At 42.4% G+C, this 288,358-nt stretch overlaps 2 protein-coding genes across 5 annotated transcripts; both read left to right on the plus strand.

The window, feature by feature from the left end:
• The first annotated feature begins 2,803 nt into the window (after nt 1–2,803).
• Nucleotides 2,804–137,044, plus strand: RFX4 (regulatory factor X4). 3 transcript variants are annotated; one of them, XM_051961474.1, is made up of 18 exons: nt 2,804–3,661; nt 46,424–46,510; nt 56,688–56,748; nt 70,406–70,529; nt 85,263–85,324; nt 87,193–87,406; nt 90,743–90,820; nt 94,418–94,581; nt 98,079–98,179; nt 100,386–100,444; nt 106,914–107,058; nt 109,894–109,988; nt 110,529–110,646; nt 114,923–115,042; nt 116,413–116,574; nt 124,467–124,632; nt 125,582–125,720; nt 136,048–137,044. In XM_051961474.1, the coding sequence occupies exons 1-18, from the start codon at nt 3,619–3,621 to the stop codon at nt 136,318–136,320; spliced, it is 2,211 nt and encodes a 736-aa protein (XP_051817434.1). In that variant the 5' UTR covers nt 2,804–3,618; the 3' UTR covers nt 136,321–137,044. The 3 variants fall into 3 exon arrangements, with proteins under 3 accessions (XP_051817434.1, XP_051817435.1, XP_051817437.1); XM_051961475.1 differs by having other exon boundaries at nt 124,470–124,632; XM_051961477.1 differs by having other exon boundaries at nt 116,416–116,574.
• Nucleotides 137,045–159,860: 22,816 nt separating this feature from the next.
• Nucleotides 159,861–247,904, plus strand: RIC8B (RIC8 guanine nucleotide exchange factor B). Of its 2 annotated transcripts, XM_051961479.1 has the most exons (11): nt 159,861–160,008; nt 171,898–171,945; nt 196,272–196,880; nt 209,483–209,577; nt 216,184–216,430; nt 223,811–223,906; nt 225,763–225,907; nt 227,857–228,001; nt 234,993–235,112; nt 238,463–238,503; nt 246,460–246,552. In XM_051961479.1, the coding sequence occupies exons 1-11, from the start codon at nt 159,925–159,927 to the stop codon at nt 246,468–246,470; spliced, it is 1,641 nt and encodes a 546-aa protein (XP_051817439.1). In that variant the 5' UTR covers nt 159,861–159,924; the 3' UTR covers nt 246,471–246,552. The 2 variants fall into 2 exon arrangements, with proteins under 2 accessions (XP_051817439.1, XP_051817438.1); XM_051961478.1 differs by lacking the exon at nt 238,463–238,503 and having other exon boundaries at nt 159,863–160,008; nt 246,460–247,904.
• Nucleotides 247,905–288,358: the final 40,454 nt, after the last annotated feature.

The following is a 288,358-nucleotide window of genomic DNA, read 5'->3' on the forward strand; positions in this document are numbered from 1 at the left end:
GAACAGCAAGAACAAAGGCTTGGAGATGGGAAATGAGATGTTCCTTTTGGGAAACAACAAAAAGGCAGTTTGATCGAAACAATAAAAATACAGACCTTGAGCTGGAAAGGACCCGGAAGGCCATGTGGTCAACCAGCTTCGTTTTACAGATGAGGAAACTGAAACCCAGAGAGGGGGAGGGCTTGTTCAAGGCAATAAGCATCTAAGGTGGGATTTGAACTGAGGTCCTCTGACTTCCATTTTGCTCCCGTTGTACCAAGGTGCCTCCGAAACCCTCAAAACGAGCGGGGAACGGGGCGGGAGATGTACCCAAGACCATGTAGATAGGTAGAGAGACAGGGGATTTGATCCGGTGGGTACAGAGTCGGCCCCTTGATTCAAGTTCCGCCAAGGACACACGCTGCCGCTGTCGCTCTGGACAGGTCACTTAACGTCCATCGATCTAGACAACTCCTAGAGAACGTGCTGACCTGCGTTGGTAGAGAGACTTCCCTCACCTGGGAGTTCCACATCCTACTAAGGAAATCAGGAGCAGTCCATATTGCTATCTAGGTTGTAGGGAGCAGAGACAGGATGCGAACCTTTGCCATCTGATTTTCGTCCACTCTCAGTTCTTAAATCTAAGAGCTCCCCCACCCCTCAGTTGGCCATTGTTTTATCTTCGGCTAATGATTTTCACGAGCTGCTTTCAGCTTGGACAGCCCGCAGTCTCCCACCCCACGCCCCTTCCTCCCATCGGTACTTTCACGTGCTCAGGAAAATCGAAGACTCCGAGCCCCCGTGCAGTCACTGGGTATCATCAGGCTGCCCCCTCCCTGGCCCACGCAATTTCTCAGTGACACACACACACGCACACGCACGCACGCCGTCCTCCCCACTTTCCCTCTCTGTGTTGGGACTGAGGGTCAGAGACAGGGGAGCAGTGACCGGGGGAGGCTGCAGTTGATTTTGCTGGAGAGGAAAGGGAGGCGGAGAAATTAAAGCCTGGCCCCGGACTCTCGGGGAGCCGGAAGGGGTTTAGGGCTAAAGCCCCTGGTTTTGTAATTAGGGAACTGAGGCCCAGACCGGAAACGCGCTATGATTGGAACACAGAGCCCCAGTCTTCATACAGGTTCAGCGCACTGGGCTTGAAACTAGACTGCACTTCGCAGTGAGAGAAAGCACTGAAAACAATTGGTGACTTGCTAAAATCCCAAATGCCTTTTCTCTTCCTCCAGTTCCCACCCCCCCCAAAAAAAAAATCCCTCCACCACGTAAACCCTCTCTCCCTCTCCATTTCCTCCCCTCCCTTCTTCCTCTCTCTCTTTCCTTCTCTCCACTCCTCCTCCTCCCTCCCTTTGTCTCTGTGCTGTCTCTTCTTCCTTCCTTTCTCTCTCCTCTCTCTTGTCTCTTCTATCCTCTCTTTCACTTTCTTTATCTCTTTCCCTACTCCTCTCTGCCTATCTCTGTCTCCTCTCTCCCTCTTCTCTGTCTCTATCTCTTTCTCCTCTATTTCCTCTCTGTCTCTGTATCTTTCTCCTCTCCTTTCTCTCTCTCTTGTCTCTTCTCCCTCTCTCTTTCTCCCTTTTTCCTTCCTCTCTCTCCTTTCTTCTTCTTCTCTTCTTCTTCTTCTTCTTCTTCTTCTTCTTCTTCTTCTTCTTCTTCTTCTTCTTCTTCTTCTTCTTCTTCTTCTTCTTCTTCTTCTTCTTCTTCTTCTTCTTCTCTTCTTCTTCTCTCTCTCTCTCTCTCTCTCTCTCTCTCTCTCTCTCTCTCTCTCTCTCCTCTCTCTCTCTCTCTCTCTCTCCTCTCTCTCTCTCTCTCTCCCTCTTCCTCTCTCTCTCCCCTCCCTCCTCTTAGTCTTCTACCTCTTTCCTTTCTATCTCTCCTCTGTCTCTCTGTCTCTGTTTCTTCCTGTTTAGCGGCAGCAGTGGGCTCTGTTTTGCTGGGTTGGGGTTTGGGTGCTTCCCTCTTCCCCCCAAACCCTCCCTCCTTCTCTTCCTTTTTATTCGAGGGCGGAGGCGGGCGGGGTGGGGGGAGAGTCTGGGGCCCTAGTAAACGTTGCCTCTGTCCATGGTCAAAGTAATTCAGCTGTAATCCCCTTTCTCTTCCTCTCCTGGGGCTCTATTCATATTCTAATCACAGCTTTCCCTTCCCTAAAACAGCCACTTTATCCTAGGCTGCAGAGATCCCGGCTTTGCACTTTGCTTCCACTTCCAGCATGTACACCCCCCCCCCCACTCCACCCCCTCCCATTCCCCTACCCGGCCCGGCCCAAGCCCTCCCCCAGCCCCTTTTCTGCACATTCAACTCCTGGAACCCGGCTCGCTGAGCTGGGCAGGGGAGGGGGAAGGGGAGGAGGGGAGAAGAGAAGGGGGGGGGGGGGAAGCAGCCAGTGCCAGTGCCTGGGAAACCCTCCTCCCCACTTAAGGTAACGGTCCGGGCTCCTTACAAACTTCTAGACGGCGCGGGGGCGGGAGGGGGGCGCAGAGCAAAAAGGAAAATAGATTGGGAGATCCCCGGCTCCCGCAGAAGGCGGAGGAAAGTCTCTTTTTCTTTTGCAAGGTGGGAAGGAATGTCCCTCCACTGCTGGGGCCACTCTCCCTCCTCCCGGGCTCTGGGTTCGGGCCTGCCCTCGGCCCTCCCGCCTCCGCACCTCGCCACCACGCGGGGCCTGGCAGCCTCGGCCCAGAGGTGGGCGCCACTGCTTCAAGTCAGGGAAACCTTCCCGTTGGGAGCCGCTCCCGCTCGCCCCCTTTATTCCCCCCCCCCCACTCATCCAAACGAAGGGAGGGGGGTAGCGTGGGGGTAGCGTGGGGCCAGCTAGCTGCGGGCCGGGCCGTGGTTCTCAAGACACCCAACTTCTAAAGTTGGGGAGGCGGGGGCGGGGGTCCGGGCTGCGGGGAGGAGGGACCCTGCTCGCTCAGCCTCCCAGTTGCAGGAGGGGGGCGGCCCCTGGGATCCATTCCCCTACATTTGATTAAAGGCCTGCGTTCAGGAGACTTGGGGGGACTAGGGAGCGAGGGGGCCAGATCTAAGCCAATTTTGATTTGGACTATAATGAGTCTCGGGCCTAAGGCTGGGGGGCAGGCCTCTGGAACTTTAAATAAGAAAACGTTTTTAATGCTGTAATAGAAGGGGGAAGTCGAAGGGTTGGGATTGCGTAGATCTAAGCCCCCCTTTTCGGAGGCAGCTTTTCTTATTCAAAACAGCGCCACAATGGGCTTCACATCGAGCCGGGCCACATCCCCATCTGACTAGCAGCCATTCATCAGGCTGGCCGGCCTATCAATGACATTTCTCCCATCAGGACTCCTATAAAATGATGCTTTTTCCCATGAACATCCGCAAACATTTTGACGGGTTTGGCTTTGCCCTGCTGGATTACTAAGTGTCCCCTCTCTCTCTTTTGCTTTCTCTCTCCCCACTCTTTCCCTCCCTCCCTTCCTCTCTTTCTCTCCACTTTCTTTCTCTCCTTCCCTCTTTTCTTTTATATTTCTTTCCGTCCTTTTTTTCTTTTTTTTTCTCCTTTTTCCTTTTTCTCTCCCTCCCTCCCCCCTCCCCCTTTTACAACTCTCAGACAGGGGATCTCCAAACCTCAGGACTTTTTTGGGGGGCTTCGGTACTGTCCATGGGAAGAGCATGCATTGTGGGTTACTGGAGGAACCTGACATGGATTCTACAGGTTAGTTCAACTTGGGGGGGATCTGGAGGGGGGTAATGGGAGGGAGGGAGAGAGAGAGAGAGAGAGAGAGAGAGAGAGAGAGAGAGAGAGAGAGAGAGAGAGAGAGAGAGATTTTAGAGTTGTGAATTGTTCAAAGGGTCAACTTGACAGTGAGACCCAAAGAGAGACCAATCTAAAAGTTGTTCTTATGATGCTCAGTGCACCCCGTTATCTGGTAGCTGGAGAGGGAACGCGCTCGGAGCTCTGCAGACACTAAAAGTTTCTTAGGGCTGTGTTGACTTAGGTGTGACTTGCAGATCCTTTGAGAGAAAGAACTCTCGCCGCCCCATCCCCTCGGGCGGAACGTTCCCTACCCCACCCCACTTCGGAGTTGCTGCAGGGCTCCAAGTGAATAGCGGACCGCCTGAGCCCCTTGCTTTTAGGGGCTTATCCTCGTCCGAACTGGCACGCGGAAGATGGAGGGGTAGCCGGGGTGGAAGCGGGCTGGTGGGGGAGAGGGAGGCCGTGGGGAACGCTCGCCTGGGTCCGAGAAGTCGGGACGGAAGCGGCGGCGGCCGCTGGAGATGCTTCCCGGGAGTTTGTGTTGACTAGGGTTGCTCCGCGAAGCGGGGAGGTTTCGGGACTGCAGGAAGCCGGGGGAAATCTCGCTTAGTTTTCTTAAGCATCCCCCCTGAGCTCCCTAGGGTCAGGGAAGTGGGGCGCGGAACCCGAGAAGTACGCTTAAGGCAATACGGCTGAGGGTGGGGGGCGGCCGGCGGCGGTGATCGCCACATTATTGACCCGCAAGCTCTCGGGGACCGGGGACGGTGGGGGCTGGCGGTCTCTGTCTCAAAATCCGACGGCTGTTAGGCGGCAACTTTAAGGTGGGGGCGGGCAGTTTACGGAGATAGACGCGGGGTTCGCTCGAATCCTTTGCGGCGAACTGCCTTTCCTATTCGTGAGGAGAGGGTCGTTCTCCTCGATGAGGTCCTCTCCACTCGCCCTTTCCCCACGTCCCCGGGGGCGTCCCCAGCTCAACGCCTTTCCCAGCTTTTTTTCGTTGCGTTTCTCCACTTTTCTTCCCTAAGGGAAAAGGCTTGTCTAGCAGCTCAGATCCTCTTCCCGCCCCCTCCATGTCCCTCCTAGGGACTCCAGTGCGGAGTCCCCAAGATGTAGATTGCCCCTGAGTGGGGTTGCTAAGCGCAGTAGCGGGAGCCGAGAGGAAGAACGGGGACAAGGAACACCAGCAGTACACCGCCCAAGCCCCTCAAGCAACTGGGGCCCTTCGAAGAAGTCTGCACCCTCCCCAAACATACCCGGCTCCCCAAAGCTATTCAGAAGTAGGGGGAAACAAAAAACTACACAAATGGAGAACCAGAACAAGTGACCTCTGGAGAGCCCATCTCCTTCTATACGGAGCCGGGGGGAAGACACAGGCAGACAGAGAGAGGGGAAAAGAGACAGAGAGAGGAGGAAGAAAGAGTGGGGAGTCGGGGGGAGAGGGAGAGAGAGAGAGAGAGAGAGAGAGAGAGAGAGAGAGAGAGAGAGAGAGAGAGAGAGAGAGAGAGAGAGAGAGAGAGAGAGAGAGAGAGAGAGATTTCTCTTGTTTGGAGATGGGGTAGAAATCATCCTTGGATACCAGGGGATCATGGTCCTTCTATACCCTTTCGGAACATCGGGCAGCAGGTGGAGTGGGGCGGGGGGAACTTTTCATTAGTATTGTCTCCAATACCGCCTGGTCGCAGCTCACGTACTACCCCTGCTGAGAGAGTCCCATCCCTAAGCCTTTAGGTGCTAGTTTAATGGGAACTCAGACAGCATGAAAGCCCCTTCCCGGGATCCCCGAAGTCTGGGGCTGGAGGGACCTCAGAGACTAGTCTAACCTCTAGCGAACGTGTGAGTGTGTGTGTGTGTGCGTGTGTGTGTGTGTGTGTGTGTGTGTGTGTGTAGTAGTGTAGTAGGGGTATGCGCGCGTGCTGGCGCATCCGGGCCGCGGACAGTCGAAGTGAGCCCCGCTACATAAGAGAGTATCGTCTCCTTGCGAAACTTGCGAACTCGTTAAGGGGAAGAACAGTTACTGCCAGCCTAGGCCTGTTGGCAGGAAGCAAGTAGACCAAGCGGGGCTTGTTAGCGATACGGGCCCAGCCAAGAGAAATTGTGGGCGACCATTGGTCCGAAAGGGTACAGTTTGCGGGCGGAACTCGGCTTGTCCTTGTACCAAATCGGACCCTGAAACGTTACTTTTGTCGGTTGTCTCTGAGCTCGTTCTCCACACAGATATGGCAAAAAGGGAGTGAGAGCATTCGTTTTCTACTTCAGTCTCCCGCAAAGAAGCTTAATCTTCACATGACTTTTCCTTCTTTCCTTCCTTCCCTCCTTCCTTCCTTTCTCCCTCCCTTCTCTCCTCCCTTCTTTCATTCCTTTCTTCCTTCCCCATTTTTTCCCCTCTGTTTCTGTCTCTCTCCCTCTGTCTCTATGTCTCTGTGTCTGTCTCGTGTCTGTCTGTCTCCTCTCCACCTTCTCCTTGTTTTCCTTCTCTCTCAGTCTGTGTCTGCATATGTATCTCTCTCCCTTTCCCTCACCATCAACCTATAATTTCCTTTTAATAATAATGGGGGGGGGTGTTAACTTTTAGTTAAAGAGAACTTGGGAATTCTTTGAAAAGACTATGACACACTTAAATGTGAGCGTGGTTTGTGTGTGTGTGTGTGTGTGTGTGTGTGTGTGTGTGTGTGTGTGTGTGTGATGTATCCTCAAATTCCCCGACTAAGTTTCAGGCAATGCGGAGGTAGGTGGTAAAAGCCCGGAGGCCAGAGAGTTTCCTGTGCTCCGCAGGGGTACTTTAGCTTAAACAGTCGGTGTGAGCTCACCAAGGCCCTGTTTGGAACTGCCGCCCTTGCTCCCTTGCAGATCCTCTTCCAGCCCCCTTGCACATCTTCCAGCCCCGTTGCAGATCCTCTTCCAGCCCCCTTGCAGATCTTCTTCCAGCCCCCTTGCAGATCCTCTTCCAGCCCCCTAATGTTATCTGGCCCCCTTTGAGGCTGACCACGCCTGAGGTTTCCTTCTGGACATGAAGTTTTAGAAAACTGCTCAGTGGTCCCTGTCTTGCCCACGGCACCCCTCCCCCCCAGCAGCTCCCTCTCGCCCAGACCCGCATCTGCCTAGCTCCCCTCCCGGGAGTCCCTTCCCCGACTACCTCGCCGCCGCCCTCTGACTCCTCGGGTCCCACTTGTAAACGTGGGGGAGGGGGGAAGGGGTGAGGATGAGAACTGGCGGCTGGCCGCACCCGGAGCCTCCAGCCAGGTACCAGTTGAGCGGCGCAAAGCAGATGGCCAGGAAAGTGGAGATTTGCTCTGGCTGGTTCAAGAACCTTCACCTCCCTTTCAGGGGCCTTAATCCAATTAGTTGTCCTTCTGAGTTTCAGTTGTTATGTAAAGCTTCTTTTTGCTATTTGGGGAAGAAATATCGCTTCCCAGAACGGTAGCGGCCTCCTTTTAAAGCCTCGGGCCGAGCAGCTTGCGCGCCCGCCGGCCGCCTGCCCGCCGGTCCCCAGCCTCTTTTTTTTTTTATTTCAGAGAAAATGTAAAAGTGTTATCCAGGATCAAAAAAACGGCAGTGTTGGAAAGGACATCGGGGGGCCATCGAGGCCACCCTATTCACCGCCAGGGTCTCTGGCTGGGAACCGTTTAGCGCCTCTGAAAAAGGTGGAAGGGCACGTATTTCAGTCGGGACTGGCTAATCAGGCCCTGGCTAGTCTCCTCCCTCCCACCCCCACCCCCACCCCCGGGCTTTGTTCCCTAATCTTTAAAACAAAACCGAAGCGGCCTGCGTTCAAACTTCAGAAAGTTCATCTCTTTGTGGCAAACTCGAGCCAAGCTGCATCTATCTTCTTTCTGTTTGCTTTTACTCACTTCGCGGGGACCCGACAGGGCGGCAAGTTTGCGTCCCGGCGAGGACGCCGCTTAATATATTCGAAACTTTTTTTTTTATTGGGGGGAAAAATACCCAACAAGTGTTTAGCTAAGACAAAGAATGGGCCTGGGAGAGAAACGAAGCTCGGAGACGCAGACAAGCTGTGTTTCCTTCTGAAACCTTGCCCGCCCTCCTCCCCACCACCGCCCCCTCCTCGCCCCCCAACTCTAGTCCAAGGTTTACAAAGAAACACCCTTTAGAAGATCACTTCTTATTGCCAGCGGGGATCCGGGAGCTTCGGTCTGGAATCTAATTGAAACAGACAGACGGGCAAACAGCTAGACGGGTGGGTTTGGCCAAGCCGCCCTGAATTGTGCTCGCTTGCCCCTCTCCAACTGGCAGCGGCAAGCTGCCCCCTCCAGGTAACTGAGTCCCGAAGAAGCAAAATAGCCACGGGCAGCATCAGCTGTCCAGTTTGCAAAAAAAAAAAAAAAAAAAAAAAATCCCGAAGCGTAGATAAGGTGGGCGGATCCACTTAGGAGCCGGGCAGCCCCCGAGAGCCCCGAGCCAGGGATGGATTAGGACGGAGTCGTCTCCAAGTCCCCCTCGCTATTAACTTGGAAAGTGGAAAATGTAGACAAGAGGCTCCTCAGCTTTACCCGACGGGACGATCCTTTTTCCCGGACTGGTTTTTATGGGGTTAGTTAGCTTAGGGAGAAGGAGTAGAATCGGTGTGGGGCTGGTGGCTTTAAGATACAACAATCAATGAATAAACAGATACAAGGATTTCTTGGGAAACGGGAGCTTCCGAGTTAAGAAGGCCAGCCAAACTTTGCAGACACAGACGTAAAATCAGACGCGTTCGCACCCTCCAGAACCCCGGCCCAGAGCCCCGGAAGCCCCTTCCCTTCTCTAACGCGCCAGGGCTTGCTGCCGATTCAAAGCAGGCAGGACTGACTCTAGGGAAGGCCCGAAAGGCCCCCCCCCTTTTTTTTTTTCCCCGGAGAAGTTGGAGCCCCAGGCCGAAGAGAGGGAGGGTTCTCTTCTATCCCGAACTGAGCTAACGTTAGGGGCTTTTGTATCGGCGCAGCGGTCAACATTTAGGGAGCTTCCACTGTGTGAGGAGCCTGGGGGCTGCCCGGCCTCCCCATCCCGTTCCCCGAGGCGCTTGACCTCTTCCCCGAGCCTGGGCTCCCATCCCCCGCCTCCCTCTAACCTCCTGGCCCCGGGGCGTGTCCCCTGGGAAGACGCTTTCACTTCATTCCGATCCCCTTTCTCCTGCTGGGGGGAAGGGATCTATTCGCCGCGGGGCGGGATGGAGGAGTGAGGGGGAGGGAGGAGAGGCGGAGAAGAGCGGGGCTGGGATTTGGGGGCCCGCGTCCTAGAGAACGAGGAGAGGGGGTGCATCTCGCCCTCCTCCCGAGCTCGTATGTGTCGGTGGGACGAGGATTGGGGGTGGGGCGGAGGGCTTTCTCTTCCCAAGCCACCTGCCAAGCCGAGGCAACAGGTTGCTGGGAAAACCTGCCTCCGGCCTCCGAACGGCTCTGCTCGAGTTCGTTCGATTGGACCAACGGTTATTAAGCACCTACTCTGTGCAGGAGTTGGGCGACATTCGACTCGTTTGAGACCAGGCCCCTCTGTTCCTCAGCGTTCCAGTCTGAGGGCAGCTTCAGACCTTGGGGCCCGGGCCAACTTCAGCTCCGCTCCTGCTCTACCGGACCCGGGCCTGGAGTCCGGGGTTTATAAAGTTCGAATCCCCAGTCCGGCCTTGAATTCCAGGTCCCTCTCTTGGCCAAGCCCACCCCCAGAATCCCAAGTGGGTGCCCTCCGGAGCTCGTGCGCACCCTCTCCCCGAGAGCTGAAGGGCGGAGGAAGGTTGAGGTGGATGAGCCGGAGGGGGCGTCGGAGAAAAAGTTGGGGGTGGAAAGTTTGTTCAGGATGAAGGGAACTAACTACAGTTTGGGATTTCCATTGCACCCTTCCTCCTAGGCGATATCGCCATGGTTACTTCGGGGAGAAGGGGAGGGAGAAGGAAGCGAAAAGCCAAATATTATGTGTTTGCAGTTTGGGGAACTTAAAGGGGGGGAGGGGAAAACAGAGGGTATCGGGCGGGAGCCTGAAATGAAAAGCCGGGACAACAAAGAGATTTAGGGGGAGAGAGGAAGCAATCTCGAAGTTTGCATTAGGGCCTCCCAGCCACTGAGAGAAAGGGGGCCGGTTCCCGGGCTATCAGCCTTTCGCCAGAAGAGGTGTCCGAAGTCGCTAATTTTTCCCGCAGCCAAATCTCTTTCCTGCCGGCTCGGGACTCCTGGGCTACACAGGCTTTCTCTTTGAGCCGCCTGCTGATTCGCTGTATGTGGATGTGTGCTGCCCCATCCCTCAAAGGCCCGAGCTGAAAGGCGCATTCCCCTCGCCCCGGCTCAGGGTCACTCCCAGAAGCGCCCGCTTTAATCGAATGTTAGAGTCGCAGGGAGCCTTCGAGCTCGTCCCGCACAAGAGGAAACTGAGCCCTAGAGAGGCAAGCCTAAGGCGGAGCCGGATTGGGGCTAGACTCCTAGTTCGATTTCTTTTTTCTTCAGCCCGGCAGCCCCTTTCTCATTCTCTTCTTCAGAAGAAGTTAGAAGAAGTAAGATGAGGCGATGTGGGAAGGAAGGGTGTGTGTGTGTGTGTGTGTGTGTGTGTGTGTGTGTTCAGGATTCTTTGGGGAGGAAGAATCCCAAAGCATTCTTGTCAGTCAAACAACACTTATTGAGAATCTTTCACTATGTACTAGGAAGAGAGTTATTGTTTGTGTATCACTGAGTATGGCACTCATTTGAAAGAAAGAGAAAGAAAGAAAGAGAGAGAGAAAGAGAAAGAAAGAAAGGAGACGAGAGAGAGGGAGGGAGGAGGGAAGAAAGAATGAAAGAGAAGAGAGGAGAGAGAGAGAGAGACAGAGAGAGAGAGACACACACACACACACACAGAGAGAGAGAGAGAGAGAGAGAGAGAGAGAGAGAGAGAGAGAGAGAGAGAGAGAGAACAAAAAGAAAAGAAAGAAAAAGAGGGAGTTGAACTTGATTGCCTTCGGATTCCTTTCAGCTCTGACATTATTTTGTGATCTTAAAAAAGTCATTCAATCTCTCTGAGCCTCAGTTTCCTTTCCTGTAAAATCGGGGGATTGGACTAGTTGGCCTTTCAGGTTCTTTTCAGCCCTAGATCTTTGGTTCTCTGATCACTTTCAATCACTCCTGCTTTGGGATGAGATAGCTGGAAAAGCTTCCTGGAGGAAGTAGTCCTAGAGCTGATCCTTGATTCATTTTAACCTTAAAGACTTTCAGCAGTTTGAGATTTACTGGCTAGTTCTTTCCTCAGGTTGGTGGCTCTGGATAGAGCTCTAGTTCTGGAGTAAGAAAGATCTGAGTTCAGAGGCGAACTCACTTTCAAGCTGTGTGATTCTGGTCCTTTTGTTTTCCTCAGTTTCCTCAACTCTAAAATGGAGGTGATGCTAATAGAACTTACCTTGAAGGGTTTTTATGAAATTCAAAAGAGAGAATAATTATAAAGCACTTAGCATAGTGCTGGCCTATTGGGGGCACTTAATAAATGGTCATCCCCATCCCTTTTCCTTCCCTCTTTCTCAAAGTAAATTAAACAAGCATTTATTGAGTGCCTCCTGGGGGCCAGGCACCATGCTAAATTCTGAAAATACAAAGAAAGTCCCTCAAGGAGCTCACAATCTCTACTATCTCTAATGGGAGGAAACAACATAAAACTATGAACAAATGAACTCTCTACCAGAAGGAAGGAACGATATAGTGAGGGGTCAGAACAGGAAGGTAGACTTTTAATTCGGCCTTCAGGGCATCCAGGAGGCCCAGGTGAGAAAGGGGAGCATTTCCGGGGATGGGGAACAACCAGCAAAAATATCCAGTCAGAAGAAGGTTGATCATCTGGGCAAGGATGCTAGAGTAATTTGAAGGGAGTAAAGTTTAAGGAACTTAGAAAGAAGGGAAAGAACTAAATTATGGATGACTTTAACAGTCAAATGGAAGATTTGTTAATCCTGAAGGTGATTTTGGAGCACGAAGTCTATTGACTGAGAATGGGATGATGTGGTCAGACCTGGACTTTTGGGAAGATCACTTTGATGTCAGGTGGAGGATGCCCTGGAGTGGGAAGAGACTTTAGGCAGAGAGAAGGCTACTTCGGTCCGAGGTGAGATAACAGGTGACATCCTCAGAAGTCAGTAGGGCAAGAGAATGGAACAGGAAGCCAAAAGATCCAGGTTCAAATCTCAGCTCTGTCTCTTGATAGTTGTATGATCTCGAGTGTGTGATTTCTCTGCGCTTGTTTTCTCATTCATAAAATGAGCATAATTAATAATATCCTTAGTACCTACTTCTTTTAGTGACTATAAAGAATTAAACAAAAATACATGTTATTTCGTAAACTACAAAACTGTCAGTAGCAGCTATTATTAGGAAGCTAAAATGATTTCAAAAAAAAAAATCCCAAACCCATGTTTTAAAAGTTTTTTGAGTTTTTAAAAAAAAGAGTTTGTAGAACTACACCAAGTAGTAAGTATAGGTACTTAGTATTTTGATTTTTGGAAATTTGGATTCTCCTGATTCCAAGTGCATTGCCCAGAATCCAGCTCACACACTCACTGATTCCCTAATTTGATGGTACTGAGCAGTCTTCATATGTTTTACTCCCCTCTCCCTCCTGTGTTGACTTTAGTCCTTTTGTGGAGAAAGTTACACACAGGTGTAAGATAGGCTCACAAAGCATTCTGCCTGCTTCGAGTTCTGGAAGTCCTCCTCCAACATCCTCAAGCCCGGGGCTTTGATGGGGACCCAAGGCCGCCCTTCCACTCTCACCCTAACCCTGTAAGGATTTGTGATATTGCAACCAACAGGAGTACATCCAGTACTTCTTACTGTTTGCAGCCATGACTTCAGAAACTTTATGGTTCCAGGGGTCAGAAGGTAGGGCAGATTCTGTTATGTGTCTCTTTTTCATGTATCTCATAGGGTTATAAATCACTAAATCTGGGAGCTTTGAACAGGGAATATCAGACCTATGAGGGCCCTTAGAATATGAAATGTCAGAGCTGGGAAGAACCTTGGAACAGAGACCGTCAGAGGTGGAAGGGGCTTTAGAACAGAGAATGACAGAAGTGGGAGGGATCTTAGAACATAGAATGTTAGAACTGGGAAGAATCTTAGGACAGAGAATATGAGAACTGGAAAGAATTTTAGAATAGAGAATGTGATAAGTGGGAAGGGCCTAGAATAAAGAATGTCACAGCTGAGAAAGACCTTAGAATACAGAATGTGAGAACTAGGAGGGACCTTGGAACACAGAATGTCAGAACTGGGAAGAATCTTAGGACAGAGAATGTCAGAATTGGCAAATGCCTTAGAAAAAGGACAAGGAGGAGCCTTAAAACAGGGAATGTCAGAGATGGGAAGAATTTTTAGAACAGAAAATGGGAGAACTAGGAGAAGCCTTAGAACACAGAATGTCAGAACTGAGAAGAATCTTAGAACAGAGAATGTCTGAGTTGGCAGATGCCTTAGAAAAGGGAATGACAGAACTAGAAAAATCTTTAAGAAAGGGAATGTCAAAGGTGGGAGGACCTTAGAACACAGAATATCAGAGCTGGGAAGAACCTTAAAAGAGAGATGTCAGAGATGGGAGGGACTTGTTTGAACATGTTATATTAGAGATTCTTGTAGTTCATGGATTGAACTAGAAGACCAACGAGATACTTTGTACTCAATCCATTCTTCTCTTCCTAGAAATGAGCAAACTAATAACCCAAGAAGGGCAAGAACTTGCCTTCCGTCACTTTTCAAGTTCATGGCAAGCTGGGGACTAGGAGCTAGGTTCCAGCTTTGTGAACCGCTCTCTATGCTCTATGCCCCCAGGCCCCACTGCTCTGTATTTTGATAACCACTCAGAGATTGAGTAAGAGTTAAACCAATCACTAAGATATCAAAGGGTCAAAAAGAAATCTTCAAGTTCTTTGTATTGAGCGTGCTTTCAGCAGGAACAGGTGGCTTTCTGGGATGACTTGTCAGGTAGTTGGCTTCAAAGTCACGTCCCCTGAGCTGTTCCACTTCATGGCTTCTGGGTATTGTGATTCTGAGACAGTTTGGGAACTGAAATTACCAAAGTCTTCTTGGGACCTCTGAGAGCCCCAATTTTGAAATCAAAAGATTTGGTCTGAGTCCCTGTTCCTTCCCTTAGTAGCAGTACAATCTTACACCAATGACTTCTCCTTCCTGAAATTTAGTTTCCTCACCTGTTAATTTCCCCTTTGTCTCTATCTTAGGGTTGATGTAAAGCTCAGATTGGATAATGGAATGTGGTCTAATGAAATAGCAACCAGCCTCAAAGCCATAAAGATCTAGGTTCAAGGGCTGGCTTTGCCACACACAGTGTGTCACCTAATTTCTTTAGTGCCCCAGGAAACTCTTTTAAGAGCCAGGAGCTATCGTTTACTAATATAATCACAATTCAAATGTTAGCTAGTAATGCCTTTGTCTCATTTTATTTGTTTAAAAAACATTTTATTCCAGTCTTTTTATGTTAACTACATTTCCCACTATCCCTATCTTCTAGTGAACCGTTCCTTACAAGAAATGAGGAAAAATTTTCACAAAACTTATCAAGACATTTAAAAAAGTCATATTTCATACCTGTAGAATACATCCTCCTGCCCACTCTTTGCTTTATTTCTGGTTCTTTGCCAACACACACACACACACACACACACACACACACACACATGAAACATGTATGAACATGAGACTTTTCCTTTTGGCCAATGCCCTCCTTGGGATATATATACCCAGCAGTGTAATCTCTGGGGCAAAGGGTTTGGTCATTGAATCATGTAATCAGCATAATTATAAAACCTCAAATCCCTGAATAAATGCTCATTTATAATTAATCAGACATTCTGTTAGCGTTGATTAAACACTACCTATATGTCAGGCACTGTGCTAAGTAGTAGGGATGCAAAAAGAGACAAAAGACATTTCCTGGTCACAAAAAGCTCCCGGTCCAATGGGGAAGATACAATGTCAAGAACTGCATAGAAACAAGATACATTCAGGAGATAAAAATTGAAGATAATGACCCAGGGAAAGCACTTGTATTAAGGATCATTGGGAAAAGGTTTTTGTAGAAGGGAGGAGTTTAGATGGGACTTGCAGGAAGCCAGGATATAGAGGTGAGGATTCCAGATAAGGGGGACAGCCAGTGGAAAATGCTGGGAGTTGGCAAATTGGGTGTCTTGTTCCAAAGAACCACAACTGGATGGGTATTTCAGTATTCAGTTTTTCGATTACTTTGTTGTTTTTTCTAGTTACATAGTTTCTAGTTACATTCTGGCTTCCTGCTTACAACCTCTTTGCTTCATGAGTAGTGAAATGTAGCGAACCAGAGATATTGGTGAACTCTGAGAAAAGTATACTTAGAGCAAGGATACTTACAGCAGGGTGTTTACTCAGTGTGATTGATGAGATAATGGTTCTCTAGTTTATATACACTTAGCATGGTGATGTAATGGTTCTACAGTTGGCACATGCTCAGTGTGCTGTGGTGATGTCATTGTACTAAGGTATATTAGGGCTGAGAGGACTTGAAATAAGCAGACTCGAGTGAGCATGTGCTCGATCTTGATCTCTGATTCCAGACTCCAGAGAGATCCTCGAGAAAGCTATCCTGGACATTACAGTGAAATGAAATTGTGTGGGTGGTGATTTAGAATTACATAGAACTGGATGAATATCCTGCCCTTGACATTTACTTACTACCTGTGTGATGCTGAGCTTAATTATAAAAGCTTAATTATCTTAATTATAAAAAAGGAATAATAGTAGTCTCACCTTATCCAAGTAGTCAATGAGGAGCAAAGGAGATGATAAAAAGCCATTGTTACGGGGTCATCCAAATGACTGTCTCCAAGACTTTGGGGGATCCCCAGTGTCTATGAGCTATTTTTGATCCATAAGAAGGGCTTCCTTTGCACCTTCCATCATTTTACAGAGGGTTAGAGAGCTCAAGCTACATGCCTTCAGTCATAAAGCTAGTTGATGGCAAGACTTAAATCTGACCCCTAGTTCAGGCCTCTTCATTTTTCAGGTCTGCCTCTCAGTTCTAATCTCAGGAACTTTACTTAGATTGCCTAGGTCTGTTGTTTCCCAAGGATGCTGAAATTAAGCATTTATAAGGAACTTATTTGAGGAAGATGTCTAATAATAAAAACATAAAAATAGTCCATTGTTTAAAGTTTGCATCCAGGCAGGGAAGTACTCATCTGATCCCATAAAATTAATCAGGACCAAGGCAGGGAAGAGAAGAGCTGGGCAGGGCATGATTGTAGCTGGGAGTCTCTGTATTAGTTTTTCCTCTATAATGAGAGATTTGGAATGGTCTGACCAAGTGAAACAGGAACTCTGAATCATTTAAACTTAGATTTATCCCCCATAATGAACACACAAGACGTGGAAACATTTCTTAAATAAAACAGTAAAAGCATGTCCCTGAAGAATTTGGGGTGTCTCCATTTTACTTTCATCTACATTCTTTAAAAAAAGAATAATGGCTTTGTACTCAGAAGCTGAAAGCAAATTTGGATTTTCTGGAAATCTGCAGTTTTAGGAGATGGAATTTGGACTTAGCACTTAATTTTTTTTTAAGAATATGCAACATAGTTGATGTACTTTTTTGTTGCTGTAAGACATATCTGTCTATTTAGATTTTTATTGAATAATTGAGTTTTGGGAGTAGGGAGAATACAGATTTGTGATTTCATCAATATAGGGAGTGCCTAGTGAGAGCTCTCTCCTTGCTGGACTTTCTCCCTTTGCTGATCTGGCCTGATGAAATCATCTGTGATTTACTAGAGTTACCTTGGGCCTCTGAGACCTTAAGTGTCAAGGTCCATTATCACATAAGTAGGTACTCACTGGAAAAAGGATTTGAATCCAGGTCTTCCTGATTCTAAGGTGAGCTTCTATATATTAGTGTGTCCCTCCTCCCTACCCCTCTAGTTATGTTATTTTCCCCCTCCTTCCCTTACAATCCCGACTTCTTCAAGGATGAGTTCCCCTCTCCCCAATTGCCTTGGTTGTTCGTGCAAACATTTTGCATATATTTATTTTGTATTTCCATGTCTATGTATGTGGCGTCTCCCCCTGTGCATACAGAGTAAGCTCTTTGTAAATGTTTGTTGATTGATTGGTGGCTATAATCACATAAAACTTTTAGATCTCAATACCTCACAACACAATTGACTGAAATTCAAAGCTGTTCAGATGGGCACAGATGTGCACAGCTAGGACTTAAAGGAAGTCAGGAAATAAAGATGAGGAAAGAGAGAATTCCAGGCATGGGGGACAGCCAGTGGAGGTGTGGGGAGTCGGCAGATGGGGTGTCTTGTTTGAGGAACAGTAACCAGATCAGTCTCTCTTAATCAGCATATGTCTACACAACCCCAGCTGTTGGGAAACAATGGGACCATTCCATCATCTTCAATTTGGGGAGAAATCTCTCGATCTTGGCAGGTTTCGGCATTATAAAGATATAGCCTTTATTTGGGGGGATAGAGATATATAAACAACACATCCCCAAATGACTTAGATTGAGGGACTCACTTCATTCCCATTCCCAAATCTTTCTCTTGTCAAAAATCCATGGGATTGAGAACTTAAAGGGAATTTAGAAGATTATCTAGTCCAGGGATTCTTAACCACATTTGTATCATATGCGGATCCTTTGACAATGTGATGAAGCCTCTGGAACTCATCTCATAATACTGTCTTTAAATGTCTAAAATGAAATACTTAGGATTACAGAAGAAACCAATTATATGAAACTATTAACAAAATATTTCTAAAAAAACAAAGTTTGTGGAACTCGGGTTTAAGAACTCTTGATTTCTAGTTCAACTTCGCATTTTACAGATGAACCTTCGGCTCCCGGATTGATAGCACTTTGGGATGAGTTCTCAGCTTTTTGGGGACCCACCAACAACTTCTGCTTCACTGTGTGTTGCCTCGAAAATGGCATCCTTCTGGTCTTGTCATTTCCCATCTCTTAGTTTCCTTGTTTTGATAAAAGCATCAACATTCTCCTGCAGAAGCAACTCCACTTGGCTTGAGCCAAGGATGGTGGCTCCCCAGAAGGTCTTGCCTGGGGTAGGAGGGCCCGGTTCACCACTCCACCTTAGAGATGTAAATTTGAAGGGACATTTCTAAACACCCAAGAGGTCATTCTTCTCCCCCCCCCCCTTTCCCTCCTTACTGTGCTGTAGAGAGGATAGCCTCATTCTGAAGCGCAAACTCCTTCATGTTTGTTTTTTTCAGGAAAACAGCCATCTGCATTTGAAACGAGCCGTTCCCTGCAAAGAGCTTTGCGGGCCTTAAATTGCTCTATAAATATCAGCTGTTATTATGGGCTACTAGCTGTGTGGCCTTGCGCTTGCTTCTAATTGGAGTCTCAGCTTCCCCATGTGTAGAATGGGGATGATAGTGGCCATGCTTCCTCCCTCCCAGAGTGGTTGTGGGGCGAGTGCCTCCTAAATGGGGATGTGTGTGGCGGGGCTGCGTTACGCAAAACTGTGTAAGGAAACGTGTTCTTAGCCAAATGTTTATTCTCTGGGACCTTCAAGTCTATGATTTTGCAGAATTTTTGAAAATTGAGGGTGGGGTAGTGAATCAAATGAGATAATATTTGTAAAGTGCTTTGCAAACCTTAAAAATGCCATAAAATGCTTAATTTTTTAAAATATTTTTTCTCTTTTTATAAAATATTAGTGTTGGACTTAATGATCTAAGGCCTCTTCCTACCCCAAGTGTATGATCCTGTGAAATATCTAACTGGGATTTGAAATCAGGGCTGCCAAAATTAAGAATTCTTTCTCTCTTCCCTCCTCTTCTTTTTCCTTCCTTTCTTCCTTCTTTCCTCCCTTCCTTCCCCCTTCTTTCCTTTTTTCCTTCTTCCTTTCTTCCCTCTTTCCCTTCCTTTCTTCTTTCCTCTCCTTCTTCGTTCTTCTTTTCCCTCTCTCTCCTGCTTCCTTCTTTCTTCCTTCATCAATTCTTCCACCTTCCTTCCTTCTTTCCCTTCTTTTCTTTATTCATTTGTTCCTTCTTTTCTCCTTCATGCTCTCCTTCCTTCCTTCCTTCTTCCTTTCTTCCTTTTTTCTTTATTTTCCCTCCTCTTTCCTTTTCTACCTTTCTCCCTTCCTTCCTTCCTTCCCTTTCTCTCTCCCTTCCTTCCTTCCTTCCTTCCTTCCTTCCTTCCTTCCTTCCTTCCTTCCTTCCTTTTTTCCTTCCTTCTTTCTTTCCTTCCTTCCTCCCTCCCTATCTTTGTCTTTCTCTTTCTCTTATTTTGCTTGTAGATGCGTTTAAGCTGATATTATATAAGCTAACAGACTTTTGGAGCTTGCTTAAGGTGACTTGGCCCAAACACTTTGCTCAATTTCTCCAGTCTCCTTTCCAATTTTCACAGTGGGGATGACTTTAAAAAAAAAAAAAAAGCACATAAAAATCCAATACAAACCACCTACCAATTCAGTTTTCCATGGAGACACATGCTGCTGCTCTGTGCCCGGTATTATTAATGATCGATATTATTAATAGATGGACAAAACGCTGTTAGATTGGAGATCGAGTACCAGTGTAACAAGTGACACAGATGCCTTATCAGAGGTTCCAGGGGGTGGCCAGTTCCTCGGATCCTGTAGGACTCATTGTCCCCAGACCTGCTCAGAGTAGCACTTGTGCTTCACAGTCTGACTCATTCCCACCTCCCCAGCATTTCTGTGTCAGAGCAGAAAGCTCCAGCACGGGAGCCCATTTGCTTCCATTGGAACAGAGTGAGATCAAGTTAGCCCTGAGCCGACTTTTCAGCTGCCGTCACTGAAATAACCTGAAAAGTTCCAAATGATTATCATTCAAAGCAGCTCTACACATCGCTAGTGTAGAAATATATATCCATATTTATGAAAGGAGTCCTGTGACTGTCTGGGTCTTGTTACCCCTGGCACTTAATTAGTTTGGATCTCCAATGTGCGTCTTTGCATTTAAAAAAAAAAAATTTTTTTAAGTCTATATTCCTGGGTTTTGTCTTTCTCTTTATTTTATAAATTTAATTATTTCATTATGGTTTCATTGGTATAAGGAATTTCCAGGAAGGAAACTCCTAATAGCAATGCAGCCTGACTCTTTCCCTGCAATGAATCATCTCATTGCCTGGAGCGTGAGAGGAAAACAATTTTTCCAGGATCACACAGGATTCCAGGATGGTCCTGAAGTGAGACTGGAAACTAAGTCTCTTGTCTCTGAGATCACCGCTAAGAGCTGACTGTGTTTCTCTCTCCTAAGTTTATGGATACTCTGGGCTTTTTTTTTTTTTTTTAATTTTGCTGAAGCAATTGAGGTTAAGTGACTTGCCCAGGGTCACACAGCTAGGAAGTGTTAAGTGTCTGAGGCCAGATTTGAACTCAGGTCCTCTTGACTTCAGGGCTGGTGCTCTATCCATTGCATCACCTAGCTGCCCCCAAAACTCTGGGCTTTTAATTAAAATAATCTCAGTCCCTTTCCTCTTCCCCTTTTCACTGAGCTTTCCTTTTTCCTTGAATAGCTGGTGTGACAATGGGGGGTGATAGATGGCCACAGGAGTTATGCTACTGTATTTGAGAATCACAGGACCTGGGTTCAAAATCTCATTTCAGGCACTTAGTATATGACTGTAGGTTATTCTGGGTCTCAGTTACCTCAACCATTAAGTGGCAGGGTTGGACTATAGGACCTCTAGGACTTTTCCAATTACAGGTAGATGAATCTTGGGATCCATCCATCTATAAGAGGATGAATCTTGAGACCCTTCCATCTATAGGGGATAGATCTTAAGACCCTTCCATCTATAAAGGGATGAATCTTGAGACCCTTCCATCTATAGGGGATAGATCTTGAGACCCTTCCATCTATAAGGGGATGAATTTTGAGACCCTGTCAGTGATAAGGGGATGGATCTTGAAATGCTGCCAGCTATAAGGGGATGGATCTTGAGACCCTTCCATCTCTAAGGGTATGATCTTGAGACCCTGCCAGCTATAAGGAGATAACCTTGGGACTCTTCTAACTACTTGTGTAAAAATCTACTTCACACCCTGACAGGACAAACAAGAAACAAGCCTCTACTTGTTTAAAAAGGAGACTTACAGAATTTATAGATTGACCTAGAAGGGACCTTCCAGGTCATTTACTCAAAACACACAGGGCCTTGCATATATTAAGCGTTTACTAGATGCTTGCCCAACTCCTTCCTTTGAAGGGGAAATCTGCAGCTCTCAGGGTGACACAGACAATAAATCTGGCCCCGGCCAAGATTTAAATCCAGGAATTTTTAACTTTTTTTTGCAACCTTTCTAGGGCATCAGACTCTGAACGATTTTGTGATCAGGTTTCCTTAGAGCTCTTTCGTTCCGTGTGCGACAGCAAAAATAGGATAGAAAGGTCTAGAGGAGCTTTGGGAATTGTGTGGCTCCCAGGGCTTTCTCCATGCCAAAGAGATGGAACAGAGTTTTCTCAGAACTGTCTCATCTCCTCTGCTGGTGTGGTGTGTGGTATTTGGGAGGGGGGAGGAGGTTAAGCAGAAATCCTTTCTCTATGAAGCCTTCTTTGGCTCTCCAGAGGCACTGGGAGCTGGCCCTGGCGATGGCCTAGAAATGGACAAGGAGCCCAGATTCCAGCAGCCTCCGAAACAGGCCCCCTTTCTCTGAGAAGGCGCCCAGTGCAGACTTTCAAAGTTTTTAGGCATGGGCCACACGAATTCTAAAGCGTGGAGGGAGACACTGGGCCGGAGAGTGCATTTGGTTTCCATGAACTTTTCTCCTCGACTCAGTGGGCAGACTATTTGAAGCCGCTGAGCCTGGAGTCTCGGCCCCTTTCAGAAATGCCAGTGTTTCAGAGAAAACAGGGCTTTCTTCTACCCGAGCACTCGTTGGAAAGTTTGGAAACTGGGCTGTTGATGAGAAGAAAGCATTATTTATCGGCTGTCGTTGGGGTTTCTTCCCGCTGCCCGGGCTATGGGTTGCCATTTCGATTGGGGCCCCCGCCAGGGGACCGTGGATGGATGGGGGTGGCTGGCATCCTGCAGGCTGCTGTGCACTGCTCTTCCTCCAGGCCTGGGCTGGGTTCCCACCAGGACACGTACGGGCCACTTTGGGGTGGGAAATGGGGCTAAGAGTCTGTGTGGCACAATACGGGGGGGTGTTGCATTTGGGGTCACACACTAGCTATATTATCCTGGACAAGTCGCAGAGACAAGCCTCTCTGTGCCTCTGTTTCCCCCTCTCTAAAGCTGCTTTTTAAGTTCCCACCTCTCTCTACATCTGCCGTCCTTGTGATCTGACCCAGCCTTTCCCAGTCCCTTAGTTACTAGTGCCCTTTTCCTCCCAGTTCTCATCCAGCTCATTCTCCCTTATCATAACTCTATTAGGGGCCCTCCTTTTCTCTCTCTATACTACTTCATCAGCTCCTCTGCATTTAATTATCTCTGTGCTGATGATTGTCAAATCTACTCATCCTGCCCCAACTTCTCTGCTGATCTTAAGTCTCAGATTTCCATCTGCCTTTCAGTCAACTCGATCTGGATGTCCAGTGGACAGCTTAAGCTCAATATATCCAAAATTGGGCTCATTTCCTTTCCTCTCCATCCTCCTCCTAATTTCCCTATTGCTTCTGAGAGCACCACTATGCCCCCAGTTACCAGGCTGGACTCCTTCCTTCAAACTCTCATTCATTCCTCATATCTAATCTGGAAGCTTTTTTTTTCAAAGCTTCTCAGCAATATCTCTAGCATCCAGCCTCTTCTCTCCTGGATTACCATCATCCTTTGGGGTCGGGCCTTCCTTGCTCCTCACTTTATTAATGGTAGAAGCCTCCTGCCGAAGGGCTCTCCCGATCCCCTTCACTCACTCCCATCCAGACACTGATCTTCTCAAATAAGACATTCCATCTTCTGTCTTCCACCATTTTTACCGCCTCTGCCCTCCACCTGGAATGCTCTTGCTTCTCTCCCCTTTGCCTCCCGGCTTCCTGGCATCCCTTCAAGTCTCAGTTACAATCCCATAGTCCACAAGTAGCCTTTCCTGATCTCCTTCCCTCAGGGTTTTCCTTCAGTTTATCCCAACCAGATCTTATTTGTTCAAAGTTATTTGCATTTTCTTTCCCTCATTAGAATGTGAGCTCCTTGAAGGTGGGGAAAGTTTTTGCCCAAGCTAGCACGGTGATCAGTACATTATTATTAATAGTGTTTTTATTAATATTTATTTTTCATTACATTTGTATTTATGTACCTATTTTCTCCTCTGAGTAGATGATACTGTGATATTCCTAATAGAATGTAAACTTCTCAAGGGCAAGGATTGCTTAATTTTTGCCTTTGTAGTATCCCCAGAGCCTGGAACAGCCTGATATACAACAGGTGCTTAATAAATGTTCAATTTCTGCCTAGCCTTAATTACTGAATAGTTAATCACTCTCAGTTAAACTGAGAGCTGTGGAAGACCTTACCTTAAAAAGTCCAAGGCCTCCCATTTCATCCAGGGCCATTTCCAGTCGTCCTGATCTATATCTGACCACTGGACCCAGATGGCTCTGGAGGAAAAAGTGAGGCAGGTGACCTTCAACAGCCCTCCATCATGTAAATCCAATTCACTTGCATGTCATGACATCACCTCCCTGATGTCATGGTCCTTTTCGACCTTGGACTGCTTAGTGAACTAGTAATGTAAGGATGCCGCTCTGCACTTGTCTTGCCCTTGTTACTGCGGATCTTCAATTAGACAGTGAAGGATTCCTTGTTGAGGACATTATGGGAGGTGGGGAAGGGGCTTCCCCGAATCAGTTGGTTAAAATTGCATAAGAAAAGACCTTTGAGGTCCCTCCCAACTGCACATTACACTTTCCCTTGTATCCCAGAAGGAACATGTTTTACATTTTTGGCGATACCATTTCTGTAAGGAATTCCCAGGATGGAAGCTCTATCCACTAGTACAAATTGACAATGGTTCTGTTACCTACAGTCTTAGAAAAATGCCCGGAGGAACAGTGGAAGGTCATCTCTTATCATTCTTATGTGGATCTTGCCATTGGTCCCAGATGGCTCTGGAGGGGAAAGTGAGGCAGTCCTCTCTCACTTCAGTCCAATTCTCTAGCATGTCACGGCATCATCCCCCTGATGTCATGGTTTCTCATCAAGAACAAAGGACAAACAACAACAATCTATGCTCGCTATAGGAGAAACTTCCTAATAAGTCAGTGTCCCACTAATGAGTCAAAGCTGCCTTGAGGGATGGTGAGTTTCCCTCTTCTTAGAAGTCTTCAAGTCAAGATCGGACGATCCTTGTTGGGATTCCTTTTGTGTCTGGGTTGGACTTGATTGTATTTCTGTGTCACGGCTTGGTTTTGTTGCTGAAGTCATTGAAATCACCTATAGAGTCCTGAGTAATTAAAGATTCGGTCAGATCAACTTGGACATTACCTGAATGGGTTTCTTCCATATCCCAAATTTTGTGACTGTTCATCAGGTCATTGGCCAATCAGTGCTATAGAACACGGGCTCTTAGTGCTTTATAGAATATGGGCTTTTAACAGCAATGATCATTTCCTTCTTCTTTTCCCCTACTGCCTTACACAGTGCCTGGCACATAGTAGGCACTTAATTAATGTATTGATTAATTGGCTGTTTAGAGAAATGGGCAATGGAAGACACACACCCTCCTCTCTATCCCTCAGCACAAAGGTTGTTTGTGTGAGTAATGACACCTCTTATTTTGAGAGGCTTGGTGGAAAGGAGAACGAATTTGGTGTTAGGAGAGACTTGAATCCAAGTGCCAGCAGAGATACTTAGAAGCGTAGGGACCCAAATAAGATTCTTTATTTGTCAAATACTTAATTTCATCTAGTCAAGTCGTTACTAACCCAAATTTACACAAATAGTAAAGTGACAGAATCGAGATTTTGAACCCCAGTCTTCTGATTTCCTGTCCAATGGTCTTTCCACCCTCTTTGGCTGTATTTACTTTGAAAGGTTCTGAGGATCATTTGAGACAGTGCGTGTAAAGAGCTTTCTAAACCTTCAGGTGCTTGCTGTGTACATGGTAGCTGTTATTGCTACCTAGGTCACCAGAAAGAAGTAACTCCAGTCTTCTGAGACTCAGTTTCCTCATCTAGAGGAAGAAGGGCTTGGGCTTAGATAAAGACCTCTAAATTATCTTCTATTTAAATACTATGAACTTAGGCCAGATGCTTCCCCAATTGGGTTTCAGTTCTCTCTTCTGTAAAATGATGATATTTCTATTGTGTATAGGTATATGTATATATTATATGAATATATATGCACATACATGTATATATATTTATATATGTATGTAGATATACATATATTTTTCCTAGTTTTATTTTTATTCCTTTGAACTTAAATACAAAAGACAAAGACCATTTCCAGCAAAACAAAAAAGATTCACTATAAAACCATGAATTTATATTTCATACTGTCCACTTAAAAAAAAAACCGTACCTAAGTGTTACATATCATTTTTAAAGCTCCTCTGCTCTCTGTGCTCCCTTCCACATTTTCTTTTATTATCTGCTGTATACTTTTTATATTTTTCCCTCCCTCCCTACTCTTCCCTAGAGATGGTTGCCATAGGCACAAATGTGTATACATGTGTTATTTATTGTCAAAGTGTTTATTGATATCATTTGTTTTTTTCTCTACTTTCATTTTTGAATATATCCTTTCTCCTCCTCTTCCCCCAGAGCCATCTCAAGTAACAAAAAATAAAAGAGAGAGAAAAAAGAAAATAAATAAATAAAAATAAAAAAAAAACCAAAACTAGTCAACAGTTCAACTGTCTTCTGTGTTCTGTACTCATAGAACCTCCCTCCCTCCTCTGAAATTTATTATTTATATTTATATTTTTAAATCATGATACTTCTCATTTCAACTTCACAACTGAAGTATTGTTATCCCCATTTCACAGAAGGGGAAACTGAGGTTCAGAAGCACTGTGGCTTGGTCAGGTTGGCACAGTTAGTCACTGTGGGAGGTGACATTCGAGGTCTTCCTAATTCCATGTCTAGTATTGATCTGATGTTGGCTTGTGCTCATCAGGGGAGAGAATGTTGGAATGGTGCTTCCCAGTCCTTAAAGCTCACAGCAATGTCGCCTGACCCTCTGTCGGCCATGACATGGACTCCCGCTACCCACTGGGCTTCCCACTGCCCCTGCTTTGCTGTAACAGTGCCTCGATGTGTCTTAAGTCGTAGCCTGGGAAGGGGCAGGAATGATCTTTCCCTGGAGAATGATGACCTCACTCAGGAGGAGGGCACCCTTTAATCCTCGTCATTCCCAGAGAGTGGTCTTCTGGGCCTTAGCCAAGTCACCCTCCAGAAGGTACTCGGCTAATCACCCGGCACTGAAGTACCTCCCGTGTGCTCGGCTCTGAGAGAGGCCCGGGGAGCAGCACAAGAGGGAGACAAGCAGGGGGGCCGAGCCAGACCCCTCAGCTTTGTTAGGCAGGGGGGCCATGGTGGCAGGGAAAGCCTTTGACCCTAGAGGGCACACGTAGTCATATGCATAAACATGTATCTCTCTCTCGGTTTCTCTCTGTCTCTCTTGATATATATATATTTGTATTTATGTGTGTATGTATATATGTAAATGTGTCTATGTTTGTGTGTATATGTATATACAGTGTACGCATGTAAAATAGTATATATTTATTATATATATAATATTTAGATATAAATATTATATGCTATATAATAATAAATATTATATATAATCTATTGTATATAATATTTACATATAAATATTATAGGTGTAAGTGTCTATATGGATATCGTGTATGTATATGTGCATTAAAAGTATATTGAATATGTGTGTGCATATGTGTATATATATATTTAAACATGTATATATATGTAAATGTATGTACACATCTCTGTATATATATATTATGAATATATATTTATTGTATATTGTGTATATGTATATGTGGGTATATATAAAAACACACACACACACATATATGTATATTTTGCTGCCATTTCTCACTTACAGCTGCTTCCTCCCAGTAGAACTGTGCTTGTGACTAACTGGCAGTATACTTATGCAAATAAAGCATTGTGCTGGCCAGGATGCACCTTTCCATACTTCCCATCAATCATCTCTCTGACAACAACAACAATAGTTATAACAATAGTTACTGTTAACATAGTGCTTTGAAGTTTTGTAAAATGCTTTATACATAGTTTCTCATTTGATTTTCATAGCCTATCTTCCGGGATAGATACTTTATCATTCTTGTTTTTACAGATGAAAAAAACTGAGGTTGAGAGGGGTTAAGTGATTCAGCTAGAGTCATACAGCTAGTATCGGAGGCAGAATTTGAACCCCGGTCTTCTGGCTCTAGAACTTACTTAACTATTTTCCTGCCAATCTTGAGAGTCCACATTAATCACCAAATGAAGCAGAGTCTGCTGTCTTCAATGTGATCTTTTTTTTATCATCATGTTGTACAGTTGTGTTTGATTCTTCGGGACTCCATTTGGGGTTTTCTTGGCAGAGATCCTGGACTGGTTTGCCATTTTTTCCCCCTCCAGTTCATTTTACAGAAGAGAAAACTGAGGCAAACAGAGTGAAGACTTGCCTAAGGTCACACAGCTAGTAAGTGTCTGAGGATTTGAAATCAGGAAGAGGAGTCTTTGTGACTTCAGCCCTGGCACTCTATCCAGTGCACCACCCAACCGGCCATCATCATAGTCATTATGTAAATATATTACGTTACATTTTATTTTAGAAGGAAGAGGAAGACACCAGTGATTCTTGGGCAGTAGGATGATCTAGTCAGACCTGGGCTTTATCAATTATACATTTCTATCTACCTATCCATTCATCCATGCATCCATCTACGTATCTATCTATCTGTCTATCTCCTTTATTTAGCTATCTATCCAACCATCCATCCATTCATCTATCTATCATCTAGCTAGCTAGCTAGCTATCCATCCATCTTTTTTCCAACTATCTATCTATCTTTCTATCTATCCATCCATCTTTCTATCCAACTATCTATCTATCTATCTATCTATCTAACTATCTATTTATCTATCTATCTTTCTATCTATCCATCCATCTTTCTATCCAACTATCTATCTATCATCTTTCTATCTATCCATGCATCTTTCTATCCAACTCTCTATCTATCCATTTTTCTGTCTATCTATACATCTGCCAATATATCAATCGCACAGCTGTGATAAACGTGGGCAAGATTGGAGAGAGACTTTAGCCAGAGGACCCCTTGAAGGTTAATGCAGTGGGTAAGAAGCCATGGAGCTTCAGCTGGGTTTGTAACCCTATCAGCAGAGAGAAGGGGAAGAATGAGGAAGATGTACTAGGGATAGAACTGACAAGACTTGGCAACTGATTGGATATGAGGGGTGAGAGAGGGAGAAGAGTTGGGGATGAATAGAAATAATGCCTTCCTCCTCCCCCTGCCCTAAACTGAACCCTGTCTTAGAACAAAGACGGTGCATTTCTATAGGACCTCCCAAGAAGGCCAGCTCTTCAGAATTCTGTCCTCCTCCGGGGTTGTTGTAACCCAAAAGGGTCAAAGGCCAGCAAGGTTGGGATGGAGGGGGATGGTATGGTCTCAGGATCACAGATTTTGAGCTGGAAGGGCCCCGAAGAGGCCAGTAAGTGTGACTCTCTTTCCCCAACTCTCCACCACATGCACATTTTTCATTCCATTTTTCAAATGAGAAAAAGGAAGTCCAGAGAGATGAGATGATTTCTCCTGGGTCATGCAGTGGGTGTCAGAGGTGGGAGGTGAACCAGGTCCCTTCGGGCCCAAGTCCGGCGCCCTCCCTACAAGTTGAGGCTGGAATTCTAGAGCTTCCCTAGAAGTGGCGGGACAAGCCAAGACTCCTTTGACTGATCAGAGTGAGAGAAGGGAATCCACGCCTCCTTTTCCCCCAAACCCATCCCATGGTCTCCCCTCTGGCTCTCCTTCCTCTAAAGTCACAAACAGGGAGAGAAAGAAGGCGCCCAGAGCAGAGGCTTCCGAGTAGCCGCCCACCTCTGATTCCCACCTGGCAGACTGGCATTTATACACTATTTTGCTGTGACTTGGGGTCCGCATAGGGAGGCTTTGTCCAGGACTGCAGAGCTGTGACAGCTCACCATCCCTCTTTGTCACGTTCATTCTGTAAACAGATACACCAGAATCTTCTCAGGCATTTTACCTTGATTTTATTTTGTCTTCCTAAAAGAATGGGTCATTTCCATTTATTGCCACTGAGAGGCAGTTTGGCCTAGGACAGAAAGCCACCCACCTACCCATCAAGCAGAAACATCCAGATTCAGCTGCCCTCCCCAGCACTTGAACTCATCTCTTCTGACTTTAGAGCCAGTGCTACTTTCACTGTATCACAATTTATCTCTCTTTTTTGTCTCCATACCCCAGTATACAGTAGGCACTTAATAATTATTTATTGGATTCAATAAATAGCCCAACAAAAAGGGCTGGATGACTCCTTTGGGTGTCCTGAGCACCTCACAGAGATTATCCGTTTCTTAGCAGCTCCATCTTCCGTCCACTTGGACTTAGACGCAGGAAATTTGTTAACCCTTCTGGTTAACAAGGGCAGCTAATTCTGATTTTTTTCTAGTCTATTTCTCTCAAGCTAGTGAACAATCTATAAACAAATAATTTTTCTGATATTCTCTGAAAGCAGAGTCAACATTTTGCCATAATGAGCCACAGTGTGTGTTTACCACTTTGTGGTAGGGCCCATCGCCGGGGGATCCAGGAGGGTAGATAGTCCTCAGGATTACCTTTATAAAGTGGAAGTTATAGGCCAATATTTGAGGACAAGAGTTTTTTTGGTCCTTCAGTCTGGAAGAGGGACCGTGATATCTGAGAGGTAATGCCATGACACGCAAGTCAATTGGATTTAAAAAAGAGAGGTCATCTGCCTCAAGAAGGGTGGCGATGAGGGGGAAGAGAATAATAAAAGAATAGAATATTAGTTGCTAGGAAGAGACTTAGAGCTCTTAGAATCTAGCTTTCTTTCTTTCTTTTTTTTAAACCAGATTTGTGCTTTCATTGGTCAAGGGAACTCCAGGCATGGAAACTCCCTTTATCAACACAGATCAACTATTAGTAGTAGTTGAGTCCAGGTCTTCTTCACCATAAGGCTGATGTATCACACAGACCTTCCCTCTTCCTTGGTTTATAAGTGAAAAAACTAAGGCCAGAGGAAGGAAAGGGACTTTGGAGGATGATTAGATCATGGTCGTTGTTTATTAGAAAGATCATGTGATCCAAGTCTACCTCTGAAATCAAGGACATTGAGCAAGGTGATGAGATCCATCATCACAGCAACCACAGGCCCCTCTTAAGACCAAGGATGACCTCCACAATATACTTGAGAAGTGATCATTCAGCCTTTGCTCTAAAGATCTCCAAAGAGGGATATATCACTCTGAACTTCAGACTCCTTATCTGTAATCTGGGAGGACTGTATACTGCAGTCTCTAAAAACTGATCCATTCTATTTTGGAATGTTTTAAGAACTTGAATCCAATAAATAATTATTAAGTGCCTACTGTATACTGGGGTATGGAGACAAAAAAGAGAGAGAAATTGTGATACAGTGAAAATAGCACTGGCTCTAAAGTCAGAAGAGATGAGTTCAAATCTTGCTTTGGTATTTACTCTTTCATCTCCCTGGCCTCAATTTTCTTACCTGAAAAATGAAGGGATTGATCTGGATAGAAGTGAAGTCCTTTGGGGGTTATGTCATTTATGTCTAATATATCAGGTGCCTGGTATGCAGGAGGTGCTTAATGAATGCTTGCTGATTGATTGATTGATGGTCTTGGAGGTCCCTTATAATCCCAGATCTGTGATCCCATGAAAGGTGTGACTGACCACAAATTACATAAGTTCTCTGAGCCCAGATTTTCTCATCTGTTAAAAGAGATGTGGCAGATGGCCCCTCCGGTGTCTTCCAGGTTTAAGCGGGGATCTCAAGATCCATTTCCTGCCTACGTGCTTCTGAACAAAACTTGTCTCCTACTTCAGAAAAGGGTTGGGGTCCCTCCTTTGCAATCGGAATGGACGTTATGATTCGCTGAGGGATTTGTCCTGTAGTAAATTGTTTCTCATATTTTACCTTGTTTAATGTTTGATAGAAGCCCTTGTGAGCAGGTAATATCTTTCTCTGACATATGTGGAAACTGAGGGGTGTCCAGTGAAGGAGAGATAATGTGTATATCACTATTGGTAGGGACCAGGGCAGCCAGATGGTACAGTGGATAGAGTACCAGCCCTGAAGTCAGGAGGACCTGGATTCAAATCTGGCCTCAGACACTTAATATTTCCTAGCTGTATGACCCTGGGCAAGTCACTTAACCCCAATTGCCTCAACAAAAAATAAATAACCAAATAAAAATAACAAAATTTTAAATTAAAAAAACAAACAAAAATAACAAAATAAAAATAAATGAAATAAACAAACAAATAAAAAATAAAACAAACAAATAAACAAAACAAAACAAAATAAAATAATAAAGATAGGGATCAGATCTGTAACTCTGTTGTTTAGTATCTTAGAGTCATCCTGAGCTCTCAGAAATGAAATGACCATCCAGGATCATATAGTCAGAGGCAGGACTTCCCCACCAGGAGGCCATCCCTCTGTTTGCCTTGCCATCTCCTTTGTGTGTATTTGTGTTGATTATAAGGAAAATATTTTGGTAGGCCCTAGGGGAACCATTGAGCATTTCAAGGAAGGGAAGAGTCTTGAGCTCATAGGCCTTGAAGGCAGCCTGGACCAACCCTTGATTTTACACATGAGGAAAGTGTGAGCCAGAGAGGAAATGAGGTTCCCTAAGATCACACGGGTGGAGGTAGGTGTCAGAATCACCCCTGAACCTAAGCCATTCTTATCCTAAACCCAGAAGCCTCTCTATTACTCTAATTTTTTTCAATCGTTTTTCCAACTCTTCATGATCCCATTTTCTTGGCAGAGATACTGGAGTAGTTTGCCATTTCTTTCTCCAGCTCATTTTACAGATGAGGAAACTGAGGCAGACAGGGGGAAGGGACTTTCCCAGGGTCAGAATGGATAAATTTTTAGAGATTGTAGTGTCCAGTCCTCCCAGATTACAGATGAGACTGAAGTTCATAGTGGTGTATCACTAGCTGTGAGCTAGTGTCTGAGGCTGGATTTGAATTCAGGTCTTTCTTACTCTTGCCTGGCACTCACTACCTAGCTCCTTGTACCACTACATTATACTGATTTTCAAAATAGATTGGGTCTAACTGAGAACCCCCCCCCCAAAAAAAGAGAGAAAAGCAGAGATTCAGATATATGGAATACAAGGTGGAAGTATTGTGGGTCAGGACCTTTTATCGGAAGCTCCCAATGAATGGTGGTCTTTTCCTAGGGGGGCACCTAGTCAAGGGTCTTGTACATAGGAGGTACCGATGGATCAAGGGCCACTTGTTAGTGTGCTCTGGCAATGGGCGAAGTTGGTGCCTGTAGGTGGTGCTTTTTGCCAAAGGCTAAAATAGCTTCGTGACGTGGAGGGTGGAATTTTCTAATATTAAAAATATGCACACTTATAAAAAGCAAAATTAAAGAGTTTCCTTGTGGTTTTCTCGGGATCTGGTACATCTGGTAGCTGCCCCACTTTGGCTGCCCCTCATGCTAGATTTCACTTGCCTCAACACTTCAAGAAGCAGTGATTTTGACAAAACATCATATATATATATATATATATATATACACTTAGTAAATGATCTTCAAGGGTAGCTATGGCTGAAAATCCAGCTCCCTATGGCTGACCCTCATGGTGATGAGGCTCTGAAATGAGCCAGGCCGGTCCTTAGGGGCCAGACAGGAAAGAGAACATGGCCAGAGATCTGCTTGGAAAGATGCCGCCCACGTATTCCCTTCTCCCTTCTGCCTGGGATGATCCCTGTCTTCCATCAGTCCCCGGCCCAAAGGTTGCCTTCCCATGAGGTCTTTGGAGACCTTTCCCTTTCCCCCACCCAGGTATGTGCACTCTCTGCCTGTTGAGACTTCATGAGATAACTTTGTATAACACTCAGAGCCGCTTACCTGTGAGCACGTTGTACCCACTCTGGGACAGGGAGGGGCCACAGTCTGAGAGCAGGAATATTGCACAGGGTCTGCAGGAAGGGATGCTTCTGGGATAGAACTGAGGATGGGGAGAGAGGGAGACTCAGAGAAAATGTTCTTATTTGCATTTTACAGATAACAAAACTGAGGCTCACATGAGTAGTGTCATACAATTATGAATGTGAGGCTGACAGAGAACAGAGAGAGAGAGAGAGAGAGAGAGAGAGAGAGAGAGAGAGAGAGAGAGAGAGAAATGGAGACACATAGAGAGACACAGACAGACACAGAGACAGAGATAGAGGTGAAGAGAGACAGAGAGAGATGAACAGAGACAGATACAGAGATAGAAATGAAGAGAAATGGACAGAGACAGACAGAAAAAGAGAAATGGAGATAGAAGCAGAGAGACAGAGACAGAGACAGAGAGACTGAGACTAAGAGAGATAAGAGAGAGACAGAAAGACAGAGAGAGAGAGAAGAGAGAGAGACAGAGAGACAGAGAGAGAGAGAGACAGAGACAGAGACAGAGACAGAGACAGAAACAGAGAGAGACGGAGAGAGACACAGCCAGAAGCAAAGACACAGAAATAGAGACTCATAGGGAGAGATAGAGACACACAGAAAGACAGTGAGTGAGAAGCAGAGATTCAGAGAGAGATACACAAGAACAGAAAAGAGACAAAAGAAAGGAAGTAGGTTCAGAAGAGAAGGAGAGAATGTCTAAATATTAATTCACATTTGTTGAGACTCCAGTTTTCAGAGAAGTCTTTTTAGAACAACTCTATGAGGTAAATGTTCTTATTCCCATTTTACAGATAAGGAAACTGAAGAGAAGTGACTGGGTTCGGGTCACACATAGGATCATGGATGTGAAGCTGGCAGGGATCTTGGAGACTGGTTGGGGCAGGCCATTCCTCTCATTCTACAAATAAGAAGTGCAATGACTTGACCAAATGGACTAAAGACTTATGGTCATCAGAACATTGACGAGGATTTGGAGGGGCTTTGGAGGCAGTCTGGTCCAACTCCCTCATTTTACCCTCTAGCCCAGATAGGTTAATTAAGTTATCCAAGGTCACACAGCAGTAAATGGCTGACCCTAGACTATTTCGGCTCAGGGCCAGGGCCGCTCTCAAACGCAGCCTTCTAGTTCTTGATTCAGGACACATAGAGCTTTGTAACCTGAGACATCATCGGCAGAGAGACCTAGGTTGTGGGCAGGGTCCCTTTAACAGCTACAAAATAGACCTGCTGGACCTGAGATCGTGAGCCAGAACAGGAGGAGGGGCACATAGTAGGGCCATCGTAAATAAATGTGTTGGAGGGGGCAGCTGGAAGCCCAGGAGGAAACCCAGAGAAACGGCCGATGGATGAGCCCCTGGGAGGGGCCCTCCTCCTGCCAACAGGGGCAGGCAGATACAAAGGCCCGGGGGCCTGGGACTGTGCTGCTCTGGGATCTGGGTCACAGGGTTACCGCTCAAGAGAAGCTGTTTCTTTAGCCTGCTCTGTTAGTCCCCAAAGGGGAACAATCGGGCCGTTCACAGCCTCCTCGGCCAGGGAGGAGCTTGGCCGGAGATCCCTGGATGAGGGCAGCCCCTGATCCCGACTCCGACACAGGCTACCTGTGGGATCTTCTGGGCCTGGGCTGCCTCATCTGTCCAATAACAGTGGATCCAGACTTCCAAGGTCCCACCCAACTCTGATATGGCCCACCAGGTGTCAAATGAGCCCGACCCGGTAGGTCACAGACATTGTGCCATTGCCCCCTTAATATCAGTTCTTATTAAAAAAAAAAAAAAGTCACATAAGAAGACCTGAGTTAAAATCCTGCCTCAGACACTTAGTATCCGTGCGATCCTGAACAAGCCACTTAACCATTGTTTGCCTCAGTTTCCACATCTGTGAAAAGAAATAATAGTATCCCCTACCTCCCAGTATTATTGTAAAATAGCAAAAATGCTTGACATAGCTCCTGGTATAGAAAGGCTCTTTAGTTTTTTAAACTAACAAATATTTATTTAAAATGAAATACAAAATGAGAGGGTGAAAAAAAGACAGAAAAGGGAAAAACAAACTAAACTATTGTAGGGTCAGCTAGATGGTGTAGTAGATAGAGTATTAGCCTTGGAGTCGAGAGGACATGAGTTCAAATCTAACCTCAGACACCCTGAACAAGTCACTTAACCCCAATTGTGCTGTAAAAAAATCCAGAACAAAACAACAACAACTATTGAATGTGCCCGACAGAAGATCTAAAACAAAACAATCACAACAAAAAACTGTTGTCATGTGCCCAATAGAAAGAACATCAGGGAGGATTTGAAATGTTTAATAAATTTCCATTTCAAGAAAGCATATATGATAAAAGAAATGATTATATGCATGATATTATATCCATCTTTGCTTCCTTGTAAGTTATTCTTTTGTTCTCTTCTGTGAATTTTTTATTTTATTCTTTTTTTTTCTTCCCCTTTCATTTCCCCCTGCTTTTCCTAAATAGACTATAGTTAAGCATGGATATATTTATGTGTGTGTATATAATATATACATATATATTATATACACATGTATATGTATACAGATATACATATACACATGTATATTACACATATGCATGTATACATATGTGTATAATATTTATATTACATGTGCATACAGACTACATATTTCTATATATACATATACATGTATATATATACACACATATATCTATACATATGCAATTACACATAATTACACGATTTAGAATATGTCTAAAATAATATTAATATGGCTGACACACTTTATAAATATTAGCTATGATGATGAAGTTTTCCCATACTTCTCTGTCATTAATTATTTCTTATTGAAATATTATCGCATGAAACACTCATATTTTAATGGCATTTGGTGCTTTATAAAGCACCATCTCTACAACCGTATCATGAGGTAAATAGTGGTGACCAGTCCCATTTTACAGATGTGAAAACAGATGTTGGGATTGTCCAAATGACATGAACAAAGGTCAGCGAGCCAGCTGGTAACAGAGCTGGGATTTGAACATAGGTTCAGATCCAAGACTTCCTCCCCCCATCCACACACCTTAAATCTAGGAAATAGCAGGACTTACTGAATGGGAAGTTAGAGGAGTTTCCTGGCTCTGCTCCCCTCCCTGTGAGACAATCACTTCACCTGGTTTCTGTTTTCTCACATGTAACAAAAGAAAATGCAGATCGGATTCCTGGCAATGCCATGTCTGTTAAAATCCTTCTAAAGTATTTCAGAAACTCTGTGTGGTTCTGTTCTCATCCTCGAGTCTTTTCAGGTCACCAGCCGGTGCCGTGAGAGGGATGCTTTTCAACTCAGGAGCCTCCAGAAACTAGACTTGTTAACACCTCAGCCTCCCCTTTCCCCCACAATATGCTGCCAGATACCAGCCATAAACTCCACAGGAATAAGCTGTGAACAATTTCTTGTTTCTTATTTCATTAATTTGAAAAGTAATCTTTCTGTGTTCTTTTTCTTTTTTTTTTTATTATAGCTTTTTATTTACAAGTTATAGGCATGGGTAATTTTTCAGCATTGACAATTGCCCAACCTTTTGTTCCCATTTTTCTCCTCCTTCCCCCCCATCCCTCCCCCAGATGCCAGGATGACCAATCTGTGTTCCTTGTTCTATCCTGTTTTTCTTAGAATTCATTCATTTTTAAATTCCATCCTCTAGGCAATTCAGTTAAAATTTTCTAAGCATTTACCAAGGGTTAAATAGAGGCACTCTGCTTGACCTTTTAAAATGCAACAGTCCTGCCCTCAAGGAGCTTACATATCCTTAGAGGGTCCATAGAAGAAGGGACCTGAAAGGTCATCTAGTCCAACATTCCTATTTTGCAGATGAGGAAGCTAAAGCCCAGGAAAGTGACTTGTCTAAAGTCACAAGGGCAGGTAGTGGAAAAGCTTGGATTAAAACTTGAGTCCTTCTAAATTTAAGTCCATGCTCTTTCCACTGTATCAAGCTTTCTGAAACAGTACACAGAGGAAGCAACACAAAATATGTACAAACCGAAATACAGAGTAATTTTAGTGGGCAGTACTAAGATGCCCATGTATGGGAGCCAGGAAGGTGATGAGGGAGGGGATTCCAGGTATGGGTGAGGGTCGAGCCATGATAAAACAAAGTTCCTCCTGACTGAAATGAATGAGTTGGTACAAGAGGGTGGATAGAATTAGTTTGAAAACGTAGTTGGGAGCCAAAGTAGGAAGAACTTTAAATCAGAAACAGGAATTTGGGTTTATTGGTGCCAGAAGTGGGGCGTGAGACCACGGGCTGGATGCTGATGGGAGTCCTGAGATGATAAAATGTCATTATTACTTGCAAGGAGCTCTTTGTCTGATAAAGGAGATAGGAGTTGATGAGAAGGGTCCTGGTAATCAATAGTCTTGTCTGAAGTAGGATGATGTCAGCATCAGGGGAAAGGAGGCAAGTTGTTGAGATGTTGCACAGAAAGAGAGGCTGGTGAAGGGACTTCTCAGGTGCGAGGCTCTGGGATCAGAGGCCCGGGACTCAAATCCTATCTCGGGATTTGATACTAACTTTCTGTGAGACTTGGGATGAGTCATCGAATCTCCAATTGCAAATTGGAGGCTTGAGCTAGATGACCTAAAGTCTTTTTTATGATGTGATGCTATGAGCATGAGTGAGTGGGGGAATGGGACCATGACATAAAAGGCTGGGAATGAAAATAATTACAACATATTATAATCAGACAGATAGATTTATATATTGTAACACATAATATGTAACTTATGGTACCACAAGTTATCGGTAACATTTTATAGCATCACAGGATGAAAGGAACCTTATGGATAATTTAGACTCATCTCCCCAGATAGAAAACCGAGGCCTGTAAAGGGAAATGATTTGTCCAAAATCAAGCAGGTAAAGAATGACTGAGTGAGGATTTAAACCTGGGTCTCCTAATTCCAAACCCAGTGTTCCTGAGCCAGTAGTGTGGATAGGTAATAATGTCTTGTAGGAACATACACAGAGACAATTATAGATTTAAAACTGGAAGGAACCTTGGAGACAAATTAATCCATTTTTCTCTTTTTTGAAGATGAGGAAACTCAAACCCATGAATGTTAAGGACCTAGCCCAGAGTCATATATCTAGTGAGTGTTTGAGTCTGAATTTGAACTCAGATCTTCCTGATTCCAGGGCTGGTTCTCTAAACACTGAGCCCCCTAGTTGCCCCTAAATACTACCTTTAAAGTCTTTACCCTCTGTACTGGGGACACAGGTGGAAACTACAAAAAGTACACATAACAAAACAGAAATCATAATTCACACATAACACATAAGTGAATAGAGCAGAGAAGCCCATGTCTGCTCTGCACATGTCCATCTGCTATAGGGGCTGACCAGATACAGAGCAAAAACAAATTCTCCACCATTAAAAGCCACCAAACACATGAATGCCAAAAGAAATGAGCCTGGAGGGGCAGCTAGGCAGAATAGTGGCTAGAGCACCAGCCCTAAAGTGAGGAGGACCTGAATTCAAATCTGATCTCAGACACTTGATACTTTCTAGCTGTGTGACCCTGGGTAAGTCACTTAACCCCAATTGTCAGAGAGAGAGAGAGAGAGAGAGAGAGAGAGAGAGAGAAAGAGAGAGGGCAGTAGACCTGGCAGCATCATGAGGCAAATCCTCCTCCTCTACTCACCACTTGTCTATTTCCTCTTCTGTCAAATGAAGGAATTGGGCTAGATTAGCTGTAAGGAGTCATATCAATTATGGCTTTTAATTTTTAATTCTGGTTTCATCACTTACTATGTTATTTTAGGTAAGTGTCCTCATCTCCCTGGGCCTCAGTTTGCTCATCTGTAAAATCAAGAAATTATTATTATTCCAGATAATCTGGTCCCTTCTGAGTCTAAATCCTATGGCTCCTGTGCCTTGGAGGTAATCAGGTCCCGTGTTCTCAAGACCTGCATAAGAAAGTTCAGATGGAGGCTTGTCCAAAGGCACCCAAGTAGTTCCTGGCCAAGCCTCCTGAGACTCAGGTCCAAGTTTTACCTCTCCTGCTGTATTGTGTGTCTGGTGGTACATGTAGCTGCTGACTGCTTAGTTTTAAAAAATTGTAAAATTGAGAAATACCACCTTGGTCGACCAGCTTTTGATCCCATTGACTAAAGCTCATGACTAAGGAAAAGTAGATAGCAGAGACCCCCATGTGCAAAACTGTTTGTAGCAGCTCTTTTTGTGGTGGCAAAGAATTGGAAAATGGGTAGATGCCCATCTATTAACAGCTGAACAAGTTATGGTATATAAAGGCAATGGAATATTATTGTTCTGTAAAAAATGAGGAACAAGCTGATTTTAGAAAAGCCTGGAAAGATTTACATGACCTGATGCTGAGTGAAACAAGCAGGATCAGGAATAAATTGTACACAATAATAGCAAGAAATGTACAATGATCAGCTATGAAAGACTTAGTTCTTCTCAGTGGTTCAGTGATCCAAAGCAATCCCAATAAACTTTGGATAGAAAATGCCATCTGCATTCAGAAAAAGAACTATGGGGATTGGATGTAAATCAACACATGCTATGCTCATTTTTTTTTTTTTTTATGTTTCTTTTTGGTTTTTCCCTTCCATTCTGATTTTTCTCACTCAACATGATTCATAAAGAAATGTGGACTAGAAATACATTTTTTTAAAAAAGTAGATAACAGAAAAGATGGAGGAAGTGGCCCATTCACCAGCCTGATTCTCTACGAGATGACTGGGATTGGGACAGATGTGTTACCCACAGCTCATGCAACTGGGACTGAGAATTCCCAATGGTTTTCAGATATTGTAAAGGATGAAGATTTTGTGTTAGAAATGGTACTGCTGCAACCGTGAGCTATTTGGTGCTATCATTGTTAACATTGTTTTTGGTCTGAAGCTACAATTCATTGAATGAGGAACTTACTTCCAGTGTGGAAATTCCCTCCTTGGCTAGTCCTCTAGACCTGGGCTTCTTAAATGTTTCCCACTCTAGATTCTTATTTCACCTGAGAAATTTTTATGTAACTTTGGACATACAGAGGTGTAAAATAGGTATACAAACCATTTACTGATAATAAATCATAAAGAGATTTATTTTAAAACAATTTTACCATTTATTAAAGATGAAAGAAAATTTGCATACTCATGAGATGGATATGCTTGTTTATTATATTTATTTATTTTGCTGAGGCTATCGGGGTTAAATGACTTGCCCAGGGTCACACAGCTGGGTAGTGTTAAGTGTCCCAGACAAGAATTGAACTCAGGTCCTCCTGACTTCAGGGCTGGTGCTCTATCGCTGTGCTATCTAGTTGTCCCTGGTTGTTTATTTTTATGTAAAGAATTTTATATTATATTTATATTTTTAAAAATCAGCAGAATATTTGATACTGCAGGATGTAGAGCATTCAGAAATCTTTTACTCTTGCCAAATTTTTCTGTAACCCTCACATTTAATGACTTGTAGTTTAAGAAGCTTTACTCTATAATTTCTATTCTGAAAGAATAGCCTGGGGCTCTGAGAAGTTAAAGCCCAGCATCAGCTGGTGTGGCTGAGACAAGACTTGAACATAGTCTTGGTTCTGAAGTCAGCTACCTATTATACTACAGTTGCTTTGCCAATGTCATCATCATCTTCATCATAATTTTTTATCGTTATAATTACAATATAATTAGTCATTATAGTCAATCTAGTAGGATTAAGCTCTTGGTTGGTTGGTTTTCTGGTCTTTGTTTTCCCTGAATGTCACAACGCCTGGCACACAATAGGGGTTTACCAAGTGTTGAATTGAACTGAGTTAGCACGTCTTCCAGACCAGAGCTTGGCCTTGAGAACATGAGTTTTGTTTTCCATGTTGTATTTGGAGTGCATTTGAATTAGGGTTTTCATAATTTAATAATTTAAGAGAAAAATGTGGTATTATGGAAAGAGAGTTGGATTCAGAATCAGACAAACAGGGCTTAGACTTCTGTTCTGTCATTAATTATGGTGGAACCAATGCTGGCTCCAGAGTCAGAGGTCTTGAGTTCAGTTCTCCCTGGTACGATGGCAGGTACTTTGTAAAGTGAGAGAATTAAACTAGAGGGCTTCTGAGAGGCCTCCCAGCTTTGCAAAATAAGGTGGTTGGATGAACTCATCTGTAGCAGGTCCCACTAGCTAGCCCTAAGACCTTCTAAATCCAAGATTCTGTGAACCTGAGGTTGTGACTTCTTCTCTATGGTCTAAAGTTTTCTTCTCTATAAAATGAAAGGGAAAAAATAAAATAAAATAAAATGAAGGGAACAGGTGACTTCTAAAGCCTCAGAAAACCTCTCTTTGACTTCTGTCTACATCCATTGGTACCTAATTGTATGATTTCAGACACTGGGTCTCAGTTTCCTTATCTGTAATTCACAATCGTACCACTTATTTTGTAGAATTATTATAAAGATCAAATGAGATTCTGGAAGGCATTTTGAAGACCTGGAGGGGTGGGGAGGAAGTCACCAATTGTTAAAGGATCTTAGAGTGTTTGGAGCCACTTTGAAGATAACTTAAAGAAATTGGTACATGAGAAACATCTACAACTGGTCACACTAATGGGACATGGGTGCCTTGTTCCAAGATAACTGGGCACATTGGTATAGAGAGTGAAGGATTATTTTCCATTTTCTATACCTAATATCTAGAAGACCAATAATGGAATTTCAAGCACTCCAATCCTCGGAGGTAGATGTTGTTATTCTTTATATTTTTTAGAGGAGTCAACTAAGACACAGAAAGGCTCAGTGATTTGTATAGAGTTACACAACTAGTCTCTAAGATGGGATTCAAATTCAGCTCTACCTCAATCCAAGTGCAATACTCTGACCATGACAGACACTGACTAGCTGCCCAATGACTTTTTGCAGGCTTTTTTCTTTAAAGCAGGAGCTCTTAACCACTTAGGGTGTGTTTTGACAATTTAGTAAATCCTCTGGACCGCTCCTCAGAATCACATTTCTAAACACATAAAATAAAATGCATAGGATTAGAAAAGAAAGGGGTGGCTAGATAGTGCAGTAGATAGAGCACCATCCCTGGAGTCAGAAAGACCCGAGTTCAAATCCAGTCATAGACACATAACATTTCTAAGTTGTGTGATCCTGGGCAAGTCACTTAACTCCAATTACCTTGCCATCAAAAACAAAAGGTTGAAAAAAAATAGGATTAGAAAGTCAACTATATAAGAATACAATTGAGATTATATTGTTAAAAGTTCATCTACCCTAGATTAAAAACCCCTGCTTTAAAAGTAACAGATCCTTCTCAACTCTGAACATCTCATCCTTCCTTTTCTCTAAGGTATCATTTGTCCTTCCACTAAGTGAAAAGGAAGGAGCTAAAAAAAAATGGACTGCTCAGTTGGACCAAAAATAGGCAAGAATATACACTTGGCATCTGTCTGTGGTGTTTGCCTTTGTCTTCCTGCATCTACAGATTACCATCACCATTATTTTCCTTTCACTTTCTTTAATATAAGATGTTCTGTTAGGATTCCCCACCCCTATTTTTTTTTCACATTTATCAGTAGAGGGCAAACTGGGGAAAAGTCTCCAACAGGTAGAATTAATGTGCCATCATTCTTGGCCAGATGCCATTCCCTTGTGTGACTTTGAAATGTTACCTTAAGGTAATAACTTAGCCCAAGCTCATGTATGTGTATTTTTGTCTGTTTTGATGTTGTTACCAAGAAGAGGAAGATGTCTCTTCTCATCCCTTCTTTTGGACTTGTTAAAGATGTGTCCAACTGTATGGAAGTAGATAAAATTGATTATGGCTGCATCTGATCATGTGACACTATTTACTTTGAAGAGTCAATGCGTCCATGATTTCTTAGGGGTGTGTTTGCTTAGGCACTAGGTTAATTGTGCCTAATTGCTGCCTCCTATTTGCCTCCTAATTGCATCACTGCATGCATGGAGGCAGCATCACTGTACTTTGAATCAGGAAGATCAGTGTTCACATTGTGCTTTAATCACTTATCCTCTCTGTGCCTCTATTTCCTTATCTGTAGAATCAGTAGGTTAGACTCTAAGGTATCTTCCAGCTCTGAATCTATGATCCTATATTTAAATTTTTTTAAACAATATTTTATTTTTTGTGAATGTGAGGCAGTTGGGATTAAATGGCTTGCTTGGGGTCACACAGCTAGTAAGTATTAAGTGTCTCAGGCTGGATTTGAATTCAGGTCCTCCTGACTCCAGGGTAGGTGCTCCATCTGACTTCCCCTTAAAGCACATCCATATATGCATTGTAGAGTAGGAGAGGATTTGTACATGAAACTGAATCTCTATAATGCATACTCCGCTTTAAAAAAAAAAGATCATAAATTCAACCTAGATTTCAAAGCCATCCTGATTGTCTATGATTCTTTTTGACCTTCCTTCTATTTTCTTCTCTCTTTTTTTGGAGGGGAAAACCTATCTCAATTCTCTTTCTCAATTCGATAAACATTTATTAAGCCTCTATTGTGTCTAAGATACTGTGGTAAATGTTAGTGATATAAAAAAATTTATAGTTATTACCCTCAAGGAGTTTAACAATTTAGCAAGTTCGTGAAGTATCGGCCATGACTGAACAGATTAATATGCTATAATTTATTCATTTGTTCCCCAAAAGATGGGCTCCTCCCCAGTTTTTAGTTCTTTACTGTAATGGGCCGAGTTGATGCACTGAGGTCCCAAGCATGTGAGGCTAAATAGTAATTGGATCATATTCTATTAATATATGCTTGGAGAAAGAATGGCCCCCGCCCACTCTTTGTGCAAGTTTTGATGTGTTGTATGGGAAATAACGTAGGGACAATTTTGGTGGGTGGAAAGAGAGAGGCTGGGAGAGAGGCAGAGAGACTGCTGGCCAGGTTCGTGTCGCAGCTGCTCACATCCTATTGCCATCCCCCTTCACCTCCACAAAGAATAAAGATGGAGAATTTTCCCTTAACCTGAATTCCTGACTCCAGCTGATTTTAAAATATGTAGTCATCACACTTTACCACAATAATAAGAGCTGCTAGTAATATTTTAGCATATTAATAGTGTTTGATTTTTTTTTGCCAAATACATGTCAAGAAAATTTTTGGCATTTATATTTACAAGATTTTGAGTTCTAAATTTTTTCCTCCAGTCCTCCCTCCCCTTTTCTGAAGATGATAGGAAGTTTGATATAGTTTATGCATGTATTATCATATAAAATATATTTCCAGCTCCTGGAGAGTAGGGCCTGGATTTTTGGTGTGGTGCTTTTTGTTTTTTGGTCTCTCTTTGTATCCCCAGCATTTAGCACAATGTTTGGTATATAGTAGGTGCTTAATAAATACTTGTTGACCTGACTCAGCATTCTCATCTATAAGGTAAGGGAAGTTGAGCAAGATAATGTGTAAGGTCCCTTGTAGTTCTAAATCCATGAATTAAATACCATAATCCCCTTGCATTTTATAGTATAGCATCATCATCATATCATTTTTGTGCTTTTCTTCTGCCACCCCTACTCCAAGATTTACATAGTTTGGATGAATACTTATTAGGATAGATTGCAGAAGGGACTCTTGGTTTGGCCTAGGTTAGACCAGATGAACTTTGAGTTCCTTTTCAACTCTTTGGTTCTTTGAGTTTATGAATTATAACTAACTCCACCAATTTTTTTATTTGCATTAAGTAAGTCTGTATTTTGTTAATCATAAAATCCTCCACATATATTTGATAATGTTATTATATGTATGAAAGATATTTATTCAGCCTGCAGATTGCTTATTTATTTATGCTGCCGTTTAACAAACTAGTGACTAGAATTTCATTTTGGCTTTTGAGGATTCAATAAAAATAACAAAGCATGGTGTCCATGCAAATGTAAAGATCTCAGACACTTAGAACCCATACAATGTGAGTGTTTGACCTTGGCACTGGGCAGAGAACACACAAGTTCTTCTTCCAAAACAAAATGGTTGTTGATCACAAGGAAGAATTGGGCCTAAATATGAGTGAAGATGGTGGCCTGAGTTTGTTTTACCTAAAAGGTTTGGGCCAACCTCTGCAGTTAGATGAAGGATTACTTAAAAAATGACTCTTGTGTTTGTTACTTGGGTAATTATATAGTTAACATTCTCTTCATCTTCATCTCTTAAAACCATTTATTAAAATCTTCAGAAATGCACCTATATTTCTGTCTTTTCCTTTCATTTGGAGACACATATATTTGGTTTGGATCTGATTAACGGCCATAGATTATTACCTCTTGTTGCCTTCACTTTGTATGTGTATTCGATAGATTGGATAATTACAGCCTAATCTTATCTCCAAATATCAGATTATTCGTTAATAGGAGATGAACAATTATCAGGTGAGGGATCGATTTAATTAAATTTGTTCAGCAAAGAGGGCATGTGTCATGGTGCACTGTTTTAGACCAGGTTGTGATTGCCTAGTGCCCAGGACATGGTAGGCACTTAATAAATACTTTCAGATTGATAGACTCACTTGACTTAGGATTACAAGTATACACTACTTTAGGAATTTTCTCTATTAAAAAACTGAACCTATAAAACAGATTAATTACATTGTTATTGTTCATATTATTTATTTTTCAGTGGTAAATCTAGAATACAAAATTCTGGCATTGCTCTTTGTCCTTGAGAAAATTCTATCACTTTCCCAACCTCAATTACCTCCTCTCTAAATTAGAGCTAATAATTCCTTTTGTAAAAAAAATAGGTTACATGCAGATATAGATAGATAGATAGAAGTAAATATGTCTGTCTCTCTCTCTCTCTCTACATATATATATATCTATGTATATATATATATGCTTGCTTTTTAATTCTTTTAAACAAATGAATGTAGGTATACTTGATATGGCAAATGCACTGGGAAAAAAATAGAGCCCAGATCCAAAATATAAAAACAAGGAATAATTCTTGAATTGGTTGCCCTAGCCCTACAATGTCAATCGATAAGCATCTATTAAACACCTATTTGCTGAAGTACTTGGAATATCAGAAAGATGTTTTTCAAATTTATATAGGAACATAACCCTGCAGCATTGATCATTTTATAGCCGAGGAAACTGAGGCACAGAGTGTCTGAGTAAATTGTTCAGGCAGATGCAGCTAGTAAGTAGTTGACATGAGATTTGAACCCAGAACTCCCTCACTCCAAAGCTCAATCCCTAATACCATGCTTCCCAATTAATGATAGCCAGGTGATTAGAATGCTTGACTTGCAAGACCTGAGTTCAAATCCTATCTTTAATACTAACTAGTTATGTGACCCCGAGCCATAGGATGGATTTGCAGTCAAAAGCTCTGTAGGTCAAAAATTTGATTTTGTCTCTGGCCACTTTTGTAATGTTGGTGCAGTCATTGACTTCTCTGGTCTCATTTGTCTCTGAAACTGAGGTGTTAGACAGAGTGATCTCTTCCCCTCTGAATCTGTAATGGGAGGAGCCTAATTTCATCTTGGTTAAGTTTTAGAAGGCAATAGTGAAGTTCATGGTTTTTTGTTGTTTTTTTTTTTTTTTTAACACAGTGAAATAATTCATTGACGTTACAAGGTTCCCATTTTCCATAAATGCTGACAACACATTTTTCTATTTTTCAGAGAGCTGGATTGAAAGATGTCTCAATGAAAGTGAAAATAAACGCTATTCCAGCCACACTTCTCTGGGGAATGTTTCTAATGATGAAAGTAAGTAACCAGAAATCCTGCACCCAATTTGGTTTCACATGGCAGAGCCAACAGTTTGATCAAAGGATGACGTCCCTTCCAAAGGTTGCTGGGATGGCTTCAGACCCCAGGAGAAACTTCATCCAAACCCTCCTCTGATGTCCTGAGGTCTAATTTCTTGGGAACTTAGAGAATATTTAAGGGGAGCCCCCTGTCTGGAAGTACCTGCAAGCTAGGAAAGCTCCAGTGATGAGGTCTCTTTCCTGAAGTCCAGCCTAGCTCCTTACTAGGTTGACCAAAAAGAGACTCAATTTTTCTGCAATCGTAATTCATGAAGATATGTTACTAAATCACAGGAGGGCTGTGATCTATATGTGATCATTTGATCAGATGGACAAAAAACCCACAAATCTTTGAGGTGGTACAGAAGGGCCATGGCCCCCAGCAAAAGAAAATAGAATCCCTGCTATTTTTTTTTATTCGATAGTATCAGATGTAGCTGCTTTGGACCAAAGGTGACTTAGGTGCATGAGTACTTACATGTTTTAGCCAAAGGGTACTCTCACTTCCAGGATGGTCGCAGTGTTATGGTTTACAAGGCTGACATTTCAGAACTGTATTCAAGATAAAACAGAAATAATTAGTAAAAGGAAATCACTAGACTTCCATTATACATTAGAATGGAAAATTGGGACAGGTGGGATTATATCCAGGACTTGAAAGAAGTCAAGAAAGCCAGGAAGCAGTGATAAGGAGGAGGGGGTCCCAGGCATGGGGCACAAACAGGGAAAATGTCCAAGGTGGGAGATCAAGTGTCTTGTTTGAGAAACAGTCAGGAGGCTGATGTCATTGGAAGGAAGAATTCATTAAGGGAAGGGAGGAGTGTGTAAGTGGAAGGAAGCTGGAAAGGTGGGAAGTGGCCAGTTTGGGAAGGGCTTTGAAAGCTAGGAGATTAGCACCAGCCCTGAAGTTTGGAGGACCTGAGTTCAAATCTGGTCTCAGACATTTAACACTTCCTAGCTGTATGACCCTGGGCAAGTCACTTAACCCCAAATGCCTCAGCAAAAAAAAAAAAAAAAGAAAAAGAAAAAGAAAAAGAAAAAGAAAGAAAGAAAGAAAGCCAGGGAATTTTATATTTGATTCAGGAGGTGATAGGAGGCCAATGATAGTGATTAAAATGGAAAGTGACATGCATTTTAGGATGAATAATTTGATAGCTGAGTTGAAAATGACATAGAGAAGGGAGCAGAGGCTTAAAGCAGAAGGACCAGTCAGCAGACTACTGCATAGTCCAGGTGTGAGGTTATGAGGGCCTGCACCAGGTTGGACATGTCTAGAGAAAAGATGGAGGCAAATGAGAAGGATGTGAAAGATGTTGGGAACTGAACCAACTGGACCTATTGGTTTTGGGAGGGGAGAGAAATTAAGAGACCAGTTCTAGCCTGAGGGCCCAGGAGGATGGTAGCTCTTGTAATGGAAATTGAAAAGTTAGGAAGTGGGGAGGGTTTGGGGGAAAAGATAATGAGCTCAATTTCAGACATGATGGCTTCAAGATGGCTTCAAGATGTCTCCAAGACACCTAGTTTGAAATGCCCAATATGCAATTGAAGATGGAAGCCTGGAAATCAGGAGAGAACATGGGGCTGGTTAAGTAGCTTTGAGCTATCATCATCACGTCATCAGCAGCAGCACAGCACAGAGATGGTAGCTGAATTCCTAGGAGTTGATTACATCACCTGGGTCTGCTTAGCTCCAAGGCTGGCTTTCTCTTTACTAGGCTATCTTGCCTCTGATATGTCTGATGGCAGATTACAAACCACCAACAGATGATTTCAAATGGATACTTTTATTTGTTTTTAAAACGATGGAGAAATCATTTAGTCTGGAACCCTGGGGAAAGGAAATACAAATAGCAAATTACAAAAGGTACTGATAATGGTACACAGTAGGCATTTAATAAATGCTTGTTGGCTTGACATAAAGACAGAGAGATGAAGAACAATAGCATTATGATGACGTCTGTCGAATTTTCCTTTATCCTTTGATTTCCATTATAAAGGAGGCAGCTGATTGCAGCTGCACTAAACTTGGAATCGCAGGAACCGAATTTGACTGCTTTCTCTGTTGCCTGTGACTGTGATTTGGGGTCAATCATTTTTCTTTCTCTGACACTCAAGTTTCTTCATCCATGAAATGAAGGGATTGTATTAAATATTGTCTGAGATCTCTATCTGATCTAGATCTATGGTGCTATGATACCTCCCTGTCTGCTAGGTGGTGCTGCAGTGGATAAAGCACGGCACCTGTAGTCAGGACCTGAGTTTAAATCCAGTCTCAGATATGGACTAGTTGTGAGACTGTTAGTAAGTCACTTAACCCCTGTTTGCTTTGGTTTCTTTACAGGAATAATAACAGAATTTATCTCCCAGGATTGTTGTGAGAATCAAAGGAGATAATTGTTAAGCATTTAGCATAGTGCCTGCTATGGAAATATTGGCTCTTATAATTATAATTTTTATTTTAAAATGAAAGGATTGTACTAGGCCCCACTCTGAGATCCTTTCCAGCTCCAACTCCATGATCCTATAAATATCATGACAGGTAATGGAGTAGCCCTATAGAATGGCCATAGAGTGATATTTGGTAAAATGGAAAGAATAGTGAACTGGGACTTAGGAGCCCAAGTTCTGTGCTAGCTGTGCAACCCATGCAATTTCTCCATTTGTAAAGTGGGGCTACCTCGTAGGGTTGTTGTAAGGACCAAATGAGATAATGATTAAAAAGCACTTGGGGATCAGCTAAGTGGTGTAGTGGATAGAGCACCAGCCTTGAAGTCAGAAGGACCTGACTTCAAATATAGTCTCAGACTTTTAACATTTCCTAGCTGTGTGACCTTGGGCAAGTCACTTAATCCCAATTGCCTCAGCAAAAATTAAAAAAAAAAAACATTTGGGGCAGTATCTGGCACATACTAAATATTATATAATTACTAATTCAAATTTATACAGTCAATGTGCAAACACTCATCAAATGTTTCCTGGGTGCCAGTCACTGAGCTAAATGTTGAGAATACAATGATTACAAAAGAGAAATACTCCTTATTCTCAGATAGCTTGAATTCTATTTCTAATTATCTTTTTAAAAATTCTGGATTTATCCAAGGCAATTCCAATAAACTTTGGATAGAAAATGCTGTCTGCATCCAGAAAAAGAATTGTAGAGATTAAATGTAAATCAATACATGGTATGTTCACTTCTTTTTTCTATTTTCCCCACTCTCATCATTTTTCCCTTTCATTCTGATTTTCCTCTCCCAACATGATTCATAAAAATGTGTATTAAAAAGTTAATATACATGTATAATCAGAAAAATGAAACAATTAATAAAAGATGAAAAATTCTGAATTTAATAAATACCAAAATAAAATGAGCATTTCCATATATAAAGTAGAATAGAAATAGAGAATCATGTGTGAAATTAGGAATCTCTATATGTTTGGCTTATTTTTCCTTTTATGTTTATAACGACTTCAAGGTGTAATTTTCAATGGTGTTCTCAGGAGTTCACATTCTAACAGGAGAGTCCTGGCACAAACAGAAAGAGAGAAATGGGGATGGTAGGGGAGGGCAGAAACAGAAACAAAGAGACAGACAGATAGACAGACGAGAGAGTATCTCTCTAAAATTCCTATTTTACAGAAGCAGAAACTCAGGTCCAGAGAGATTGAGATCATACAGCTAGTAAGAGACATTACTAGAATTAGAATTATTCCCCATGGTTGACCCTTTAAGTCCAATTCTGCCACTAACCCAGCTTTATAATCTTGGGAAACACTTTTCTAGTGTCAGTTTTCCTACCTGTTAAATGGAAATCACTTCTTAGACCTGAAAAAGACCTTAGAAATCATCTTGTTCAATGTCTTCATGTGGAAAATAAAGAGGCTGAGGCTTAGGAAAAAGAAAAATGAGTTTCTTAAGGCCACAGAGCTAATAGTGGAAGAGTCAAGATTTCTAAAACATCAGCCTGTTTCTTGAGCTAGAGATTTGGACAAGGTTTGGGTTTTTTTTTTCCATCTTTAAGATGTAGGTCATAATGGTAGACTATGCCTCCCTTTCCATAAACATTAGTTGTGTGACATGGGAGACACGTCTAGGACCACCCAGCATGGCATGTCCTCATCAGAGGAGGTGCTGAGCAAAGCAAAATTGAATTGGCTCAAAAACCCCATGAGATGTGCAAATTTAGAGGATCCATCCCAATTGTTCATCTGGACCGGTGGTTCTCAAACTTTTGTTTTTAGTATCTTTATCCTATTAAAATTTATTGAGGATCTCTCCAAAGTGTTTTTGTTTATCTGGGTTATATTTATAGACATTTACCATATTGGAAATAAAAACTATTTTTGAATTTGTAGACCCTCTAAAAGGGTTTCAGAGATCCTCAGGATTCTCTAGACCATACTTTGAGAACCACTGATCTGAACTATTTGTGTCCAATCTGTGGTAGAGCCTTCTAAGCTCATATTAGTCTGATCAACTCAATATCTCCCAAAATAGCTTATTCCATCACTGCTGATGGCAATACCTTCACACTTAACAAATTGTTTGAATCAGAAAAAATTGTTTCCATTTTCTGGTAATAAATCACTTATCAATAAATGTAGGAAACAAGAATGAATCACTGTCAAGAGACTATAAAATAAGTATTTTGATCCTGGAACAGGGGCAGGATCAGGGAAGATCTAGTAGCCCACTTTGGTTAGAATATGAAATATATGAAGGGAAGTCATGTGATACATGGTTAGACAGGAAACCAGTCATTTGTGACTGGCCTTAAATTCCAAGTGCATTTTATTCTGTGGACAATAGGAAACCATTGAGGGTTTAGACCAGGATAAAGATACGGGCAGATCAATAGCTCGTAAAGGTGTTGTTGTTGTTGCTGCTGTTATTGTTATTTGACAGTTGTGTGGAAGATGGATAGGAGAGCAGAGAAGCTAAAATCTGTGAGATCAGTCAGGAGGCTATTACAGTTGTAAAGATGAAAAATGGCTGTAAGACATGAGGAGCAAGAGTCATGGCAATGAGTATGAGTAAAGAAAATGGAGTGGTGAGGGTGTGATGGAGGTGGAATCAATGAGTTTTGTCACCTAATTGGATTTCTTCAGTCTGCTCAAGAAAAATCATGGATTTGGACAAAAGGGACTCTGGTTTAGCTGCTGTCCATGTCCTAGCATGGATGAAATTTCCCAATGGACTAGAATGTAGGGGATCATTACAAAGAACAAGGTGAAAGGAGGTTGAAATCATAATAGATAAAGGAGGCATGGAGTATGGAGAGGGGCTGCTACAGGAAGAAAAGTGAGCTTCTCAAATAAAGGAAGGATGGTTTTTTTAACAAGAGTACATTTTTGTTGTTTTTTCTCCATTTTTAATAGCTTTTATGTTATGCAAAAATAGTTTTCAGCATTCACCTTTGCAAAACCTTGTGTTCCAACTCTTTCTCCTTTCATCTCCCCACCCCCTGCTATAGACAGCGAGCAATCCAATGTGGATTAAATATATTCAATTCTTCTAAACATATTTCAATATATGTCATGCTGTGCAAGAAAAATCAGATCAAAAGGTGAAAGAAAAAAAGAGAATAAAAACAAACAAACAACAAATAAGGTAAAAATACTATGCTTAGATTCATATTCAGTCAGCATAGTTCTCTCTCTGGATGCAGATGGATCTTTCCATCACAAGGGAATTGTCTTGAATTACTTCATTGTTGAAAAGAACCAAGTCCATGACAGTTGATCATCACATATCTTCTTGTTGCTGTGTACAATGTTCTCTTGGTTCTACTCACTTTACTTAGCATCACTTAGCATCAGTTCTTTTCAGTCTTTCCAGGCTTTTCTGAAATCAGCTTGTTCATCATTTCTTATAGAATAATACTCCATTAACGTCATATACCATAACTATTAGAGTAATTTTTAAAAAGATTTGGTGATCCAACATAATATCTTCAACTTTTTTGTTATTGTTTGCATGCTTGTTTTTTCTTTTTCATTATTCCCCTTTTGATCTTATTTTTCTTATTCAGAATGATAAACTTGAAAATATTTAGAAGAATTGCACATGTTTAATCTATATTGGATCAATTACCAACTAGGGGACCTGTGAGGGTAGAAGGAGGGAGAAAAATTTGGAATATAAGTTTTGCAAGAGTGAATGTTGAAAATTATCTTTGCATGTATTTTGAAAAGTAAAAAGCTATTATTATTTTAAAAGAGAAAAGTAAAATAAAACAAAATGGTTAATTGGATAAAAAATTTAAAAAAAGAGTTTGTGTGAGTGAGACACAAAATCACACTCACCCAGTCAGCAGTGTGCTATAAAGAGGAGAAACATTATTCTGGACTGCATCAGTAGGAATGCACTCTATAGTGAATGATCCATTCCTACTCTGTGCAATGTTAGCCCATTTTTAAATAGCAAGCCTAGTCCTTCTTTGATCTTCCTAGGGCTACAGATGAAAAGTTGCACAAGACCTTATAGGACATCTAGTCTAATTCCCCTCTCATTAGATAACAGAAGAGACAGGCACAGAGATAATTAATAAATAAATAACAAGATGCCCCAGGTTATCAGTGAATTTGGACCCAGATTGTTTGATTGCAAAGCTCAAGTTCTTCCCATGACACAGCCAATTTTTCCCTTCCCCTCACCCACTTGAAGACCCTTTTGTTGTCTAGCACCTAGTGTGAGCCTCATCTAATTCTGGTTTTTTAGCTTTTCTGAAACTGTTCTTAAACAACCTTGCCATTTCATTCATGTCTTCAGTTATCTTTCAGTATCTAAACTTCTTCTATGTCTTTTTAGTTGGAGGGTGGATGATGGATGGTAGTTGATAGAAGATAAAAGATAGAAGATGTGAATGGTGGAAAGTAGAAGGTGGGATATGGAAGTTAAAAGGTAGAAAATGTTGGTTGGTGGAAGATCCAAAATGGAAGATGGTGGAAGAAAGATGGAAGATGGAAGATAATGGATGGTGGAAGATGGAAGGTAGATTGTGAAAGATGGAAGATAGAAGGTGGAAGATGGTGGATGGTGGAAGATAGAAGGTGGAAGGTGGATGGTGGAAAGTAAAAGTGGAAGATGGTGGATGGTGGAAGATGGATGTGAGAGTAACTCAAGATTACTTTGGAACACCATAAACAGAGATGTAAAAAAAAATGTAATCACAGAAAAGGAGAACAGAAAGTTGAATTGGTTCATAATAGCCATAGTCTCCAAAATGGCGGTTCAGGCTCCTATGCTCTAAACCCAGTATTTGCCCAAACTTCTCTAATACTATTGAGGATACCACTGTCCTTTCAGTCATTCAAGATCATAACTTCAGTATCATCTTCAACTCTTCACTTCCCATCAACCCAATCAGTTTCTTTCTCCAAACTTTCTCTCTCTCTTGTATCTGTCCCCTTCTCTCTATTCACACTTAGCTTCTAGTTAAGTACCTCACCACCCCTGGCCTAGACTATTCCTTACTAATTGCTCTCCCTGGCTCCAGTCTCTCCCTTTTTCAATTCTCCATACAGCTGCCAAAATGATTTTTCTAATTCAAGGGTCTGACCATGTCATTCCCCTGCTTTTACTGAGTGGTCTACTACTCCTGTGGCTCTCTACTGATCTGGGATGAAGTATTATTTCATCTTTATCTCATCCTTCTTTCATTTTTTTGCATGTAAGCTTCATAATATACAAAGTTATAGATACAGCAGTACATGTAGATAATTTAAAAATAAATCTTCATGTACAAATATTTTGTATTAAGAAGGTTGTACATTCAAAAAAGTTTGGCACTCAACAGTAAAAGGTCAAGATAATGAAGGAAAAATGAGGCAGGTCTGGGAAAAGAAGGAGGAAGAGGAACTAGAAAATAAGTTTAGTAGGAGAGAGTCAAAGGCAAGATGGAAGGACAAGTGAGAAATTGCAAGACTCTTGGGTTATGGAAAAGTAGACGAGTTATATGTGATGGACTCGGGAACATGGCCATCTTGGTGGGTGGTGGAGGTGGCGTTCAGTTGTAAGTCATTGAATATACTGAGGTGCCCCAAAGGCCAAGTTTTCTGAGGTGCTATCAGTGTGTACACTGAAGTTCCCAGCAGTAATGCAAATGATTGTGAACTGAGTACTGAATTCCTAAGGGAGGAGAGGGAATGAGCTAGGGAGGTGAATTATGGCAGAGCCAAGATTTGGTTTGGGTCATAGATCTGAGGGGAGAGACCCTCAGAGAAAAAGCACTTGCTCATTGATGGAGGCATATTGAGGGTCTACAAATAGCAAGGAAGACCAAGGAGCAGATCAGCTCCAACAGCATCCAGGGGCATGATGGGATTGGGGAGAGCAGAGAGAGATGCAGGCTCCTAGGGGAAAGGGCTGAGAACCAGGCATCCATAAGTGTGAGAAGGCAGAGGGAGGATGAAGAAGAGAGGTCTGATAGGAAGGGCTGTTAGCTAATGATAGAATGGGGCTTCCCGAGGGTGTGATGGAATGGGCGGGGATAAACCTGATGGGGTTAGAATAGCGATAGGATAGGGCAGACGGGAGGTGAGAAGGTAGGGGATGGTTTTGCCCAGGGAGCCAAGATCCCATTGTCACCAGGACTATGAAAAGAGGAGATAGGAGTCTGCTAGCCATAGACACGTTGTCACTCTCATTTGTCTTACCTTCCTGAGGACATTGAAAAAGATGGCAAAACAAATCAAGAATTTGGAGAGATAGAAGTGAGGGGGTCAGGGTGTTCCAGGCATTGGGAATAGCCAGGGCAAAGGTTTGGGGGTAGGAGATGGAGTGGCAGCTTGGAAAGTCAGCAAGAAGGCCAGTGTAGAGTAAGAATGGAGAGTTAAAAAGTGGCCAGCTTGTGAAGAGCTATGTAGGTGGAAGAATTGCTGTTGTTCAGTCATTCCACTTGTGTCCCATTTGGGGTTTTCTTGTCAAAGATACTGGAATACTTTGCCATTTACTTCTCCAGTTCATTTTACAGATGAGGAAACTGAGGCAAATGGGGTTAAGTGATTTGCCCAGGGTCACACAGCTAGGAAGGGAATCTGATTTGAACTCAGATCTTGCTGACTCTAAGCCCAGGGCATTATCCACTGCATCCCCCTCCAACTATCAAATTTCACTCATTAGCTATATAACCCCCAGCAAATCATTTAATCTTTCCAAACTTGAGCTGTCTCATCATAAAACAAAAGCATTGAATTAGAAGATCTGTGACATCCCTTCCAACTCTAAATCTTTGATATTTTTACTTCTTTGTGCCTCAGTTTCTTCATCTCTAAAATGGACAGGACAGTCTGTAGAAAACAGCTAAGAAAAGATTTAGACAGTTTTCCTCTCTAGTGATCTTTTATCAATAAAAAGTTTTGTTGTTGTTGCAAGACAATCAGGATTAAATGACTGAGGTTGGATTTGAACTCAGATCTTGCTGATCTAGGCCCAGTGTTCTATCCACTGCACCACCTAATTGTCCATGGAATTAGGAAGTCTTGAGTTCAAATTCCATTCACTAACTAATTAATCATATAGTAGGTGTCTAATGTCTGAACTAAACTCCTCCTGATTCCAATAAATACTTATTAAGCACCTACTGTGTCCCAGGAACTGTGTTAAGTACAAGGGATACAAAAAGAGGGAAGAAACAAAATTAAAACATAAAAAAGGAGGCAAGAGGTAATCCCTGCCTTCAAGAAGCTTACAATTTACTGTGTCATTTGGGTAAAAGAATTCTCTTGACACCCATGGTTATGTTTGTGAGTTACAATCTGTCATTATTTCATTTCCTTAAGCTTCATTAGCTTTCCTAGTATATCTGATGATCCCAGAGTCATAGAGCTAGAGGTAAAGAGATCATTGGAGCCTTTTAGCACAATCCTTTCCCTTTTTAAATGAAGAGACCTTGGCCAAGAGGCTGGGATTTCCTAATTTTCAGCTACCAAGAGGCAGAGCCAGGATTCAAACTCAGACTCTTAAGTTATCCTTCATTCTGCCCATTGCATCAATACTAGGAAGCATCCATGACAGGATTCTAATTGCAAATGGGAGGATACACAGGCAGACATACACACCATTTCCCCATCTGGGAGAGTTAAAACTCTTTGTTTTTCCTACCGAGTCTTAATTTTTTTTCTCTTTCCTTTCACAGATGAGGAAAAAGAAAATAACCGAGCGTCCAAACCCCATTCAACACCTGCCACCCTTCAGTGGTAAGTTTCCTCTTTGAAAGCCATAATAAAGCCCTAATGTGTTTCTGTCTTGGCCATGGAGCCAACTGCACCAACTTTGCTGCTGCCAAAATGAAAAGATAATGGGTTTTTTAATTTTTTAAAATTATGTAACTGAATACTTTGTAATTAATCTTCAGGTATTGAATGAATGTGTTTTGATTGTTATTAATAATAATCAGATAATTTTATCATGAGCTTGTCTGTAGAAAATGCAAAACTCTTAGGGGAGTTGAAGTATTTCAATGACTTGTGAATTCCAACACTGTACATTTCTCAATATAAAATATGAAAATAAGCTAAGTTTAGTGGGTTTTCCCTGACCAAACCCCATCTCTAGCATTTGAAATCACTCTCTTCTTTCACAGATTGTGATAAATAACATACTCTCTGAGACTCCCTCATCTATAAAAAGAGGTTGAAATCTATGACCTCTACAATCAGTTTCTGCCAGTGTTAAACCTATGATGAGATAGATAGATAGATGATAAATAAATGGATGGATGGATGATAGATAAATCGATGGATAGATGGATGTATAGATAGGTGGATGGACGGATGGACGATTAGATAGATACATAGATAGATGGATGATAGATAAATGAGTGATAGATGGATGAATGATAGATACATAGATGGATGGATGGACGGATGGATAGACAGATAGATGGGTGATGGATAGATAGATGAATGGATGATAAATAAATGGATGGATAAATGAATGTATAGATAAATGAATGGATGGATGGAGGGATCCGTAGATAGATAGATGGATGGATGGATGATAAATGGATGAATGATAGATAGGTGATGGATGGGTAATAAATAAATGGATGGATGGAAGGATGGATAGATGAACAAATGAGGATAGATGGATGGATGGATGGATAGATAGATAGATGAATAATAGATAGATAGATGGATAGATACATGGATAGATACACCCCAACTTTGCTGCTCACTGTCTGTGTTAGGGTTAGGTCTTATTGGATTAGGTTTACAAGTGATTACTCCAGGGTTAGCCTGTCCTCATTGCTTCTAGTTATTTTTTCTTTAGTAGACTTGGCCCTGCCCCATCCTCTACATTTAGCTAAAACACTTCCTATAAGGGCAAATCACTAGAAGATGCTTCTCTAGAGAACATCTGGCAAGAGCTAGGATCCCTAATGATGCAAAGAATGGGCATATTCACTTTTGTTAGCACATGGCTATTATTAAACAGAGGCTTTAGAGCTTACAGACTCTTAGGGATCTTAGAGGCTATCTACTCCAGCCTCTTCATTGAACAGAGGAAGAAACAGAGCCTTCAAAGAGGAATAAATTACCTGCACAGTGTTTTGTAGAGATGGGATTCAAACTTAGGTCTCCTGACTCTCAATTTAGCACTCTCTCCCTTTTACCAATGCTAAAGAAAAGGATCTAGGGAAACCATCTGATTCAGCTCTATGATTTGATGGAAACACTAATGATAGAGAAGAATGAGGAGACTATGTGACCCTGGGCAAATTCCCCCTTTGTGCCCAAGGGAAGCTCTTTGTCACCATGAATTTCTTAATAAATACTGACCTGTATCTATAGAGGGATTTTCCTCACTAGGAATTCCCTATCTAATCTCTCTCCTTTCATCACCCCACAAATGATAACTGTATGCCAACTGTTCAGGCCATTCTTTGCTTATAGCTTATTCATTGGTTTTGGGGAGCGGGGTCTGAATCTATAGCTCTCTGGATTACATAGAATGTTCCGAAAGGTCATTAATCATTTACCAACAGTTCCTTGTGAGAGAACAACTAGAGCAAGCCAAAATATAAGACAAGGGATGTGATATAATAATGAGAATGCACCTTTCTCTAGCTCTAAGGAGTTTGCAAAGCACTTTCCTCTTGTCCTGGAAGATAATGGAGTATCCATGGAAGAACTGACCAAACATGCTCAGGGCTGTCCCACTACAAAGCATCAGGGCTGAAATTTGAAGTCAGACCCCCCCAGTTCCAAGCTTAGTACCTCAAGGGAGGGGTGGATGAATATTATCAAATACAATTATTGTGTGACATGTTTATTTAAGAACTGTCTAGATGATCCTTATGTCTTATTTTCCTTGAAGGCAGGGACTTTTATTTTTTTTTTTTTGTATCTTTATATATCCGATACCTGGTATTCAGTAGGATCTTAAGAAAGGTTTGCTGATTGAATGATTGGTTGCCTTTTGGAACAATCTAGGACAAGAACCACTGACTCAGTGTTGGTCCATCCCTTGTCCATCCCGTGGGGTGGCAACTCTTTGTTTCTTCTGTCTACCTGTCCTTTCTTTTCCCCCCATTTTCATCATTCTTTCCTCAAGACTCTTTCTACTTAAATAACAAATAATACATCAGCCAGAAAGCCTACAATAATTGGATCGTGTGGTTTTCCCTGAAGAAAACAGGCAAATAGTGTAAAAATGCCTTCTGCCCAATATTTTCCGGCTCCCTCCGGCACAAGGGTGAGTAAATCCCAACACTCTTGGGGACTCTCAGTGCTGCTGGAATCCTACTCACACAATGGCCTCTATTCAAGGAGAAAATTTAGAAATGGAAACGTCCGATCATTCAGGCCTCTTCTGTGCCAGCTCATGAAGGAAGGCCTTCCTCCCCCTGCTCTCGCCATCCCCCGCACACATCTCCTGGCATTTCCGTGTTGTGTTAGATTCATTGTGCCCTGTCAAATCGAAGGCATTTTCCTTTTCAGCTGTTTACAGAGTGTAGGATGGCCTTCTCAAAAAGGAGGGAAGGGAAGATTAAATGGTCTAAATGGTCATACATTGTTCTCCGTTAGAGTTTATTTTTTTTAAATTAATCCCTAGGGTAATTTGTCTGAGTTTTTTTAAGTTCCCAAATCAGTAATTCATGAGCCCAATTTAGGTTCCTTTTTGTACTATTGATGGAGCCATAACTAGGCAGGAAGAAAACTCAGCTTGGCATCTTTTCTATGAAACACAGATTTTCTCAAAAAAAAAAACAATGTTCCTGCACCCTCTCTACTTAATAAAATCAGCAAGTATTGATTTATTCCCATTTATAATTCAACACTTTATTCAAAAGTCACAAAATATAGCCTTCCAAAGACTGTTGGAACTGAAAGGACCTCATAGAATAGAAATCCCTTCTATTCTTGTTGGGTGATCATTCAACCTTTGCTTGAAGACTTCCAATGATGGAGAACTCATTATCTACTAAAACATCCCCTTCCACATTGCTACATCTCTGTTAGGGAAATTTTTGTTTAGCCAAAATCTTTCACTCTTTTTCTCCTAATTCTGACTTCCAGGCTCAAGCACAAGCCTCCTTCCTCTTTCTCATGGCAGCTTTTCATATGTCTAAATAAAACTATCATGTTTTTTTCTATGTATACTCTTTTCTATAGCTTTCTGGATTACATAGCATATTCCAGAAGGCCACTAATCATTTACCAACAGTTATTTTTTCCTTCAATTTAGCCTCATCTGGCTATGGTGTCCCACCTTTTTATCAGATTGGATGCCTTCCTACGGATTGCCTCTAGTTTTTACAGTATCCTTCCTAAAATATGGTGGCGGAACTGAAATCAATAGTTCAGATCATGTATAAATAACGTCTTTGTCTTAGCCCAAACATTGATAAAAAAGTTGAATAAAACAAAACTAAAGACAGGTTTTGGGGGCACTTCATTGGAGACCTTTCTCCAATTTTTATGGGTATGTTATTTATTTCTCTTTGATTTTGGTATTTAACCAGCTAAATAATCTGCTTAACCTTGCTATTATCTCACATCCCATAATGTGAAGCCATGGCGGTCCAAAGTGGGGATCAACAAACTTATAAACTTTTGTGTCAGCAGGTGGGCAAGCCAATGCCAGAAATCATTAGTGGTATAAAATAAAAAAAACCAAGAGAAAACAGAAGAGAAGTAGATAATAATAATAATAATAAATTAGATAAAAATAGAAAGAGAAGAGAAGAGGGGAAGAAATAAAAAAAGAAAAGAGGGAAAGAGGAGAGCAAGGAAGGAGGGACAGAACTAGAAGGAAGAGAGATAGAAAGAAGAGAGAAACAAAAAGAGAGGGGCATGGAATGGTCTATTGGACTACATATATCATGTAGTTAGTCAATGAACATGGATTAAGTCCCTAGTATGTGCCTGGCTGTGTGCTAAGAAATGGGATACAAAGAAAAGCAAAGCTAGCCCCTGCCCTCAAAGAACTTAGAATCTACTTTGAGGACAATATACAAAACTGGGCTCAAGGGCACAGAAGATACCAGGATTGGAAGGGAAAGGCATGATGGGGAAATACAAGGAGGGCAGCTGGATGGGAAATGAAGAGATGGCACACTCCTCCAGGGGAGATCCTATGAGGAGAGACCTCTGCTCTCCAATCAGAAGGAAAGGGGGACCACAGGGGCAAAAGGCATTGAGGAGGTGTGAGTTCCTGGGCCAAAGTGATCGTGCAGGATCCCTGGGCATAATGGAGAAGCCTAGAGGATGGTACCAGAGCTGTAGGCTTACCCCCTTTTCTTAGTTCCTGTGTTAAAGCACTGCCCACAGTCCAGACCTCATTAAACTTCAGATGCGACAAGTCTAGTCTAGTTCCCATTAATGAAAGGGAAAGGTCAGGTCTGCACGAAATGCCAATTTAAGTGATGACTAGACTGAGTGTTAAGAAGAGAGCATATTAGGCTACTTATTGTTTAAGTCACACTCAAGTCATTAAGGATGACAAAATTCATCCTCGGTACCGCTGACAGATTAATCTTCCTAGAACATAGTCCTACCCTGGTTATTCCCCTGCCCCCAAAATATCCACCAAATAAAGTCCAAGCTAAGGTTTTTGCCTGGCATTGAAGACTTCTATGATTTGGTCTCAACTATCCTTACATTTATATTACATTCTGCATCTCCTCACTTACTAGACATATTGCACTATCTTAACACTTTCTATTTCAGAGTTCTCATTTTTCTCTCCATTTTTGAAAAGTCCTTTTTGCTCCTGTCTATTTCTCCTGGAAGCATCCCTCGATGCCTTTGTGAGGGATGTAGAAGACCCTTACCCAAAATGACTACTCAGAGATCATTTGGTAAAAAGCAGAAAAGTTGTTTATTGAAAACCTCCAGAGGATGAGCCATTCCATTATGAGATAAGAAAGAGAAAGCTCGTGATAGGAGGGCTAAAGAAGTAGTAAAGATACATAGCTTTTATACAAGAGGAGAGCATGGAGAAGGCATTAAGGCCTTCAGGCTTAATCAAGCAAACAGTGGTCAAGCTAATAGACTAAATATCGATAAATGTCATCAGCTCAGGTTAAGAAAATGTGTTTATAGCTGGCCAAGGCTCAAGTAAATATGGGCCTGCACATATTATATAGGTCATAGGGGAAACACAGAAATAATGAAAATGAAATACAGAAAAAGAGTTCATACATTCCTGTAAGTTCTTCACCTTCTCTCTCTCTATTCCACACACCTTTAAGATCCAGCACTCAGAGCAGCTCCTCTGCGGAGCCTTCTCTAATGTCCGTAACTAAAAATAATTCCTATCTCCCTTTTTTCCCCAGCACTCTGTCTTTTTCTGTGACCTTTACCAAGTTCTGAGATTATAACACATAAACACAATTATACTTTAAATTCTTTGAAGGAACTGATCATAGCTTATTTACATTCCTGTCTCCCTCCAGGGATTAGCACCTTGTTTTTGCAGACAGTAGGTACTTCATATAGGTTTATGAAATTAGGGAATATTGAATGAATACATTACAGTTGCAAACCAGTGCTCATCTTGGATAATTTCATAGATATAGCACTGAAAGGATCCTAGAGCTCTGAGTCCCATCCCTTCATTTTTTTTAGATAAAGGATATTAAGATGATGTGATGAAGGCTCATAGATTGATATCAAACAAGAATAGAAGCAGCATCCACTAACCCATATAAAAGTGTCCCTTCCAGTTGCATATTGACTTCATTTTAAAATGTAATATTTTTCATGTTTGATTGTATTTTATTCATATTATTAAATATTCCCCAATTTCATTTTATGTTAATTCAGGTTTCAGTGTTAATGCATAAGATGTCACTGTTGTAACTGGCAGGGAACTTCAAAGCATCACATCCAACCCACTCATCAATCAATCATTGATTATAAATATTTATTAATCAACTACTGTGTGCCAGTCACAGAGAGTTTGAATCACTTGCCCTGGATTACACATCTAGTAAGTTTTCAAAGGGAGATTTGATCACCCTTCTTCCTGACTCAAAGTCCAGCCTTATGTCCATTATACCAAATTTTATACCATTTTAATAATTGAGTCAGTATATTATATATGCACATATATTATACCATATTACATTGCAGTATATTATATTACATTTCATTGTATTGATTATATCACATTATATTACACTGTATTATGTTATGGTACATTGTATTATATTACATTACATTGTATTGTATCATGTATCTGTAATGTGTATTATATGTGTGTTTTCCCTCTAGGGCATTTATTCTTTTCTTACAGAGACTACTAGGAGCTCAGAAATTTCATTTTAGAATCAGATGTGGAGACTCATCATGGCTCCCACTATCACTGTAGATTCAGAACATAGCCCAACCTGTCTCATTTTCTCACCTTTTTGTACTTAACCACTAGAAATTCTAGGACCCTCATTGGGACTGTGAACTTCAAATCTACCACAGGCTGATCCTCATATGCTTAGGGGATTCTAAATTCCTAATAACAGAGAGAGAGAGAGAGAGAGAGAGAGAGAGAGAGAGAGAGAGAGAGAGAGAGAGAGAAAGAGAGAGAGAGGAAGGAAGGAAGGAAGGAAGGAAGGAAAGAAGGAAGGAAGGAAGGAAGGAAGGAAGGAAGGAAGGAAGGAAGGAAGGAAGGAAGGAAGGAAGGAAGGAAGGAAGGAAAAAAGAAAAAGAGAGATTCTCATAGAGGTAAAAGCTAACATTTCTGAAATACTTAAGATTTACAGAGCACTTTATCCATATTATTTGGGCAGAAAGCTGATGAATGACATGCCACAGGTTACATTGCTGGGAAATGTCTGGCAAAGTATTTGAACTCAGGATCTTCTTGATATCTACCATGCCATGATTTTGCCGCTTCAATCCTAGTCTCTTGAATCCACTCTGATTTTCTGCACTGAATCCCAGGCTAATAGCTTATATTCTAAGCTTCCTGTATCCACTCCAGGCCTAGCTTATTCCACTGTGTCAACATTGATTGCACATCCATAGTACAAGGGAAGATGTATAACAAGTTCTTAATTAGTTCTTGCAGATTAAGTGACTGAGGGATAACTGGACACTGTGGGGGTGCCCCTGGCTCCAGTGCACAATTATCCTACTTTCAGTATCAAGTGAGATAATATTTGTAAAGTGCTTAGCTCAGCACCTGGCACATAGTAGGCACTTAATAAATGCTTGTTTCCTTTCTTCAGTAGCATCCTCAACATCTGATAATATACCAGATAGATTTAATCACTTCTCCCCGACAGAAAGTGTTCAATTATCTTAGAGAACCAGAAAGTAGAATTTAAAAAAACAGCCCAAAAGAAAGGTTCACTTTTGGCCCTGGGGAGATGCCGCATTCAAAATCTTGGAAACATTTTCCTTAGTGTAGGATCATGATTTTTTGATCATGAAAGATCAAAGCTTCATTGGAATTTTGACTGGTGTGGATTTCAGAAACTATCCTCAGAGATTATCTAGTCCTTCTTCATTTTACAGATGAGAAAACTGAGGCTGACAAGGGAAATGATTTCTCCAAAGTCCCATCTATAGAAAGTGGAACATTCGGGATTTGAACCCATATCTTCTGGCTCCAACTCTGGCACTCTTTTCTTTAAGCCACACAGACGGTGGGGGGTGGGGGGAAAGTACCAAAGCTCAGATTTCAGTTCAGTATAAAGGAAAAAACAACTTTCTAACAATGAGAGAATCGACTGCCTTGGGAGGTAATGGGCTCTCCATCACTTGAAGTGAGTCTATAAGTGGTAGCTCAAGGACCCCTTGTCAGGGATGATATGGAGGGTACTTTTGCATAGGGCCTTTCTGAAATGCTGTATGCTGTCTTTCCTCTTCTCTAATTATTTATACATGTGTTCTTGCATGTCCTGGCCTTCACATTTAATTGCAAGACACTTGAGGGCCAGGACAATGTCTTATATTTCTTATATTTCTGTATCCCTTAGCCTACCTTGCATAATCCTGGGAGTGTAGAAGCTGCAAAAAGATAAATATAGACCATCTTCAACTTTTGCAGGGACAACTTTCCTAGAAAATGTCAAAAATTCAAATGTTGATACACTGAAATTTTGGGAAATAAGACATTAGGTCTTAAACCATCAAAAACTATATTATTTCACTAGAGATTACAGAAAATATACTTTTCAGAATATAATTATCTATAACAAAACATTAATTCTGATAATATATGTTTTCCTAGCTATAACTATAAAATTATTAACCACAAAAATTATTAACCATAAAATTCAGCATGCAAAATAAAATTGGTTAATATGCAAAACATTTTTCTTGTTAATAATTCCTTAGCATTCTATGATCTTTTGTCAATGATAAAAATAATTTCAGACAATATTCACTTTTCGTGTCACACGAAATTGGGAGGATACCAGGTTCTCCCCAAACTTGCCCATATCCTCCTCTCATTTTTTCTTCCACTCTACATAATGTCAATATGTGTGGTTGTCAACATGAAAGCAAAAATGAGGTTACTAATAAAATCCCATGGGTGCTTGAAGTCATAAAAGTTAAATGCATGACAAAATAACTCTAAATCTGTATACATATACTTTAACATATTTAACATATATTGGTCTACCTGCCATCTGGGGGAGGGGGTGGAGGAAGGAGGGGAAAAGTTGGAACAAAAGGTTTTGCAATTGTCAATGCTAAAAAATTATCCATGCATATAACTTGTAAATAAAAAGCTATAATAAAAAAAAAAGTTAAATGCATGAATGTTGAAGATTGTACTCAATGGAGTGAATTCTTTAAAAAAATAGCTTTTTTATTTTTCAAAATACATGCAATGCAAAGATATTTTTTTCAATAACCACTCGTGCAAAATCTTGTGTTCCAAATTTTTCTCCTTTCTTCCCCCTCTCCCCTAAACAGCCAGTAATCCATTATAAGTTAAACATGTGCAATTCTTCAAACGTATTTCCACATTTATCATGCTATGCAAGAAAAATCAGATCAAAAGGGGAAAAGAAATGAGAGGGGAAAAAGCAAGCAAACCAACAACAACAAAAGCTGAAAATACTATGTTGTGATCCACATTCAGGCTCCATTGTTTTCTGACTGGATAGGAAGGACTCTTTCCATCAAAAGTCTATTGGAATTGCCTTGAATCATCTCATTGTTCAAAAGAGCCAAGAAAGGACTGAATTCTTAACTGTGCAGTACTATCCAGCACTAAGGAGATGTATTTGGTATAATCCCTGCCTTCCTAGAAGTTACTTTCTAATTATAGAGATATATAAAGATCTATGTTAAGATTCAAGGAAATATATAGCATTCATTTCTTACCCTAGCACAGAGCCTGGAATATACCAGGTGCTTAATAAATGCTTGTTGGTTGATTGATTGATCTAGCTAAACTGATTCAGCTATCTCCAAAACCAGTTTTTCTGAAATTTTCCATTAGTTTTAGATTTTTCTAAATCCATAAAGAGTTATTCAGATTCAGACATATTTTGTGAAATCCTGTTCATTTTTCTTTTGATAAAAATGTCTGACACAGATAAGTCTGTAAAGATATGAAAAAGAGAAATTTTTTTAAATTGGTGTAAGATCTCACAGTGTAGCCATTTTGGGGGAGGTGGTTTCACTGGTGTGGGTAAATTTGGGGGTGAAAGTTCTTTCCAAGTATATGAATCCTCTCCTTGTCTTAGAATTTTTCCCCTGAGGCAATTGGAGTTAAGTGACTTGCCCAGGGTCACACAACTAGGACATGTTAAGTGTCTGAGTCCTGATTTGAACTCAGGTCCTCCTGACTTCAGGGCTCTTGCTCTATCCATTGTGCCACCTAGCTGTACCTTTGTCTTAGAATTTTAAAGAGTTACTTCAAACACTGAAAGGTGTGTGACTTGCTCAAGATCACATAGACAGAAGCGTGTTAGAAATGAGACTTGAATTCAGGTCCTTTGGGCTTCAGTTTTCTATCTACAATACCAGCTTTACTTCATACTACAAGATTATTATTTCTGTTTTGTAGATCAGGAAACTGAGGATTTAAGGGCTTAAGTATCTGGCTCAGAACAAACATCCAACATATGTCAGAATCAAAACTTCAACTCTAATCTTCTTAATTTTAAGGCTAGGGTTTCATCATATTGTCTTCCATCCTCTCTTAAATTTAAAAGAAGCTCACCTTGCAGCAGATGCTTGAAGTAACTAGGATACATATATCTCTTCTACTGGTAGGGGTGGTGCAGTGGATAGTGCATTAGCCCTGAAGTCAGGAGGATCCAAGTTCAAATCTGCTCTCAACACTTCCTAGCTGTGTGACTCTGGGCAAGTCACTTAACTCCAATTGCCTCAGCAAAAAAAGAAAGAAAAAAGAAAAAGAAAAAGCTGTTTCACAGGACTTGGTTTGTGCCAGAATTTGGATTCAGATCTTCTCCCAGAATGGAACATTTTCTTGTCATTGTCGTTTTGGTTTGGTTTTGAAATTATAATTGGGGTTAAATGACTTGCCCGGGGTCACACAGCTCGGAAATATTAAGTGTCTGAGGCCGGATTTGAACTCAGATCTCCCAGGGCTGGTGCTCTATCCACTGTTCATCTAACTGCGCCCCTGAATATTTTCTAGTATCCCAATAAATCCGTACTTAAGTATATTCAAGAAAGCCCAGGTTTAAGATAAAAATGGGGAAAACATAGTCTCAATATTGTGACTTTTTTATTGCAAATATTGGTATAGAAAACTCTCAGCTGTTATTGTCGGTACCTTCAAAATGCATCCTATGGAGAATGGGCTCCGTCAGCCAGCAAACCAGCAGCCTCATTATCTCTCCATAATAGGATGAGGCTAAATTCAAATATGATAAAGTTGTTAAATAGAAGATAAGAAAATGGACCGAGTGGGGGGATTTTTCTTTTTTGATCATTAAGAAGTTGAGGTCCTAACGTGGCTTTGTTCGCTATGTCAGGCTAATGATCCCCTCTGAAAGAGAGGAGAAAAGAGGGAAATTTCGTCAGATATGAAGAGAAATAATTAACAGCTTTTCATTCTGCCAAGGGAACTGACGTCCCAATTAGTGACAAGGGGACACAAGCGGACTCTCTGGTCTTTGAAAAGAGGTTTTGTTGAAGGTCTATGAATTTGGGGGAAAGATGCCGTGATAATATTCCTGTGGAAACTCACAAAAGAGAGATGTTTCCCTTACAAAGCGACTGCATTCATCTGTCCATAGAGCTTATTAAAATGGCCATACACCACCCAAATGACTCCAATGGAAGCCGAGTCTGTCGGAGGGACAAAACACACATAGAAATTTACTTATTGGGGAGGAATCGGGCTTTTACAGGTAACTGATTAATTAGCTCGGAGTCCGCAAACCAATTGCCCGGATCTGATAACAATGGTTCGCTGCTCCTGGCCGGGATATTGAAAATCATGTGATTTAACCTTTCCTTGTGAGTCCTGGTGGCTTATTTCACAACCAGATGTCAGGATCAGGGTCAACAAATAGATGGGGTCATTTAAATTTCTTTGAGAAAGGTTTGAGAGAATACTATTTCATGGGATCAGCGGTTTCTCTCAGTGTTTTAACTAGATCACGAGAGATGTTAGACTTCATCTTTTGCCTTGTGTTCCTAACATTAATAGAGCAGAGTACCTTTGGGACACATGGTCCCATGTGCTTAACACTTTATTAGTGATTGATCTCTTCTTTGCCCAGCTTCTAGAGTTTTTCTCACTCCTAGTGACATCTGGTCTTGGCAGGGAGAATTCATGTATTTTATTTGTTTTTCAATCTACTTCATTTTCTTTTATCTATTTAGTATCTATGCCTAGATACTAAATATTAGATTGTAAGCTTCTGAGGGCAAGGACTATTTCATTTGCACATCCCCAGCAGATAGAACACTTATTCTTTTCTGAGTAACTCACTGAATGAATTGAATCTGAGGGATTCAGTTTTCTCTTCTATAAGTGAGGAAGTTCTAAATGATCTCTGACATCTCTAAAAATCTATGTTCCCTTTGCTAGGCACTTAACTACTTGTCGAATTGAATTTTAGCTCATTTTTAAGATTAGAGAAACTATATCATGGAAAGAGCAGATTCATAGAGCTGGCTCCAAAAACCTACTAGTTATATGACTCTGGATAAGTCCCTTTACCTCTCATAGCCTTATGACCTCTTATTAGAAGTAAATATAAAAATAATGGTATTACATTCTTTGTAGGTTCATTTGGGGGAAAGGGCTTAGTAATCCCCAAAGAGCTGTAGTTATAGGATTGTAAACTCCTTGTGAAAATACAAAAACTATATGCAACTCAACTTTGTATCTTCCATAGTGCCCAGCACCACGCTTTGACATAGCTGATGCTCAATAAATGTTAGCTAACTTAGATATATATATACTTAAAATCCTATGTGCATATGGATTTTCTGTCGCAAATACACTGTAGGAAATGATCTGAATGAATAAGTAAAGGAAGGATAGTACATCTGGTCCTTAAAAAAATTCAGTCCCCAAATTGTAATAATATAATAAACAAATATAGTAGACAGGCAAGCATGAAACCAAGTAATACAGTTGGATTGAAAAGTCAATTGAAATTTAATTCCAATTCAGGCATCAATTAAGTTGCTATCCTGTGTAAAATACTGTGATACCAAGATAAAATTATTAGAATGCTATTGTAAAGGTTCTGCAATTGCTCGCTCAATAAACAATTCTCAATTCATTCTTTAATTGAACAAACATTTATAGACACTTACTGTATCTTGGGTATTGTACTGTGCACTGAGGATACAAAGACAAGACTCAAATAGTCCTTGCCTCCAAGGAGCTTACATTCTATTCAAATTGGAAATTCATTCATTTATTAATTCAATTACTTGCCAGGCATTGTTCTAAATACTGAGAATATAAAGACAAAACCAAAACAAGGCAGTTCTTCACCCATTTTATATTCTGTTAGGGAAAATATAAGATGTAAAGAGACGAGCACACACATGTTTGTTTGAGGAAAGGGAGTGAGAACCAACAACTCTGGGGAAGAAAAAGTCTCCTCAAGTGACAAAACATAAGGATTGAGTCTTGAATGAAAATAAGATATTTTATGAGATGACGAGGAAGTGCATTCCCCTCCACACTACCTTAGCCTGTCCAATCCTTGTTTGTTTTTCCATAGATCATTTAGAGCTGGAAGGGATCTAGTTTAACCCCTTCACTTTGCCAAGTAGGGAAAATGACCTCCCCAATGCCACAAAGGTGGCAAGGATCCAAGGTGGAATTTAAACCTAGTTTGCTTGACTCCAGAGTCAGAACTTTTCTCTGTTTTAGACTGATGCATTGACAACAAATAGTAATCAATCTGTTGATATTTATTGGGCTGGTTTGACATTGTCTCTCCAGGCTGGAAGAGAATTATGAGATTGCAGAAGGCGTCTGCATTCCAAGGAGTGCACTCTACATGCATTATTTGGATTTCTGTGAGAAAAATGACACACAACCTGTTAATGCTGCCAGCTTCGGAAAGGTGAGTCCCAAAACCCAACATCTGGTGTGTGTGTGTGTGTGTGTGTGTGTGTGTGTGTGTGTGTGTGTGTGATTTTAAGGTAAGCTCCCAATTTATGGGAAACTAACGGTGGGTATTAAAGGTTGATGTTGGGTCACACATATAATATATATATATTTCATAGTTCAGAGTCTTTAGAGATCAGAACCCCAACTTCCCAATATATCTAATCACTTTGAGAATTGCTTCCTCAACAACACAAATCACTACTTCAGACCCATTCATCCTAAGCAGGTTGCCCAGGTCCATATCCTCCAAAAAATTCACGATTGGGGTCTATATCCTGGGTACCTTCCTTATATTCTTTTAACAGTGCCATCTCCTCCTCATCCCATGCTTAGACTTAGGTGTCAGAGCTGATGTTTCTGGGTATGTTTATAATACAGTTAGAACCCTGATTGATGGCCAGTCAATTCTTTGGGTCAATATTAATGTAGGAATTGTCATTTCTGAGAGAGAGAGGATATTATTGAGCATTCTAGTACATAGTCTAAGGAAAATTATCAGAATGTTCCTTTAAAGCAGGAATTCTTCACTTTTCTTTGTGTCCCAGATCCCTTTGCCAAGAAGCCTGGGAAAGCCTATGAATTCCCTTGAATTATGTTTTTAAGTGTATAAAACAAAATTATGAGATTTTCAAAGGAAACCAATTTTATTACTGTAAAGCTTCATTTACTAATTGGATGGATAAATATCTCGGTATTTTGGCACGTGGGTAGGAATCTATCTAACAGTGTAGGTCACAAACACTCTATGGCTTGGGTGTGGAAAAATCCAAAATCTCAGCCCTTCTAGCAATGGGGCTTTTTGAACTTAGCTAGGCTGGTTCTAGGACACAGAGTCCAGCATTGGGTCCTTACCTGAAGTCCTTCCACGTTGAGGAAAGCTTTTGGAGTCTAGGATCTTCAACCTAACCTTTGATAATTTAGGGTTCCTAAGAGAACATTGTACAGAGTAGCAACAAGATTATATGATGGTCAATTGTGATGGATTTGGCTCTTTTCTCCCCCGCCCCCTTCTAGTTTATTTATTTATTTTTATTAAAGCTTTTTATTTACAAAACATATGCATGGATAATTTTTTCAACATTGACCCTTGCAAAACTTTCTGTTCCAAATTTTTCCCTCCTTTCCCCCACCCCCTTCCCTAGATGGCAGGTCATCCAAAACATGTTAAATATATGTTAGGGATTTGACTCTTTTCAATAATGAAATGATTCAAGGTAATTTCAATAGACTTATGATGGAAAGAGCCATCTGCATCCAGAGAGAACAATGGAGACAATGGACCAAAGCATAGTAGCTTCATTTTTTTGTTGTTATTTGCTTTCTCATGTTTTTCCCCTTTTAATATGATTTTTTTTCTTGCGGAGCATGAGGAATATGGAAATATTAGAAGAACTGCCTATGTCTAATCTATATGGGATTGCTTGCTATCTTGGGGAGGAAGGAGGAAGGAAGGGAGGAAGAAAAATTTGGAACAAAGGGTTCTGCAAAGGTGAATGTTGAAAACTATCTTTGTATGTATTTGGAAGAATAAGATACCATTAAAGTTAAGGGAAAAAAGATAATTTAGAGTTTTCCATTCTACCCCATTCATAGTGAGGCACCAGAGAACTTGAGCAGAAGAAATATCTAGACAATTTAATGAAAGTTGGAGAATCCTTAGCTGGAAAGGACCTTAGAGGCCATCAAGTTCAAATCCCTAATGTATAGGTGAGGAAACTATACCCTGGGGGTTCAAGAAGACTTGCTTAAGGCAACATAGAGAATAAATAGGAAAACTGGATTTGAACTCAAGTCCTCAGACTAAATCCTAGTTTTTGTTGCTGTTGTCCACTTATTCCAGTCATGTCTGACTCCTTATGCTACCATTTAGGGTTTTCTTGGCAAAGATACTGGAAGGGTTTGCCATTTCCTTCTCTTGTAAATTAGCCCTAGTTAATTGATAGTTCTTAATATTTTCCAAATAATTGAAAGAAGTATCCATTAAATAATAATTAGAGAGAAAGCTACAAATGACAGGCTCTTTGAATTTTGAGTTGGAAAGGCCTTTGAAAATTATCTAATCCTATTCACTTGTTATACAAATGAGAAAAAAAATTGAGGTTCAGTGACCAAAGTCAGAGAGACCAAGAAATGGGGGGTTGGGATTAAAAACCAGGTCTCCTGCTTTCTCAGAGGTCAGTGTATTTTCCTCTCATTCTCTAAATATCTTGACTTTGATGCAGATGTGTGGCAAATGTATTAAAGAAGAGATAGAGAAAAGGCAGGCAGACCATTGAGGAGGGTATTGCCGTGGTCTGGACTAGAGGTGTCAGATTTAGGGCCTCTCAGTGCCCCCAACCAGATTAAAATATAACTGGGAAATATTTAACAAAATAAACAAAAATATAAAAAGACATAGATAATGTTAATAGGGAGTTTTCTAAGTTAATTTGCAGCCCACAGGAATCCTCATGGATGGTTTAGGGTCCCCATTTCTCTATGAGTTTGACTCCATTGGTGTAGGGTATCTTGTGGGAGTGGGGAAGGTCCAGATACATGATTTCATGAGTTTTGGGAATTATCTTGATGAAGAAATTCCCTCTATACCTATGCAGATTAGTATTGTTTGGGACCCTGAATGCGTGAATGAATTCATTAAGGAAAAAACATGTATTCAGCATTTAATGTGTCCAGTATTGTGCTAAGTGTAGGGATAAAAATATAACCATTCAATCAATCAGCAAACATTTATTAAACACCTACTGTATGCTAGGCACTGTGGTACATAGCAGTGGTATAGAAACAGTCCATCCCTTCATGGAGCTGACATTCTCCTCCTCCTAGCATTTAGTAAGTGTTTAACAAATGCTTTTTTTTTTTTCTCACGGACAAACTGTCTAATGGAGGCATGGTAGCTAAAGAAGAGTGCTTTTTGGTTGAAAAGTGAGAAAAATGAGAAGTGGAGATTTGGGGAAGTAGATCGATATGCTCCATCCAGGAACAATGGCCGAAAAGATTTCTGGATAAAATAAAAGATTTGCTTCTGAGGGGTTAAGGACTTATCAGGGACTCAAAATCTGCAAAGACAAGACTTGAACCCATAGGCTCCCAACTTCAAGGTAAATTCTCCATCCACTATCCCCTTCTGCCTCATTTGCAAAAATTTATTGGAGAATACTAAACCAGAGCTTAGACCTAGTGTTTTTTCTCCCAAAATCCCCCAGCTGCCTTCAAGAAATGCAGAGTTCTAGGCAGAAGTTTTTGCCAATACTCCAAGATGCCCCGGAAATCCGGATGGCTTTCCAAGAGCAGGAACAGAAGGTGCTGACAGAAAGTTTCCAAACTGAGCTTGTTGAATCAAACTCCCAGCCCATTTGCCCTTCTTGGGGGTGTCTCTGTCTATGCAGCTGTCATCTCTTTCAGAGAAAGGGTTTAGTTGTTCTGGGAAATCTTCTGGAATAATGATGGATAGACCCCCTTTGAGCAGACCTCTGGCTTTATGATTCATCTGTGAACTTTTAACTCTGGTGTGCTATTTTTTTCTTAAGTTTTAGAGAAAAAAATTAGATGGGTGATTTTTTTTAATGGCAGACTTGAGAGATCATGATAGGAAGAAATGAGTAGACATGAAACTCTGGCTTTATGGGACTTTCTGGAGTTAATAAGAATAACTGACATTATTATAGCACAAAAAACATTATATCCATTATGCAACTTGACTATTTCTTTTGAGGGTATTTCTATCCTTTCTAACCTAGAAGTCAACCTTGAGTCTAAATTATAATTAGCCTTTATATAGTTAATGTTTTATATCTATATAATCTCATTTGATCCTCATAACAATTCTAAGTGGTAGGAACTACTATTATCCCCATTTTGTTTATGAGGTAAACAGAAATTAAGTGACTTGCCCAGAGTCATATAGCTAACAAATGTTCATGGCTGGATATTTTTGGGGGGTTGGGTAGGAAGAAGGGGAGCCAATCAGGAGAAAGTGACTTGCCCAGGATCACATAGTTAGTGTGGCTGAATTTGAACTCAAGTCTCTCTGGATCCAGATCTAACATTGTGTTCTCAGCACCATCTAGCTGCTACTCTCTTCTTATAAACAACCAGTGGTTAGGAGGAATCTACAGCTGAACTCCAGGCTCGGCTCTATCCACTCTGGTGCTACTCAGCTACCGCCATTGCAGGCAACCACAGAGAAGACTGAAACTTAGGACCCAGATTTGGAGTTTGATAAGAGACATCATCAACTGTTGAGGAAAGAGCTTCGGTAACTCAGTGACTATTTATAGGGTCAGGAATTGAGCTGTTATTTGTTCACTGTGGCAGAATTTGCAGTAGAGAATGTTGTGTTTTGGGGCAGAAGTCTGGTTTCGAATCCTGCTCTGTTCCCTGTCATTTATTATTCTCTGGGTTGCAGTAGGCAGCCTCTCAGGGGGTGCTGAAGGCTCAAGTCATGGACCACAAAGAAATGTTCTAGTCTCCTAGGTCTGACCAGCTTTTTTTCCTCAGATGCACTTTTGTTGTTGTTGTTGTTGTTGTTGTTGTTGTTTTTACTTAATCACTCTCAATCTCAGTTTCTTTACCTCTAAAATGGGTATGAACTTAGTGCCTCCATCACAGGGTTATTGTATCAAAAGAAATAATACAAATGCTAGTCACTGTTGCTTTGTTTCATTTTTTTTCCTTGTGGCTATTTGATTCTGGCTTAATAGGCAAGAGACCTTACTCTAAACTCCTTACTTTGATGGAAAGGTCATTCTAAAGCCCAGACTGGGTCTCCAGTGGCGGCCCTGTGACATCCAGGAGTCCTTGGAAAGGATTCCAGGAAAGATCTGGATTGAGTCCAGAGAGGTTTAATAATTTTCACCGATCCACACAGCTAGCAAGTTTCTGGCACAGAATCTGAACCCTTGTCTTCCCAATCCCAAGTCCATCTTTTAAAGGACTTTAAATACCTGAAAGAGATGTTTATATTGGATTCTTGAGGCTAGAGGGAGCCTTTGGCCTTTCTTGAGCTGGCAGGTAACATTGTCAGATCGATGCCTTAGCAATTTGGATTTGCACAGGCTTTTAAAAATCTGCAGGTTTGGATTTTTTGGGTTTTTTTTGCATCTTCTGAAAATCTGTTCTTCCTACTTGAAAGAAAAGTGTTTAACTTTTAGATCTTGAAAGGGAATTAATCCTAAAAGACATTTCCCCCTTCTAGATGAGCAGATGACTTAGATGAGTCCCGTCATTCTAGTAAAGGGGAAAAAAAAAACCACAATTGTAATAATCTTGCATTTCCAGCTCAAGGTTCACCTTTATATTTGGGGGACACACCAGAAATTGCATCCATGGCAAATTCAAGTAGAAATGCTACGTAACTGAGACTTTTTTGCTAGTCGTTTGGGATTAAATGATTTGCTCAGGGTCACACAGCTAATAAGTCTTAAGTTTCGGAGACTGGATTTGAACTCAGGTTTTCCTGACTTCAGGACTGGTGCTCCATCCACTGCGTCATCTTGCTGTCCCTCCAACTAGATCTCTATTGCCTCCAGGATCAGCTGTAACATTTGTTTCATAACCTGGTCCTTTTTTAGCACTTATCTCCTTTTACCATATTCCCCTCCACACCACTTATCTTTCAGCCATATTGTCCAGCTTGTCTTTTCTCTGATATAATCCTTCTTTTCCCACCTCTGTGCCTTTGCTTTAGCCATACCCGCTGTTTGGGGTGTTGTCCTTTCTCATCACCTCTGAGAATCCATGACTTCCTTTGGTTCTCAGCTCAAGTTCCATCTTCTGTAGGAGGCCTTTCCCAATCCAGCTGCCAAGACCTGCCCCTCTAAGGCTATTTTCCATCTCCTCCGCACCTAATGATGCACAGGTGGTCTCCCCTGACATGATCCCTGATTTTAAATGTTTGAAAATAATCTTGTTGAATCGGCTTTGAAGCACAGTGGACAGATCACTAGCTCTAGAATCAGACTCTCTTCTCTGATAATTGCTGCTTGTGAGATCCCTCAGGCTCTTTTCAGTTTCCCCATTTGTAACATGAGGAGGTTGCACGGGGCCCTGATCCTAGGATCCTTGGGATTATTCCTCTGGATTGGAATCCAGACGGGAAGCTGGTTCTAATGGATGGAAGGTAAAGGGGAAAAAAGGTCTCCTTCCCAAATATCAGAGCCAGCTAAAGATGGAATATGAGGCAATGAGCTCCCTGTGACTAGAGGCGTTCCAGCATTTAGCTAAGTGTATGTTGTCTCTATTTCCAAATGACACAGGTGATCACTTATCCAAGAAGCCTGAGAGGGCGATGGTTCCCAAGGGATGGAGAATGAGAAGGAGAGGGAAGAGCCAGATAATAGGGCAGCTAGTTTCCTTTCTAACTTTGAGACCCTCCCATTCTGGGAGTTCTCATGATTTAGGTTTTATTTCCCAGCCTCTGCTGGGTAAATATTTGTTGGCTCGGTTTGCTGGGAGTCTGTCCCAGTATTCGTAGTCTGTCTCAAAGGGTCCTGTGAAGAATTCACAGAAAAGGCATTTTGAATAAAGGAATAAAAAAAGCATTTCTCACTATTTGCCAGGCACTGTGCTAAAGAAGCAGTCCCTGCCCTCGAGCAGCTTGAGTTCTTTTAGGGGGAGAAAGCATAGATGCAAAGCAGGAAAAACAAACTCTATGTTGGTGCCCCCAGATGCCCCTCTCAGCCTAGGATGCCCCCAACACTTGGACATCCATGGATGGGAGAGATTCCAAAGCATCTGTCCAGGACTTCCACTTTGGGACAGTTCTCCCCTGACAGTTACTAATTCTTTACACAATTTCTATTTTCTGTTCCTGGTTCTGCCCTCGGGGGCCACCCTGGCAAATTTAATCACCCTCTTCTATATTTTGTCCTATACTTCTATACTGTGTTGCTATTTTCTTCTCAGCTCATTTTGCAATTGGGGAAACTGAGGCAAACAGGATAACGTGACTTGACACAGCTAGTAAGTGTTGCCATTTCCTTCTCCAGCTCATTTTACAGATGGGGAAACACATAACCCTTCAAAAATTGATGACGACTCTTGGGTTTTCTGGTCTTCTCTGCTCCAGGCTGTACTTTCTGGTCCTGGCCAGTCTCAAGGCTCTTTGCCATGCGAGCTGCCCCCTTCCAGAGGCTATTGAGTCCTTTTCCAGATGCTCCTGATGGAGCCTGACCAAGGTGGGCCACAGGGGGACTAGGACTTCCCTTTTCTTGGACATTCTGCCTCTCCTCGTCCTATAATGGAGGCTGCTCTCTGGGTTTCCATGCTCTGCTATGGACTTGCCTTGAATTTATTTTCCATTCCAGGTGAATGGTTTGTCTGCACTTCCTTTGTACTTGGGAGGTTGATCTCTTGCTCAAGCCTTTCAGTTTGTCCCCGTTCATTTCCCCTTGCTTGTTTGGGTCCGGTGCTCCAGCCTGCCAAGACCTTTTCTGGAGTCCTGACTCTGTCATCCAAGGGGGTTAGCTATCTCTCCCTACTTCCTGTCATCTGCAGATTTGATAAGCGCGCCATGTAGGGCCCAAGATAGACTTGGTTCAGGGCCAGCTGGCACTAGATTTAATTGCTTTTTTTTTTCTGAAAGGCAAGGCTGGGGATGTTGCCAGAAGGAACATGATAAGTCTAGTATATGAGATTGTTAAATGTTTGGACTCCAAAGTGTAAATGTTTCGTCACCATCATTTGTCTCGCTATTGTTCTCTGGTCATTTGTAAAAAAAAAAAAAAAAAAAAAAAGGGGGGGGGCTATGTTTTGTGATTTGTATTTTTTTTTAAATCCTCCAACCCCCCCCTCCATAGCACATGGTTTGTAAAGAGCCTGGTTCTGGGCTATAATTATTCTTCTTTTCTCACTTCTACTTAGAGTCACAAAACAGAATCCCAAAAAAGGGACTTTGGAGGTCATTTAGCCCACCGCCAAATGGGGGACCTGAGGCCCAGAGAGATCACAAGATCATAGGTTCAGAGTCTGGAAGAGATCTTGGAGTGAGCTCTGAATGGTTTCAATCTAATAAAATTGACTTTGCTCCGAATGATTGGAGAGCTCAGTCTGGTGTAATGGGTTTGGGTCCTGGAGACCTCGAGTGGCTACACTGGAGCTTTGAGTAGATCCCTTCTCTCTCTGAGCCTCAGTTTCCTAGTCTGTCAAATGGAGTGATTAGGCTAGAAACCCTCTGAAATCCCTTCCAGCCAAGGATCCAAGATTCTTTTTAGGAACTATCTTCAAAGTCAGAGATACTTTCTTTTGAATCTCCTCAACGATAGCAAAAATTTGCCCTAAATCATTTTTTTTTTTTTTTGGAAATGGCCAAGAAGCAAGTAGAGTGAATATTTTTGGTGATTAAGCTAGGGATCCTATTTGGGGAGGAGGTGACCTTACAAACATCAGAGAAGGACTAGAAAATGAGATTTGATTCCTGCTTGGCTCAGTTCTTGGAACGACCATATCTTCATTTCCTACCCCACCCTCTTTCAGACTTCTTTGGGCTCCCCCATTAATCCCCAAAAAAACCTCACCGCTGGGAAATCTCATCATCCTCCAAGAGCCAGTCAGCTTTGGGACGAAAAGCCCCCCCCCCAAAAAAAAAAAGTCTCTTCCTTACATACAGTCTAGAGGGAAACCCATAGCTACGATCAATATCAGCAAAGGAGATTGGATTCCCAATGAACATTTATGAAATCCCTACTATGTTCCAGATATGAGTCTGGATCCTGCAGATACAAAATGGCTCCTGCCCTCACAGAGCTTCAGTCCAAGCAGACTGACTACATTGTGTGGATTCTCAATGAGGCCGTTCTGGAAACATTTTGAGGAAGGAGCAATGGTAGCCTGACAGAGTCAGGGTCCAGCCTCCTGAGGGGACTACTTTGAGGCTGAATGCATAAACTTTAATGGGTTTGTTAGGAGGGGGAAGAAATCATAGGATCACTCTGTGAGAAGTCTCCTCCTGGACTGAACCAGGAAAGTTTCCAAGGCCGGTTTCTGTCCATTCAGAGAAGACGGCCATCCCGGCTGAGTCTAGGATGGCAGAGCAGGAATAACAGGCCCTCTCTCCCTCCTTCCACCCCCTCCCTCCTCCAGCTCAGAAAAGCTCCCTTCCAATACCCTCAGCTCCCAGATCTCCATCGGGGCCCTATTTTTCCCACAGCCCTGTGGAGCCCCTAGCCCTGTCACTAGAGGCTGAAAGGGAGAGGGGTGGGATTAACGCGTAATTAAAGGGAATTTGGAAGGCTGAGATGTTGGGGAATGTTAGATCAGTTGCTGGGACAGCATGTGGTGTTCTTTAGGCAGGCTTCATTGAGCCCACACAAAACAAGAAAGGGGAGCTGCCTAGCTGTCTGCTCATTTATCACAGCCCCACAAAGGCGCGGAACTGTTTTCTGAATTTGGCCCTCGCTTCTGGAATGATACCACTGTGTTTGGGGGCCTGAAACCCAACCGCCGCGGACTTTCGGAACCAGAGGAGAGTTTGGGAGCCCGAGAGAGGAGGATGGGAAATCGTCTGTGGCTTGCAGGCCAGGAGAAGCGCTTATTAATAGTTAAATAGAAAATAAAGTCCATTTTCCATCCCCCATCCCCCTCTGTTTTTGGTCATCACTCAGAGGAGGAGGTGCTAACTGGGACACAACTCTCTCTTTTGCTCTGGGTGGAAAAGTCTTGACCTCCACTGGGGCAGAATTTCATGCAGATGGCCTGTTCCCTCTCTTCCCCCCACTGTAAAGGACAAACTTCCTGACTTTGGAATTATTATTTAAAATCAAATGCCTTCTGTAGTTTCTTTTTCTTTCCTTTTTGGGCACAAAACCCACAAGATCATAAGTCAAGAGCTGAAAAGGGACCTCAGATTTATTCCAGCCCCCTCATTTTACAGATTAAGGAACTTGTGGCCCCCATTTGGAGAAGTGACTTAAGCTAGTAAAATTCAGGGGCAGAATTTGAACCTAAACTTCTGACTACAAATCCAAGACTCTGGATTTCTCATAAAGCCAAAATACAAGTGTTCTGGAAAGGAGGGTGCCATAAATCGACTCAAAGAGCACTATTCCGTGGATTTATTCGATTGATGGTGTCTGAGGTCTCTTCCAGCTCCTCATGCAAAATCTAGGTGCTTATGAGGTATCCCACAGTCTTCAAGAAAGATATCCATATTTTTTTGTTGTTGTTGTTTTGTTTTTGTTTTGTTTTTGTTTTTTGCTGAGGCAATTGGGTTAAGTGACTTGCCCAAGGTCCTACAGCTAGGAAGTGTAAAGTGTCTGAGACCAGATTTTTAACTCAGGTCCTCCTGACTTCAGGGCTCTATCCACTGTACTACCTAGCTGTCCCAAGAGATATATGTCTTGGTAGTCTTTATGGCCTCATATCTTAATAGTCTTCATCATCTCAGAAATCTCTGGGTATATGTTATATTATTTATTTCCAGATATAATACCACCCCATTGATCAGCATTTGATCTCTTATTTCTACCTTATGGTCATAGATTCATGGATCACAGGACCACAGATTTAAACATGGAACATTCATCCAACCCTTCCATTTTACAAATAAGGAGGCTGAGGCACAAAAAGGGAAACAACTGACCTAGGCTAAGGCGTGAATGTCTTTTTCTTGAAGGCTAGGGAGAATTCACAAATTCATAGAATAGGTTTTGAGCTGGAAGGGATATAAATCTGGACCTAGAAGGGACCTCAAAGACTATCTGGTTCAACTCCATTTTACAGCTGAGAAAATGGAGGCTCATGGAAATGAAGTGGTTTCCCAAGTTCATACCATAGACTTCCATACTTTCTTGAATCTACAAGCTCATCAGTGGGGTACTCCCTCCCTCCAAAAGTGCACATCACAACCTATCCCCAACATCATCCTGTGTTACTCTTGTCCAAGGCTTCCCATAAATCCTCTGCAGAGAAAAGACCCAGTGTCCTGGAGACCTTCCCCCAATGAGTTTGTGGTTGTTGCCCAATCATTTCTGCATCTTCATGATTCCATTTTGGGTTTTCTTGGCAAAGATATTGGAATGATTCGCCATTTCCTTCTCCAGATCATTTGTCAGATGAGGAAACTGAGGCACACAGGATGAAGTCACCTAGTCATACATTTAGTAAGTGTCTGAGGCTGGATTTTAACACAGGGGACAGCACTCTATCCACTTCAACACCTAACTGCTGTCAGTAGGCAACCATCTCTCATCCCTTGTTTTTGGCTGAGCTACTTTTTCAGTCCCATATTTCCTGGTCAATAACTCACTGACACTTCTTGCCAATAAGTAGGTGATATGCTGCAGTTCCACTCTTGCCCACTATGGTGCTTTTCATTGGCCGTTGGGAGGGAGTATCCAACTCATAAGCTCATAGATTCAAGAAAGTATGGAAGCACATGGGTATGACCTTGGGAAAACTGCTTCATTTCCATGAAGGCACCTTGACACCCCTAGTGTCTGGCACATAGTAGCCACAATATCAATGCTTCTTCCTTTCTCTTTCCCTTGTGTTGAATGAATAGATATATTCCCAAAACATGACCAGGTAACAAGCATGGAGTTAAACTCTTATGATACAAAGACAGACAAGCAAGATGGGAAGTGACATTCTTATGGAAGAAAGGACATATTAAGGAGAACCAGAAAGGGGTGAGATGAGGCAGGTGAAACTTCATCCATCTGAGCTCGAGGTGGTCCAAGGGACAGAATCCATCTGACCAGGAGATGGAGATTCTTTGCCACACCAGAGATAGAAATAAATGTAACCTATTAAATAAAATTGGTAATACATAACTTAAGAGCATAGGAATCCCTTCTCTGATAGGCTTCTTTCCCCTCTCATCAAGGATTTGGCTCTTCAATATTCTTCATTTTATTGGAAGGAGGTGATATTGAAGGTTTCCCGCCTCTAGATATTTCTTTTTAAAATTATCATGATCTTTGATTGTTATCTTTTCCATTGATCCAAATCAGAAAACCAACACTTAGGATAGAATAAAAAGAAAGAGAAAAAAACAAAATTGACCAACATATCAACTGAGTATGAGTATGTAGTGTATACAGTATTCCACATCCATGATTCCCCACTTCTATAATGAAGACTTATTAATAAATTAATAAATGTCTTTCTTGTTCTAAATAATTTTCCAAGGAAGATTCTACTCTAGTTCAATTGGTCCAATACTGAAGGGAAGGGATGATGAAACTCTCCCAACTCTAGCAATTGAGCCCTAGCTAGGTCTATGGATAATTCACTCTGAGAGTATCACCAACCTGATTTTGGTCTCAAAATGCTATTGCCCTAAATGATTTTCTTTTTCAAAATTATTATTTTCACTTTTGAATTTTAGTCTCATCTTTATCTCCAAATATATTTCTTCTACTGACCCAAGTCAGAAAATCCCCCCTTATAATAAAATAAAAAGAAAAGGAAAACAAACAATTCAGCAAAATTGACCACATATCAAGTGAGTATGAGAGTGTATGTATGTAGTATTCCATACCCATGATTCCCCACCTCTATAATGAAGGCTTATAAATAAATAAGGTGCTTTTTCATTTTAAATAATTTTGCAAGGAAGATGTGACTCTAGTTTAATTGGTCCAATTTGGGGGAACATTTGGATATTCAAACCTGAGTTGATTTCCCCCAGTCTGAGCTGTTAGTGTGACGATCTTATGGCTCGTGCTGATATTTAAATACATTGGAAGATGTAAAGGACTCTACAAATGCAGGGGTATGATAATGCCAAGACTAGGTTGGACTGGCTCCTGAGAACTAATTGTTAAATTTTCAGTTCAATTTTCAGAAAATGGCAAATGCCACAAATCTGGGTTTGATTGATGTTTTGTTGATTGTCTAAACTTAAGAATGTGATAAGGAAAATCTTAATCATAAAGATTAAGCTTAAGAGTGTGTTGTGTACACTTTTTGCTACAAGTGGTCAGGTTTTAAAATGTTTATCACATCCCTGAAAGTTGAATATTGTTATGACTGATTTTTTCTTGTCCTAATGAAGGCTGGATACTGCAAACACCACAAGTCCAAAGTGACAATTTCTGGTTGAGTCATCCCAATTTTTAAAAAAGCTTTCTTATGAGTCAGAGACACCCTAATGTTTTCAGTTTAATTCCCTGTTAAATATGGGCTCCCGGTCCTTCTAAGCCCCTCCTTGTCACCCCCTGGACTATCTCTGCATCTTAACAAAGCCTGATGCCTGGCACAGGAGAGTTAGATGCTCTTGGATCTTGGATCATCTGATTGATTACCAGCTTTAAAGGGAGTGAGTTTCAAAATGATGTTTTCCCTTAAGGAATAAGCTCTGTACAAGAGAAAGGATTATAGTAACAGCTCATACTTTCTGTAGTGTTTTAAGGTTTATGAAGCTCTTTCCTTCCTCCTACTCTGTCAAAGAGATGATACAACTATTAATATCTACATTTTTTGGATGAGGAAATTGAGATTTAGGAAGGTCAGGTACAGCACAAGGAAGTGAAAAGAAAGTTGGCAGTGAAATCTTCAGCTTCAGCTAAGATAAAATGTCTGCTCTTAATATTACACAGTGTCACTAATATCACTAATGACCAATTATATCACTAATCACTAGCAGGTACTACCACTAATTACTAACATTACTGATTAATAGAAATTCACATTAATTAATAGTGCCTAATATTGCTGATTACTGCTTTTGTGGATTTTGAGCAAGTCATTTAAAAGTACCACTTCTTAGTTGACCTCATCCATAAAATGAGAGCTCTCCAAGGTCCCAGAGCCCTCTCAACCCCATGACCTCTGCCCTGCCCAAAGTCCCACAGCCAGTGAGCATCAGAGCCAGGATTGAAGAGCAGCCCAAGGATAGGATTGTACCAGAAATTCATCTGGAGAAAGAGGAGAGAAGCAGGAGTTGTCCCTGAGAACAGAAAGGGGAGATGTGGGCAGGAGACAGACCTCCAGGGAAGTTGGCTGGAAATCCACGGATTCCTGAGAGCTTTTTGGCTTCTAATTTTAGCTCCCAAGATGCAAGACCACAAGTAGGCTTACAGGAAAAGAAATGATGATAGTTGCTTCTCTGTTCTTGGTTGTTTTTTCCTCCTCCTTTCCTTAAATAATAACCTTTTATACTTTTATTGCAACAAGTGGCCAGATCAGCTCAGTGGCACCAGTCATGACTTTGATTGGCTAACTCCCTTTGGCAGGGATGTCCACTAAGAAAAACCCCTTTCAAATGTGCTACTTGGGCACCAATACTCCTTCACTTCACTATCTATCTCCCTCCATCCTTCCTGTTCTCTTTCTGCAGCCGCCCTTCGCCAAAATAGATATTGGAGCGACTCCCCAGGCGTAGTCTGATGTTCCATCCCATGTTTCCCTCCTCTCTTCTCCTACAGCCTCCTTAGAGTGAAAGCCCTTATTACGACCTGCCTAGTGACATAAAAGTGACATAAAGTGACATGAAAGCACATTGTGTATGTATATATACAATATACACAAAGCAATATAGGTATCCGTGCATGTATGTCTACAAATGCATATATTCACATGTGTGTGTATTTGTATAGACCTATATACAAAGCAACAGAGGTATCTAGATACAAAATATACATCCACAAGCACCCAATCTGTGTGTATATTGCACACATGCACACATCCATGCATGAGCACACTTTCTCCATTTTGCTGGGTGACCAATCGATGTCTTGTTTTCCAGATCATAAGGCAGCAGTTCCCACAGCTAACCACCAGGAGACTTGGAACTCGGGGCCAATCGAAGTGAGTACCCTGGGTCAGCCCACATCAATATAATTCACCATAACAGTCTTCTCTCGCTTGCTTGCTCTGGGTATGACGGTGTGCCGGATCCTGGAGGGAAGGAGGGAAGGAAGGTTTCATCCTTTGGAAGGGCAAAAACCAAAGACGTGGGTTTTGTTGGTATGGAGAATACCCTGATAATCAGCCAATCAGCAGGCATTTAGCAAGCAGCTATGATGTATCAGACACTGACCCAAAGGCGCCTGTGGAGTTCCTTTAAATTATAGAAGCAGCTTGAGTCTTAATTCTGACTCACAGCATACAAATCATGAGTCATACCTGATCTGTTCTTACTATTCATTTCAATTCTATTCTATTCAGCGAGCATTTTAAGTGCCTTCTCTGTATCAGGCCCTGTTCCAGGTGCCGGGGATCCTGACAAAATGAAACCCTCTTGTCTGCACTATTGGGAAGAGTTTCACATAGTGGTGTGGTCTGCAGACTGATGGCGATCCTTGCTATAGAGCTGGACAGGGGTGATTTTTATGGCCTTGAAAACACTTTCTATGCCTTTCTCTGTTCTACTCCAGCCTGAAAGTTTCTTTGCAGTCTGAAGTCATGGGACTCTGACAATCTGTCAGTCAGTCAATCACTAGGATTATATTGAGATTCTATTGGTTGGAAGGCATTGTGTCGGGTTCATAGACAACCACCAAGTAAGAGCCAGATTCATGTGCCAGAGGTACAGAGAATAATGGAACAGTTCCTGCCCTCAAGTCCCCTCCAATCTACCTGAAATTTATTAGTATCTTTTCCTGAAAGCAGAATAACCCATGGGCATTATTTGTACTGTTTCCTCCCACATAGATAAGAATAGCTAATATTATTCCTATTATTCTTTAGAGGGAAGAGTATTAAAAACAAAAAGGCAAAGTGACATAAATGCCAAAGTCTCAAAACCACTCATTGGCAGGGAAGCCAATGTCCAGCTTACCAGGCCCCAGAGAAACATTGGGAGATTTGCCTTAATCATCCTGGCCTTGGCCCAGCTGCAATTTAGAAAGGAAAGCTCTTTAGTCTTTAATCTGCTTCCCCACTGGCTCTCTCCTAACCTTGTACTGGGAGGAGAGTTAGTCTGAAGCCCTTAACGTGTTCTACACTATGCTCCCTCACAAATGTCCAGCTCCCACTGAACTCTTGGTGAGATCAGTATTACTTGGTCCTTCCAAAAAAGAAAAAAATAAAATGTTAGATCTGGAAAGGCTTTTGGAGACCAACTGGCCCTATCCCCTGCAGCCTGGAGAGTCTGCTGTAAGTGTGAACTGTCTGTCCAGCAGGGCAGCCAGGTACCTAGAGGAAATGTCCATTCCTCCATGCTATAACACCAAAGATTCAGTTCTCACTTTTTTCATATGTGAAGTTTTTTTTTTTTTTTTTTTGGTGTGGGGAAGATTCTGACTATGATTTGTAGCTGGGAACTGAGCTGAGAGCCTTCAGCAAAGTTACCATGGCAGACCTCAAAAGTCCTGAACCCTACATCAGCTTCTCAGAACTCCATAGGATTCTAGATCTAGAGCTGAGAAGGGGCTTGGAGATTATTTAGCCCAATTCCCTTATATTACACATAAGGAAACTGAGGCTCAGAGAAGTAAGTGACTTGTTGAAGATCACATGGACAAACCTGAATTTGAACTCAGGCTCTTTAATTCCAAATTCAACCCTCTTTTCATTGCGCCATTTTCAATTCTTTTAAATTGAGCTAGTATTTATTAAGTGCCTACTGTGTACTCACTTAAACCCCTCAAGTAGTCCCAGTTCAAAAGAAGTTAAGTTTTCCTGGAAAGTTGGTTTGATGATGAGATGCTCAGGTCATTGCCTCTCCGTCCCAGGTACCATTACTATGGCATCGCTGTGAAAGAAAGCTCTCAGTATTACGACGTAATGTATTCCAAAAAAGGCGCTGCTTGGGTCAGTGAGTCTGGGAAGAAAGAAGTGAGCAAGCAGACAGTGGCGTACTCCCCCCGGTCCAAGCTGGGTACCTTACTGCCCGAGTTCCCCAATGTGAAAGACCTGAACCTGCCAGCCAGTCTGCCAGAGGAGAAGGTGGGTAGCCATGCTTGAAATAAGTATTTCTCTTTCTGTCTCTGTTTCTCCTCCTTTTCTCCTTCCTTTCTGTATCTGTCTCTTTTTCTGTCTCTCTCCTTCCTTTCCTTCTCCCTCTCTCTATCTCTGTGTCTTTTTTCTGTCTTTCTCTATATATCTGTCTCTCTGTTCTCTCCTTCCTTTACTCCTCCCTCTCTCTGTCTCTATGTCTCTGTCTCTTTCTATGTCTCCTCTCTCTCCTTCCTCTTTCTATCTCTATATCTCTGTCTCTTTCTGCATCTCTCTGTGTCTTTATTTCTCTGTCTCCCCTTCCTTTCCTCCTCCCTCTCTCTGTCTCTGTCTTTTTTCTGTCTCTCGCTATATCTGTCTCTCTGTTCTCTCCTTCCTTTACTCCTCCCTCTCTCTGTCTCTGTATCTCTGTCTCCTTTCTCTCTTTCCTCTTTCTATCTCTATGTCTCTGTCTCTTTCTGTGTCTGTCTGTGTCTTTATTTCTCTGTCTCTTCTTTCCTCCTCCCTCTCTCAGTCTCTGTGTCTCTTTCTTTCTGTATCTCCTTTCTCTCCTCCCTCTTTCTATTTCTATCTCTGTCTCTTTTTATGTCTGTCTGTATCTTTATTTCTCTGTCTCTCCTTACTTTCCTCCTCCCTCTCTCTATCTCTCTCTCTATTGCTCTGTCTCTGTTTCTCGTCTCCCTTTCCTTTCTTTTCTCCTTTTAGTCACTTTTTCTGTCACTATGTCTCTCTGTGCATCTGTCTCTCTCTGTGTCTCTGGATGTCTCCTTCCCTCTCCTTCCTTTCTTTTCTCGCTTTGCATAAGGATCCATAACTGCTATATAATGACCACAAATATCAAACAATACCCAATGCATCTGAGATGTTTTCAGCAGATTTACATGTGCTGAGCATCTGTCCCTAGAAGATCCTGCAATGGGAATCGATGACATGGTAGTAACTAAGCCACAGCCCTGCGTTTGAGGAGCGTCCGATTTTAGAAGGAACCTTATTCATGTAACTACCAGTGACTGGGAACTCCCTCGGCCCTCTCCCTAAATCACTCTATTCAGACTCCAGCTTTCCATGAAGCTTTTGAGCCTTGGGGCTTTTCCCTGAACATCTCTGCAGTATGGGCTGCTCCAGTGAAAGAACCCCGGGATGCTCATTTCCCAGAGCTTGTGGGAGATGAGAAGCAAACAAGAGTCCAAAGATAGGGAGGTGACATACTGAACTGTATGGGATAGTAATAGATAAAAGTATAAAAAAATAAAAGTTTTTATTTTTAAATTTAATTAAAATTAAATTAAAATTTAAAATTATTCATTAAAATAAATAACTAAAGAGGTAAAGGTGGCCTCTCATACTTTTATATGATGTAGGGTCCAAGACAAAGTGATTGTTGGGCAGTGTGATAGCTAGTGGTGTAGATTATGAAATAGATATTCTCATGAATGAGTTATCATTTTTGTGTTCAAGCCCATTTCCCCAGAGGAATAATACATTCTGTTTTTCAGTTATAGCAATTCAGGCTTCTGGAGTGCTTTAAAGTTCATAATGAAGTTACTTCACAAAAATAATATAAATTCAGGAATACAAGTCCTCTCCACTGGCTCTAGAGAGGCCCTGCCCCTGATGCTTCCTACTTATACAATCTTAGAGAAATCACTTAACTTCTCTGGACCTCAGTTTCCTCATGGTAAAACGAGAGGGTTGGCCTGCATGGTCACTAGGTCCCTTCCACCTCTCGATCTCGATCCCTGTTTTACAGATGAGGAAGCTGAATGTGCCAGAAGGTTCATTTATCTGGTTAATAAGCATCAGAGTTGGAATTCAAAAGCCTCCAAATCCATCGATCCTTCTGCAATATCTTTGTAAGCTGAAAGGAAAATGCTAAGCCTTGCAGCACCTTTTAGAGGAAACCAGAGGTGATGCAACTCTGCTTTTCTAAGTTTCCATCCCTAGTCCCAAAATGTGGAAGAAGCCAGGAGTGTGATAGAAATGGTGGAAGTGTTGTCTGATGGTTAGAGAGCCAGCCTTGGAGGCAGGTGGTCCAAGCTCTGTCTCTGGCTGTGGGACTCTTAATCAATCACTGAATTATTCAGTGACCCAGGTAAGTCTCCAAGACTGTCAATTGTAGGGCAAGTACCAGTCTGGTAACTAGTAAAAGGCATTCATACGATCTCTATCGATGAAATCACATTTTAGTTTAAAAAAAAATTCCCACAAGTCACAGATTGTGATTGAGTTGATTTATCCTGGTTACATTCATTTTTGTAAAATCAGCTCTCTGTGATCACTGTATTAATTACTCATTTTGCAGAATTTTAATCTTTTTAAGCCCCCTGGGAATTAGTATATTGTAGAAGACAGAATTCTACCCCTGGCAATTCATCAAACTGAGAAAGTTGAGCTAGGTGGTTCTGGAGCAAGGATGGTCCCTTTCAAGCTTTTAACATTCTGTAACTATGAGTTGGAATGATCTGGGAAGGAAAAATTGGGGGGCACCCAACTAGTCCAGGATCCTCATTTTCCAGATGAGGAAACTTTGTCCCAAGGTAGGGAAGAAACCTGTCCAAGATCACATAGGGAATCAGTGGCACTGGTGGGACCCAGAACCCAAGTCTGGATTAGCCACCATTTTGTATGGTCTGGGTCATATTTTCACCCAGGTAATGAATGACTTGAAATCTGATAGGACACTTTAATAAATAAACTATTTTTTTTAACTCAGATCTATGATTTTTCATCAGGGTAGAGAATTTGCCATGGGGAAACTCCTCTACTCATACAGAGCAGAATCTCATCTGTGATTTATAATTCTAAAAAGTTCTTGGGGAGCCCTGAAAAATGACTTGCATGTAGTCACCTGGCTGGTACCTACCAGAGGGACCCAAACCCTTCCTGAATGTAGGCCATTCCTTTATCCATTATGTCACACTCCTTTTCACCACCACGATTTAAAAGGTTTTTTCCCAAGAAAATAACCCCACCCCTCCCAAATACCACTGTGGATTTTTTTTTAATCCGTTTCTTGAAAATTTCGATAAATTAGACATTTTGGCTCTAGAGTCTTGGAGTTCCAGATGTCCCGATCTATGAAGAGAATTTAATTGCTGATCTCTGCCCTCTGGGGAATTTCAATTTAGAGAAGAGGAAAATAAATCTGGCCAAAGGTCCCACAGATGGCATCTGTCTCCAACCCCCACATTTTGTCTTAACTTGTCCGCGGCTGTCCGTCAACCCAGGAGGAAGGAGACTGTGCTTCCCAAAAGGGAAAGGCTGGGAGCTTAAATGCCCTAAAGCATTTTAAACAGTCTAACTGATGGCCTTGTGTTTATGCCTCAGGTTTCCACCTTTATTATGATGTACAGAACCCACTGTCAGAGGATATTGGACACAGTAATAAGAGCCAACTTTGATGAGGTAGGTCCAGAAATGATCAAATCTTCTATTCCAAGACAATTTCATGAACCAAAAAAATTTATGCAGCAGAGGGTATGTTAAGGGTATTTTCATTGGTAAACTGAGTTTTGATCATTTATCAAGCAATAAAGAGGGGAATGGTTATAATTAATATAATTAAAATGTTTATTTGTAAAGACATGGAAAATAGAGAAAATATTTATCATACCTTCATGTGATTCTTCCCTGTTTGGTTATGTAGAGTCATTCCTTTCGATTTCAGAGCTTTAACCAAATTAGAGCCTGTCTTCGAAGTCAATGAGGTCAACTGAGGCACTGGGACAAGGAAATGACCAGCGTCAAACAAAATGTAGAACTAGGAAGGATTTTAGAAGTCAGCTGGTCTGCTCCTTTTCTTTTACAGAGGGGCCAATTGAGGACCAACAGAGCAGTCTTTTGAGTGGTGTAGAATTTCATGAAGTCAGTATTTCCTAAGCAGATTCTTGCTGTTCCCTGACACTCCGACCCATAATAGTAGGGAGGATGGGTCAGTATGGATGGATGTGCAAAGGGCATATGACCCTAGGGTCATCGAATCTTAGATTGAGGGCCAGAATTGACCTGAGAGATTATCTGGTCCCACTGCCTCATTTATAGTAGGGAAACAGAAACCAGAAAGAGCTTGTCCAGGGCAGTAAAATGAGAGTCAGAATTTGAACCCCAGATCTTCTGAGTATCCTTAATGGGGGATGCCCACCTGGAATTCGGGAGTGCCGAAAGAGGAATCTCCTCTTACCTCCTACCTACTGGAACACTAGTGGGGTGGAGCTGGAGGTCTTTAGGGTAGACCTGGATAAGAGTAAGTCCATCCTGGCAGTGAAGAAAGTGGGGCTCTTTTATTCACAGCAGCCTGGAAGGATCCTCAGAGGCTGTGGGGTCCAGTCCCTCAGAGGCCCTGAGATCTAAGATCCAGGGTCCCACAGGTGAAAAGTCACAAGTCCAAGATTTAGAGACTTCTCCTGTGACTCCCAAATACTTTTCTCTTTTTATATTAAGTCTTTAGATTTCTTCATGGCCCCTTGGGAATTCCAGAGTCCTGATACCAATAATAGTCCCCGAGTCCCCCATTTAAGAGCGAAGGGAGCATTTGGGGGGCAGGTAAAGCTTAGATTCTCCAGACCACTTTCTCCGTGGGTGCATTTTGTCTTGGATGGGGAGGGATGCTGGGCAATAAGGGGAAGGAGCCCTCTTTGGGCTTCCGGGGAAGCTCCGTGGTGGGAAAGGGGACACTCCTCTGCAAAGAAACCTGCATTCTTCCGAGGTCGGCGGGACATTGTGTGGAGTCCTTGGCATCCTGTCCATCAAGGCCCACTGTTTTCCCACCACCGTCTCTTTATTACCCACATTATCTTCTCTGAAATGGAATTCCCCTCTTCAGGGGGCTTCTAGCCCGGGGCCCGCTTTCTTTAGACAGGAATGCCTTCACTTTTATGAGGGCCGGTGTGTGGGGTTTCTTTGAGTTCCTCTGGAAGGACGCTCTCATGGCATTTCAGACAAGCATATTAAAATTTCTTTTGGGATCTAACAGGGTCTTTTCAACTCGGAGTTAGTTTTCCTGCCCTTTATTCTCTCCCCCGATATTAAAATATTGTCACAATAGAACATAATGAGTTACTTTGTCTATTCAAAGATGGTGCTCCTGGGTCCGTGCCCGCCATGGGGGTACCCCCTTCTCTCCGGAGTGAGCTCATCTGGCACGGCTCAGACAGGCAGCCCTCATGTGGATCTGATCACGGATAATGATCCGTGGAGGGGGTGAGGGAGGTTGAAGTGTTGACCCCAGCCCAAGACGGACACCCTGAACGACCCTCCTTCCCCCCACCCCCCACCACAAAAATGGCCCAAAGGCGAAGAGCCCCAAATCCAACACTCCCAGCCTCCACTGGGCCTTTTGCCCACCCTGGTCACCATGGGCTCTGCTGGATGCCGTGGAGAGGCTGGTCAGTCCTTCCCATGACCTGGCTCCCTTCCATTCCCTCCCAGAGGGCTCATGCTACAAGACTGCACTGAATTCAGCCATTGCTCAAGGGGAGCTGTCCCCTCAGCAAGTCACCACGATGAGGAGGATTTTCATCACGATCCCTGTAACCCAGAGTATCGCCACAGCATTATTTCAGTTTCCATTTTTCCTTCTCCCCTGCTCAGAAGCCGGGATTAAGCTGATGGTTTCCCACCATTCCCAAGCTCACTTGTAGGGGATCCCGGAATTCTGCTTCCTGGTCCCTTGGCTGCTCTGTCCGGCCGAGGAATGGGCTGCCCAGGAACCCGCAGCCCCCCTGGCTCTGACCGCACAGTCGGGGGCATCGGGAGCCTTCCTGGCAGCCTCATCTTGGGAAGAGCCCTGCCCCGTTGGATTTGGTCTCAGGGAAATGAGGGGACTTGAAAAACCCGGCGTCCCCATGTGGAGCGGCAAGATTCACTGGAAAAAATCTCACATCTGCCTCCTGCTCCTTGGGAAACCTCACACAAAAACTGGACCCTTGTGGGTCTCAGACCCTACAAAACAAGAGGTCTGCACTCCCTCCAGACTTTGATAATGTTTTATTGTGAAAAGGACTATCTGAAAAACCCCTTTCTCATATATTGTCCCACTTGATTCTCACAGTAATCTTTTGAGATCGACAAAACACCTACTATTTTTATTATTGCTATTTTGTAGGAGAAAAAAACTGAGGTCCATAGTGACTAAGTGACCTGCCCAAAGTCACACAGGTAGTAACTGGCATAGCAGGACCCGAGTTCAAATTCTACCAGTTCTTACTGAGGAGCAGCCAGGTGGCGCCATAGAGTGCAGAATGCTAGAAAAAGTTCAAATTTCACCTCCCACGCTTATTGGCTGTGTCACTTCAGGCAGTTCACTCTGTTTGCCTCAGTTTGCTCATCTGTAAAATGGGGATAAAAATAGCACTTATTCCCTTAAAACCATGGATCTGTGAGGATAAACTGAGAGAATTCTTTGTAAAGGGCTTAGCACAATGCCTGACACATAATAAAGGCTTAAGGAAATGTTAACTCTTATTATTGTTATTACCTATATGACTAAGCAGGTCACTCCCTGGATCTCCGTTTCCCCATCTGTAAAATGAGGAGATTGGACTAGATGGTCTCTTCGGTCTCTTTCAGCTCAGAAGACTGAGCTTAAGATCCTATCCCACCCAATAATTCCCCCAAGCTTCTGACCTCTCTTACCTCCCCCTCCCTTAACCCCTAATCAAGGACCTTTTTTAATGTCCTAATTAGTTCATCTGTTAAACCAATCCATGACAATGGATGCTAATGAGGTTAATGTGTTACCCCTGGCAGGTAACATTTACATTTTAAGAGAGTCCCCCTGCAGAGGCAAAGTCTTCCACCAAAAGTAACCCCAAGATGGGGGTTGTGTGCACCCCGGGAAGCAGAGGGGGGGTCCTATTTGGGGACAGGTGTCACTTTCAGGCCTCTCACCAGCCTGCTTGGGAGCCCACATACATCCGGATCTTTAATGATATAGAAGTTTCCGTTGCAATGAGCTCTTTTTTTGTTTGTTTGTTTGCTCTTTTCTGGCTTGGACAAATACAGGTTCAAAGTTTTCTTCTGCACTTTTGGCAAGGAATGCCGCCCCACATGCTGCCCGTGCTCGGCTCCTCCACGGTGGTCAACATCGTGGGAGTTTGTGACTCGATACTGTATAAAGCGATTTCTGGAGTGCTGATGCCCACCGTTTTGCAGGCGCTACCGGACAGGTCAGTGCCCGCTTCTCTGGCCATGGGTGGAGGGACGGCCCGGGTGGCAAACAGAAACCCATAACCAAGGGCAAAAGGAAGCTTTTCTTGGGGAGCCCTTTTTGCTCCCGCCCCAGGATCTCTGAACCATCTGCTTCTTCCCCAATCTCTGTTACCAGTAAAGAAAGCACCCTAGAGCCCCAATGTCTGTCGGTCTGTCTGCCAATGACACCTTGGATGAATCAACCATACTAGCAGATGAGGAAGGGGAGAGGGGTTCATTTATTTTTTTGCTGTGGCAGTTGGTCCCAGGGTCTTTCCCAGGGTCACACAACCAGGAAATATTAACTGTCTGAGGACAGATTTGAACTCAGGTCCTCCTGACTTCAGGGCTTCTGCTCTACACCAACTAGTTACCCCAAGGGGTTCACTCTTCTTGCCCCAGCTGCAGGCGTAAGCTGGGCTAGCCATGAGATCACATGAGGGGCAATTGAGCCACATCAGCTTCTTGTTCAGGGTGTCCCTTGTCCTCAGGGTATGTGTTAAGAGGATGAGATGGACATGGCAGGAATGTACATTTCTAGATGGTTGAATTTCCTCCATGAAACTCTTCCCTTTTCCTTTCTTTGGCAAAAATACTGGAGTGGTTCGCTATTTTCCTTTCCAGCTTGTTTTACAGATGAGGAAACTGAGGCAAGCAGGGTTAAGTGACTTTACAGGGTCACACAGCTAGTAAGTGTCTGAGGCTGCATTTGAACTCAGAAGTCTTTCTGCCTCCCGGACTGGCCCTCTCTCTATCACATTACTAGGCTGTCTGGCTACATTTTAGGTATCACAATTACTTGAAGAGTTGTTGTATAGAGAGAGTTATTCATCTTGCTTCCCTTCAGAGAGCAGAATTAGGAGTAATTTGGGGATAGAGTTACAGAGAGAAAAATCTAGAGGTGGTGTAAGGAAAAACTTCAGAACAATTAGAGGTCTCCAGAACGGAACGAGCCACCATGATTGTGCTCCGTCTCCCATCCAGGTCAGAGCTTTGCTTGCTGGCTGCCACATACCGTAGGTTGTGGTCAGGTGCACACTGGGCAGAGCAATCTTTGGAGTACTGCCCACTCTGAGCTTCCCCAGCTCAGCTACAGCCACATCCCTGATGCTGCCTACCAGCTGATGGCTCTTCCTTGTGTGTGTGTGAGAGAGAGAGACACAGAGAGACAGAGACACAGAGAGACAGTGACAGAGAGGGAGACAGAAATACAGAGAGAGAGAGGGAGACAGAGAGAGAGAGAGAGACAGAGACAGAGAGAGAGAGGAGAGAGAGAGAGAGAGAGAGAGAGAAGAGAAAGAGAGAGAAGGAGAGAAAGAGACAGAGACAGAGAGATGGAGAGACAGAAACAGAGACAGAGACAGAGAGACAGAGACAGAGATAGAGAGATGGAGAGACAAACAGAGAGAGAGAGAGACAGAGATAGGGAGACAGACAGGGAGACAGAGACAGAGAGATAGAGACAGACAGACAGATAGATGAAGAGAGGGGAAGAGAGACAGAGAGACAGAGATACAGACACAGACACAGACATACAAGATACAGACACACACACACAGAAATCAGATATCCACAGCCAAAGGTTGAAGGACAAGAGTCATTAAATCAAATAGAAAAATCATGAGGAAGAATTGCTGTCTAGGAGGCCCAGTAAGTGTGAGGCCATATCTCAGGAAGAAAGTCCGGAGAAGAAATATTTATGTCATATATATATAGAAGACAATGTTGACATAGGTATCGAAGTTGAAGAGAAATTCAAGGAGGGAGTAGTCTATGAATCAATCAATGAATAAACATTAATTAGGTGCCTGCTGTATACCAGGCTCCGTGTTCAGTGCTGGATATTATTGTAGGTCAGAGAGAGGAAGGAGAACGAGGTTGCTAGCTTTACAACTAGGTCACTGATGATCTCTGAAATGCTTGGCTTGGCTTGTAAGCTTCTTGAGGGCAGAGCATCTTCCAAAGCTTGGGTTGGTGCTTAATAATTGCACATCGAGCTGTTGTGCTAAATCGACCCAGCTCTTCCTTGGCGGTCAGCTCAGTGACTCTGGTCGGGATTTGAAGTGGAAGTCGCCCCGGCCTGGCTACGGTCCCTTAGTTGGGGCACACTCGGGCTCCTCCTGAAAGCCTGGCATCCGTGAGTAGGAATACACAGAACAAAAGCCCTCCCAGGCTAGCTCTGGTGGTAAGCGAACTTTTCATAAAAAGTCAGCTGGGCTATGGGAAACCCAATGCAAACCCCACCCACAGTCCTCTCTGCTGGTGATCCCGTGCTCCTGGCCAAAGCCTGGCCTTCCAAACTGGGGCCAGGATTGATGCCTCAGAGGCAGAAAATGTTCTTCAAAGGGACTGAAAAGGAAACCTTCCCGTGGCTTCTCTAGCAGCCACAGCAGGGGTCTTGCTGTAATTTCCATGGCTTTTGACCCACAGAGGTGAACAGTGGGCAGAGGCTTAGAACAGTCCCCTCTCCCAGGAGCTGAGCTAGGGCAGCTGTCCATGAGCCAGGGATATCACAGTGGGTACAAAATTCAGCCAGGTTCTCCTAGTTGTCCTGTGACCCACTAGGAAGTGGCTCCCTTTAATTATCCAGGAGCAGCAGAAAGATGTGGAGGGGGTGGACACTCTCTGAGCATCATCTTCCACAGTCACAATGACCCCAGAGGGGTCTAGTCTACATTGACCCAGTGCAGGTCACTCAATAGTTAGCATAGGAACAGAGATGTCTAGAATGAAGAAATGCATGAAATCTTACTCTGAGGGAGGCGCCATATTGGTAAAGGGAAGAAGGCTGGCTCTATGTGCTTTGGGAGGGATGGCTCCGAGGGTGACTGCTAGCAGGACAGAGCCTCAGTTTCCTCATCTGCAACATGGCTATGATAGTGCTTGCATTACTTATCTCAGAGGGTTGTTAGGGAGCAATGGCCTTTTAGAAACAGGATCTTGACGGCCCCAGGCTTCTCCCATGAAGACCCAGTTTGGGAAGGTAGGTAGAAAGTTCAGTTCAAGGAAAAAAAATTTTTTTTTGCTTTATTCCAGGCTAAGCAAAAAAAGGCAATTGTCAGTCCTTGCTCTCAAGGAATTGACAATCTAATAGAGTTGGAAGGATAAACAAATATGTATGAACCAAGCTGTGTACAAAATAAAGAGGAAAACTAACAGAGGAAGAGGAGTTGGGAAAGGCTTCCTGTGTATTCCTACTCACGGACGCCAGGTTTCAGGAGGAGCCCGAGTGTGCCCAACTAATGGACCGTAGCCAGGTCCTGTAGGAGGTGGGATTTTTGTTGGGACCTCAAAGCCAAGGATGCCCTTGTTGGACATGAATGGCAGCATCTGAGCTAGGTCCCCTTCAAGACAAGCCAACTGGGTTGTCAACCTGGTTAACCCTTCACTCCTCTACCTGTAAAAGGCCAACCTGTCTCGGCTTCCCCTGGGAGGGACCCGGCCTTCTCTCTAAATGGACCCTTTCTCTTTGCAGCTTGACTCAGGTCATCCGAAAGTTTGCCAAACAGCTCGACGAGTGGCTTAAGGTCGCCCTTCATGACCTTCCGGAGAATCTGCGAAACATCAAGTTTGAATGTAAGTTGTGGAAGGATGTTTGGTCAGCGGGGAAGGACAGAGCATAAGGCCAGGGCCATCACTCGTTATGTGGCCAGCCTGGTTCTTGAATTCAGAAAGGGCGCGGGCTCTGGAAGTAGGGACACATTTTCAGACCTCACCTCCGAAATCTTGGAAATATAACTTAATCTCCTTGGGCCTCAGTTTCCTTATCTGTCTAATGAGACAATTGGACTCACTGACCCTTAAGCTCTCTTCTGGCCTACATCTAAGAGCCCTGTAGCTTCACCATTCTATCCTGTTTCTTGGTCTGACTAATGAGAAACTCCAATCGTGGCATTCATTCGCAAGTCGGGGCCATAAATCTTGCTTTTTTTCCTGCAATCCCCATTCACCCACCAGAACTCTGCAATACATCGGATCACGTTTCCCCATCCACGTGAGTTTTTCCTTGCACTTTTTGAGAAGACTCGTGCACCGTTAATTTGTTGATATTAAACAAATATTCACATGATTTTAAGCAAAACAAAGTTTTCCCTTAAAAAAAAAAAGTCCTGCACAATTTGAATACAGCTCACCATTCTTGCTCCAAAGAAATGCCAGAATGGAAAATGAAGGCGATCAAATTACCCTCTCTCCACAGGCAAAGGGGAGCCTTTCAAACACGCTTTAGAGAGGGCTGCCTGTGGAGCACACCTATTGATGAAGCCGGCTTCTTTTCAGGGTCTCAGCTCCTTTCTTTTCAGGAGCACTAGATTCCACATCACAAAGTTAAAGGAAAAAAAAGTAATTAAGGAGAAGGATTAACAATTGATCAGCCTGGAAAATTAGAAGTTGGTGGGGGTGGGGAGAGGGCAGTATTGTTTTCTCTCTCTCTGTCTCTTTTTGTTTGGAGAGCTGGCTTTGGACACCAATTAGAATAATCCCGGGAACATTTCTGATTATTTATTTACCCGATTCAAAGATTAATCAGAATAGTGGTCCCGTTCACATTCTAATTATGGGGACAATACCAAAATGTGGAAAGTCTGCGATATGGTCGGTGGCTCCAATTTTGGTACCTGTTGGATCGTGAAGAAAGCAATTATCCCCGGAGAGTCTGAAAATGCACTTTAGAAAATGTGTGTCATAAATGGAAAGAACCAGGTTACCACCCCTTCCAGAGGCCCAGGGAGAATGAGGAACTTGTTGTGGGGGGTGGGAGGCAAAGATAGGTTGATCAAAGAGCCCTTGATATTCCTCTTACAAATACCATCCTCTTTTGACTGTGACGGCTTTCTTTTTTTTGTTTTTTGTTTTTTTAGATTGTATTGAAGCTTTGAAAAAAAAAAAAACTTTAGTTCAATTTATGTAATAAGTTATATTGTGTTTCTATGTGTCTATTTTATCAACTGAGAACATGTATCTTGCTAAAAATGTAAGTATTAATGAGGTTGTCCAGCAGAAATATAGCACTGATGGCTATTTCCTTCACTTCTTGCTCCCCTCACGTATTTCCTTTATTGGGGTACCTTCTTGGTCATCACCCAGTCAAAAACATGGCTCATGAGTCCCTACTGATGGAGTTCCCTTCCCCACCAGAGAACACGTTTGTTTAAAGCAAAGACAGGAACATTTTCCTTCAGATGAACCTATATATACAAATTTAAATGCCAAAACCATTTCCACTTTATAGCAATACCAAATCCAAGTCCAAGAGGCTTTCAAGTCAACAAATATTTATTAAGTGCCTGCTGTATGCAGGACTTCTCGTCACCAGACATAATAGCATTGCTCAGTGAGTTTTGATGTTTTACAAAATTTTACAAAAATTACTTTTTAAGAGAATTTCTGTGAGACCTCCATCGACTATCTTTAATTATTTAAAGGTAGAAACAATGGAACTTATACTTCAGGAAAGGAAAATCAATACGGATGAATCATTACATTGGTTTTCCAATATTTCCCAGGCCAAACAAGATTGTCAGAGAGAAGTCTAACCTCTAACAACAACGTCAAAAAAGAACCCTAAGGTTTATTTTTATTGGAGTATTATTTCTGACGTTGATGAGGCGTGGAGCAAAGAAATAGACATGATATGTTCAACTATTGGTTTTAGAAAATGTCAATATATCATGGTATGATTGGTGTTTGATGATTTGGGTCTGGTTTTGAAATTGTCCTTGAGAAAACCCAAATTCGACCTGAGAATGTGACCTTTTCAAACTGTAATTCTTTTTATCTGCAGTGTCAAGAAGGTTTTCCCAAATTCTGAGACGGCAAACATCACTAAACCATCTTTGCCAGGTAATTAAAACAATGTCTTTTGTATTTTGCTTGCCATCCAATCTGTGGGGTTTGTTTTGTACGCAACTGGCCAATTGAGAAAAAGGACCTCTTCTTATAGAAGTCCTGCATGTGTCTCCTGGACAGTTCATCGCTGGGTGGTTATGATTTCTTGGAGATAAGGAATAAAATACCTGATCAGCTAAATACTTTCAGGGAAAATGTGTGTTGGATATTTGAAGTCATCTGCCTCAGAACGTGTGTGATTGGCTCCTCTTGAGAGGCAGCATGGTGTGATAAAAGAAATGCTAGATGTGGAGTGAGGAGGAGAAGGGAATTAAAATCCAAGCTCCACCTGGGTGGGTGATTTGGGCAATCATTTAAATGCTCTCAACCTCAGATTCCGTAATGCAGGAAAAATGGATATCATCAGACTTGCATAAAATTCGTGCATAGAAGTACATATACTTTATTTATTTTTTTAATTTAATTTAATTTTATAATAACTTTTTATTGACAGAACCCATGCCAGGGTAATTTTTTACAACATTATTCCTTGCACTCACTTCTGTTTCGATTTTCCCCCTCCCTCCACTCCCTCCCCTAGATGGCAAGCAGTCCTATATATGTTAAATATGTTGCAGTATATCCTAGATACAATATAGAAGTACATATGCTTTATAGGATAGTGTGTTTATTAGCATTTAATCTACAGGACAGAAGATATTTATTGGCATTTGACTTACAACTCGAACAAACCCTGTTGTCCGATTCCCAAAGCTACAATAGATTAAGAAAGGGGGTGGGTAAGAGCATTCACTGCAGCAGGATTTAAGAGGAATTAATAATGATTGTGAGGAAGGAGAGAAAAGAGCTACAAAACAGTACCCCAAAAGAGTCCAGCAGCCAGAACCCATGTGGAGTGGTGGTGGTCAAGAGCGATGCATCTTGGTGCACTTGAGAGAACCTTGACCTTGCAGTCTTGGAACTTGACCTTGAGTCCTGCTTTCCACCTCCTTGGGTTCATTCTCCTCATCTTTAAAATGAGGCAGTTGGACTATATAATTTTAAAGGTCCTTCCCAGTTCCAGATATAAAATCTCTAAAGACCTCCCTGTAGTAATTATTCCTGATCCTAGAAGGCTAAATAATTGGATAGAAAAAATCACTAGATTGGGGAGTCTGGCAACAAAGACCTCAGCCAGAATCCCTCCTCTGATGTTAACTAGTGGTATGGTCAAGAGCAAATCACTTCTCTGAGTCTCATTTTTCTCAACTATAAAATGGGAATAATAATAATTTGTAGTAACTGCCACACAGGGTCATTCTGAAGTGAAACAGGAGAGTGCTTGTAAAGAATTTTATAAACTGAAAAGTGCCATCAGCTATTGTTCTAATCCCAAATCAGCTAGGTGGCGCCATAATAGAATATTGGATCTGGAGTCAGAAAGATTCATCTTCATGAGTTCAAATCCAGCCTCTAGACACTTATTAGATCCTGGGCAAGTTACTTCACTCTATTTTTACATATCTGTAAAATGAGCTGGAGAAGGAAATGGCAAACCAATGCAGTATCTTTGCCAAGAAAATCCTAAATGGGGTTATGGAGAATTGAACATTACTGAAATGACTGAACAGCAATAACAACAACCAAAAAAACCCCAAATTATTAAGAAAAAACTAAATTCAGAAAATTCCATATAAAAAGACAGAGTTTAATGTTTAATGTTTAAATGTTTAATATTTAAAAATGTTTAAACACATATTTAATGTTGTATGTAATACATGTTGTATGCATATGCTTAAATGGAGTAAGTTCTACTTATCTAGAAAACACCCTTCTATGGGATGCTTAGAATTCAGTTCTCCATGATGCCCAATAAATGAGGACTCATTGAATATAGTTTCATGTTGCCTTTGTCCTTAGGAGTTTTTAAAGTAATTGGTCCCTTGTAGGTAGGGAGGGTTTTCTAAGATGGCTAAAATTTTCTGGGCTTCAAGAAACTCTAATGTGAACATACAATTGTGAACCTTCTCCTTGTCCCTTCACTGATATTTATATAATACTTTAAGGTTTGTGAAAGACTATAAAATACACACACACACACACACACACACACACACACACACATATATCAATGTGCGTGTGTGTATACATATATATAAAATATGATACTCAAAACAACCAGATTCTATTATTGTCCCCATTTTACAGAAAATAAAATTGAGTCTCAGAGAGATTAAAGGGATTTGCTCAGGGTCCTGAAGCTAATGAATGTCAAAGGGAGTGCTGAACTTGGGTCTTATTGATCCCCATAGTTCTGTAGGCTTCTTACCTTGTTGTTGTCTCTGTAACAATCTTCTGTGGATAAGCTTTATTAAGCACTTACCATACATGTCAAATAAGTGTGTTAGGAGTCGGGGACACAGAAACAAAAGGGAAGCAGACTCCGCCTCCAGAAGTTCCCAGTTTTACTTCTCTTTGAGCACAGAGTCAGCCCCGGTCAAGAGGTATTCAGGCATGAAAGGACAAAAGGCTGGTGTTGGGGCTGAGGGATGGGAAGTGAGACATGGAAAATGGAAATAATAATAGCATCCAGCTCACTAGGCAGTTGTGAAGATCAAGTGAGATGGTATATACAAAGCTTTTAAAAGCTAAAGGAAGGAAGGAAGGAAAGAAAAAAGGGAGGGAGAAAAAGAAGAAAGGAATGAAGGGAAGGAGAGAAAGAAGGGAGGGAAGCAAGGAAGGAAGGAAGAGAAGGAGAGAGAGAGGGAGGGAAGGAAAGAAAGAAGGGAGGGAAGAAAGGAAGGAAGGAAGAGAAGGAGAGAGAGAGGGAGAGAAGGAAAGAAAAGGGAGGAAAGAAAGGAAGGAAGGAAGAGAAGGAGAGAGAGAGAGAGAGAGAGAGAGAGAAGGAAGGAAGGGAAGTAGAGAAGGAAGAAATAAAGGAAAGAAGAAAGTGAAGGAGGAAAGGAAGGAAGGAATGAAAGGAAGGAAAGGAGAAAAGGAGGAAGAGAGGAAGGAAAGGAAGGAAGAAAAGAAAGAAAGCAGTTCTGCAAAACTACCCAACTCTTTAAGTGAATGTGACAGTACCTGCAGTTCCCACACCTGTATTCCCCCCTCACTCTGATGAATAAGTCAGTCATTCCAAAAGCATTTCTTCAGTGCTTGCTGTGAGCCAGGTACTCTTTGAAGTACTGGGAAGGTTAATTTTCTCATCTTTTTTAGAGAAATAGGAAAGGTTTATTGAAAATTTTTTTAAAAATTATAGCTTTTTATTTTCAAAATACATGCAAAGATAGTTTTCAGCATTCCCCCTTGCACAACCTTGTGTTCCAAATTTGTCTCCCTCCCTTCCCCCCAACTCCCCTCCCCTAGCTAGCAATTAATCCAATATAGGTTAAACAGGTGCAATTCTTCTAAACATATTCCCACATGCTGCACAAGAAATTGGATGTTTTTTAATATGTCATTTCCTCATGAGAGAGCTGAGGCCTGAATCCAACCCCTGTCCTCGCTTCCCTGAGCCCTCCATCTCTCCTCATAGAAGGAACCATCCCATGTAACAAAAAAGCCATATCTACCTGAGATGTCCTTCAATCTTCCAGAGGCTGGATGTCCACCTTGGCAGTGCCTTGGGTGTCCGGCGAAGCTAAATGAAACCTCTGGTTATTCTGTAGCATTGGGAGATGAGCCTTCAAGATCTTTTTTCATTGCCTGGGGGATCTTGGGCACTGCCATCTCACACACACTTGTTCAATTCCTTCCCTGTGCCAGGCCGTGGCTTAGATGTATAGGAGAACAAAAATAAAAGTTCCCCTTCTCCTTATCCCCCTAAAGAAGCTTATGTTCTACTGGGCAAGTTATCACCCACTTTGACCCTCAATTTTCTCGTCTGGAAGGTGGGAATAAATGTTTTTCAATTGCAGGTTTTTTTCTGAGATGTTGTTTATCCTTCATTCTTGAAGAGATTTATGATGTCAGGGAGCTGAGGCCATGACATGCAAGTGAATTGAATAAAGTGAGGGCGGGCTGGGCAAGGTCACCTGCCTCACTTTCCCCTCCAGAGCCATTTTGGTTCAAAGGCCAGATGGAGACAAGGACGACTGGAAATATCCCTGGATATATCCAATGACCAAGTGGAAGTAAATAAAGCACTTGTAGGTTGGGAGATGCTTTGCAAATGAAAGCTTTTATTTCTCTGTAATCAACCAGTCCACACACTTTTATTAAGCACCTACTATGTGCCAGCCCCATGCTTAGGGCTGAGGTACAGCTATAAAAGATGAAAGCTCCCTTCTCAATAAACTCATTTAAGAAGAATTAATAATGATTTGAAAAGTGATGAAGGAGAGAAAAGAACTAAAAAATAGCACCCATGAAGAGCCCAGAAGCTTGAACCCATGTGGAGTGGTAGCAGGTCAAAAGGGAAGTATCATGGTATCCTGGAGAGAATCCTGACCTTGGAGTCTTGAAACTTGATCTTGAGTCCTGCCTTCCACCTCCCTAAGGTTCAGCCTCTTCATCTTTAAAATGAGACACTTGGACAATATGACTTTAAAAGTCCTTCCCAACTCCAGATATGTAATCTCTATATATGACCTATACCACATTATAGGTTAAGGTAATTATTAATTATTCCTGATCCTAGAAGGCTAAATAATTGGGTAGAAAGGTCACTAGACTGGGGAGTTTAATAACAAAGACCTCAGCCAGAAGCCCTTCTCTGATACTGTCTAGTGGTATGATCAGGAACAAATCACAGTCCTGGGTCTCATTTTTCTCAGCTGTAAAATGGGAATAATAATTTGTAGTAACTGGCACACAGGGTCATTCTGAAGAGAAACAGGAGAGTGAGGGCTGTGTGATTCTTTGTTCTTGTATCTCCATCCCTTAACTGGTACCAGGCCCATAGTAGGTGCTTAATAAATGCTTATTGGTTTGGTTCATTATGTTTTAGGCCCTTAAGCTTTCCCTTTTCCCTCCTTATCTAATTCCTGATTTGATAGTGGTATTTTTTCTTAAAAAAACCACTGCCTCTTAGAGAGCAGAGTTTATATAGAAAATAAGAATAAGGGGGCAGCTAGTTGGTACACCAGCCCTGAAGTCAGGAGGATCTGAGTTCAAATCTGGCCTCAGACACTTAACACTTCCTAGCTGTGTGACCCTGGGCAAGTCACTTAACCCCAGTTGTGAAAGAAAGAAAGAGAAAGAGGGAGGGAGGGAGGGAGAAAGGAAGGAAGGAAGGAAGGAAGGAAGGAAGGAAGGAAGGAAGGAAGGAAGGAAGGAAGAAAGAAAGAAGAAAGAAAGAAAAAGAAAGAAAATAAAAATAAGGACATCTCTGAAAATCAGTATATGGACATAGGAACAGTGGGCTCATGTCAACATTGCCACCCAGCTGAAGACATACATAGATGACTGGAGGTAGTGCAGTACAGTGGGAAGCCTGCCTAATTTGGCAGAGGGCCAGGGTGCAAGTCTCAATTCTGTGCCATATTTGCTATGTGACCTTGGACAAGTGATTGCCCCTTTTGCAGGTACTAATGCCTTCCTCTTCCAGATTGCCACCTGTATATTCCACATATACCTTGTTCATTCATTTGGTTTCTTCCTCCTTAGACTGAAATTCCATGAGAGCAATGACTATAGTTTTTTTTTTTTTCTTGGAAGATTTTTTGGGGAGAAGAAAGGTGGCTTTCTTTGTCTCCCCAGTGCTTAACACAATTTCTGACACAAAGTGAGTGCTTAATGTATGCTTTTTGATTGACTACCTGACTTGTCTGAGTATAGATGTCCTCCTGCATAAAATGGGAGCAAACTATACTACCATAAACAAATATTACTATGGAGTACAGGAGTAGCCTTCATGGGATAAGTCATTTAACCTGAATGGGTTTGTTCATCTATAAGACAAAGGGGTTGGACTAGATAGTCTCTGAGGTTCCTTCCAACTGTAGATCTATGATTCTGGCTGTGTGATCTTGGGCATGTCACTGTCAGAGTCTCAGTTTCTCCATCTGTAAAATGTTGGGGTCAGACTTGGTGCCCTATGTAAGGTCCATTCGAGTGCTAAATCTCAGATCTGATGATCCATTGGCTATTTCTCTGTCCCAGAGTTAGCAGATCTAGATTCCATGCCCACCAGCATAAAGGACTGATCCTTGGATTGTGATATCCCAGCTGATTTGTCCTTTGCTTTGAGAATGGGGGGTCATGGGAAGAAACAAACCACAGAAAAAATCGAATTCAGACTTTCTTAGGTATGGGAAGAAAACTTCCTCTCCCCCCCACCCCCCAAGAATGGCTAACCCAAATCAGATTGGGAGAGGTGGGGTGGAGAGATTGAAAATTTCTCTGCCCTTGATTTAGAATTTCCAAGTGGTTTAAGAAATTCCCTAAACAGATGTACCCAGGAAGCAGAAAGGGAGATCAATTGTATGGAGTTTTAACCTAATAAGCCATGAACTAATGAGTTGATTGGATTGACTTATAGGCATCAAGAACTGTGATCCACAGTGCAGACATTACTTTCCAAATGCTAGAGGATTGGAGAAATGTGGACCTGAGCAGCATCACCAAGCAGACCCTGTATACGATGGAGGATTCTCGGGAGGCACATAGGAAGCTCATCATACAGTGTAAGACAGATAGCCCCACAACTCAGGGCCCTTCCTCCCATCTTTGGTAGAAAGAAGATGAATTTTGGACTTTTAAAGCAAAAGCAAATCTTCTCTCCCTCAGGATAACAACATAAAGCACTTCATCTTCACTAGAACCATGGCTCTTTGCAAAGATCCCACTTGCCACTTCTCTCTGGTTCTTTAAATGTTTTTATTGCTACATCCTTTATTGATATCACCTTAATTTCTAAATATATCACCTCCACACAGTTAGCCTTCTCTTGTAACAAATACGAGAGAGAGAGAGAGAGAGAGAGAGAGAGAGAGAGAGAGAGAGAGAGAGAGAGAGAGAGAAAAGGCATTTCAGAAAAATCCAATGGACCCATCCATCAAGTCTGATCAAGTCTGATAGTATATCAGACCATATGCATGATAGGGAGGAAAGTATTTTATATTTTTTCCTTCATCTGGGCCAAGGTGAGTCATTATGGTTACATACTATCCAGTTTGAAGCATTTTGTTTTGGGAGATTTTTTTTTTGTTATTGTTGCAGTCATTGTATGTATTTTTTTTCCTGGTTCTGTTTACTTCACTCTGTATCAGTTCATAAAACTTTCCTCATGTATCTCTAAATTCTTCAAATGATGACTTCCATTCCAAGAGGGAAGAAGTAGTCTTCCATCTTGAGAAGAGGCTAAAGAGAAAGGGAGAAGGTTTCCAGGTTCCATCACCAGTAAGAGAGGATACTCTTAGCTCTCTGAGGTACTCTCCACTTTATGAACATAAGTCCTATTTGGTAATTTTCCCCTTGTTTGTCTTTTAAATAGAAGAGTGGTATTTACCAAGTTGAACACTGAAGAATAAACTTATTTTTAACACAACAGTAATTGAACAAGCTCTTCAATAATTTAGTAGCAGGCCAATGAGCCACTTCTCTCTGAGCCACAATTTCCTCATCTGTTTATAAGATGACTTATAAAATCTAAAATTCCACGAGTGCATTGGGTCCTCACAATTACTGACTTATTGTTAGTGCTTTGTCATTTTCAGTCCTGTTCAACTCCTCATGACCACTTTTGGGAATTTTCTTGGCAAAGATTCTGGAGTAGTTTGCCATATTCCCCTCTAGCTTATTTTACAGATGAGGAAACAGAGGCAAACATGCCCAGGGTCACATAGCTAGTAATGTCTGAGGTCAAATAAACATTCAAGACTTCCTGACTCCATGCCCAGAACTCTATCCATTATGCCATCTAATTTCTCCAGATACTGATCCAGTTTCACTTTAATTAATTATTTAAGAAATCTTCTTGGAGGACTTAGGTTCAAATTCTGCTTCCATCCCTGACATTCTATGCAGTTTGAGCAAATCACTTAACCTATAAAATGGGCATGGTAATGGTCCCTATTTCCCAGAGTTGTTGTGAACATCAAACAAGAAAATATTTGTAAAATGCTTAGTGTAGAACCTGGCACATAGTAGGAGCTGTATAAATGCTAGCCATTCCAAACCAAGAAAAGCTCCATATGAATATATATGCATAGACATATATTCACTCGCACACATATATGTACACATATCTATATTCTAATATAGTATAGATGTAAAATATTTATTTAAAATATGTAAAATACATATATGAAATTATAGATGTAGAATATATTTAAATTATTTATGTATATGTACATATGTGTGTGTGCACATATGTATAAAGCACCTATCACATAGGATACAAATAATGGCAAAAGACAGTCTCTATCCCAAATAATGGGGCAATTTCAGAGAATCCTGGGGAAATTCGCATGAATTGATTTAGAGTGAACAGAACCATTTTTACTATAACAAGAACGTTATAAAAACAAATCATTTTGAAAAACTTAAGAATTGTCATCAATGCAATGATTAATCATGACTCTAAAAATGCAGTGAAAAAGCTCCATTTCTCCCAAAAGAGAGGTGCCAAAGCTGGGGGGGAGGGGAGGGTTGGTGGGTGGCTAATGAGGAATTTGTTTTGTTTTCCTATGCATATTTATGACAAGGATGTTTTATTTTTTTCCTTTTTGTAGTTGTGTGAGGAAGCTGGGAGGAAGGAGAAAAAATACTTGATAATTGGGAAGATATTTTTTAAAATGGAAGACTACATGCCCTTTCTAGATCTTCTACCTTTAATTCTAGGGTCCTTTAATGAATTCCTTAATAACCAGTCAAAATATCATAAATTGTACTGTTCTTTAAAATGAAAGCATTTTTAAAAAACAACTCAAATTATTATATAAGGATTTTTATTGTCTTCTGTTATCAAGTTTCTCCTTGAGTTTGGATCCATTGTGCTTTGAAAAGACTTAATATTAGACAAGACTAACCTAGAGACAGTACAATGGCCTCATGGGAGAGGACCATATTTGAAATCAGCTTTGAATCTGGGCTTGGCCATTTTTTTTTGTAGCCTTGTACATAGCGCCAGCTTTGAAGACCGAGTCTATCTCATTGAGATTACTCTGAGTATCTAGCCTGGTCATTATTGGGCCCCTCTAGAACTTAAGTTTTACTTGGATCTAGAGTTTACTTTCTGGTCTTTTGTTTGACCTTAATTTCTGCCTTTGTAAAATGAGGCACTCGAAGCAAAAAAAGCTTTACAATACCTTCCATTTTTAAAATCCCATGGTTCTCCATGGGGGAGAGGGATTCAGAAGCATTTCTATCATCTGATTCTTGTTTGAGTTTGGGATAGAAGAAGGGATAAAGGTAGCAAGAAATTCGTTTCTGACTTTGGAACTATGATGGGTTTTCAATACTAAACTCAAGGCTCCCACATGGCCCATCAGTCATGACTCTGGGTTCTTATATGACAGTGTATCAAGAATTTGACCATCTCCTAGAGGAGCAGTCGCCCATTGAATCGTACATTGAGTGGTTGGACACCATGGTGGACCGGTGCGTTGTAAAGGTTGGTAATCCAAAAGCTAGACTTGGACTATCAGGAAATTGACCCCAAACTTACACCACACATGAACAAAATAATTTTGCTCTGCAATCGGAGACACAGCCTGTGGATTTGTGTTTATGTATTTATTTTATATTTATATTTTGACATATTATATATCTATACATATTTTTAAAACCTGTAGGGAAATTAAAGCATGTCTCTGTTCATTGCCATAACTAGAGCAGGGCAGCTGGGACTTTATCCAAGAGTGTCAAAATTGAGAAAGTACTTTCAGCAGCACCTAGTTAGTAGGAATAATTAAAGTATGAGGCTATCAGATGGGTAGGCCCCCAATGCAGTCAGACCCAAAAACTGCTTTCCCATGTGGGAATGACCTTGATGTGTCCCAGGTTCCCTGTTTCCTCCCCTTCCTCTGCTCTAGCCAAGATGAATTCAATTTAAATAGTTGATTTGAAGGTTTTTTATTTCAAAGCTTGCCCCAGACATGAAAAATGCCATCTGTAGTTCTGCTTATATTAAAAATCACTTGTTTTCCTGTAGGTAGCTGCCAAGAGACCAGGTTCCTTGAAAAAAGTCGCCCAGCAGTTCCTTCTGATGTGGTCCTGCTTCGGCACCCGAGTGATCCGAGACATGACTTTGCATAGTGCCCCCAGCTTCGGTGTGTATCTTATCTATCCATGCATATTGCATTGCAGATACATGCTACAGAAAGCCCACCTGGTCCAGACTTGGACAGCCTCTTCCCTTTTGTTCTCTGGGCACAAAGAGCATTAAATGGACAACAGATTGATTCTAGGAGAACTCCACATGCATAAGCCTTTTGTGGGACTAAGACAACTCAGGTTGGGAGGAAATAATGACATGGGGCCGTGGAATGGGATGAAATCATGACCAAATAATGAATGGAGCATCTCACCAAACAAGAGACCCCCTCCCCCCCAACTAAGTTCCAAAAGGCTCCTTGACGTATCAGTTCAACAGCCAGTCTGTCGATAAGTATTTACTAAACACCTACACCATGGTAGAAGTTGTTCGGGGCTGAGAGGGTAGAGTCCTGAGACTAAAATCAGTGTCTGCTCTGAAGGAGCTTATACATGACAGTTATATGTGGCTGAGTCATCTCCAGCTTGATCACAAGATGGAGAATTTTCCAGTCTCAACAATTCTTAAGTCGATCTTCCAAGTTAAGGAAGAGTTGCTATTGCGCCAGTAAGGATGTATACTGATGATATCGAAGGCCAAAGGTAAGAATGAGCTTCAGGGTCAGAGAATTTGTATGTGAGCTAAAGCTATGTGAATCTTGAGTCCAACAAAACTGGTGAACCACCATAATTGAAGTCAGTTTGCAGATCTATGTATTTATGACTATCAACCTCGCCCAAGCTTCCAAAAGGTTGTCATATATGTTGTCCTGGAGATGCACTGGGTACATCCCAATTCTGCTCAGTTCTTGGGTGACCTTGTACAAACTACCCCTTCAAGTCTCAGTTTCTTCATCTGGAAAATGACAAATTGACTTAATGACCCCTGAAGTTCTGCTTCTAAATTTTTGGATCTTATGAACTTTTCCCCCAAAATGCATTTAGGAATTCAATTCAGTTCAACAAATACTTATGGGCATCTAGTCCTTATATGGCATTGTCCTGAATGTTAGGGGAGATGAAGGATAAATAAGACTTAAGTCTTTCTTCTTAGGAGCCTATAGTCTAGAAGAGTGGATATAAACATGAATAATTAGATTACAGAAGTATAAGGATGATGAGGAGATATAGACAAAATGCTGTGGGAGCTCTGGGTATTGGGAAGGGATTCTCTGTTGCTAAATAGTCTGAATCTACAGCAGTATGGAAGGAGCTGCCTCATGTATATATTTCACTAATTCTTTTATTAAGTAGAAAATTTAAATCAATTAACTGATTTTGTTAAGTCCTTTTCATTTTTGTCCAACTCTCCATGACCCTATTTGGGGTTTTCTTGGCAAAAATATTGGAGTGGTCTGCCATTTCCTTCTCTAGTTCATTTTACAGATGAGGAAATTGAGACAAACAGGGTGAAGTGACATGCCCGGGGTCATACAGCTGATAAATGTCTGAGACTGGATTTAAATTTAGAAATGAGTCTTCCTGATTCCAGTCCTGACATTCTCTCCACTGCACCACCTGGGTACTATTCGACTATTTTTCTGGGGAGGAGTCATCACCTAGAACAGTATCTGGCACAGAATATTGCTTAATAAATACTTGTTGAATGATTGATTTGTGTAATGTTTTACAGATTGTTGTACAGGTGGTTAAAATGATTGCCTCTTGTAAACAAATCATTGCCATAACTAGAGCAGGGCAGCTGGGACTTTATCCAAGAGTGTCAAAATTGAGAAAGTACTTTCGCCAGCACCTAGTTAATAAGAATAATTAAAGTATGAGGCTATCAGATGGATGGACCCTCAATGCAATTATAAATGAATCAACCTATTTAGAATATATCCCTAGACTCATCGATTTTTTCTTATTATTCTTATTCATCATCATCATCATTATTGTTATTATTAGGAAATAAATTCATCTTCTCTAAACATAAGTTTCTTCATCTTCATCATCATTATCATGATTCATTCAAGGTCACATAGACAGGAAGTTCCAGAGTTTTACTCCAAACTCAATGCTTTTTATTTTGAGGACTTTAAGATTATGTGTTATTTCAGAATGAATTCAAAGCCAAAGTGGAAGTCAAAGTGATGTGTGACATCACTTAAAAAAAGGAAGAGTGAGATAGTTGTCCAGCTTCCGTGTGAGCGGATATTCCAGTCTTGGGTGGCCTGAAATAATACCTGTCTCTCTGGACCCATTTAGCAAAAAAACTTAGCCACTCTCCTCATGGGCCACACTGCTGAGTTGTTAAGCATGGGGAGATAGACAAGTTGAAAGAATTCCCAGCAGACAAAAGCCCAGCTCCCCGTCTCTGCCTGGATCCGTCAAAGGCACAGTTGGTGGCTGTGTTTTGGTAACGCGTCCCCTGTATGAAAACAGCTAATTAGGAAAAAAGAGAGGCCTCTGTTCAGTTCCCCTTCCCCCCAACCAGCCAGCTCTCACCATCTTATGCCTTCCATGCCATCCTTACCCCAGGGCACCGGTGCCAGGTTTGGTCAGATGGCTTAGCTGAGACCGTGGGGATATCACAAGCATTCTATCTCACCTCTTCCCCAAAAACATTTCCTTCCAAGAAATCTTCTCCCAAAAGTCTCTTTCCACTATGATTCATGACAATCAACTCTGTTCTCTTTCATAATTCTTTCTTGATAAATGAGCCTGTGTGGCAGACAAAAGTCTCTGGGCATTCGTGTCTGCCACAGTCACGGGAAAGCAGAGCAATAGTGATATGAGCTGCCCAAAGCAGGCTGGCACATGATGAGCTTTGGTTCTTAAGTGAAGACTTATTAAACTCGAGTTCCTTTACAGTGAAAAAAAGATCAATAAAGCATTTATCCCCAAATGGAATAACACTACCATTTTTCTAGCAAAGCTCAAGTTGACGCTTGGAACCAATACTTATATGCCATGTTTTTATCTATGATCCAATGTCCATCCACTTCTCTGTTATTAAAAAATCTTGCATCCAAATATGCTTTTGCAAGCTGTGGTAAAAGAGCTCTGGTTTCCAGAATGAAGAGGGAATAATCTTGTTATGTTCTACCATGGCCAATTGGGAATCTTAAGGAAATGGGCTAAAGAGTTGGGATTACACTGGTGTGGGGAACTCTTTCATCTGATGAAAACTGGCAGTTCCTTTCCTTAGAGAGTTGTCTGGACTTAATTGAGAAGTAAGAAGACTTGCACATATAATAAGTGATATAGTAGTTAGAGTTTGGGAGTCAGAAAGAAAAAACCTGGTTTTTCTCCTGTAAAATGAGTGTGTGGGTGATATAGCTTCTAAAGAACCTTCCAAACATAAATTTAAGATCCCATGTTTCAGAGGCAAGACTTAGAATCAGTTCTTCACATTGCCAAAGCTGACACTCTCTCTACCATGCCATAAAACTTGTCATCATGGGAGAATATGAGGAGTTGTTTGTCCTTCATCTCTTCCTTAGAGAAATATATTCTCTAGTCTTGTTAGGGGACACAAAAGTAATTCACATGAGACAACCAACCATAAGAAGATAATTTAGCAATCAGATGGGAAGTACAGACTTTAAATGAAGAGGGTCTTTAGAGTCTGGGGGGAGAGGAGACATTGAGTAAGGGCTGGTCCCACTGGTGACTTTTTCATGGGGAAGCTGACTTCAGTTGGACCTTGAAGGAAAGTGAGACTTAGAGAAGATTAGTAACTTATAGCTTCATGGGAGCCAGTCCAAAACCTCCTCATTTTACCTCATTACAGATGAGGATATTTGAATTTCCCAGTAGAATTTTCCTGGGCAGGTAGAATGAGACAGAAGTTCAGAAGTAGAAGTGATAGAAAAGGCAAAGACATGAAGATAAAGTATACGGCCCCTGTGAGGAGATGATCTTGACATGGTGGGTGCTGTGGGAATGGGTGTCAAAGGATTAGAGAGGGTTAAAAGGCCCTCTAATCTACCTCCTCATTTTACAGATCAGAAACTGAGGCTGCTTGAGTTGCCCAATATCACCCACATAGTAAATAATTGGGGAAGTTAGGGCAAGAAGAGAAAAAAAGGTAGAAGATCGAGATTTTGTTCTTAAGTTTGGTTGTTAAAAAAACAAAAAGTTATTAACATGAGATCAGGATACAAGGCTGCATGTGACTCAGCTCCAAAATTTGGGGCATGGGTGGTGACTATTCTCTGATGTGGAAGAGGGAAAAGCCCACATAGGAGAAATGAGATCTTGGTAGCCATTTGGCCATGTGTACTATCATGGGTCCTAGAGGTGTGATTGACCTGGGCAGTGGGTCACTTTTTTTCTTTCTGTCACCAGGGTCTTTTCACCTCATACACCTGATGTTTGATGACTATGTGCTGTATTTGCTGGAGTCGCTCCACTGTCAGGAGAGAGCCAATGAGCTCATGAGGGCCATGAAGGGGGAAGGAAGCACTGGTAAGACTGGATAGATGGGAAGATAGGTGGGATTGGCAAGGGGTAGTTTGGAGTCCTCGTTTTGGACTCTAGATATTTCTCTGCACAGAGGCCTTAGTATTCCATAGGAGCCTGATGAATGTGCCCCAAATTGTGAAAGTAATGCTTTTCTTCATTTTTAGGGTGCATATATATATGTATGTGTGTGCATGTATGCATGTATATGTTGGTTCTGCCTTGTCTTTAAAAAACAATTTTAAAAGAAAAGCCATTTGTGGACAAGGATTTATGGTATAAAGAAGGATCCCAGAGAGTAAGTGGATTATAGTGGAATTAAATTTGGAGGCAGGAGATTGGCGATCCACTCGTGGTTCTCCCATTAATTACCTGCATGATTGTGGCCATCTAATTTCTCAATGCCTCCCTATCTAACATCTATAAAATGGATGCCCTACTATTACTACTACTAAAGCTAATCATAATAGCCTATCTTAGTGGTTAGAGAGCTAATATTGGAGCTAGAAATCTGGTTTTCAGGCCATCTCTGAATCATATTAGCTGGGTGACCCTGAACAAATCACGAGAAACTTTCTAAGACAGACCATAAGTAGCAGCATCATTGGTAGAAGAACTTAGGAGTTCCCTACATAATCCCTGTCGCTTGTTCTCTAACTCAGGTTCAGCAGGATGTCTTGGGCCCCCGGCCCGTAATTTGCTGACTCCTGGACCCTGGTCTAATTCATGGAGTTGTGAAAATCGCAGCAGATCATAAATATTGAAGGATAGTCCTCTTAGGACTGGGAGAATCACCAAGCTCTCCAGTCTTCTCATCTGAGAGATAAAGGGAATGGGTGATGGACCTCAGACTGGAATACAAGGATGGGCTCCACTAGACCACACCCATTCCTAGGGTTTAGAAACTTATAATACGTGATACAATACAAGAAAATGTTCAAGTGTGGCCACTCTTTAATCCTCAGAGCTGTAAAATCTGGATAAAATTGTAGCTACGTAGTGAGACATTAAAAGGAATCACAGATTGGGGTTAGGGAAGAAGAGAGGAGGAAAGCAGCATTTATTAAGTGCCTTCTACATTGCCAGGCACTGGGCTAGGGCTTTACAAATGTCATTTCATTTGATTCTGAGGAGTTTTCCTTAGAATCAGGGCAAGCTGGGTTCACTTGCTCAGATCCAACTTGGCTGGACAGATGTGACCCTGGGAAAGCTACCTAACCAAGCTCTCAGGGCCCCAGGGAACTCTGTGGAAGAGGGGTCAGCAATGTCCTCACCTGAGAGCTCCTGACATTACCTCCTCCCCAAGATAACCCAGACTGCCCCTTGCCATCCAGTCCTCAGGCTGCCTCCTAGCAAACCTGTCTCTTTGCCCACAGCAGAGGTCAGAGAAGAGATCCTGTTGGCAGAGCCCACCCCGCCGACTCCATCACCCGTGCCCTCCTTCTCGCCAGCCAAGTCCACCACGTCAGTAGAGGTGCCTCCTCCCTCCTCGCCTGTCAGCAACCCATCCCCGGAGTACACTGGACTCACCACAACAGGTACCCACTCCTTCTTCAGCCCCTGGGCCAGCTGTGAGACCCAATGGGGGAGCTGGTGCTCAAAGGAATGGATACCCATTTTCCCACCCACTTTCCTTAAGAAGAAACGGGCTCACTAGTAGAATTTATAAGGTTACATGTATCTGCCAGATAGTACAATGGACAGGGCCCTGGGGTTGGCACAGGAAGTACTGAGTCCAAACCCTTCCTCAGATGCTAGTTACTAGCTTTGGGCCCCCGGTAAGTCACTACGCCTCAGTTTTCCTAGCTATTAAAAAATCCTACTTCTCAGGATTGTTGTGGGCTCAGAAAAGCTCACCTAATTCTAACATTTATGTAGCACCTACTGTGTGCCAGGCACTTTACAACTATTATCTCATTGGGTCCTACAGATGTAAAATCCTCTGCCATCCTTAAAGCCCTTTAGAAATGCCAGCCACCATGCCCCTCATCTTCCTGGGTTTTTTTGCAGGAGCATTCTCCAGCCCCCTTGCAAGAGTCCGTTCCTCTTCCCTTCAATTCAGTCAATAGGAACAGTGTCCCAAAGTCTTAGTTCCATTTTAAGATAGCACTAAGACTTTTGGGACATCCTGTACCAAGCATCTTCAGACTGTGGTACTTTGTGGGGCATTATTGAGGGTAGGAGAGGCAGAAGGGATCATGGCTAAAGGTCCAGGCTTCAAATCAGACATGTCTAAATTCAGCTTTGACATGTACTAACTGTGTAACCCTCTGGGCAAGGCGCTTAATTTCCCAGTTTCTCCTTCGTGTCTGTAAGACTCAATTAGAAACAAGTTTCTGGGGCAGCTAGGTGGTGCAGTGGATAGAGCACCAGCCCTGAAATCAGGAGGGTCTGAGTTCAAATCTGGTCTCAGACACTTAACACTTCCTGGCTGTGTGCTCCTGGGCAAGTCCCTTAACCCTAATTGCCTCAGCAGGAAAAAAAAGAAACAAGGTTCTGATTTACATGGATGGAGGGAACTCCCATATTGGGACCTGCCCACGTGGCTGAAATCACACTTCCAAATCTGCTCTCCCTGATCTACAAGACCTAGACAAACTGTAAGAATTGAGCTGAGAGGAAGCAGGAAAGTAGACAGAGGGCAAGAGATAAACTCTGCAGCCTGCCTCAGTGTGTGTTCACAAATACACCCTCAACCCAGCTAGGATCCATAAACTGGACTCCCCAGAACTCATGTCCACGGTGGCCCCAGCACCACGCTCAAGCTGACTTGGAAGGTAGTCTCCTATGAAACTGTAGTTCTTTCTTATTCAGAATGGGAACTTCCAGTGTGGGAACTTCCTACCTCCTTCCTTCCAAGGCAGAATCCAGACCACCAAAGACTTAGGAATTATGGCCTAGGGAGGCACACAGAAATCACGTGACTTGCCCAAGTGGCGAACCCAGTTTTTCCTGACTCCAAGCCCAGTATTCTATCTGCGCTATCTGCTTACACTGCCTCAAGCTCATTCATTCAGTTTTATTTTATTTTCGGTTCCAAATTCTTTCCTTCCCTCTTCTCCCAGGTCCATTGAGAAGCAAGGAAAATAAAACTCTTTAATACAAGTACAATTGATCCCATTTTACAGATGAGGGAGTTGAGATCCAGAGGGTTCAAGTGACTTGGATATGGAGTTAGCATCAGAGCCCAGAAGTAAACCTCAGCTATTCTGATCACAAGGCTGTCTGGTATCTTGAAAAAAAAAAGTGAGATATGGAGTCAGAGGATCTTGAGTCTATTAATTAGCCTTTCTAGGTCTGGTTTTTCCCTTTATAAAATGAGAGGTAATCTTACCTCCTAGTTCTCAATTTGTGGTCTCAAGTGAGGCCTATTGAATACAATAAAGGATGGGGGGCTGCCCACAAAGAAATATGCCAGACCCAAGAGAGGGAGAGCAAGGGTTCCATAGCACAGGGGATGAGAACTCCTCACTCCTGGGTGTTTTCCATTTAAATCCATAGCAAAAGCCCAATGCACTACCAAGCACATCAGAGGACATGAAAACAGCCCTTGAGATTAAGGATTTTCTGATGGGCAACGATTAGCAATGTTGTTCTTGTTTGCTATGTTTCTTTTCTACAAAAGTTGTCAGGATTGCACAAATTTCACCGATATCAGATTATTTCTATCTTGGGAAACAAGAAGAAAAGGGAGGAAAGGAGAAAAGTTTGGGACACAAAGTTTTACAAAATTGTATATTGAAAATTATCTTTACAGATATTTGGAAAAATAAAATATCATTGAAAAAATTTTTTAAGTTTTCAGAAAGGTGCTCTAAATCATTATTGATCAGAGAAATGCAAATTAAGACAACTCTGAGGTACCACTACACACCTGTCAGATTGGCTAAGATGACAGGGAAAGATAATGACCAATGTTGGAGGGGATATGGGAAAACTGGGACACTGATACATTGTTGGTGGAGTTGTGAACAGATCCAACCATTCTGGAGAATAATTTGGAACTATGCTCAAAAAGTTATCAAACTGTGCAGACCCTTTGATCCAGCAATGTCTCTACTAGGCTTGTATCTCAAAGAGATTATAAAAAAGGGAAAAGAACCCACATCTGCAAAAATGTGGCAGCCCTTTGTGTAGTGGCAAGAAATTGGCAACTGAGTGGATGCCCATCAGCTGGAGAATGGCTGAATACGTTATGGTATATGAATGTTATGGAATATTATTGTTCTGTAAGAAACGACAACAGGTTGATTTCAGAGAGGCCTGGAGAGACATCAACTGATGCTGAATGAAATGAGCAGAATCAGAATATCGCTGTACATGGCAACAGCAAGATTATATGATGATCAAGTCTGATGGACATGGCTCTTTCCAACAATGAGGTGATTGAGACCAGTTTCAATGATCTTGTAATGAAGAAAGTCATATGCACAACTGAGTGTGGACCACAATATCATATTTTCACTTTTTGTTGTTATTGTTTGCTTGCATTTTGTTTTCTTTCTCATTTTTTTTCCTTTTTGATCTCATTTTTCTGATGCGGCATGATATTTGTGGAAATATGTATAGAGGAATTACACATGTTCAACATATATTGGATCATCTGCCGACTGTGGGAGGAGTGGAGGAAGGAAAGGAAAAATTAGAGGGATGAATGTCAAAAATTATCCATGTATATATTTTGAAAATAAAAAGCTTTAATTTTAAAAAAGTTTTCAGAAGGAAACTTGGCGATGTCCTCTACAGTTAGTGTTTCCTTCCTCCCTTGTCTTCCACCATCTTCTCTTCTGGCCCTGTCTCCCCTACTTCTTCTCATACTTCCCCTCCTGTCCCTCTCCCTCTCACTCCATTTCCAGCCCAGTTCTTGTCTTGTCTAGAATCTGGGGCCATTACTATTTTAAGGTAGAAGGCAAATCCCTTGAGGGAATGTCCTCATATTCACATCCCCAGTATCCAGTAGAGGGCCATGTCATGTGAAAGACCTAGGATGAATCCACTTGTTCCCAGGGGATGCAGCTGAGCTCAGTGGAACCTAGTAAGAGGCAAATTTCATCTCTATGGAGAGAACAAAACAATGTCCTATTAGATGCCATCCCAAAGTGTGATGATCTGCTTCAAGAAGTGATGAGTTCCCCATCACTCAAAGTCTACAAAAAGATGCTAAATAACCAGTGATGCTGTAGAAAGGGACCTTTAGGATCCCAAAGATTTTTTGTGAAAACCAAGTCTTAATGATCTGCAATCATGATCTCTTGACCTAAGATACTTTTGGGTCACTTGAAGTGAGAAACTAGAGTGTTCTTTTGCTTATGAGTTTGTACCTGCATATTTCCTCTTACTGTTTGGAGAAGGAAACATCTATTATCTTCTTCAAAACTGTGAGATTGTAGCTGTCTTCAAGAGCAACTGCTGATGAGCACCTTTGGTCAGGATTCCATGACTGAGCATGTGTTGTTCCCATGTGAAGCAAAGAGATAAAGGGAAATCGTTTTGGAGGAACGGGAAAGGAAGGTTTTTCTACCTGCTTGTAGATCTCATCTGATTTATGAATTGGCTATATTTCCCTCTGGCCTATGTCATAAATCGGATGCCTGGGGAAGGCAGGTGCGCTTAGGGGGATGGAAGCCGCCTGGAACGCACCGGGAAACTTGAATGTAACACGTTAAAAAGTCATAAAAGCATCTCTTCCGAAATATAAATATGGAACAGATTCTCTTCAGATGTTGGTAACCTTTGAAGATTTGGGGCACCCTAACTTTGTTCTTGGATGTCTCCGGGACACATTAAAAAATTTCATCATGCGTGAACTGATGCCAAATGTTTTCCTCGAGCACCATTTATAAAAGACTTAAGGCAGTTAATATTCAAAATGAGAACATGTTCTTGGAAGAAAACAAGGAATTCATTCCTTGGGATTATCGATGCTATCTATACAAGCCTGTTAAAAAACGATTATTAAACATGGGTCATCTAGAGCCCCATTTTGGGCCCTAATGAGGAAACAAATTAGGGAAGCTAATATAAATGGAAATTAAATAGATCATATGTTCTTTGATTAAATATCCTCTTTCAGTATCAAAGAACTTATGATGTATTTCATTTATAAAGTAATAATATAATTGTTTTGTTAAGAAGAAAGCCACTAATTCTTTGGAGTAATCTTTGGAAAGCTATCATATCAGATTTCTCTTGGATGTTTTCTTAACGTGGAAGTTGGATAAAGTCTGGTCGACCCAAGTTTGCAAAACACAGATTTGAATCTGATTTCTTGGGCAAATCTTTTTTAGCAGCATCGCCAATGAAGATCTCACTTCCTTGATAATCTGGCCTCCTCAGTTACATGTCTTTTCAACTGTCAAAGCTGTCTTTGTGTTTTCCAGACTCAACCAACTAGATTTTACCCAGAGCAAAAATGGCAGATGAGTCAGAGACTGAGGACTGGTGTTAGGATTTTGGCTCTGCCATTTTCCTATCTATATGGCCTTGCTTTTGTCAATTAATATCTTTAGGGGATGAGTTTCCTCTTCTTTAGATTGGGCTGGTGGGTCGCCAAAGGGCCTTTCCAGCTCTGGACCTCTGATCCCAGAGTTGATGAGTTGTAATGTTGGCTGGAAGCCAGATACAAAATAGCTTTCAAATGTTGGGAGCCTTTATGAAGATGGGTGTGTCCATCACTAACTATGGGTCTTCTCTTAATTAACTCACCATTTGCCATTTCTATTCTGCATAAGGAAGTTTCCATCAATGAAATTCTTAGACTTAACTGAGTATGTTCTGAATGTTCACAAATCTTTGTATTTTTTTCTAAAATCCTCTGACACAAAGTATAGTTTCAAGGAAGCTCCAGTTTTACCAACAAATGACTTCTGGGTTTCTGCACACAAAGTATTTCTTTTTAAGATTATATGTTTTAATTATTTGAAAGTGGCTGGGGAATGAGTAGGTGGAAACATAGGTGGGTGAAACAGAAATTAACAACATCAATAGTGATCATGTGAAATAAATTTCATTATTATATATGATGAAAATACTTGGGAGAGCAATAGATTTAGAGTTGAAAAGGATGTTAAAAGACATCTAGTTGAAACCCCTCATTTTACAGATGAGAAAACTGAGTCCCAGAAAAGAGAAGGGAATTGTCACATACCCAGTAAATGACAGAGATAGGATTCAAACACAGGTTCTGTGTTTGAATTCAAACAAGGATAATAATGGCACCTACTTTGCAGGGTAGGTGCTGGGATCAAATGAGATAATATTTGTTAAGTATCTAGCATACAGTAGGTACATAACAAATGCTTTTTTCCTTCACTTCTCCTCTCTCCAATCAGCAGGACTTTTTCAATAGAACTGAACAACATTTAATTCATTTCCCATCTTTTTTTTTTCACTCTAAATTTCCAAGCCTAAGAAAATGGAAGGAAAATAATACCATACTTCTCACCCTTCCCCTTCAGCCTCCAAACCTACACTACATTTTAAATTCCTGCCTCTCTTTGAAGAAAATGGAACGTGACATTTGGTGTCAAATCAGCCCGCCTGTTTAACATGACACAGGGATGTAATTCCTTATCCTCTGTTTAAGTCACAGTACTGACCTGTTTGGTCTGGGTCATCACTGGGTTGGAGGACCTTCCATTTGTATCTTTTATAAGCTCCTTAAGTCCTTCCTTATTTCTGGCATTGGTCATAAAAGTTAACCATTTATCTGGCATTTCAAACTGCCCTCATTCACTGGGCCCAACACAAAGACAACAAATTAAATTGGGGGCGATTATATGATCCCTGCTTAAGGAAAAGTAGATCCATATAAATGGTCCCCTGGCAGAAGCTCGAGCTGATGGGGACAACTTTATCTGTGGGTCCCCTCCCCCAATGGAAGAAGACTCCAAAGAGATGATAGACCCTCATTCTTTCGAAATGACAAAAGCCCCATTAATGATTATTCTAATGGCCGCACCACTAACAAGTATATGGTTTGCTCCCTGGGTCAGCCAATTACTCATTTGCTAATGGAATTTCAAACCTTAGACATGAAATCATTCCCAAGACCCAGGTGCCCCAGTTTACTACTCTATGACCGATGACTTATCCCTCAACTTAGCTAACTTTTTTTTTTGCCCTGCAAGAAAACAAAAGAGAAATTTATCCCATGATTAAAAATCAGTTGTTACCTTCTTAGAGATTTAAACATCAATTTTATGATCTCTTGCTAGGGCGTAGGACTGAATGCTTCCCTAAAACATTTCCCTAGGATGGGGAGTGGATTTGTTATTTCAGTAGTGTAGGGCAGAGTTGACATACTATAGCCCAGGAGATTAAATTCTATCTACCTCCTGTTTCTGTACAGAGGGGGGCCTACAAGTTGTTTTTTACATTTAAAAATACAATACATCTTTATTTTTAAATGTAACAAAAACTATTCTTAGCTCTCAGACTGAATCCTAACACAAGGAACTCCCAGATGAGGCAACTTGTTCTCCCATTGCCCCTAGCCATCTTCTGCATATTTTTAAATGTAAATAGTATTTTTTCCAACTACATGTAAAGACAATTTTCAACATTCACTTTGATAAGATTTTGAGTTCTCCATTTTGCTTCCTTCTCTCCTTCCCTGCTGTCTCCCCAAGAAGGCAAGCAATCTGATATGACTCTGAGTGTTTTTAAAAGAGAAGCCAGTCTATTGTTCTCCATCCCTGACATTCAAGGGATGCAGTCTAATCCTTTTACATGTTTTCCTGTCTAGCCACATTTCCCATCCCATCCCAGCAAATCCAAACCTTTAAGGTAATTTATATTTATACTTTATACTTAGGGTGAATCTTACTTAGGAACCTTCTGCCTTTAGGGGGAAAAGCATGTTGTTCATTGTTAGGAAGTCAGCAATGGAGTTTGACTCAAAAGAGAAATGTTATCAAATCATCTTAGAGGTGGAAGAAACCTCAGATCTTAACTAGTCTTGCCCCATACCTGATATAGGAACACTCCCTAAGACATCCATGATGGATGCTTATCTAGTTTTTGTCTATATACTTCCACTGATGGGGACCTCTTAACCATATATCCAAATCCATCCTGCTATTGAACAGCTTTGATTATGAGGAAGACTCTCCTAAAATTCTCAAACTTTTCTCTAAGAGGGTTTCTTCTACTATTCCTCCTAGCTCAAAATCTCTGCTCCTATTACATCAAGACAAGGTAATTTTTTTTTAACATCCATTATTGTGCAACATGGCAAAAGCTCAATCTGAATAGGTTTGTTAAGTTCTTGGCTTAAGTTCCCTTCAAGGTTCTCGTCATGCTTATTTTCACAGCATTGCATTTTGGTTGACTTCTCACCTCTCTTAAGGCTCCTAGTAAAAGAATGGGGAGACGACACTGACATCCTGTGATTAGGTTCCATGACAGACAGAGTACCATTTTGTCTTAGCAGGAGCAATGCAGTCCTACACCTGGTCCCTTACCTACACAGTGACAACAGCTGCCGGTTCACCTGCTGAAAGCTCCCAACAGCTGCCCTGTATGAGAAACACTCACGTGCCTTCTTCCTCCGTCACCCATCGGATACCAGTTTATCCCCACAGAGAGGAACATGGGTAGGTCACCTTCCCAGGCCTTTGCCCTGCCTTATCATTTCATTGCTGGTGCTTGTCTGTCTACATCCATCACTTCCCTTTAAGGGATAGTTCTTTAGCTTTTTGGCCTCAGAACCCCTTTGTGTTCTTAAAAATGATAGAAAAACCCCAGAAACTTTGGTTTAACTGTTTGTGGATATTGATATTTACTGTATTAGAAATTAAAACATCTTGATATTGTTACAAAAATAGTTTTGACAAGATTGTGAGGGGAGCCTCAGTTGGAGATAGGCAGAAGCTAGAAGAGCTAAAGGACTAGCAACAAGAGCTCTCGGAACCAAGGAAAGATTACTGGGCTATTTTGGAAGAAACAATAAAGAACTGTACTTAAATTCCTGGCTGCATTTGAGGTGATTATTATTTTGAACTGAAACTAAGGCTGCCTCCAGAAAACGTCCCTGAGAAACTTGCTCCCAGAGAGAACCATCATATATTATACATCATATACTTATACATATATTAAAAGATCTCAGGGGTCCTCTGAGAGACCTACAATCTAAGGAATTGAACAATCCAAAGCCCTGAATTAAGAGTTCCTATTACTCTTTAGGACTAATATTTATGCCCCTTGAAATTTAGGGTCCCTATGGAAGACAAACTTATAAAGGCTAACTTGCAGTTGAGACCTTTATGAATCTACTTTAAATACAAGTGAACTAAGGTTACCCACCATAGCTGGTCTTCTGACCCATGAACACTATGGTGTGGTCCTGCTAAAGAGTATTCATTTCACTGAGCATGGGATGGCTGGTAGGGAAACAAAATTTGGGATGGGCCAAGTGATGGTGATGAGAAGTCAGGACAGACAGCCCACAGACAGAGAACCTAGCGTCTATGGTCTTATGTTTGAAATATCAAACCAACGGGCTATTATAACATTATTCATGAAACAATATTCATTGCTTTTTAGCTACACAGGGAGTTACAATTATGGAACCTATAGCAACCAGCATCCCCACCCAATGCAGAGTCAGTACCCATCCCTACCACATGACACGGCCATCTCCGGGCCTCTCCATTATTCTCCATACCACAGGGGCTCCTCACAGGTAAGGTTACTTTTCCTATTTTACAAACCTTTGGTGTCAAGTCAAATTATGATAATGTATGTTCATTAAACCCCTGCTAGCATGTGCCCAGTTCTGTGTTGAGTGTCACTGGATATAGAGAAGAAGTGAATGATATATTTAGCATCTGCTCTTCTCTTCTTGTCCTCCGCTCTCTGGACAAGTCTTGGAGTTGTCTTTGACACCAATCCTTTTCCCTTTTCTTTTCCATCAATCTGCTTGTTCTCCATATTTATTTAACCAGTGCATTTCATCAGAGTGGACAATCAGGGAATTCAGTTCTCTTTAAGGAATAACCTGCTAAATATTTATAGATCAAAGCTTAAGAACTGGGCCATTACAAGAGGTCATTTAATCTAACTCCTTTATTTGGTTGATGAAACACTAAGGTTAAGAGTGGCTAAGTGACCTAAAGTCATTAGTAAATGACATAGGTGGGACTTGAATCCAGATCCTCTGGCTCCAAACCCAGAATTTGTTCCCCTCTTTAACTGAAGGATGCTATTTCTTTCCCCAAATTAAATCTAAATCTAAATTAAATCTAAAACTAAATCTAAAGATTAAAAACTAAAACTTCACTCAACTTAATTTTTAGAAATTAAAATGTACTTTGTAGTACTTCCCCCAACTTACCCACTCCCTGCCTCTTTTTGAAACACCACTTTTAAATAGAACCATTATACTCAGTATACCAAAACTCCTGTTATATCAAGTCCAGTTACATCAGGTTTTTGGCCTGTGGTCATTGATAATTAGGAACCCAATGGTTGCTCACTCCAGTTCTCTGGATTTTCTATTTCAAAGTGAATTACAGGAAATTTAGTTACCATATTGGTGCTCTAAAACTGGATGGATTTCTAGCAGAGAAAACAACATCTATCTCCATCAGTTGACAAAGCAATTGACAAGGCTCCTTTCATGCTCAGAATTTTTGTAAGGCTTTGCTAGATCTCCCTTGGCTCTTAATATGTTCTATCTTGTGTCACACTCGTAATAAAATGTCATTACATCAGCCCCAAGCTCCCTGAGGACAGAGACCATAAAATGTTTCCTCTCTGTGTCTGTAGCACTTAGAAATAATTCCTTATGGCCAGAAGGCAATTAGAATATTTTCAAAAGATTTTCAGTGCCAAAATCCAATCGAATGGAAGCTCCTTGAGGGCAAGGCTGGCTTAATTCTCATTTTTGTATTCCCACAATTTAGCACACAGTAGGTGCTTAGTACATTTTTATTGATTGATAGGATAGGTTGCAACTAAAGAATTTTCTGCTTTTTAATGAGATCAGTCCCCAGGCATTTCAGTTACACCAAGGGAAACATGGCTTCCTTCTTTCCCGATATTATTTCTTATTTCCATTCTCATCATTTCTTTTCTATCTCATACACAATGTTTGCTTCTTCTTCCCTTGGTGAGAGAAAAGGCAGCACAGACTACCATCTTAGCAAAGGAATCCTCTCCTCTATCTGAAACCTTATCTTCAATGTTCATAAAGAGTATTTGGACAAGTCCTCTCATTATTTCTGTTATTAGGGCATCCTCATTAACTCCGTGTTTCTCATTTATAGGCAGCATGGTGTGATGGAAAGATCATTGGACAAGAACTCAGAACCCTTGGGCCCTAGGCCCATCTGTGTTATTAACAACCTGTACAAGCTGAGCCATAACTAAGGGAAGGCAATTGGGACTTTGCCTCAGAGCACTGAAATTTAGAACATACTGATGGTCCTTATAGAAATAACTGACTTAGCACCTAGTTATCAAAAGTAATTAGTTAAAATAGGAAAGTACTGGATGGCATGCGTCATTCTACCCCCAGGGGGCCCTAACCCTAGTGAGATCCTCCCTGATCTAGCCCTGTCTTTTTTTTTTCCCTTCATGGTAGCCTCATAGTGTTTCCAGGGTCTCTTCTCACAGGGATATCTTCTCACGGGATTTTTGTCTCTCCACTATTAGGAAACGTCTTGGGGTCTTTCCCTCCCATAGGGCCTTGTGTCTGGAAGTCCGAGTTGTCTCCCCATCAATTAAATTTGTCTGTTGCTTCTCTGCTTTGTAGCTGTCTCTCATCCCTGAAATGTTCTTCCTCCTTGCCTCTGCCTATTGGAATTCCTGGTTTCCTATAAGAAACAGCTCCAGCATCCCCTCCTACATGAGAAATCCAACTTCCAACTACTAGTGTTTGCCCCCTGAGATTACCTCATCCTGATTTTGTTTGTATTTTCTGTATATTTCTAAAATATGGGTATAGATGAGCGTATACATAAGTTTCCCTAAGTAGAAGGTAAGCCCCTTGAGGAAAGGGATTGTTATTTTTTTAATTATTATTTTATTTTATATATTTTTTTATTTTATATGTCTAATATCTAGTATGACATGCCCCCGTGACTTATGCTGGCTACCATTTTATACAAAGTGCCACCAATCTGGGTAGAGTTGAAAATCTGAAAAAGCATCTCCGGAAACACAGGTTCCCTATGCATACCTTTCCCTCCCATTAATCTGGGAGAAGATGGGGGAGAAAGCATGACAGCTCGCTGCTCCCCAGAGCTGAGTCTGACAACTCCACAGAGCTTGTCATATGGTCAGTTGACTTTGTGATCTCTTTTGGGGTTTTCTAATCAAAGATATTGGAGTACTTTGCTGTTTCCTTCTCCAGCTCATTTTACAGAGGAGGAAACTGAGGCAAACAGGGTTAAGTGATTTGATCATGGTCCCATAGCCAGTATGCATCTGAGGTCAGATTTGACTCAGGAAGATGAGTTTTCCTGACTCTAGGCCTAATGTTCTATCCACTATGGCGCCACCTAACTGCCTGTTTAGTAAGTGTTGGATAAATCCTTTGTCAATCAATTTCTGTCTTTTCCCCAAACTCAAATTTAGTCTCCTAAATAATAGGAGCTCCTATAATAATGCTCCTAATAGGGCACTTTTATCTCTAAGATGTCTCTTCTTGTGAGCATTCTGTCCTTTTTCCAGCATATAATTTATGTCTCTGCTATCTCTTTCTTTGTGCTTATACCCTTGAGTCTCTGACCAAGCCCTGCCGCATTAGGGTAGACCAGGAGTGGAACTGATCCTGTAATGATCTTTACTCAATCCCCTTAACTCCCCTTTTTACCTGTTGCCCTTAATGCCCTTGAAGTGAGAAGATAAGACCTCGGATGCATCATGCAACTCATTTCACCACATGTATCCAGGAGCTACAATCACTAGGTCAGATAACATCACGAGTGAGCTGGTAAATGTTTAACAACTGGCTCTCCAAAAAAGAAGAGGAAAAAGAAGGAAGGAAGGAAGAAAAGGAGGGAGGGAGGGAGGGAGGGAGGGAGGAAGGAAGGAGGGAAGGAGGGAAGAAAGGAAGGAAGGAAGGAAAGAAGGAAGGAAGGAAGGGAGGAAAGAAGGAGAGAGGGAGGGAGGAAGGAGAGAGGGAGGGAGGGAGAGAGGGAGGGAAGAAGAAAGAGAGAAAGAAAGAAAGAAAGAAGAAATAGAGGGAGGAAGGAAGGAAAAGAAAGAACCATATTTAGGACCCACACTTTAAAACTTCATTTTCATTATCCACTTTCCCTTCATCACTTTCTTAATTTTAAATAATCAACAAAATCATTAGTGAAGTCCTAATTTGTAGCATTTGCTTGTTTCTTAAAAAAAAGAAACAGAAAAAGAAAATTTAACAAATGATCTCCAAAGCTAATATGAACCAGCTCTGGTGATAACCTTTGGTATAATTATTTACAACAAAAATAAGCAATTCTACCAACCTATATCAAAATGGGCTTCCTAAGTGTACCTAAAATTTACCTTTAAATATAGATTGGAAAATTGACTGGCTTACACAATCCAATCGTGTCTGTTTGTCCTTTTCTCTTGGGATATCTCATGGGCTGAGAGTTGCTAAATTAACTCCCTTGGCTTTTTGCAAGTGAGAATCACATCTGGCCAGGAACCTTTACCAAGAGCCAGTTGACAAAGTTACTTTGTCTATCATTTCATTTTGATTTTTCCAATTCAATTTAATAAGCTTTCATAATATGGACAAGGTATTTTGTGAGGTGGTGAGGCTATAAAAACAAAATAGAAGGTAGTTCCTGACCCCAAGGGGCTTATAGTCACAGGACATCACATGACCCCATCCTCTCTTTCTTTATCAACCCTTCAATTTTCTATTTTCTTTTCTCTGTGTGAGATAAGTGAGAAAGAGTATTGTACTAGGACCTGACAATCTCTTCCAGACATCTGCCATCATATAGTAAGCACTTGATAAGTACTTTTTCATTCATTCATTCATCACTCAGTGCCCAGTTTTCCCCTCTGGCAAATATCAGGGCATGTGGATAAAAATGGATGATCCAGACTTCACATCTGTGTGTCCTGGAAGAGATCACTTAAAGCTTCTTTGATTACATCATGTTTTGGATTGTGGCAGGAGAATATGGTCATAATACCCAGAGCACTTGGCGTAAATGGGTGTGTTTTGATTTCCATCTGTAGCATCAAGGGAGAGACTTTGGGTAATCCCCAGATAAGCTTGGGCATTGGTTCCACTAGGTCATCACCTGGGGCATTCATTATGGGCTCCTAGCTGCGTCAGGAAGAGATGCAAGCATCCAACGCGGAGGCTCCTGGGATCAGAAGCCGTGCTACTTTCAGAGGTCTTAATGATGGCTGAGAATTGCCTTGTAAAAGATCCCAGTATCTCAGAGGCAGAAGGAAGATCCTAGTATCTCACAGGTATCTCGGAGGCCACTGAATCCAACTTGGACCTGACCTCTATAAAACTCCAGATAGGTGATCATCCAGTCTGTGAGGTGATGGGGAACACTTCCTCAACTTGTCAGTAAGATCCAAGAAGCGCTGTCTAGCTCTACTCAGAATTAAGGGGAAAATTAAATCTCACCTTTCTTTATTTTCTTTCCTACCTGAGTGCTTTCTTTTATGAAATCTCAGAAGCTCCATCTCCTGAATTTATGCTTAATCACTGACATGAGGAGAAATGGAAGGCTTCCTAAGTCTCATACAATCCTATTTTGCCAAACTTGATTTTTTTATGGTAGCTGAAGTTACGTCCAAATGGGGGATCCTTTTCGAATCTGGGGGAAAATATACTCAAACAATGTTATTTAGTAACCAGTAGTAGTTAAAGAATGTTCTAGGTTACCATTAGAGACCAACTGATCAAATCTTGTGAAGCAGGGAAAAGGCTGAGAAGAGGACCCAGATTCTTTCCTTGATTTCACTGTTGATTTCCTCAGTGACCATAAGACAAGACCCCTCGTAACCACTCTGGGCCTTGGTTTCTCCATTTATAGAATGATGGGCAGTACATATAAGAGGGGGCCTTCATGGATGGCCATGGTTGAAGACTAGTGTCCAGCTTCTCAGGGACTTTCTAAAGATGAAACACAAAGGGCTATGGGATGATTTTGCTGTTGGTTGCTGAAAAGCTCACCCTGCTTGAGTCTTTTTTCATCCCTTCCCCAGTAGCTTTGTTTGGAATTGAGCAAATGGGGGAAAGTATACTGAGGAGTTAAATAATCTGAGCTTTTTGGATCTCTCTCTTTCTGTCTCTCTGTCTCTCTCTCTCTTTCCACACACACACACACACACACACACACACACACACACACACACGTCTTTATGTGTATATATTCTTTCTTTCTTCCTTTCTCTTTTATTTTTCTTCCTTTCTTCATTTCTGCCTCCTTCATGCTCTCTCTCTCTGTCTCTGTCTGTCTCTCTTCTCTCTCTCTCTCTCTCTCTCTCTCTCTCTCTCTCTCTCTCTCTTTCTTTCTGGATTGATGTCCAAAGGAGTGACTACTGCAAACTTCTCAATCATTTAATCAACACACATTCACTGTTGCCTACTACATGCAAACACTGTTCCAAGTTCTGGACGTACTACTTATTTTTTAAAATGGTCTCTACTCTCTAAGACCTTATATTTTATCATTTTACAACCTAGAATATCAGAACTAGAAGAGACTTTGAACATAGAATCTTAGACTTGGAAGAGGCCTTAGGATATAAGAAAGTCAGAACTAAGTAAGACTAATATAGAATATTAAGTTTGGCAAGCTGGATTAACTGGAACCGGGATCTAGGGTCTCCAGATTCAGTGGAGACTTTGCAGCTCCTCATTTGGGCAGGGTCATGCTGTGAAATCCTGGGCTGGAGGAAGTCTAGCTCTAAGTTCTGCTTGGGGCACATTAGCCCCAAGTCCTTAAGTGACATGTCAGGGGACGTTAGCACAGCTTTCATTAGGAAAACAATTTGCAATGCTCACAGGACCACCTTTCACCCTCTTGCACAAGCAGCAGCCAGCTTGGCAGAGGACAGGAATAAAGGATTCATTCTTTCTTCCTCCATGTGGAGAAAAATAAGCCTTTGGTACTAGAAATAGTCTCTTAAAATAGCATGTTCTATGATGTTCCCCCATTCTTTCCCCCCAAAAAGGCAAAATTCATCCTAAAATTTGGAAGGACCTAAATTCTAACTATTTGATCTCCCGTCACACACACACACACACACACACACACACACACACACACACACAAACACTGCACTCACAAGGTGTAGGAAGCCATATTTCTCATCTCACTCTAACCATGGTCTCTGCAACAAGTGGGATTTGACCCAGAAAAATGGCAATTTCCTGTCAAGGGCCCTCCAACAAGCATGGCCTTTATGCCAGACCCCAATGTCCCAGCTTCAGTGTTTTGAGTCTGCAAGCTACAGGACCCTTCATTAAAACCGGATGCAGAGTGTGAGAGGTGATGTGGCTGCCTGGGTCGGCATCCGTGCAGATGGCTTTGCTGTGGACACTCTAACAAGGCTGAATAGAAGCTTCCTTGGTTGAGTTAATCGCCAGGCAGGGGCCAATGGGCACTTCACAAATATTGTCTTTCAATGGTCTCTTCACTATGGGGAAAATAAATCACTGACTCACTTGCAATTAGCTGACCTACCAGGACAAAACTTTCCATGTCAGAAGCAACCATAACAGAATTTGATTGTCACATAGAGATATTTAAAGCTTCTGTTAAAGCCTAGTTGTTTCTTTCTTGTTTGAGCTCTTGATGCAAACCGTGGGCACAGCTGCATATGGGATACTTGGTCAAGGACAAATCCCGCAAATTTTTGTACCATGTTCCCTTGAAAGAAAATGCTCCATCTGGTGGCAAGCAGTAAATCTATTCTGATAACATGTCATCAGTTAGTTAATCCGTGAGCATTTTCTCCTTATGCACCAGAATAGTGCTATAAATACAAATAAGGAACAAAAGCTGGTCCCTGCCCTCAAGGAGCTTACATTCTAATAGGGAAGACATCATACATAGAAATACTTATAGAGTAGATATAAGGTCATATTGGAGGAGAAGGCTTTAGCTGTGATGGGGACAGGAAAAGAAAGGCTTCCTGAACAAGATTTGGGTTGGGCTGAGATTTGAAGGTGCTAGGGATTCTGGGTAGAGGCAAAGATCAAATCAACAAGTCGCCAAGCTGAGTCAGTGGTCTTCAGTCCTTCAAGGCAATGTCAGTAAAAGGGATGCTCTGGCAAAGCTTTTAGTGCATCAGATGCCATTTAACATTACAACCAGGTATGTTCTCAGTGAAAAATAGCAGCTCAGTGGGAAGCTTGGTGAATGCTGGCCCTGGTCCTTATGTTATTATTACCTATATTATAGGTATATATATAAATATATATATAATACCTATATTATAGGTAAAGAATCAACCCCAAGCATTGGTCAAGAACTTCCACTGGACATAACCTAACCTCTCTGGGCTTGTTAGGGGGTTAGAACTCTACTATTTCTAAAGTTAGACCTTCTTCTTCCCTTCCTCTCCTGGCGCTGAGTGACTAAATCACTGCTTGAGGATGATCTAGCCTGTGATACCCACTGAGCCAGAATATTGTGAGTACAGGGGACATCTGCCATCTGAACCAGCCTAACTAAATTCAGAGTTTCATTATCAAGTTTACTGGTAGAATGTAAGCTCCTTGAGGACAGGGGAAGATGATTTTTTTTTTTGGTCTTTGTTGTTCACCCAGTGTATGACACAGTATCCAAATCATGGTAGATACTTTAATAAATCCTTATTGAATTGAACTAATTAGAATTGCCTTCGGGGATGAACACTTTGGCCACCGCATCTACAGACTTGTAAAGATATTTGTAATCTACCTCAAGGGTAGGGTGAAATCCCAAGTTCACTGAGTTACCAAAGGGGGAGGAGGAATGAGCACCCATTGTCCTGGAAGAATTTCACAGGCTCTCCAGTACATAAAGATGGACCAACTGGATAAGGGGAACCCCCGGTCCAGGCTCTGAGGCTGTGTAGGGTAGCAGTGAGGGCTGATGAAATGACTTCATGAAGGAGGTACACCTCCTGTGCTTCCCACCTTTAAAAATGCAGAATGGGGGCACTTTGCTCTATCCATGTTTTGGTCATAGGGGAGTTTGGGGGATGGATAGCATTTTTTGTATTAATATCATTGTCTCCTAGTCAAGTGGAGCATTAGCTTCCATTTGCCTTGTTCTAGTTGTGCAGGGGATGCTCTACAAAAAACTAGGAGGTAGACATAGACTTTTGGAAGAACAGCAAGGAAGGGTCAGTGGAAGATCCTCTTTGCAAAGTGAAGCGCAATCACTCCCAGCCCAATTTCTCACTTTCTTGTTTGGGGTTTAGTTTCCCAAAAGCAAGGTCTACCCTGCAAAGGCTGCCCTGGTTAGGCTCCCTGGCTAGGAGGCTACCATTTGAGTCGGGGAGATTTACCAGCTCACCTTCTTAGGGTCTCCTGCAGCTCCCTAAAAGCCACAACACATTAATAATGCTGTCACTGCACAGAGCAGAAGGGAAAAGAGATCAGTCGTCTCCCAGGGTTAAAGATCTGCTGAAGAGACCCAAAGGATGGGTTTGCTCTTCTCCAGTCTCCTTGGCAACAGCCCTGATTCTCTCTCCCTGGTGCTCCCAGTCACCACCTACGCCCTCCCTCCTACCCAGCTGTTCACTTGACAGCATGGTTGCTGGGTCAGGTGGGCTTAGCCCCATTTGGGGATCCATTCCTTCGACTGAGTTCCTCCTTTCAAGGTGGAGCCACAAGTGGCCAGTTTTCCATCCACCATCTTTGGCCCCAACACTCTCCCCTCTGCTTTTCAGGCCCCTCTAGCAGGGGAAAGACTTGGAAGGATAAGCTATTGTTGTCATTCTTCCTTTCCTCCCTGCTGTCCAGGCTTCAGCCTGTCTGTCTCCCCTCCAGGAGGTAGACCCCTACCTAATCTCTCTGGCCCCTATTTTCCAACTGTCAGGAAAGACAGATGGAGAGCAGAAGACTCCGTGCACAAGCACTTTCCTTTACTCCCTGCCTTCTCTCTACCACCGTACGATTGGCTCGCCTCCATATTGGGGTGGCCCTTAGCACAGCAAGGCTTATCATTGTACCAACTGGCACAAGAGTCTTCAAGGGGATCCTACACTTCCTCCCTCTTCTCTCCTCTGCTAAAGCTAAAAAAGGGCTTATTTGCATAGTTGTTGTGGCAGCAGAGGAGAATGAATGGGAACATAGCTCCACAGTGTCTATTATTGTTCAAACAACTCCCTCCCAGGAACCTTCTCTCTTTGGGGCCATTTTACCTATACCTCCAACCTTGACAAAGCCCCCATGATTGTCTCATCCCAGCCCTATAATCTCCCTCTTTTCTCTGGAATACTCTTCTTCCCTCATCCTAACAGCAGACCCTAACATTTGTTGGACGCCAAGGACCGCCATTGCTTTAATACAAAGTACGAACCATCTCTAGCAAAAACCATCAGTAATAGCTTCTGTGCCATTGATTCTCAGACTCTTAAATAGTTTCTTCCAACCCCAGTTCATATAATAGTTGAGCTCAACTGGAAAACACGGTTTTAAAAAGAGTCACTGTATTTTATTTGGAAGTCTCATTCTTGGGAATGAGTGGAATATGATAAGTTCTATAATTGATGAAAGTCACCTTATCCGTGTACCTTCCTTGAGATCCAAAGCAGTTTCCCTTCTTTTTTTAAGGCTGGACTCCAAATATACCAGGCTAGGAGAAGGGAACGGGGCTTTGCTCCTTAGGAGGACCAAATCACCGGGATTTCTCAGACTGTGAATATGTTTCTCCACTATGGCTAATGGTTTTCTCCAGTGTCTTTTAAAGAGCATTGATTTCCTCACTGCGACATCCTAAAATAATCAAATTTGAAACAGACTGTGAATAGGACTAACATGGTATTAATGCACAACTTATGATTAACCTTCTTGAATTTCTTTCTTCTTCCCTACCAAGTACCCTTTCAACAGCCCCACCTCCCGGATGGAGCCTTGTTTGATGAGCAGTGCTCCTAGACTACACCCCACGCCGGTCACTCCTCGATGGCCAGAAGTACCCTCTGCCAACACATGCTACCCAAGCCCGCCCGTGCACTCCACAAGATACGGAAGCTCTAGTGACATGTACACCCCCCTGACCACCCGCAGGAATTCCGAGTATGAGCACATGCAACACTTTCCTGGTTTTGCCTATATCAACGGAGAAGCTTCAACAGGCTGGGCAAAATGAAAATGACTGGTATAGTATGAACCCATATTTAATATTAATAATAATAATTAATAATAATAATTAAAACTCCAACAACCAACACCAGAAGACTTGATCTCTTCACCTTTTAGAACTCATGGGACTATACCTAGATGTCTGCTTTCCTAATAAACCTGAAGCTGGGTTAGAACTGTTGATGAGTAAATCTTAGTTCAGAAACAGGACTCACTAAACTCCAGCATGGCAGGAGTAGGCTCCTGTAGGGCAGCCAGCTTGGACTATTTCTATAGAGCACTGTCTTCAGGAAGTTAATCCCTGCCTTCTCCCTCTGTCCCAAGACTGTGTCTTGCGTGGTACCTAGCCCAATAAAGCCACTCCCTTCCATGTGGACAACAAACACTCTTTAGTCTTGAGAGATGGATGCTGGAGACGGAATGGAGTCTTCTTTTATTTGGCGGATGCTCAGTTCCCTGAGAAGAGAAGCCTCTATATTCATCCTTCATTTTACTTATCTAGTGAGCACTTGAGAGACAGGTGTTCTGCAGAGTCCCGTGATGTCCTCCCTTCTGCTGCACCTGGATGGAACTGCATGATTTGGAACCTTTGTATTCTCCTAAACACCATTATTTGTAATAGCACCTGCATTATCTTTCATTGTAAGCATTGTCTTATTTGTGGGGGAATGGGATGGGGAGGGGAGGGTTTGCACACGGCAGAAAGAGAAGATGGAGAGAGAGAGAGAAAGAAAGAGGGAGAGAGAGAGAGAGAGAGAGAGAGAGAGAGAGAGAGAGAGAGAGAAGAGAGAGAGAGAGAATGAACAAAAAGGGGGAGATATATAGAGAAAGAGAGAGAGAAAGAGAGAGAGAGAGAGAAAGAGAGAGAGAGAGAGAGAAAGAGAGAGAGAGAGAGAGAGAGAGAGAGAGAGAGAGAGAGAGAGAGACCTGCTCTGTCCTGCCTTAAGTTGAAGGAGATTCTTCTACATGTGTTGGTCCCAAGTTTGCACAACTGCTATTGTCAGTCAGGGAAAGAAGGGAAGAAGAGGGATCTTGGATGTTTTTGGAGATGGTGAATGTTTGGCTTTGAATGTCACACTCAGGCTATGCCAGGTTCCTGTTGCAAAAGAAATAAAGCCAACTCAGCCTGGCCAACCACCAGGGGTGACAAAGGCTCTCCTCGTTCCTTCACGAGACTATAATACTTTCCGACACTTTGATAGGAAAATTTTTTCAAAGATGTGCCTTTGAGCCCCTACTGTATTGTGTATGTGTGGAAACAAAGCATATCATACTCCTGGGAGAACTTTCCATAGACATTTCTTTTTTGTCCAGTTGATAGTAATCTGTGAGCTTTGTTAGTGGTTATTAACATAGGTTTTCCTTCTGTATTATAAAACGCACCGAACAATTGTGGTGGACCTATTACCCTATGGGTAAGAAACACATAAATGGAAATATGACTGGCTGTTGTAGCAACTGTTGTGTAAATAAAATCTTTGATAGCACCACTCAGTGTGACACTCATGAGTGTGTGTGTGTGTGTGTGTGTGTGTGTGTGTGTGTGACTAAAATCCAAAGCAATAGTTTTATTTGTGGAAGACATCTAGGGTTTCACACTCAAATAAAAAGAATCCCTGAGGGTCAGGAACTTCTTCATTGTTCCACTTCATGAAGCATAAACTGATTTTTGGCCACAATCTGGACGGCCCTTCAGCTGGAGCAGTTCAGATTGGGGCCAGAGAAAATGAGATAAAGTCATCCAGAAATGCTTCTGTTTTGTCAAGATCTCAGAGCATTGCTAGGGCACAGGGTGTTGCTACACTAATTACTACAAAGATTGGGCGCTGGCACCTATCCCGGGATGTCTCCTGAAACATTATCCGTTGGACACACAAGAAACCTGACATGATATTGTTGACCTCTTAGACACTTGTTAAGCTCATTATGCAATACCAGGACTTCATAATGAGGTTCCTCTGTATTTAGTAGATTTTGCCTTATAACCAAGGAACAGATATATTATTGGGCAGTTTCTAAAAACCACTAATTTTAAAAATTAAAATAATTGAGAAGTATAAAAAAATTCAGTTTTAAAATACTCATAAGGTTCAGAACAGAACTCTATTTTGCATTTTAATAAGCAATGGTAGAGAGCTGGCCTCAAAATCAGGAAAATTTGTGTTCAAGGCCTGAGTCTGACCTATAATCTGACAAGTAAGTCCTTAACTTTGCTGGCCTCAGTTTCTCTATCTGTAAAATGAGAGGGTTGTATTAGATAGTCTCTGTGAACTCTATAATCCCAAGTTCATCAATTATTAGGTGTGGAATGAGGTTTGGGGAGGGAATATTGTAAATCACAGAAGCCAAAATGATTAAGTGGTTTGCCAAAAATTGCAGGATTCAGAATCTTTGATCTGGAGCAACAACTCAAAACTGTCAAAACACAAAGTCTTACAAAAATGAACACAAACCATGTATATTTGGGAAAATTAAATACTATTGAAAATTTTAAAAATCATTTCCTGAAAGGAAAGGAAACAAGCATTTATTGTTTCATTCATTCACAAATATTATCTCATTTTAGCTTTATAATAACCCAGGAACATCTTCTTGCTAATCCAGAATCAATGTTGTAAACATGAGAATCCTGTGAATGAGGATATTCACTTATCCACAGAGGTTTAGCTGACTACTACTGGTCCTGCAATCAGTTTGATGTAATGTGTTTAAAAGGGAAGATCTCCATGTCAATCGATTTTACCAAGATGGTGGACACAAAGGATGGGATGAAGTCATTCCAGCACTGCCTGAAGGGGAAAACCAGGGCTTTGCTAGTTAAGAAATGAAGACCTCCTCTCCAACCTTAGCGCCATGTTGGAAGTCAATGGCCATCAGAGTAGGAAGCAGCCAAGATTTGCCACCAATAATGGAAAGTTTTTTACTTTGAAACAAGGATAGTCTGTGTAGGGAAAATTGGTGACTGATAGCAGAGTAATCTCATGCATCTACCCTCTGTCCCTCTGATAGTTAGATAAAATTATGTTAGATACACTATAAATTAGATATTAGATACAACTATATGATGGTCAATATGAATGGCAAACATTGGGTTCAGGATCAATCACTCATTAAAAGAGCTGGTAAGTTCTGTCAGTAAGATATACTCTGCGCAACAAACAAGTCAGGAACTACTCCTAAAAAGGTCCCTACCAGACAGTCAATAAGCATTTATTAAACACCTACTGTTTGTCATACTCTCCTAAGCATGGTGGTACAAGGAAAGGCAAAAAGATGATCCTTTTTCTTAAAGAACTCACAACCTAATGGAAACGTGAAGAATTCCAGCTTGGATGACTCACTCACATGACACATCTGTGGGAACAAGTCCTGGATTGGGGTCCTTGGTTAGAATCTTGGCTCTTTTCCTTATAACCTGAATAACCCAAGAAAGTAATCATTTCCCTGAGCTTCGGTTTCCTCTTCTATAAAATGAGGGGATTGAATAAGGCAACCCCAAAGAGCCTCCCAAATCTAAATGCAATGACTCTTATCAAACAATCAACACTGGATTGAGAATCAATAGGGTTGGCAATTCAATCTGTCTCAGCTGACAATCTCATGGGAATGAGGTAAAAGCCCAGAGTTCCTTTAAGTTTCAGTGAAGTTCCTGGAACTTAGTGATGCTTCGTTTGTCTTATTACCAGAGTTTTGCAGCAATCTTTCATATAGTACTTTGCATTCCTTCCTTTAAATATTTCCTGTTCTCACTCTATCCATTTGTCTGTTAGGGAATGGGAAAACTCTTACTATGTACTAATTGGGACAGAGATAGAAAATCCATCAACCTCTGTTCTGATACTTTGCATGAACAATTTTTTTCTTCCTGAGACATCCTTACAAAGGGTGCAGAGCTCATTGAATTTATCTTGTGTTAGTATTTCAAGGGTAAATTAAGTGGTTAATGAGTATAAGAGGGTAACAACTTGTCCTATCCAGTCACACCAATCAACCAATCATTGGCAATCTTGCATTAAGTGCTTACTATCCTTAGGTATCCTGTCAGGCATTAAAGAATATAAAGACAAAATAAGATAGCTCCTGCCTTCAAAGAGTTTACATTCTATCAGGAAAACCAAACAAAAACATCCAGAAGTAAATCCTTTTAAAAAGTATGAAAGCAACAAATTTTTCAAAACAACTCAACACAAAAAAGGAATTCTGAAGATCAAAGACAAGATAAGCAAAACAAAACAAAAATATTTTGAATTGATTAAAAAAAACTGGGAGCTAGTCTTTTAGGGGAAAAATGGACAAACTGAGATAATCTGAGTGAGACAGAGACAGAGAGAAAGAAATAAAGTTAAGATTGTCAAAAATAAAAAATGAAAACAAACCAATGACTACACAGCTAGGTAGTGCAGTGGATGGAGGGCTAGGCCTGGAATCAGGAGGACATGAGTTTAAATCTGGTCTCAAACACTTATTAACTGTGTAAACTTTGCTTGCCTCAGTTTCTTCATCTGTAAAATGAACTGGAGAAGGAAATGACAAATTACTCTAGTATCTCTATCAAGAAAACCCAAAAGAAGGCTCACTGTCAGGCATAACTGAAACTGAACAACAAAAATAATAAATAAAAGTGAAATTTAGGAAATTGTTAGGAACTGGGTCCAATTATATAATGGACAAAACCTTATCACTAATGGATTTAATATTTACCAAAAAAAGTAACATGCTCAGATTATAAGAATAATTAATAAAGAATTTAAATAATTTAATTTCAGAATTCTAGCAAATTCAAGAAAATATTCAAAAATAATTTTATATATTTTTTAATATTTTTAAATAGAGAAAGATGACATTCTACCAAACTCTGTCTATGAAACAAATATGGTCTTGCCACCTAAAACAGAAACAAAAAGTCAGAGAAAGAAGTCTGTATACAAATATCTTGAGTGCCTATATAAAAATAATATTATATTAGCAAAGAAGATACAGCAACATATGAAAGATTATACATTATGACCAGTTGGATTTACATCAGGAATATAAATCCAATTCCAGGAATTGATTCATTATTAGAAAAATTAAAAGCCTAAAAAAGAATATTAATAAAATCCTGAAAATCATCCCATAAAATAGATGCAAAAAAGACTTTTGACAAAATGTAATATCTTTTAAAGTTTAAAACACCAAAAAGCATAGAAATAAGTGGATCTTTCTTTAGCATATTAAATAGTATCCATATATAATATGTAATCAAGACATATTTGAGATCTTTTTTTCCCCACTTAATGTGTGCTTTATTTTATTTTATAATGAATTTTTATATTAGAGGTCTTTCTAGTAAAATCAGTGGTAAAGTAAGGGTGTCCACCATCATCACTGATATGATATAGTTCTATAAATACTAGCTAGATCAATAAGAAAAAGAAATTGAGGTAATAAGCATAGGAAGGGAATAAATGAATGAAAAAAATCTTTAAATAGTTAATATCCAGTCTCTGTCTACTGACTCCTTCCCTTCTGCCTACAAATACACCCATGGCTCCCTGATCTTAATCATGGAAGGTACAGATTGTCATGACTGGTTTCCTGATGGGAATTGGTGACATTGTCTCTCAGCAGCTGATAGAGAAATGGGGTTTAGAGAAGCACCTGATCCAAAGGACTCAGAATACAGCTTTCATAGGCTGCAGCTTTATGGGATTCGTGGTAGGCAGCTAGTGCAGGGTTTTGGGCTGACTCGTCTCTGACAACACCAAAATGGATGCACTGGAAAAGATGGTAATTGATAAAGGAGCTTTGCCCCATGTTTTGTTTTGTTTTTTGGGGAGTGCTTGCTCCCAATGACTGATACACTTAATGGATTGTCACTCAAGGACAACTGGGTCAGATTGTAATGTGATTATCCTGATGCCCTCATCATCAACTTCTATATCTGACCGACCTAAGTTGGTCAACAGAGACTTAATCAAAGATCTGTTCAACATTCCATCTCACTCTTTAGTTCTACCTGACCTAAGGAAAATTCAGGCAGGCTGAAGCCAAAATTCAGCATTCATCCTCCTTTCCCTACCTTTCTTCCTTAGCTTAAGAATTTAAAAAAAAATCATCTAGAAATATATTTTTTAAAAGCAAAATAAAAACCCAAGCTTCACTTGACTCATTTATTGACAATAGCCACTATACCACATCTCTCTTCCCTTTCTCATCTAAACTCCTTGAGAACATTATACTGGATATTTGTACTTCATCCTCTCTCATTTCTTTCTTTTTGTTTTTTTGCAATTGGGGTCAAGTGACTTGCCCAGGGTCACACAGCTAGGAAGTATTAAGTCTGAGATCAGATTTGAACTCAGGTCCTCCTGACTTCAGGACTGGTGCTCTATTCACTGTGCGATCTAGCTGCTCCCCTCATTTCCTTCTAAGTGATCTGCAATCTGGTTTCTAATCATTTCTATTGATACTGCCTTTTCTAAAGTTACTGGTGAATATATGTGGTGTATACACACACATATGTGTGTGTGTGTATATATATATATATATATATATGCATATGTACATATACATATTATATATATAGTTATGTAAATAATTTTATAATTTTTTATCCCATTATCTCTTAAATGCCAAATATAATGGCTTCTTATCAGTCCTCATTCTTCTTAATCTCTCTGAAATCTTTGACATAGCTGAGAATCATCCCTTCCTGGTTACCCTTCCTATGATTTTGTGACATTGTTCTCTCCTGGTTCTCCCATATGTCTGACTACAACTCCTCAATCTCTTTTGCTGGATCTTCATCCATGTTGTGCCCACTAAATATGCATCACAATCCCCCCCAATTCTTCTAAAGTTCTGACCTAGATCATTTTCTCTTCTCTCTTTATACTTCCTTGCATGACTGTTTCATCGTGTCCCCTGATTATTTCTATGCATTTGATTACCAAGTTTGTTTATCCAGCCTAAAGATCTCTCCTGAGCTTCAGACTCATATCACCATCTGCCTTTTGGACATCTTGAACTGAATGTTCCTCAGGCATCTCAAACACACGTCCAAAACAGAACTCATTATCTTGCCCCCAAACCTTCCTTCTTCATAATATTCCTAATACCATCATTTCCCCAGTCTCACTCAGGCTTGCAACTCTGCTCCCTCATTTGTACTCACTACCCAATCTGTTACCAAGCCTTGTTACTTCTGTCTTCATACTATCTTAAACACTCCCTTCTTTCCATTCACATGGCCATCGCCTTAACAGATTCTTGTTGCATTATTGATAACTTGTTTCTCGACTCCAAGTTTCTTTTCACTCCAAACCATACTAGAATTGTTTGCCAATGTAATTTTCCTAGAATGAAGTTCTGACTATACTCTATAAACTTCAGTGGCTCCCTGTTTCTAAGAGAATCAAATACAAAATCCTTGTCTGGGCATTTGAAGCCCTTCACTACCTGGCCCCTTCTCATCTTTCCAACATTTTTATATTTTACTCCTCTCCACATATTCAGTGGTTCAATCATCTCCCAATTCTGGGCCTTTGTCCAGGGCATTCCTCATAGCTGGAGTGTTTTCTCCTCTCCCCTCCCTCTTAGCTTCCTTAGGTATTTCAAGACTCAGCTCAAATCTTACTTTCTTTTTTTTTTTTTTAATTTTTTTTTTTTAACCCATGCCAGGGTGATTTTTTACAGCATTATCTCTTGCACTCACTTCTGTTCAGTTTTTCCCCTCTCTCCCTCCACCCCCTCCCCCAGATGGCAAGCAGTCCTTTACATGTTAAATAGGTTCCAGTATATCCTGGATACAATATACATGTGCAGAACCGAACAATTCTTTTGTTGCACAGGGAGAATTGGATTCAGAAGGTAAAAATAACTCAGGAAGAAAAACAGAAATGCAAACAGTTATATTCATTTCCCAGTGTTCTTTCTTTGGGTGTAGTTGCTTCTGTCCATCCTTGATCAATTGAAACTGAATTAGCTCTCTTTATCGAAGAGATCCACTTCTATCAGAATACATCCTCAAACAGTATCGTTATTGAGGTATATAATGATCTCCCGGTTCTGCTCATTTCACTCAGCACCAGTTCATGTAAGTCTCGCCAGTCCTCTCTGTATTCATCCTGCTGGTCATTCCTTACAGAACAATAATATTCCATAACATTCATATACCACAATTTACCCAGCCATTCTCCAATTGATGGACATCCATTCATTTTCCAGCTTCTAGCCACTACAAACAAGGCTGCCACAAGCATTTTGGCATATACAGGTCCCTTTCCCTTCTTTAGTATCTCTTTGGGGTAAAAGCCCAGTAGAAACACTGCTGGATCAAAGGGTATACACAGTTTGATAACTTTTTGAGCATAGTTCCAGATTGCTCTCCAGAATGGTTGGATTCATTACAACTCCACCAACAATGCAACAGTGTCCCTGTTTTACCACATCCCCTCCAACATTCCGCATTATCTTTCCCTGTCATTCTAGCCAATCTGACAGATGTGTAGTGGTATCTCAGAGTTGTCTTAATTTGCATTTCTCTGATTAATAATGCAAATCTTACTTTCTATAGGAGGATTTCTCCCCCCACTTCAACTCCCAATGCCTTCCTTCTGATATTAATATCCATCCATTCTGAATATAACTTGTACTTTTTTGCTCCCAATACTCAGCATAAAGCCTGACACATAATAAGTGTGCAATTAATGCTTGTTTTGACTGCCTGACCTATTATGTACAAAACAAAGTGTTGGCACTAGAGGTAAGAGAAAAAACAAACAAACAAGACAAGCAGTCTCTGCAATCAAGAAAATCATATTCAAATAAGAGGAGATGGTTCACTTAGAGAATCATAGAGATTGAATTAAACATCAATTGAAACAACTAAAAACTTCAGGAAAGTGGGGAGCTATTAAACTCATAAAATCAGCAGCCTTTCTGTACATTACCAATAAAATCCAATAAAAACAAACATTAATTTGTCTCTATTTGTTTAACCCAACAGATATAGACAAAGAAATTCATTCAAAATTTTTACAAAATGTCTAAGATATCTGGAAGTTCACTTACCAAAAAAAAAAAAAATACACACAAAGAAAGTAAATAGCTATGACTATTAATCATTCTTTCAGATACAGATCCAGTAGTAGTATTGCTGGATCAAAGAGTATGCACAGTTTGATAGTCCTTTAATTATAGAATTGTTCTCCAGAATGGTTGCATCAGTTCACAACTCCACCAACAATGCATTAGTGTCCCAGTTTTACCACATCTCCTCCAGTGTTTATCACTGTCTTTTCTTGTCATCTAAGCCAATATGATAGGTGTGAGGTGATACCTCAGAGTTGTTTTAATTTTCATTTTTCTAATTAATAGTGATTTAGAGCATTTTATATGAGCATAAATGACTTTAATTTCCTCACCTGAAAATTGTCTGTTCACATCCTTTGGCCAATAATCTGTATTCTTATAAATCTGACTTCATTTTCTATACATTCTAGAAAATAAACCTTTATCAGAGACACTGGCTGTAAAAATTGTTTCCCAGATTTCTGCTTCCCTTCTAATCATGACTGAATTGGCTTTGTGCAAAACATTTTTAATTTAATGTAATCAAAATTATCCATTTTGTTTTTCATGATGTTCTCTATTTCTTCTTTGGTCATGAATTCTCTCTTCTCCAAAAACCTGCCAAGTAGACAATTCCTTGCTCTCCTAATTTGCTTATAATAAAATCCTTTTTATGTCTAAATCATGAACCTGTATTGATCTGATCTTCATATAGGGTGTGAGAGATTAGTCAATGCCTAGTTTCTGCCATACAATTTTCCAGTTTTCCCAGCGATTTTTGCCAAATAGTGAGTTCTTATCCCAAAAGCTGGAATCAAACTGTTTTATCAACAATAGATTATTATAGTCATTGACTATTGTGTCTTGTGTGCCTAACTATTCCATTGATTTATGAATCCATTTCTTAGCCAGTACCAAATGGTTTTGATGATTACATTTTTGTAATACAGTTTTAGGAATTATATGTCTAAGCCACCTTTCTTTGCATTTTTTAAAAATTTAATTCCCTTGATATTCTTGATATAACACTTTCTAGTTATGTGACCCTGGGCAAGTCACTTAACCCCAATTGCCTCAGCAATAAATAAATAAATAAATAAATAAATAAATAAAGGAAGATCAATTTTGGAAGACAACCCAGTGTTCATGATTGGGCTAAAATAATAATAATAATAATAAATACTATCTAAATCAGTTTGTAGATCAAATGCAATAATTTAGGCCATGATAACTCTCTAATTCAATAGAGCTTACTGGTTGAATTCTCCAGGATATTTTGAGGTCTATATTTATAGTGTTGTAGCTTTTAGCCACCAGATTGTGGTTATCTAGGTATTGGGTAAGAAAAAGTTTTTCTTTTCTATCTTTCCTAAAGTGTCATATATAGCTCATTTCCTACTGCTTTCTTCATTAATCAAGCTCAGCCTCTGAGTCCAAACTCCTTAAAGATAACTTGTTACTTCTGGTGGCTTGATCCTGGGTTGCCAATACCTTTCTGCATTCACAAAGAAATCCTTTCAACTCAGTTATTCATTTAACTTTTTTGACATCTGTATATTCATACATAAATATGTGTATTGATGTGAACATATATAGATATATACATGTACAGAAACATTGATGTGTATATATCTAGGTATTTTTAGTCATATAGGTATGTATGTAGATAGATAGATAGAAGGATAAATAGATGAATAGATAGATGGATAGAAGGATAAATAGATGCATAGAAGGTGAATAGATACGCATATATAAGTGTGATTATACAGGTATATATGTACATGTACATATACACTCTTGTGTATAAATTTATATGTGTATACATATACATACAGACACATGCACATTGCTTTTTTAAGAGGTTCCTCTCTGAAGACTCTTTCTCATTTTCTAGAACCAATAAAACTGTTTCATTTGCATTTCAACTTCCTTCATCTTCCCATTTGCATTTTACTCTATCCTTCCTTCCATCATGGATTTTCTTGAGTTGTTCTGCCCCTCTAATCTGTCTCCTCTGCTCCAGTTCTTTGCCTTAACTTTAAAACAGGCAGCTTGGCCGAGGTCCCCAGGGCTTATATTTTTCCCTAAGCACCTCTTGTGCTTTGCTCACAGAGCACCTCTTCTCTTGAAACTCCTCTTCAATTGCAATCCACTTAATAGCCTGTCAGATTTTGTTGTTAGTGATATGGATGGAAAGGAAGACTTGGATAGAGGGGAATGAGAACTTGGTAGCTGTTAAGGGAAGAATATGAGTCTTTATGACAGAATTAAGGCTCCCCAGTTTTTTCTTCCCTTCATTTTAAATACTTAAAGAGCTAATGAGACAATGGTCTTATTTTACAATTATTTTCTCTCGTCTATGTGACCATGCTGGGGAGCTTCTTAGCTTCTCACAATCCCATCCCTTTCCCTGAATGGTAAGGGGGACACCCTAGGTAGATGTGAATCATCTGCTTAGTTGGTTCCAGTAAATCTTGATACCCAGAAGGGACAACCAGGAAGCATATTGAATTAGATTTGCTAATATCTTGACCTGGAAAAGACAGTGAAGTAGGCAGGAAGCTGACTACACTAAGGGTGTATCTCTGATACCCGAGATGGAAATCTACTTGAAAGGTCTGAAGGATATCTCAAAGGCATATTCCCCTGGGATCAGAGATTAGCAGAACCAAAGCAGAAGGAAAAATTAGGAACTAGGCCCCTTACAGCCCTACGTTCAAAGCTGTTTGCAAGGAAACCAAGCATCTCCATCAGGAAAAGGGAACTCTGATTTTTTTTTTAATGACTTCTGTCTGGGATGCTTCTGTCCACAAGGGGTAGAGGAAGACTAATGCCATCTACTGGAGAATTATGGATCAATCAAATGCCACTTAGGACAATGGACAAACTGTGTCAGGACAGAGGAGATAATGGTGATACTTCCAGGTACTCAGAGCTGAGAACTATAGGATATAGGAACATATAGTCCAGTCCCAAGCAAAGATTTAGGGCAACTGAACCTGAGGACATCAACAAGGAGTGACCTTGAGGGCCTCAATCAGAGACATGTACTAAGAAGTTACACAAGAGGTAGTGCCTGATAGGAACCTTCCAAGAGAATGACTACAATTGATCAAAGCTTTAAGCAAGCCTTTGGGGAGGACATTCACAAGGGAATTATGGTTATTTTCCATAAGCAATATTGTGAGCCCTGTTTAATCTGAACTATAAACAAACCTGTTCATTTGCTGATCTTTGTGTCTCTTGTGCTTGCAAGGGGATGCTGACAATCTACTGGGTGAAATCAAATGATAATATTCCTGGATTATTTGGGGGAGGGGGAAAGTAAACCAGAGGAATCTAAAAGTTCTTTAAAATGAATGTAGGGCCCTAGTGATATGAGAATTACATGAATGATAAGTGGGTTCTAATTCTGAGTATATAGATAGTAGCAGAAGTCATAAAGAGATTTGGAGTCCACATTGGAACTGTGATCCATGAACAATGGGTCTTCTCTCTGGGTCTTGATTTCCTCAGTTGTAAGAAAAGGAGCTTAAACTCCCAGTATGACTTTTTGATTTTAGGACATTCCTCCAATGAAAAAGAAAGGCTGCCCTGTGGGGGGTTGGTAAAACAAATCCCTGTGGGAGCTGCCAGGCTGTGCCCATGAGAATGAGAATGAGGTCCAAAGAATACTAGGACAAAGTGAACCTCTGTAGAAGCAAGTGCCAAAATGCAAGATTTCTTTTTACAGAATTGAAACTTATTAAAGGCAAATGGAAAAATCTTTGACTCATACGCCTCCTGCCCCAAAGGTCCTGGCTCTGACTTGAACTAGACACCTTGGAGACATAGACTTGACTCATATGGTATTATTCACCCCATTCCCAATCTTAGGATCACAGATTTAGAACAGAAAGGGATTTCAAGAGGTGTGCAAATCCAATGTCTTCATTTTACAGATGAGGAAACTGAGGCTCCTAGAGATAGATAATCCACTCAGGGTCACATAGGTATAAAGCATCTGAGGCAGGATTCACATCTAGGTCTCTGTTCCTCCAAGTCTGATATTCTTCCCTTTATGCTACCAGAAGTCTTCCTCTTCACCTCTTCCTCCATCCTACTCTTCTAGGCTATTTTTCCACTTCAAAATCACCCTTGACTGGGGCAGCTAGGTGGCGCTATAGTGGATAGCGCACAAGCCCTTGAATCAGGAGGACTTGAATTTGAATCCAGCTTCATATACTTGACATTTACTAACTGTGTGATCCTGGACAAGTCATTTAATCCCAATTGCCTCACACCTCCCAAGAATCACCTTTGACAGAAACAAATGAGGAACTTAAAGAGTTGTAGAAATTCAGGGAAATGTCTTGTATGCTAGAGAGAGTCCATTTCCATGCTGAACACTCCATACTCTCCTCCTCCAAGTCTGGAATTGGACAACATTCTGAAATAGCTGCCTTACAACTACCTTTCTTGGGCTCATTTATCACTATCCAGAGAATGCTACAAACAAATCTCTTATTTAAAAATGAAATTCAACCATCATTCATACAGAAAAGGAACAAAAAAAATAGCAATAGAATAGAATAGAATAGATGATATAATAAATATAAGGTAATATAATATGATATAACATAATAGCGTAATGCTCTCTGCCTCTTTGTCTCTTATTTCTATCAGTCACGTTCTATAAATATACATATATTTTGTGTGTGAGAGAGACAGAAACAAAGAGAGACAGGGATACAGAGAGAGACAGGCACACAGAGACAAAGAGGCAGAGACACACACACACACAGAGACACAGAGACAGATAGAGATAGATAGAGAGATAGAGATAAAGACACACACACACACACACACACACACACAGAGAGAGAGAGAGACAGAAACAGAGAGAATAATTAGATCACTTGAAAAAAAATTTTTTTTTGTTAGCAGGTAGAAAAAGAGCCCATAGGAGGGAGCAGTGGGCAGCACCTTTATTCCAATGAAGTCCCTTTTCTAATAGGCTCTCTCTGGCTGGAAAGATCATTGCTCTTTGCTGCAGCCTTTGACCTCCCCACAATCCCTTCTGGTCACTGTGCCTGACCCCATAGCTCATGGAGTTCCCATATAGTCCCTGCCCAGGGAGCTGTGATTAAGCTTCTGAGCAGGCTAGAAGTTCTCAGACACAGAAGGACTTGATCCTTCTGTATCCCTGGCTACAATTTATTCCTTTCACTAGAACTCTATCCTTCCATACTTCCCAATGGGAAGATAAAAACATGATGATGATGAATGACAATGATCTTCTGTCATTACCATCTCTATTTAGGTTGGAACCTCATGATTTTTTTTAAAACAACTTTATATTGACAGAACCCATGCCAGGGTAATTTTTTACAACATTATCCCTTGCACTCTCTTCTGTTCCGGTTTTTCCCCTCCCTCCCTCCAACCCCTCCCCAAGATGGCAAGCAGTCTTGGAACCTCATGACTTTAACCAAACATTGGTCAGTGAATGAGTATTGGGCTTCTGGGAAGAGGGAAAATCTGGGCTGGACATGGCTGTTTTTCATGTAAAGCTCATTTAGAAAGTGCTGGGGGAGAGGTGAGGGAGTAGACACAAACATTCAGAGCTCATTCACCCCCAATACCACCCACAATGGAGCTTCAAAGAGGCAGGTATTGGTGAGTGCCAGTAGCTTACCCATTAGCATTACCATTTAGCCATTTTCCTATTGTTTGAAACTTAGGTTGCTTCTAGGTTTTTGCAATTATACATAATGGTGTAATAGCTAGTCCTTCTCTGTTTGATTAATTGGGAGAAACTGAGGCCTTTTTGTCATGTGCTAAAAATCCTCTCTCCTCTCCCTGCCCCACTTCTTGTCTTTCCTGGCTGGGCCCCAGTTCTGTCCACACACACACACACACACACACACACACACACACACACACTATGCTCATTCTTCCCAGAGTTACTTTCCCATAATCCTCAGGAACACCAGGCTGCTTCTATCTATCCTAGAGTCTCTGAACCTGGGAAAGGGAAGGTCTACACAGCCAGGTCAAGAGACTGAGGAGAAAGATGAGTATCAACAGTTTCAATAGTTTCTGGCTTGCTCCGGTTTTGCCTCCTGAGAATTCTCTCCTCCTCCAATAGAAAGAAGCTAGCAGAGCCAGGAAAGGCCCCCGTGGAAATAACATCAAAAGGTGAAAATTCTATGCTTTGACCCATATTTAGTGTCCATAGCTCTCTCTCTGGATGCAAATGACTTTTTCCATCCCAAGTCTATTGGAATTGCTTGGTATGAGTTTATAAGAGCATGATTCCTGTGGTTCTGTGAGTGCAAATAACACTAAAGTGACTGTGTCTGTACCTACATTAGCCTGTTGTCAGGCTGAAGATGTTGTCAGGGCTGGTGAAAGTAACTCCAAGAGAAAATAGACCTTAACCGCCATTACTGTCACTGCCCACAATACCTTCCACTAACAAGAGATTCCAGGGGGTACACCTTGGGAGGTGACCTGGGACTCGGAAAGAGCACCAATGCTATTCCTGGCCCTTTGGCGTCTCTAGTCACCACCATAGTCTGGAGCTGCCAGACTATTATTGTTCTATAAGAAGCATTCAGCAAGATGATTTCATGAAGGCCTGGAGAGACTGACATGAAGTGATGCTGAGTGAAGTGAGCGAACCAGGAGATCATGGTATATGGCAACAAGAAGATTAAATGATGATTGCTTATGATGGATGTGGCTCTTTTCAACAGTGAGGTGATTCAGGCCAGTTCCAATGGTCTTGTGATGAAAAGAGCAATCTACACTTAAGAAAGAGAGCTGTGGGAACTGAGTGTGGATCACAACATAGTATTTTCACCTTTTTTTTGTTGTTGTTTGCTTGCATTTTGTTTTCTTTCTCATTTTTTCCGTTTTGATCTGATTTTTCTTGTGCAGCAGGATAACTGTGGAAATATGTATAGAAGAATTGCACATGTTTAATTTATATTGGATTGCTTGCCATCTAGAGGAAGGGTGGGGGGACAAGAGGGAAAAAAATTTGGAAAACAAAGTTTTGCAAGGGTGAATGTTGAAAATTATCCATGAATATATTTTGAAAATAAAAAGCTTGAATTAAAAAAGAAAAAGAAAAGGCCATCTTTTCAGCAAAGTCTTTGGCATGGTTAATTTTTTTTTCTCTTCAATAACATTTTATTTTTCCAAAAACATGTAAAGAAAAATTTCAATCTTCTTTTGTGTTCCAAATTTTTCTCCCACCTTCCTTTATCTTTCCCTTCCCTAGGACAACAAGCAATCTGGTATAGGTTAAATATGTACAATTCTTTTAATATTTCCATATTTGTCATATTGTGCAAGAAAAATCTGATCAAAAGGGGGGAATGAAGGAAAGAAAAACAAAACAAATAAGAGCAAAAGTTGAAAATTCTATGCTTCACCCTGTTTGTAGTGGCTAGAAACTGGAAAATGAATGGATGCCCATCAATTAGAGAATGGCTGGGTAAATTGTGGTATATGAATGTTATGGAATATTATTGCTCTGTAAGGAATGACCAGCAGGATGAATACAGAGAGGCTTGGAGAGACCTACATGGACTGATGCTAAGTGAGATGAGCAGAACCAGGAGATCATTATACACTTCGACAACGATATTGTATGAGGATGTATTCTGATGGAAGTGGATTTCTATGACAAAGAGACCTAACTGAGTTTCAATGGATAAATGATGGACAGAAACAGCTACACCCAAAGAAGGAACACTGGGAAATGAATGTGAACTATTTGCATTTTTGATTTTCTTCCCGAGTTATTTTTACCTTCTGAATCCAATTCTCCCTGTGCAACAGGAGAACTGTTCGGTTCTGCAAATATGTATTGTATCAAGGATATACTGCAACATATTTAACATATATAGGACTGCTTGCCATTTTGGGGGGGGGGGTAGAGGGAGGGAGGGGAAAAAACGAAACATAAGCGAGTGCAAGGGATAATGTTGTAAAAAACTTACCCTGGCATGGATTCTGTCAATACAAAGTTATTATTAAATAAAAAAAAACTACTTAACTCAAAAAAAAAAAAAAGAAAAGAAAAGAAAAGAAAATTCTATGCTTCAATCCATATTCAGTCTCCATAGTTCTTTCTCTGGATGCAGATGGCTTTTTCTATCCCAAGTCTATTGGAATTGATTGATATAGGTTTTTAAGAGCATGATTGCTATGGTTCTATTAGTGCATATAACACTGAAGTGACTGTACTTACATTAGCCTCAAGTCCCTGTCTGTTCTTCAGCCGAACTGCATTACTTGCCACTGAGACTCCTGGATCTTCCCATCATCCTCCTTGGGAATGTTTTGTGCTCAGTTAGAGCTCCTTGAGGGCAGGAGCCATCCTGTTTTTCTATTCACATCCCCAATGGTTACCACCTAGCAAGCATTTAACACATTCTTTTATTCATTCATGAAATTTTATGTTGGAATTTGTTAGTTAAAATGTGAACGATTATTTAGTAAATGTAGTTGTTTTCATTAATGTTTAATATTTTTTAAAATTAGATTAAAAAGAGTCATTTGAATATAATGGAAGAATTGCAGATAAACATAAAAAATAATTGTATGCATATGTGTTTTGTACATGTATGGTGTTATTTGTATTTTGTTCTGGAAGAGGGCCAATGACTTCAAGAAGATGATGTCTTGATTTGCAAGTGAATTGGATTTGAATGAGGGAAGGCTATGCAAAAGCACCAGCCTTACTTTCTCCTCCAGAACCACCTGGGCCCAATTGCCGGCTATAGTTTAGGACGATTGGACATGGTCCCGGATGCAGTGGGAGGGAGACTTTGGCCTTTTTAAGCTAAGGTCTTTAACAAATTTCAATTTGACTGAGGCAATTACTCACGTGTAAATGCATGAATATGTATATAGAGACAAAGAGGGGGGAAGAAAGAGGAAGAGACAGATGGACACTGATGGGGGTGGGGATGGGTGGGGAGGGAGAGGGGAAGTGTATAAAAATGAGGTAGATGGAGTTATTGCCTCTCACTTAACAATCCAGTAGAAATCTTCAGCTTGTGTCTCCTACAGAAGTTGGTGTAGTTAGTTGGTCTCTCCTTATTGGTGTTTCCCATCCTACCACTGGGGCAGTGACTGGCACTTGGAGAGTGTTCACATAATAGTTGCTGATTAGGTTTGATTACAAAGAATTTAAATCCCAGGTGGTGGTTAGTGCTTGCCACCAGCTTGAGCTGAACCACCATGACACACAGAAACACACATCCTCTGCCTCTCTGTGTCTCTGTCAGTCTTCCTCAGTCTCCCTCCCTCTCTCCTTCCCCTCCTCCCCCACCCCCGTATCTCTCCTCTCTGTCTCTGTCTCTCCCTCTCCTTCCTGTTTCCTCTCTCTCTTCTGTCTCTGTGCCTGTCTCTTTGTCCCTCTGTGTGGATGTGTCTTTGCCTGTCTTTCTCCTCTCTCTTCTCTCTTCCCCTCATTCCCTTCTTCCCCCTTTCCTTAATCCCACCCCCCCCCTTTTTTTCCCTTCTCTGTCTCTTATTACATTTAAAACAATAGTCATTGAAATGGGTCTGAAGGATACAGTATGAATGCTTGTAAATGTTATCAGCCCAAGAGTCCAGGAGGAGCCTCTCTGTTACTATTTGGCTTCAAACAATCAATAAGCATTTATTAAGCTCCTACATTGTGCCAGATATTGTGGTAGGTGGAACAGCAGATAATACTAAGCTCAAGGTGATTAAGGCCTGGCCTTCAAGGTACTTCCATTCCAAAAGGGGAAACACAAGCATACATATGTAGATGAATACCAAAAACATATGCACTAGACATGAGATAGGTAGGGTGGGGGATGCATTAGCAGCTGGGGTGGGACAAGCCTTAAGTAGAAGATGACATTTGAATTGAATCTTAAAACCAAAAAGTAAAGGTGAGAAGGGAATGTATTCCAGCCTGTGCTGTATTCCACTGCATATGGGAACAGTGTGGTCATTTTGGAATAACTATCAAGTCTATGGATGGTAATGATGTATAATAAGCCTGGAAAGGTAGGGTGGATTCAGGTTATAAAAGGCTTTAAAAGTCTGACAGGACTTTTTTATTTGATCTACTAGCAATAGAGAGTCCCTGAAATTTATGGAAGAAGTTACTGATGGTGATGACCTACACTTAGGAAAATCATTTTATTGGCTTTATGGAGAACAAAATGGAATGAGGAAAATTTGAGGCAAGATAACCAAATAGTTGATTATTTCCGCAGTCCAGGTGAGAGGTGGTGAGGGTGATGAATCATCATAATAGCAGTATGATTGCTGGGAGAAAAAAAAGAGAGTGGAATACATGAGGGATTTTGTGGAGACATTCACTTAATGTCTCTAGGCCCCAGTTTCCTCATTTGTAAAATGAGGATGTTGGAGAACTTGACCTTTTAGATCTCTTCCAATTCTAGGTCCATAATACTATAAATCTTTTTTTAAGTGAACACAAAATAATGAAGAACAAAATAAACAGAACCAAGAGAACATTGTATACAGTAACAGCAATATTGTTTCACTTTGAGTGAATACCTAAATTAACAATAAAGGACACATGAAGAAAGAAGCTATCTCATCCAGAGAAAGAACTGATTATTAAAATAGAATAGAAAATAGAATAATTTTACATATATGTATTATACACACTTTTTTTGTGTGTCTAATGGTAGCCATCTCTAGGGTAGGGACAAGGGGAAGGAAATTTAAAAAAAAGGAAATTTACATGACAATTGAAAATCTAATATGCACAACTTGCTATTAATTTCAAATATACAACAAATTCACATGACAATTTTGTTGTATGTATGAAATCAATAGCAAGTTGTGCATATTAGATTTTCAATTTCAGGTACAATCATCTTTTGGTTTTTTTCCACTGTTATGTAAATGCTTGTTTTGTTCCATAAACTAAAATTAAAATAATTTTAAGTGAATAGTCATTTTATAAGGTAACAATTTATCATTTGTTTTGCATTTTTAAAAGCTCTTTTAAAAGTGTAATTATTGGACTCCAAGAATTGCAGTCAGTCTACTTCTAGAAAACATCCTGGAAACACTGTCTCTAGGTGGTTCTTTCCAAAGAGTAATTTAGATGGAGTAAAGAAGTCAGATCTTAGGTCTATTCATTTCTTTGGCATATTCAAGAAGTGTCTCTTGTACATAAACAAAATTATTACACATTACTTACATTTCTGGGCACAAAGTGGATAGAGTCTTAATGAATTATATCATGTAGTTAATCAACATGGAAGAGTTATGATAGGAAATAAAATTAAACCAGCAAGAAAACCAAATTGCTTTTCAATATGCTAATGTAATGTGGCTGGTTCATGTGGTTTGCTGAGAGGCAAGACCTCTCTCTACTATCTTTCCCTCTTCCCCTTCTCCAAGGGAGACCGATTCCTATCAGAAGCTGATCAGTCTGTTCTTAAAGAGACAGTGGTCAGGGGCTAGAATTCTATGGGTTTTTAGTGTAGAGGAAATAACTGTAAGGTTCAAGCTGATTTATAGCCAAAGCTTGACTGCCAGACTACTAAATACCAGTTCCACAATGAACACACATAGCAAATGGCAAAAAAGCCCATTTATTGGGGCAGCTAAGTGATGAAGTGGATAGGGCATGTGGCCCTGGAGTCAGGAGAACCTCAGTTCAAATCCAGCTTGACATTTGACACTTAGTGGCTGTATGACCCTGGGCAAGGCACTTAACCCTGATTGCTTCACCAAAACAAACACACCCACAAAAATCCATTTATTCAAATCAATAGCAAAATAGAAATTGGAGAAAATGTGTGTGTGTGTGTATAGTATGTATATAATGTGTATATATATGTATGTATGTAGTATGGTATAAGATTTTCTATGTATGTATATACACATGTTTCTGTGTGTATATATTATATATGTATATATATATATATATGTTGTGTGTGAGTATGTATAAACACAAACACCAAACAATACAGATTAAAGGAGCTCTCCCACTGGGAGTGAGAATCTCAGTTCCACAAACACCGAGTCCCAGATCTCATCTAAGGGAAAAATTTGGCATCTTCAGTAGAGCAAAGTGGGGGCATGATTAAAGTTTTACATGTAGTCTTCTTCTTTCCCTTCAATGACCTGAAGTGAGGTTTATAGTATCACACATCTTCTCTCTCAAAACTAGAAGTCAGAAAAAGGCCCAGAGACTAAAGAGACCACATTTCTCTTCTCTCCTATTTTGGCCATTTCTGCCTAGCCCCACAGGCAGATGAATGAGGAGAGTCCCTTAGCAATAGGCTCTGAGGCTTGGATTATGTTATTATGGTAATATTCTTGAGTAATTTCATATGAAGTGTGAACATTTGCATTATAGACTTGGATGTAGCTTGAGTTACCATTTTCTTCCTAAGGAGTAGGCTTTTCAAGAGGCTGATTATTTTAAAACTTTGATGTTCTGGACAAATGAATCTTCTCATTTACAGGACTTTCATTTAAATCTTTCTTGGCAAAGAGGTGATTGGATCCTTCTGGGCCATGCCAGTAAAGCACAAAACTATTGTAGATCCTGCCATGCTGAAAAGGTGTCCAAAATGAATCTGGCAACCTGTGCATGTCAAAGAGAAGGCAAATCTGCAGAAGTGGATCCCTGGGCATTCCCCACCAGCTGACAAAAGTCTGGACCACAAAAATTCACAAAAACTATTTAAAGTGTAGAATAGTAGAACTCGGAATTTGTGATCTCAAGACCCCTTTGCACTCAGCTCCCTGGCCCGTGGAGGATCTCTGGAGAATGAATCCCGGATTATAACCCAAACCGGTTACTGTCAAAGTCCTGTTTGAAAACTTCCATTGATGGAGACTTTCTATTTGAGGGGCAGACTATAGGACTGAGGATTTATACTAAAAAGTGCTTTATTAAGATACCGTAGGAGCACAAAGAAGAAAACTGAAAACAATATTGGCTTTTAAGAAGCTTAATATCATCATAGGTTCTTGATGGAGGGACTCTAGTCCAATTCCCTCGTTTTACAGATGAAGAAACTGAAGCCCCAAGTAGCGAAACAACTCTTGAAAAGCTTAAATCCAGGTCCTCTGACTTAGCTGTTTTTCCCTGGAAGAGGGAGAGAGAAATACGGAAATAAGTAGATACAAAATAGACCTACATATATACAAAGTAACTCTCTGGGGAGACCAGGATACTCCTAAGGGAAGTGCAGGAAGCAAGTTTGAAGGAGATTGTTATTTAGAAGCTGAGCCTGGAAGGTAGCTGGGGATTCCAGGGGTGGGTAAGAGACGCGGCTATGGACACTGGCAGAATGGAGAGACAGGGACGGACCAATGTGGCTCAATCGCAGAGGGCATAGGGGAGTCACGTGAACGTGGTCTGGAAAGACAGGATCGAGTCGGGTGGTGAAGGGCTTTTGAGCGCCCAACAGGAGTTTGTAGTTGAATCTAGAATAATAGGGAGCCACTGAAGCTTCTAGAGTAGGGGAATGGCAGGGGCTGGGTTTGGAAGTGACCAGAGAGATCACTTATTCCAATCTCGCCCATTTTATAAAGGAAGAAATAGGCAACTCGGAGCCCAAGAGCCTTATGATTTACAGCTGAGCTCCAGGGAGGTTGTGGTGGGGACCCCAAATCCAAAGTTCTGCTATGACAACGAAGCCACTTTAAAAAAAAAAAAAAAAAAAAAAAGAGGAAGAAACCGGTTTAGACCAGCCCTGACTGCCCAGCTCTCAGTTCCTGGTATCAGTCCTGATAACACCCCGGGCCTAACAAGTTCAGCCCAAAGCTTGTCCCCTGACTCAAAGCCCCATCCCGGGGCGGACTGGAGTAGTTTAGGAAGGAGGTCCCCAAAGCCTTCTGGGGCTATTTTCCCGGGCCTCTCTAACCCCGAAGGTGCCACGGGCTCCTCCCTCTGCCCAGGTGGTCACCAAGCCCTCAGCAAGACTACAATTCCCAGCATGCCCGGCGGAGAGAAAGCTAAGCTTTCTTCGAGGAGCGAGGAGACTACCGCTCCCAGCGTGTAGTTCGGACCCTATCAGCTGATAGGTAGGCGGGGCAGAGGAGGAAGAACGCGACAGGTCTGCCCCGCGGCATGCTGGGAGAAGTAGTCCAGCGAAGCCGCGGCAACGGGTAAAAACTATTCGGGGCCTGCCGGCCCATATAGAAAGAACGGAATAGCGGGGAAGAGGCACTGAGGCGGAGACTCCGCCTTCTACGTTCTGTCCGCGACCCGTTTTGCTCCTGCCCAGCCAAGGGAGATGCCTCGCCCGGGGCTCCACCCCCGGCGCGCAGCCAATCCGCTTAGCGAACGCAGCCCTCCTTCTCCCTCGGCGGGCGGGCGCGGCGCAGCGCGGCGGTTGCCATGGGGACTTTGACGTCACCGGGGTGAAAGGTGAGGGCGGTGACGTCAGACCGAGCCAGGCGGAGGCTGGCTGGTGGGAGGGAGGGGGAGAGAGCGGGCGAGAGAGCGGCCCGAGAGGGAGGGGGCGCGAGGCGTTGACCCGGAGCCCGAGCAGCACGCGGCTGCCCCGCACCTGCGGCGATGGATGCGGAGGGGGCGCTGAACACTTTGCGGGGGGGCGACGCGGCGGCCATCGAGAGGGTCCTGCGGGAGTACAGCGAAGAGGTAAAGCCAACGCGGGCCCCCTCCCCGGGCGAGTCGGGCCGTGGCGCATCGCCCCCTGCGGACGACCCCCACCCCCGGCCCAGACTGGCCTCGAGCTGTCGGGCGGGTGTACGCCGGGGCGTACCCACCCGTGCAACTGACCTCCCCTTCTGCATGCACGGGACTCCTCCCCCCCACCCCCGACCCCCTGCGGTGTCCCCCTGCGGTGCCCTCCAGCCCCCACCATGCACGCCCCCCACCGCCCTCCGTGCTCCTCACAGAAGCTCTCCTTCCTATTACCCTGATGCATATTGCACGCTCCAGCCCTCTGGATCCATCCATCCATCCATCCATCCATCAATCTCTCCCTCCCTCCCTCCCTCTCTCCCTCCCTCCGTCCCCCTCCCCTCCCCGCCACCACCCTAGTGCAGGCCGCCTTCACCTCTCCCCAGCAGAATGGCACGTTTCCCCCGACCCCCCCAGGCTTGCCCTGCGCCCCCTCCCCTGCTTCGCTCCGTCTTCCCCAGTCCCGGCTTCGGGGAGCAGCTGCCTTACTCAGAAACCTTCCGCGGCTCCCGCTGCTCCCTGAAATAAACCCAAACTCGGGGCTCGGAGGCCGACCGAGCAATCAACAAGCATCTCTTAGATCGGAGGGATCTGGACCTTTGGGATCCCCTAGTCCAGCCCTCCCCCCTCCCCCTGGGTTTACAGGCTAAGGAACTGAGGCCGGGAATATGGGGACTAGACCAAGGTCACTGTGGGAGTGTCAGACTGCCGCTTCTGGTGACATTTCCTGCTCTGGCCCTAATCTACTAGCCTGACCTCCCTAGGGGAGAGGAGGGTCCACTTAGCCCCTCAAGGTCTGGTAGGTTAAGTTCAAAGTTACATTAAATAGCCTTCATTTTAAATTTCTAGTCCAAGGGTGTTGGGGACTGTGGACCTCTTCCCAGAATCATGTTTTTAGATGCATAAAATCACCAAGGTAATGTTAATTGTAATAGAGTTATCAAAATACTTGTAAGAATCCAGGATCTCTTGTTTAACAGATGAGCACCGTGAGATCTAGAAAAGTAAGTCACACATGATAAGTAGCAGAGTGGGATTTGAACTCGGGTCTTGTTGACTACAAATTCTGAGTCCTTGTCCCTGCAGCCTTAAGAGAGAGGCAGATGCACAACGAGCAGCTAACAAACATTTATTAAGCACTTGCTGTGTATCAAGCAAGCCCTGCAAAGATCTGGGAGTACCCAAAGAGCAAAAAAACATTCCTTCTCTCAAGGAGCTCATTCTCCAGGAGAAAAATAAGCAAGAGGTCTGTAAGATAAGATGAAAAGTAATGAAAGGGGGAGGCACTACTGGGACCCTTGCTTCGAGTCAGCGCGGCCCTATAGTTTTAGACCCAGTCTTTCCTATTTTCTAACTGTTCAGACTAATTTTTTTCCCTGGGGATGTCCTTCAATACCCCTCAGCACCAAGTCAGAGAATCCCACCCTTCTGGTCCCACTGCCTTTTGCAAAATTTTCCCTTACCCCCTTCTGAGATTCAGTATCTTTCTAGAACCTCCCAGGATTTTGTTTGAATCTTGTCCTTTGCCCTATTATCTTGAGCTTCTTGAAGCAATTATGTCCTGGGTTTTCCCCTCCTACTGTTATCTCTGTGTGCCCAGGGTTACTTTGTCCTGGGCCTTCTATGTAGCAGGTATCAAGGGAATATTTATTCAATAGAATTGAAATCGGACCTTTGACACCCCTAAAACACATTAGCAGTAATTATCCTGATCTTAACTTTACGGTTTTCTTCTTTCTTTCCTTTGAAATTCATGGAACCATAGGAAGTTTCTAGGAAACAAAGCAAAGTCATTTTCCAGTTGAAACTAATAATCAGCAAGGCGGAATAACAGGAAGAAAGGTTGGCTGCTAGTCGGTGTCTGATCACAGCTCAGAACTCAAATTTAGAGTTGAGATCGTCTTTACAAAGAAGGAAGGTGAATTCCAGGGAAGGCACTTGGCCAAGGTCACATGGGTAGTAAGAGGTGGAGAGCCGGGATTTGAACTTAGGTTCTCCAAGTCCAACCCAGCATTCTCCAGGAACCGGATTGCCTGGGGTAATTTCAGGAGCTTATTGTTTTTCTTTATTAGACTTATATCTGATTTTGTGTGAAAACATATCCTCCCACACCTTGAATGTCAAGTCTTGAGTTCTTGGATTGGTTAAATGGTGATGCCCTTTATATTCCGTCGCCGAGCTTTGCTTTTTGAGTCTCCATCTTCACTTTGTATCTATTTCCATTCCTTTTGGAGGATGGGGCACACACATAGACAGCACACCTCCGTATGCACTTCCCTACGTAGATGGCAGTTTTCATGAGAATAAGCTCTACAGATGTTGAGGGATCTTTAATGAAGGCTTTGCAACAGACAAACCAGTACTGCAGTCCCATTTTTACCATTGTACACTCGACTGGAGATTGTAGCAATTCAAGGTCCCAATGTGCTTGTTGCTTGATAAAAAAAAAAAATAAAAAGAGTTGGTAGAATAAAGCACCATATCCTCCAAGGAGAAAGGTCCCCTGCATGTGTGAGCAGTAGTCTTTGAAAGCCCTCACCCCAGAATTAATAACTTTGTTTAGTATCCTTCTTGTACTTAGTACCCATCGAGCCATAAAACGGGGAGACGGATGCTTGCCAGAAGTGTGTTTGCTGGTGTAGTGGGAGAGATCCGGCACCAGGGCCTCCTGAGGGTGAGGGTGAAATTGGGTGAATTTGGGCCAATTGTTTGGTGCACTGAGATCCTGAATCAGTCAAGAGTTTGGCTTTCTTTCCAACACTGAAAAAATCAAGTGGTTGAAGGATGATTATTGTCTAGTATAGGGGTTGTGAACTTTTTTGGTGTCCTGAATCCCTTTGGCAGTTGGGTGCATAATGTATGTAAGATTACAAAAGAAAACAATGTAAAGAGATAAAAATGTAAAATTTTTTTTTCAACCAAGATAAAAGAACCTCTGAAATCTATCCTTAGAATCCTTGAAGGTCTGTGGATTCCAGATTAATAAAGCTTTATGTTGAGGCCATTGGTGGCAAATTCAAATAGAAATGATCCCTGGGAACGACATATTAACTTAGAAAAACACAAATTAATGTCATCTGTGTTGTATTATATTTTTACTCATTTTGTTAAATATTTCCTAATTCCATTTTAATCTGGTACAAGCCCCAAGTTTGATTTTTCTAGTCTGAACTATAATGTGTAGTGGCTAGACACCCTTTAGAACTTGTCCATGAGTGCATCCACCTTGGACAGATCCTGCAAAGGGACAGTGATTGGGTCCCTAATGAACACGAATAGGAGCTGGAGCTGCTCTGACTCCCTTTCTGGATTGTCTACAATCGTCCTTTTAATGACCCCAGAATTTCTCCCTGAAACAAAGGCCCATCTTTGTTTAACACCGAGAGTCTTCCAGTACCATTTTGTGGCTACAAGTCATGGCAACTGACAACCTGGAAAGAATCATATTTGAAGGTGTTCCAAAAGCCATTGGAGATAGCTGTGGCAGACTTGCAGGCTTTGGAGCTTCGTAAGCATAGAAGTCCAGAGAAGCAGGGTCAAAGAGCAGAAGGGGAACCAATCCTGAGAAAGGCAAGAGGAACATGAATAAGGGTCACCCAAAGAGTGCAGGCCTAGTTGAACTGGGATTGGTGTCCTTGTAATGAATATTGTGTCAGTGAGATCATAGAGAGGTTCATGGGAGGATGGAACCTTCCTTCAATAAAGAGTCTACCTCATAAGTCTATTTACAGTGGAAATGCTCTTTGTTAAAAGGCTGGTTTGGAGTCAGAAAGGTAGATTTAGCTTCCTGCCCTTCCACTTCCTAGCTTAGAACCATTTCACCTCTGAGCCTTAGTCTCCTTATGATCAAATGAGGAATTTGGACCAGGGGACCTCCAAGGCCCCTTCCAGCTCTTAGCATCTATCATTTTAGAGCAATCTAAAAGAGATGTTTTCTAGCATAAAAATATTTCGGCTTTTTAAGACTATGGAGTTTGGGTTAGGAAAGAGAGAAATTCTTCATTGTGGTCCTGCCTTTGGTTCTCAATAGTATTTTATTTTTCCAAATACATGTAAAGATAATTTTCAGTATTCATTTTTATAAGAGTTTGTATTGCAGATTTTTTGTTCCTCTCTTTATTTTCCCCTATCCAAGACAGCAAGCAATTGAATGTAGGTTAAATGTGTGCAATTCTTTTAAAAATTATTTCCACATTTGTCATGTTGTGCAAGAAAAATCAGACCAAAAGGGGAAAAAAAAAACACAAGAAAGAACAAGCAAACAAATAGAACCATTAACATTTTCTCCCCTTTCCATCTAAGTTCCCATGATCCTTCATGGTTACACTCGCATTTCCTATTTTCAGTATCCCTCCAGTTTGATTCTTTTATTCCTTCTCAGAGAAACTGGGCTCTTCTTAAAGCTTTAACTCTAAGCAGATGATGTTTTTCCAGGTCATCTCTATTGCCCTTTCCCACCTTTGGAATCATTCTGGACGTTTAACATGAAGGTGGTTGGAACGGTGGCTATGATAAATAGAATATCTGCCTCCTTTCGGCCCTTCCTTCAGCTTGCCCTTCTCAGTGGTCTTCCTGCAATTGCTTGGAGTTGGTTCGCCTTCAGGTGGTACCTGATTGAGTAGCTATGAGATGCCCAGTGGCTCCTACCATATTTAGTATTGGTTGGAGTGGGAGCTAACTACCGGTCCACCGGTCCTTCATGGAGCATTTATTAAGTGTTACGGGCCAGGTGTGTGCAGTGATGTGTGTGTGAACACCTCCTCTTGCTAATATTCTGTTGGGGGAGAAAACCTGTACACTTACCGGGCTGTCCAATGGTTCAGAGACGTGGATGCTCGAGGAAGAGCAGAAACAGTCCCTGGTAATGATCAGGATGATGATTTAGGGAAGGGTCCATTGGAGTCATCTGTGGGCAAGGTTAGTGTTAGTTCTAATGAGCACTGACTTTTTGACCTTTGACTTCTTGGAGGTTGATGTTCTAGTATCTTAGTTTGCTTGTGTGTGTGCATTAGATGGCATTAAATAGCATCACCTCCCCAAACCATTGTAATTAAATTAATGAATATACATGTTTGTCCCCGCTCCCCACTCCCAGCCTCCTGGATGAGCTCTGAGCCGCAGGCAGAACTGCCTGCCAGTGGGGGGCTTGGGGAATGGAAGCTGTGGGCTTCAGAGGCTGCGTCATTGATTAGTTTCCAAGTCACCTGACTTTATTCTTTGGCCATGGGTATGTTCCTGTCTCTGAATGAAGGAGCGGAACCTTCTTGGTGATATTTTCAGGTCTAGTTCCATTGGAAGGCTTCATAGAAGTCCCCCGGCTTAGCCCCCAGATTACTCTGTGAAAATCGTTTTATGATGTCCTCCACAAGTAATCATTTCCCTCCCCTGTGAGGGGAAAATGAATGGACTGGACTAGAGCATCTCTGTGATATCTCCCAGCCTTTAACACTGATTCTCTGAGCCCCGGTTCTGGGAAGCCATTTGAGCACGAGATGGCCCATTCCTCTTTTGGAAAGCTCCAATTTTGAGTTGAACTCTGTCTCCCTGGAGCTTGGATCCACAGGTCTGAGGCCTGCCCTTTCAGTTATAATTTCTAATTTCACAAGACAGCTTTTTACATACTAACAGATAGCTGTCGAGTCTCCTATAGTCCTCCCTTCTCCAGGCCAAAATTTCCCATTTCCTTTAGCCAATTCCTCGGGCTCACTGGGAGCAGCAAAGTATGGCAGAGAAGCTGGTTAAAGTGCAAGGAAGGACTGGGTTTGGAATTGAAGGCCCTGGATTCCTGATTGGAGAGTTTACTGCAGAAATGACTGCAGCAGTAATCTGAGGGATATTGGAGCAGTCACTAAACCTTTTTGAATTTCCTCTTCTGTAAAATGATCTCTAAGCTCATTTTTGGTTCTAAATCTGTAATCCAGTCAATCCACAAGCATTTATTAAATGCTGATTGTTCACCATTCTCTGTGGATTTTCGTTTAGGAAAAAAAAATGCCACATAATAGAAAGGGCTAAGCTCCCCACTAATTTATAAGACATGACAAACCCCTGGGGACATCCGCCCCATTCCAGTAAAGTGGAAACACTAAATTTTTATGATTCCTATGAACTTTGTCCTTTTTAGTGATGGGAGGCGGGGAGGAGAGAAGAGATAAAAGAAGTTTTCCAGGAAGTTTCAAATATATTCTTCAGCTTCAGGTGGCCCAGATCCCTCACGTTGATGATACAAAGCATGGCATCCCAGTGACAAGAGCCTTTTTGCTCCAAATCACCAGGAATCCTCCTTTTCCTTCTCTTTGAGCCTCTTGAGGAAACAGACCCAGTAAAGGATGCTTGGTGAAAGCCTTATAGTTACCATCAACAAGCACTATTAATTAGGGACCCGTGAGCTTTGTGGGAACTTGGTGGATGCCGATGGGTTTGTCAGTGTCTGGTTACAGCTAGCTTCTCCCCTTAGAAAGCTTACAGTGAGCTCTCCCTCAGTCTTGTCCATCCCGTAGCACATCTCGAGGTTTCTTATATGCCAGAGAATGTTCTTAATGTTCCCTTCTCACGTAGAATCCTGCAGGGGTGGGTGGTACTGAGGCAAAACACAGGGATTCCCATAGACCTTTGAGAAAAATGCTTGGGTACAGACCAAGTGAGAAATAACAGATCATAAATTTGTAGCTCGGTGGGACCCAGGAGATCTTTCAGTCCATACTCTCTTCCCCTCCCCCCTTCATTTTATTGATGAGGAAACAGAAGCCCAAATTGGGGATGCCATGTGTCCAGGCTGTGGAGAGGTCTGAGCCTCTGGCTCTACAACATGGGTCACTGTAATTATTCCTTGAATATCTTGTGTTGAATTGGTCCTGAGACCCAGGGTCAACTGGGGCTGAACTCAAAATCTCTGTACTTTTGTGAAGGTAACAATAATTACTTTATCTTATTTTATCTTCTCCCCTCTCAACTCCCCCCACCATTATCTAGTAAAATGAGTAGTTTTTTTTTTTTTTTTAAATCCTGAGAGTATGTTTGTTGAAATAAAGGAAAGGACTTTCTTCAATCCAGACCATGAGTAAGGAGGGAAATTTAGCTCAGAAACTGGATGGGTTCTAGTGCAGCAGGAAAGAAGAACAAAAACCTTTAGAGAGGAGTTTGTGCCATTGTGGACCCCCGCCTCTTTTAGGCCTTGCCATCCTCCTGGAAATTACACATTTGGGACCTTTAGGCCTTTCTATCAGCTCTGTGGGAGAGCCTGCTACTTTTGCTGTCTCCCTCAATTAGAACATGAGTTCCTAGAAGGAAGAGACCATCTTTTTTCTTTTTTTTCCCCTCTATGTGTCCTTAATGCTCAGCACAGGGCTTGGCACCTAGAAAGAGCTTAATGCATATATTTTTATTCATTTATTCATTAATCCCTGTCTCCCGGGAGACCAGCATCCGAGGGATGTGTTGTTGATTGCCCATGGATTTCCCCAGCAGGTATCCTAGCATCATTGATTTGGTGTCTGAAGGGTCCTATTTCAGCTCTCTCCTTATAGAGTCAGAACCTGATCCATGAAAGTGGTGACTCACCCACACCGGGCACGCTAGTAGTAAGCATCAGGATCAGGATTGGAAACCTAATTTTCTGCTCTTTCTGCTTCCCAAGGGTTCCAGGTGAGAAGGAGGAGGAAGGACCGTCTGGTCTGGGGGAACAAGGGCTTAAAAGATATTTGGGCAAGAGGGAGTCTAAGGGTCAGGCTTGTAAAAGAACCGAGGTCACAGGGTTTTCATCTGATCCTTTGGAAAATACTAATCTGGGAGTTAGCCCTGGAAACACAGCCACTGACTTAGGCGAGAGCATCCTGGGTACAGGTAACTTTATCCCAGGGCACCTGCTTTCCTGCTTGTTACCAGAGGCGGGGTAAGCTTTGGTGGGAGCTAAAAGGTTGCCACGCAGCACAGGCTTAACGGACCGCCGATTCTGCTTGTCCTGTTCCTACATCTTTTGGGGGTCCCAGAAACTCAGGGGCTCATCACCTTTCTGGGCCTAGAACTCCACCTCCGTTTGGGGAGCGGGTGAGCATGACGCCTCCTTCCCCACATGGCCCAGGTGGATTGGTTGGTGTTTATCAGTGTCACCTGGGTCTCTGCTGCATGGAAGAAAATCCACTGGGGAAGGTGGATGCATGCAGTGACTAAAGCACATCTTTAAACAGGCTGCTTACTCAGAACATTGGGGAATGAGCAAAAACAGACATCTTCTCTGACTTGTGTGCTTCCTATAAAAGTAAAAGAAGCAGCTTCTTAGGTGGGGTCGATGGCAGAATCCCTTGGGGGGCTGCAGGGGCGCAGAAACGACTTCATTTTAGCGTTGGTGGGAAATCCTGGGGCAGTTAGTGGAGATCACTGCAGTGAGGTCTCCCTCTGGGCAGACTCTAGCTCATCTTGCGGGACCCTGGTTGAGCAATGATTAGGTCCTGAGCCCCTGCTTTTTTCTCCATGTTTCAGCTCAACACCTAACACTTTGATGTATGAAGGAGATGTGATTGTTGGTTACCCGTTGAAGCGCCTCACCTGGGCAGAGAGAGCCCTTGGGATTTCCTCCTTCACCCTCCCCTCCCCTCATCTTCTCTCCCTGGATGTGGGCAGGGAATGGAGAGCAGAAGCCACCGAAGAGAGAAAAGGTAGAGAGGATGGATCAAAGACAGACCTGGGAGTCTAAATTCTCTTCAGGCCCCCAAAACCAGCTTATTAGACACAAAGAATTATTGCATTGGATCCAGTCTTGGCAAATAAATGGATTAATTCCTTCAATATACAGTTTCCATATTTGTTTTATATTCTGTAAAGTTCCAAGTGAGGAGAAGGAGGAAGGGCTGTCTCGTCCAGGGCAGCAGGGGCTTAAAAGATAGTTGGACAGGAGTTAACCCAGGGGTCAATCTTGTGGAGGAACCAAGGCCTCAGGGAGCCTCCTTTGGTTTTCATCTGATCCCAGGTTAGAAAATACTCATCGGGGGGTTAGTCCTGGAATATATTTTGAGGAGTCAGAGGCATCATGTCACCTCCTGCCGCCTCAGTGGTTCATATTGAAGATGTGAAAGGAAGATCCTCATCTTTAAAAAAGCAACTGAAGGAAATGAGTCGTCTTTGTGTCTTAATCAAATTGATCATGGCAAGAGATCGATAGTGCAGAGTGAATGCACGTGAGTTGTGTTTTTCTAGCTTAGCAGGTGTCTTCCTTTCCCAGAAGGCTTGTGTTTCTCCGTTCCTTCTCTCCAAATGCCAAAAGGTTCCATTAAAAAGCGTTCACTTGGCATTCACTAGCCACATTCATGGCTAATGGCTCCTTAGACTGAGAGTCGTTAGGTTAATGGTAATAAAATGAACACTGTGATAAGAGATCTATGGGACAGGCTTCCAGGAAGCTGAGCTTTCCATGGACCCTGGCCACGCTTGCCCCTTCCTGGGATGGTCCTGGGCCTCCGCCCCGACCCTCCCACCTCATTGATTCTTGCCATGTAATGACTCGTACTCCCGGCTCGCCTTTTCTTTTCACTGGTCAGAACCCTCCGTGGACTCTCCCTCTCCTCCCTGGCTGCCGTTTTTCTCCAGCCCCTCTTCCTCTGGTCCGGCCGGAGTGATGCTGCTGGGGCTCCTCCCCGAAGCATCCCATCTTCCCCTTTTCTCTTGTGGGCCTTCCTTGGCTGTCGGGCAGCTCGGACGCGGGGAAGACATTCTGCCCCTCCTTCTACAGTTGACCAGGTCCACTCCCGCCATGTTCTTCTGCCTCTACTGAAGTCCATCTCTGCTGCCTCCTTATGGCTCTCAAGGGTATAACCAAGAGGGTACAAGCTGTGATAGCTCCTAAACCAGGGGGACCGACTTGGAGACGGCAGCTGGGTGACTGTTGGCCGAGACTAGCCCATCCAAGCTCAGGCAGACCAGAAAGTCAGACAGCTGCTGCTTTTTGCTTTTCTAATTCTTCTTACTCTTCGCCTTCCTCTTCCTTCTCCTCCCCTTTGGCAACTCACAAATTAAGCTGGGGGGGTTTGTGATTGGCGATGTAAGGGGCACCCACGTCCCCCAAATCCCAGGTCCTTTAAATCTGTTCTTTCCAAGGCACATCTCGAGGATCCCCACACGTGGGCTCTGTCTCCCACCTCCTGGTTCCTTCTCATCCCAGAACCAGCCTGCTTGCCCCAAGTTAGCGTTCCATCACTCATCACAGATGTAGAGCTCGAAGGCAATGACGGAGTTCTCTTATTTTACAAGTAAAGAATTTAAGGTGAAAAGATGGGAAGTGATCAATACAGGGTCCCAGCACTGTTAAGTCTTGGAGTGGTGATGTGAATTGGGATCATCTATTCAGAAGGCAGTGTTCCGAGGAGTTGTTACGACCGCACCCCGCACAGCTCTAGGATACTTCTCCTCCAATACCTGCCCCAGGCCATCTTGCTGTGAGGGCCTTCCCGCTGTTGATTTTCTCCAATTTTTCTCTTGCATATGTGTATAGTTTGTAGATTGTTTGGGTTCCGTCTGTCTCAGAATATGAGCTCCCCACAGGCAGGAACCATGGGGTTTTTTTGCCTTTCTTTGTATCTCCTACACTTAGCATAGTGCCTGTAGTAAGAACTACAAAAAGCAGCCATGTTCCTAACATCCAAGATGGCGCCAGCAAATATTTGTTTTTGAACTAACTGACAAAACACGAGGGAAAGATAGAAATTGGACCAGTGGAAATTTCAATTGAAATCCTGAAGTGCTTGAGATTTCCTAGTGGAAAAAGACCTTGGCAAGGCTTTAGGAGTGCCATGTTCAATCACACACTGTGACACTCAGTGAGCATCTGTACCTATCACTGGTTCTTCATGTTCCTCCAACTGTAGAGTGGAGAGGAAGATCTAGGAGCATCCAGAAGATGAAAGAACCAGAGGTTTACAGCTGGGAAGACCCTTGGGAGACCCCCAGTGTAGCTCCCTTGTTTTGTGGATAAGGCATTTGAGGCCCATATCAATGGTTATGTTGGTCATTGGAGCCAGTATTCCAACTCGGCTCTTGACTCCAGATCCAACATGGTTTCCTGGTGCTTCCCAGCTCTCCCCTTCCCACCTTCCTGATGAGCTGTGGAATTCCCTGTGTGCAGCCATGAAGTTGAGAAGGACAGATTTTCCTTAACTTATTTCATGTCCTTTGAGGAGAATTACCCACAAACGGCAAGAAAATGGAAGTGGTCTCAGAATTAAGATTTCGTTTCTCTGGATGCGTCTCGTCAGTTTTAGAACCTTGAAGGAGGAACCATGTCTTTTGCAGCTTCTGTGTCTCCTTGGGGAGAATGCTGGGGGCACAGTGGGTACTTAAGAAGGAGCAGTGTAATGTAGTGGGGAAAACACTGACCTAGAAGTCTTTGCTTCTGTCCCCAGCTTGCTTTGCAGCCTAGAACTAGGCTCTCGCACTGAGCCTCCCTCCGTTTCCCTATCTTATTTAAAGTGGGCATAGTACAGTAGGGCTGGATTTGGAGGGAGAAGCCCTGGGTTCTGTCATATCTCTGCTTCTTGAGACCTGCGTCCTTGCACAGACCTCACCTCCTCCAGGATCGGTTTACCCTTTTGTATGATGAGAGGGTGTTTGGGCAAAACCAGCTTGAACTCCCTGGGGCGTTCCAGTCCTGTGCCCTCCCTACTTTAGAGGACTTTTGTAAACCCCAGAGAGAGAATTATTTTCCAAAAAAAAGGAAATGGGAAAAGTTCGGGAGTTTTCCTAAGTAGGAATGAGAAGTCCCATAGCCAGGAGCTTGTGTCACAGAGCTTTTTGGTCACTCCAGAAGTGAATTTTGTGTCCTTTGAGTGACAGTTTCTTCCCCTTTTTTCCCCACAGCACAGAGCGACTTTCAAATTCGATCTTGCAGATGAAGAGAAGAGAAAGGTAAGTGTGAGCCCGGCTCTGGGGGTGGTGTATGGTGAGCACCTCACCTTTGTAGCTGTGTCTCCAAAGGGCTTGATTCACAGAAATCGGGGTAGAGGGAGCCATGTGTGCTCCAGCCTCTGAATAAAGGACCCTCTCCTGGAACAGTCCTGACAGGGGGCCTCCTCTTTAAGACAGGAGTAACCCCAGCACTCCCCTTCCACCGAGAGGCCGGGAAAAAGCTCCGCACCCGTCGCCCCCTTCTCCAGGGGAGCCCCAGCGGTCAGCTAGAGCCAGCAGCCCGTTAGAAATGCAGGAGCTTCCAGGAACCTGCTGCCCTCCTCCTTCTCCAGAGTCCCCTGGAGTCTCTGCCTGGAGCCTGACTCCCTAGTAATGGCCACCTGCCCCTGTGGATGGCTCTGGTTCTCCCTCCTCCCTCTCTCTCCCTCTCTCTCCCTGTCTCTCTTCCCTCTCTCTCTGTCTCTCTGTCTCTTTCTCTCTGTATCTCTCTATCTCTGTCCCTCTGATTCTGATTGATGCTGAGGGAGGGCCTGGGGGGGAGGGGGGAGATGCACAGAAAGGGGAGCTCTTAAAAAAGCCCAGCTGAAAGTTGAAGCAAAGACGTGGGAGCACAGAGATTGTTCCTGGTCCCCAGCAGCCACTGAGCTGTCCAGAGTCCCAATTGGAGCTCCGGGCAACATCATGAAGAGGCTGAGAATTGGGGGGGGGGGGGTCATTTCAGAGAGGAGGGAGGGCGGCCTCCCCCCAACAGCTCTGAGCACTGCAGGGAGCACTTTGCTGGCTGGTCCAGCCTGCATGTGTTTGGGAACTTTAGTTTTCTTCAGAAGAGCAGACTTCCAGAGATCCCAGCCTGCTGCTGGTATCTGTGGGTTCTGTGTGAGAGAGATGGTGGGGAGAGGGGGGAGAAAGAAAGGGGCAGGGGAGATACAGAGAGAGAAGGAAGGAAGAGGGGAGAGATGCAGAGAAAGAGAGAGAGAGAGAGAGAGATGCAGGCAGAGGGACAGACAGAGAGAAGGAAGGAAGGGGGGAGAGATGCAGAGAGAGAGAGAGAGAGATACAGGCAGAGTGACAGAGAGAAGGAAGGAAGAGGGGAGAGATGCAGAGAGAGAGAGAGAGATGCAGGCAGAGTGACAGACAGAGAGGAGGAAGGAAGAGGGGAGAGATGCAGAGAAAGAGAGAGAGAGATGCAGGCAGAGTGACAGACAGAGAGAAGGAAGGAAGGGGGGAGAGATGCAGAGAGAGAGAGAGATGCAGGCAGAGTGACAGACAGAGAGAAGGAAGGAAGGGGGGAGAGATGCAGAGAGAGAGAGAGAGAGATACAGGCAGAGTGACAGAGAGAAGGAAGGAAGAGGGGAGAGATGCAGAGAGAGAGAGAGATGCAGGCAGAGTGACAGACAGAGAGGAGGAAGGAAGAGGGGAGAGATGCAGAGAAAGAGAGAGAGAGAGATGCAGGCAGAGTGACAGACAGAGAGGAGGAAGGAAGGGGGGAGAGATGCAGAGAAAGAGAGAGAGAGAGATGCAGGCAGAGTGACAGACAGAGAGAAGGAAGGAAGGGGGGAGAGATGCAGAGAGAGAGAGAGATGCAGGCAGAGTGACAGACAGAGAGGAGGAAGGAAGAGGGGAGAGATGCAGAGAAAGAGAGAGAGAGAGATGCAGGCAGAGGGACAGACAGAGAGAAGGAAGGAAGGGGGGAGAGATGCAGAGAGAGAGAGAGATGCAGGCAGAGTGACAGACAGAGAGAAGGAAGGAAGGGGGGAGAAGACAGAGCAGGAAAGAGCAGGGCAGGGCTGTGCCCGGGTGCCTTCTTCAGGAGCTTGTGGCTCCTTGTTAAAGAGGCGTAGGGGCTTCCGAGTCGGCCCCTGCATTGGGCAGGAAAGGATCTCCCTGGGGAGCATCAGTGAATAGATTGTGAGGCCGGCGAAGGTGGCGTTTGCTTTGGTGGTAGATCGAGCCATGTCTAGCATAGCCCAGAAGGGCTTTATGGCAAGCGCCATGACCGAGGCTCCAGCTTGGCAGGCTCTGGAGGGCCTGGAGTAGAACCTCTGGTCCCCAGGTGGAAACCTGCCGGTGAGAGTGCCGGGGTGCGTGATGAGAACCCAGACCCAGGTACTGGAGGGCAGCAGCCACTTCCGGAGGCAAAGGCTCAGGCCCGCAGGTGTTTGATAAATGGGCTGATTGATTAATGGAAGGCTCCTGGAAGAAGCAGGAAATAAAGGTGGGATGAGGAGGGAAGGTCTTTTGTTAAGTTCCTATCAAGTTGCTTCACTGAATTCAAAAAGCATCATGAAACCCCTGCTCTGTGCAAGGAGCTCTGGTCACAAAGCAGTCCTGCCCTCATAAAGCCTCCATTCCCCTGGATGTGTGTGAAGTCTGCGGCAAGGAGGGCCATTTGTGGGAGAGAATAAGTAGGAGCCTGGCTGATCTTTCTCTGACACAGAAACACATCAGAGAGAGCCACAGACTGACTTAAACAACCCACAGACTAACATTATCGATGTTGTATTGCATTTGTATTTCTTTTGTTAAACATTTACCCAGTGCTTTTAGTCTGGCTCCCATCAGCGTCTGAACCACCCAAGGGCCAGGAGTTTACACATCTGCTCTGTTACATACATTATCAAGGCAGGAAAAGAGGGAGGGCAGAAGATTCATTCTTGGGGAATAGAATTATCTGAGACTTGGAGATTTTTCAGTTGTTGATACTGGATCAAAAAGATATTCACCGGGGGATTCCAAGGTGTATGTGTATGTGTGGTACCAGGGACTTTGTCCTCCACTCAATCTGCATCATTTCAGGCTGGTTCCAATGAAGGTGACATGCTCCCTACATGTACCCACATCAGCACATGAGAACTCTCTCTCTCTGTCTCTCTGTCTCTCCATCTCTGTCTTCCGTCTCTCTCTGTCTCTGTCTCTCTCTGTCTGTCTCTCTCTCTCTGTCTCTCTGTCTCTCCATCTCTGTCTTCCGTCTCTCTCTGTCTCTGTCTCTCTGTCTCTCTCTCTCTTTCTGTCTCTCTGTTTCTCCATCTCTGTCTTCCGTCTCTCTCTGTCTCTGTCTCTGTTTCTCTCTCTTTCTGTCTCTCTGTCTCTCCATCTCTGTCTTCCATCTCTCTGTCTCTCCATCTTTGTCTCTCTCTGTCTCTGTCTCTCTCTGTGTCTGTCAATCTGTCTCTCCATCGGTAGGAATGACACATACTCTCTGGGACTAACTCTACTTGAAAGCAATTTCCTCTGTGATACCACTGATAAGTGGCCTTTGAAGATGTCCATTGAGGGGGAACCCACTAACTCCCCAGGTGAGGTGCTACAAAGAGCCCCAGGTTTGTAGCTGGAGGATCTTCAGTAACTACTAGCCTTGGTCAAGGCACCCAACAGTGAGCCAAGTTTCTTTGACTAGAAAATGGGGAAAATAGCTGTACTCCTTAACTTGTATGATCGTTGTAAGCTTGAAATGACTTTGTGTAAAGTACTTTATAGGCCATAAAGGGTTGTAGAAATGTCAGCTGACCAGCTGTACTGCCAGTTCAGTGGAAGAATTTAGATGCTTCCTTAGACTTCATCAAGAAAAGTAATTGAACTGAAGTGAGCTACCCTCTGGATAAAATCGCATCCCCCCCAAAGCCATCAGGAGACTCTGGGGCCGTCTTGTTTGACTCCTGGCTGAACTGGATTCACGTCTCCAGTGTCTCTGACAAGGGGTCATCAGCCTGTTTGAAAACCTCCAGGAACGAGGAGTCTACCTTTCATTCATCCAGCCCATTCCACTAGTGGAGAGCTCTCTGTTCCATTAAGGCCTAAAAGCTTTCAAAGGCCATTAAATCCATATCGGTCAGATTCTTGGCACCTATTTGGTGACTGCTGGGTTAGTTAGAGAAAGCCAGAAGGAACTGGAGAAGATTTTGTTTCTCTTATTAAATAATGTTCCTGAGTAGAACGCTAAGTTGAAAGACAGTCCCCAAGGCATGGTTCTGGAGCATTTGAAAGAGTCTTGGGGCCTGATTTTCTCTCATTTCTAGGTACCATTGAAGTCATATGTTTTCACATTCTGTAGACACTGCATTCTGTGATTTTGTTCTTATGTAGCAATGTTGGTGAGCCGTAAGAACATGATCCCAGAATATAGGAGCTTTAACTAGACTCCACTTTTTGTAGATGGTGGAACTGAAAAGCTGTTGGGGTGAGAGATGAGAAGGTCTGGGTTCTTGGTTTCTTGGTGACCTCAAGCTAGTTCTGTTACCTTTCTCTCTGTCTGTCTGTTTCTGTCTCTCTTTCTTTCCTTTCTCATTTAAAAAAAAAAAAAAAGAGTTTCATCTAGATGACTTCTAAGGTCCTTTTGGACTGAGAAGCAATGTGGCCCAGTGTAGAGCATTAGCCTGGGGATGCAGAGGGCCTGGTTTAGAATCCCAAGTCAGATTCTTTGGGACACTGTACAAACCTCCTCAAAGCTCATAGCATCATAGACCTAGCTGCAGGATCCCTCAGAGGCCCATGTTTTACAAAATCCTCAGGATATTAAGTGACCTCTTCAGAGTCATCCAGGTAGAATTATGGGTCAAGAGCTTCAAAGCCATTATTTTACAGAAAAGGAAACCGAGGCCCAAGGAAGTTAATGAGAGATACTAAAATCACTTCTCTCCCAGAGTTTTGTGAAGATCCATTTGGGTACCAAATGGAACTCTTGGGCACTGTCTCCTTTTCAGCCATCATCCTCATCGGGATTTCTGGAGATTTCCTAGAGGCCAGCCTCAAATTGCTTTGTGTCAGTACATTCTCTTTTAGAGGAAGCCTCCGAGTTCCCTTATAACAGTTTCCCCGTCTTAATCGGTTACAAACCACTCCATCTGTGTTCCCCAAAATCTCTTTGGCGAGGGCTTTAAAGCCTGCTGGTTCTGGATAACAAGTAGGGAGAAGTTACTTTGAAAAAGTCCAGGCTCCGAGGTACCTGGTCATGAGTTCCCCAAGCTGCAAGGTAACCTTCAGCCTCGTGAGATCATGGGGCAGCTGCCGGGACCTCCCCTTATCTAAAGCTCCCTAGGGCCCCAGGATTCGGGGCTGGACGGGCCCATCCCTGCAGTCTCCCCTCACACCAGAGGAGACGGCTGGAGAGTCGGCCGGGAGTCGGGATTAGGACTCCCAATCCAGCGTTCTTCTCTCCAGAAGATGCAAGGCCTTGGTGAGAGAGCTTGCACGAAGGCGTGTCTTCCCTTTCCTGAAGCACCTTTTTCTTGCAGCTGAAGCAGAAGCGTACCCGGTTGTTTTCTGCGGCTGCAGCAGCTAGCCTGCTTAAGTATTCAGTTTGTATTCATCATAATTACACTGGTTATCGTGCTGTCATATTGCTCTGTCATTGTTCTAAAGCATCTTTCCTTCTAAGTGGCTTCTAATTTTTTCATCAGCCAGGCCTCCTCTCCCCCTGCTGTAGTGCAGGTCGTAGAGTAGAAAGCCCAGATCCAGGCTTGGGAGACCGGGTCAGGCCCGACACCTGCGTGACCTTGGACGCTCATGCCAGCTCTCTGAGCCTCCTGGTCTGTAAGTGGGCCCGCTTACCTCCTCCTTTCTCAGGGCTTGTGTCGGGATGCAGGGAGGTGACCGAGGGGGAGCCGCTTGTACCGCCGGGGTCGGCGGTTCTTGGTCCCCAGCACATCCCCCAGGATTCAGAGGGCTCCTGCAGGAGGTGCGGCCTCTTCTCCAGCGATCTCCCACTGACCCAGCCCAGAGACGAGTTATCCGGGAGACGGCCAGGAGGTTCTCTCCAGAGCAGCGCCTTTCATCACCGGAGAAGCTTTCTTCAGTGTGGCAGAGGAGGGAGGGCGACTTTGGTGATTCACATAGGGGAAGCCGGGTTTGGTTGTTTTCCTGGGATTTGCCGCTCTCTTCAGCGCCCCTGTACTTTTCACACGGTGGCGGGTGCCTCTTCATTTTCTGACAGGATTTCGGGCTTGCAAGCTAACCACCTGGTTATCTCCCACAATGACCTGTCCTTTTTCTTAAACCCTCGTGTCCAGAGACTTAATTCCCTGGCTTGGGATGACTTTGTGTCATGGATGGGCCCAGAGGGAAGCGCGATGCTATCCTCAGCCCCCCGCTCTGTCCTCAGAAGGCCCACGTTGCTTTGCTGTGACATCTGCTTAAATGCCAGTGCTTCGGGAATCTCAGAGGCCCAGGCTGACTTTTTAAATAGAATATTCATGTAGAGTAATTGGATTGATCTGGAGAGTTCAGGGAATCCAGGCAGGTTCCGGTTTTAGACATCAAAGCTTTTCAGCCTTTTGATGCAGAGCAGAAAGAGAAGCTCAGATGCCAGACGGAGTGACGCAGATGATCTGTTCTCCAATGGAAGGGATGGAGGAAGCTGTTCAATAAATTATCAGGGGAAGAAGTCCCAAGGTCGGATTTTAATTCTCCCTGCAGGGACACAGTGTGTGGTCTCTAAGACCCGAGGATGCTGAATCCTTGAATCAGACTGATGATTCTTTGAAGATTTCCCCCCTTCCCCAGTTAAGGTCAGGTATCTTTTTTCCTATAATTGGTTCAGCTTTTTTTTTTTTTTTAATCAACTTTGAAAATATATCCTCCTAACAAAAAGAATTTCAACATTTTCAGAACTCTTTGCAAGTTATCAGGAACCTCATAAGAAATGTATAATTGTTCAGACAAATTACCACCCTCATATACAATTTGAGAAGGACAGGAAATAGAGCTACCACTATGTAGTATGTCGACAGGTGTGAGATAGAAGAAGTGCTGAGCAGTTATTGGGAATACACAGAAACACAGTTAGGATCAGTACCTGTGACCTCAGCTGCCTAAAGGCCAATGTATAGAGTAATATGGGGAATATAAACTTGGGATTTTCATACAAAGAGGCAAATCTACAGTTTCATAGGAATTGTTGAGATATGGACTCATGGCTTAAATAAAATCATGGGAGGGTTTTCTTTGTTCAGTAGAAGCAGAACTAATGAAGGGAACAGAGAGTCATATTGAATGAAGGTGCAAAGGAGAGATTCATACTGAATGGGGTACACAGAAGAGAGACCTACTGAATGGTACACGCTGTCACAGAAATCCACAGACCCAAGGGTGGAAGCACAGTGTTAAGCTTTAGGGCAGGGGTCTTCAAACGTTTTAAATAGGGGGCCAATTCACTGTCCCTCAGACTGTTGAAGGGCCGGACTATAGTAAAAATGAAAACTTTGTTTTGTGGGCCTTTAAATAAAGAAACTTCATAATGGGTGAGGGGGATAATCGTCCTCAGCTGCCACATCTGGCCCAGGCCGTAATTTGAGGACCCTGGCTTTAGGGTATAATCATCTGTATTTTCTAGCCCATTGGTCAGAGGGAAGATATAGATGCTGTTTTCTCAATACAAAGTGTGGATTATGGAACTGTTACATAATAGTAACACAAAAATTTTCAGCTGCCTGGATATCTGGTAGAAGTCTGATTTTCTCAAGCAGAGCATCTGATAAATTCTTGATATGTCTCATAGAATGTTTCATAGTAAGTAAGTAATATCAGCTGTCTTTTAAATTTAATAATTAAGAGTAATAATTATTGACTAAATTATGAATTCATTTGGTAATTACTAATTAAATGAATAATGATCAAAGAGCGAGACATATTAATTAGGGTTTAATTTTTACCAACAGGAAAAACCTAGTTAATGTTGTAGGAATGACAGGAGTTTTGAAATTTTTATAGAAATACAGAAAATGTCTATCTTGTCATGAATTTTTTTTTTTTTTGTCACGAATTTGTAATAAATAGCATAGAGAAATTTCAGTTGTAGGCAGAAGTGTACCTAGACTTGAGAAAAGATTTCCACAGCTTCAGAAGAAAGGTCATAAAGTGACCTGCAGGGTCATATTTAGGAAAAATATTGAAGATGGGTGAGAAGCATGAAAGTATTTCTAACTAGTAGTAAATAGACTTGATAGGCAAAATTGGTGTTTTCCCCAAGAAATTAATGTGACTTTAGTGGGAGCTTTTTTGAGGTCAAATTGTCAAAAAATATGGATGAGAGATGAAAGGATGAATACAGAAAAGTAGTCCAGGATCTGTAAGAATATTGTAAGGCTAAGGCCTGGGGAAGCTGGATCTTGTTTCAAAAAAGAAAAGAAAAGAAAAAGGTGAGGGGGGAAGGGGACAGCTACAAAAAGGACTTTTAAATGCTATGCTTAGTGCAAGATGATCCACAAAGGAAGAAGAGGGCCATTGTTTGGGGGAAGTGATGTCATGTTGAAGAGGACCGAGCTGGCTGAGCAATCAGATTGTTTACCTTCTGTCTTCAACTTCAAAAAGAACTGGGTAGAGCAAACAGCATTAAGAGGGGCTTAAAGGCTCAGCCAGGTGAGGAGATCCCTTCTCCCCCTTGAGCTTAAGTGCCCTGAAGACAGCCCCCCTCCCCCCACCTCCCTAAGGATGCTCAAGCGACTTGTGGTCACGGAAGCTCTGTGGGGGAGTTGTCAGAGATCAGATGGACCCATGTTCCAAGAGCAAGACTGCCAGGGTGGTGAAGGGCCTTCAGTTTATGGCACAGGCCAAAAGATTGTCTCTTTTTTGTTGTTATTCAGAACGAGAGACAAAAATGGAGAGATGGTGGAGGAAGAGAGACAGAGAGATGGGGAAAGAGGAAGAAGAAAAGGCGGGGAAGAGAAAGCGATAAGAGAGGAGAGCAGAGGGAGAGAGAAAGACACATAGACAGATGGGGAGAGGGAGAGAAAGGCAGGAGGAGAGAGACAGAGGAATGAGGGAGAGAGAGACAAATAGAGACAGAAATTGGGAGAGAGAGAAGGAGAGTTAGATGAAAAAACAAAAAACCCAGATCATGCTGTATGAGAACTAGGTGAAGGAATCAGGGCTGCTAAGATAGGAGCCCTCATGTGTTTCAAAGGAATTTACTTGTTTCCAGAACCAGACGTGTTGAGTGAGTGTTGAGCAGAGAGGCAGACTTCAGCCTGATTTCAGGAAATCCTTGGTCATTAGAGCCGCCCCACAGTGCACTGCTGCTTCCCCCAAACCAGGGTCCTTTGGGTCAAGGCTGGATGCCCACCTGGGGATGCCATGGGTTTGTCCGCTCAGACAGTGCTGTCCGGCCTCAGAAACCTCTTCCTGCTTTTTGGTTTGTGATTCTGTGATTCCAAAGGAGGCTAAAAGTGGATTCTGGAACGTGATGACCAGTGAGCACGCTGCTTCTCACTAGCAAAATCCCCAAGCAGATTATCAAACCGTTTCCTCAGAAAACAAATCCAGTTACTAGAGCCCAGAAAAGACTTACAAAGAAATCATACCAAGTTAACCTCATTTCCTTTTTAAATAGGATTAATAGATTATAGAGAAGCAAGCGGTATAATGGAGAGAAAGCTGACCTCAGAATCTGGGGATTTGGGTTCAAGTTAACCTCTAACTCATCTAGGCTGGGTGATTCTGGGCAAATCCCTTATCCTTTCAATGTCCTGGGATACTCCCTAAGACTGCAAGTTGCAGAAAGAGTGGTGATCTGTACTGGTAAAGGGGATTCCTTTACTGGGAGTTCCCTAAACAGATGAGATTATATGGCTAAAACAAATCTAAACTCGAAACTTAAAATGAGGTGATTCAAGGCAATTCCAATAGACTTGGAGACTCCAATAGAGCCATCCATATCCAGAGAACTATGGAGACTGAGTGTAGATCAAAGCAGAATACTTTTACATTTTTTGTTATTGTTTTCATTTATTTGCTTGTTTTTTTTTTTTTTTTCTTATAGTTTTTTCCCCCTTTTTGGTCTGATTTTCCTCATGCAGTATAACATGGAAATAATGTTTAAAAGAATTGCATATGTTTAACCTATAATGGATTACTTGCTGTCTAGGAGAGGAAGGAGGAAGAAAAATTTAGAAGCTTTAGCAAGGGTGAATGTTGAAAACTATTTTTGTATATATCTTGAAATTTTTAAATATTTTTATTAAATATTATTTAATTTAATAAATATTAAATAAAAATATGAATATTTTTAAAACAAGTTAAGATTGGTACATTCTTCCAGTGTCAAAGTCATGTTACACTTGGATTTAAGAAATTTATTTGATACAAGCTTTCATAAAATCCTTATGGATAAAAATTAAGAAATCAGAATGTATGGTTTATCAAACTGTTGGTTTGATGGGCAGTTGGACAACTTTACCCAAAGAAGCTAATGGATGGGTGCCATTCTGAAGGGCGCTCTCAGGTGGCTACCCCACGGTTTGGCCTTTGGCCCTTTGGCATTGAATGTTTTTATCAGTGAATGGGATGAAAACAGAACATTAGGTGACACAAAACTCCCAGGGCTGACTAATACATCCAACGTTAGTCAGGATTCAAAGAGATTTTGCTGGATTGGAACGATGGGCCAGGTTCCCGAGAAATTGATTATTGATAAATATCAAATTTTGAATTTTTTTTTAACACCAACTGCCATGTACAAGTTGGGGATTGACTGTTGAATCAAGTTCCTTTTTTTTTGGCTTTTTTCATGTTTATTGAAATTCATTTTGAAAATGTTTGGAATGGTTTTGTTAATTCCAAGTTCAGTTCTGGTTTGGGGAGTGGACCTCAGCTGGTTAAAAAGCTAATATGGAGGGCTAACTTCCCCCTGATAGATCCTGGCTGGGGGAACCTGAACAAGTCACCCTTCTTTTTTGAGCCCCAAGCAACTCCCCGAGGGTGTCAGTGGTGGAGTGGAAGCTTGTCCCTTGCTTCACTTTGTAGAACTTCCGGGACGTCACTGGCCTTGGGAAGTGCCGGGAGAGCTCTCTCATGGTCCGTGCTTGGACCTTTTGTTGCACTTTCCCCTAGCCTCCAGGTCAGAGGTGTGAGAGCAGCCCACAGAACTGTGCTGCCCGGCCTGGCCAGACCAGCTCTGCAGGACGGGGGCTCCTTGGAGATCCGGCTTCTCTCCAGAGGGGGAGGCCCAGGATGTGTCGGATGTCCGGGGGAAGCCTTCCAGGAGGACTCGGAGATGTTTTTGTAATGGTTCACAGCGATAATCCATCACAGTTTTATGTAGCATTTTAAGATGTACAAAGTACTTCCCAGTCACACTTGAGATAAGCAGTGCAGATATTATTCTCTGTTTATATATTTTTAATGAGCATTGCTTTATGGATCTTGTTGGGAGACAGACAGCAAAACAAAATGGAAAAACCATGGGAGAGAAACAGAAAAAAGAAGTGAGTTAGCATGTGTTTATTTACCTTCAGTCTCCATAGCTCTTTTTCTGCATGCAGATGGCATTTTCTATCCAAAGTCTATTGGGATTGCCTTGGATCCCTATTTATTTTTATTATTACTTTTGTTTTTCCTGAGACAATTGGGGCTAAGTGACTTGCTCAGAGTCCCACAGCCAGGAAGTGCTAAATGTCTGAGGCCAGATTAGAACTCGGGTCCTCCTGACTTCAGGGTTGATGCTCTGTCCCCTATGGCTGCCTAACTGCCCCTATTATTACTTTTGCATTATTATTCCTTATTATTGTGGTCAGATAGAGTGACATATCCAAAGTGAGGTGTGTGCCAGGGGGGAAGGAACTTTGTAGGGGCCATCGGGCTCCTTGCAGACCAGGAAGCTGAGGCCCAGGGAAATGAAGAGCTTGGCCAGGGCCCACGGGCCGTATAGCCAGTGGGAGCAGGCGGGTCCAGAGCCCTCCATCTGGTGTTTTCCCCCCGACATGCCCGGTTTGGCTGCTTAGGGCCCCCCCAGCTCTTACGGCCATCTCAGTCCCATACACTCTGCAGTTTACTGCTTCCGAATCCTGTTCTCAACCCCCATCATCCCCTGCAGAAACAAAAAACGATGTGGCTGCTCCTGACGGAAGGGCCCTTCGTGTCTCCGGACACGGGGCTTCGGCACTGGCAGGGCAGCCGGGAGATGGGCGCCTGCCTTAAACCCGATAACGTCACGGCCTGTGCGACTTCAAATAAGTGATTCCCCTTTCTGGGTCTTCTTTCCTCCCGTGTGAATAAGGAAGTCAGACTGCAAGAAGTTCTTAACTTAATGTCCATGAACTTGGTTTGCTCATTTTCTTAATGTAATTCATTTGGACCCAGGACCTCTTTACCCCATCACCAAGAAATAAGATCAAGTAAAAAGCACACGACAGAGAACAAAAGAAAACCTGTAGGAAGCAAGGAGAAGCTGGACAGCTGGGAAACAGCATATAGGATTTATTATCTAGGTTTTTTTGAAACAAATCCTTACTCATGTTCTGCTATGAACGTGAAATGTTTTTTCCTTACTTGAAGTTTTTTCTTTATTTGTTTTGTGTTTGAGTTTAAAATAAATTTTAATATTAGTAATATAATAACAAAAATAGCATAGATTTGGTTCCTTTTGCAAATCTTTGTCTGTAAAAACATGGTTCTGATGTGGAGTTCGTAGGCTTCACCAGTGACCAGAGGGGCCCAGGACGTAAGAAAGGGGACAAAACCCTGACCGAGATGGCCGCTGGCATCTTTTCTGCTGGTTCTAGATGGAGAGGTCAAGGACGAGGATCTGGGTGGGGTGAGGGACCTCCCGGTGTGGGGCAGAGGGAACCCTTCACCAGTGCAGAGCAGTCCCTTGTTAGTAATCTTGGATCTCTGAAAGCTTCAGTCTGAGTTAGAGGGGCCCTCGGAGCCAGGGCGGCCCCCCTCAGAAGTCCAGGTGCTTCTGGCTATTTTGCAGCCGAGGATAGCCGAGGCAGGAGCAGCTGAGCTGGGGAAGAAGCGGGGTGGGGGGAGACCAAAGAGACCTGCCCATTTCTAAGAAAGGGGAACAAGAGCTGAGGGATGTTTCTGTGTATGAGTCTGTGTATGCACGAGTGTGTGTGTTTATTTTCTAATTCATTTCCATGTAAGCTGCATATCTCCCATCTGTTTAAGGGGCACTTGTTGATGCAACATGTCTTTCAATTTCTAATTTAAGAGAGAGCTCACACAAACTTTATGATAAAAAAGGATTGCTGTTCTCTCCATCTCTTTCTTGTCCTTTTTCTTCTCTCCTTCTCTTGCTCTCCCTCCCTTCTCTCTGTCTCCTGGAGAGGACCCAAATCTTGTCTTATGATGGAGACAAATGATTCCTAGAACAGAATAAGGAGGAACAGGTGGTTAGCACTGTGACCGCAAGAGGAAGAAAACCCCCAAACTGAGCCTTTCGGGAGACAGGAAGTAAAGATGGCATCCCCAACAATGGGCTGGGAGATTGGGATACAGTGAGATTTGGGGGCATTTTTTAAAAAGATGTGGACTTTTGAATTGCTTCCCATCTCTCTCTCTCCCCATTTCTTCCCACACTCCCCCCTGTTTTTCTCTGTGTCTCTCTGTCTTTGTCTCTCTTCCTGGTCTCTCTCCCACCTCCCAGTCTCTGTCTCTTTCTCTTCCCTCTTCCCCCTCCCATTTTTCTATCTGTCTCTTGGTCTCTGTCTCCCCTCCAGTCTGTCTTTCCCCTCCATCTCTCCTTGTCTGTCTTTCTCTTTCTGTCCCCCCATTCCCTCCCATTTCTCTGTCCATCTCTCTGTCTCTTTCTCTGCCCCCCATCTCTCTCCCTTTCCCACTCTCCCCTGCTCTCATGTTCTTGCTCTCTCCTGGGCAGGGCCCTCGAAGGTGAGGTTCCCCACAGGCTTCTGTGACATGTTCTGGGCCCTTCCCTAACTTTCTCTGGACCTGGTGTTCGGGTTCCTGTGCTGGCAGAAGCCCCTGCTTCTGGGCTGTTGCCCCTGACACTCGGCCCATCCTTGTTCCTCTTGCCTTTGCTCTCGGCCTTGTCTCGGCGTAGTGACCACTAAACAGATTTGGGCCCCTCAGAGGAGGGGTCAAACCCCTGCAGCAAAGCAGACCTGCGGCCTGGCTGTAACCTGGAAGGCTGCAGAGGCTGGCGGCCATGGTGGGCATTTTCTGAGGGCTCGGCCGTTGTGGGACCTTCAGGAAGCATCGGTCTCCAGCCGTCTTTTTGAGCATGAGACCCTTTGCCCCACTTTACACGGGTGCCTGCCCAACACGCAATAACGAGTCAGCTCCTCATTCCCTTCCCCGTTTCACAGAGAAGGAAGCTGAGGGAGGGGAAGTACCAGAGGCCGCACAACTAGTTCTCCAAACATGGGCCTTCCTGACTCCAGCCCCAGCAGCTGCGGGGCTGGGACGTTTCCATCCTCGGGGGGCGTCACAAGCTCCTTGAGCCAGAGGCACTTGGGTCTTCTCTCTCCCGGGCCAGGCGCCTGGTTGGGGCTCGGTGCTGAATGGTTGTGACCACGTGTCCTTGCTGGGCCCCATGTTGTCTCTGCCCCGAGTGCGAAAAGAGCAGACTTCTCTCCCAGGCGTGGGTAAAGCCGGCCTCCTCCCTGGCCTCCTTGGGCCGGTTCCCTTTCCTCGGCCACTGGGGGAGGGTCCCTCTGACCTGTCGTCCTTTACAGCCGTCTCTTAGGACCACTGAGACTCGGCGGCACGAGGGGAGGGAAAGAGCCCCAGCTAGTTAAAAGGGAACACCTGTGATCCAGAACATAAAGCTGGACAATAAGGCCGTTCAGATCGTTTGAATAAGGAAATAGGCCGTCCGCACGTTGTGTTTGGCAGAGGGCTGTCCATCTGCCGGGCTATGGACCTCCTGGAAACCGCGTTACTGCACTGTGGATCTCATGAGCGCTCCAGTTACCGGGTGGTGGGAGAGTCTGATGGGTTTCCTGACGTGACCCATCACCCAGAAGCGTCTAGAGAGGTTGTGGGCTCCCACCACGTTCTGAGGACTTCCTTCAGTCAGTGGGCTCAGGTTGCGACCTTTCCAGACGCCCACAGCTCTCCTCTTTAAGCCCCCAAATTCTTCATCGTTCTGAACTTTTTGAATCTTTCCTTTGCTCTCAAGCAGAGTCTTCCCCTTTGCTATTGCAAAGAACGGCAATTCCATGTGCTCTCTAACAGCAGAAATCTACCTTCTGCGCCTGAGGGGGTTGTTTTTGGGAATGAGTGGAAACGTGTTTGTTTGGTGCTCGCTGTGTGTTAGTACTGGCCAAGCCCTGGAAGTGCAAACATAAAGCCAGGGGACTCCTTACCCTCCAGCAGGAGAAGACGGCGTCCGCGGGTGGCCAGGGAGGAAAGAGCTCCGGCCCAGGAAGTCACCGGGCAGCCTGTGACCACAGCCGGGGGAGGGGGAGGCCTGAGCACGATAATGTCTCCGAGACCAATCTGTGCTCCACGGGTCCTCAGACCGCACTCCCAGGGACGTTGTTGCTGGAAGCGAGCTTGGGGAAGGACCTCCTGACCCACCCAGCCTTGGGAAACCCAGGGTCGTCTCTCCATCAATAAAGCGTCTGAGGAGCCTTTTAGCCAAGGTTTGAACATACAGAGATCATCTGGGGTCATCTCTAGTTGTCGCAATCTGTGTCCGGCCCTGGCCCCGGACGGCTCTGGGGGAGGAAAAAAAGCTTTCCCAATTGAGAGCCAGAGTCAACAACAAGGTCTTTCCAGGTGTAAGGTTTTTGTGGGATTTGGGATGAACATGAAAGTAGAGAAACAGAACAAACAAAAAAGAAAAGAACCTATTTGTACAAAAGTATTTCCAGCAGATCTTTGTGGTGGCAAAGAAATAGGAATTTGGAAATCCCCCACCAACGGGGAATGGCTGAACAAGTTGTTGTGTATGATTGTGATGGAATACTAGTGTACTGTGAGAAATGACCAGCAGGATGCTCTCAGAAAGACCCGGTGAGACTTACATGAACTGATGCAAAGCGAAGTGAGCATTGTATACAGTAACAGCAACATGGTGCAGTGAGCAACTGTGAATGACTAGCTATTCTCAGCAAGACAGAGATCCAAGACAATTCTGAAAGACTTAGGAAAATGCTCTGCATTTTCAGAGAAAGAACTGATAGAGTCTGAATACAAATCAAAGTGTTCTTTTTTAAAAAAATTGTCTGTTTTCTTTTATAACTTGACTATTATGTAAATGTTTTCTATGACTGCACGTAACTTTTTTCATGACTGTTTTGCATCACAGCTTATAACCTATATCAAATTGCTTGCCTTCTCAATGAGGAAGGGAAGGAGATAATTTAGAACTCAAAAGTTTTAAAAAAAAAAAGGAATGTAAAAAAAGTGCTTTTATATATAATTGGGAAAGAATAAATTTCCATATGCATGCAAAGATAGTTTTCAACATTCACCTCTTCAAAACCTTGTGTTCCATATTTTTCTCCTTCTTTCCCTACCTTCTCCCTCCCTAAGACAATATAGGATAAATATGTGCAGTTCTAAACATATTTCCAGTATTCATGCTGGGTAAAAACGAGAAAAAATCAGATCAAAAGAGAAAAATAAACCAACCAAACAAACAATAATAACAAAAGGTACAAATACTATGCTTTGATCCACATTCAGTCTCCATTCCTCTCTCTGTATCCAGATGGATCTCTCCATCACAAATGTGTCGGGATTGGCCCGAATCATTTCATTGTTGAAAAGAGCCAAGTTGGTCATTTCATAATTTTGTTACTGTCTACCATGTTGTCTTGGTTCTGCTCACTTTCGCTTCATATAAGTCTGTCCAGGCTTTTCTGAAATCAGCCTGCTCATCACAAAAGAATAAATTATTAAATAAATAAGAAAGGAGAAAAAATATTCCATGGTCCTGGACTCCCGTGCAGATCCAAGGCATCAGAACAGCTTCTGAATCCACAGTCATTAATGTACTGGATGGGCCCAGTTACTGAGAAGAGGGAGAAGGACCTGAAGGAAAACCATGCTTCTTGGAATGAACTACTGTGTTTTCTGAAGCCCCTCCACCCTCCAGAGCCACATGGTACAGTTGGTTAGAATTGTGTGTAAATTTGGGCTGCTCAAGAAGCTTTTTTTCCCCCTTCTTTTACTGATAACTGAGATCATAGAATAAGTCCCCTTTAGCTAGATGTCATTGTGCTTTTTGTAACAGAGAGGTGGTGTGGTAGAGCACAAAGAAAGCTAGCCTTGGAGTGGCCCGGGTTCAAATTCTGCGACCACAGTGTATTTACTCTGCCTTGCAGAACCTGTTTCCCTTCTGTTTGATGAGGAGAACAAGTCCTGTAGAATCTTTCTAAGTAGGCTTGTTATGAGACTCAAATGAAACAGTGTCTATAAAGCTCTTAGCTGATATTTAGACAGGCAGTGCTTCATTTGCAATCACAAATTGCATCCTATTCTTTCTTTTTTCAGTAAACAGACTTTTTTTTTCTCCTCCTGCCTCTAGTCTCCACTGGAAAAAAGAAAAACAAAGTTCGTAAATGTAAGGAGTCAAGCAAAAATAAACTCCCACAATGTGGGAATAATAAATGCCCTCCATGGGTGTCCGTCTTCCCCCTGAAGCCTTCTCCTCTCTGTCTGGAAGTGGGGGGCTGGTTATCTCTCCAGTGTTCTAGGATCAGGACCACTCACTGTATTCACAGAGATCTCAAGTCTCTTGTTGCCTGTCTTTGCAACATTATTATTTTAGAAATTATGCTCCTGGTTCTGCTCACTTCCTTTGCATCAGGTCATACAGGTCTTCCCAGGTTTCTCCGAAAGTGTTGCTTTCGTCATTCCTGAGAATACAATCAATCGTAGATCTCCTACTCATCCAGCCATTCCCCACTCAACTGCTGCACCTATTGCTTTTCTAAAGCCCTTGAATCGAGTCCTACCACTTAAGGAAGGTAGCACTTAGGGGCAGATAAGGACACCGAGGCATAAATCACTTAAGTCATTTAATTTTCTCTACTTCTCCTGCGTTCTTTTTATAAAACAGCCTGCCCCTGTAACAGAACCTTTTAGAAATCAGCCCTGTAGTTTCTTCTTAATTTCTGATTTAGGGAAATTTCTATCTGTAATGTATAGGTTTTGAAATCTGCTTTTTTTTTTTTTTTTTTTTTTAATAAACATAGATGCTGTCATTGCAGTCTTAGGGAGACATGCATTGGGCTTAATTTCTCTGATTATTGAGATGGAATTTCCCATCTACCCATGCTTTGTTTAGTGACCTTATGATGAAACAGCTGGAGTTAGGCTCAGGGGCTTTTGCTGTGAAACCAATCTCTAATCAATATGATTAATATCTAATTAGTATCAATGATCAAATCAATAAGTTGGCTTTAGTACCATGAAAGACTCTGTAGAGTAGTGGTTAGGGGCCTGGATTTGAAACCAGAATTTGAGTACAAATCATACTTCAGACACTTAGGAGGTGTGTGATTCTGGGCAGGATGATTTCTTCCCCCAGGCCCTAAATTTCCTCATCTTTAAAATGAGGGGCTCACATTTGCTGTTAAAAAAAAATGGCAGTCAAGATTAGAACTGGAGGTTCTTTTTACCGCCCAACACAGTGGGCAGGGCCTTGAGAGAGGGTCCAACCCCCAAAGGTTTTTGACATCCTCAGCCTGTCCTGTCTGAGCAGGGATACTTGGCTAGAATAGTAGTAGAGAGGGCACAGAGAACAGGCCAGAGCTCGCTTTCATTGAGTTTCTCACCCAAGGAGGGCAACGGAGGAGATTCCCAAGACTCTGCCCAATCCCCCTGAGCCTGAGCTCCCTCTTAAAAGTGAGGGGGCTGTTCAGTCGGCATCCATGGGCCCTTCCAGCTCAGAAGCTCTCGTAGGGAGATTCCAAGGAGTGTCCAGTAATGGTCCGATTCACTCGCAATTTCAGCCTTTTTAAGCAAAGTAACTTCCTCCATATGCAAAACCCAATTTTCAGTGTATTTTTAGAAAACAAATGGCCACACCGTATTTGACTCAGGGTGAGGCATTTGCCTGTCATGTGGGCTCTCTTACTGTGCAGCCTTGGTTTCCCAGGACTAGCCAAGTCTGCCGCTAGTGATGTGATCCTTCGGATACCTGGGACTCCCTCTCGCCCTTGGGACTCCCCCGGCCTCTTTGCTCCATCGCCAGGGGTTCTCTGGGACCCTTTGCCTGTCACTGTTTGCTCCCACATATAATGAAAGTGCACCTTCCTCCAAAACATCCCTGGACGAAAGGAAAGGGCACTGGTCTGAGGCATTGAGACACTCAGGGGCTAGGCTGAGCTCTGTTATTGGGTGACATTGAGCAAGTCATTTCACCCCCTTGGACCTCAGTTTCCTAGTCAGTAAGTGTACAGGTTGGACTAAACCAACAAACAGTTCTCCAGATGTGGTTCAAGGACCGTGAGGTCCTTCCAGGGTCGAAACATGTTTTAATTTTTAATCCAGTAAAATGAAGTATAACCCACTCAAACAGAAGCTCTTCTGGGAGGAGAATTGCAGGATCATAAAGTTTGAGAACTACTAATCTAGAATTAAACTTTAAGAACCATTAAGATTCCACTGGGTCAAGTTCCTTCTGTGTTCTATATTCCAAACTGATAACCAGCTAAGAATTCCTGCCCAGTTGCTAATGGGAAATTAGCAGGAGTCTCCACCCCTCCCTTCCTTTTAGTTCAAGGACATATGTGCACTTTAACTTTGTTTTCCTCAAGAAAGAAGCCTTCTGGGCTGTGTTGGCCAATCAGTGGTGACTCAAATGGGGGATTTTCGGATGTGTGTCTGGGAGGGAATGGAAGGACTTGACTCTAGAACTATTGCTTCTTTTCATTTTTTTTTTTTTTTAGATTTTCTTTTTAAACAAATGTTTTTATATAGGAATGTGTCATTAGTAGTCTCAATCTGAGAATTTCTTCATTTTCAACTCATCAAACATTTCTGGCACTTTATAGTATTTTATTTTAATCAATTACATATAACTATCGTTTTCAGAAATCATTTTTGTAAGATTTTTGAGTTTCAGATTTTTCTTCCTTCCTTTCCTCCGCTTTCCCCACTTGCGCTCTAAGCGATCTGATATGGGTTATACATGTGCAGTCATGTTCAGCATATTCCACATCAGTCATGTTATAAAAGAAGAATCAGAACAAAAGGGAAAAATGAAAAAAACAAAACCAAAACCAAAGACTAACCCTAAATGCTTCACTCTACATTCAGTTGCCATTCTTTCTCTGGATGCAGATGACATTTTCTCTCCTAAATCCATTGGAATTGGCTTAGATCACTGTATTGCTGAGAAGAGCTAAGTCTATCGCAGTTGATCATTTTACAGTGTGGTTGTTACTGTGTACAATGTTCTCCTGGTTCTGCTCATTCACTCAGCATCAGTTCATGTAAGTTTTTCTAGGCTTTTCTGAACTCAGCCTGACTATCGTTTTCTTACAGAACAATAATATTCCATTACACTCACATTTAGCTCTTCCCCACCTGATGGGCAGCCGCTCAGTTTCCAGTTCCTTGCCACCGCAAAGGGCGGCCACAAACCTTTTTGCGCGTGTGGGTCCTTTCCCCTTTTTTTTTTGATTTCTTTGGGATACAGACCCAGCCGTTTGATAGCCTTTTGGACATAGTTCCAAACTGTTGTAGAGAATGGTTGGATCAGTTCCCGACTCCACTGACAATTCAGTCAATATTTTTAAAGCCTGTGTGTTTATAAGACATTGGGCCGGGTTCATGGGGCTGGGAGGAAATGAATACAAAGAATTCCTAAAGTCCCCATCTCTTCCTCCCACCCGCCTTGGCCCATAAGCTTTGGGCAGCTCCTTGAAGTCAAGGACATCTTTTTTGTTTCTGTGCCTGGCACATGGTAGAGGCTTAATCAATGCTGGCTGATTGAAGCTATTTGGAGAAGATATAGAGGGAGACCCGACTCTCTTCATTGAAATGATATTTTGGGATTAGCAAGTGTATGTTGTAGTTTTACGGTGCAAATACTGCACTTGTTAATAATATTGATTTCTGATTACTCTATGGAAAAGTCTCCCAATCCCCTTCCCATGCTGAGCGAGGGTGGGTAAGCCTTTGGGGAGCAGTCACATCACTCCCAAGTCCCTCGCTCTGGTCTTATGGAAAGGGCCACAGGTTCAGTCTCTGCTTCTATCAGAATTGTACGATCTTCGGCACTTGGTATCCTCCGGGGGCCTCGGTTTCTCATCTGTATAATGAGAGTTAGGTGAGCTTTGTCTAAATTGCTTGCTCACTAATTTATGGTAAAACATCATAGGACATTACCTCGTGCCATTCTCGTGGTCCTCTGCGGTTGGTGACGCCAGCGTTGGGGCGCGTTTCGCAGAGGGCACAGCAGAGGCAAGTGACTCGGGCAGGAGCAGACAGCGAGCGGCCCGGCCTCTGTCCAGGCCCTTTCTTCCTTAACCGGGGGTGTGCTGCCTGGGCCCACTGGGGATCGCTGATCATCTTCTGCACCAGAAAGGTCCGCTCGAGATTCCCTCTTCAGCCCAGGTTTTGTTGGGCACCCAGCGATCTCGCCCAACTCCCTCAACTTTCTGAGCCGCATCAGTGAGGAGCTAGAAGCAAACGGGAGGCCGCCGAGGGCCTGAGCCGCATTGGTATGCTGCTGGGGTAGGCTCACTTCTCAGAGTGACCGCAGCCAGTCCCCGTGGATTGTCATGCAGATGAGCGCCGAGAGCCAGGGGCAGCTGCCTCCGCTGGCTTCTCTCTGCAGCAGAGCCCACCTTCCTTCCCCCTCCCAGTCCCCACATCCTCACCCCTCAGCTCCCCCTCCTCCTGCTTGATCAAGAACAAGGTTGGTGTAGGTTTGCTGCACAATTTATCAGTGGTTCTATATTGTCTCTGTCTCATGTGGGTGAGCGCTGGTCTTCCCTTCTCCCCCCAAACTCCTGGGTTGGAAAATTTGGACATGGAGTAGAGCTGGATTTCTGGACATCAGGCCCTCTAGCTGGGCGATTCTGGGCAAGTCTCCTAAGTTGTTTGCCTCAGTTTGTTCAGTGGTGAAATGGGGGTGATAATAACAGCAACCTACCTCACCAGGTTATTATGGGGTTTGGTTGAACTTATGGGGACAGTGGGATGGTGCAGTGATAGAACATCAGCTCCGAAGTCAGGAGGCCCTGAGTTCAAATGTGGCCTCTGACCCTTAACACTAGCTGTGTGACTCTGGGTGAGTCACTTAACCCTAGTTACCTCAGGAAAAAAAAAAAGTAAAATAAAGTGCAAGCCTTAGCAAACCGAGGCAGTCGGAGTTTAAGCGCCTTGCCAGGGTTGCATTCAGCTCTTCCTGACTCCTAGCCCCCAAGCTGTGCGTCCCTAGCTGCATCACAAGCTGAGGCACACATCACAAGATATGATGGTTTAGAAGTCTGACCTCTGTCTACCCTTCCATTGGAACATGCTCCTGAGGCCAGAATTCCCATCTGGTTCTGGTTCATCAGGTTTCCTGGGTCTCTTGCAGAGGAGAGAGCTCTAGGCCCGGAGTCAGGGAGCCCCGAGTTCAAATTTGGCCTCAGACACTTTTTAGCTGTGTGTTTAGCTTCTGCCTGCCTCAATTTCCTCATCTGTAAATTGAGGATTACAGCATGTATCTGAGAGGAACAAATGAGGTAATAGTTGTAAAGTCTTAGCACAGAATCATAAACATGAGTTGATGATGATGATACTGTTTAGGTTTGGGGAAAATAAGGCTTCTGTCTGATGGGGACTCTCCAGGGGGCCAGCAGAAAGTAGCTCTTTTTTACTGAAAGGCCAGGAGCCTCAGTGGACCTTAAGGGCACAAATGAAACATTTTTTGAAAAGGTCTTCTCTCATTTTTTCCCTCTTGGAATTCCTCGCTGGAAGATGCCAACCTGTGGGGTTCCGAAGTCGAACACTTTGCTAAGTTCTGTGAGGTTGTGGGTTAAAGGAAGAGCGGTGTTAGCGGCTGCTGGCACACGGCCCTCCCCTGCCTTTGGTTGCTGGGTGACCTCTGAGCAGGAGCTCTGAGGCGGGGCTGGCCTTTGGCCGGCACTTTTGGGGAGTCCTGAGACTCCGGGATCTCTCCCTTGTAAAAGGGCTGCCGTCCTGCCTTTGCCACTTGGTCTGATCTGCCTTTCTTCGGGGCTCTGGCAACAAAGGGGAGAAAGAGAATGTCGCGTCTGCAAATTTTTTTTAACTTGGAGAAGAAAGAGGTAATAGATGGGCTGTTACGTATACGGAGTTTCATTTCCTCTTACGTAAATCTGTTCAGTAATAAATAGTAGTGTGCACACCTTTTTAACGATGATGCTTTTCCACTGTACCAGAGGAAAGGGCTATATGTGAATAGGGCAGCTGGGTGGCGCTACAGTGGATAAAGCACCAACCCTGGAGGCAGGAGGATCTGAGTTCAACTGTGACCTCGGACACTTGGTGCTGGCTGTATGACCTGGACAGTCCCTATCCCTGCCTCCACTTGTGCTTCTCTCTCTGTCTCTCTCTCTCTGTCTCTCTGTCTCTCTGTCTGTCTCTCTCTCTCTCTCTCTCTGTCTCTCTCTTTCTTTTTTTCTCTCTCTCTCTCTCTCTCTCTCTTTCTCTCTCTCTTTCTCTTTCTCTCGCTCTCTCTCTCTCTCTCTCTGTCTCTTTCTCTCTCTGTCTCTCTCTCTGTCTCTCTTTCTCTCTCTCTCTGTTTCTTCTTTCTCTGTCTCTGTCTCTCCCTCTCTTTGTCTCTGTCTCTCCACAACACATCCTCCTCCCCCCCCCACATGCCAAAAGTACACCACAGATTTTTTTTAATGCTTCTCATATCAGAGACCCTCACAATCTGTGTCACCCGGTGAGCCCTGGACTTCTCCTTTGTAGGAATGGGGGGCTTGGAGGATAGGGCCTCTTGGGGCTCCTGCAGCCCTTGATTCTAGAAATGTCTTCAGGTGGCCAAGAATAATCCTGTTTCCTGAGCTAATACTTTGAATATTGACTCTGGAATGAGAGGATCCAGGTTCAAATCCCCAGTTTGATGCTGACTGACTCTGACTTCCATGGGCCTTGATTTCCTTCTCCGTAAAAAGAAGTTGACTTAGGTTCCTTTCAGCTCTGGTCTTAGGAAGCTTTGTCTCCATGTAGATATATTCAACCTAACTTCTTACTGGCCCATGGAAACATGGCGCAAGATGAGACAAAATTACAAAGTGAAGTTACTTATGACAACAGTGTTATAAGTGGGTGATGAGCCACAGGAGGCCTCCCGTGGTAAGGTTGGCATTGATCATAATGCGGGAATGGCTGTGTTGTGAAAAGGGGTTGGTTGGTTCAGTGGGCTGTGTAGAGAAATTTTTGATTTATCCCTAAAGACATGTCCATCTTCCCCAGGGAGGCTTGGGAGAAAAGCGGGGACCCTATGCTTTATAGCTATGGATAATTTTCCTTCTTGGGTTAAAATCAAGAGAAATGGGTCTGAAGTAAATGGAAGCGAGTCTGTGAGCGGGGTACTTTGACAATGAGAGCCCTTGGCTGTGGCCACTAACTTCAGCAAGTTAAAGTTACGTTTCAGAACCCTTTGTCTGAATTCTGGTTTCATTTTTGTTTCCTCTCGCTTGATTTTTCAGAAACTTTGTGAAGGGGTCTTCAAGGTCCTGGAGAAGGACATCCCGACGTCCTGCCAAGTCACCTGCCTGGAAGTCCTCCGCATCCTTTCCCGAGACAAGAAGGTTCTGGTTCCCGTCACCACCAAGGAGAACATGCAGATCCTGATGCGGCTGGCTAAGCTGGATGATTCGGAGGCCTCCCTGGAGGAGGTGGCCCACTTCCCAGTCATCGTGGAGTCGCTGAAATGCCTGTGCAACATAGTGTTCAACAGCCAGATGGCCCAGAAGCTCAGCCTGGAGCTCAATCTGGCCGCCATGCTGTGCAACTTGCTGCGCAAGTGTAAGGACCAGCAGGTCATCAGCGACATTAAGTGCTTCGACCTGCGGCTGCTCTTCCTCCTGTCCCTCCTGCACACCGACATCAGGTCCCAGCTCCGGTACGAGCTGCAGGGGCTGCCCCTGCTCACCCAGGCCCTGGAGAGCGCCTTCAGCATCAAGTGGACTGATGAGTACGAGGCGGCCATCGACCACAACGGGCCGCCCCTGTCCCCGCAGGAGACGGATTGTGCCATCGAGGCGCTCAAGGCCCTCTTCAACGTCACGGTGGACAGCTGGAACGTCCACAGTGAGGTAGGCCGCTGGGAGGCGGGGGGCGGGAGGCTCGGGGGCCGGCTTTGGCCCCGTGGGTGTTCCAAGAGCCACTCACTCAGTGAGCTGCACCGTGCGGCTTGTCTTATTGCTTTGCCCCCCAGCGTGCTTTTTCCCCCTTTAAAAATAGTTTGTCTCTTGAATCTCTTGAAAAAAGTGATTTAATTAGAGGCTGAAAATCCCATCAACCTGAGGATTCAGTTATGAAGTGATGAGGGTATATTGTCTTAAAAAAAATAAATAAAAAGCCAAAGCACCTACGAGTGTGGAAGAAGAGCCTCCGCCAAACTATGGGCGAGCCACAGAAGCTTGACCAGTTGGGCAGGGAGCTGGGACGGCCAGGTTGGCAGCAGCCTGTTCTGGAGCGAGGACCGGAGGCAGGGAGGCCAGTTGGGAGGCTGGTGCAGCAAAGGAGGTCAGGATTGATGAGAACTGGAATTATTAAGGTGGCCGAGATGGAGCTTTCACGAGACTCCAGCACTAGGAGGAAAGAGCACGATTCACCTTGGGGTTCATTTCATCTGAGTGTAAGGGAAAGCTCTCTACTGTGCTCCTTTGGGCAGTCCCAAGGTGGGGTGGCTGCTGCAGGAAGTCCTCCTCCCTGGTCCTCAAACGTGGGAATTCACGGTTGTTGCTGAGCTCGCTTCTGGGACTTCTGAGAGCGTTCTTTTCAGACTTGTGATTTTTATCTGCAGAAGAGCTGATGTAGATTATACATTATATATATATTATTCCAGTCTCTCCAGTCTCTTGTGATCGTATCCTGTTAGTTATCTTGCAGGGTGACCTGGACTGGCTGGCCACTGGTCTGTGATTCATAGCCACGAGTCAGGAGCGTGATCGAACCTGATTCCACTCGGCTTTAGCCCCTTTCCACCATAAGCCAAGGAACCCTTCTCGTGTTCTCAGATCCCACCAGCCCAGGCTGACATTTCAGAATGGACGCTGTGCGGTGTCCCAGACGCTGTATGTGATCCCTGGAAGACATTGCCAAGCAGTCGGCTCTGCTTAAGTGGCTTGTCGTGTTATTGTTGTACTGTTATATTCCTTAGCAAAGAATTCTGTTATGTAATTACATTAATATTATATTCCCCTGTAAGTATTAGACTCTTCTTCAGTCAGTCATTTCTTAAACCCTCTCTAGCCCCATTTCCCCTTGTCCCCCAGTCCCTGGAGCCAGGCCCTGTGCATCTTGGCTTAAATGGCCTGGGTCAGTTTATCCACAGCTCCGTATCGGCTCTTCTCACCCAGAGTTTGAGAGTCGTGCTCACGATTAAGGGGCTGCGTCTGCCCGGAGGCGACTTTTGAAAGGAGCAGCTCAGCTCGGGAGGGTCTCAGAGTAGGTGAATGGCTGAGTTTTGAAGCACATTTGCATTTTGCAGCCACATACTTGAGGCGCTTCCCAGCAGCTGTGGGGATGGCCGTGGCACGGCCGTGGCGACTGGCCTTGGCTGGGAGGAGTTCAGACACTGAGGAGCATTTGCAGTATTGAGTGTCCATGTGTATTCGGGGCTTGCTGCCGTTATTCTCCTTGTGCATCATTGATCTTGGGATTGTGATTATTGTCATTGGCTCCTTTGCAGTCACGCAGTGCCCCCTGGGACCGCTGTTGTAGCCTGGCATGCAAAGCAGGAAGGGCCCTGTGGTTTGCCAGGACACACAGGTGCATCCTAGAGGCGTGCTAGGGCCCGTGTGGCCCGCGACCGAGAGCCATCGAGAACCTGAGAGAAGTGTCGGGTGGAACTGGCCCTGGTCTGAAACAGAGAGGCTCCTAAAGCCCTAGGAGGTGAATGATTTGTCCGGGGCCCCCCACCCAGAATGTGTCAGAGGTGGGTCTTGAACCCGTGATTTTAAGGTCAGTTCTATCCATTACTCTCTAGCTGATGCAGAGGCAGGTGTTTGTTCTGCATCTGCTCTGTGCCGGACACTGAGGATGGAAGGGCAAAGAACAAAGTGATCCCTCTTCACAAGAAGCTTCCACTTTAATGGGGAGACTAATGCTTACGTAAGGAAATCCAGCCTAAACACAAATGATTAAATACCCACATGTAGGAGGTAGTTTAATAAACCTGAGGTAGTTTGAGAGGAAGGGTGCTGGTATTTAGGGGTCAGGAACAGCCTCATTCAGAAGATTCGGCTCTTGGTTATTTTTGTTTTTGTTTTTGTTTTTTGTGACTTGTGTTTTGTTTTTGAGATAGATGCTACTTTTATTCTCATTTTATAGTTTCATTTTGTTTTGTTTTTCAATTAAAGCTTTTTATTTTCAAAACATACGCTTAGACAATCCCTCAGCATTAACCCTTGCAAAACCCTGTGCTCCAAATTCTCCTCTCCTTCCCCCCCACTCCCTCCTCTAGATGGCAAATAATCCAATACATGTTAAACATGTTAAAATATAGGTTAAATTCAATATATGTACACATATTTATATAATTCTCTTGCTGAACAAGAAAAATCAGATCAAAAAGGAAAAAAAAACAAAAACAAAATGCAAGCAAACAACAGAAAGAGTGAAAATGTTGTGTTGTGATCCACGCTTAGTTCCCACAGACCTCTCTCTGGCTATAGATGTCAGCTCTTGTTTGGACCCATGCTCATCTTCTGTAGGATCATTGAAAGTATCTCTGTACGACTCCAGTAGCCAACAGGAAGAGGGGATTGTAACAGACCTTAGGCTGTGCCACATTTCTTCTTTCATTTTATCTATTCCAAAACACTGTTCTTAAATTTTTATGAATCTGTTATATCTGACTGATTATAGACAACAGTCTGTGATGATGGTTTGGTTCTAATACAATTTATTGGTTGGTTTATTGTTTTATTGATAACTCCAGCTGGTGTTTCGAGGTGTAAGTTTTTATAATGGGGATTTTAAAAATGTCAGCCCATGAAATATAGTGATCCCCTGATGTACAAGTCTAACTACCCAGCCAACTTTTCATAAGTATTCAGTAGGTTCTAAATTTTTCACAATATTTTCTCAAATTTTCATCGTCTGTAGCGATGAGTGGTACTGTTTACACTGTTTCCTTGCATAATTTACATTAAAGCATGTATATGGGGAAATTTGTAATTTCCTGTACAGTGCTTGCTTTCTTCTATGGAGCTATTGATAAAGTTCCCAAAAAATTTGAAAAATCAATCATGGAGTCTGGGCTTCTTGAGTTTACCCCTTCTGTAGCCTATAATGACTGTGCTTTGGTCCTAAATTGCTGTCTGTTTCCATAGACAGACCTGTTTGATTCAGCCATTTATCCAAAGTTTCTTTGTCACCATAGTATTGGCTGAGTCTGTGCAGCTGTCACCCACAGGCTTTTTAATACCAATCTTGGATCTTGGTTGTTTCACAGACCGTATTGAGATGAAATCACTGTAGTTACATTTGACGAATCCAGTGATGTAAACCTGTTATCATCCTTTGTTGTTGCCTTGTGAAAGGGTAAATGCTTGTTCCAAAAGTATTTTTGTATTTTTTTAACCTCCTAATTGTGGACTTTTGTTCTCCTCTGAAGAATTTCCAACAGGTAACATATTTGGTATTATTGACTTATTCTGAGAGTCCTTTCTTCTTTTGGTATCAGAACTCAAAGGAGCTCATCTTACTCCATTAATATCTTTCAGTCTTTTTTTTGCTGAGGCAATTGGGGTTAAGTGACTTGCCCACAGTCACACAGGTAGGACTTGTTAAGTGTCGGAGACCAGATTTGAACTCGGGTCCTTCTGACTTCTGGACCAGTGTGCTATCCACCGTGCCATCTCGCTGCCCCATTTTCCTCTTTTTTAGAAGTAGTAATACCAATCTTCTTTATAGCTGCCTTAGAGTGGTGTATATTTTGTTAATATTATGAGTTTTTGTTATGATGCATTCTAGTTCCATCTTAAAATTCCAAAGATTTCCATTAAGACTGATAATACATAGATATGAGTTGCTTTTACCTGTGTTCATTTTACTCTGCTTTGATTTCAGGATGCCAGTAAGTCTCTTAACATGTTCAGTCACTCTCTTTTTGATAGTTTTATTCTTGATTAGTTCTGCCTGAAAAAGACCCGAGTATTTTGTAGCTATCACCTACATCCATTGGTTCACTGTGATCTCCAGATTCGAGACTTCGGTCTCTTCTCTTTCCTTGAAATAAATTTGTACTTATCAATTCCAAATGACATTTTGCTATCATTAGAAAGAAATTTCAGAAGGGACAAGAGCCATTTAATCTGTTTTGGGTAGAACCACATATATACATCATATGGTTAATACAATGTTCTGGCTCAACTCCTTCCATTTGGAAGCCATATTAAGTTCCTTTATATTAGTTGTTCTTGACATTATCGCGTTGGCGGATGTGTTTTAAATGGGGAATGGCACGTGGTTTGCGCATGGCAGTCTGACAGAGATTGTCCCGATGCATCGTGGGGGTTCTGAAGAAGACCTTTCACCAAGTAGGAGTGGAAGCCCTGGAGGGGAGGGAGGGAGAGCTAGAACACCAGGTTCTGGGTGCAAGAAGAGGAAAAGGCAGGTGTACCCAGTAGTAGCATGGCAGTTTGATTTGTGTGAGAGTGTCTAGATGTGGTGAACTTGACTCAGGTGGGAGCAGAGACAGCGGCTTCTTGAGATTACTCTATTTTATTGTAACTCATCTTCTAGTTGGGTTCCTATGATCAAATTCTAAAGGGGTTTTTGGGGAATTCCATTTTAAGAATCCCTTTTTCTTTTTCAAAATCATTTAAAACTTCCTCTCTTTTTGCATCTCTTTCATTATTAGATACAATTGCTAGGGATTTCATTGGAAAAGAGTTTCAGGGACCTGAAATTCTTCAACTTTTTCTCCTTTGTATTTTTGAGTCTCCTCCATTTCATCTCTAATCTTTCTGAGGACTGCAGTTCATTTTTGTGATCGCACTGGTCACAAGACAGTACTGTGGGACTGGGAGGTGAGAGCCTTTGACACTCCGCGGTCCGAAGCCCCTTCTGCTGGCTGGGGAGACCGTTCATTCCCTTGTGTTCTGGTCGCCGATGCTGGTCGGTGTCTCTGGGCCGTCTCATGGAGCCTCATGGCTTGCCCGCTTCGGCAGTGCCTCTGCTCCGAGCCGTTTCCAGCAGATGGTGGAGCCATTTCTGTTTTGCCTTCTTGCGTACTGGAACTTGAAAGAGCTCCTCTTGCTGCGTCCCTTCCAGGCTGATCCTCCGGGTGATCTCCCGCAGGGCCGGCTCGGAACCTCTGCCTTCCCTTCTGTTCATGTGACCCTTATGAGAAAAGCCATCACACTGATCATGATGGCTGCTAACTGGGTCGGAGGTGCTCTCGGAGCCCCATCGGGGGTGTTCCCGGAGTCCCGCCGGCCAACACTTGAGGATCCCTGCCTTGCCCTCACGGCCGCCATACCCGCCTCGGGGCATCGCTCTGACTGGCGTCCCCTTTCTTTGCCATTTGCCCGCTCCATCTTGTGTCAGCAGTGAGCGAGAGTCTGAGAGAACACTGTTGCTAGCATTGTTGTTAGTACATTTCTTCTCCAGTCCAGTGGGACCGAAAATCTCCAGGTGCCCTTTTCCCTCAGCTGGCAGAGCCCTTCTTACTCCTCATGCAATGTCTGACCTCCTGGGGCTGCGTTACAGCATGAAATAGCTGCCCTTTGAATGACTGAAAATTACCCCAGTTAAGGGTTTTTTTTTTTTAATGATTGTCATTTATGGAAAAAGATGAAAAATTCTCATTATTGTTGTAGTGTCCGTAAACCTTCCTCATCGTGATTTTTTTAAACATTTCTTTTATTTTTTTTTATTCTTTCTTTCATTTTCTTTCATTTTCTTTCCTTTTTTTTTTTTGGCTGAGACAATTGGAGATAAGTGACTTGCCCAGGATCACACAGCCAGGAAGTGTTAGGTGTCTGAGGCCAGATTTGAACTCAGGTCCTCCTGACTTCAGGGTTGGTGCTCTATCCACTGCATAATCTGACACAGTCCTGGCACTTTGGTGCCTCAGAAGTAACTGGTGGGTGGCTGGTCTGGGATCAGCTTGGGGGTTTGCGCTCATCTCCTGTGGCCTTTGCTAAGTCTGGGAGATGGGCAGGGTTAGTGCAGGCTTGTTCACAGGCTCCTGACGGTCTGGGAGAGGTCGCTTCCTCTTCAAGGAGTAGTCCGTCCCCTGGGAAGCCGCGGGTGGGTGCGGAGGGTCCCTGTATTGACATCCTTCTGATGATTGAGATATTCAGTACTTGGGAAAGCATTTATTAGGCACTTGTGGTTGTGCGGCACCAGGGACCCCCTAGAGGGGGAATATAACAGGCACATAAACTACCAGGATACAAAATGATGCCTTATGGGTACATGTGGTGTGTGAGTTCATTCTTACCTGATGGGGATGAGGAGACGTTTGAGTTGGGTTTGGGGGGATGGAATTAACAGATGGGGCGCTGGGATGTGCTCTGAAAGCCTCAGTGTCAACAAAGGCAAGGAGGAGAACACATTTGGGGGAGCAGCAAGTGGCCGGATTTGGCTGGAGAAAGGAGTACAGATGGACCAGTGTGGGATGAGGCGAGGAAAGGAGGTTGGAACCGCATCACGTAAGATCTTAAGTGTCAGACGAGGGAGTCAGGACTTTGTTAGTTGGGCAGAAGGGAGATTTTTAAAGAGTTGAAATGACAGCAGCGAGTAATCAGATCTGTGCATCTTGTAGCCTTGTAAAGGACGAATTGGAAAGGGAAGCAAGTGGTCAGGGGATCTCTCTCTTCTTTTTCCTCCTCTTCTCTAACTCTCTCCTCCCTTTTTTCTCCTTTCCTTCCCCTCTCCTCCCTTCCCTTCCTCTTTTTCCTCTCCACAGGGCTTGCATCTGACATATACTTAAGAGATATATGTCATGTATATGTATATATACACATACATAATCAAATCAGTGCTAGCTATTATTGCAAATAAAAGTATATTCTCAATCCAATGCAATTTATTTTGAAATTTTTTGTGGTACTACACCTTTTTTGTGTAGATAATACTTCAAATTTAGCAATATTAGGGATCTCTGTCCTTCACATACATTTTGCTTTCCTGATTTCTTCTGATTCCCTCCTGTGTTAGAGCAGACTCCTAGTTATTCCAGTATTGGGAACCAACTTTATTATCCAACTTAACTTAGTCTCATTACTTTTCAAATTAATCATTTATTTCATTCAGTGTTTCAGCTTTATTTCAAAAGATTCCCTAATACTAGTAGGAATCACAGCAGAGAAACTTCAAAGCTGAGTTCTTTTCCCATCCCCCTGGATCAGATCTTCTCCTCAATGATTGTGAGGTTAACAGAAGCTTTTTCCTTCAGCTGATCATTCCCCACTACCTACCTCCTCACAGGTTTAAAATGAAAAAGCTCTTCATGGAAGCTTAAGGGCCAAAGAAGGATATAAGTATGTAAAAAAAAATAGGCATTTGTTTTGGCTAAAAAGAATCTTATGGGAGAAAGGATGAAACCTTTCAATTTCAGCAGTCTTCGTTTCTTAAAGTTATCTTGTTGTTGCTGTTTGTCCATTCTCAAAGATGACCATGCCATCAGGGGGATGAAGCTGTGACATGTAAGTGAATGAGATTTAAATGAGGGAGGGCTGGGACCTGCTTCACTTTCCCCTCCAGAACCATCTGGGTCCAGGGGCCAGATATAAATCAGGATGACTAGAGATGGCCCTGGATGCAAAAAGATAGTTAACCTATCCCTAGTTTGGTACTGTAAGAGGGGACAAAAATAATAATCCAGGAGAGGACTTATTGCTCATTCCTCCTCCTCCTCCTCTTTTTCCTCTTCCTCCTCTTTCTCCTCTTTCTCCTCTTTCTCCTTTTTTTTCCTTCTTTTCTCTCTTCTCTTATCTTTTCTTCTCTCTTCTTTCTTTTCTTTTCTCTCCCCTTTCCCTCATCTCCATTGCTTTGACACTGCCTTTCCAAAGCTCTGAGAACATTTGAGTGACAGCTCATCATGGGACTTGAGAGGACCAAAAGAGAGTGAGACATCTGTTTATCTATAATGGTGGGAACCTAGGACAGTGTGACAAAAGTTAGGAAGAAGGATGGATTTGGAAATCAAGATACTGAAATCTGTTTTGATCATGTTGAGTTTGAAATGAGAATAAGACATCCATTTTGAGAAGTTTCATAAGCAATTGGTAAAGTGTGCCTAGAGTTCAGGAGGAAGATTGGGGCAGGATATGTAGGTCTAGGAATCTTCGGTATGGGGGTAATAGTTGAACTCATAGAAACTATTGATCATTTAGAGAGAGAGAAAGGAGGGCCCAAGAGAGCCCTGGGGTAGACTCGTGCACAGATAGATAGATTTGATGATCCAGCAATTAGGAGGAATTAGGAGGAGGATCAGGAGAGAGCAGGGTTTTGGAAACTCAGTGAGGAGGAGGAGGAGAAAAGGTGGTCTTATTACTGTTCTTTCGTCTACCTGTAATCCAGTTTGGTTATAGGTTTATAAGATTTTGAGCAGAAAGGGGTCTAAGAGATGCTCTAGGTTTACCCTCTGTAGCTGTATTTTATTCCATTTTTGGTGTAGGAAACAAAGATTCAGCTCCAGGTTGGACTGGCTTGGCCAGATTTTTGTTCTCTTGATTTCTGTTTGTCTTCTAGCTCAGCAAAGAAATAATTCTGTGCTTGGCCAAGGTGTTTCATTCTGACTCTTGGTTTAGAGATTGGTTTTTCAGCATCTGCCATGGGTGAATCAAAGTTTGGAGATTCCCTAAGGATCTGGTTGTTGGGTTTTTTTCCCCTGTGAGTCATGTAGAAAGAAAATAGAATCCTTCCTTCCATAGCAGCTCTCTGTCGTTTCTAGGAGAATCATCCTACCAGGTGCTATCTACCTTCTTTTAACTCTTTACCAAATGGACTTTTCTTTAAAATAATCAGTAGCGTCTATTTAAAACCATCAGTAAGCATCATATGTAACAGGGACACACTGCAACCATTCCCAATAAAATCAGGAGTGAAACAAGGTTGCCCACTATCACCGTTACTATTTAATATTGTATTAGAACTCTTTACCGAAGCTCTTTTTGCTAATGGCTCAAAATGCATATGGTCTTTGCCCAGCATGCAAACCTGGAGGGCTTCTTGGGATGATTGCAGCTGGAAGATAAAAATTAAAATAGGGAAAACACAGGAACCAAATAGGCTTTCCAAGCCAATCACCAACTCCAGAACACAAGAGAGACAAATATTGGCAGAAGTTTAAGGACAGGATTTAGATGAGCTAAAAGAGGTGAGGACTTTGGTCCAAGGAAGATGTTTAGGAATGACCAGTTCCCACATATGGGGGGAGTTCCAGCTATTTCATTTGGGAGGTTCTCTGAGATCACCCCCAGCCCAAAGATATTAAAAATCAAAAATCAGTTTGCTAATAGCCTTAATTTTATTGTTGACTCATCTTAGCTTCAGAGGATGACATTTTTTTTCTAAACTTGTCCCATAAATTCTGGGATTGTTCCCTGTTTGGGGCTTTTAGCTTTCTGTTTACTGACTTACAAGGACATTATGTGAATGTATGTACTATTTTGTCTCTTGAAATGTCTGGCTTCTAATTGTGCCTATGTGTGTGTACTATCAGTACAGATAAAGAATGAAATGCAGGTTCTTAAGGCCCTTATTGGTGGGAACTTCAGAAACAGATATTTTTGCCCAAGTTTTATTTGGACATTTTATTCCTCTTTATCTCAGTGCTTTGCCTAATTTAACTTTATGTGCCTTTGAATGGGTAGCTATATTTCAATGATGAATAAAATGATCCTCCGATCTTTCAAAGGGATGGCTCCCAATAAAAATGGAAAACAAACTATCTGCCACATGGAAGTTTTGCTTACTCCAAAAACTTTTGTTACTCAATGTTTGAAAGTTTGCTGACACAATTAAAGTATTGCCCAACTAGGTTAGCCAGGTTCCTCATTTTACATATGAGAAAATTCCATTTCAATGGAGAAAGGGGATGTGGGTAAGATCTCACAGGAATTACTATGAGAGTTAGAATTTGAACTTCCATTCTCAGCCTCTCTAAGGAATTGAACTTTTCATTATGCCATGCTGTGCTGCCTATAAACAAGGACACAAAATTCTAGAGAGACTCTTGACTCCTAACTCAATGGCCCGAAAGAGACCAGAACTCTGGATGTGATTTAAGAAATGTAAGCAGGAACCCCATTATGTCCCCATTATCATCATCATAAAAAACTTAATCTTCCTGTGTGCACCATCATATTCTTCCAGCATCTTAGAGGCCTTGAATAAAAAGATTTTTTGTTAATGTTTCTCTGACAATTGGTCATTGAGCTTCTTCCTCAAGACCTCCAATGGGGGGGTTCACTATGTTTTGAGAACATACACAGTTGATTTTAATTATTGGGAAGTTCATTCTTTAGTAAGATGAAGCTACAACTTTTAAATATTTAAGAAATCACTCTTGAGACCAGGAAGAACTAATAGAATTGGTTCTTTCGTTTGTCCAGCATCTATAGAGACTTTAGCGCAGGGGTCCTCAAACTATGGCCCGCCGGCCAGGTACAGCAGCTGAGGATGTTTATCCTCCTCACCCAGGGCTATGAAGTTTGTTTATTTAAAGGCCCACAAAACAAAGTGTTTGTTTTTACTCTAGTCCGGTCCTCCAACAGTCTGAGGGACAGTGAACTGGCCCCCTATTTAAAACGTTTGAGGACCCCTGCTTTAGTGGATGGTGTCTGGGAGTAGGCTGGAAGATGCAGCATCTGTGAGCCAGCCAGCCCCCGTTGCCACGTTGCCAGCAGTGTGCCGCTGGACAGCGCACCTACTTGTTTGGGCTCAGCTCTGCCGTGTGGTCTCAAACTGCCAGGGCCAGGGCTCTGCTTCTGACACCGACAAAAGCCCAAGCCCATTCATCTTCCTGGAATGTGAACCAAGAGGCAGCCCACGAGCCACGTAATTTCCTGGGGAGTCATCACCGTATTTACAGAGGGGTTGGGGGAGACTTTCGAGAGCTGTTGTAAACAAGGGGAAGCCTCAATGAGTAAGTAGTAAGGAGCAGCTCTGCCATGTTGGAAATAGCCGGACTCTGGGAATAGAGAACGAGTGGAGGAGGGGAAGGTTAGATGTCAGATCCACTTTGCCAAGGGAAGGAAAGCCAGATTGCTGTGTTTTGTAAGTTTATAGAATCGGGCAAAGGGATAGGGGAAGATTACTCTTTTCCTGGCAATTTCCAAGAGTAAAGGGTCAAATGGCTTAAGGGAAATGTATTCCCTGGTTGGTCTATCACAATGAAGCCAAAGAGCACTAGGCTATGGGGCTACGAGGGCTTCGGGCCACGCGGGGGGTTCACTGGGTCATAGGCAGTTCTAGACCAAGGTGGAGAAGGATTTCCACATGTTCTTGACACCATGCCTCAGTTACTATTAGGGAGTTTGGGTTAAAAACTACTAGGCACATAATAAAATAAGAGACTCCCTGATCATTTCTGTGTTCCTGCTCTGACCCCAGCAGTACTCCCAGCTCTGAAACATCATGGCCGCCATTCACAAGCAGAGGCAGTGTCTGTACCTCGGTCTTGAGGCATAAGCCACTGTGGTATCCCAAGAGATGAATGAGAATGATGCCCAAGGCAGGTCTCCTTTAAAACCCAGACCCTTGGCGGCCCTTTGGTAGCTTGTACAAGGCAAGCAGGCCCAGAAAGAAGAGCTAAGCTTACCCACCAGACCTTTGGCTCCCCCAGAGCTGGGGATTGAGAAGTACCTTGGGCCCCGGCTCTGGCCAAGCAAAGTAGGTTAAGGGAGTCTGGGGGAATCTGCCACGCATTTTGATGCTTTAGGCTGGCCCTTCTCGTTGCCATGTGGTGATGGAACATCTCCCAGAAGGGCCTGAGTCATCCCTTCTCGGGAAATGACCCTGAATTGCCAGGTCTCGGTCAGCAGGTGCTCGGGCTTCCTTTATTTCAGTCCATCCCTGAATGTGAATGTCCCCAACAAGTAGTGGGTAGATGAGCCTTTTGTTGAAGAAAGAAGGAACCTCCTTTTGTCAGGGCAGCCTTTCACCTTCTAGCTAGCTCTGATTATGAGGAAGTTACTCCTTACACCAGCCCTAAGTCCTCCTCTTGCCAGCGTGCACACACACACACAGAGACTCTCTGTCTCTCTGTCTCCCCTCCTACTTCTGTTCTCTGGGTCAAAGCGGAACAGGTCTGTTCCCTATTTCACAAGACAGCCCCTTCAGTATTTGGGGGAAATCACTGTTTGCTTGAAATGCTTATAAGCCTTGTGACAATTAACAAATATGTGTTTCCTTACCTTCTCCTCCCCTCCCCCCCACTCTAATAGGAATTCTCTGTAAGCCGTATGTAGCAGGAGGGGCTTGTACCGGTCTCTTCTAGCTCTTCCTCCCCCCGGAGTTGGCCATCTTGGCCACCAGCCCATAACCAGGCCGGAAGGCGTGGGACCCATACCACTGGCCTCACCAGGTGTGCCACAGAACCGCTTCTTCAGGGGGCAGAGGGCGGACGAGCTGGCCACATGGCTCCCTTCTGCCCAGCTGCCTTGAAGCCTCCTTCAGACCTTCCAAACTAAAACGTGACTTTGTCCCTCCTCTCTCGTGTTTTCTGCAGAGCGACTCTCACCAGTTCCGCGTCATGGCCGCGGTCCTGCGCCACTGCCTACTCACCATGGGCCCCACTGAAGACAAGACGGAGGAGCTTCACAGGTGGGTGAGCGCTGGGTGGCGCGGGCATCCTCGCTGGGGGGGGCGGCTCAGACGCCTCTCGATTTCATTCTTTTTTAACAACAAGGAGTTAATCCTCAGCCCTGTGAGTAAGCGCAAGGTCACCAGCAGACCAGAAGTCATTACTGTGGAAGATAGAAGAGGGCTGCTTCACCCACACTCCTTAATCAGTAACCATGGTGACCACCGCCACGGGATGAGTTTGTTTGCTGCTTCGAAAATGACCATCCAAAAGCACTGATGTCAGCCCAAGAGCTCTTCTTTACCCAGAGAACAGAAGTAGGAGACAGACAGACAGAGACAGGGACACAGAGAAAGACACAGGCAAAGGGAGAAAAAGGGGGAAGAGAGGGATAGACAGAGACAGAGATGACTGATGTCAGCCCAAGAATTCTTCCTTCTTCAAAAAAGAATTATTTACCTGTGGATTTGAGCATTAGTGGTTTAAAAAATACTTTACAAAAAAGAGTAGGTCACCATTAAAAGCACGTTAATCTTCTGTTAATTATTCCCCAAATTTTTTTTGATGGAGTGTAGTGGAGCTTATCAGCACCAGAGAGCTGTACAAATTTAAATGGGTTATCAAACTTCCATCTTGATCTGACTGGTGTAGACCTGGACTTGGAGTCCGCAAGACCTGCGCTTGAACACTGACTCAGACACTTAGTGTGACCTTGTGCGCCTCAATTTGTTATCTGTAAGATAGGGAGAGTCATAGCACCTAGGGGGCGCCATAATGGAGAGAGCACTGGGCCTGGAATCGGGAGGACTCCTCATCCTGAGTTCAAATCCAGCCTCAGACACTCACTAGTGCGTGATTCTGGGCAAGTCACTTCACCCTGTTTCCTCACTTTCTTCATCTGTAATATGGGGATGATATGGCACAGTAAATACAATACTAAACCTAAAGTCAGGGAGACCTAACTTCAAATCCCACCTCAGAGATTTACTAGCTGGGTGACCCTGGACAGGTCACTTTATACTGTTGGCCTTCGTTTCCCCATCTGTAAAATGAGCTGGAGAAGAAATGGCCTCTCCAGTATCTGCCAAGAAATGGGGTCACAGAGAATGTTGAAGGACAACAGTGGGCTCTCCCTCCCAGGTTTGGGAGGATCGAGTGAGATGATCTGCCTTAGGCACTTTGTGCACCTGGAAGCGACATATCAGTGCTAGCTGTTGTTTCACTGTTATGTTGGGGCTGCTGAGCCCTCAGGTTTGCCCTGTGGCCCTTGGGACCCATCCCCATCCCGACGGGGAAAGTACAGTGTTGATGGTAATGGGAGCCCAGCCCCCAAGTGGCGTTTTCAGGTTTGGTGGCAACAACCCTACAAGGTCTGTGATGAAAATAGCATTTCTCATTTTGAGAAAGTTGAGGGAGCTGAGGGTCCTGTCGGATCATAGCGAGAGTGTTGGGTTTGGTTCTGGGTGCCCCGTTTTAGCCAGGGGACTCTGAGCCAGAGCACGTCCCGAGGCTGGGAGTCAGGCTGACTGTTCCGTTAAGGGGAAAGGAGCTATTTGCTAGAGAAGAGAGAACTCGTGAGGGGTGGGATGGAGACAGCCACCGTATATGAAGCGCTGACCCGCAGGAGAAAAAACAGACAGTTTTCTCTGTCCCCAGGGGCAAAAGTAGCAGCACTCTGTTCCAAAGAGGCAGGTTTGGGCCCAGTACAAGGAGAAACTTTCCAGCAGTCAGAGGGGTCCCAAAGGGGAGTGGGGGCCCCCTTCAGAGAAGGGTGTCAATCAGTGCTGGGACGCGTCTAGTGTGAGGTGGGGGGGGGGTTTCTCATTGAGTTTGGGTCTCTGCTGATTCTACAATCACACACACACACACACACGTGCGCGCAGTTTAAATTTAGTGTCACTCTTTTACAGAGAAGGTCAGTATGTTGTAGAAGGATCTGCATTTGTCTCCCACACGGATGACCTTGGGCCAAGCCGAGGGTCCCTGAGCCTGTTTCCTCAGCTCTAAAAAAAGGAATAATAGCGTTTCCCTTCCCTGCATTATTGCACTGTAAAAAAGAAACCCTCAGGTGGAACAGTAAAGCAAGAAGGAATAAGGAGCTGGTCTCCTGGGGAGTGACGAGAGAGATCCAGAGTTATATGGCGATACGAGGTTGGCTCGCCTACTTATTTGTGACAGGATTGTGCCTTTCTCATTCTAGGGAATGAATCAGGAGTAATGGGGAGCTGGTCAGAAGGTTGCCAAAAAAAGAAAAGAAAATAGAAAAAATGTCATTGAAACTGAAGGAAATCCAGAAGCAAACAATCTTTGACAGTAACAGGTTGAATTTATGAAATACACTAATTTTTTAAAAAACGTGATTATGCAATAAAGATTCATAGGATCACATCCAGTTTTTTTATTCTGCTTTAAGTATAGGAAAGTATTGTTTTTTTTGGTGTTTATTAAGTTAAATGTAAAACAATTAAAATTAAAAAATCAAAAATTAGAATAAGAATGATTAAATTTTGAAAAAGAAAACTAAAAAAGAAAAGAAAGACCGTAAATTGATAGGACAATTCAAATTCTCTGGTGAGAAAAGGCACACACAGTAATTGCTGTAGGATTGAAGCAAAGGTCTATTTCATCCTTACTGAGATACTAGGTTTAGATAGAATTATTTCTTCTCTTATCTGTGGGCAGGACTTTCCCTGCCTCCCCCTTCCCCCCCAAAGAAGCCGGCAGCCTCTCTGAACTTTCGTAGGCCTCTGGGACCCCGTTACATCCCCACTGGTGATGAGTGGGGCTGGGCCTGGGTCAGCAAACACTGGCTTAGATCTGCCTGTGTGTGGGCTCTCTTAATATTGCCTATGAAAGCTTCCTTGCCCCCGGCAAGGCTTCTGAGGAAGAATTTGTCAGAAATTGGTAAATTTTGTGAGTGTGCTTCCCATCGTCCCAGTGAATATTAATATTTATAAAGTATTTTATGCATGATATTTGGTTGTCTTAATGGCATCGTGAGGTCTTTTTTACATAATCTTTGATTTTCTTTCATATATTTTGTTATGTTCACATTATGTGTGTGTGTGTGTGTATGTGTATTTATACACACACTCATACATATATACACTCGTGCACCTGTATACAGTATAAGGCATCAAATGATTATGCATTATCCTCATCTGTGCAACACACACACACACACACACACAAAATACACACATGACTCTAAACTCCATGAGAGCAACATCATGATTGTGGCTTCTGCAGGTTTTATCATCTCGACTTCCAGCACCTGGTGTTTTGCACACAGTAGGCACTTAAAAAGCTGGCTTCTGCAGATTCTATAATCTCAGCTTCTGGCACCCAGTGTTCTGCACACAGAAGGTGCTTAATGAAAAGCTGGCTTCTGCAGATTCTATAATCTCAGCTTCTGGCACCCAGTGTTTTGCACACAGAAAGTGCTTAATGAAAAGCTGGCTTCTGCAGATTTAATCTTCTCAGCTTCTAGCACCCAATGTTCTGCACACAGTAGATGCTTAATGAAAAGCCAGCATCTGCAGATTTTATAATCTCAGCTTCCAGCACCCAATGTTCTGCACACAGTAGGCATTTAATGAAAAGCTGGCTTCTGCAGATCTGATCATCTCAGCCTCTCCTACCTGGTGATCTGCACACAGAAAAGTTGTCAAATTGAATAGAATTTAAGGAGTCTTTTTTACATGAGGAAACTGACCCTCTCATCCAGCTTCACACAGCTTTAGCCCACTGGTCTGGGCTTCCAGAGCAGTTTTTCCACTGGATGGACAGTCATTGATTTGTAAGGGAGGGGGTGGCGCAGTGAACAAAATCATCGTGACCAAAGCTCCAGGTGCATTCTGGGCTCAGTCACGTTCAGTGGAGGGTGCCGGCGTGAGTCAGGTCTTGCTGCAGGGCTACAGCTGTCCCCAGTTGGCAGAAGCAGCCGCCTCTAAGAGCTCAGAGCCAGGAGGAACTGAGGGGAGGAAGCAGGGATAGTAGTGAAGGAGAAAAGACCCGTTAGCCACAAGTTTTTAAAAATGCGCCCAAACGGTACAGAGTCGGCAGAAGAGCGAGCCCCTCTGCTTTCTCATGGCAGTATTCAGCCTCCCCTCCTGAGGACCCTGTTCCTGAGCCTTTCCCAAGCCGACCCAGAGTACCGGGCTGTGTGAGAGGGCCCTTCTCTGGCCCTTCCCAAGCAAGGCTGGCTTGAGGCGGCCCCGGGCCTGCTTTGGAATCTGCAGATCAGGAGGGGCCTGGGAGCCGAGGGGGGAGGATGTGCTGTCCCAGTGATTGATGATCTCCCGGCCGCCAGAAAGGGAGAGTCAGCTACCCAGGATCTCTCCCCCCTGGAGTCGGCATTCCAGCCCCATTGTGCCCGGCTCTGCACCCTCACCGACTTCCTGGTAGCCCGAGAATTTCCTACACCCTCTGACCACAAATGAAACCGTCAGCTAAGTGACGAGATCAGAAAGCCACACTTCGGGACTTGAAAAGAATAGCTCGGACACAGTGATCCAGAAAATTAATTTTGTAGTTGTTTGGGAACTCGGGGCTTTAATAAGAAACCAGCAAACGGAGAACTTTTCCTTGAAAAGCCGAAAAAACACCAAATATTTGTTGAATCCAATGCCAAATTTGGGTTCTTACAATTGTTCAGTTCCTGGAAACTGGTTACTTAACAGCGTTTAAGAAGGGAGATTGTCCTTTAAAATGATGTCAAGGAAGAAGCCAATTTGAAAGTCTTCCATTTCTCAGGGATCTTAGCTTCTTGATCGGAGTCCTAGGATCTTAGCCACCCACCCTCCCCGTAACCTAGCAGCGCCTCGGGATTGGAAGGGCAGAAGCAGCAGAAGGGAGATTTCTGGGCCAGAAGGCGAGCTTGCCTGGTAGAGAAGGGGATTCTCCTCTCCATGAGAAGCTCAGTCTCACTGCTACCTGTTGCATCCAGGAGGGGAACAGGGCCAGAGCAGCGGTTCCTCTCATCCTCAGATAGGGCAGTGTCTGAATTCTTCCTAATTAACCATAGATAGTTGTTACGAGACAAGGATTTTTTCTCGGGGGAACTCAAGGAGCAAGGATCATTTTGTTTCTATATTTAAAAAAAAAAAAAAAAAAGGAACAATGAAATATTCAGAAAATTCCCAGAAAAGAGCAAAAGGAAATTTGAAACAAGACACAGCCGACCAGGCAATGTTGTTTACATTGTGTACTTAAAAAAACAAGCTGAACATAATAGAGATTCAGTTTTGCATCCAGTCCTTTTTTTTTCCTCTTGTGTATGGAAATGCTTGTCAGAGTCCAAAAAAAACCAAAACAAAAAACTTTTTAAATTAGGGAAGATTTCAAAGAAACATTTATTTGAAAGAAGGCATTTGTAAAAGTAAAGGATGGGAAAAGGATTCATTCCTTCTTAATGGATTTTCTTTCCTTATAAATAGCTAGAGTTAGATCTTTTCATCTGGCAGGTCTGTAGCAGGCTGATCAAAATGAGAGCTGCACTTGTTTGCTCATTTGGGGGAGGTTATAGGCCTCCATATACTACTGCCTTGTGTTGTTTTCCAGCCTGCTTCTCTCTCTGATGCATCAAATTAGGATTTTTTTCCCTTCTTCATAAAATACTTCCACTAAGAAGTGAAATCTTATCTGATGGTGAAGAAAAGCAAAGCTCATCTTTGGAAAAAATAGAAAAATCAGGTTTCAGAAGGACATTTGTTTAAAAAAACAAACAAAAAACTATTTTTTTTGGGGGGGATGGTCTGCAAAGATACTATTATCTTAAAGATCCCATTGGTCACTTTATTTGGGGCCATGTCCTGAATGCCACTGTATTTTCTGAGCTTTAAATCAAGCTAAGGGATAGGAAAGGACAATTTATAATCAGAATTTAAGACTTTGAAGATCCTGCCTGAAGCATTAAAGCTAGATATGTGATTTATTTTGGAACCAGGTTCTTTTTTAATCAGTTCTGAAGTTCCTACAGATTAAAGTAACATCTAGAATATCTTCCTTTTCTAGTGGGAAGGATACTGTGGGATTAGAGAGCAGGCCAAATTTAAAAGAAGTTTACACCATCCTTGCAGTAAATTTGTTGTCCAGTGAATCATCCACAGTATGTCTGTGATGGCTCAAAAACTGTGTGTGAGTTCCCCCTGCTGGTGTATGGCCTAAGCTCATGTGCTTGAAAGGAGAGATGATGGGGAAAGAAGTCGGCCACGTCAGCTTCCCTACAGATTGGGGGGGAAGGGGGAGTAACGTGCATTCATTTAAAAACGTGTTTTACTCATAATGGGTCAAATAAAAAAGTACATAGGAAAGCCCAGTAATTCCTATTTTCTCCTTTCAACAAGTGATTGTGGGTGTTCATTTATCAATCTCTTGTATCCTCTTTATTTATTTTTTGGGTTATATATTGGGCTGATAAGTTTTTTTATTCCCTTTCTCTTGTGAAACTTATCATATATTGTGGCACCTTTTAAAAAGGGTGTGTTTTTTTTTGTTTTTTTTTTTGGTTTGTTTTTAGTTGCCTTCTTAACGTTACTTACAGACTGTTCATTGTGCTTTTTTTTTTTTTTTATAAGTGCTATTCACAACTACTTAAAATAAATAAAATTCTCTTTTTCTCCCAGCAATGCAGTCAATCTTTTAAGCAACGTTCCAGTCTCTTGCTTGGACGTCCTCATTAGCCCATTAGCCCAGGACGAAATTGCCCAGGAGGCAACAACTCTGGATGAATCAACCCAAGAAACTGAAACGGGCCAGGATGAAACAAGAGAAGAAGAAGCCAATTTGAAATACAATACCATGGTGTACAATGGCATGAACATGGAGGCCATTCGAGTTCTCCTTGACTTTATGGAGAAGAGAATAGACAAGGTAATACCAGTGGTGGGGTGGCTTTGGGAGGTGTCCCCAAATAAGTTGCTTATTCAGGACTATAAATCACCAGAAGCTCAGGAAATAAATCTTAAAACTCTTAAGTGTTTGAGCTGGAAGAGACCTTGATGATGAACTAGGCCAATAATGTTATTTTTAAAGAAGAAGCTAGTACCCAGAAAGGTGAGGGGTTCTTCAGAGCAAGTTTACTCCAGCAGAAAGATAAATTAGAGGGAAAAATAGAGCTGTACAGATTTTTTTGGGGGAAAAAGAGCTTTGAATGACTTGGTTATTTATTAATGGGAATAAAGAATGTACATATGTTTTAGCATCCCATAGTACTTTTGCAGAAATTTGTCATTTGTATCTCACGCTACATTTACACAAATTGATCATATATAGGGGCACAGTAAAATCATAAACAAATTCAAAAAGGCAGAACTAATATACACATTCTCTACAAACCATCATTAATAAAGAGGGTTCAATAAAGAAAATATAGGGATAAAATACTGACCTAAATTGAAATGTGCTGAGTAATAAAGCAGCCAAAGAATAAATCATGTAAACAATAAATATTTATATTAAAGAAGATAGTTAACAATAAGGTAACTTAGTCAACATTATACATTCCTAGAGGAAAATTTGTATCTTTGAAAACTTATATTTAAATAGTAGGAAAAGAGAATCGGTAAACTGAGAATGAAAGTTTTAAAACTAGAAAAATCAACAAATTGACAATTCTAAAAGAAATACAAAAGGCAATCTTGAAAATTATAGAAGAAATAGATAAAAATTGAAATGGACAATTCAAAAGTGAATTTTTTAAAGACTAACAAAAACAATGAAACAATGAAAACAATACCATGTTTTAATAGAAATATCAAATTACCAAAATAAAAAAGAACAAGGTGAATTTCCAACTTAGGGAAGATAAAGATATATATATATATATGTTTGTTGTTGTTGTTGTTGTTGGCTGAGGCAATTGGGGTTAAATGATTTGCCCAGGGTCACACAGCTAGGAACTGTTAAGTATCTGAGGCCAGATTTAAACTCAGATCTTCCTGACTTCAGGATTGATGCTCTATCCACTGCACTACCTATCTACCCCAAAGAGAATTATTTTTTAAAAGTCACAAATATATTACCAACAGAACTTGAGTATGTGATTATCAAAGCTATAGTGATTGTCTACAAAGATAAAAAATAGGGCAGCTAGATGGCTCAATGGATAAAGATCAAATCTGGTCTCAGACACTTAACACTTCCTAGCTATGTGACTCTGGGCAAGTCACTTAACTCCATTTGCCTCAACAAAGATTAAAAAAATACCCAAATTAAAACAAGTTGTAGGGGTCCAATGCAGTTTTAGAAAAAGAAATCATGCAAGCATAAACTGTAAAAGAAAGAAATCTTTGTTTTAGAATGATTTTTCATGTGACTTCTAATGCTCAAATTCAGTGTTTTATTTCAAATATCTGAAGAATAGCTAATATCCTACATTTCCAAATTAGAGAAAGGAAGATACACTTTTCATGAGACAAATATTTAAACCAAGAACAGGCTAAAAAGAAAGAACTCTAAGGAACATGGATACAACAATTTTTAAAATTAAAACCCAGAAAGGGTTAACAGCAAGATGTCCAGAAAATGATTCAGATCTATGCCAGGAATGCAAGAAGGATTTAGCATTAAGAAAAACAATGAGAACAATTATCCATATAAACCAAACCTCATCATTTTATCCATAGGTGCAAACAAAGTCTTTTGACAAAAACACAGCATTCATTTGTGTTAAAAACCTAAAAAGAAAATCCATGGATATGGAAGGATCATATTTAGATAAAATCCTATATCTGGAGCCAACTAGAAGCATTGTTTGCAATGAGAGAAGGAAAAAAGCAAAACAAGAAGCTTTCCACATACAAAGACATACAAGGATTCCCTTTCTCTCCTCTATAAGGAATCGAGCAAAGTTCTAAAATGCTGTCTGTAGCAGTATGACATAGGAAAGAAATTAAAAGCATAAATATTGAGAGGAGAAAAATTTGCAAAGATGATGATTTGCTTAAAAACCTAAAGGCATCAGCCAAGAAATTAATTGAGATGATTAATAGCTTTAGTAACAAAATATTCACAAGATTGCCAGCATTTCTCTATTTTTTTTTTAATAACTTTTTATTGACAGAACCCATGCCAGGGTGCCAGCATTTCTCTAGAGTACTAACAAAATCAGAAGGAAATGAGAAGTTTGATTTAAAAAAAAAAAAAAACTACAAAATATGCAAGCTATCTGGGAGTTAACACACCAAGACACATAGTATTTGCACAAATACAACTGTAAAACTTTTATTCATTTATTTATTTATTTTAACAAAAATAAAGATTTAAATAACTGGAGAGATACTCATGTTGGATGGTCAGTCAGTTAATAAACCTTTATTAAGCTCCTACTATGTGCTAGGTATTTGAGGATACCAAGAAAGGTAAAAGCCAGTCCTTGCCCAATCTAATGGGAGAAACAATTAACCAGATATTGGCAGGATAAATCGGAGATAATCAACAGACGGACAGAGGAAGGCACTGACATTAAGGGGGATTCAGAAAAGGCTCAGAATAAAAAGCAGAATTTTAGCTGAGGCTTGAAGCAAGCCAGCCAAATCAAGGGGCAGGAGTGGAGAGGGAATGAGGGAGAAAAGGAGAGCAGAGGAGGAGAAAGAAGAAAAGAGAAGAGGGAGGGGGGGAAAAAGAGAAAGAAGAGAGGGAGAAAGAGTCAGAGAGGAGGAAGAAAAAGGAGAGAGAGAGAAGGAAGAAGAAAAAAGAAAGGGGAGGGAGAGACAGAAAGTTGTTAGGAGCACAGAAGTAATTAAATATAAGAAGACTGGAAAATTGGAGGGTGCTAAGTTGTGAAGGACTCTGAATGCAAACAGGATTTTTTAGTCGATTTGGGAGGTGATAGGGAGCCGCTGGCATTGATTGAACGTGAAGGAGTGACATGGGCAGATATGTGCTTCAGGAAGAATACTTTGACAACTGCAGTGGGGGGAGATTTTTGGCAGTGGTCCAGGTATAAATAGAGGGTGCCAGTATCATAAAGATGATATTTCCTAAGTTAATTTTAGATTTACTGCTATACCAATAATATTAGAAAACAGCGAGAGACTTGTAAAATCAGATGAATAATGAAATTTATATGGTAGAACAAAAAGTCTAGAATCTGAATGGAAATAGAAATGATGAAAGAAAATAAAAATGAAAAAGGCATAGCACTACCTAAACTTGTTATAAATTATAATGTGGTGTCCATCAAAACTATTTGCCTGGATTCCAGTAAACTTTGGATGAAAAATAGCATACATATTCAGGGAAAGAACTATGGAGACTGAATGCGCATTGAAGATTATTATTTTCACCTTTTTGTTTTTCCTTCTGATTTTTTTTTCTTTCTTGTAGTTTTGCCTTTTTGATCTGATTTTTCTCTTCCAATATGACAGATCAGGAAATATTTTAAAAATGAATGTACATGTATAATCCTAAATTTAAAAAACAAAACAAAAAACAACTATTTGCCTAAAAATAAAATGCAGAACAGACCAGGTATATAAGAAATAGAAGCAGGGGCAGCTAGTTGGTGTAGTGAATAGAGCGCTAGCCCTGAAATCAGAAGGACCTGAATTCAAATCTGGCCTCAGACACTTAATACTTCCTAGCAATGGGACCCTGGGCAAGTCACTTTTGCCTCAGCAAAAAAAAAAAAAAAAAGAAGAAGAAGAAAAAGAAATAAAAGTAATAGACAGTTAGGTTACAGTATTTGATAAACTCAATATCATCATTTTCTGCAACTTTTATCTTTATCTAAGAAGAGCTCCTGGAAAACTTCTGGGAAGAAATTAGGTTTAGGCCAGTCTCTTAGACCATATGCTTTAGTAATTGATTGTCACCACAGCATAAAATTAAAAGAATTGCCTTTCACAGCTGTGATTGGAGGGGGAACTCTTGACTAAAGAAAGGGAGCAAGGTAATCTGAGGGGACAAAAGACTCGATTTCAGTTACATAAAATTAAAAGGCTTCTGCAAGAACAAACCCAATGCATATAGACTAATAAAAGAAATATGACAATGGGGGAAGGAAGAACTTTTCATCTAATATTCCTGATAAAAATCTAATATTCACCACGTGTGAGTTATGCCTCAGAATGTTGGGTCAGAGTCATTCGCCAATAGATTGTAAGCTCATCGAGGTTGGGAACTGTCTTGCCTCTTGTCTTTGCATTTAATATTGTGCCTGACACATAGTAGATGATTATTTAATTGAATGTAAGTGGCCAAAGGATATGAGAAATAGTTTTCTTTCCTTTTTTTTTCCCTGCGTCAATTGAAAGTATTAAGTGTCTGAGGTCAGATTTGAACTCGTGTCCTCCTGACTTCAGGGCTGGTGCTCTATCCACTGTACCACCTAGCTGCCCCTTTTTTCTAATTTTCAGTAGTATTTTTTTTCCCCAAATACCTGTGCTGAGTCCTGGGTGGTGTGCTGGACAGAGAGAAACTAAAGAATTGATCCCTGAGGCAGGCAGGGAGAAAGCTCTAATGGAGATCAGTTTAGCTTCATGGTCCCACCTCTGGGGAGGTCCTCCAGTCTGAAATCCAAGTCAAACCCCTGAGCCCCATCTTCTGTAGAGGTCTCCAGCAGTCTCACCTCGCCACACCCTGACAGAAATCCCAGTCACATCCCTGAGGTTAAATTTTCCCTATAATATCTCCCTATGAGCCGTCCCATGGCTGCTGCCTTCCTGTGGGTCAGCATTCTGCCTCTTGGTGCTTTCCCCTTCCCCTTCCCCTTCCCCTTCTCCCATGCCCGCGGTATCCCCCCTAACTCCATCATGTTTCCCAACCCCACTTCTCCTTACAGCTAACTAACGCTTTTAGGGTGCTTAGTTCCTTTCAGGATCTAGCCTACCAGCTAAGGACATGTCCCAGTCTCATGGGGTGTTTCCTTTCTCCTGGTGAATGGCAGATTCCTCTTCCTTAAGTAAATCTATGTTTTGCCAAAGAGAATGGCCATTGTGAATTCTTCACATGACCGAACCCCACCACATGTTTGGATTTCAATATTCATTTTTGGAAGACTTTTGTGTCCCAAATTTTTCTCCCTTATTCCCTTACTTCTCCCCTCCCCAAGACAGCAATTAATTTGATATGGATTAATATGAAAAATCAGATAAGAGAGAAAAACCATGAGAAAGAAAAAAAAAGTGGAAAAGATGAAAATATTATGCTTCCATCTATATTCAGTTTCCATAGTTTTCTCTCTGGATGTATTTGGCATTTTCCATCCCAAGTCTCTTGGAATTACCTTGAATTATCAAGTTGCTGAGAGCAAGCCAGTCCATCACAGTCGATCTTCACATATTCTTATATGTGAACATACAATATTCTTTTGGTTCCATTCATTTCTTTTAGCATCAGTTCATGTAAGTCTTCCCAGGCTTCTCTGAAGTCACTGTACAATAATATTCCCTAACATCCATATACCTTAACTTATTCAGCCATTCCCCAACTCAATATCCTGTTTCTTGCCACTACACAAAGGGCTGCCACAAACATTTTTGCACATGTGGGTCCTTTCTCTCTCATATCTCTTTGGGATACGGACTCAATAGGGGCACTGCTGGATCAAAGGTTATACACAGTTTTCTAGCTCTTTGGGCATAGTTCCAAATTGTTCTCCAGAATGGTTGGATCAAGAGAAATAGTTTTCAGAAGGAAAATAGGTAACTAGTAGTGATCAAATGAAAAAAAACGGAATACTTCCTAAGGTTTCACCTCACATTATACAAATTGGCAAAGATGATTTAAAACAATAGAAGCAGTGTTGGAGAGTTGGGAATCTTAATGATGTATAATTGGAGGAGCGGTAAATTTGGTCTGAAGTACGGGAGTACTGTTTGGAGTTGCACAAGAAAAATGACCAAATTGTTTGTAACTTTTGACCAAGTCATCTCATACTGAGCAAAATAAAAGACAAGAACAGAAACGTATCTACCTGAATATTCAAAGCTGCACTTTTTTGTGCAGCAGATAATTGAGAGCAAAGTAGGCAGTCGTTGTTTGTGGGATAGAGAAACTTAAATATAAGATGATATTTTAGAGCAGAAATGCCAAATAGGAATTTGGAGAGACATGGGGAGATTTGTTTGAATTTATGGAGAGGGGACAGTATTTACAGTGGCTGCCATCGTTTAAATGGAAACATACTCATTTAAAAGAAACTTGAGTAAACATCCATCAATATTGATCCCGGGATTTATCCTCCATCCATTAACAAGGCAAAGGAACATAGGGCAGACAGAAAGTGGCAAACGTTGTTAGGTGTAGACATTCTATTGATTGTTTTATTATTTTTCTGACAAGAGGTGGTTCAGGTCAGGGCTGGTGCTTTATCTAGAAGTTTAATAAAGGAAGGAAGGGAGAGACAGAAGGAGAGAGGAAGGAAGGATAGATTTTTACAGAAGGAGCCTTGTATTTGGGGTCAAAACACACGGGTTTGAGTGTAAATTCAACATCTATCCAGGTATAGTGGGCAAAACCATCAGGCTTTTTTGATCTTCAGTTTATTCATATTTCAAATGGAAACAATAATACTGGTACCCTGCCTTATAGAGCTGTTGATTGGAGCTAGTTGTAAAGTATAAAGCATAATATATGTGTGTATGGTCACTGTTCCTGCACCTTAAAAAATACACATGAGGCGGTAAGGAAGTGAATTGTCCTCCATTTCCCCTTCTTTCCTCCTTTGGTGGGTTGTCCTAGAAAAGCTCCTGTTTTGTTAGCTCCTGCTGTGAATTTTTTCTGGTGTATGCAGCCCTTTCCTCAGCCCCCGTTGGAGCAGCAGCTCCCATCGGAGTCAGCAGATTGAGAGCGGAGCAGAGAGCAGCCAGCAGGCCGTGGCCGTGGACCCCAGGCCACCATGTTGTAGCCAAACTTCCAGTCACCCCAGACAAGGGACATAGGATACTTTCAAACAGAGATGCTGAGAATGGAAATCACTGTGGGCAGATAGGAATAGAGTCATGTTAAATGCTGGAGGAGAATGAGACTGGAGAGTCTTGGAGAGAAACCTGGATTTGAAGTTGGAGAATGTGCCGTTGTGGTCACTGGCAGGTCCACAGCCTCGTGTCGAATGGGGAGGCTGGACTAGCCGTGTGGGCTCTCGCCAGGGCCTTGTCATCAGCGTTCCCCCATAGGCCGACCTCACCTCTCCGAGGTTTTTAAGGTCGTAAACTCGCACCGAGATCAGGTGTTTGTGTGTGTGTGTGTGTGTGTGTGTGTGTCTGCGGAGCCCTGCGAGCCAGCCCGTTTTCTTTGGTTCTCTTGTAGGGAAGCTGCTACCGGGAGGGCCTGACTCCAGTCCTCAGTCTATTAACTGAATGTTCCCGAGCTCACCGAAATATCCGGAAATTCATTAAAGACCAGGTAACTGCAGGACGCACATCGACTCAGAAAGCCGCTGCCTAGGGGCTGCCATCTTTGTCTTCTCTTTGTGTCCGATTCCTATTTCTAGCTCAAAAAACACCCCAGAACAGTCTTTCCCTCTCTTGCCACCCTCTCAATTGAGGTGTTGGCACCTTGAGTCATTTAGAATTCATCCAACTTGAGAATCAAATACACCTTTTACTTCTTCTTTTAAGTTTCATTTTATTTTATTTTTTAAAAAATTTTAGTTGAAGGTTAGTGAAATCTAGATCTCCCAGATTAAAAAACAAACAAACAAAAAAAGATTGAGCATTCCATTGTGCATAGAGCTCTGTAATAATAATAAATAATAATCGTAATGTCATGCAACCCAGCTTCTTAAAACTCTGACTCACGATCCCAAATAGCTCTCATGACTGAATGGGGGGATTATGAAATTATGCTTTATTATCGGTAAGTGTTTGATTTGTATACCTGTTTTATATCTACCTGGGGATCACATAAAAATTTCTCAGACAAAAAGAGGTCCCAAGTGGAAAAAGTTTAACAAACTGTGTTATACAACACTTAGCAGACATTGTGCTAGGGATCCTTCCACCCCACCTTGAGAAAGAAGTATTATTATTACCTCATTTTACAGATGAGGAAACTGAGGCAGAGAACAGTTCCATGACTTGCCCAGAGTCACACAGTTCTTGCATCTGAGGCTGGATTTAAACTCAGGTCTTTTTAACTTTAAATCTGGTACTCTGCTATCCAGCCATCTATAGTAGATAATCTAGAAAAATTGGGAGCAGAAAGCACAGAATGTATATTGCAGTTTAAGGAGCTGGGGGAAGAAGAAGGCTTCCAGGCTTTGAGTGAATCTCAATTTGGAGGATTTATGCAGAATCCAGATGGGAGAAAGGAGCCATCCAGAGCAACGTCACAGGTCCATTGATACATCAAAGTGACCTCTAGTCCAGTGGGAAAAACGTGCCGCATCTTTGCATATGGAATTGCTAAGGAGACAGCCCGGTAAATTTGTGAGCAGAAATTGTTTCCATTTATTTGAGATGATTAGTGGTCCTTAGTGCATGACCATATGTATGAGATTCCGTTTTGCATTTCACATGAGGAGCCAAGCTCAGCCGGCATTTTGGGATGCCAATGTATCTAATAAAAGAAACAAATGAAACCTCCAGTATTTATTGATGATCCACAAGGTACTGGGTCAGAATCATAAAGTGCAAAAAAAGAAACACATTAGTATTTGGTGTTTGGGCAGGATCAGTTAATTCATAAGCATTTAAACTGTGCGTCAAGGCATTGTGCTATAGTTCTGCCTTCAAGGGGGCTTACCCTCTAACGGGGGAGATAACAATTAGTAAACACTTATTAAGCACCTACCGTGTGCCGGACACTGAGCTAAGCACTGGGAATACAAAAAGAGGTGAAAGACAGTCTCTGGCTCGAGGAGCTTACATTCTAATAAGAGAAGGGAAAAAAAGTTACTTGAGTGGTCCTCTGGGAAGACAGGAGAGAAGGTGGAATCTTTCATTGGAGAGGAAGCAAGGGTTAGTTGATTTGACATTGGATCTGGAATCAGGAAGTTCTGTGTTCAAATCCGGTTTCAGATACTTAGTAGTTGTGTGACCTCAGGCAGGGCATCTAACCACTCTCGACCTCAGTTTCCTCATCTGCAAAACGGAGAGGGGGAGTTGGGTTCTTAAGATCCCTTGTATTCTGCCCATGAGAGAAGGGGATCCATGGGCGGTGACACTGCCGTGATAGATCCACAGGAGGCATGGAAAAGGGAGAGGCCGGAGGTGCCCGTGGCGCCCTGGGCCAAGTCAGCGTTGTGTTTGTGCCCCCAGGTCCTGCCCCCTCTGAGAGACGTGACCAACCGCCCCGAAGTGGGCAGCACCGTGCGGAACAAGCTGGTGCGCCTCATGACCCACGTCGACCTCGGAGTCAAGCAGATCGCCGCCGAATTCCTCTTTGTCCTTTGCAAAGAGAGAGGTAGGTGCAAGGCCCGCCCTGACCTGAGCCGGCTCTCCAAGGCCAGATACCTTCAAGGAGCGGCCAGAGTAAAGTCGTTCGGCTTTGGCGGTCGACGACAGGCGGGTCAGCGCAGCTGATCGCTCCATCGGAAAAGCGTGAGCACGTGTGTATCCTGGGACCTCCCGCGCCACAGCGAGCGGGGTGGGGTCCCAGGGCTTCCTGCTGGGGACCTCCCTCAGAATTAGGTTTTTAAATGCACAAAATCAGAGTCACAGGAGTGCCAGGGAAGCCAATCTTATTGAAATACAACAAGCAAAATATGAAGGTCCCACATGAAATCTCCATGGACCCCAAATTAGGAACCATTACTCTATGTGAGAGGGAGAGAAGGTGTGTACCCTAGCAGGAGAGAGACTTTCATCACCTAGAAATTGTCTCTTTCCATGAACTCAGAGGTCTAGTCCCTCTCTCTTTTATTCTTTTCATTCAATTTAGAGAAGGGGACCCATGGGCAGTGCAGGTGACGTAAAAATAAAAGATTTAGCGGCAGCTCTCCCAGTTCAAATCCAGCCTTGGAGACTTACCAGCTGTGTGACTCCGGGCAAGTCCCTTAACCCTAATTGCCTCCAAACAAACAAAAATACATTTTAAAAACTCAAAAGATTTAACATTACAGATTAATTTTTTTTTTAAGATGCTTTTTTGTAGCTATTATGGTCTAAGTATTTTATGACCAGACTGCCAACTTGGTGGAATAGTAATTCTCCTTTTTTGATCATAATTCTGGTCATTATTTAGTCTTCCAAGGGCCTGGGAATGGAGGAATTTTCTGGATAGGAATGCTTTCCTCCAAAAAATAATTAAATTTAAAAATCCAGTTCAACCTTTTTTTTATCCAGAAGGATTCACATGGTGACTCCCCATTGCTTTTAAGATCTGGTTCAGTATTTCCAGCTCTCGCTGGTTGCCTCCCAAATTCTGCTCATGGGAGCTTAATGGATTGATACCTTCAGGAAGACCATGCCCTGATTTCTCTTTTGTGACTTATTAAAGTGACTTTTTTAAGTCACTAATGGTAACTCAAGGGCCATCTCCTAAGCGTGGTTTGAATTTGTTCTCCTATGTGCACAGAGCGATGGTGAGCTGCCAACTTTCTGTACAGTGACACCAGTTTGCCCTTTCTTACTCTAGAACTTAGCATTGTAGGAACAGCTGAATGAATTTAAAAGCCCTGATGAAGTGCTTGTATCCGAAGTGGTCCCTGCTTTCCCGGGACTCACCCTAGATGTCTGCAGGATCACACATTTTACTCCCAGCTCCCCATCCCAGATTATTTACAAAAAGTGATGACTAACACCCATCTCAAGCCCCGATTCCTAGAGAACACTGCTTCTGAGACAGTCCCACCTGCCCTTCTTCCTCTTAGCCCCTTTCCCATCTACTCGTGACAAAAGAGTCACCCTGTCCCCTCAGCCTTCTTTGTATTAGCTCTGGGCCTAGACTATCATTGCAGACTCTTTAGGGGTCTTTATAGCTGTTTTCTGCTTGCTCCCTCCCTCTTAGTGACTATCCCTCTGCCTACCAAAGCTCCCAGAGTGTCCTTGGCACCTTATTTAAGCGTGCTTCCCTCCTGTGCAGGGCTGTGGAAGAGAGATTGACTTGTTCTCTCTGGCCCCAGAAGGCCCTGAGTCATCTGTGTATCCCAGTTTCCTTAGCAATAAAAAGGGGATGATAACAGCACCTACCTCCCAAGGTTGTTGCGAGGCTCAAATGAGATCCTGTTTGTAAAGTGCTCTAGTTTACTGCCTGACACATAGTAGGCGCTTAATAAATGCTCATTTCCATCCCCCTCCTTTGCCACACTGTTGCACTCCCGGAAGGAGTGGGGCTGGAGATGGTCGTGGGCACGGGGGCTCCCTAGGGTTGCCTCGACCATGACGGCCATCCTGCTCTCTGTGACTTTGCAGTGGACAGCCTCCTGAAATACACTGGTTATGGCAACGCGGCAGGGCTGCTGGCGGCGAGGGGCCTTTTGGCAGGAGGAAGAGGAGACCATTGGTACTCCGATGATGAAGACACGGACACGGAAGAATACAAGTCTGCAAAGCCCAAGTACGGTATTAGCCATTATCTCGACCCCCCCTTCCCTGTCCCGTCGGTTATCTGTCTCTCTCTGTCTCGCTTTTTCCTGCATCTCCCAAAGGGTCCCTTTCTCGTGTGGGCTGGAAGGCAGTGGGTCAGGCTTTGCTCTGATGGATTCTCCAAGAGCTTCCCAGTCTTCCACCGGAGTGTGATATGGGAAGGGCAACATTACAAGGAGTGGGCTCTCCTGCTGCTATGGTCTTTCCAATAAGTGACTACTCATTCTTTCCTAAATGGTCCCAGATACTAACTACTCTTAGGTATTTTAGATGCCGTTAGCTCCTACTCAGACCCGTTTCTTCTCACTCTCTGATTTCCTTCCAATCTGTTAAACTCTAAGGCCAACTAGATAGTCTAGTTATTGGATTTTTTCAGGTTTAACTCTCTCTTTGGTGAATCCCCCAATTCTGGTCTTTCTTGACCCTCCCATGGAAAGTCTTTATGAATGAGCAGGCTCATAAGGTATTGACTACTGGTCACCGTGGAAGGGACTTTAATCAGATTAGGACTTGGGAAATCATCTCTGCCAAATGCCCTCAATGACATTAGTGCCTCGGGTAAGAAAACCGGAGCTCGCAGGGAGCCTCACTGGCGTCAGAGGAGAAAATTTAGAGGCTCTACCCAGTGGCGATATTTTATCCCAAGTCAAAATGCCTTTCTCACTGGTGTTCTTGGCTCCCACCACTGAGGAATGACCTCCACTCTCGTCTTTTGGATTTGCTGACCCAGATAATGCTGGAGAGCGAAACTCTTCCTTTTGGCCATGCTCAGTGGTGCCCGGATTCCCTGGTCCCCTCCTTTCAGACACTGCTGGAGACCCGCAGTGAGAACCTGGAGGTGTTAAATTGTTATCTGCCCAAGAAGAACGGGATTCTTTCCCCTCTTATTAAAAAAAGAAGAACAAAACTAAAAATGTGTTTATCTTCTTTTGAATCCTTCCAGCCCAAACTCCCCAGTCATCACAGTGGAGGTGGGCTACAACATTGTGTCTAAGCTTCTAATTGTGTGGGATTCTCATGGTAGCTTCTTATGGAAGGGGGACTTGATTGAAGGGCTGTTGGCAGAGTTTGGATGCAGTCGGTCCCAGCTGGCTCCTGGGCCGTGTGTACTCAGAGACAGAGCTCGCTCAGGGGAGGCCATCGGCCAGCCTTTGGCTTACCAGAGTAGTTCCCAAGGATATTCCTCTTCAGGATATATCCTTCAGGAATCGAGTACCCGAAGCAAGGGCATCCTGATTCGTTTCTCCTGGACACATCAAGTTGCAGTTCTTATTAGTCTTTGTTCCTTGAATTCCATCAGTCAGTTCGCATAGGAAGGGCCAAAAGTCATCCAACACTCTTTATTGGAATATAAGGCCTTGGAGTCCACCAATTGAGAATTTAAAATGAAGGAGAAATGGCGGGTGGCTTGTGCCCCGAGAGGATACATAGGTTCTGTGAACCAGGATGGAAAGGCTCTCACTGTCTCCTGTGGCTGTGTAGTGATCAAAACTAGTGAATGAGCTTGCATCCAAATCTGTGCGCTCTTAGAAACAAAACCGACATCTCATGTGGGACTGCTTGTGTGACGGTGTCAGAGAAGGGTCCAGGGTGTCCCACCACCAAATGGGAAGCAGGGATTGAAAAAGAACTGAGGTCAGAACTGGCCTGTGTCCAGGGTCCCTGCCACGTCTGCAGAGGAAACCCGAACCTGACTTGTAGCATGTCAGCTTTCTCAGAAAGCTCATTTACAACAGGAAGCAGGATGTCGATGGAGCTTGTATTGTCCCTCGTGTCTTTGGGACCAGAACCTTCAGCTTTCCCGTCCCAAATAGAAGCTGCCTTCAGCCGTCCGTCCTTCAGCCTGTCTTGACTCTGTATTTTCTAGAACTCAGGTCTTGTCTAAACCAAATAATCTTTGCAGTCCAACCCTATTATTCTCGGAGCAAGTCTACATTTCTCGAGTCTTTTCATCGCCTTTCTCTTCAAATAGGTCTTTGTTTTTATCTTCAATTCTCTCCTTCCCTTATAGGAGAGAAAAAAATAGCTGGTTAGATAGCTCATTTATTGCCTCAAATTTGAAGAACTTCTTAAGCTAGTCTCATTTTTGAAAAAGCTGCTAAGTGAAAGTTTGGCCAGGAAACAGACCCACTAGTCTCTGGGAAATGATCCCACTGGACCTCAAGAACTTTCTCCCCAACAGGCGAAATGAAAATTTGGTTGATGCCCCATGGAGCTTTGCCAACTTAATTAAGCTTATGAAGTCAGTCTTGGGGAGAATCGATGATCCCTCTACCCACAAGGTAGCCCTTGTCCCCTCCTCCCTCCCAGCTCCCCAGAGCAAACATTGCTGATTTCCTTACACTGTACATTTATTCCCCACAGTTGCTAGTGTACGCAGAGGTAGGGAAGCTGTCCATCCATCCAGTGGGCCCTAGCCCAGTTGTCAAAAATGTAAGTGGATTCTGATTAGTGCACCAAGGTAACCCATAATCCTTCAGAGGAATCTGAGGCCCCAGATTGTATGAAGCTTACATTCATGCTACGGGGGACAGTTAATATCGCAGCAATCCTTTTTGTGTCAAAATAAATGTATTTAATGGACTGGAAGCCTGCCTTCTGCTGTTGGCTCACTTGCAGAACTCACAGACTTAAAATCAAGTTGAAGCAACACGCCACACAGGGTTTTTGGGGTGTGTGTGTGTGTGTGTCTGGCCAGTTCAACTTTCCCCAAAGCCTTGGGTTGGGTACTGGAAAGAAACAACCAGTTCTGAATTCCAGCCGAATCCAGGGATTCCAGGCTCCCAAGAGGACCTGGCCCTTGCTGTGGCGGAGATCAGTTATAATGCTGTCCTCACTCTCAGTTCTATACCTCACTAGTCTTGGATTAAAACTTCTCATTCTTATTTGCTTGTTTTAATCTAACTTGAGGGTATTCTGCAGATGACTCTGTTGTTCTCCTCTAGACATGCTCGAGGACACGGATAGGCCGATGATTTTGAGGTATAGGGATCGTCCCAGATGAGAGAATCCCATCTGCAACACTGGTTAGCATTCCCTTTGCAATTTATAGTCTTAAAGAGTTGTCTGGTGGAGGGGGAAGTGTCCTCAGTCACACAGATGTCTGAGATGGGACCTAACCTCTTAGCTTCAGCATCTGCTCTCTCTCTCCTACACCATTCTATCTAGCTAGAATAAGAGCATTCTTCCCCCTTTAATTAGGACATTAACAAAACTTCAGGAGCCATCCCCAGTTCTGTATTTTTTTGCTTAAAAAAAAAAAAATCCCAACTAGTGAGGTTTAGAATCCTTTCTGTTGTATACGGTTTAATTGTGATGATACATGTTGTTATGGGACTTAATTTGTATTACAGGAACCTAGTAATTTAGTGTGGTAAACTATTATAATGTATTTTTTGAGGTTCCTAACCCCAGCAGGCCAAAGTTGGAGTGCAATGTTGTCCGGGGTCTCCAAACAACCTCTAACTTGTTCGTGAGATGTTTCATTTGGCAGTGTTCTCCCCTCCGCCCACCCCCCCTTCCTCCTACCCTATTCCCCCTCAAATATTTGGGCCTACAATTTAGGCATTGTGTCACCATTGGTGTCTTGCATGCCTTGCGCCATGGTAGGTGTTCTATGTTAGATTTGAGGTTTTTTTACCAGATTGATAACTGCTTAGTTTTCCGTAATTTCATTTATCGAATGTATTATTCTATAATGAAACATGGGAAATATTAATCATACATCATAATTGTAGAGATTATTTAAAAAAAAATTTCATAAATCAGCATTCCCATTTTACAGAGGAGAGAAATTGAGGCTCAATGATAGAGAAATCTGCCATAATCACACAGTGTCAGAAGTAGAATCCAAATCTTGGTACAATTAAGTACCTTCTAATTAGTCCTAAAACTTTTTATTCTTCTTTTTAATTAATTAAAAAAGACCCTTACATGAGACATTTTGAACAAAATTTAAATAAGATTTTTGAACAGACAATTCTTTATATTTTGTGGCCATCTATTAAAAAAAAAGCTCCTGCAGCTTTCTTTTCACATTTGGCATATTCCTATTGACTATCCCCTGGCTGAGTTAGCAATGGCCATAATAATCACTATGATGATAATTTGCATTTATATAATGCTTTAAGACTTATAAAGGATCTGCTTTGCAGCACCCTTGTGAGATAGAGAATGTGCATACATTAACCTCATTTTACAGCTGAGGCAAGTAAGGTGTAGAGAAGTAAATTGATGTGCTCAAGGTTTACTCAGACAGCATTAAAATCAGAAATTGAATTCAGGTCTTTTGACCTCTGATCCCTTTCTGCTGTCCTACCACCAATCCTTGAAGTAGCAGATTATTAAATATTAAATTAATATTATTGCCACTTATTTAGTGCTTTAAGATTAAAATTAAGTTTAATTGGATCACTAAACTTAATGTTTAAGGTAAAAACTTTAAGGAAAGTTTTATGCACATTAGCCCCTTGAGTCTCATAATAGTCCCTTCTGGTAAATATGGTAGCCTATTCAACATGTAAAGGACTGCTTGCCATTTGGGGGAGGGGGTGGAGGGAGGGAGGGGAAAAATCGGAACAGAAGTGAATGCAAGGGATAAGGTTGTAAAAAATTACCCTGGCATGAGTTCTATCAATAAAAAGTTATTTTTTTTAAAAAAAGTAGATATGGTAGCTATTTTACAAAGGAGGGAAACTGAGGCTCAGAGCGACGGAGGATCTGGCTGTAATCACAGTGTCAGAAGCAGAATCCACATCTTGATTTCTCCTGATTGCCCATCAATGCAGCTGGGATACATTTCTGACTTTCATACTGTGTTTTATTGATGTCCAGTGATCCCCTCCCTGCTGACAATTTACAAAACAGCTTTATATTCCAAAATCAGCAGTTGTGCAGAGGTTCTAATAGCTGAGAGTTCCCCAGTCCTTTTGGGGTCTGGCATCTGGAAAGTCAGGAGAAGCTAGTTTGAAGTCAGCCTGTGGCACTACCCAGCCAGTGACCCCCGAGCATGGTCCCCTCTCGGTGTCTCCATTCTCTTATCTGTAAAGTGGGGGAGTTAAATTCAGAAATATCTTCACAGAACTTTGGGGTTCAGATGAAATAATGCACAGAAAAAGTCTGAGAAACAGCGGTACTTCAGTGTCAGCTATCATTATTATTAATTCTACAGTGTATGTAAAGGTCTAGCCTTAAGACATCCCCGTGAGATAAGATTGAAATTGCAACTAGATGGTACAGTAGATGGAGGACCTGACTTTGAATCCATCCTCAGACACTTAACACTTCCTAGCTTTGTGATCTTGGGCAAGTCACTTAACCCCATTTGCCTCAGCAAAAAAAAAAAAAAAGTGTATTTTTCTGCTTCCCACGCTGTCAGGAATTCTCCTATGCTTTCTCAGTCTTGCATTGGGCATGGTGTTTACATGTGGCTCCTTCCTCAGATTTCTCCTCTTCTAGACATTTATCAGTATCACATCTTTCCTCTGCCATTATTTAGCATCAGGTGTTCTTGCTCGCTGGAGCAGAGATTGGGGAATAATCCCCAACTTCCCAGGAATTTATTTCCGGCTTCTTTCCTAAACCACAACCATCTTCTTTATAAGGTAGTTGTTAAGAACTCCCCTTCAAGACTATAAAGTCTCTAGATGAGTGAGTTGCCAGAAATTGCATTCATTTTAATCTTCACGGGATCCCCTCCGGGATCACATTATTCCTGCCACATTCTTGATTCTTAAGAACCCTCAAATAGGTCCTGACTAAAGGCTCATCCAGGAATGAGGTTCCGTCATCATCATCATCATCTGTTTGCTGTGACTTAGTAGTTCCTAGTAACGAAGGTGGATGACACATCCCTTGTTTTTCATGAGTCAGACTATCTGGGACGCCATCCCCCTGTTGGGATAATTGTGTTCCACTGGGGGTGAAACATCCACTGCTTTTCTGATTGGAAAATCAGGATTTTCCTTTCTTGAGTTGAGATGTTCTTCATTCCCTGGAAACCAAACCCAGACTTGGAGTCAGCCATTTTCTGAACAACTCTTATGTATTTAATACAGTGCTACTTCCCTTCTTTACCTCCCCTGGCGCCTGATTCCTTCATTCTCTACCTGCTGGCCACAGCCTGAGAATACAATGACCAGAAGTTAGAAGGCCTTAGAGAGATGGAGCAGTTTGGCTCACAGTCATCCTGTGTCAGAGTTAGAATCCTCTTCATTCAGCTCTTGGTTCTGCTCCTTATTCCTTGTGTTGAGAAATAAGAAGACCTGATACTAGAAAAGGATTTAAAAAGTTAGACCTTTTCCCTGCCTTACACTACATCCTTACCCCTAATTTAAGTCAAACACGCTAAAATCCGTTCCGCTTTTTTCTTTTTGGTACTAAATACTGCTGATTCTGCTTTACTTTGAAGTGATAGAGTTAATGAATTCATTCTGGGATTACTAACCGGCATGCTATCCTTTCTTGATTATGGACCTTCTCTGTCATCATTTCTCAATGTGCTTTTTAATGTTTATGTTTTATGTTATATCACAAAACTGACCCTCCTTCCTCCTTTCTGGTAGACGAGTTGTCTCCTTATAAATTGAGATTTGTGTATCCAGAATGATAGCTTATATTGGCTCCAGTTCCATCAAAATGTGAGCCTAACAAATAGCCACACCATTTTCCCCCAGTAGGCCAATCAGTCTTAATTTTTCTCCTCCAATTAATGAAAAATCACTTACTAAATCCCGCAAAGGAGATTTTTTTTTTATTTAAAAAAAGCTTTCCTTAAAATACCATGGCCTTAATTTGAGTCATCATAAAATGACTCTTGAAATGGATAAATGGGAATTATTTCCATATTCTTTGGCTATTAGTCTCTTTATTATACAAACTGACTTTTCGCCACATGGGCCAGAGAAAATGATGAAAGAGGATGCTTTTAAAACATACAGCATAACCTTTTTTTCTTTTCATAGCATTAATCTTATCACTGGTCATTTAGAGGAACCCATGCCAAATCCCATAGATGAAATGACAGAAGAACAAAAGGAATACGAGGCCATGAAACTTGTCAACATGCTTGATAAACTTTCCAGGTATTGTATTCCCATCTGGGTTTGCTTGCGGTGATTTTTTGTTTTGGGTTTTTTTATTTTTATAATTCGTCTATTTCTTTGTCTCTCCTTGAGAGTGCCCTTAGGATTCCAAACGTCTTCCATGATGAATGGGGACACATCTGTCATGGCCCTCGTGGCTTCTCAAACTCGTTATTGCCGGATCCGGGCTAATCCAACAAGCATTTATTAAGCCCCTGCTGTGTGCATTGGTTTTGTAAAGAAAAAAACAAAAAACAGCCCCTGTCCTCAAGGTGCTTACATTCTACCTTGTAGATACCACCTACGTAAAATAGACAAGCACATACATAAAAAGTCTTTCACCTTTTTTTTGTGTCCTGGACCCTTTGGGCGGTCAGTCCCTAGGCTTCTCAAAATCATGTTTTGAAACACATAGGAATGCAAAGGAAGCCAATGATATTGAAATAAAGATGTCCTTTTTCCCCCGTTCACAGATTTCCTCTACCACCCTCCCTTTTGCCTCCAAGTTAGAAACTCCTGATTTAAATGACCATTGGAAAAAGAGGAAGCGAGCATAAATTAATAAGGAAGATCAGATAAGGCTTCCCATTCTCTGCCTGTGGTGGATGTGCCTTCGTGCCATTTTTGGTGTGTGAAGGTGGCCACTGGCTTAATGGAGCATTCACTGATTTGAGCCTGTCAGTATTCAGTAGGGGCCATATGTTGGAACCAATGCTTTTGTAGTTCCCCTCCCCCCTCCAATCATAATGTTTAATTTTCATTTTTGACATCTGCCATCGAAGCTCTGACCGGTGGAGGATCTTACTCAGGGCTGCTTACTCTGATCCTTGAGGGATCTCAGGTTTTAGGGGCACTCTCTTCAGTGATGAGGTTGTCGCTGGTCTGTGCTTTAGTAAATAGCTTCTGTGAGTTGCTGTGGCCAAAGAAATTTGCGCCCTGGTGGGCAGCTTTCTGGTGATGAGCCTCTCCCACGTTAGTCACACAGTCACCTTGCTTCCACCTTAGCGTAGGACCTTCCAGAGGCGAGGCAAGGCTCCCCAAGCCTCTGGGGATCCAGAGTTACCGTGAGGCAAGACATGGATGAGGCTTTCTGTGGACTGAGTGGTCCTGAGAGCGCAGATCCTGCAGGTACTGGGCCACGGGCCATGACTTGGTGGGCCCTGTAAAGTTGGGGACGCTAGATTAAAGGAGAGCTAGAGCTTAGTACTAGTGGGGACCCTCTGCTGGCTCGTTGTGGGGTCCGTATTTGGTCTGCTTTGACTAGTTTTCCATCAGTTGCCCTCAGAACTAAAAGATGGACGGTGGGAAGAAAAACAGGAATGATCATTCCCAGTGGGTCCAGCTGCAGGGGATGTCGTATGGAAGGGCCACAAAGGTAGAAATCATTCCTCACGAAATAGGTGTCTCTGCTGTATTCCTGAAGTTTAAAGGTCTTCAGTGTTGGTGCTGGGGGAAGAGAAATTTAGGGCAGAAAGAGTTAAAGCTGGAGCGGAATGGAGTTTATGCTTAGCTAATCATCAGCCCCCCGACTGTTTCATTCTCTCTGGTGTCTTTCTCCCAAGGTGCTCTGAGTACGTCATCATCACTTTGATGGGACTAGTAGAGCAGATCATCCCTTTTAGCCAGTTGTAGCTGCCGCCATCTTGATTTTGCAGATGGGAAAGGGAAACAGAAAGGTTGGATTCCACTGTGATGTTGTGCCTTTCGGGGACCCGAGCATTTGCTAAAGCACTGATCAAAGAAATGGCCGAGATGATTATGACTAATCCCCGTGGGCTCTGACAAAGAGAGCGATTGATCCTGCCTCTTCTTAAAAATTGGGACTCCAAGTGGGGAGAACAAGAATTGGCAATAGGCGAGGGCACTTTTCTTCCCGGGTCCAATGAAGCTGATAATTTAGCCTCCCCGTCTCCACTGAATCTCCGGGGTTTTGCAGGAAGTGAGGCCTGTGCTTACCCTCCTCACCTTGTCCCAAGTGCCGTGCAAATTAGCCACTCTTAAAACTTTCTGGCTCCCAGAGGGGGCCAGGCGAGCCTGACAGCCGGTGGCCGAGCCCGAGTTCTCTAAATCTCAGCATCCCAGCAGGGCCGCCTGCCCTGAGGATTTCATGGTATTCGGTGGTGGAAGTCCTAAGACTGACTGATTCACCGCTCCGAAGTGCACACTGTTCCCCAGGGAAGCGTGCCGGCCGGGTTGGAGACGTAAGCGCCCTCACAGGCCTGCTTCGTGGAGGGGAGGGGGAACTCTCTGCCTACAGACTCTGATCCATGAATGACTCCTTTGATCCTTGCCGTGCATGTCTCTTACTAGACGGACTTGCAGCCGCTCTCCTTACGTCTCCAGGTCCGAGATAGCAGGCAGCAGCCGGCCAGGTCCCTCGATGCTTTCTCTCCCAGTCAGGGGGCCCGGGTGGAAAAGGGAGGGGAGGCCTTCTGCCTCTTCCCCTCACCCTTCTTGCCCTTCCCCAATTCGAGCAGATGAAAGGGCCCCCTGCGACTCTAGCAGGCGCAGGGTCTGTGTGGGTGACGGCCGAGCCGCTGTGGCTAATCCAATTGCATTTGCCTTGACTACAGCCCCTAATGCCCCTTACTGCCTGCCCCCTGCAGGAAAAAAAATGGCGAGACTTATGGGCTTCCAGAGTAAACGGACCAAGAGGACAGGCCCAGTGGCCTATCTGGGGGTTTCTTAAGTGCTTTCTTTTTACCCCCTTTCTTTTTTGTCTCGAAAGCCCTCCACCAGTCCGTGGGCCCAGCCGCAAGGCAATAGCCACGCTCCCCAAACCCTTCTATTTCCGCATTTGTTCTGAGCGAGTGAATGTTGTCCATCCCCATCGGGGGTGGCGATCCCAGGACCTCACATGTAAATGCTCAGCCGGTAGGATGTAGGCTCCTCAAAGGCAGGGACTGTTTTAATTTGGCCTTCATAGTCCTAGTAGCTGGCACAGTGCCTGGAACACAGCAGGCACTTAATAAATGCTTCAATCATTGGATTAAAGTGAACTCAATTTTCAAAAGGACAGACGTTTATCGGGCACCTTCTGGGTGCAGAGCTCTGTCCTGGGACTGGAGGAGCTACAGAGTTCAGTCGAGGTGGACCTGCTGACGTGCTGCTCCGTCGGCATCTCTGTCCCAGAACGCCCTTCCCCTTCTCCCGAGCCCCCCTCAGCTCCTGGAGCTCTTGGGCCAGGCGCCTTTAGCTTCCTCCCCTGACCGTGCCTGTGTCCCCGGCAGCCCCCCGCCCCCGAGGATGCCCTCCTCCTTCCACTGGGTCCCATGCTTATGGAGGGTTGTATGGGTAAATCTTCAGCATTTGATTCTCTCAGTAAAATCTATCCTTTCTGTTGAAAACAGATGCTCTCTGCACTATATCACGCTGGACTCTGACGGCCTGGGTTCGTATCCCAGCTCTGACACTGACTAGCTGTGGGAACTTTGGGCAAGTTTTTCCATCTTTCTGAGGTTCAGCTTCCATCTCTGGGAAAAAGCAGGGAATGTGTTCAGACTCAAAGCTGGGGCGGCAGCCACTTCTCAGGTGCATGTAGAAACGCCCGCTCCTTCCCCCCAGTCGTGGTCAGTGTCCTTGACTTCAGGGAACCCCGTGCTAGGGTTATTCACGGCCACGGAGGTCCAAGCAGGCCAGGAGAAAGGAGCCTTGGTAGCGGTCAGGAGGGGACGAGATCAGATGGCGCTAGCACGTTAGACTCGATGGTAGATTTTGTGGTTCCCTAGGCAAGCTTCTTTTTCTCTTCTGTTTATGGAAACAGTCGTGTTAATCGGCTGTAAAGTTCAGGCTAAAAACTTTTATTTAAATGTAAAATGATAGAAATTATTACAATATTTATAGCAACTTATTTTTTTTTTTATTTAAAACTAGATTCTAGAGAGAAGGCTAGTTAGAGTCTAAGTAATTTTATTCTGTTTGGGAGAGACACGTAGATGGTTGGAAAAGGGAATTAGTTTGGGAGAAATTGGTCTTTGCATGCCATTAGTTGGAACTACGTAACCTCCCCTTAGAATGTGAGCTCCTTGGAGAATAGGGCCTGTCTCATTCTCTGTCTCCGCATCCCCACCACCTACACAGCGCCTGGCACCTAGTAGGCCCTTAATAAAGACTTGTTGGTTTAGCGATTGATTTCTGCCAACCAGTGATCTCTAAATTGCCTCCTCGACAAAACGCGGGGATCGGACTGGACTTGCTCTCAGGTCCCTGAGACGGTGTGTGTGGTGGAAAGGGCACTGGAATGAGAAGGGAAGCCGGGGCTCTCTGTCCCCGGCCCCGGCCTCCTCTAGGGCGTTAGGCCTCCCGTGTCTGCGAGCCCAATAACAGGACTTTGGCCGGGACGACCTTGAAGGTCTCCGTCAAGCCCGGGGCTGTTGGTAAGTTGGGTGCCCTGGGCCGTTGGTAAGTTGGGTGCCCTGGGCCCCGTGGGCTGCCGGGAGCCCCGAGCTCGCCCGGCCAGAGAGAACCTTCCCCGGAGACGCTCTTCGCTGGATGTTTGCTCCCTCAGCTCCCTCCTTCTTCAGCTCCTGAGCCTCCCCACTCGGGGTAAGAGCGTGGTCGGTCAGTACTGCCATTGCCATGTTGTTCCCAGGTGCCGCTGGGTGTGCCGGTATTTCTTTCTTCCTTTTTCTTTTACCATGTGTTCTATGAATGTCGTCACATCCCAGTCATTTCTGTATCCCCACTCCCTCCAGGTGACCCATTTTCCCCAAGCATGTATTTGCATCTCTCTGCTCACTTCCCAGTGTGCAGAACCATGCTCCAAGAAGGATCCAGACTGAAACAATGGAGGCTTCACATGGCAGTGATTCTGGGCCTGGGAACCACAATGGCCGGTGTGTGAGGGACAGGTGCCCTGTCAGCTGGGGCGCTCTCAGACGGCAGCCAGGAAAGAGCTGGTGGGTCTGCCACCTGAAGACCAGGCCGGCTGCAGCTCCCCAAGGGGAAGAATGGCGGTCTTGGTTTGTGGGGGGATGATTCCCCCTGAGCAGATGGAAGAAGGAAAAGGTTCAGGTTGGAAAAGAGGTCGTATTCCTGGTGCACACATGTGGTCAGGGGAGAGACCCAGCCTCAGACAGTAGCCAGGCTGGGACGCTGAGTCTTCTGTGGAAAGTCTCCCTGTACAGCACATGCCGGGGCCTCCTCTCTCTCTGTCTCTGTCTCTGTCTCTCCCTTTCTCCCCCTTCTCTTGCTCTTGCTCTGGCTCTGGCTTTATCCCCCTTTCTCTTCTCTATCTCCCTTCCTCTTTCCCTTCCTGTTTCTTTCTTTCTCTGTCTCCCTTTCTCTTCCTCTCTTCCTCCTTCCCTCCCTGTGTCTCTGTCTTTTTCTTTCTCTCTGTCCCTCTCTAAGGCCCTTGCCGTCCATGCTTGGGGATCACAATCATGAGAAGTCTTTCCTAATCCCTCCAGCTCCTGGTGTTTCCTCATTTCCTATGGCAACATTGTCGCTCTAGAACCCAGGGAACCCCGAGGACCTTGTGGCCAGCACTTTGATTTTCCACAAGGTTCACAGGGAGCCCGTAACTTGTTCGGTGTCCCCTAGCCACTAAGTGTCTGAGGTGGGATTTTCACCCACGGAGATTCTCTGTTCTCATGACGTTTTCCTTGTAGGAGAAAGTCAGCTTCTTGAGGGCAGGGACCATATTGATTTTGGTTTTATGTTCCTAGCACATATTAGGCACTTAATACTTGCTCACAGACAGTAGCACAAAATACGCATTTAATAAATACACATTAGTTTTGGTTGGAAAACCAAGTCATGGCATCCGGCCCCAAGTAGCCATCCTAATACTACCCCACAGACTACTGGACGTTAGGAACCAAGTAGCCAGAGAGGCCGCTTTATTTCTCCATGGGAAAAGGACAAGAAAAGCCAGGCCCCGGTCGTTACAGATTGCCTCGAGCCTCAGAGCGGGCCGAGCGATTTCCGTGATTCGGTAAATGTAGGTATTTGAGGCGGGTGCTTTAAAACCAAACCAGATCATTATTCTCCAACTTGGAATTTCACCTACAGCATCTCCAGCTCCGGGCCTTTTGGATTCAATGGCAGGCTCGTTCTTTATGGAGCGCTGTTGAAAAGAAGCTTGGTATTAATTAAAATGTTTTATTTATATCCGAACTTCTCCCTCCCGTCTCACAAATGTTAGGAAGAATTAAATATTAAATGTCGCATTTAAAAATGTCAGACCTCTTTTTCCAAGCCAACCTTATATTAATAGCAAGAATCCCATTGCCAATGAAATGATTCCCAATTATCCCAGCTCAGGTTTTGTTAGACATTGAAGAGAAGTCAACAAAACAAGTATGTAACCGAACCTGGCTAAATAGCAGCCACGCTCATTAAAAACCCAGAATTAATCAGGGGCTGATTGAAGGAAGCGGTGGCAACGGTAGAGTTTTCTCCTACCCTTCCCCCCCTTCTTTTCTTCTTTTCTAATCATAGAACAAAATCATGTTACATAAAAGGATCGGAACTATTCTTCAGCACTCAATTAGAGGGAGGTGAATAGGTCCCTAACATGCTTCTTTGTCCAAAGAGCAGGCTGGTGTTTGCATGACTGCCGGCTCGTTACGGCCCCCGTCATTAAGTCCGCGTGTGTCAATCCCGCTCCGGTGTCCACGGCGGCACAGACAAGAAAGAAGCCCCCCCCTCGAGAGCGAGGGAGTGGGCTTAGAGTCGTTACCGACTAAATGACAAGCGAGAGCCAGAGACTCGCCTAGGTAAATTCGAAGGCGACTCTCAGGAGACCCCCGAGAGGGGACCAGGAATGCGTTTTACCAGCCACTTCATTGTGTCCCGTTTCCTAACAAGTGCGCTGGAAGCGAGTGTTTTGTTGGGGGCCCGGAGGCCACGGCCTGCTGCTGAGGGCCTTCTCTGGCGCCCGGGTCAGGGAAGGTGTTAGATAAGCATGGCTCTGAGGGGAACCAGTCGGGCTCTTTGTCCTGGAGGCCTCAGACTGCGCCAGCCGCAGCGACGCGCCCACCGGGGTTTCTAGGGAGATTCTGAAAGTTAATGACCCCTTGCCATTCTCCTCTTCCACTGGTACTCTTAAGCATACAGGTCAGAGGAAACCAGAAGCCCCCGAGATTTGCAGAAGTTTGGGGACAGATCACACTGAAGCATCACAGGAGTGTAGATTCAGAACCCAAGGGACCTTAGCACCCATGAAGTCTTGGGAAAAGTGGTCGAGGAAATGTATCTGTCGAAATCTGAGGGTAGAAAATTAAAAAGCATGGGACAGGGTCCCCTTTCCCCCTGCCCCTAGATCAATAGAGAAGCATTTAGTGGGCTTTTCTGAGAGGGAGGGAGCATTTTGGAACAAGTAAGTTGGATCCCTGGCTTTGCCACTTAGTACCCAGAAGCTTTGGACAAGAGCTGTAACTACTCTCTGCCTCAGTTTCCTCATCTTTCAATAAGAGTGTTGGACCAGGTGACCTCCAAGACTTAGATCCTCCAAGGTGGTCACCATACTTCTGGGGCCGGTAAAGGATGTCTTCCCAATTGTATAGTCAAAATAATTATCTGAAGAATTAAGCTTTTCTAGCGATATTCTCTGTGGTTCCTTTCTTCTTTGGCCCGGTGAGCCACAAGGAGGAAGTCTCTCCATGAAGGCACCCTGGTTAATGAATAAAGGAGAGGGGACTCTCCCCTTAACTTTTGGTTAAGATGAATTTGGTGGAACAGAGTTGTTACCGTGTGAAAATCTTCCTGATAGCACTAGCTGATCACCCTTGTCAGATGCCCCTTCCCAGTAATTAAAAGCTCATCCAGAACTTGTTTTATGTGCTTGACCAGGAGGAGGAGGAGGTTTCTAGGGAGTCTGGCGCTCTTCAGCTGTGAGTAGACTAGCTCTCAGTCGCTCACTGGAGCTTTAAAATGGATCCACATCGGCTTTAGTCGTCTGCTGACCCTTTTACAAAACATGATTTTGTTTTTTATCGACTGTTGAAAAATAGGCAGAATTTTTTGATTTCTGGGGATGTGTGTTCTGATGAAGGAGATCGGGCTGAATGGCTGGAGTTTGTCATGTGCCACGAAGGCGTATACCACACAATAACCATGCAATCTATTAGTAACCATCCAGTGAATATTAAGTGCCTTCTATGTGCTAGGCTTTAGGGCCATCAGTACTCAAGTGAGACAGTTCCTGCCCTCTAGAAGCTTCTGGGAAGCACACAACATGTTCACAAGTGAATAAACATAGGAGAGAGAGAGGACTAGATTGTTGATTTCAGTGGGAAATCTCAAAGGAGGAACCTTCCTTTACCGATGCAAGTTGGTACCTTCTCTGCAGCTCTGAGTCCTATTTGCTTCTAGCAATGAGAAGGGAAATGACCTCCCCCCCGCCCGGGTCACAGCCAGGATAGGTCAGAGGTGAGCTTGACCTTGGGTCTTCCAGCCCTTCCATCCCTCCACCAAATTGCCTGAGCCCTTGGGTGCAGGATCTACATAAAGTAACCACAGAGGGATCATCGAAGGATGGGTGCTACAGCATAAGGCCTCTCCAAGGAGATGGCCCCTGAGCAGCCCTTTGAAGAGGAGCCAAGAGAAGGAGGGCACGTCAACACGGGGCAGAGCCTGAGCAAAAGCACAGTGCGTGGGGTGGGGGGCAGCTAGGTGACACAGTGAATAGAGCACCGACTCGGAATTTAAGAGGGCCTGAGTTCAAAGCCAGCCTCAGACACTTAATCCTTCTAGCTGTGTGATCCTGGGCAAGTCACTAACCCTCAAAACCAAAAAAAAAAAAAAAATTAACAGGCACCCGTGTGTGGTACAGGAGAGGGAACAGGTAGGGCTGACTTCTTCTGAGGTATTTGATTGGAGAATAGAATGAGGGCAGGGGAGTCATGGGAAGTGTGTCTGGAAGGATAGACTGGAGCCATATTGGAAAGGTTGCTTGGTGCTGGAGGCCAGAGGAAGCCATTGAATCTTCTTGAGTGATGGAGTGACGGTCAGACAAGTCATTCACGTACTTTAGGAAAATGATAACAAGTAGCGTTTGTGTAGTACCTTAGGGTTTGTGACACACTTTACAAATATTTCATTTTTACCTCACAGTAACCCTTAGAGTCGAGGGCTATTTTTGTCCCTGTTTTCTAGATGGGAAACTGAGGCAGGTAGAGATGAAGTGATGGATTCAAGATCTCACATCTAGCGTCTCAGGTATGATTTGATTTGGGGTCTTCCATATTCCGGGTCCAACACTAACTCATTGTCTGTCACTCGGATCAAGGCATAGAGTGTAAAATGGAATAGGGAGAGACGTCCCCTGGAAGTCTGTTGCAGTCATGAGCGAACAGGGCGCTCACAGTGTGAGTAGGGAAATGGGCGTGTGAGGAATGTGGAGGGAGACAGAATAGACAATGTCTGGCAATTGAGTGGTTTTGGTGGAGAGGACGCCGTGAGTGCAGATGAAGAATAGGGGTGCCCTCGACGGAAAGAGGGAGCTGGGGTGGGTGATGAATTCTGTCTGGGGTGTGTTGGATTTGAGATGTTGAGGGGACGTTCAAGTGGAAATGTCCCACAGATTATTGGAGGTAGAGGAGTGGAATTCAGGAGAGAAATGAGTAGAGGAGAGCCACGGGCACCGAGGTAATAGAAGCTGGAAAGGTCACTGAGAGAGCTAGGGTGAGAAAAGTCGGCCCGTGGCGGAGTGCTCGGGTCCACTCGTGCACAGAAGGCAGAAGGATCGACGGGTCCAGCAGGAAGCAGCAGAACAGGGATGCGAAGACCTAGGGGAGAGAATACATCCAGAAGAGGAAGGAGGCCCACAGCCGGATGATGCAGAGAGGTCATGGAACATGGGTACAGACGTGGACGGCGTCCCCGGGGATGCGATCGTGACAGACCAAACGGGATCGTTTGTGTGATCATGACTCCTCAAGGGAGGGCAGCTTTCACACTCCCCAAATCCATCCCTGAATAAGAACCCCGACTCTGGCAGCTCTAGCCTACGTCCCCCCAGTCTTTGGCCCCATCTCCTGCCTAATTCCTTTTCCCTACCCCAGGGATCTTGTTTTGAGGGAGACCTGGTTGGAGCTTTGAACCCAACTGGAGTTCTTGCTTTCGCCATCGGCCTCCGGGCTGTGACTGTGGGTGGCTGCCTCGTGTGGACGGGGTTCCCCCTGTTTCTGCAATCCACCGCTCCACGGTCCATTGCTTAGCTAAGTCAGAACCCTTCTCTTGTCCCATCTCGAGACGGCCCGGTTGGGCCAAGCGAGGTTTCTGAGTAAGGTTCTTCTTCCCCTCTCACTCCAAGTCTTTCCCCCTCATTTCAGCCGCTGCCACATAGTTTCTGGTTTTAGGCCTGGGTTTTTGTTTGTTGCTTCTTCGGTTGCTTTTTGGGGTTGCCTTTGAGGGCTTGGGACTGTTTTGTTTTGTTTCGGGGTTTGGGGCTGGAAGTTTAGCAGCTTTCAAGCATTTTGAGGGAAATGTAGAAATTGCTGGTGATTATCTAAGTAGGGAAAGACTCTGAATTGGTTAGCTCAGCACTCTCTTTGCCATAATCTCCGTGTAATAAATAAGAGCATATGAAAGGATTAAATAAATCTTTCCTAATACTTTTTGATTGGCTTAATCAATAATTAATCATCTTTAGATGAGGCTGTAACTTGTGGAGTAGATATAATTGGATTAGCCATGGAGAGGCCACTGGGGAGCTTTGAAGAGATTAAAATGGCTGTCAATCCCATAATTAAACTGCCACAAATAAAAGCAATCTTGTTTAAAAAAAAAAAAAAAAAAAGGAGGGGGGGGTGGAGGGTGAAAAGACCCAGTGAGCAGGGGGGAAGGGGCTAATTCAACATGGAGCAACAGGTACTTCAGCACCATAAGAGACTGGACAGAGGGAAAGGCTGGTGTATTTCACTAAATGAATTGAGCGTTTCCATTGCCCCCACTTAATGGTGTGCCTGGTTCATGGGGACAGGTGAAACTTGAACAGCTCCCCCAGCTCTTCCCCCACCCCAGAACAAAGCAGATTCACAAAAGGGAAAATGGAGATGGCTTTTTACTTAAAAGAGAAGGGACCTGCCCCTCGTCCAGAGCCCATTTAGACCCTGACTTTTCATGCCTTTTAATTGGCTTAGTAGGTTTGGCCTCTGTGAATGAGGCTTTTATCTCCCTCCCTTTTTCCCCCTTCCAGAACCCCTTTCATCTTTCTTGTTCCAAACACTGAGAGAGCTTCAGGAAAACACTTTGGTTTTGAGGACTTTTTTTTTTTTTTAAAGGATGTGGATCTGGAGGGATGGGGGCGGCCCTGTGTGTGCATGCGCCTGCGCCCACGCAAAAGCAAACAGGAGATGCTGGTGAATACTTTTTCCCCCTCTTTCTTTTCTCCTTTTTCCAGAGAGGAGGTGATTAAGCCCATGGGTGTGAGGCCGGATGGAACAATGGCTCCTTTGGAGGAAACTCTCTGCCAGTACCAAGTCACCAAGGAGAACAGCTCCGACTCCGACTGAACGAATCACCTGCTCCACTCTCAATATCGCTTTCATCAGCATCTTTCTCTGTAGCCCCAGGGGGAAATCTTTTCTCTCCAACATCTAGGCCCTTGCTTTTTGGCTGGAAGCACATTAACTGGTTTACTTCTTCAGCGTCCGGGATACTGAAAGGGGTGATTCTGTGGGATTTGCAATATTGAAACTGAGGCTCGGAACGGTCAGAATGTCAGTAGGGTGCCGTTTACCCAAGGGCTGGGGGGGAGGTGAGGGAGGGAAACGGGGAGGGGGGGTTGATGTGTAGGGATAAAAAAAATTATTGCATTTCATGAGGATGGGACGGAACATTTGGTCCGCCGGGGCCCCTGGTCAGAAAGGATGGCGCCGTCCATCCGCCCGGATGGACAAGCGCCCCCTCCCACGCTCCTCGGAAAGATGGCGTCGGATGAAGACCGAATCACGTGACGGATGGCGTGTCCTGCCTGATTAGGGGAAGCCAGAGCAGCTGCTTCGTGGCCCCGGTATCATCTCACCACTTATCATGTCTCAATTATATTTAAAGCTATCATATGAATATATATGTATACACACACATGCACGCAATTGCACAGAGGCTGCCCCCAACCAGCATTTCTTCTCCAAGCTCATTGTTTGAACTCAGAATGCAATTTCCCATAGACCGGTCATTATGCATGGTGGTTAGGTTCCTAGATCAGCCTAAAAAAAAAAACAAAAAACAACCCTATTTAATCCCCCAACTCTATTTAACCTACAGTGTCCCTGATGTGTTGTATATAATAATAGAATAGTCTCTAGCTGATATTGCCCCTATGGGGAATAGGCATTCTGAGTTCCAAATTGGGTGGTCTAGGATACCGGCCCATCGCCCCAGCAGCGGCCATGAGACTGGGGTCTCTGACAGCGAGAGCTGCTTCGGGGTGGGAAGGATAGGGGAGACCGGCTTTGGGGGCTGCGAAAGCCCAGGGCTTGGGCCTAAGTGGGGTCTTGGTCAGTTGGAGGCTGCCTCTCTGTGTCTATGTGTCTCTAGAGATCCATTCATTACCGTACATAATCAGGTTGTTAATGGTAACTTTATATATTTAAAAAAACAAAAAAAGATTAAGACCACAAAATTGTTGGTTTCTGCTAATTTTGTTAGGGATGTTCATTTTTATTTTTAGAGTGTGTCAGGATTTTAGGACCGAAGGGTAGAAAAATGAATCATGTCATAGAAAGAGGGACCTACTAAATTAAGTCAGAAGGAGTTTGGTTTCCTTTTTATACATATATAGATAATGTGCTTAACCACTGCCTTTTAAAACTTTAAATTAAATAAAATATTGGGGTTGATTCAGCTTGGTCATGGTGTGGTTTTTTTTTTATGGGTGGGTATAGCTGTCGAATCAAAAGTTCTTAAATTTGGGAAGGGTCTCGGGTCATAGAGTCCTGCCTCTCCATCAATCCCATACAGGATCCTGACAGAGGATCTTGGGGTCCCAGCTTGACCTCTTCCGATGAGAGAAAGACCTCCCACTTTACAGCGTAATATGTTCTGTTCTCAGTATGTTGTCTTGGTGAGGAAGTGGAGTCAGGAATTCCGTGAGTTGTGGGGAGGCCTTAGCATGACCCCAACTTTCACCCCCCCTTTTTCTGCTGACCAAATGTAGAGCCAACACACCCACATCTACCATAATCCTACAGCGTCCCCCATTTTCTCCCTTTGATGAACAAACTCTCTGCCTCGTTTTTTCCTAAGCCCAATATTGGTCCCTGAGGGCAATTAATACCTAAATTAGCAACTACCCAAAGCAGTGGTGCAGTGTACCAATAGGAAAATTCAGACGCCGTCCCACGTCCCTAAATCATCTCCTGCCCGCAGTGGACACTGCTCGCAGAATCAGCTCCGTATTTGGGGGCAGCAACCAGTACGAGAGCCTGACCTTTCCTTTTAGTTTTGGTTGGGACAGAATGATGCGCATAGAGTGGATGAATCGAAGTCTGGCTCTCAGGTTTCTTTACATTAGCCATCCCCCCCCAAACCACCCCTCTTCCAGAATTCCCCATTTACCCCCAGTGCCTCTAGTCACCAGTTACCAGGTTCCTAACCTCGACATCCGGGTCAGCTCCCAGATTTGGTCTTATTACTTCTGTATTACTTCTGAGTTCAGGGCCTGATCCCCTCCCCTCTCCTAAACTACTCCAGTAGTGTTCTAACTCATCTCCCAATTTCTGGTTCTCACCATTCCAATCTACCCATTTAGCTGCCAAAGTGATTTTCCTAAAAGGTCTTTCTCATGCTTAATAAACTCCAAGGTCTCTCTGTTGCTTCTGGGATTCATATTTATCTCATCCCTTTTTAATTTCATTTTTTTTTGCAATATAATTACATCAATTATTAGTACAATAGTGTCACAGATATTATTCACAAATAAGCAAGTGTATACATATTGGGGAACATATCCTCTAAAATATTTTACTGAAAAGGATTACCAAATGGATTATTAAGTTATCCAAAATGTTTAGAGACCATAGGCTTCTACCAAAGTGAAATTTTGTTCCTACTCTACCTGTAGGTTCCAGTTCTGATTCGATATCAATCTATAATCCTCCTCCACAGTTTCAAAGATTTGAAAAAGCCTTTCTGTTCCCCCTGAGTATTCACATTTTCAGGTTAAATCTCCTCAGTTCCTTTACCGGGTCCTCATCTGGCTGTCAAGACCCATGAGCATCCTAGTCACTCTCTGTGAGCCCTACCTGTAAACATCCTTGTAGTCCATGACCCGGACAGGATAGAGAGGAGCCGTCCCCTCCTTTGTTCTGAAGGCTGCGTTCTGTGAACACAGTCTATTATTCCCTCTTATTGTTAGCAGCCAAAATCTTGAATTTTACCCATCTCTCCGTGGGTATATGTATATGTGCAATTAATTTTTTAAACATGGAAGTGGAAGGAAATAAACATTTAATCACCTACTGCGCCCTAGGCAGTATGATATAAGTGCTAGAGCTTCAGAAATGGTGTGGTTCCTGCCCCCAAGAGCTTATAAACCATATTCAAAGATAAGCAAATGTAAGATAGACACAAAATAAACTAAAAAGTTATGGCGGGGGAGTGGGAGGCAGGAGGGGGCAGTTAGGTGGTATAATGGGTAAAGCACCAGTCTTGGAGTCAGGAAGACCTGACATTGTGATATCAGACACTTGACAAGTCCTAGATGTGTGACCTTCCACAAGTCACTTAATATCCAATTCTATTTAACCTACAGTGTCCATGATGTATATAATAGTAGAATAATTTCTAGCTGATATTGACCCTTTGGGGAACTTACATTCTGAGTTCCAAATCGGATGGTCTATGCCATAGATTAAAAATCACACAGCTAGTATGTGGTGACTTGCCACAAATAAATAAAACTATAGAAGGGAGTGGGACTAACACGAAGGTGAATCAGGAAAGGTAGTACTTGAATTAAGGCTTGAATGGAGCCAAGGAGTTTAAGAGGCTATTTATTTATCCCCATAAAATTTCAACCAGTTAATTCCTGCCCACTAAGATATGTTTCTAGATTCTAACCATCATCCAGTATCCTAGATGTCCCTCCCTTATGTGTCATTCATTAGTTTGATGAGTAAATTTTTTTTCTTTTAAGAATATTTTTAATAGTAGCTTTTAATTTTCAAAATGCATGCAAAGAGAGTTTTCAATATTCACCCTTGCAAAACCTTGTGTTCCAAGTTTTTCTCCCTCTTTTGCCCCACCCCCTTCCCTAAGACAGCAAGCAGTCCAATATATGTACAATTCTTCTATACACATTTCCACATTTATCGTGCTGCACAAAAAAAATCAGATCAAAAAGGGAAAAAATGAGAACGAGGAAAAAAAAGCAAGCAAACAACAAAAAAATATAAATACTATGTTGTGATCCAACTCAGTCCCCACAGTCCCTCTGGGTGCTGATGGCTCTCTCCATCACAAGTCTATTGGAATTGCTTTGAGTCACTCACTGTTGAAAAGAGCCATGTCCACCAGAATTGATCATCATGTAATTTTGTTGCCTCCATGTACAACATTTGAAGAGCAAATTTTCTATGCCTTCGTCCAACATGAAAAAGTTGAACCTGATTGGGCCAAGGATTCAGCCTCCGTTCCAAAAGGTCTCTGGATAAAGCTGTTATAACTGGAAGGACTTCTGAGAAATAAGGCTTGGTGGGGAAAGAAAATGTTATTTTTGCTGTATTTCCATCACCTGGAACAATACCTGTCACATTGTTCCATCCTTTCAGTCATGTCTGATTCATCGTGGCCCCATTTGGGGTTTTCTTGACAAGGACACTGGAATGATTTACCATTTCCTTCATTTTACAGGTAAAGAAACTGAGGCAATAGGATTAAGTAACCAAAATCACACAGCTAGTATGTATTTAAGGCATCCTGCTGCTCTATCCACTGTGCCATCTAGCTGTCCATAAAGTTAGTGTTTAATATATTCCTGCGGATTGGGCAATCATCACCAATCACCACTAGAAAGTCCATGCTGAAATGAGTTAGCATGGACGTGTTTTGCATGATTTCACATTATGATGGCTAACGTATTTCTTACTTTCTCAATAAGTGGGGAGAAACTGGAGGGAGGGAGAGGATTTGGAACTGAACAGTTGTTTTTTTTTTTTTTTTTTTTTAAGTGAATGTTTAAAAGAAAAAAGGGAAGTCCATGCTGGGTCAGATCAGTAATCCAGCTGGGCTAGTAGAATTTTTTAATTTCTCTTCTTGTACCAAGAAAAAGTAGAGTTTGGTGGTCCTTAAACCAGATTCTTGAAAGGTAGAAAATGTATTTATTGGATGTGGAATAGACCATAAATAGTCTGATATGTACTTTTCTCCATAGCCACTGAAAGTAGATCAATCCATCACCATTTACCATTCGATAAATATTGACTAAGCAAGCAACTTGACTTGCTTGAGTTGGGTGCTTGACAGACAAAGAGAAGAAATCATTCTTGCCTTTCTTTACTTAAGGGACTTTCATCTTGGAGGGCTAATGAACAATGCATAATCACAATACCACTGGAAGGTGATAATTCATTTTCATTGAAGGCAATGGGTGGTAAAGGTAAAGGAGGTAAAGGGCTAGAACTGGATTCAGGAGAAGATTAGGATTGACTCTCATTTCAGACATCTTCTAGTTAGGTGACCATGGATCGTTCATTTTCTTGGAGCTTCAAAAGTTCCTTATAGATAAAATGGAAATGACAGAGCCAACTTCATTGGCTTTGGGGGAGGAACAAATGAGACAAAGTATGGAAAAAGTTGTAAATCTTATGTCAGCAATTATTATTTTCTTATTTTGGGGGAGTTTCAAAGAGATGGGTTCTGGATTCCAGGACCCATTTATCCTTTTATTTTCTTTTTCTTTTTACATTTATATTTTATATTTAAAAATATATATTTATATTATATTTAATATTGTTTATATATTTATATGACTGCTTTTTGTAATTGAGTAAAAGTTTTAGGATGTGAGCTCATCAGGAGATCCAATGAAACCCTTCTTGAAAACCATAGCCAGAAGATGACTGGGGCTGTGTTTTCTTACTATTAGATTCACACACACATTGTTCAATGATCAACTACCATAGACTTAGCTCTTCTCAACAGTACAATGTTCCAAGACAATTCCAAAAAACTTGTAATGGAAAATACCATCCACATCCAAAGAAAGAGAACTATGGAGTCTGAGTGTGGATCAAAGCCTACCATTTTCACTTTTTTTTACTTTATTTTTTGTTTTTTCTTTCTCATGGTTTTCCTCTTTTGTTCTAATTTTTCTTTCATAACAAAATTCATTTATCCCGTTTTTTCCTTTTATATTTAAGTCGCTGAGATGACTGCTTTTTGTAGTTGAGTAAAAGTCTTAGTATGTAAGCTCATAATTTTCTCCTTTTGTTCTAATTTTTCTTTCATAACAAAGCTAATATGGAAATCGTGGGATGCACATGTCTTCAGTAGTAAGTGTCCATTGCTTTTGCTGTTTCTAACTCCATTCCTCTGAAAAACTCCTTCTGAACTTATCCTAGCATTAAAGTCACCAGAATTATAAGTAGTAAGTGTCCATTGCTTTTGCTGTTTCTAACTCCATTCTTCTCAAGAACTCCCTCTGAACCTATCCTAGCATTAAAGTCACCAGAATTATAAGTCTGTCCTCTTTTGGCACATTAATGATAAGAGTCTCCAGGTCTCCATAATTTTTTTCTTTGACCTCATTCAGGTTTGTCATGGTGGGAACATTGATACTGATGATGGGGGTATGGCCTTTTCCTGCAAGTGGCAATCCCATTGTCACTCAATCTGTCATTTATTCCTTTTGGAAAGCATGTGAGCTTATTTGCTAGTTTAGTTTTGATTGCAAAAGAAAAAAATTTCAATAAGCTGGCCTTCATTCACCATTCTCGTTTCACTCAGGGCTGCTATTTGGATTTATTTTCTCACAAGAGCTCTTCATCATTTCATGGATCAACGATGAGTGGAATCACTTTTGCAGAAGTTTTTGTACATTTTTTAGTGTTTCAGTCAGAGAATGGGATCTCTGCTTACTGTGGTGATCAGACCAGGATTTTTAGAGTACCTCTTTTAGCCCCTTCTTCACAGCTGGAGGTAAATGGGGTGATCCTTCAAAAGCTGCTGAATCCCTCTGCTGCTTCCAGTGAGAAAATGGCCCTATGGTCTGGGCCACCTAGTTGCAACTACAGCTCCCGGTGGATCTGCACCTGCAGCTTCATCACTCACCCATGACTGCAGGATTTTAAGATAGAAATGGTTTTTAAAAATAGTTTGGTGATGTCTTTTGATTTGTGCGTAAATTGGATTTAAGTGAGACAGAGTTGCATGAAGTCTTCGACCTCCCTCCGTTTTCCAGAACCACCAACTGTCCAGTGGCCGGACAGAACTAAGATGACTCAAGCTGCAATGGATGACTTTGGTGACTCTGACATCCCACCAAGCTCGAAGGCCCCTCCTTCGAGACCCTTGGAACAAACTGTTCTCATCCACTCATGCCATCAAGAAAGTCACCACTGGTTATCCCCAACCTGATTTAGCCCATCCACCAAGACGGTTTACCAGGCTATGGCCATTATGCATGCTATAGTTTCTTGGAGCCACGGGTGAAAGTTAGGTGAATCAGTGGACAGCAAAGGTGGAAAGCAGCCTTCATCCCAGAGATGCTAGTCTTCCCTGAACACACATGTGTAGCCACATCAAATTGTTTACTGTCTTGGGAAAGGGGAAGGGAAGGCAGAAAAATTGAGAACTCAAAATCTCACAAAAATGAATGCTGAAAACTATCTTTACATATAATTTAAAAATTTTTTTATTATAGCTTTTTATTTACAAAATATTTGCATGGATAATTTTTCATCATTGACCCTTGCGAAACCTTCTGTTCCAACTTTTCCCCTCCTTCCCCCATCTCCTCCCCTAGATGGCAGGCAGTTCAATATATGTTAAATACTTTACAGATAATTTTTAAAAATAAAATATGATGAATTGCATAAAAATATTAGATATGTACCTAAGGAAAATCGCTTTGGAAGCAGCCAATAAGGAAGGAGATGGTGGTGGTAATATTACAGGAAGTATAATATTGCCAAGGCATGTTAGTTTTACTTTCATAGCATTTCTCAAATATTCCCCTTCTGGTTCGAGCCCCCAGCATCTCACACCTGAACTGGGGGGATATCCTGTCAGTGGGTCTATCTGCCACAGTCTCTCCCTTCCCTGGTCTACCTCCATACATCTGCCAAAGTCTGCCCATGTCGTATCTCACTACTCACGCAACTCCCATAGCTCTCCATCACTTTAGAATCAAATATATGATGTTTGACAGTCAAAGCCCTCCACACTCTGCCCTAATTTCTGGTCTTACCTTTCACCACCCATATACCTCTCAATCCAGTGATACTGGTCTCCTTGCTATTCCTTGAACAACACACTCCCTCTGTCAGCTCCAGGATGACCTCCATGCCTGTTATGCTCTTCCTCCTCATCTTCATCTCCTGGCTCCCCTGGCTTTCTCCAAATCCCAGCTAAAATCCCATCCTCCACAGGAAGCTTTCCCCAATCACACCCCTCCCTCCTCCCCAATTTTATTTCTTCTCTCTGGGTTGATTATTTTCAAAAGAAAAACTAAATCACTTGATTCTCTTAAATCCCAACTAAAATCTCACATTCTATAGGAAGCTTTCCCCCAAACCTCTCCCCTTTCCCTGCTTTATCCCTCTGTTAATGATTTCCTATTTGTTCTGTCTCTAACTTGCTTTGTATATATTTCCTGACATGTTTCCTCCATTAGATTTTGAGATTCTTAAGATCAGGGATTTTTTTTTTGGTCTCTTTGTATTCCCAGTGCTTAACCCACAATGCCTGATACACAGTAGAGGCTTAATATATAATATTATCTATTATTATATATAATATCTATACTACACATAAACATATAAATTATACAAGATCTATATTATAAGTAAATATGTAAATTATATAATATTTATATTATATATAAACATAGAAGCAATTTAATATGTAAATTTTATATTAATAATAACCAATATTATTGGCTGATTGAGCAAGTTGGAGGGAAATACAAAACACAAATCCATATGAGGGAGTTAGAAGAAGAAATTCCCTTGGGATATAGCCATCAAAAGAAGAAATGCATCATTTGACAGCTTCCTGTTTTACCTAACTATTCCTCCCACCTTAAAACTAGTCACAGCCATTTCTGAAGGAATGCAAGCACTGTTAGTGTTTTCCAAATTTCTGTGTCTTGGGACTCAATCCCAGTTGCTCCACCCCAGTTCCAGTTCTGCTGTAACCTATTTCATAACTGTTTCCTGACTGAGTGGCGATGGGGTGTTTGCTGTTTCTCTTTTGTTTTGGTACCAATTAGCATGTTTTAAAAGATGGGCTCCTATAAAAGAAAAAAGAACATCCACTATTGGCCAAACCCATTTCCAGGCTGGGAACAATTCCGTCCCCTTTGGCTGATGACGGCCAAGTGACCCCCATTTTAAAAGCATTTTCAGTAAAATGATAGCACATCCTTTTGTTTCGCCAGCTTTCCCAGTGAAAAGCTAAAATGTTTTAAAATTGTCTCCTTTTTTTTGACAAACGAAATGGCTGTAATATATTTCAGGCTTCTCCTTGTGGAGCTTAGAATGGGAAGGATAATAAAGTTCACAGCTGTGGATACTTTATGGCCTGCTGGGGGAGAAGACGGGCGCGGAGGCCAAAAGCAGATGGACCGTGTGTCAACTGATGCAGCTGGGAAGAGAAAAGGAAACCCCCTCCATGGCCTCCTCTGTAACTTGGAGGCCAAGATAAATGGCGCTCTCCTGTTTGGAGAAGGGGGGGAAAATGGAGGTCAAATTCAATAAAGGCTGGTTGAAAAGAGATGGGCCCCACAGGGGAAGCCTTTCTTCTCCTCTTTCCAGACAGATCCCAAGAGAAATGAGCAAAAGTGACCGTAGACAAGATGGGGGCGGGGGCGGGTGGGTGTTCACAGCCGGGGGAGGGAGAGCAGTGGCCAGCACCGGGCCCTCCCCCTACCCCCTTCCCTTCAGAGCGGGCACCCTGGTCCTCAGTCCCACTCCCCTTCCCTTGGGGGTCCTGGCAGACCCCTCCATCTTACAGTGAAGAGCTAAAATCCAGAGGAGTCGTGGGTTAAGCAACAAATACCAGGGTCCCGACAGTCATCAGTGATCAGTGAGGGAACCAGAGATAAATGGCAGACAGCCATGAGATGCCCTGGTCACACTTGGCCGGGAGCCAGGAGTCCAATTGCTGTGTGATCTTGGCCAAATCTTAGCATAATCAGGAATCCAATGAGAGTGGGGCAAGCTAAATGGCACCAAGGGTCTCTTCTGACTGCAACATCTTCAGAGATATAATGAGAATTATATGTGGTGTTGAACCCACGCTCACCCCCAAGCTCTCTGTGCAACATCCACCTTTCCTAGAAGAAGATCATGGGGAACCCCCTGGTCTTGCTCAAGATCTCATGGGATAAAGAACTCACCAAGAGGCTCTTAACCTAAAGTCTAGGGCTATCATATTCTTAGATTAATTACTAAGAGAAGGAAACAAATACATCCTTCTTTTCACTCATCTTTGATTTTCTTTATAATCTTGTGCCTTTGATTTTATATATTTAAAAACCTGCTTCTAAGACTGGGTACAGAGGCTTCATTCTCGGCCCAAATTCCAGCCCTGACATTTAAAATCCATGTGATCTTGGACAAAGATCTCTTTGAGACTCCATTATCCCTCTAAATAGAAATAATAAGGCTGATACCATCTACTCACAGAGTTGATAGGAAGAAAGTGCCTTATAAACCCCCAATCCTATAGAAATGCGACTTATTATTACTATTTGGAGGCATTCTGTAAAATTCAAGGTATCCTCCATTGATTTGGAAATGACTAAATGCTTTTTGGTCCATACAAATGTCATGGAATATTATTGGGCCATAGGAAATAATATGCTAAAGACAGAAAAGCAAGGGAAGACTGGTATTAACTGCTGCAAAGTACAATAAGCAGAACCAGGAAAACATTTTTTCAATCTTGTCTGACTCTCATTTGGGGTTTTCTTCCCCTCCCCCCCATCATTGATTTCACAATTTAATATGGAAAATTATATGAAAATAATCACGTAGTATTTAACATGTATTGGATTACCTGCCGTCTAAGGGAAGGGGTGGGGGAAGTTGGATCAGAAGATTTTGCAAAGGTCAGTGTTGGAGAATTATCCACACATATGTTTTGTGAATAAAAAACTATAATAATAAAAGAAAAAAAGAAAATTATTATGTACAAACAAAATATCTGCAGGATAAATTTGAGATAATCAACAGAGGGAAAGCACTTAGGAAAGGTGCCCTATAGAATGTAGGATTTTATCTGGGATTAGAGATCAGCTAGGGAAGCCAGGAGATGGAGAAAAGGAGGGAGGGCATTCTTGGCTTTATTAAGTGCCTATTATGTGGCAAGCATTGTGATAAGCACTAGGCCTTCAGAAGAAAAAGATAATTCTTGCCCTCAAGGAGTTAATAATCTAACAGAAGAGACAAGAAGTCAACATGTGGGGTTTTCTTGGGAAAGATCCTGGAGTAATTTGTCATTTCCTTTTCCAACTCATTTTTGCAGATGAGAAAACTAAGGCAAAGCGACTAGTCCAGGCTCACACAAGTAGTAAGTGTCTGAGGCTGAATTTCAACCCATGTCCTCCTAACTCCAGAACCTGCACTCTGTCCACTGCACCATCTGGCTGCCAGTGCAATGACTGCAACATTGCTGATGAAAAGAATGACCTTCACTAAAATGAAGTGAAATTACAATGACCAACCTTGACTCAATGAAAAAGATAGTGGAAGTCTCCTTTACCTACTTCTTTACAGAAGTGAGAGGTCATGGGTATGGAACAATATATTTAACTTTTTTTTAAATTAAAGCTTTTTATTTACAAAACATATGCATGGTTAATTTTTCCAACACTGACCCTTGCAAAACCTTCTTTTCCAAATTTTCCCCTCCTTCCCCCCACCGCCTCCCCAAGCTGGCAGGTAGCCCAATACATGTTAAATAATATACATAACTTTTTGATGTTGGTTAGTTTTGCTGAGCTGTTCCTTCCCCCTTTTTATAGTCTTTTTTTTTTAAATAAGGGATGACTTCCTAGGTCTCATGGGATACAGAACTAGTCTGGAGGTTCTTAACCTGAGTTATATTCTTAGATTAATTATTAAGAGAGGGAAAAAATTACATCCTTCTTTTCTGGAAGAGAGAGGTAAAAAGAATACATTAGGACATTTAGGTCATGTAAAAATAAAAGATAACAGTAAAAATATATTTTAAAGAATAAAGGTTTTCAAAATGAAGATAACAGAATTTCATCTCGTTCCAAGGGCGCCATTCTTGATGCCATCCGAGAAGTCAGAAATCATAACTTTTCTTTCTGTGCATAGCACGATATTAGAAATTGTAAAGAGATACAGAAAAGGATTTGCAATCTAGTAACATAGTGGATAGTGTGCTGATTTGGAGTCAGGAAGATCTGAGTTCGAATGTCATTCCCAATGTATTTACAACATATACTTTTAAGTTTAATTTGCATTATTGACACCATCTCCATCACTTTTTTAGATGTTGGAAGATCTGAGTTCAAATTAGACCTCAGATATTGGTTTCTGGCAAGCCACTTAATTTCTGCTTGCCTCAGTTTCCTCATCTGTAAAATGATCCGAAGAAAGAAAGGGCAATATGATTTCCTCCCAATATGATTTCCTTTATAATCTTGTGTCTTTGATTTTATATATTTAAAAACTTACTTCTAAGACAGATGCAGAGGCTTCATATTCTGCCCAGATCCCAGCCTCGACATTTAAAATCCATGTGACCTTGGACAAAGATCTCTTTGAGATTCCATTTATCCCACTAAATAGAGATAATAAGACTGATACTATCTACTCACAGAGTTGATATGAAGAAAGTGCCTTATAAACTCCCAAATCCTATAGAAATGTGACTTATTATTATTTGGAGGCATTCTGTAAAAATCAAGGTCCCCTCCATTGATTGGGAAATGACTAAATACTTTGCAGAGAAAACCCCAAATGAGGTCATGGTAAGCTTGATATATAGTAGGTATTTAATAAATGCTTGTTGAGTGAAAGAGAACCCCAATAAAATGTAAGTTTCCTGCAGGCAGGGACTTTTTTAGTTTTGTCTTTATGTCCCCACCACATAGCATAGTGTCTGATACACATTTAATAAATGCTTGTTGGAAGAATGAATGAATTTTAACTCAATAGAATGTAAGCTCCTCGAGGGAGGGGACTGTTTTACTTTTGTAAGCGAAGAATCTTGCCATTTTTTTTTTAGAGAACCCATAACTATGTAGTCCCTGACTCCCAGATTCCTTCCTAAAGAATCCTACTTGCCACAGAGACATCAAATAGAAGGATAGATTCTGTCCAAGAGTTCAGTGTTATGAGCCAGAACTTGAAACAAGATGCTAAGTCACTGGAATTGATAGAAACAATGCTTATGCACTTGGTTCACACCTTTGGAGTTCACACCTTTGGGAGAGTTCACACATTAGAGTTCACACCTTTAAGAAAGGATATATAAGGAGAAACTCCCGCAAGCCCACTCTCTGGGAGGAGGAGTCAGATTCATTCCATATTCCACCTTTCTGCTGGCTGGAGGCTTTGGATTCTGAGAGAGCTAGAGGCTGAAGCTGGAAGAGATAAAGGACCAAGGAGAGAGATAGACTTCTAAGAAAGCTAGCCAAGCCCCAAGTGAAGGAGATAAGATTTTGGAAGAGACAATAAACGATTGAACTTTTAATTCCTGGCTGCATTTGAGGTGATTATTACTTTGAACTGAAACTAAGCCTGCCTCTCAAAGCTCCCCAAGAAACCTGCTCCCGGAGAATATTATACTTTAGAGAAGAGAACATTGCAGTTCAATGTTTGATGACATCTTTGCAAACTGACTTCTTGGAAGAGGAAGCAGGGAAGATTGTCCACTATGTGTTCAAGAATGGAAAATAAGCAGGGTCAAGTATTTCAAGCTCAATTTGCTAGCTTCTCCTTCCTCCAGGACTCAGCAAGTGCCAATTGTGGATAACTAGAGTTGGATGCTGAGGAGTAACCCTTCCCTCCCAATGGGAACCGATGGACTATGTGAGAATGCAGAATTGCTAACCGTTAACCCACCCTCCTATGGCCTCTGAGAGAACCCCACTAAAGGCTCCTGGGTTATGTTGGTGAATGATCTTTTTCTATCTACATCCCCCCCACACACCCTGAAAGTGAGACAGAACATGGAGGAAGAAACGAATTCTGTTCTTCTAATTCAGGCATTTTTTTGTTTTTAGTTTTGGGAGGTATTAAAATCTCTATCGATGAATACCTTCAGGTAGAGGCCAGTTGTCTATTTATCTAGGATACTGTGAGAGAATTCCTATTCAAGTGTAGGTTGAATGAATTAGCCTTTTAGATCCTTCTAAGTTTGTGACAGGGTTCTTTGTGGTAGAGGGAAGGCCCCAGACTGATGAAATTCTCATCTAGAAAAGAGGGAGATTGGACCAGTTGGCTTCTGAGGTGCTTCCCAGCTCTGAGTCTATGGTTTTATGATTCCATAAGAATAGGAAGAACTTAGAGCGACATGGAAAGAACTAGACAAAATAATTCAGATTAAAGAACAGAGAACCAGAAGAACGATATAACCAATAATTATAACAATGGAAATGAAAATTATATGAAAGATAAAAGTGCTTTCCAATCAAATACAATGACCAGTCTTGGTCATCTTAAGAATAGATGAGAAAATATACTTGTTTTCTCTCGATCGAGATACAGGTGGTGTAATGGATAACCTCGCAGAATCCATTGCTATGTTGCTCAGGCCTTTTAACTTGTTTTTCTTTGTTTCAAAGTTGAGAGCTATGGGAAATGATTGTGATTAGCCCAAAAAATTTAATTTAAAATAACAGAATGGAAATCAGTTGGGTAACGGCTAACTAATGAGATTCAATGGCATCTTACGTGTTGCAAGAAATGATAAATATGAAAAAAACAGAGAAGCATAAGAAGACTTATGAACTGACACATAATGAAGCTCATAAACCAGGAAGACACAATGATGAGGTCAATGCAAATATAAGGAATAATAATAATAAAAGACAAAACAAAAAAAAGTTTTTCTCTCCCACTTATTTGCAGAGATGGTAGACTATGAGAATGGTACATTGCCTATCATATTGGACTTTTTTGTTATATTGATTAGTTCTGCTGCACTATCTTTTTTCTCTCTTTTTAAAAATTCTTTGTGATCAGAGATAAGTCACTGAGAGAAGGAAGAAGTGGGATACACTGAAAAATGTAGGTGATGTAAAAACAAGAGGTATCAATAAAAATTAAATGAAAGGGGGCAGCTAGGTGACACAATGGACAAAACACCAGTCTAGGAGTCAGGAGGACCTGAGTTCAAATCTAGTCTCAGACACTTAACACTTCCTGGTTGTGTGACCCTGGGTAAGTCACTTAACCCCAATTGCCTCAACAAAATAAATAAATAAATGGAAAGACCCTCAAAAAGGAGGAAAAAATTGGTAAAGGTTAAATTAGTAATCTAGTGAGCTTATTCCTCAATGCTTTCATATTGCCAAGATATTACAATAATATTATAGAGATCCTCCTTACTCTAAGATGGCACTATCCATAGTGCCATCTAGCTGCTGTAGAGTGTCCATTACTATCTTGAAATTCAGTATTAAAAGTAGTGATCCTCCACTGTCTGTAATAAACTTGAACAACCTCCCTGCTAACCAGAATGTGGTTTTCTACCTGCCATTACAATAGAATGGAATGAGAACAAAGAAGAGAGAAAATATAGTGGGATAATATGAAGAGAGATCAATTTCAGCTTGGAGTAGAAATGGAAAAGAGAAAATAAAGAAGGCAATCTGAAGTGAATCCAGAAGGAGAAGGATTTCATTAAGCAGACATGAAAAAGAAATGTATTAGAGGCATTGAAATCCTGAGTGAATGCATGAAGAATATAGGATAAGATCAGGGAAATCACTGATAGCTCAATTTGATGGAAACCTTGAGCAATTAAAACATAGTAATAGGAAGTCAGATTGGCAAGGTAGGTTACATAGACCAAGCTGGGAATGGCCTTAAATGCAAAATCAAGGAGGCAATGAAGAGTCCTTGAAGTTTTTTGAGTAGAAGAAAGACATAGTTTAATCCATGCCTGAGGAAGTATTTTTGTGTGGTGGGTGGATTAGACAGGGGAGACCCTAATAAGAAGGAAGAAATAGGAGCCATTATAGTTCAGGTGAGAGATGTAACTTATGAGCCTGGTATCCTAGAATGCTAAAATATCAAAAATAGAAGAGATTTCAGGGCTCCTTCATTTCAATATCCTCATAGTTGCAGATGAGAAAACAGAAACCCAGGATCATACAGCAGGTTAGTAATGGAAAATGGGATATAGATAGAGGAGGAGGGCGATATATATAGTACCTGCCAGTATCAGAGATGAAGAGTATTTGATCTTGATGTAGTGTGGTATAGATAGATAGATGATAGAGATATACATTAGATAGATAGATAGATAGATAGATAGATAGATAGATAGATAGATAGATAGATAGATGGAGGATAGAGATATACACTAGATAGATAGATAGATAGATGATATACACTAGATAGATAGATAGATGATATACACTAGATAGATAGATAGATAGATGATAGAGATATACACTAAATAGATAGATAGATAGATAGATATAGATAGATATAGATAGATAGATGATAGAGATATACACTAGATAGATAGATAGATAGATAGATAGATAGATAGATAGATAGATAGATAGATAGATGGAGGATAGAGATATACACTAGATAGATAGATAGATAGATGATATACACTAGATATAGATAGATGATAGAGATATACACTAGATAGATAGATAGATAGATAGATAGATAGATAGATAGATAGATGGAGGATAGAGATATACACTAGATAGATAGATAGATAGATGATATACACTAGATAGATAGATAGATAGATAGATGATAGAGATATACACTAGATAGATAGATAGATGGATGATAGATAGAGATATACACTAGATAGATAGATAGATAGATGATAGAGATATACACTAAATAGATAGATAGATAGATAGATAGATAGATAGATAGAGATATACACTAGATAGATAAATAGATAGATAGATAGATAGATAGATGATAGAGATATACACTAGATAGATAGATAGATAGATGATATACACTAGATAGATAGATAGATAGATAGATAGATGATAGAGATATACACTAGATAGATAGATAGATAGATGGATGATAGATAGAGATATACACTAGATAGATAGATGATAGAGATATACACTAAATAGATAGATAGATAGATGATAGATAGAGATATACACTAGATAGATAGATAGATAGATAGATGATAGAGATATACACTAGATAGATAGATAGATAGATAGAGATATACACTAGATAGATAGATAGATAGATAGATAGATAGAGATATACACTAGATAGATAGAGATAGAGATATACACTAGATAGATAGATAGATAGATAGATATAGAGATATACACTAGATATAGATAGATGATAGAGATATACACTAGATAGATAGATAGATAGATAGATAGATAGATAGATAGATAGATGGAGGATAGAGATATACACTAGATAGATAGATAGATAGATGATATACACTAGATAGATAGATAGATAAATAGATGATAGAGATATACACTAGATAGATAGATAGATGGATGATAGATAGAGATACACTAGATAGATAGATAGATAGATGATAGAGATATACACTAAATAGATAGATAGATAGATAGATAGATAGATAGATAGAGATATACACTAGATAGATAAATAGATAGATAGATAGATATAGATAGATAGAGATATACACTAGATAGATAGATAGATAGATAGATAGATAGATAGATAGATAGATAGATGATAGAGATATACACTAGATAGATAGATAGATAGATGATAGAGATATACACTAGATAGATAGATGATAGAGATATACACTAAATAGATAGATAGATAGATAGATAGAGATATACACTAGATAGATAAATAGATAGATAGATAGATAGATAGAGATATACACTAGATAGATAGATAGATAGATAGAGATATACACTAGATAGATAGATAGATAGATAGATAGATAGAGATATACACTAGATAGATAGATAGATAGATAGAGATATACACTAGATAGATAGATAGATAGATAGATGATAGAGATATACACTAGATAGATAGATAGATAAATAGATAGATGATAGAGATATACACTAGATAGATAGATAGATGATAGAGATATACACTAGATAGATAGATAGATAGATAGATAGATAAGTATGGAGTATTCGACCTTGATATAGTATGGTATATATATAAATGAGGATCCTGGACTTCTTCTAAATCCTAGGGCTTAGAATCTGAAGCTCAATGTTCAAACACTCTACTACCTATCAGAGAAAATGCTGATCTTGGAGTCAGCAGAGATCTGCATTCAGACCTCACATATAGCACTAGCTATGTGACTATTGGTAAAAGGATAACCTTTCAGCTTTAGTTTTATCTTTTGTAAATTGGGGATAAATAGGATTTATGGTACCTGCCTCAAAGGAAGATCATGAAGATCAAATGGGATTTGCAAACCTTAAAAGGCTCTGCAAACATTAGTTATTACCCATAGGACAGGCAAACTGCTTCCCTTCTCTATGTCTCATTTTTTTTTTTAAGGGTAGTAGACTACGTAATCTGTAATAGAGTCTATGATTTTAAGATTTAGGATGGAGATTTCAAAAAGATCAGAGGAAAAAAACAAGGATGTATATGTACGAAAATATGTGTAGTAGCTCTTTTTGTGATGGCAAAGAATTAGAAAGAAGGGTCTGAATAGACTTAGCATAAAAAATGTCTTCCACATCCAGAGAGAGAACTATGGAGAATTGTGGGTGGAAGCACAGTATTTAGATCTTTGTTTGTTTTCTTTCTCATTTTTTTTCCTTTTGATCTGATTTTTCTTGCACATCATGACACATATGAAAATATGTTTTTTTTAAAAAAGAAGAAACTGAGAGGATGTCCATGGATGGGGAATGGCTGAACAAGTTGCAATATATGATTATGATGGAATACTGTTGTGCTATAAGAAAAGATGAGCTGGCAGATTTCAGAAAAACCTAAGAAGACTTACATGAACTGATACAAAGTGAATTAAGCAGAACCAGGAGAACATTGTACACAGTAACAGCAATATTGTACAATGATCAACTATGAATAAATTGGTTATTCTTAGCAATACAATGGAGTATTAAGGGACTCATGATGAAAAAAAATGCTTTCTACCTCCAGAGAAAGAAATGATGATATTTGAATGTAGATCAAAGCATAATTTTGTTACTTTCTTTTTTTGGTCGGTATTCTTTTTACAACATGGCTAATATGGAGATATGTTTTGCATGACTTCACCTGTATAATCTATATCAAATTGTCCTCTCACAAAGGGGAGGAAGTAATTTGGAACTCAAAAAAACTTTCATATAATTGAGAAAAATAAGATAATATTTAATTTAATTTTTAAAAGAGAAATTTTAAAATATTTTGAATAGGAGAACTAAAAGACTTCAGCTCTTCCTGCTGAAAACATGACTTGATCATGAGACTAAACTGCCTCCTCAGTCTAGACAGAGGAATCCATCTCCACCTAGATCATGCTGGTGATTGTTTTTTTTTTTCCTTTTATAAACTGGGTCACCCCAAACTCTAACAGGGCAGTGAGTTCATTGCTTCAGATCAGGAATTTACCTACATTAGATTCTGTTTACACTCTAAAGAGAAGTAAAATCTCCTATATTAAAGAGCATGTGCTTTTAGGATTAGGACAGTCTTATCTATCAGTCCTGTCCTTCAAATATTGACTGAGTGACCTACAGGGCCTGGATCTTAATTATTTATTAACTTTTATTATTATTAAATATCTAGATATTATAAAATATTATAAAAATTAAAATTATTTTGTTAATTATTAACATAATAGAAAATAATTGTTTCTCCTAAATGGAACCTGGCAACTGCTTCTATCAGTGTTTTAGCACCTGCACCCTCAGCAGCCCTAGCAGTTCAACATAAGAAATAGGTAGGATTTTATCAGTGGAAATATCACAAAAGAAGATGTATTCCCATTTGCTTTTGCTATTATCAGCCTTGCAGTTGAACTTTCCTCCGTTGTGCTGTCTTGCCCTAATACAATATGAGGTTCTTGAGAGCAGAAACTCGTCTTGTTTTTCTGTTTTTATTACCAGCACCCAACATGACTCTTTGGCATATAATATGTGCTTAATAAATGTTTCTTTATCCACTTTAAAAAAATATTTAGAATAGGAAAAAGCCTTAGAAACTACTCCTCCCACCCAAGGGCAGTAACTGAATAACTATCTTTTTATTGGACGTGTCCAGTGCTGTTACCATAAATCACTCAGAAGAAAAACAACACAATTCCATCCCGCCCTACCCCAGCTGTGTGCCAGCTATGATCTTGCCCCATGTAGAGAAAGACAGAAACCTTAAGATCCTGCCTCGGGGCTTTAGGAGAAGAGCATTGGGCAGGGAAAATATTGAATCCGGCCCACCAAAGTTCTGCAAATAAAAGCACCCTGGTGCCAAGCTCTCAGTCTCCTGTCTTAGGTACACCTCCGGTTGGGTAGACTCCAGGGGGACAGTAAGTGCTTGTTTGAGAGAATGAATGGTGGCTATGGAAGAAGAAAATATCTAAAAGGAGACCTAGAGACAGAGGCTCCCAGAGAGTTGAGAGACACCCAGATAAACCCTGGAGTTATTGTAAAAACAGACCCAGTCAAAGACATCCATCTACCCCGAAGTCTGCAAAGGGCAAACTCCCCATTGGAACAGCCATACGTGGGCCAAGCAGCCTCCCCAGCATCTTCAAGACGCAGGACAGACTTGCAAATGAGGTTTAAGTGGGTCCAACAGTAAGGGGCTTCTGTAAAAAGATACAAGCTTCTTTGACAGGAATCTAAACTTTGGGCTCCAGGGAAACCTCCCCGACCTTGGTCTGATCCCCCCTGGGGGCTTTGAATGCCTCCCACAATGGCAGTGAAATCCAATCCCATCCAATTAGGGGGGAATGAATGGCTCATGAGGACAAATGGGCTGGGAGTCACAATGGGCCAACAAGAGAGCAGTGAACTGGAGCTTAGGAACAATCCCCTGAATGCTAATCACCTACTAACTCCACCAGCATCTTTGCGGGTTAAAGAAATAGGGGCTGGGGGGCGGGGGGACAGAGAGCAGAGGAAGAGGGGAAATGCATGTGGCTGCTCAGCAGCTGCTCGGGGCTCCCAGTTTTTCCCCACCATGGGCTTTCTGATGAGGCTCTATCTTTTGTGGAAAGTGAGCTTTGGGAGAGCCTTGGAGGAAGGGTATGTCTGATAAGATGATATCTGTTAGAACCTGAGGGGGCCTCTGATGTTCAATCGATAATCAATCAATCAATAAACATTAATTAAGTGCCTACTATGTGCAAGAAACTTACTAAGTACTGGAACTGGGAATGTTAGGAAAGGAGTGTAAAATGCTCTGAGCAGGAATGGAGTGATCTATGAAGACCCTAAAAACCTTCCCTCTTCCCCAAAATAAGATCTGAAGGAAAGCTAAGTCCAACACATCAAAAAAGAACAGAAAATGAGGTTTGGTTTCCATTGAGGACCCTGGGAGCAAATTCAAATATTGTCCAGTCAGATAAGAGTCCCATAGATCTCCAAGGAAGTCATTTAACTGTTGCTCATTCTCCTCCTTTGTTTAATGAGAAAGTTGAACTAGTTGGTGGAGGGATGGGATGATGGACAATACATAAGGGGAACTGGAAAGAGGGAAGGAAGATGTGTTGAGGAGAATGGAAAATTGTGATGGCGTTCTGTTCCCCAACAAGACAAGGCAAAAAACAACAATCCAAAAAACAAAACTTGTCTTTTAGAGTTAGGTGAATACTGGTTTCCATGGAGTAGAGATGATGAGAGAGTAGACAGATGTTGAAGATACTTTAGAAAAGGATGTAGATTCACTTCTTGGGTTGGAATCAAGAAGACCCAACTTCAAATTCTGCCCCAGACACTATTAGCTATGTAAATCTGATGAGTCACTCAACTTCTGGGTGCCTTAATTTCCTCTTCTGTTAAATAAGAGGGTTGGATAGCATTTCTACTCTTTCTGTTATTGTTTGCTAGAATTTTTCTTTTCCTTCTTAGGTTTTTTTTTTTTTTTTGCCTTCTTTCTAGATCCAATCTTTCTTGAGCAGCAAGATAACTGTATAAATATGTATACATATATTGTATTTAACATATACTTTAACATATTTAACATGTATGGGACTACCTGCCATCTAGGGAAGGGGGTGGGAGGAAGGAGGGGAAAAGTTGGAACAGAAGGTTTTGCAAGGGTCAATATTGAAAAATTGCCCATGCATATGTTTTTTCCCATGCATTTGTTTTGTAAATAAAAAACTATAATTAACAAAAAAAGAGTTGGACTGAAAAATCTCGCTTCCATTTCTACATCTTATAATCCTATGAGTCAAAAAGTAAAGCCAAAACTTGAACTAGGTAGAGGTTGGGGCCCAAAGGTACAAACTATAGTTTAGTCTGAGGATTTTATACTGTAAGAAGATGACAGCCATCAAAGGTTCTAAGTGGGAGGGAGGGGAGTAATATGAAGAAAACTAGGTTTTAGGAAAGTCAATATAGTGGTAGTCTGTTGGATAGATAGAAATAGGTAGAGGCTAGTGGCTGACATATCAATTGGATTGTGGGAAAGTGTCCTGTAAGACCAGAGACATGGCCACACACAAAAATGAGGTATATGATCTTGGGCAAAACAGAGAAAAACAAACTGAAATAGTGAAGGGTCTTGAATTCATATCATTTGAACATTGGTTGAAATTAGCCTAGAGAAGAATGGTGGGAGAAAGAAGGATATAATAGCTAAGTTCAAAAGAAGAGACTAGATTTAGGAGACCTTGAAAGTCCCTTCCAGCATCCCACACTCTTTTCTTATGAACCAGCTAAGAAGCTAGGCTCTGCTGCATCTCACTGAGATCTGAAACTTATGACATTAACTTGTCTAATTGTTTGTCCCACAGTTGAAACATTCTAACAGGCACCCAACATGGGACAAATCACTTAGTTAAATCCTCAGCAACAATCATGAATGGTGAAGAATCTCTCAGTTGTACCAAAGTTGGACCGAGTGTAGGGGTTAGAAATAAATGGTTGAAATTTGCTTTTCAAATGAATAATTTTCTTTCTTTTTTTTTTTTCCTTGAGGCACTTGGGGTTAAGTGACTTGCCCAGAGTCACACAGCTAGGAAGAGTTAAGTGTCTGAGACCAGAATGAACTCTGGTCCTCTTGACTTCAGGGCTGGTTCTCTATCCACTGTGCTACCTAGCTGTCCCTAAAGGAATACTTTTCAAACAGAAGTAAGAGCGTGAAGCTTGGAATATTCTCACTTACTTCAACTGCGAGATTAACCATCAGAGATTTCTAATCCAGGACTGGTCATAGGGAGATCAGGATCCTATTTCATCCATTTATTCATCCATGCTGTTAGCTATCACTCTCAACTTAGAGTCACCTCCAAATTTGATAAATATGCATTTTCCCAAGTCATTGATAAAAATGTTAAGCAAGACCACGTGTTGATACCTAGACACATCCTGCCAAGCTGACGTTGAACAATTGAAAGCTAAACTTTGAGTTCAGCCTTTCAACCTCTTCTGAATCTGTCTGTACTATGGCCTGGATCATTTTTTCCCCATGTTTTACAAAGTATTATGAGCAACTTTACTAAATCTTTTGCTAAAATCTAGGTGAACTCTGTAAAATTCCTGCCAATTTAGTGGTGTTGTTCAGTTATTTCAATTGTGTCCAACTCTTCATGATCTCATTTGGGGTTTTCTTGGCAGAGATGCTGGAATGATTTACCATTTCCTTTTCCAATTCATTTTACAGATGAGAAAACTGAGGCAAAAAGGTGAAGTATCTGAGGCTAGATTTGAACTCAGGAAGATGAATTTTCCTGATTCCAAGAGCAACACTCTATCCCGTTGCACCATCTAGTTGCCCCACCAACAATTTAGTAACCCTATTTTTAAAAAGAAGTGAAAAAGTTAGTCTGCATGAGTTGTGCTTGCTAAGGGCATGCTGGCTCTTTATAATCACTTCTTCCTGTTCTAGTGCTGACTAGCCATCTCATTGATTCTCCCTTTGAGAAATTTCTGAGGAATTGAAATGAAGTTCACTGGTCTATGGTTTTCATGTTCTTTACTCTTCTCTTTTTGGAAAATCAGAACATTTGCCCTTATCTAGTCCTGCAATTCCCTTTGTATTTTCTTTCACATTTCCCCAACAGGAGCTCAACAATCACATTCATTAGTCAGTCAATAAATAGTTAATCAAAGGATGTAGTTCATTTGGCCCCAGAAGGTTGAATTTGTCAAGGGAAGGTGGGTAGGTGCTCCCTTATATCTCTTTTCTCCTCTTGGCTATCAACTATTTGTTATCTTTTTTTTTTTTTTTTTTTTTTGGCCATTATTTCCAGGGAAAAGGTTATTCTCCTCAACTAAGAAAACAGAAGTAAATAAGAATTCAGCAACTCTACCTTTTCTTCTCACCACCCCCACTCCTCTATAAGTTTCTTTAAAGCAGAGTCTGTTTTTTTTTTTTGTCTTTCTTTGTAGTCCAGTGCTTAGCACAGTGTCCAGAACATAGTATATATTTGTTGACTGATTTGACTCTTTCTTGTCATTTATTATCTTCCCACCCATATCAAAAAAAAGTCCCATTTCCTTTTTGTTCCTCTCTTTCCCCCGCTATAGCTTGGGGAAAACAAAAATTAAATCCCTTTTTTCTATCTTTAGCTTCATTTAGCTTGCCTGAGCTTTTGAACTCTTGAGTTTAACATAGTGCCTGGCACATAGTAGGTGCTTAAAAAAAGCTTAACTGACTGGTTGGATGATTCCAGGATGAATTAGTTTAAATATCCTGGAGAACTATGAAACTAATACATGTTTTCTCTAATTGTAATTTTTTTTCCTGTTCATTGAATCATATAAATATTATGATGGGAGTAAAACTAGATTGGGGCCTCAGACTCTGAAAAGTCTGGGGAAAAACATACTTTCCCAGACAAGCCTGTTTGAAGTTAAGCAGAGTCATTCAATCGGAGATCTTGGTCAAATCACCCTCCATTGATCTTTTGTGGGTGCCGATCCTCTTCAGGAAATTCCAGACCCTGAGAAAAAGCTTCAAAATGATTTCATTCAATTGGAGATCTTGGTCTGATAATCAGCTCAAACTGCCCCCAGGCCTTCCCCCCAAGATTTGCTCATAAAATAGGTTTCTGTTTACACACTCTTTGCAAATTTCCTCATTAAGGGATTTGCCCATTAAGAGAGAACTTCTTAGTGAAAAATAAAATGTATGTATGTATGTATGTATGACACTCTATAGTTCTTCCTCCCTTTGATTTCTATAATTACAATGAAACTTTTTCGTGGTCTTTGTGGGGATCCACAGAATAGTCTGGCCATTGCCTCAGACAGCCCATAAATAAGCAACCCAGATGATTATTCAAGGACCTTGATAATGATACTGGAGTTCCCAGCCTCTTTCTTAGATATTTAGGGTGCCCCTTGGTTGGGGAGAGGCTCTGGAGTTCCAGACCATAGAGTTATCCATGAACCCATTGCCTTGTGTTGTCTCCCTCAATTTTCCAAAATCTCATCACTAAGATAGTGTTCCCCTCTGAAGGTCCCATCTTTCCCCACAATTTCTTTAGGTAATAAGGACAAAATTCAGTCAGGAGTGTGCTGGAGGCAGGTCAAAGCAGCTCAGAAAAGTCAAGTATTAAATTTTCAGTGTAAACATTCAAACCTCAGAATTGGCCAAACCCTACATATCAGGGTTTCATTTATTGTTGCAGTGATTATCTATAGTTAAGAAGGTGATACAGCAAATGTTAATGATGTAGATTAAATTTAAAAGGGTGTCCTCCATATATTTTCTTTTCTGAGAGTCAGTTGTTAAATGCTTCCCTACATCCTGAAAACAGACCATCTCCTGCTTTAATTATAATTACAGTTATTGTTAATTAGGAGACAGATAATTCACTGAATGGAACGTTGGGCCCCCAATCAGGAAGATCTAAGCTCAAATCCAGTCTCAGACACTAATGTGATCCTAGGCAAGTCACTTAACCTCTGTTTTGTCTTAATCCACTGGAGAAGGAAATGGAAAGCCACTGTAATATCTTTGCCAAGAAAACCCCATGGAATGTCATCTCTACCATTGGCTATTGCCTCTCCCCCATCTCAGGTGAATTTGCTCTAGGTGCTAGGCTTCTTAGTCATGGATTTACAGGGGGTGCAAGGACAGGGATGAACAATATAACATAAAACATGGCATCTAAATGAATGGAGGACAATTGTACCAAAGTTGGACCAAGTCTAGAAATAAATGGTTGGAATTTGCTTTTCAAATGAATAATTTTCTTTCTTTCTTTTTTTTTTCCTGAGGCACTTGGGGTTAAGTAACTTGCCCAGGGTCACACTTAAATGTGAAGATAAAAGATGAAAAGGATGGTTTCAGTGAAACTTGGGAAGACTTGTACGAACTGATGCAGAGGGAAGTAAGAGGAGGGCAATTTTGTAAAACCACATTATAAAGATAAACAACTTAGAAATTATGAAGAACTCTGGTCATTTTTGTGACCAACCATGATGCCTCGGGGTGGATTATGAAGCCTGCTTGTTCCCCACCTCCTGTTCTGAGAGAGGTAAAGAATTCAAGATAAAGAATGTACATCATGGCCAATGTGGGCTTGTATTGCTTGACTATCCATGTTTGTTGCATGTTTATCTATCGATCCACCCCTAGGGAGGTAAGGATTTGGAGAAAAGAAATTGATCTTTGTTCATTGAAAAAAATTTTAATTAAAAAATTTTTAAAGCATACTATAGAAAATTAAATGAAGATATGAACCAGAGATGAGGATCCAGGAGCCAGTGCAGATTAAATTAGTATGTAAGCAACTTTGCAGTGTCAGCAATGTTGGGGCCCCATGGTCAGATTTGGCCAGGCCTTCCATGGGCTCCCTTGTGGAACATGAGCCAGCAGCAAGTGGAGGAGTTAAACTCCAAGAAGTTAGCAGCACCTTGGCTTGGTTAAGGTGGTCTAGGGTCTCCTTTTCTCTTTCCTCATGACATCGCATATGACCTTGGCCATGGTACCTCACTTAAGGAAGACAATTGGGCATTAGCTTGTGTACATGCTTGTGTTCCCCCAATAATCCATAGTCAAGTCTGGGAACACAGGGCACGAGTAGATTTAATAATAGCTAGCACTTCCATAGTGCATAAGGTTTGCAAGGTGCTTTACAGATATTCGCTCTGATTCCCACAACAGCACTAAGAAGTAGGTACGATTAAAATCTCCCCTTTTACAAATGAGGAAACTGAGGCAGAAAACGGTTAAGTGGCTTGTCCAAAGTAACCCAGTCATAACAATCAGAGGCAGAATAGAAGATCATGCTTCAGGTTTGCCCAGAAGTCTTTTTAATTTCTGCTTATTGTGTTTAAAGTTCACACACCCTCAGTCACTCCTCTGGGTCTAAGGTCAGCCAAAGGAAAGGGCAGTGGTGAAAATTCGCGACTCTATGGACTTTGATGTAAAGGTGGCTCATCCTCCAATAAGCAGGGAGGCTGCTCATGCTCCAGATAAGCATGAGCAGGAAGCAGATGAAATGGTGTGTAATGGGTCTGTGCACTCACCATGGGGAATGATAGCTCACTTCAAGGGGAATATGGTTAGAGAGGGAATGGGATCATTTTCCTATAAGTGATGGTCTCACTGCTATTGGTGTAAGGATGGTGTGAGGTGGAAAAAAGGAAGGAAGGAAGGAAGGAAGGAAGGAAGGAAGGAAGGAAGGAAGGAAGGAAGGAAGGAAGGAAGGAAGGAAGGAAGGAAGAAAGGAAGGAAGGAAAGAGAAGGAAAGGAAGGAAGGAGGAAAAGAGAGAAAAAGAAAGAAGAGAGGAGGAATTTTTTCTGAAAATTCGGCCCTTTTTAAAAAAAAATAACCTCCCAGAGTTCTTTGTTGGCTGGGACAAAGAGTGCTAGGGGCTGCCGGAAGCCCCTCAAGGCTGTGCAAATGAGCCCTCTGGGCTGAAGTGGGTGGGGAGGGTGCATGGCAATGAGTTTGGGGGCGGAGTGAAGGCTGGGGAGCTCAAAAACTTCTCCCTTGTGCTCTGGAGCCTTGACTACATTAAAAAAAAAAAAAAAGAATCAGCACTAACTGGGAGGGGGACAACAACTATCCTCAGCTTTGACTGAAAAACAGGAGGAAGTGGAAGAAAAAGCAGTTTCTTCATTGCTAATTGTACTGGTAGCCTCAGTCCTGTTCCCCAAAGGATTTTTACCATAGTGCCCTATACTGAAAATGCTTTTCCCCCAACCAACATTTCCAGATCTATCCATATAGAACCATTCTTTAAAAAGGCTTTACCCAGAAGTATCCTTTACAGAGGATCCTTTAAAAGGCCAGGGCACATAGCTAATAAGTGAATTACATTTGAACTCAGTTCTTCCAGAGCTGAGTTTTCCCAGACTTACAATATTTAATAGATGAATTAATTATGTAACAGTGTTTTGCAGCAGCTCTCCACAGACTCATGGAGATTCCACAAACAATTTCTGGTCTTCTTATTAATTATTTAACAATAACTGTTAAATGCCTATTTTTTGCTAGCACTGTCCTAGGTCCTGGATGAAATTCAAGTGGATAGAAAGAGATAAGACATGGTCTTCATATGATAAAGAACATTGTCATGGAGAAATCCAAGTTGAAAGGATTCTCTAAAGAAGATGAGCTCCTCCAGAACCCCGGATTGCTTGTGTTGAATAGATCCAGCCTCAGACCAGTGGAGAGATTCTGCGAAAAGATCCATAATCACTCTAGAGCATTTGGCTTCACTATCTATCTAAGAAAAACCAAGTGGATGAAAAAGACCTACGATCCAGATGATGAAATGTCGGTCAACAGACAGTCTATAGTTCTCATCTATTAGATATTGCCAGTGGACAATCTGAGCCCAGAAATTAAGTGGAGGAGGAGAGAAAGATGGATTTTTTTTATCATATATTTACCTAGCTATGTGTTTCTGGGCAAGTCACCTAATCTCCCTCAACCTTAGCTTCCTCAACTGCAAAATGGGAATAATGGTAAAACAGGTTATAGTGGGCAATAGGTGAGATAAAATAAGTAAAGCACCTTGCAAAAATTATTATAATAATAGCTATTAGAAGAAACATACAATGCCAGATATCGAGCTGCGCTCTTTATAAAATCTCACATAATTTTCACCACAACCTTGCATGTAGTTGCTATTATTATCCCCATTTTACAGATGGGAAAACTGAGGCAGAGAGTCTCAATAAAATGACTTGTTCAGTGTCCCACGGCACTTAAGGCCACATTTGAATACAGATCTTCCTGATTCTGGGTCCTGCTTTCTATCCACTGAGCCACTTAGCTCCCTTCAAATCTCATACATGAGAGCTGTTTCAAAGTCTCAAAAGGACTGTCATCCAAATGAGAGCTAGATCTGTTTTGATTGACACCAGAGAATAAAATTAGGAATAATGAATGGGTAGAAATTACAGAGAGACAGATAATAATAATGATTAATAACCCACTTCTTAATAACCCACTTCCTACAGAAAGGCTTCCCCAAGCCCTCATTATTCCAGTGCCTTCCCTCTGTTAATTGTTTCCCATTTATCCTGCGTATAGCTTGCTTTGTATATATTTGTCTGCTTTATACATATATATCATCTCATTCTTTTCCCACTACAATTTTGCGAAGCATGTGCTGTTATTATTCCCATTTTACAGATGAGGAGACTGATACTGAGGGAAGTTGCCCAGAGACATGTAGCTAAGTCAGTATCTGAGGCTCCAGGGACATTCAGGGATTTTTTGACTTGAAGTCCAGTACTCTGTCACTCTATTCCAGGCTTAACGTTGAGGGAGTCCTCTCAGCTTGGATCTTTTCCACCACAGCCACGTTTACCAAATAGCTGTTTAACCATTGTTTGCTGGATGGTGGAGCTGGCCCAGATAGTTTGTGGGGACCCCCTTCTGTCTCGGGGAGAGCCACGTCCAGTCCCCCCACATACCCCCATTTGTTTTTCCTTGGAAGCGCTCCAGTTTGCTGGTCCCGACCTGAGCACAATTTCCCACAAGCCCTGAGGGGGATGCAGAGGACACGGCAGCTTCCAGCTCCCTGGATCCGGACCCTTCCTTTCTCATTAGCTTTCCTGGCTGCTGCCTCAATTGATAGGGCTTGCCTATTCCAGCCCCTTCCCGGAACCCCGCTAATCATGCTGGAGACGGGTTGGCGGTGGCAACAGCTGCCCGACAAACTGGCGCCCAAGCTCCCACTTGTGCCTCCTTCTTGGCACCCGAGAACCCCGGGCCGGGAGGGAAGAGGGAGCAATGAGAGGGGCCAGCTTGTAGCATTCACAGAATGGCAGATCCGTGGCACCTTGGAGCTGGCAGGGGCCCCGGAGTCATGTAGGCTGACCCGGGAGCCAGCGAGGCTCTCCCTGAGCGTGTTTCCAATCAACTGCCATCAAGCCGTCGCTTGAAGACTTCCAGTGATGGGGAGCTCACTACCTTTCACAGCAGCCATTTCCCAGCTTGACGAGCCACAAATTGCTCTATAAAAATCAGCTATTATCCTCTCTTGTTGTAAACTTTGTCCCTGAACCCATTCTATTTCCCGCAATGATTTCTGCTTCCTTTATCCCTAGGTGGCTTGAATTCTACCTTTGTCTCTCACACAGCTGATCTTCCAGCCTGCAATCAGTCCATTACTTTGCCCACTATGGCTTGACTCAGTTTCCTAATCTGCAAATTGGATGACCTCTTGGGTCCTTTCCTTCTCCAAGGCTCTGCGATGCTGCAGGTCAGCCCCTTTGCCAGAGCCGAGCCGCAGAACAAGTGGATTCTTGAATCCTCAGCCGCCGCCGCGCAGCTGATGCAACAGAGCTCCGATTCACCGCCACCCGTTTGGCCCTGCCAAGATCCCGGAGAGACTCTGGGCTCTGGCCTGATTGGTCATCGGCCCCCCGTGCCAACAATCTGAAAAGAGACCACTTTAAAATGATACAAAGCATCAGCCATCTCATTCACAGCCCCCGGAACGTGCTCAGCCCCGAGCGGATGGCTCCCCAAGGAAGCCTTCAGCGCTAAGCCCCTCTCCTTGCCTCCCGCCTGGCAGGGCATTCAGGGGCCGGGGATTAACATGCAACAGGCAGGCCTTTCCCACCATTTGTTCCCCCAGATGTCAAGAGATGTTATTCTGGGAACGGCTCTAGAAAAGGCCATATTCTCCACCCTCCTCCTCACCTGCCAAGAACCTTTGTGACCCGCAGGTGCATCTGGAAGAAAGGGGAGACGGGCCAAGAAGCGCCAGGCCATTCAAGTAGGTGGAGAAAGGGACCCTCGTCTTCAGCCGCCCATCCCCACTTAGGGAGCATCTGTTAGCCAGGCGCCCCTCCCTTCTCCAGAGTACAAGGGACCTTCTTCAACTGCCTGCTGGAAACCTCTGACCCCAGAGGAGTCTTGGAAAGGATCTTAGAGAGGCTCACATATACCGAAGCTACGCCAAGCTGAGATTCCTCAGCTATCAGGGCTCACTCTGCCTTGTTAATAGTAATAATATTACTTTTGGCTAATAGTAATGACATCATTGTTACTAATCAGAGTAATAGAAATGATCAATAACAGTAACAATAGTCCTTATTAATAGTAGTACTATTACTTTTGGCTAATAGTAATGACATCATTATTACTAATAATAGTAATAGAAATGATCAATAACAATAAAAATAGTGATTGTTAATAGTAATACTATTACTTTTGGCTAATATTTAATGACATCATTGTTACTAATAATAGTAATAGAAATGATCAATAACAATAATAGTGATTATTAATAGTAATGATATTAGTTGTTGCTAATAGTAATGACATAATTTTTACTAATGATAGTAATAGAAATGATCAATAACAACAATAATATTATAAATATTATTTATAAATTTGCCACATTGCATGAAGGGACAGCTAGGTGATGAAGGGAAGAGAAATCTGGGCTCAGAATAAAGAAAACTCATCTTCATGAGTTCAAATCTGACTTCAGAGACTATGTGATCCTGGGTAAATCACTTACCCTTGTTTGCCTCAGGTTCCTCATCTGTCAAAAGAGCTGGACAAGGAAATGGCAGACCACTCCGGTATTCTTGCTAAGAAAAGCCCAAATGGGATCATGAAGGGTCAGGTGTGACTGAGCAACAACCCTTCTGACACTTAGAAGTCAAATGACTTTGGACAGTTTCTTCATCTGTGAAATGAGATCAGACTTTATGGCTCTTAAAGTATCTCCTAGTTCTAGATTGGTAAATCCGTGAAAATACACAATCTCCAAACTATACAGAATGAAAGGCTTGCAAAATAGAGAGAGCCAGGTAAAGACATCAAAGCCATGCGAAAGCATCCATTCATCTTGTCTGCAATTTTGAGTTATTTCATAAATGCTTGCAGAAAGCCTACAAAGCTTTTTTCATCTCAATGCATTTATTTAATCCATCACAAAAATTAGCTTTTTAGGAAAAAAACACACCCCAAAACATTTGTTTGACAATTCACAGTAAATAAAATATTAAAAAAAAAAGAGGAAGATAATGATTTATCCCAACTATTTCCATATGAATTCCTTGGGAAAAAAAGGAGATTCTCACTGCATCATCATACTTCTTCATACCTATATTTCCCCATATTTAAATTGGTGAAATAATCTCTCCCATCCTCTTACAGAGGCTTTAATGATAATAGTAATGAAGAGGTATAAGGTTCTGGGAGAGTGGTTGAGAATGTGAAGAATTCCCATTACACATTATTATAGCCACAAGTGCCCTTTATTGATGTGAAATGGCTTATGGGCAAAATCAAAAATGATTTTAGCAACTGGCTGTGAGTGAAGGAGCTTTTTAAAGGTCAGAGGGTGAAGGAAGGTAAGGGAGAAATCTAGAGAATTAAGAAGTTAAAGAGAGTCCTAAATAAGAACTAACTCCCAAGCACATTATATTAGATGGAGCAGCAGCTGAATGAGACCCCAAGGAGTTGCTTTTAGATATGCTAACAGGACAGCCTCAAAAACACCTCCAATCTTTGTGTTTGATAATGGGAATAGGATGGACTTTATTAAAATTCTACACCATTCCTGGCAATGGAGACAAGATGAAGTGTTTAAAGTTTACACCATTATTATGCTACATATGTAAGATGAGATCAATAGAAGCACTTGGAGACAACTGAAATCTCAAAGGAGCTCGGTCCATTCAAGATAACACTTACTGACTGACTATATGACCTTCAGCAAATAACTTTTCCTTTCTATATTTCAGTGTCCTCATCCATATGCACTTTCTCCTACTAGATCTAAGCTTTTAGAGTCTTTATTTTTTATTTTTGTTTTATGTTTTTATTTTTTATTTTCACATCTCCTAGAGAGAGACTATGTGAATTGGAAAACATGGGTTTTAAGAGTCAGGAAAAATTGGCTTTAGGTCTTGCCTCTGACACACACAGGCTAAATCATTTATCTTTTCAGTGTCTCCAGAAAACTAAAATTACAAGGTACAGCGGAATTGTCAATCTGCATTTATGGAGAGAATTTCTATGCCAAAAGTTCCCCATACAAATGAAAAAATAAGTCTGGAAAGCTGCACCAAACAAAATGTCCCACAATACCTGTGTACATAATGGGATTGTGGGAACAAGAGCCAGAGGCATATCAGAGGCCATCTAGTTCAACTCTCAAGGATGTTAAGGGACATGTCCAAGTTCACACAGAGAGTAAATTTCAAAAGCAGAATTTGAACTCAGGTCCCCAACCACCAAAGTTGGTTCTCTTTCCACTGCACCATTCTAATAAACATTTGTTGAATCTATTTGGGAAAAAAAATTATAATCCAGTGAAAAAGTGTTGGATTTAGAGAGAGAGGATCCAGCATTAATTCCTAACTTTGACGTCAGTTGTTGTAGATTGAGTTTTAGCCTGGGAATCACAGCCCCATTGAATTTGGATGAGATAATTTGGATGGAGTGTTATGCCACAGTTCTCTTTAACTGTCCTGACTCAGTTTCCTTGTATAAGTTTCCCTTGTCTCAGTCTTCCTAATTACTCCCCTAAGCTGTAAATCTCCCTCTGGTCCATGAAGGGTGAGGACCAATTAGTCTAAGGATATAAATTGTTAGCCCAAGTAAGATAAACAAGAGAGTAGACTTCCTGATTATCTTCTGTCCTTGAGAAATTTACAACATCCCTTAAAATATTCCAAGATATTTCACTGACATCTTTATCTCTGGGTTCCTTTTTGATTCATAGCCTTTTCCAGCTGGGCTTTTCCCACTCTTTTTTTCCTCTTCTTTGTCTCTAAAAGGTATATAAAGGTTAGAGATTCTCCATTCATTGCTGGAGAATGGCGGCTGGCTGTGGATGCTGGACGCTGGATTCTTTGAGATGATAGTCTCCTCCAGACCTGGGACCAACATGAATTCCTTGGTCCCAGTATATCCTTATCTCTGTCTGGCTGGACAATTTGAGACGAGAGTCCTATCCAGTCAATCTTACTCTCCCATTAATAAAATATTAAAAACTCTCTAATCTCTCTCCTGCCTCAGTTTCTCTGGCATTACAGGAGAACAATATAAATTTTTATTCCCATTAATCTCTCATTGAAATTTATCATTTCCTTTTCTTATGAATATAGAACAATAACAGATTATTCTGAAAAAGGGTCTTTATGTTTCACCAGATTACCAAAGGTGTGCATGATAAAGCAACCTTAGTCACTAGATGATTTCTAAATCTATGATTCTATGATCTAAGCCTCAGTTTTCTTATCTGTAAACAAAGGGATAGCTCTAAATGATCTTCCAGATAAAAAATTTATGCTCTTATGACCTCTCTGGGTCTCGTTTCCTCATCTGCAAAATGAGGGGATTGGACAAGTTGACCTCTAAAAACCGTTCCTGACGCTAAACCTATGTGATGATCATTTGTCTACAATATTATATAAATCAGGAAATATGAAATGGAAATATTCTCCAACTGAGAGAATTTACTTTTCGTATACTCCAAAGTTTCAAATTTCTTTTTTTTTTTTCTATTTCTCATTCCTTCTTTTGTGTGAAATGCTAACTATTCTTCTATTTATCAAATATTATCCTTCCCCTTTTGGTAGATTTCATGACCGAACTTTTCAATCCATTTGGTCATCTAGAATGTGGATATTCATTTTTTTTTTAATGGTTTGATTCTTCCTATTTCATTGAATGCTCTGTAGAAAACTCTGGTGCTAATATTTGTCTCTTCTTTTTTTCCTTAAAAAAAAAAAAAAAAGTTAGACTCTAAGAGACCAGACAGGAGCTGTCCCTGGTAAAGAAAGTTTCCATGAGCCAGCCGATCCTTCACCCCACAGTGGAAAAACTAACATTGTCACTAGGATATGAAGAAACCATGGTGAAGAGCTAGGGGCAGCAAGGCCCAACAGAATGGGCCGCCTGCATCTGCTGGATGAGTCTTTATCATCCGGCCTCGCCTGGGGGAATGAAAATGCAGGGAATGATTGTTGGGCTGATGTAGACAAATTGACTCAAATTAGTTTAGCATGGGCTATGCAAAGTTTAAGCTTGTTGAGCGTGGCCACTTAGCAACAGCGCCTGGCACTTTGGGGGAAGAAGCCTTCTGGCCAGTTCTGAAAGGGGTTTGTAGGAGCAGAAATTTGGGGCTGGAAGGAATCTTCCTCTCAATTTTGAAAGGATGATGGGACCAGAGAGGGCAGTGATCTTGCTCAGTGTCACAGGGACTAAGTGGCAGACGCAGGATTTGAACTTGTTTTCTGCTTATCAATCCAAATCTCGTTCACCCAGTGAACGAGAAATCTCGTCACCCAGTGAAATCTCGTCACCCAGTGCCCATATAAAATCATAAAGATCATAACTCTCATTTTTGTAAGATCTGAATATTTTTAAAATTCATTATTCATAATCATCCTGTGAGAAAGGTCCTGGAAGTGTAATTATTCTTTTTTTGCAAATGGGAAAACTGAAGCTCAGAGAGGGAAAATGACTTGACCCCTGTTACACATGTCCATTCAAACCCAGATCATAGCATCATGGATTTAGAGCCAGAGGGGACCTTAATGGCAATTGCATTCATTTTTGCAGATATAGATATTGCATTTTGCAGATAACTGAGGCTCATGAGGGTTATGTGATATGCCCAGAGTTCACATAGCTAGTATGATGGCAGGATTTGAACTTGAGTCTTCTTGATTTCCAGCCTTGTCCTTTATTTAATTCATCTTGGCTCCCTCTCTGGAACTCCCCTTATCTAATTCACACTTATCACTTAACTGAGACCCAGAGAGGTCATAGGAGCATAAACTTTTGATCTGGAAGTGCTCCTTTCACTATCAAATCACGAATTTAGAGCAGAATATCAAAGGATCACAGACTTGGAGATTATCTAGTCTGATGAAAGCTCCTTGAGGACAGACACTATTTGATTTTGTCTTTGTCTTGAGCATTAAGCCACCAGGTGACACCATTGACAACTAACCATCCTTTCTGGGAGTCCCACACTCACCTTGGTAGACTTCATCCCTCTGGGCAGAAGAGCCAACCCTTCTATGGTTTTCAAAGAACAGATCCCCTAGCTCTACCTCTCTCTGGGTCAAGACACTAGTTCATCAGTCTGAATTTACCTAATGAGATTAGCTCTGAGCATCCATCAATTGAGCTTTTCTTCAGTTCTTCCTTAAGCCTGTTATTTCATTGATTCCTATTCACATGATCTTGTTTTGAAATCAGTAAACATTTATTAAGTGCCTACTATGTACTAAGCATTGTGCCAATTGGCAAACGAACAAAAAGAAGCCAAATATAGTCCCTGTCCTCAAGGAACTCACAATTTAATGGAGAAAGGGACAAGAGACGACATCAAATAATTATATACAAAGTGAGCAATATATGGGATCAATAAGAAATAATTTAAAGAGGAAGACACTAGAACCAAGAGGGGTTAGGGAAATCTTCCTGTTGAAGATGCAATTACAGTTGAGACTTTCAAAGAAATTTTAGGAGGTCAGTGGTCAGACTAGCAGAGGGAGAGCAGTTCAGGATTGGGGACAGTCAGAGGGAATGTTCCGAGCCAAGAAATGTAGCATCTTGTTTCTGGAAGAGCCAGGAGACCAGCCATCATGGGATAAAAGAGTATGTGTCAGGAGACTAGAAAGATAGGAGGGGAGGTAGTATGAAGGATTTTGAATGCCAAATAGACCATTTTATATTTGATTCTAAGGCAATAGGGAGCTACCAGAGTTTATGGAAGGGAGGGAGGAGAGATATGGTTAAACCTATGTTTTAGGAAAATCATTTTAGTGCCCGAATACAGGATAGAGTAGAGAGGCTTGATTCAAGCAGACCCATCATCTGCACTAGGGTGCGAGTAGAGGGCATATTCCTGAGATACTGCAAAGCTAAAATCGGCAGAGGTTGTCACCAACTTGGATTCAAGGAGTGAGAAGTAATGAGGAATCCAAGATGGGTCCTGGATTGTAAGCCTAGGGGATCGGGAAGATAGTGATCTTGGCGTAATGAAAATGTTTCCCAAAAATATAACATGCTTGGCTATATATTACTTTATACCTTTAATTTAACAATAAAACAATCCTATTTTTAAAAGTCTGCCAAACAAGAAGTCCCCATACACAGCTTTTCTTAGACTAAGGCAGCCCTCAGACAATGCCCAAATTTACTCTTGAACAGGCAAAGACCTATGACCAATGCTATGGCTCAAATTGAAATGCATTCCAGTTCACTATTTATTAACTTAGAAAACCATTAATTAACACTATCTATGTTACATCGTATTTTTATTTTGTTAAACATTTCCCAATTACATCTTATTTGATTGAAGTCCCTGAGATCAGGGAGTTTGACTTTCTGGTGTAAACAATACAACATAGTTTCCAACGAAGATTCATTCACAGCACTCTCACGGAGGAGCAGAGCCAGACTTAAGTCTCCATGACATAAACCAATGAGTTAAGTCCTGAAATGAACTAGAATACACACAGCTGGTGCTTATCCATTCAGTGTCCCACTAATGATTGCAACCTCTGACTACTCCCCGATCCTTAATTCACTACTCAGGGAGTCAAGTCTAGGTGGCCATCCTTAGCGAGAAGAGCTGACCACCATTCAATTGGAGAGTATCTGTTCTTGAAACCCTCTAATAATATCCAGGTAATAAATCTCCTATCCCTTAAAAATCTTAGACCTTGGGTACAGAACCTCTCTCTTGACATCTAGTCTCCCCCGTTTTCACAAGCACCTTCTTACCCCACAGAGAAATCAGCTTGGATAGGAGAAGGGGGAAGAGCAGCAATGACTGGAAGATGTTCTATTCATAATATTTGTCTCACTCTGATGAATTATTATATCTAGTCTAACTCTCATTTTGTCGGTAGGGAAAATAAGAAAAGAAGGGACAAATTACATGTCCACGGTCGCACAGGCGACAAGCAGTAGAGCCAGTATTCAAAGCCAGATCCCCAGATTTGATTACTCTAAGCAGACCGTCTCTTAGAGTGTGGATTTCTACTCCCTCACATTTTTTTGATGGTGACTTCCTGACTAACAAATCCCCCCAGAACTGCCAAAAGTGATGAAAGGGATTTGGAAAGCTTATCCTCCCGCCTTTGGTTCTCTTGTCCCAGGACTAACACAATTCCTTCACGCCTGTGCCGCCCACAGACCACCAAGAGGGGGTTTCTCATTCAATGCATCTCATTACTGCTCAGCTGTCTTCTCTGTACCTGCAAAGAAGGCTCTAAGACTCTTATTTGGAGGCCGACATTAAGCTGTTTAGCTAGGGAAAGAAGAAAAAAAAATAATACTCTTCTGGATCATACTTGAGTTTGTGGGGAGAAGTAAGAGGGCTGGTAGAGAGGTAAAGAAGAGATATTTTTTTCTCTGTGACCCTTCTCTCCCATTTTCTTTCCCCCTTTTTATCTCACTCATGTTTCATGTCTATTTGACCATAAAAAGACAGGGAGATGGGTGGTAGAAAGTGAATGTTATGAATAGGGCATTTTCCCTGAAAATATTAAGAGGTTGGAAGGTGTTATGGCGGAGTTTACATTGTGAATTAGAGAATAAAGGAATGGATAAGTAAATAAATGAAAAAAAGCATTTCTTAAATGGATACTATATTTCAAGCGCTGTGTTGAGGGCTGACATTACAAATAGGAAAAATAACAACCCTGTGCTTAAGGAGTTCACACTCTGATTGGGAAAGACAATACATGGAAGAAGTAGTGATGATCTGGAGCCAGAATGTATGGAGGAATCTAATGCAACTCCTTCATTTTATTTTGTGTGTGTGTGTGTGTGTGTGTGTGTGTGTGAGAGAGAGAGAGAGAGAGAGAGAGAGAGAGAGAGAGAGAGAGAGAGAGAAAACTGGAGGTAAGTGATTTGCCCAGGGTCATACAATAGCAATTGTTTGAGACTCCGGAACCCATGCTTTATCTTTCGGTGCCATTTAGCTGTCCGATTTTACAGATGGAGAAACTGAGGCTCAGAGAAGGGAAGGGATTTAGGATCATAGACCTAGATCAGGAAGGGGCTTCTCCAACCAACCCGAAAAAGGGAGAAGTGACTTCCTAAGGTCACAGAGATAATAAATAGCAAAGCTATTGATCCATTTCCATCTTTACTTGTTATGTAGAGTTCTCTTGGCCCTTACAGTTACTGTTTGGCTTTGGGTACATCATCTGAGCTTCACTTTCCTAATTTATAAAATAAAAGAGTTGGGCTAGTTGATCTCTAAAGCCTCTTTCAGCTTTAAATCTATAATTCTATTATCTGAGAAAGTTAAAAAAAATATACGCAGGGGAAGAATCTGAGCACAGGATGACTCAGTAAATGGAGCCCAAGATCTGCCTCCTTCTTCAAAAAAGGTAAGTTGGGGCTACATGGTCTTGCAGAGCCTCTTCAGCAGCCAAATTTGTGAAAGACTAAAAATGGGTCCCATTTCTGACCTTCCAATGTATCTTTACTGCCCTCTACTGGCACATCAAAGGATGATACTGATGGATGCTTTGCATGGGAACTTTGGGAGGAATTTATAGCAGGGTCTTCTCAAGGTTTCCTGACACACTTCTGAAATCCTAATCCCCAGCTTGCCAGTATTCCAAATAAAATCCAAATGTTGGGAAAATAATACCGTACACCCCAAATAAAATTTAATTCTACACTTTGTTCTGATGGTAGATCTGTAATTGATCCTTGGAAAGTTCATTCAACCTCTCTGAGGGTCAGGTTTCCTCCTCTAGAAAATATCTCTCCTTATCTCGAATAAGTCCTTCCTCAAATGGTTTTGTGATGCTCAAAGGCTTTGCAAGCTTATATGTGTATGTTCCTGAAAGAGACAAACAAGAGAGACAGAGAGACATAGAGACAGAGACAGAAAGAGACACACAGAGAGAGATAGAGAGAGGGAGAGAGAGAAACAGAGAGACAAGGAGGGAGACAGAAAGAGAGAGAGAGACAGAAGCAGAGAGAAAGAGAGATAGAGAGAGGAGGAAGGGGAGGAGAAGAACAAGAGGAGGAGGAACAGGAAAAAGAGACATCAGTAAAAGTAAAACACTTATCTCCATCTTATAAACAGAGAACCTAGAAAACTGACTTGTCCAACATTATAGATCAAGTCAATGGCAAATTCTAGACAAAGATCAATATCTTTTGACATCTTATATCTTGTTTATCCTGCTGCACTAAACTGCTAAACCATGTATTTTCAATAATCAATCAACAAGTATTTTTCATTTATATTTTTTAGTAAACAAGCATTTATTTCTTCTCTTCATCCCACTGAAAAAAAGAAAACAACCCTTCTTATATTAAGTATCTATTCAACACCTATTATGTGCTCAATACTGTTAAATGCTGAGGCTACAATCACGTCCAGAAAGAGAACTATGGACACTGAATGTGGATCAAAGAATAGTATTTTCACCTTTCTTTGTTATTTGTTTGTTTGTTTATTTTTCATAACTCCCCCCACCATTTTAGTCTGATTTTTCTTGCACAATATGACAAATATAGAAATATGATTAAAAGAACTGTACATATTTATCTATATCATATTGCTTGCTGTTTGGGGGGAGGAGAGAAGTAAAGGAGGGAGAAAAATTAGAGCACAAAGTCTTACAAATATGAATGTTGAAAACTATCTTTACATGTATTTAGAAAAATAAAATACTATTAAAAAGAGAAACAAAAAAAATAATGCTGAGGCTACAGAGAGCTAGAATAATATTTTCGGATTCCAAATGTGAATATAAACTCCAAGTCATTAATTTACTTTTTGTAGAAATAGTCAAATTAAATTTGAAAAAGATGGACACTACCAGCAATATTCCTAAATGGCTTCACATCTAAATTTCCCCTATTGAGAAAATAAAGAAATCGGGGGAGAAGGGATGTCCTCTAGATTTTCTCCTAGCTTAGAGAATTCTTAATTCTGGAAAGTGGGTGGAGGAGACAGAGAAGGCTTGATGAAAGGCAGACTGGTAATTAGTGCTAAGATAGATGTTGGGGAGCATGGGGGGGGGGGTGACAGAAGACAGAAATAGTATCAGCCTGCCATCTACTGGTTTAACTAAGATTAAGAACAGGCAGCTAAGTATCTATTTTATTCTTGAAGTAATTATTCTGGACTTTGAAGGAAAATTAGAACATTTCACTTATTATCAATTTACCCATAGATCATCACTGCCTCGTGGATTTAGAATAATAAGGACATTAAGAACTGACTGTCCCATGTGCCTGGAATGCTCTCACTCTATTTCTGACTCAGAGTCCCTCCTTTCAATTAAAATGGGATTCAGGGAATACATTCTATATGAAGCCTTTTCTACCCTCCCCTATGCCCCAAC

Source organism: Antechinus flavipes, chromosome 5, assembly GCF_016432865.1.
Source record: "Antechinus flavipes isolate AdamAnt ecotype Samford, QLD, Australia chromosome 5, AdamAnt_v2, whole genome shotgun sequence".
In the NCBI taxonomy this organism is placed as follows: Eukaryota; Metazoa; Chordata; class Mammalia; order Dasyuromorphia; family Dasyuridae; genus Antechinus; species Antechinus flavipes.

Excerpts from the sequence above, each read along its gene's own strand:
- RIC8B (XM_051961478.1), top strand. The coding sequence starts at position 159,925 with ATGGATGCGGAGGGGGCGCTGAACACTTTGCGGGGGGGCGACGCGGCG. Across the intron at positions 171,946-196,271 it reads CAGATGAAGAGAAGAGAAAG|AAACTTTGTGAAGGGGTCTT; the intron begins GTAAGTGTGAGC and ends TTGATTTTTCAG. Across the intron at positions 235,113-246,459 it reads ATGCTTGATAAACTTTCCAG|AGAGGAGGTGATTAAGCCCA; the intron begins GTATTGTATTCC and ends TCCTTTTTCCAG.
- RFX4 (XM_051961474.1), top strand. The coding sequence starts at position 3,619 with ATGCATTGTGGGTTACTGGAGGAACCTGACATGGATTCTACAG. Across the intron at positions 116,575-124,466 it reads CACTGGACTCACCACAACAG|CAGGAGCAATGCAGTCCTAC; the intron begins GTACCCACTCCT and ends ATTTTGTCTTAG. Across the intron at positions 125,721-136,047 it reads ACCACAGGGGCTCCTCACAG|TACCCTTTCAACAGCCCCAC; the intron begins GTAAGGTTACTT and ends TTCCCTACCAAG.